Consider the following 288358-nt stretch of genomic DNA (forward strand, 5'->3'; position numbering starts at 1 on the left):
GGGACAGCTCAATAAAATGTGCTCTGTGGATTCTACCTCACCCAATGCACAGTGGCATAATCTCTGGTCATATGGGACTCCTCCATAAGTTGCTGATATCTTCCAAATAAAGCCCACGAGCCCAATACTGAGAATAAAATAACTGTAAGGACAGAATTGCACAACTGTTCTTGTTGTGTATAATAATAGGTAGGTAGATAAGGGAACTTTTGAATTCTCCTAATCTGAATTTGTTCCAGATTTCCTGGTCCTGTGCCCACTCAGCTATCAACAGTAGCTCCTAGATGCTGTCAACATGTGACAGCAGCCTCACCCCCCCCCCCAATGTGCCTGGCAGTAGCCAGTGGAAAGTCCCAAACTGGTAGTTCCAGGGATGGGCTGGCACAGGATCTGCGAGATCCTGTGTTTGCCCTGCTGCCATCACATGGTGGCAATGGGCCTATTATGGGCTTCTTTGCTGTGTGAGCCTGGAAGCTGGTGCAATGAAAAGGCATCCCCCCCCTTTCACCATGGCAATCCTGAAGTAGTGAAAAGAAATTGTTAATATTCAACTAAATAATTGTACTGACACAAGCATTGAGGCTCATGCAGCCAGACGTCCCCCCCTCTTCTTCCCATCCCCCGTGCACACCTTACATAGTGCCCAAATCTGCTCCAGAGGAGTGGGGGAGGGGGAAACTCAGGATAGATTTAAGTGAGGGAAGAGAAGGAAAATATTCCATTGTGCAAGGAGAAGTCATTGTGCCAACAGAACACTAGCCTTAGAACTATGTTGAAGGCTGAAGAATTACAAAATATGTGCTAGAAGACATCTTGCATTTCTTTGTGACAATTCCTTTAGGGTAAAAAAACAAAACCCAGGTGTAATTCAAGAGATGTATGAATATTCCATTATATTGATGACTGTGTTTCATTGAAACTCCTTCAGTGTGATCCATAATTGACTGAGCAGAACTACCCAAATTTCTCATCAAAGTCCCCTGGCACTTCAAGTTGGTAGCAGCTTAGAAGCAGTTCCAGCAGCAGTCACTTACATTCCAAAGTATTTAAACGTCTATTGTCAAAGTGTGACCTGGCTTCCCCTGCCCCATTTTGCATAACACACAAATCTATATAAATACAAATCCTAGAAGCACAAACAAAAACCACGCACAGCCATTCCCATTGTTTCACAAGATTAAGTGAATACTCTTTACTATGCTGCTATTTTAATCACTTCTTTCAACATTGAAATGCTCTATAGTTGGGGCCTACTTTCTTTTTATATGCCTTCTAAAAATAGTTCCAAGTAATGCTAAAATCTGACTGTGGTTTTCAGCCTGTTGTGTAACTGATCCTCTTTTAATTATATGGCAGGCACTTGTGGTGGCAATTTCTGTAAATCCCATCTAATGCATTAGCTCTTCTAATGAGGCAGCATTTTTAAGATATAATGCTCTGGGAAAATATTTGGTCTCTAAGCTCCTCAATTGACACTCCCCCCCAACATATAAACACACAAACACGGCTTCTTTCTTCACCTGTTCTTGTGGACTTAATCTTTGCTAACAAAGTACTGAGTTGTAATGTGTGTATTTTTTATATTAAAAAAGCTGTATTTTGGGTGCATTCTAATCTGCCACCAGGATTTTTTTTCCTTTTTCGTTTAAAGATTTACAATCAGAAATGCTTTCATAAGCATGGACAGCACTGTTGGATTCCGCTGCACTGAGTTTTGGCAAAGTGCACAATGGTTTTATATGGATGTGAGTGATATAATAGAAAATCTCATTAAGTTGTGTGTGTTAAAAATAGTGCCCATGTTGACGAAACGTACCAGCTAACAATTCAGAAAGTTAATAAACTCATTGATAGAAAGAAATGTATAAAAAAATCATAAACGGTGGGCATCCTAAAAAGAAAGCGGGAACACGTAAGGAAAGATGGAAGAAAAGCAACCTGGTGTTTGTTTGATTGCTGAGATATTTATAAAGCACTTTCATATGAAAAGGCAACACTGAAACACAATACTAGAATAACAACATCAGTAAAAAACATGAATTGCATATCAAAACTGGTTGGTACAAAAATAATAATTTCTCGTTCCAAAGGAACTTGAACAGTAAAGCTTTCAAAACATGTCTAAAAGAAAGCAGAGGTGGCTCCCACTGCATTTTATTTTTTTTGGCAAGAGTTTCACAGGGCAGGACCTGCCACACCAAAGGCTCAGTTCCTGGTGAAGGCCCACTGAATATCAGGGGCATGGAGGACCCAAAAGTGCCAAGTCAGAGATCTCAGTGATCAAGATAGTACAGAAGACATCAGGCAGTCCTTAAGTTCCTTTGTTGCGAATTAACACAAGTACTTTGAATCTGCTTCAGCAGCAAATCAGTTTAAGGCAAAGTTTCATGCGTTATTAGAAGTCCAAGTGAGGTGGACATAAAGGTGCATGGGGAAAAGGTATCTGAAGGGGAAAATAGACCGAATGAATGTTTGAAACTCAACTCTTAGAGAATAAGCACCCAAAACAACATAGAACATTCACAGCTTTTATGAAGGAAAACAGAAGGAAGCATGATGTAAATAACATTGAAAAAATAAGAAGAACATGAAAAGAGCTTGCAGGATCAGACCAGTGGTCCATCTAGTGTAGCTCCTTCTTCTCACAGTGGCCAACCAGATGCCTGTGTGAAATGAGCAAGCAGGATTCAAGCACAAGAACACGCTCCCCTTCTGAATAGCAATGGCTATTCAGATACATGGCTGTCTCCGACTGTGAAGGCAGAGTATAGCAATCATGGCTAGTAGCCTTCAACAGCACTCTCTTCAATGAATTTGTCTAACCCTCTTTTAAAGCCAATATAGGTTGATGGCCATCACTTGTGGAAGCATGTTCTATAGTCTAACCATGTTCTTCATGAAGAAGTACTTTCTTTTTTCCTGTCCTTTTTTAAACATTCAGCTTCATTGGATGTCTATGAGTTTTAGTGTTATATGAGTGCCTCCATTGCTGCAGCAACAGCAGTACTTCTCTCTGGGAAGGTGTGTATTTGGGCAATTTCACACTCAATTGCTGATGAATTGCGGGGGGGGGGGGGAGGGCAGAAGTGGCAAGAAACTGAGATGGATTTGCCCATCCCTAGTTAAGGGTATTGTTACATGTTGGGATCCTGCAAAGTCTGTACTAGCTAGACATCAGGGAGGGGGGATCAGCTCCAAAGCTCTCCAGTAACCCAGAGAGAACAGTAGAAAATGCAGATTACGCTTTTGTGGAGATAGGAGCACAGAACGTGATTTTACCCTCTCTCTTATTGTGACTGAAGCCAGGAGTTGAAGTGAGCCAGGAGGGTGGTATTGGGCTAACTACTCTTGATTCGCATTAATTTTTATTTTATTTTTGAGGGGGACAGAAATAAATCCTACCTGGAATGACTAGACTATTCTCTGGTTTGTCAGTGGAAGGCAACAAAGGTTCTTCTAAGATTCTCTCTGAGCTTGGAGCTGGATGTAAGAGAGCAAAGGGAAATGGAGGGCTTTTAAGAGGATTGTTTACTCCAGCCGAGAAGATGAGAGCGCCTAAAATGTTTCTGGCTTTAATGGGTTTCATCTCTGCTCAGCTCTGTTAAATATCAAAGTTAGAGCTTCACTGCAAGAACCAAAGTGGGTGTTATCATGGAGGGTCAGCACGAGGTCAACGGCAACACGGTCTCCAGCGTGTCAACAAAAGTTAGCCAGAGGCTGTGAACAATAATCACATCACAAATTATCCTTTTGCGGTGGTTTTATTAAACTTTGATGTTGAGAGCCAAGAAATATAGAACAGCATTATTAAGAAAGCTGCTTCCTCTTCTCGGACAACACCCCCTGCCCGCTTGCACATGCCAAAGTTTAGTTTAGAGTTATGTACAAGGATCTGGGGGGTGGGTAGGGTGGGGTTGCTGACTTGCAATTTTTATAAGCAGAAAAGAAAACTGGGGTTCTTTGTTTTTACAGCATTCCCCAGTACAGGCAGTTAGTTGTCCTAAAGATGCCCCCCTGCTGTCAAACTGCTAGAAAGTCCTCTGAAAATCTTGATCTGGCCACAAGATGTCACTAATAGACTTTGTAGAAAATATGGGCTGTAGAATTTCCTGGATTTTCTAAGCCCATTGATTCCCCCCCCCCCCCAAAACATTTAAGGTGGACTGGAAACATTGAAATCAGGTAGGCTAAGCTATGCATGTGGGCCCCTTCATCAATAACAAATAGTACAAGGGAAGGCTTCTGAAGTCAGTCTTCAAGGAGAGCATTGATGTCGTTTGTGTGTGTAGATTAGAAGAGGCTTGAATAAAGAACAAGTTTTTATGCTGCTGTGAAAAAGTCAACCAGGGACAACTTTTACCACCTTTGATTGCTAAGACAGCTACAGCCATTCCTGGATGGGGATCACTTAAGCACAGGTGTTCATGCATTTCTAACTTCAAGGTTGGTTTACTACAATGCACCCTATGTGGGGCTATATTTCAGGTTGGTCTAAAGGCTGCAGGTGGTATAGAATATGGTGGCTAGGTCAGTTATGGGGCCAAACAACCACCAGCTAGATTTGCATTGGCTTTCCATCTGCTGCTGGACCAAGTTCAAGACGTTGGTACTAACGTATATGACCATATACCGGTATATATAATTCAGGATGAGGTTACTTGAGAGAACACATTACCCTTTATATACCCAGTAGATCACAGTCATTTGTGGAACAGCTTCTCCTCCAAATTCCAAAGATAACAGAAGCCAATTTAACAGGCAACATTCACATCATACATTTAAAGCACTAGGATATCGCTTCATGGCTCCCTCCCCTAAATAATTCTGGTAGATTAGTTTGTTAAGGGTGCTGGAAATTGTTAGGAGACCCCTATTTCCCTGCCCACCGAGATACAATTCTCAGAGTGTTTAAACAGTCAATCCCTCTTCTCCAGCTACTCTGGAAATTGTAGCTCTGTGAAGGGAACTGGGTCTTCTAACAGCTGACAAAAGGCCCTTTGATAAATGGAGGTTACTGCCAATGGAACAAGGGGTGGGGGTGATTTTTGCTAAATCCCCTCTCCTGCCATACTTTTCTGAAGGGTCCACCAAACCTTGAGGAAGATTTTGAGTGTGGACTCAGTCTAGGAAGGAGATGGACTCTAAATGTGAGGCCTGCTGGTTGCACTGAGCCCTGCTGGCCATAGCCCAATGGTATCAAAACTTTCTGGTGACAGCCTGGTCCAAGGGAGATTATCCTTTCAATAAAGGACATCGGGGAAAGGAATATATTTTTGATCTAAATGGCCTCTGTCCCCATTTTGTTGATGGAAGCCTCTAATGGATCAATGAGCCTTCTGCAAATTTAAAGGGCACCAGAGTATAGCCCTGTGCACGTTTTATCCTGTGGAGAAAAGAAAAGTTGTGGTGACAAATAAAAGGACTTTCATGCTACAATTCCTGCAAGAGATGACTAAATGAGTTGTAATTTGAGCACTACCATATTTCTGGAAGGAGCTGAAGGATATCAAGAACATGAAGAACTTGTAAAAATATTACTGTCCCAAGGAATTGGTCTGTATTGTACACAGCTACTAGCCTGCAGGCACGATCACTGGTGCCTCCGACAACGTCTATGCCAAAACCAAAGTGGATTTATTGCTGTGGTTTGGGTTCTCAGTTGTAACATATGCAATACGCCAGAAACTACAGTGTGAGGCAGAATATGGGAAACAAAATGCCGTTTTACCACAGCAATTCTTTCACCTTGTGAAAACAGATCTGAAAATTTAGTTCCCATTTATTCGCTAAGTATTATTGAAGGGGAAAGCCAATGGAAGATTTTGTTTCAAACGTCTTTGGCTTTTCTATAGCCAGCGCTTAATGTACATGTTGAATGTTTATTCATACCAAATGTATGTTCTGATGATGCCATGGTAACGGTGTATTTTTAATGGTGTTATCTATCTTTAGACATTTCTGAGTTAAATCATTTTAAGGGAGAAACACACCAGAATTAATACAAAATTTGCAAGAAAACAATGGAGTTAGTAAACATCTTTGTGAAGTGTGTGTGTGTGTGTGTGTGTGTGTGTGTGTGTGGAGAGAGGGACATGTGGTACATTCCAGCATTCCAGCTCACTGGTGCCCACATTTTAGACACAACTGCCACAATGAAACACATGTTCACATCATATACTTAGGATTTCATTGGGACAAAGTGTTTATTGCTTTAAAATGTGGAGCATGATTGTTCTCAACTGCTAGTCAATGAAATTCTTTTTCAGGAAGTGAAAGAAAACCTTCTGGGAAGGCGCACAATGGTTGCAGAATCTTTTCATTTTTATCAAAAGTGGCTGGCTGAGGAATAATTTAATGATATGAAGTATGATACAAATAGCCCATAAAAGATTATCCCAATATAATAAATTCACAACTTCACATTTAGCCTCTGTACATCTTTCACTGGTGCACCCTGTGAGTCATGGCATACTACTTAACAGAGGGTGTTCAAAATCTTCAAATCTTTGGGCTATTGAAGTCCAAAAACAGTATATTTGTGTATGTCACAGAGGTTTCATTTTCAATTTTTTAATCTTGAGGGTAGGAACAGGTACGAAAATGGTTACAGTTAGAATTCTTATGCAAACCTACATGATTTGCACTTTCTGAAACAAAATGAAACACAGGTATCCTTTGAAATTTGCACTTTTCTGAGTTTTCTTATACAGTTTTACAAGTGAATAATGTGTGGAAACATATGTATCTTAGAAAGAAATATACATAAAAATGCATACGGCACATTGGTGAAAATAACATAAAATCCATTATAGTAAAAAAAAGCAGCTTGCCAAATTTATATCGGTCAAAAATTCAAAGAGAAATTTCCATGTTAGTTTAAATTTGCATTGAAATGCTGGTGATTTTTTTGAAGTTGCAAACTGGTGCAGGAATGTGGAGAGCTGAACCTATAACTGGTTAAAATGAGAAACTGTGAGGATCAAAAATTGACAGATTTATCCATTTGTACTTGAGGAAACTCTTTCCACATCAATTTGTCTGCTTATGGGTCATTGCATGTTTGCCATAGTAGCCCTGTCTATTGCAAAGGATACTGGTTTACATCACAAGCCACACACTCAGTTCACATTGTCAAAGCCTCACTATCGCCCTGCATCAACTTCCAGAGAGGTAGACATGCTAGTCTGTTGCAGCATAAGAACATAAGAAAAGCCGTGCTGGAAAATCTAAAGGCCTACCTAGTCCAGCAATCTGTTGTCATAGACGTCTATGGGAATCCCACAAGGAAGACGCTTCTGGCAGAAGTGGCTTGCCAAGTGGTGAAGAACCACAATGCTAAATTCTCAGGTGTGTCACTACCACTTACCAGGTGGTAGGGAATATGGCAGGAAGTTTGGTGTGATGTAGGAGCATAGGCAGGAGTGTTGGATTAGTTCTATGAGCGCATGCACTTTTGTCCCCAATGCCACACACCCCTTCCTCCTGATAAATGTCCACTATGCCTGTCAGGAAGCTAGCATTGTGATTCCAGGTAAGCTGCTATTTGTGCTCGACTGACCTCGAAAAGCACACTGCCCCTGATACTGGAAATAATGTAGACCTCGTGACTAGTAGCCATGGATAGCCTTATCCTCCATGAATTTGTTGAAGTCTCTTTAAAAGCTTTCATAGTTGGCGATCATCATCATATCCTATTGTAGAAAGTTCTTCACACAATAAAGAATCTTGTAGGGTCTTGAAGATGAATAAATTTATTGTGGCATACACTTTCAGGTAGGGGACACAGGTGGTGCTGTGGGTTAAACCACAGAGCCTAGGACTTGGCAATCAGTAGGTCGGCGGTTCTAATCCCCGCGATGGGGTGAGCTCCCATTGCTCGGTCCCAGCTCCTGCCAAAAGCATGTGAAATGCAAGTAGATAAATAGGTACCACTTCGGCGGGAAGGTAACGGCATTTCTGTGCGCTGCTGTGGTTCGCCAGAAGCGGCTTAGTCATGCTGGCTACATGACCTGGAAGCTGTACGCCAGCTCCCTCGGCCAGTAAAGCGAGATGAGCGCCGCAACCCCAGAGTCGGCCATGACTGGACCTAATGGTCAGGGGTCCCTTTACCTTTACCTTTACACTTTCAGGTGCATGAAAAGTTCCACTCAGGTTTATATACATATGGGTATACGGGGGGGGGGGGTGACAATGAAATGCAATAAATAAATGAAATTAAAGCACCATGGGGATTCACAACAGCTCTTACTGCAAATTCTGCCATTCTGCCTTGCTTGGCGAAATCAACCAGTTCATGGTAATTCCTGAACAAAATCATCCTGGCATTGCTAAGATAACATTTACAGTGAGAAAAGAAACAAACTTTTATTCATTTATATATTGCATTTATATTCCACCTCTTTCTCCAAGGAGCTCAAAGTGGAACACATATACTTTCCTCTGCATTTAATCATCACAAAAAAGCTTGGGCGGTAAATCAGGCTGAGAACATGGAGGTAACTCAGTGAGCTTCATAGCCAAGTGGAGATTTCAACCCTGGTCTCAACATTCTCTAAGACATTTGAAGAGTACAGATAGGCATCTCTTTCTGAGAAGATTTTTTGTATCCCCAAAGCTCACAGAACTTAGCTAGACAATTAGCAAAGCATGCCACAGCCACATTTTAGTTTGTGCGATGAGACTGTAGGAGCCATAGCTTAGCATATAGTCCAAACAGGACTGTGCAGTCTAGCCAGGGAGGATCATTTTAAAACATGTTGGCTGTATCCTATGCTATAGAAGTCCACAGACAGTAAACAAATGTGTGAATGGGGGGGGGGATGAAATAAACAGCTTCCAAAATGGCAAAGAGATAGGAAAAGTCTGCTGTGTTGTGCTGTGAGGATGTCACAATTATTTTGGGTGGAAAGATCAGTTTTGAGACAGTCTTTCCTGAAAGGAAGAATATATCTATGAAATATTGCTGTCCATTTGAATGGAAAACATTGTAACAAACAGTGTCTTCAGAACTATGGGAACAAATGGAAATATGCAAGGACTGAAAAGAAGAGACAAAAGTTCCAATTAATTATATTCTGTTGAAAAGTGTCTGGTCTTATGGAAGAAGTCATCAAGTTGGAACGCTATGAAACAAGAAAGCAAGATAATAGCCAAGAATAACCAGGTTAGGGGCAGCTTTCAGGACACATTTTAAATATATATTTTTAGTACTTCTCTTTGTAGAGTGACCTCCCCTGGCACAGATGGTAACATTGAAATATGCTGATTTTTATCCGCATTTAAAAGCAAGTAGCAGGATGTTACAGAGCCAGCTACATTACAGTAAAACCAGCTATTTTATAAGGAAATGTTGGGTTAATATGAATGCTCTTTGGCTTTACAGTAGCAACAGCATGGAGCTCATGGCTCTGTCCACTCTGTAATTAAATTTACTGTGTTCATGTTCCATCGTGCCAGATGTGCACACTACTTTTCCTTCAAGTATCAAAGTTGGTAAAATCTAATAGCAAAGGCCTTGCTTCACGTAATGATCTCAAACATTGCAAAATTTGGTACCTAAGCAGAAAGCCATGTTTCCACATATTTGTGACTACTTGCCAAAGATAGGTTGCCAATGGAGCCCATTTGTTGACTCTAGTCAGTCAGTGCTTTAGTGTGTCTACATAATAGCTGCATTCACATAATACACTCATGGTTTAGCAAAGGGCTAGTGTACTTCCTTGTCTTACTCCCATGTCACCAGGAGAACTTTAGCAGAATTCCCTTTAAGTTTTATAGAACCTAGGCTTAATGTTACATTCAAACCAAGGATCCTGGTTCAAAACAAACTCTAGCAAGTTAGCTTTATAAACCATGGTTTGAAGTTGGCTTCTTACCAGAGTTTGTTTTAAATCAGGATGACTGTTTCAAACATTATACTAAGTTGAGATTTAGTAAGAGTAAAACTAAACAGTGCCAAAGTTCTGTTCCCAGCAACATAGCAGATGAAAAGTGGTGCTTATGCATAGACTAGATATCACTTCATCAGATGCATGGAGCGTTATCCTCAGCTGTCAGATATATACAGAGGGGTGCAGAGAGGGGAAAAAGAAGTAAAACAGTGGAATGTAATATTATTAATGCAAAAAAGTAGAGTCTGTGACAATTCACTTGAAACTGAAATGTATAAGCACAGTTCCCATTCAGAACAGCAGAATTTGGTGACAGTGCCTTAGCTCAGCAGCTCTTTGTTGTATTTCCAAACTAATGATTTAGGAGGTGCAGCAGAGGACTTATCATGGCTGTGGGCCAGGATTGAGAAGAAGGAGCACAGTTAGATCAGGAGGCAGCCCTCTAAATGGTTATGCTCTATAACTAGTTGATATTGTCACTCAGCAAATGACGGAAACAGCAAGAGAGTGATTAAAGCATCTTTTCCTCGTGTGGTGTTTTGTTTTGGTAGATGTCATCTTAGTCTAGACCAAGAAACTTTAAATTTAAGGGTTTCTGGCTGTAATAAGAAGTTTTTCTGGAGGGGGGAAAAACCCACCCTAATTGCTGAGTTGCCTTTGCTAAACTATAGTGCCAAAAGAAAAACCCAGAAGCCAGTCTTAAAATTAGAACTCCAATAAAATATTCATGGTTTTCAAGCCTTCTGAATGATGAAAGCCCTACACATACGTCTGCAATGTGTGCCAAAGCTTTCAATGAATCTCTAAGGGACAGAATGGTCAGCAAGCTTAAGTCAAAAGGCTGTCTGTGCACATGATTTTATAACTAGAATTGGGAACATGTTCCCCCCCCCCCAAAGTTGTTGGACTCCCATCATCCCTGACATTTTGCCATGCTGGTTGAAGCTGATGGTGTTCAACAACATCTGGAGTAACACAGGTCCTCCACGCCTGTTTAATAATTTCAGCAAAGCCAATATATATTTGTACTATGTGCTCAGTAACTCTTGAAGTTAGTTGAGTTTATATTTTATTGGTTTCAAATGTATAGTTAATCAGTGCATTGCTTCCCTGCACCCTGTATTTTGCAGATGCAGGATTCAATCCCACATTGGTATATCTAAGAGAAACAATATGAAGAAATAGTAATACAAAATTACTATTTATTATATAATTTTTATCATATTATTATCATATCATACTTTTATACCTCTAACCTCTCTAAATTTAATATTGTAAAATGGTTTTTAGTCAAGTACCAAAGTGGAAGAAATCAATAGGGAAATAAGTTGCTTTCCTTGTTTGGTGTAAATGTACTCAAAATGTGATGCTTCATATTCACTATTTTATAATCACTCATAAAGTTCCAATGCTTGCTTCTTTCTCCACTTTGTTCTGGTCAATTACATGAATGTTCCCAAAAACTGAGACATTAAAAGTGTGCCAGTTGTGTGTCTTTTATTCATAGGGTAAAATTACAGAATAGGGGAAAAATACAACTGTTATAAAATTACTAAGGAAGGTACAGAACTAAAGCAAGCACTAGCAGGTTTTTCCAGTAAAACTTGCCCTGCTACAAGGAAAGGAATATCTTACTTTCAGCCATTATCTTCCTTTTTCCAAGCTTCAATGTGCATCCTTTTTTAAAATAATAAAAAAGAAATGGACTGTGTCCCAGCACAAGTGAAGTTAGAAACAGGCTAGAATTGTTCTGTGTAATGTTATAAAACTTAAGACTACACAGTTTGGGAGGAGGGGAGTCAAAATGCCATATAATTTTGGAGAGAATAGTTCTGTTGTGTTCATACAATGGAGCTCTTCCAAACGGTGGGGTCAGAGTTTTTCTGTATCTGCCATTGGGGTCTCTTGGAGTCAGTGTGCCAGATTGATATTTCTGGTCCTTCTTCTGTACCTCAGCCAAGACTTGCCTCTCTATATGCTTCCTGCTTGCCCAGATTCTACCATTGCAACCATTTTCTCCCATGTGAACATGGCTGTACTTTCAAATTTCCCGTAGAGTCCTGCTCCAGATCTCTCCACATAAGGGTTCTAGTGATGGCTCCTGGACAGAGTCTTCTGGCCAGTGTCACCAACTTTGTGAAGGACCATAGCTGACTGGCAGAGCATCTATCATTCCCAGGTTCAATTCAGAGCATCTTCAGGTAGGGCTAGGGGAAACATTTCCCTGAAATCTTGGAGAGCCACTGCCTGGCAGTGCAGATAATACTAGGCTAGAAGGACCAGTGCAGGGCAGCTTCCTATATTCCCAACTCCCTCCTGCTTGCTCTGTTCCTCTGCTGATATTTCACTCAATTAACCAGACATCACCATGTCTACTCCAGACCGCAAATTTTATCTTATTCCAATGCCTCATCCATTTCCCCATTACTTCTCCATTGCAGCATGCTTTGGCATTGTCTCAGACTTGAAGATGGGGACAGGGACATTTTTCATTCCAGCCCAAGGATCAACTGAAGGCCGAGTAGAGATGCCTATGGGTCACATTCCTTCATGAGCAAACTTCCAGGGCCCACATGCAAGTGGTGGGCAGATTTGGAAGCAAATGTGGATGTGACCAGACACAAAAGTGGATAGAGCAGTAGATGTGACTCTTACCTTTCTACAACAGGCTACATCCCACTCACATCAAAGCCAGAGGTTTCTGTAGATACATCCCTAGAACCATATTTCCATACCCAGGTAAGCAAAAGGCATGATCGCATTTCAAGAACACAATCAAACCAGGGACAACCACGCACTGGGGCCTGATGTTCTCCAACCCCTGCTTTAAGAATTGCCTAGTCATTTCAGTGAAAATGTTTATGAGATATTTCCAAGCACAAGTCAAACCATTTTTAATTGCATGGTTTGGTTATTTTTGTGGATTAGCATGCTGGTGGGGGTGTCATTTCTGTCATCTGGTCCTACCTGTGAGTTGGCCGTGGCAAATTGTTGGCATTGGGGGTGATGCTGCTTGTGTTTCCAATTAATTTGTATTGCATTTTCAATAACATATCTTTTTCTAGCAATTTCAGTTCATGAAATCATGGTTTTGGCCTTGTGCAACTTTAGAATGCTCCAACTTGCATGGATTGACTAGTTCATGACATACCATTTTCCATTCCTCTGGCAGCTACTTTATTAATTCCCTTTTCCAGCTTACCATTCTACATTGTGCAGAAGTGCCACTTATTTTCCTTCCAGATGTGAAAGAGTGACACAAAATGGCTCCATTTGCTCTTAAATCCAGGCCAAAGACTTTCCTTCTAAACGTTCCTTTTAGACTTTGTATGCAGAGTGCACAAAATCTCCCTAGCTCTCCCTGGCTTTTTCTCTGAAGTCCCATTTTTCTATTGAAGCAAATTACCCTGCTGCCCACCGTTTGCTCTTCTAGGCCTCACTGTGTTTGCCAGTAGCAAATCCAAGCTTTATGTTGCTAACTGCCAATTTACAGTAAACGCCCTTGGCAGAAACGTAAGCTTTTCCCACTCCAACTGACATCAGCTATGACATTGTTTAAAAACCAATCAATTTAGAGGAAGCTTAAACAATCTCAGCTTTCAGCAATACATGATCTTCATTTTACTTATTTTCAAATGATCTACAGACCAAAAACGAAGCAGATTTGAGCTTTGTTAAAAAAAAAAGCTAAAAACCTCAAAACTGTACTTCCTTTTTATTCAGTTTTGGACATTTTCTCCAAGCTGTATGGAAGATAATGGAGTGGTGGTGGTGGTGGTTGGCAAAGGCCAGCCCTTATCAGATTGCTGCTGAAGTTTTACGTTATGAATTGCATTTTTAAAATCCCACTTTCCCCCAAAAGCTATTTCAATACAATGCACACTGTAACTTAGTCATACTATATAAGCTCATAAAATCTATAAGCATGCAAATATGAAACTGAGGAGAAATGGAATAATTTACTCAGCGGTCAAAAGCCCCTTCAATCCAAGAAATTCTGGCCTGAAAGTAAAAATCCAGGAAAGGTATGTGGACCTCTTACAGGGGGCTTTCTACAATGTCAAGGATGTGATGCAACAAATGCTTGCAAAATGGTGGTGGAAGACAATGAGGATTCTTCCACTTTGTATGGCAGTCAAGCAGAAACCAGGACAGTGGAATGGACAGGGATGAGAGATGGGAATTAAATGCAGTCCAGTTTGCATTTTACTGTGAATCAGCTTGCGGTGACATTCCCCAAACAATACATAAACTGAAATGTGTCTCTCCTTCAAATGTGCATTTCTCTGACTTTGGCAATGCAGCTTAATAATAATAATAATAATAATAATAATAATAATAATAATAAATGGGGAACGTGCATGTGAAAGCACATCTATTTGTTAATAAGCCAGGTTCAAGGCCATACAGAAGTCTAGATTTGGCTCCACAACTTTTGTGTCCAGCTTAATTTTCACTTTCATTGAGATCATCTGAAAGAGCAGCTGAAGATTTGAAAAATGAGAAGCAAAGGAAACAAAATTGACAGACTCACCAACCCTGCTCATGAGACATGAGCAGCTATCTATTGATGTGTGTATTTCACTTACCGTATGTATAAACTGGAGGTGTGTGCCTGTTTTTATTTCTTACACAAAAAGGTGTGCATGGCTAAGAAGATGTGGTAAATCTTCCTCTTCCCATGCCTTAATACTTCGTAACAATATTAACAGCTGCTGTGAACTTTGCAGTGAATACCCCACACATTCAACTACTGAAACTTGAAATGGTACCTCGGGGTGAGATAATACAAAGTCACTTCCTGTGCCATGTAGGTAAATGCCTAAGGTTGTAATATTTTTGTACATTTAGCTCATGTTACTCGTGCTTCATAGTTTAATACATATTGCTTTAAAAATAATTCCTAATGAAAATCAATCAAACTGGTGGATTTATTTTATTTTCCCTTACATTTCATGTATGGAAAACATCCAACATGTACTTCCAATGCTTGTGTGTGTGTGTGTGTGTGTGTGTGTGCGCGCGTGCATGCATGCACTATCAAAATACAAAGGATTCATTTACACAGATGTTTTCTTACCCAGAGGTTTAAATTGGCAACTTTGTGTATGGTTTGCTGAAGTGAGAGGTGATGAGTATCTCTTTTGCTGGGAAAATTACAGGTAAATGATCCACCATGGTGTCAAAATAGCTAGGGACACCTTTGGAAGATGAGAGCAGGGTCATGCAGAGGGTTCCACCAGTGTTCAAGCAAATGAGAGCAAATGTCCCCTGAAGATCCCTTGCATGGGCACAGTGGATGGGGTGATGCGTACCAGAGTGTTAGGGACTTGGATGTGTGCTACGGCCCTGTCTCCCAGGTTAATGGATACTAATGGATACACCTGGGGGTGGGTGAGAGAAGGCCAAGGGGGAATGGAATGGTGTATCCTGGAAAAAGACATTGTTGGAACCCTGAACTTTGAACAGGAGTATCCCACTGCAATATTTTTCTGAAGGTCCGGTTTGTCACATTCCAACAGTCACATCTTACTTAGCCATTCAAAAGTCCAGCAAGCAACACTTCAGAATACAGTACAGTGGTACCTCAGGTTAAGTACTTAATTCGTTCTGGAGGTCCGTTCTTGACCGGAAACTGTTCTTAACCTGAAGCACCACTTTAGCTAATGGGGCCTCCTGCTGCTGCCGCGCCGCTGGAGCCCAATTTCTGTTCTTATCCTGAAGCAAAGTTCTTAACCTAAAGCACTATTCCTGGGTTAGCAGAGTGTGTAACCTGAAGCGTATGTAACCTGAAGCATATGTAACCCGAGGTACCACTGTATCTGTGTTCTGGTTATTTCGACAGTTTAAGTCATGGTGTGAGAATCATCATATTCTCTGGCTCTCTTTTTAAAATGGAAACCCAGTCCCTTCTCCCATCATGGCACAAGACAAGGCATGGGGCAGGGAGGGGGATCTTAGAGTCTGATTTTGAATCAGAGATACAGTGGTACCTCGGGTTAAGAACTTAATTCATTCTGGAGGTCTGTTCTTAACCTGAAACTGTTATTAACCTGAGGTACCACTTTAGGTAATGGGGCCTCCCGCTGCCGCCACGCCACCACCACACAATTTCTGTTCTCATCCTGAGGTAAAGTTCTTAACCTGAGGTACTACTTCCAGGTTAGCGGAGTCTGTAACCTGAAGAGTCTGTAACCCAAGGTACCATTGTATAGGTAAGACGCAACATTCAGCCTTGTATATTAGCTGGACAATTGCTAAATCTAAACAAAATGATTTGTTATTTGGAATATTTATGTTCATCAAGCGGAAGCTATTTGATTTTGTAAATAAGCAGCCAGTGTTCCCCCAAAGATGTGCTAGTTTGCCGTTATACAGGAATGGAGAACCTGTGACTCTTCAGATATTGCTGGACCACAACTCCCACTATACCTTACCATTGGCCACGCAGGCTGGGGTTGGTGGGAGCTGGAGTTCATCCACCACTGAAGGCCCATAGGTTCCCCATCCCTGCCATGGGAGAAGAATGCCTTTCCTGATTTTAACTGCTACATCTTTTCAGTACATATGTTCTTAAATTAAAAATGCATTAACTATAGTGTCCTGGAAATCCCTTGTAAAATGGCAGTCCCATTTCCAAGTTGCATGCCTTGTTCCTTATAGACATATGACTATTTCATCCTATATAATGTTAAATGCTATTTATAGATGTCTTAACATTCTTTAAAGGTGAATATAGCTACTGAAAAAGCAAACAGTATTGGTACTCATATAGAATTTATGACAATTTTAGAGTGAGAAGGAAAAATGTGATCTCATAGTACAGCCTGGAAATCTTTGCATGCATTACGATACCCTAAAGGAATTTAGTTGAGAAGTTGAGTTAATCCTGTTATGAAGCGTTTTGATTCTCTGCATTCAGGTAGAAGTGAAAGGGTCAGTCATACATCTGAAGGAATTACATCACATTTTGTGTCATGTTTTTGTAGGAATACAAATATTTAAACCAGCGAATACCGTATTTCTTTACAGTGTACCCTACAGATTTATGGTATACTCCATGTGGGTTTTCCTTGCCATTGAATATTTTATTAAATAGCTTGGAAAGCATTGGAAATGTAATGGCAATAAAGCCATAATTTTTTCTCAAATACATGACCAATGTTACAACACTTGTATGCTTAATTTCTAGGTTGACTTCCACATGTAATATTCATTTATTTTATTTATTGTGTTTCATATCCTGTGCTTTTGATCCTGAAGAATCCTCAGGGAAGTTTACAAAGTGTATTAACCTGGTCCTTGAAAAACATTCACATCTTGTCGGTAATGGTATATTTTTTGCTTTACTGAACATTTTAGGTCCTAAAATGAGTGTTTGCTGTGTTTTTCACTTCCTGGGGGTTCCATGAACCCCCAGAACAGAACCGGCTCAGTGAGTTAGCTGGAGCCACCATACCCTCCAATATGCCACAGAGGAAAGGGGGGGAGTCTTTTGGGACCGAGTCACATGACCCACTAAGAGAATCATACACTCATAGAACTGCAAAGTTGGAAGGGCTCCTGAGGGTCATGTAGCAAGGCTGGAATCTCCCACTTGCCCTGACAGGCCAAGTTTCCTGGAAGCTGAGGGAGCACACTCTCTCCTTAAAGCCCACTGCTGACAAGGAACACAGCCAGTTGGGAGGCAGAGAGGAGGAGTGGAGGGAGCTGAAGTCAGAGCTCACCTTCTTCTTCTCCAATGTCAGATGTTGCTCTCTAGGCAGTTCCACTGCCACCATCACTTAGTGAGTGTGGGACCCTGCTTGGCCGTTTGCCTCCCAGCCAGGACAGGGCACACACTGCAGCCAAGTTCCATTTGCGCCACTGTCACATGCGCCTCCCTGCTTACTGCCTTGGTGCACCCTCACCATGCTGAGACAGCTGGTGCACTGTGCTCTCAGGGATGCGAGGGGACACAGGTGCCTGGTGGTGTCCTAAGGCATTTGGCAGTACCTGCTGTCACTGCTTCAGCCAAGGGTGAGGGCTGTGGGGTTCAAATCTAAACTGCCCCTATTAAATTGGGACAACTGATGGATCTGCTATACTAGCTACTATACTAGAAATGCAATTTAAGGGTGCTGAGTTTTGTTAGGAGACCCCTGTTCCCCTCATAGTGCTGTACTTCCCAGAGTGGTTTAACAATCATTCTCTCTTTCCAGAGAATTCTCGGAATTGTAGCTCTGTGAGGGGAATGGGGTTTCCTAATAACTCTCAGCAGCCTTAAATAACAATAAATCATTTTAGTTTATTGTTTTTAACTGGATTATGATGTGGATATGTTGATTGGCTGTTTTTATTGGAAAATCAATAAAAATAATAATAAATAATTGCAATTCACAGGATTCGGGGGGCGGGGCAAGTCATGACTGTTAAAGTGGTATGTATAATAGTACTTTAAATGTATGGTGCAGATGGGCCCAGAGAGACTTAGAGAAACCTACCCATCTCCGTGTCTTTCCCATTTAACTCTCCTTTGAAATCGGTAGTTCTATGTTTTGCCGACCTTTTGACACGACTTATGGAAGTCAAGCTGTGTGTAAATTCCCATGGCTTATGCATTACCTCTTGTTAGGGTTTCCAAGGCTATAGTTGTAAACATCACAGTTTGGTTCACCTTAATAGTTGACCTTTTCATGACCGTTCTGGATTTTTCTGCCAAACCAGGATACTCATGATCAAACTTGCCTGGATATGCCATCAGGTGACTGGGCATAGCTGATTTATTTTGAGTGGCAAAAGTTGTGGCATTTCCAGTGAGATCACCTGGAGAAGAGCTGCCAAAGGGTATATACTGTATAATCAGGGAGAATATTATATTGTAATCTCATTTATAATCATCAGACCTTTGCAGGTCTGAATATTTGTGTAAATAGATTATAATGATGGTGGCCTTTCCCTGTTTTCTCTTCCAATCACTGGTGTTCATATCTCTGCACATGCAGATGCCATGTTGTACATGTAATCACTGCGAAAATAAACACTCTTATCTTCTTCGCACTTAGCTTCCACACTTCTTCTTTTTTTAATGACTCATTTTAATAAAAGTGACACATGTGAACTGTTCCCCAAATGAATAGCTAGTGAGCATTGCAAAACTATGTCTGTGAAAGATAAGGAAAGCACAGTTCAGTTCACTCCACAGGAATGCTGAAAAAGACAGTTCCAATCAATTACATAGAGGACAGTGCAAAAATATGAAGGGCACTTGATAGCCGCTCTTGTTGGCAGCTATCAGGTAACTAAGGAAACAAACTTTACTACAACAGTGTCATCTCCAAGAGCTTAGGAAATGTAGTGGGTGGGGAGTCTATACTGCTTAAAACTGCTCCGTGCTGTCTTTATTAAATGAAACCTGAATAGTATAATTGAAAGGAGGGTCCCTGCATCTACCTAAGCCAAATTTATTTAAAAGAAGTATTTGTTTTTAAGTAGATGCTGTTGGCAAGACCCCGAAGCAGATTTCAAATGGTGGCCTCGCAAGTAGGTGCCAAGGCTTTAAAGTCTTATTGCACCAGTTCCTGCCTTTATCTACCCCACCACCAACACTCTGCTGCCTGAAGCAGGTCATGATCCTGGAATGTACAAACAGTTGAATCAAAAAATCCCTAAGCAAACCTTTTAAAATAACAAACTAAATGCAAGTAAAACCAGTAAAGTATATATTACTTGTTTACATGTCCGGATCAGGTTGCTGAAACACACACACAGAGAGAGAGATTTTAGTGGGTATCTGAAACAGCACTGCCTCGTGTTAATAGGCTGGGAGTTCCAGAGCACAGGCCTTAAATATGTGAAAAATTTGTATAAAAACATCATGTGCTAATTTATAAGTATAACTGGCGCCACACGGTTCAAGCAGTAAAGCATGAGACTCTTAATCTCAGGGTCCTGGATTCAAACCCCACATAGGGCAAACAGATTCCTGCACTGCAGGGTGTTGTACTAGATGACCCTCATGGAACTTTCCAACTCTACAATTCTATGATGGAAGGAAATTAAAATGGTGGTTGGGTGGGATCCCACCAGCATGGTGCTTTGCAAGGTGCCCAGCTTTCCTCTAAGCCAAGTTCTTCAACAGGGGAAACTACAGGACACAAAAGACCTAACTACCGTATTTTTCACTCTATAACACGCACCCAACCATAACACGCACATAGTTTTTAGAGGAGGAAAATCTGTAGGCATGCCACCCGTAGGCATTTCCTCCATAACACGCACAGACATTTCCCCTTACTTTCTAGGAGGAAAAAAGTGAGTGTTATGGTGCAAAAAATACGGTAATTTATGCTATGAGCTGCCTTGGGTCGTGTGCTGGGAAGAAGGTGGGACTGCCCTGACTCTTCCCCCTCCCTCTGGCCTGAAACAAACCAGCTTTATAACGTAGGGATTGACATTGGCTTGTTTCAACAAACCATATTTAAGATTAACCACAGTTTGTCCAGATTTAGACATGAATATAAACTACAGTTCATCTATCATGAAAGCAAAAGCTTTTGAGCTCCTCCTTGCAACTGCATCATCCCGTCTTCTTGTTTGGGTGATAAAAATATTGCAAATAAATATACCTATCCCCAGGCAAAATATGTTTTGCATGAATTGCTCGGATGCAATAATACTTTTTGGCATTGTTGGGCAGCATAGTTAACTCGGGTACAGTTCTCAAATAGGATTTTGACCCTATCATAAATACACCTATGTTTAAACAGACACAATTATCAACTGTTTGAGGATAGCTTTTGTATCAATATCCATGTTTTATACTGTTATATTCTGCTTTCTGTCAGCAGAAATCTCCCTATTCATTAGCTTTTTAAAAGAACACATTTAAACACCATCCATTCTGGTAAATTTCCATCTTCTTCAGCACTAACCATCCATCTCTCTTTCAATTACAGCTGTGTCTTGGCATTGTTAAATCTGAGCTAGAGAGCTGTTTTTGATGCCTGGTTTGAACAGCTGTTCCTTGTTATGAGGGGTGAGGTACAAAGAGAACTTTAAAAAGCTCTTCAATCATTTATCTTTAGCTGGTTTTCAAAGCATATTATTTACATTGCTTTATAGCAGACACTAACAAGGTAAACTCTGAAGTTTCTTAATAAGGCTACCTAAGACCTTTTCCTTTCATTCTATGGAAATCATCTGAAGGACTTGACTAATAGCTCATCTATGTCCTGCCTGACATCCAGATGTAAAGATTGTATCTAGAGCCAAAGGAGTTGCCATCTATGCACTTCATCTGTTTAACCAACAGTTTTTATGTTACTTTCATAGTACATCACCAGCATCACATAGTAAAACAATGGACTAAAAATAATAAAAATAAGAAGTTCTTGTTGTTCTGTACTTTTAGTCCACTCTCATTTAGTTAATTGGACATCTTCCAGTTGATCAAAACACTAGGAACAACAGCTTGTTTTAGTTAGGTAGGCTGCTTAATGTCAAAGGAATTGCAGAATACATTTTGCAACTGTGACTTTAGATTGCACATACTGCATGAGTGTTTTGCTTTATGTGCAAGCCTAAATGCATTAAAAAGGGAAAGAGACAGCACACTTAGGCACGTTCATGCAGCTGTGTTACACATGATGAAACCACCACACATGAACTTTTAAAGTGGATTTTGCAAATAATCTTAACTTAGGCCCAGTTTGTGACCTGCTGCAACTGTAGGACTTCAACCAACATTCTGTATTTTTGAGGATTTGGTGAAAAGCCATTTGGAATTGAATCAGACTTTCCTGGGTGTGTGAGTGCATGCCTGTGTCAATAAAATGCATTAAAAATGGTTGTGCAATTCTGTAAATGTTTATGTTGCATCCATTGGGGGGGGGGTACGTTCAAAGTTAAACTTAAAGCTCCTATTCAGTGAGCCAGAGAATCAGTGCACGAGGGTCATGTCGCCTTTCAGGGAGGTGCTGAAAAGGCGGATAAAGCAGCAGACCATGGACAGGTTCTTCAGCAAGAAGCAAAGAGTGGAAGAGGAACCTTCTTTGAGTTGTCCCCCAGAGTCTTAGAAAATGTACTGTAAACTTTGTTGATTTTTAAATGTTTTTCTGTCATGTTTAGAAACTTAATTTATTGTTCCTTCAATTTTTGAAATGCTCTTTACAGTATGTGTGACTTTAAAGAGCACTTAATAAACTCTTGTTGTACCAAATTTGGCTTTGTTTGGACTTTTTTTGACCATAGGAACGCATTAATTGAATTTCAATGCATTCCTATGGGATTTCGTGCTTCGTAAGACGAAAAATTCGCTAGACGAAAAAACTCGCGGAACGAATTAATTTCGTCTTGCGAGGCACCACTGTATCTGCAGTTTAAAAAACAGCAACACTAGAGAATAAGATAATAGCTCTCAACAAGTATGAGTGAGTGGTACTTGCTATTCACTGTACAGTAAATTATGATGTCCTCATTTGGACCTGAACCATGGTTTACAGAAACATTACAAAAACAAGCTGTGCACTTCCCTCTCCTCCTCTGGCATAGCTGCAAGGAAGAGTTCAGAAGCTTTTCATTTTAGAATTAACAACAACAACAACAACAATAATAATAATTTGTATCCCACCCTCCCAGGTCAAAGCCAGGCTAAGAGCAGCTAACATCATATAAATAAGATGATATGCATAATACAAGTGATCAATCAATTAAGATACATCCCACAATTAATTCAAACCATTAAAATTAAAACTAAAACTGGACAAGTGGCAATCTTCAGGTTAAAATTGGAAGTGGTTAATACTTGCCAAGACCAACTGTTTCCACTGATACTATAAGGACCTATATGACTATAGCTTTTCATGATAGAAAACCCTTGACAAACTATGGTTGATCCTAACTATGTTTTGTTGGAAAAAGCCCAATTAGCTGTAGTTTATTACATCTGCCAAACAAAACTTTGCAATTCCCTCTTTGCAGCTACACTGGAGAAGGTGAAAGACTGAATGCAGCCAATGATGAAATGTGCAATCCTATGTGTTTATTCAGGTCCCACTTTAGTGTACAGTGAGACTTATTTTCAAGTAAGTATGCATATTATTAAAGCTTTCAATTTTGTATTTTTGATTTGTCTTAAGAAATAAGTTTTGTGCTCATTTATGAGTTATTTGCTTCCGTTTGCAAACAATATGGCAATATTGTCTTAAATGTCACTATAGGTCCAGAAGTGTATTTTTGATAATGTGGAAGCTCAAATGTATTGTGGAAATTAAAGTTAAGGAAACAATGAAAATGGAACAAACTGCCAAGATTGTGAATGCAGCCTTAAATCAACACAGATATAACACACTTAAATCAAGCTTTCATTTTGACTTTATCTGAAATTGTTAAACCGTTGAACTCGACTCCACTATTTACTTTAAACTTCATGGAGGCATTGTATCCTTCATGAGCTTTCAATATCATGATTATATCATTAGCCTGATGAAAAACTCATTGCTGTATTGAAAATATATGACCTAGCCTTGATTTTTCAAAATCTTTGTGTGTTGAAATACTATTTGCACTCCACCGGCAGAATGAAATGTTCTGTCAGTAACTCTGGCTCAGGTAATGAAGTAGGAATGAGTATTTTTGTTGGCCTTTCATTAAACATACAGCAGTTTTGACCTCTTAAAGAACAGGTAGAGTTTGTCATGTGTTCTTCATCAAATTTAACTGTGAGGTTCAGGGCCTGGCACATGAAATTGCAAAGGGTGCATTCAGAATTGCAATGCAGGTACGGACAATGAAATTAAAACATCATTCCTTGTTTGAAAGACTTTTTGTGTAGGGATTCACAAACTAAAATGAAATAAAAATTACCGTATTTTTTGCACCATAACACACTTTTTTCCTCTTAGAAAGTAAGGGGAAATGTCTGTGCGTGTTATGGAGGGAATGCCTATGGTGGCATGCCTACGGATTTTCCTCCTCTAAAAACTATGTGCGTGTTATGGTCGGGTGCGTGTTATAGAGCGAAAAATACGGTAATCAGAGGACAGTAGAGGCTGTTGACAAAGCACATCACATTCAAAAGGTGCTTTAAAACCCTTTCCTCCATCATATTTTGCCCCATTTTTACTGATGCCTGTTTCATCCTTCATCATGACCTTGTTACACCTTCTCTCTCGATGCATCAAATGATTTACGGATGGCTATGGCAAACGGATGTCTGCAAGCACACTGTGTTCTTTTGTGACCAGAACCAGGAACAAAGAGACAAGACACTGAAATGGGTTGAACTAGGGCCACATTTTGTTGATAACATCTGCAGGGGAAATGACAGAAGCATGGAAAGCTCATCTCAAATGTCTATGTTGGATGAGCCAAACCCAGCTCATGGAAAAGGACTTGACAAGGAAAACCCCCAAGCCTCAGCCTCACTTTCCAGTGAGTAGAAAGCTCACTCTGTCCACAGCCTATTTTGGGAACCTACAATTCTTGGCAGGTGCAACAGGTTAGTCTCAAGAAAATTCCACATTCAGATTATGGGCCCCACAACCCAGAGTAGCTGGCCTCTGGAAATGTCCCTCATCTTCAAAGGGGCCTAAGGGTGCTCATCTGCTCACTTTTCTCTCCCATTAGGTTTTCTTACACCTTCCTTCCCAAAATGTGACCTATGGACTTACTTAACAACACCCACCCTTAGACCCTTACTGCCCTGCAATATCCACTGCAGAGTGGACATAAAACCCTACCCAACTCGGTGTATCTTTGGACAGAAGAAAAAATCCTATGCAGACTAGAAGTGACCGGAAATCCTGCACTGCAGCTGCAGATGGACTGAGTTTATGTCAAAAGGCCAAAGAAGCACTGCGTGGATTTAAAAACTCTGCAGCCACACCTCTTGATGCTGATGCCAATGTGTATTGCCTCCCTGTAGCCCGCCACCAATAGTGCTTTGGGGCCCAGTGTAGTCAGAGAGAGCAGAATTCTTCTTCACAGTTTGCATGTATGGGTGCCAGTGAAGGGCTACTTAGAGTGAGGGAATTGGAAAAGAATAATCTTGAATGGGAAAAGAATAATCTTTGTTCTTGCCCACAGGACTGATATATTCATAGTCCTTAGTAGTCAGCACACTGTGACCTGTCACTCTGATCAAACTTTTCTTTAGATATCTCTCTGATATATTCTCTTCTTATTTCTTCTTCTGTCCCCCCACCCCATGCTTCACCAACAAGCAGCATCACTGGATCTTGGAAGTGTTTCTAAAAGTTTTAGTACTTGGAAATATATGCTCTGAAAGGTGTTGGCAGAACATTGTGTTCTGTACCATTGATCACAATGTACAGTATTTTTTCCCTTCAGATCCTCCCCTTCCCCCAACTTGTGACATAGTCCAGTTGTGCTACAGTTATTGTATTATTGGGTAGGCCCATAATAGATGCTCTTAGCATTTGGAGATCAGGGGGCTGAAAGAGACTTTCAAAGGCTCTTGTTCAGTCGCAATGCAGCTTAATTGAAATTATTAAGTGAGCCTATGAAGCCTTTCCTTTCTATTTTGCAAGCTATTCTTTATATACAAATGGAATTTTTGGCCAGAAAAACAGTCCCAAGAGCACATGGGAATGTTTAGGACATAAACTGTGTAAATCATGGTGGGATTAAAGTGACAAGAAAGCAGTTGCCTTGCTGCTGTGGTTCAGCAAGTGTGACAACAAGCCATATTATTTTTCAGGAGTTTATGACAATGGCAACAGTTTTTTTCAGCATTTGTTTAGGTACTTTGGACAGGAATATTATTGGCAGCAGCCTGGTCTGCAAGCCAGTTGAGCCATAACATTTGGATTAAAAGAAGTTTATGCTGCAATCTGCTGATCCTGGTGACAAGAGTATCAATGTTTTATACAACCAAATGGAAAAATTTGCTAACATTGCCATCCAAGGCATGTCTTCTAAATATTAAGCCCCACTGAAGTGATTGGACTCCCATTTAAGCATGGATACAATTGAATGCAGTCCAAAGAATGATACTTATTTAGAAAAGAGCCATTGCAAGGGACAACAAACAACCCATAAAGAGAGTCCCATTGATAGGGAAGGGAGAAAAAAATTATTCAGGTCAAAAATTAATTAAAGGTGAAGCTATCTAACTGGAATTAAAAACCAGTCATGCTTCAAAATTCACACTTGCCTGAATTTTTCATTGCAGTTGCCTAGCAGGATAAAATGCATATATTAGGGTACAGAGTGCATAAAAATGCATATATTGGTGGAAATGGCATACAAACATGCATTTTGTTAGGGAGAATTGTTAGGGTATTTATTAGGGAAAATGGCATACAAGCATTGGGGAAAATTTGCACTAACATGCTATTGAATTTTCCTGTAGACTTAAAAAAACAAAAACACAAACTGATGTGGAAATGTGACAAACATAAGAGAGTAAAAATGAGAAACTGAACATTTGCCCAGCCCTACTCATGGGGTTCTTTCTTTCTCTTTCTTTCTTTCTTTCTTTCTTTCTTTCTTTCTTTCTGGTACAACCTGCTAGGTCTTATCAGTAGATGTCTAGTTCTCTGAACTGCATAAACTTTATAATGTGACATCTCACTTGCTAAGGGATTATAAATAAAGCTTATATTTCCACTGTCAAATGCACATTGTTAAAGATATGAGACAATAAGCCCACTTGTTTAGATGATGATGATGATGATAAAGTTGACCCAAATCCTACAGAATGAAGAGTAACAATGTATACCATTATATTGCTGTTATTGGTGCTTCAATCAAGTACTGCAGTGGGTTTAAACTGCAGATATGTAACTGGTGCTATTACACTAGTTATCTAGTGTAACATATATCATTTTCTGTATATAGTTTAGATTTAACCTTTTTTAATTTTTAACTCAAAATGATGCAGCAAACAGACAGTGGTAACATGAAATTGAAAAATAAGCATCAGCCCCAAGGCTAGATAATACTAGCTGAAAAAAGAGGTTTATGCTGCAATAAAGTCTTGACTATGCTACCACTCAGTGGATTTGTAACTGGCTGACTGACCAAACCCAAAGGGTGCTCATCAATGGTTCCTCTTCATCCTGGAGAAGAGTGACTAGTGGGGTGCACACAGGGTTCTGTCTTGGGCCCGGTCTTATTCAACATCTTTATCAACGACTTGGATGATGGACTCAAGGGCATCCTGATCAAATTTGCAGATGACACCAAACTGGGAGGGGTGGCTAACACCCCAGAGGACAGGATCACACTTCAAAACGACCTTGACAGATTAGAGAACTGGGCCAAAAGAAACAAGATGAACTTTAACAGGGAGAAATGTAAAGTATTGCACTTGGGCAAAAAAAAAAAAAAAATGAGAGGCACAAATACAAGATGGGTGACACCTGGCTTGAGAGCAGTACATGTGAAAAGGATCTAGGAGTCTTGGTTGACCACAAACTTGACATGAGCCAACAGTGTGACGCGGCAGCTAAAAAAGCCAATGCAGTTCTGGGCTGCATCAATAGGAGTATAGCATCTAGATCAAGGGAAGTAATAGTGCCACTGTATTCTGCTCTGGTCAGACCTCACCTAGAGTACTGTGTCCAGTTCTGGGCACCACAATTCAAGAAGGACACTGACAAACTGGAACGTGTCCAGAGGAGGGCAACCAAAATGGTCAAAGGCCTGGAAACGATGCCTTATGAGGAACGGCTAAGGGAGCTGGGCATGTTTAGCCTGGAGAAGAGGAGGTTAAGGGGTGATATGATAGCCATGTTCAAATATATAAAAGGATGTCACATAGAGGAGGGAGAAAGGTTGTTTTCTGCTGCTCCAGAGAAGCGGACACGGAGCAATGGATCCAAACTACAAGAAAGAAGATTCCACCTAAACATTAGGAAGAACTTCTGACAGTAAGAGCTGTTTGACAGTGGAATTTGCTGCCAAGGAGTGTGGTGGAGTCTCCTACTTTGGAGGTCTTTAAGCAGAGGCTTGACAACCATATGTCAGGAGTGCTCTGATGGTGTTTCCTGCTTGGCAGGGGGTTGGACTCGATGGCCCTTGTGGTCTCTTCCAGCTCTATGATTCTATGAAAACCTTTGGATAAGGGAAATGAGAATCATGGGGGGAAAGACTCACTAGACTATCCAGCTTAGAAATCTTCAATCTTTCTAGATGCTGAACCAACTTTAACTGCAAGCTAAAAAAAATTAGATCCACTTCTGATTTTTATCTTCTATATCAGGGGAAGGCAATATCTGGTGGCTTCCAAATATTATTGGACTTAAGTCCCATCAGCCCCAGCCATCACATCCATTGGCCAGGGGTGGTGGTAGTTGGAGTCCAGCAGTGGAGAACCTCTGGATCGTATATGCCTAATTAGACCAGGCCTGTATGGGTGCTTTCCCCAAGCCACACCCACATGCCCTACAGCTGATATCATATATCAAATTAAAATTTTGTTTTCCAACCCTGACAGCTCCTGACAATCTGCCAGTGTCATCCTTATGCTTTCAAAAAACTATTATGTGGCTATTATGAGAGCCAGTGTGGTGTAGTGGTTAAGAGCGGTAGTCACGTGATCTGGGGAACCGGGTTCGCGTCTCCGCTCCTCCACATGCAGCTGCTGGGTGACCTTGGGCCAGTCACACTTCTTTGAAGTCTCTCGGCCCTACTCACCTCACAGAGTGTTTGTTGTGGGGGAGGAAGGGAAAGGAGATTGTTAGCTGCTTTGAGACTCCTGAAGGGGAGTGAAAGGCGGGATATCAAATCCAAACTCTTCTTCTTCTACTCTTCTTCTTCTAAGTTATTCCTGCAGATATGAACTCAGTAAATGGTTAATCTTTTAATTTAAAGAATGCCCTTTATAAGACTGTGAGATGAGAGTGGATGCTCTTGAAGGACCAGCTATATCAAGTTCCACCCTCATCTATAGCAGCCATTTCATTAGGCAGAGGGAGAGAGTTGGGCCCAAACTTTTCCCAAATACTGTCTAATAAAGTCTATTCAAAATTAAGATGGGTGTGGTTTTGCCCATACAACTTACTATAAAATTTGATTGATTCTCTTTGAAACAAATATCAGTCATTAAAACAAAAATTCTGGGAAAGTTCACAGAGGATCTGCAAAGAATTTTGACTACATCTAAACATAACGTTGGTCTTGTGAAAAAATGATACTTGAGAAAGCTGTCTGTTAAGAGTCACAGAGAGAGCTGCAAAGCAGGTAGATTAGTTTGTTGTTGTTGTTTAGTCGTTTAGTCGTGTCCGACTATTCGTGACCCCATGGACCAGAGTGCGCCAGGCAATCCTGTCTTCCACTGCCTCCCGCAGTTTGGTCAGACTCATGTTTGTTGCTTCGAGAACACTGTCCAACCATCTCGTCCTCTGTCGTCCCCTTCTCCTTGTGCCCTCCATCTTTCCCAACATCAGGGTCTTTTCCAGGGAGTCTTCTCTTCTCATAAGGTGGCCAAAGTATTGGAGCCTCAGCTTCAGGATCTGTCCTTCCAGTGAGCACTCAGGGCTGATTTCCTTAAGAATGGATACGTTTGATCTTCTTGCAGTCCATGGGACTCTCAAGAGTCTCCTCCAGCACCATACTTCAAAAGCAACAATTCTTCGGCGATCAGCCTTCTTGATGGTCCAGCTCTCACTTCTATACATCACTACTGGGAAAACACTTGCTTTAACTATGCGGACCTTTGTTGGCAAGGTGATGTCTCTGCTTTTTAAGATGCTGTCTAGGTTTGCCATCACCTTTCTCCCAAGGAGCAGGCGTCTTTTAATTTCGTGACTGCTGTCACCATCTGCAGTGATCATGGAGCCCAAGAAAGTAAAATCTCTCACTGCCTCCGTTTCTTCCCCTTCTATTTGCCAGGAGGTGATGGGACCAGTGGCCATGATCTTCGTTTTTTTGATGTTGAGCTTCAGACCATATTTTGCGCTCTCCTCTTTCACCCTCATTAAAAGGTTCTTTAATTTCTTTAATTCCTCCTCACTTTGTAGATTAGTTTACACTTGTCCAATTCACTTGCTCAATAGGGGTGACGTGCTACACAGAACAGTGACCTTTTTAGTTAAAGAACATCTTGGGGCACTTTTGGAAAGGCAGCATCGCTGACCCAGTTAAAGCAATTTCCCTGAAAGCTGGCAGCACAGTTTAAATTTCCATGTCTCTGTTTTCAGAGTTCTGTTAATTCTTATGCCAAAAATGCTTTTATTATTTGTTAAACAAAATGTATACTTATGGTATTGGATAGTCTAACTGAATTGTACTCCAGCTGTGAGGATGAGATGACCGCATTCAGAGGGTATGGACAAACCCTAAATCCTTGGAGATGGTGATTTGTTTGGGAAGGAGATACAGTAAATTGTAATAGATAAGCTGAGTTAAAAACACAAAACGTGAGAGATCAAATTGAGAATGGAAGCCAGTTCACATTGTGTATTCGCTCTAAGAGTACAGAATTGTGGACTGCCAGTTTAAATTTTGCATTGTATTAAGAACTGAGAATCAATCAGAATGGCCCATTAACCTGTTTTGCCTCTCAGTAAACTTATCAAAATCAAGGGAACCTTTCTTGAGGAAATGTATCAAGGTTGCTTTCTCAATGACTCTTTATAATTTAATCTACAAACCAGTGGCATGCGGTGAAAGTTTTCATAGGGAAACATTAAAGTCAGAGGTGCCAGCTTGCAAGGGTGATCAGGGAGGCAATGTTGTGTGTGTGGTGTTGCAACGTTGCATGCATGAGTATCACACCCTCCCTCCCTAAGCCAGGCTTGGGCTTTGGGAAGGAGGCACCAGGCTTTAATTCTTCAATTTACTGGGAACATTTAGGGAACTAACCTAGTCCGCCTAGACTACTGACTGCACACCACTGCTACAAACACTTATCATATATAATTTTAAATTTCTTAGTGTATATATGATATGAGCATAAGCAGGCATTTTGACCCTGCCTAACGTTGTTGCAAGATGAAGATCCTACCAAGTATTGTGTGTATCATATAAATGCTTTATATATTTGAGTTTATCTAATTAAGGTTGGAATTCTAAACATACCTATCTGGAAGACGTCCTGTTGAATCCAATGGAAATTACCAGTACCTCTATGTAAAAATGTACACTTCAGCCTAGACCCCTGTTATTTACTGTTTTCCATACTGCCATATTCCTAGAGATCCTAATTCAGTAGTGGGGACCCTCAGGCCCTCCAACTGATGTTAGACTCTAAATCCCATCATTCCCAGCCAGCACAGCCAGGTCAGGGATGATGAGAGCTGCAGTCCAACCATATCTGGAGGACCACAGGTTCCTTATTCTTGCCTATTTATTTCAGTGGCTGCATCATGCTGCTTAATTTAAATGAAAGATTTCTGTAAAAAAAAAAAAAAAGTTCAATCACAAATCATCATCTCCTGTAGTTGTCCTGAATGCTGAAGTCACCACATCTGGACTATATATTCACTGTTGCACTAGACTGACACTTCAAACAAACCATGTCAAGAAAAATAAAAGATACAATACTTACTGCCACCCCACAAGGACAATCATCCGTGGTCAGACAAACGGCTGAGAGGCTCATTTTCTATTGGAAACATTTGAAGCTTTTTTTTTACAAAAAAGAACACTCGAAAGGAAACACGCTGACTTCAACTTATTGAACCTTTTAGCCAACATAGCCTAAAGGGACTCCATTACAGATGGGGCTCGCTCCTTCTTACTCAATTGAAACCTTTCTCATTCAAAGGCTAATTGCTTCCAGTTGATAAGTCCAAGCTGCAATGTGGATAGGTGAACCATTTCTCGAATGAAAGTAATCTGGAAACTCCAAGCAGCCTAGAAATCACTCTTATCATAGGAAAGAAAATGGATTGCATGTTATGGCTTTCGCATCTGCTCTCGCTTTCATACATCGCCCCCATCTGCCAGTAATTCTAGCTGAAAGCAGTAAATGTATGAAATTTCTATTGCTTTGTTTTGTCTGTGGATGATGCTAAAGAAAATATAGGACTTTGGTGGGAAAGTTGGGGGGGAGAGACACACCCCACCATTTGTCAGGGAACCCTTCTCCTCAAGACAGCAAATGTTAAGGCGCTAAGCTGTCTGCTCTGGCTGAGAAAGGTGTTACATGTGGTGATCATCATAGGTAGCTACAAATGGGAACAAGTGCTGTAACTGGGTGGGACAGGAGATTCTTGTTCCTTATGTTGGTGTACACCTCAGGGGTACATAAGAACGAAGAGCCCTGCTGGATCAGGCCAAAGGCCCATCTATGCCAGCAATCTGTTATCATAGCCGTCACAGTGTTTTTTCAATGCAAGGCCCTTCTTTTCACCTGGGCATTGTAAAAACTTTAGATGTTCTAAGCATCTGTTTTTTCAAAACTGTTTTTAATTTCTTTAAAAAGGAAAGTTCTGAGGTTGTGCAGTGTTTATGTGGCTTTTTTGCTTTCTGATGATTTTATCTTTTACTTTGTATTTCAGGTGTTTATTGTTACTTATTTACAGTAAACTGCTCATTTTATCTATAGTTCTTAGATATTCTTTATCCCCCATTTTGAGACAATGCCATCCAAAGATCTCATACCTTTCTAGACTTCATTGGGCATGAAAGGAACTAATCTTCATGAGTTTGCAAAATATAGAGTTTTGATAGTCCTTTTTAAAAAACAAGTTGGCTCTAGATCTGAGATGTCTGGAAATTAAAAACCCCGATGAATATTTCTAAAGAAAAAAAGAAGTATGATGATTATGATACCTTGGCACTTGCCAGGCATAGAATGACAACCTCTCATCACCCATTTTGCTTTGGGATTGGGGGTAAGGAAAGAAAGAAAATCTCATAAATAAAAGCTAAAATACGCTGGGTAGAATCCAGAGCCATTAAAACCAAAGGGAGAGTTGTCATTGACTTCAATGGGGTGGGTTGGCTCCACAATTTTCACATATCCTCAACCTCCAAGTCCTACATGTCTCTAAAAAAGATAAATGATTTGGCATCACATAAAAATACATTTTTCTTGTTATTCTCTACCTCATGATAATTAGGTTTTCTGCTTAGAAGGTCTGTGAGGTTTACCCCTTCCCTTATGAATAGTGAAAAAGAGAATTCAGTCTGGTGCTTCTTTTAAAAAAGTAGTTCATGCCAAGATAGAAGGGAAGAAAGGGGAGGAGGATACTGTCGGGGGGGGGGATACAAAGCTTGAAGTGTTTTTACAGAGGTTGTATTATACCTGAAACTCAACTGTAGGATGCACTTGAAAGGAAATGGTATGGTTTGGATATTTGACCATACTTCTCTAGACCGAACTTGATAAAAGATTAAGAGAACAGTCAATCCTCAATAAATACATAATTATACACCACTGCTTCCCATACAAAGGCTCCTTTATGGATTGCCTCTTGTTTTCAACTCATAGCTTATCTTCAGCTACAATAGTATAGGTGTGCTTTGGAGTCTTGAAAATTGTCTAAGTTTTTTAATTTATTTTTTTTAAGCACTTCAGCTCTTGTAAAGGAAACAAAGGTTTGCATTGTTGGAGAAAGCCACATCAAAGGCTTCCCATATTAAATGCTCATGGAAGAATTAATGTTGTCTCTCCTTATGACAAATAAAGCTTCCTTTGAAAAGATTTGTTGCAGCGGCTCTACACCTTTGGAACTCCCTCCCTGAGGAGTGGTGGTAGGCTGCTACATGTCAGGGGTTTCAGAAGGCTCATTTATTTTGATAGGCATATGCCTCCTTCTGGCAACTCCTGCTGCCAAGTTGGTGCCAAATGTATTGCTCTTCTATGCTTTGGATCACATCAGTGAAGCCGTTGTCTGGGCAGCCCAAGACCTCCATAAACCCTTTCCAGGCTTGCACCCCATGGTGGTCACTTTGGTGTTGCTAACACAGCGATGGTTTGACTTCACCTCTGGAGGTGCACTCCCTTGTCTCTTGAAATAATAACAATAACAAAAACAAAACAACAACAACAACAACAATTTATTTATACAACACCCATGTGGCTGGGTTTCCCCAGCCACTCTGGGCGGCTCCCAACAGAATATTAAAAACACAAGAAAACATCAAACATTAAAAACTTCCCTAAACAGAGCTGCCTTCAGATGTCTTCTAAGATGATTGTTTATTTCCTTGACATCTGATGGGAGGGCGTTCCCCAGGGCGGGTGCCACTACAGAGAAGGCTCTCTGCCTGGTTCCCTGTAACCTCACTTCTCGCAGTGAGGAAACTGCCAGAAGCTGGACATCAGTGTCTGGGATGAATGATGGAGGTGGAGACAGATGCCAACAACCCTGAGTTGTTTTTCTGCATGCTAGATGGAGTATTCTGATCTTGGAATGTTCTGATATTGTTGGAGTTCAGAATTTTTATCTTTGTGAATTATGTTTTATTCTTTGTTTTAGTAGTATTGTAGGGTTGTCACCAATGTTGTGCAAGTGGCTTTCCACTCACACAATCTCCTTGTGTGCCCCCAAAATTTACTCTAAAAGCCCACCCCCAACCATCCAGAACAGATTCTGAAGGTGTACAGGGGGCTGTAGGGGTTAGATGAGGAGGGGAAAATTACGTTGAGCAAGCAGTAGTCTGTTGCATAGGCAGAACAGCAGTGTTGGGTGCAATCCATAGCTTTTTTTGTTATAAGCCACTTTGGATGTGCTTTTCCTAGAAAAATATTGTATAACTATATTAATATAATTTGTGAAACTGTTTGTTGCCCACTTCAACTAATTTGCTTCATGATGGTACCATTGTCCTGAGATAAGACAACTCAGCTGTAGTCTGCTTCCAAAGTGAGCATCACGGTCCGGTTCATGGGTGATCAAAGTCCCAGCAGGGGTCGTCAGGACCAGGGGCAAGATGGCAGGGTGGGAGCAGGATCGGGGGTCCAGAAGCCAGGAGTCAGGAAGCCAAGAGTCCCAGGGTCAGAAAGCAAGGAGTCACGAAATCAAGGGTCCGAGGATCAAGAAGCAAGGAGTCAAGAACCCAAGGTTCAAGGATCAGGAAGCAAGAAGCCAAATGTAGCAAGGCAGGAAGCGTGTCGCTGTGGCAAAGAGCCAAAGAGCTGACATTATATCCCTTCCCAGCTCTTGCCACCAGGTGCTGTGAGTTACCAATCGGCCTCACTTGTGAGGCCGCACCTTGCCTCTTCAGAACAAACTTAGGAAGACCCCATTCCTGCAAAGTCCTATTGGTCACAGGGCCTGGCTCCTGCATGCACACCTGACAGTGAGTGTCCCTGGAAAGTCACTCACACGATGAAAAACCCAAGACCTTTTCATTTTTTCAGGAGCCTAAGGACTTTTAGCTGTGCAACGGAACTTTCCCACCCTCTCCCCTCGGCCTGCAGCCCTTAAATCCAGTGGTTGGTGAACAGCTTTAGGGGCAAGCAGAAGCACACAGAGAGATGGCAGGTGTGGGGAGAACAGAGGAAGAAGGTAGAGGCTGGGATGTGGCAAAATTATGCCACCCTAGCAAGTTCGAAAGCACCTCAAAGTGCAAGTAGATAAATAGGTACCACTCTGGCGGGAAGGTAAATGGAGTTTCCGTGTGCTGCTCTGGTTCGCCAGAAGCGGCTTAGTCATGCTGGCCACATGACCCGGAAGCTGTACGCCGGCTCCCTTGGCCAGTAAAGCGAGATGAGCGCCGCAACCCCAGAGTCGGTCATGACTGGACCTAATGGTCAGGGGTCCCTTTACCTTTCAGTCCCTATCTGCACTATATATTTAAATCAGTATCCCACTACTTTAAACAATCATGACTTCCCCCAAAAAACTCTGGGAAATATAGTTCATTCAGCGTGCTGAGAGTCGTTGGGAGACTTCTTCTCTTCAAAGAGCTACAGTTTGCAGAGTGCTTTAACGCTGATCCCTCTTCCTAGGGAACTTTGTTCCCTTGTAAGTGCAAATGGGACTTAACGTTACATGTATCTTGGTGTAGTGAGAGCAGGGTGAGTGGAACTAAGGGGTTGTGCTGAGAGGGTTCATGGAAAAAGATTGGTTTTGAAGAGGGATATGAAAGAAGGTTAAGGACCTTTACTTTTGCAAAGGACAGGACTTTCCCTTTCCTTCCCAGATGTTTTCATTCATATATTACAGAAAGCCCATTTGTTAATGTGAAGGCTTTTCTTCTCCAATGCTTTCCTCGTGTGAATTTTTATTACTATATTTAGATAATACACTAAAGTGATTCATAGGAGGAGTGACCCAATTTGGAGGGGTGGGTGGGAAATGAACTTGGACCAGGCTGACAAATTAATGGTGTCTCCTCATGTTGCAGATTAGTTTGCTGCAAAGGGTTTCTCAGACTTCTCCACCTTGTTTGTGCACTTCACCATTTTTTTCTCTGGCATAAGGAGACATTTTCAGTGGTGGAGGAAGCCTCTCCGGCACCCGGGGCGGGACGCCATATGGACTGCACACATGCGGCATCCCATACGGACTGCGCATGTGTGACAGCCCATACAGTCGCCGTGTGAGAGGCAGCCCGTACGAACGGCGTGTGAGAGCGGCAGCCTGTATGGACGCCACACGAGCAGTGCTCATACTAACTGCGTGTGCGCCCTTGGCCGCTCTACAAGATGGCGGGCAGGGGGCCATCTTGCTGTCGGAATCTCCACTTGGCCAAGCTGATAAAGCTCATCTTCTGGCCGAGTCCTTTGGAATTGCCCTCCGACGAATAATTAACGACCTGAGCCTCTGATAAGGCTCCAAGGCACGTTCCCCCATTCAGCAGAGAATCAAAGCAGCAGAAGTGATGTGATTTATGGCTACATCACTATGCTTTATTTCTTACTACGCAGACAGCAAAGAAATATACATCCTCTCTCTATGAAAGCAGAGAGCAACTGAACAAAGGAACAGAGAAACCAGTACGTCACATCCGTCTCCCTTCTCCCATGAGACTTCCAATAGCCTGGACTGTCTCTGGAATGTAAACAGAGTCCTGCGACTCTAAGCAGCTGCTCAGTGGCAAACAGAAACTAACACTTGCCACACACACACCAGAGTGGTGCCCGGGGCAAACCGCCCCCCTCCGCCCCCCACTTTGTACGCCCCTGGACATTCTCAGTCAGTTTCTCAGGGGTAGGGCTCCCCACTGGCAATGGCAGTGGCACCATACTGCAGATGGTAACAACGGCAACTGTCTTGGCAGCCTGGCTACCATTTCACATCCTCCATACAATGCCCACTGTCCATGGGTGGGATTCAGCTAACCAGCCCCATCAACAAAAGCCCTTCAACTTACACAATGGGTTTTCTCCTCTCCTCTCCCCACACCACCTCAAATTGGCTCTGGGGGATAGTTCAGGAGAGCCTCCGGAATAACACATGGGAGAAGAGAGGGGAATCATTCTGTCTGGCGATCTGAAATGTTTGCGCTCTGGAGCATTACAGGGGGACGGGATCGAGGCTGTCACCCAAACTTGCATAGAGGGTTCAAAAAATAATCCTGCCAGTGGCTCAATTTTCTAAGAACTATCTTATAAATTTTCTCTGAAAATGTATTCTTAGCGCTAGGTTACTACAGGCATTTTTCATGTTCCTCTGAAGGAGAGGAGATGCCCACCCCTCTTGTTCCCTTATTGTTCTATAGTTGTTGGTAATATGAGGAGAATTCAGAAGCCAGCTTCAATGGCATAACAGCCATACTTCACTTTTCCGCCAGTAATGCCATCATCAGAGAAAGCTGTAAACCAATCCAAAGAATAAAACTTCAGATACTTTCCTCGATGACTATTAGATTTCACAAGCTGAATAATGTTGATGGTTATGCTAATTTTCCATTCCTTTGCACCCAACCACTGGCTTACTTTAAAGCTTGAAATTTATAATGATTCTCCAGAACCAGAAGTACTGCCATTACAAAGGAAGAACCCTTATTTTCCGCTTGATATCAGTATTAAGAATTACAGCCTAATGTTACAAGAAAAAAACAATAGAAATTGCTTCCATGTCCTAGTAAGAAGATGACTAAAATTAAGTTCTGTATACTTAGTCCTTGAGAAAGGTAATGGCATGTGCAAGTAAAATTTAGAGGAAAAATAGTAACCCTTCATTCCAGATTCAGGCAACATGGCCCTTCTCCCAGTCAATGTGCTCAATGGTCAGGGATGATGGAAACTGTAGTCCAAAAGCATCTGTATGGCTACCCCTGAGCCAACAAGTGGCCTGAGTCAAGCAAGAGGCTGGAGCTCAATAAATGGCTGCTGAGAAAATAGGACACTCAACCAGCCTTTTTCCAAGATAAGGCTAAGGCAAAATAGACTTACATGCCCAACAGAAGTCAGTACCAACATCTGTAAATTATCTTTTGGTTAATAGGCATCATTTTAATGTTTTCCCCTTCTAAAGCCTTTCCAAAGAAGTTCTTCTTCAGGACCCTTCCATGCTAAGATTAGAATCCAATGATCCAAAGAGCAGCTAAGTCCTACTAGACATTTTACTGACATAATATTTCCTGGCAGGAATATAAATAGTTCACCCGTTTTTAGGGAGAGAATGGCTGCATCTGGAATAATATAGTCAAGGCCTAGAAAGAAGAGAGCTGCCAGAAAATGGACTAGGTTGCCTTGTTCCAGAAATACTTCACTAATAGTTTTATACTAAAGAGGACATAGTCTGTGGTGGCCTCCAGATACATTTCTGGAAATCATGCCTTCTGGATCCTGTGGTGTGCAAGGAGAAGTAATACCTGTTATCTTGTGCACATGGAGAATTGTTGATGGTAGCATAAAATGGCAGCTTCTCTTCTACAGCTGATCTCAAACAGAGGATCGATGAAATGACACATGCAAATCAATCGAATGGTTGTGAAGCTATGTTTGAGTGGCTTTGTGTTTGTTTCTCTCTCTGTCCAAATCTTGAACAACTCAGAAGGTACTGGGGTAAAATATCAGTGACAAGGACTTTGAAGCAAGCAGAATGTGGCCATCATGATATTGTTTCACCATGCTTCCAAGCTTAGCCTGTCTCTCACTACACTTCTTGTGAATCAGTAGAGAAGCTCATTTCAGTAGCTGGTTTGTCCTACAAAGCTCTAGCAGCAGCAGCAGCCAATGCATCAAAACTGACCTTAAGTCTTCATGTCTTCCTTCCATCTAAAAAATCAGCATCCAAATTACGTATTTGTTTCATAATGTGTAACTGGGCTTGAAACCTTGATCAAATCTGCAATTTTCAATATCCTTTCTCCTTTTTCCCCCTATAAGATGTCAGCTTGATCATTTCTGTGGATGTGTTATAAATTGTCACCTCATATTCTGGTGAATTAACCTTTTTCATGGGATCTGAGTCCAAGCCTAGATGGAGATTTTGTTTTGCCATTGCCAAGCATTAAAATAGTGAGCTACTCTGTTTGCCTGGCCTGATGCCCTCACTCAGAAATAGTATGAAGGAGGAACAATAAGAAGGCTGTAGAAGTGAACTGAAATTTTGAAAGTTGGATCAAAAGTAAGTCATCTAAACTGAACCCAAGCAAGTACATTCAGATCCAAAAAGAAAGGTTCTTTATTTCTCCTTTCTAGTGAGCTGAATGGCTTTTCTTTTTTACCAATTCTTTTCTGGGAAATACAACAGCATGTTAACATTTTCTATGCTCACATTTCAGCATACACTCAGCTGAATTTGTCATCAGTTATATCAGGGGTGGGAAACCTCTAGCCTACAATCCTAACCAGGCCCACCAAGTCTCAGGGGTTGTACTCTTAAGCTGTTTGAGGTAAATCACACCTACCTTCTCTGTGCCTGACATCATATATTAGCACGCATAACCTCCAAGAGGCAACACGTATGCAAACCAAGAATTCATTCTTGTTCCCTATAAGCATCTTGGGGGCTCCATACAAAGTATAATGGTGATACTGTTTGAGCCACAGACCCTTGCCTTGCCCTGATGTCCTGGCAAATGCTTTGCCCTGCCATCCTTTGCAGCCAGCCAACTGGGGATTCAGGTTTATCCTACATTATACTAATATTAATGAATTTATTCTCTGAAAACCAAACCTTATGTAGCCAAAATGGCACTATTCATGCACGAGAAGAAGGAACCACAAAGCTCATGGAAGCCCCAAGGTTTGCAGAAGTAACAACAACAACACTCTTTCAAATAAACCCTAAGAGGAGAGGGGACCCAAAACAGCTTGACGGGGAGGGAGCTTGTTCAGCGGCACCTTCCCCTTTTTGTTTTCCTAAATGTGTTTTTGCAGACTTCCCAAAGTGCTTCAAGGCCTCCTCTCCCATTCTCGAGATAAACCCCCAAAATGTATCTAAGGAGTGGGAGGACAGGGAATAGGAAGCTCAGCACCCTTCACTCAGTGAAGTTTACTGTATAGCTGCTGGCTTAAAACTGTGTCTTTTGCATGATTTTTGCATGATTTATAGCAGACTGTAATAAGGATGTTTTATTCTTTGGTTTTATGATTGTATTCATTATTTGTGATTGCTGTTATGACCCTGTGGTCTAGACAAATAAACCTTGTGTATGAACATCAGTGTGTTCCAAAACATGTTCTTGCTCTGTGTTTTTAAGGATGCCAGAGAGACCAAAAAGCTACAGGTTCCTAGGAGCTACAGCTGGCTACAATCCAGAAGGGATCTAAGGCCAAAATGACATGTTATGCCAACCCACATTGCCCTTGTCATTACAAAAAAAATAATGTGAGGTGAGGTCATAACATTAACATTTCTTCTCCCCCACTCCCACAAGCAGCAGACAATGAAACAGAGAGGGAAGTAGGCAAAAACTCTCGCAAGAATGTAACACCGCACTTTCTTTCTTTCTTTCCTTCTTTACTCTCTCTTACCATGGGAATGCTGAGGAAGATAATGGTAAATCAGCAGTGACACTCCAGCTCCTGGCTCTCTTGAGAGATCAGGCATACCTCATAGAAACATGGGCTGATAAAATGTTGGTGGTTGCAAGGTTATCCCCCCTTCCCGCACTGTATGCAATGTGGAGCAAATTTTACCCCAGTATGGTTATATCAACATGGTACATTTAAACACATGGCTTCCCTTGGGAACTGTTTGTTAAGGGAGCTGGGAACTATAGCTCTGTGAGGGGTAGACTACATTTCCCAAGATTCTTTTAGGGAAGCCATTCTTTTTTCAATGTATGGTGCAGGCGTGACATGTGACTGAGGCCATGGATTTTTTCAATCCAGCTTTGTTACCTTCCTGGTGGAGAGGCTGAGTAAAGTGATGGTGACTGAAACAAGTGAACCCCACCCGAAATCACTTCCCTCATAGCAGGAAATGTCCTGCAGCAACGTTAGATCTGCTCAAAGGCTGCTTCCTACTGGAACAATGACATAAAGCAATTCCTGTAGGCGGGTCAGTAGTATCAAGGGCCCTTTCTGTGATGACAGAAAAGTGGTTCTTTCCAAACAGTGTCTCTAGGGAGAATTAAGAAAGGCAATTTGAGAGGTGGATAAACCTCACATAAAACAGCAGGGAGAGGATGGGAGGGTGGTGAAGGCATGTACTTGGATGTGGGGTGGCTAAGCTGGCCTAGATCATACTTCCTGAGATACCATCACTAAGAGCACGTAAGCACTGTGTCAACTTCCTCGGGCATTAGGGATGATTTTCTACCTTCTCCCCAGACAGAAACTTATATTAACTCTTTCATGAGAGTAGTACTGTACAACATGAGCTCTCCTTTGCTTAGCATTTGAGGGGCTGTTTTAGTGAAAAGAATTCCAAAGACATTTGCCTCACACCAGCTATCATTTGGTTTGCAAAAGACTTGGGAGATTATTAGAAAATAATAATAATGAAACTGTCAATGACGATTCCTTAGATTATGCCAAAACTAGGGTTCGAGTGTGTACAGATAAAGAATACTGTTTACTGGAAGATGTCCTACCCAAGCCTCTTTGAAGTGGAGGTTCCCCCCCCCAAAAAAAACCTAATAAGGTGCTGAAATGAAATCAAAGCTTTGCTATCATAGCTCTGAAAGCAGACACATATCACCTCTTCATCTCAATATCTGCTTATATATAAATACCTTCCTAGCAACCCTTCAGTTTTACCTGCAGCAAACAATTTAGCCTACCAAAACCATTGAATGAAGTTTTATTTTGGCGATGCTCAGTTCATATGACTGAGGTCTATGAAGGAAGAGCCTTCCCTTGCAGCCAGCCCCCTGAGAGCACTCACTAAGAATACCATTAAGGAAACCAGGCACTGCTCTGGCTTTTATCTTGGGTATATGCCAAGCTCCAGCTGAACAATTAGGCCAGAATTTCAAGTTTTATTCAATGGCAAGCACTTGCGAAATGCGTTTCTCAGTATAAGCATTTGGGGTAATAGACAGTACTAATTTTTCCTTATAAACATCCATTCTTCTCTTATTCCAAAAACAAACAAACAAACAAATAACTAAAATGTACTTAAACACACTGCCACTCAAGATAATCAATCAATCAATCAATCAATCAATCAATCAATCAATTGTTTATTACACCAAACAGCCAGGATATTAAAACCAGAATTTCTGTATAGTTCTCTTACATAGACAGTAAAAACAATCAGTATATGGGTTTAACAATCAACATTCTAATTAAGTGGTCTTGAAATACGTATTCAGAGGAATAAAACCACCATAAGTTTAAAGGAATAAGTGATTTAACTAAGAACTATAATGGTTTATAACCATTTGTGCAGCTGTGTATTTTTTCTTTTTGCTTTCTTATGGCTATTGCACTTGTGGGGTCTGCCATGGGCATCTGGTTGGCTACTGTGGGAAACAGGGAAGTTGACTAGATTTGAAGGCTGATATAATGTTCTTAAGGTGTGTGTGCGTGTGTACTCATAGGTGGAGAGGCATTCTCTGACAAATGCAGTTCCCAGCCTGCGAATGTCTCTACAAGTCAGAACTAACACTTTGAATGCTGTTGGTTCTGTCAGTCTGTGAAGTAGCCATAGTTAACTGCCCTGATGTGTTTCAGCCATGGTGGTTTAGTACAGCTCAGTTGAAATGTATTCAGCTGCAGTTCTACAAACCTCACACTAGGCCAATGTCATATGCCTATAAACCAAGTAAGGTGGTTCAAGAATCTAGTGTCAGCAGTCCTTTTCTGGGATCTGAAGTTGCAGTTGGTAAAAATCCACTCAAGTTCCCTGAAATAATTCAGGTTGCTTCCAAACAGCTCTACATGCCAAGTGCTTCACATATACAACACAAGGACTGTACTTAGTTCTTTCATTCAGCTGGCAATGCAGTTTTGCTATAAATTTATAAAGTGCCAGCCACCATGGGTTCCTCCCCCCCTTCTCTCTTATAAAAGATTTGTGCCATAAGATACAGCAGGTTCAGCAAGACAGAAATATTGTTTTTCATTGGCATAAGGACACTTTATGAGTTAGCGAGAGAGGGAGATCTGCTAAGGAAAACACATGTGGAACAGCAGAAGTAATTTAGGCTCCAATCTTTATCGCTGGGCTTACTTCTGGGTAGATATGATTGCACTGTTAATCTTTTTGTTTGCAGCCTAGGAAAGCAGAGGGGATGGGGGTAGGAGAGCGATAATACAGCCTTGACAAGTCCACCAGTGATGAAATGCTCCTTGTAACGTCCATTCTAGATATCTGGAGTTGCATGCAAACAGGCTCACGTACACACAGAGAACACCCCATTCCTTCCCTGTTTCCATTTGCAATGCATACTCTGAGTTGACACAGATGGTAGTAATTAAGACGGCAAAGTCAGCAATTGCCAACTACGTCAGTCTAAGCACTTTCAACACACCTCATCTGAAGCAATAATCCCTGACCCATTGTGCACATCTTTGTGTGTGCCACACATCTTTTAAAAATATTAAGGGATTTGCTCAGAGAACCTACATCGTTGGAGTACTAATGAGAAATTAAGCCGAGCTGCCTTTAAAAATGGGATTTGGGTGCTTCCCAGCCATTGTCCCCTTTCTCAGCTTCCCCCACATTATTTATACCAATAAAAACAAAAACGTGTCTAGGTTATCTTCCATGTCTGTGGCTTCTGTTTCAGTGACTTGATGAGCTCCAGAGGCAACAGACAAGATGCTGCTCTGTTAGCACAACGACACAATCCACTGTAAAACTGTGACTGGGTGCAGTGACAAAGTAGAACAGTGGCAGGAGTGGGATGGGCCTCATTCTCCTACTTATCTTCCTAAAGATTTCCAGCTATCACAACTGTTGCATGCTTGACATATGGTGGGGAAGAATTCTGTCAACGGGGTTGCAGTGCATAGTTTGTTGCATGAACTTTCTTCACTTGCTTCACACTGGATGTTACCGCAGCACATAGTGCACAGTGTGCACATGCAGCTATATATAGCCACAGCTGTGGAAGTCTTTGGAGGAATGAAGCAATTAACAGTTTATTGGGGAATGCTACATTACCTACATTGGGAACAAACATGATGTCTGTTTTATGCAGAGTGGCCTTTTTAGTTTTAAAACCAAAGCATGAGGTGGCTTCTGGGCATATTTTGCTGTTATTCAAACAAATATGCAACACTGAAAAGTGATTAAATAACTAGTAATTTTCTGCACTAGAAAGACAGGCACTTTTAGGCATTACATTAGCATCTGTATTCCATGCTAGCTGCCTCGAACAACTATGTTAGAGCAACAAGCACTTGTTATTCTTTCCCTTCGAATATATTTCCAGCAGGTGTCCCTTAGAGAAATAGCAAAGGAGACCTGAGATCCAAAATGGAAATAATGAGTTAATAATAATAAACCCAGAGCCCAATTACATACACATTCCCAAGCTAAAAATATCTTTGCAAGTGTGCAATTGTAGTTTCCTTGAAGGAAATGCACCACTGCTCATAAAATTAGTCCACTGTCCAGATTTATTGCCATCTAATCTTCTGACATTATGTAAGACCTACGTTAAGATTTAGTGAAGCTGCACCCAGTGGCGTAGCGTGGGGGTGCAGGGGGGGCCGGCCGCACTGGCCGCAACATTTGGGGGTTAGGGTTAGGGGGCGCAAATCCACGGGTTAGGGGGCGCAAATTACTTGCCTTGCCCCGGGTGCTGACAACCCATGCTACGCCACTGGCTGCACCTCACCAAGAATGTGCCCCCCATTCAATCAATTAATATCATTCTGGCCTGGCCAAAAAAATAGTGTTTGTTTGATTATCTGTCTGTTTGTTTATCAGATGAGACAGTCAGATTAAAGCAGCTTTCAGTCCTGTTGATTCGAATGGGCATGTTACATATTTACGTAGCTCCTTCACACCTTCAGCCAGAAATTGAGCCCCAATCATTTTTACCTGGGGTTCACCAACCTACAATTCATAAAAGTATGCAAGGTCATTTCAAAACATTTCAAAATGACCCATTAAAAAGGTCAAATAGGAAAGCATTGCCACTTTAAATCTAGGGTGGGGAATCTCCAGCCCACAAGCCAAACTGGACCAGCATGGGCCACAATGCTGCCTGAAAGACCATTTCCCCCCAACCATACCCACCTGTCCAACACCGTAAATAATATGTGACATTATGTGTGGGGCAAGTAGAGACAGAACCGGATCAGCTGCTCAACAAAGTCACCTGTGGGGAATCAATAACACATGCAGTCCCTGCACAGAGTAGGCACTGCGAAGCTTAAACAAATGTACAGAGAGGAGGAGCACATAACATGTATACCTGAACAAAGCTGTACTTGCCAGTCCAACTGTGCATGCAGGGGGAAGAGTTGCTCAGACTCATGGGAGTGATTTTCCTTGTTATCAAAGGAAATACTCTGTAACTTGGAATTCTGATTTCAGTCTTCAGCATTAGTTTCTCCTCCTCCTTGCACTGCCCTTTTCCATGCACACAATCCCAATGTTGAGAATATTGCAGTGAAAAACTAATTCACATCTCACTGTACACTTGAAGATAGGCAGCAAGCAACAGCCTTTAGCCAGACTTAAAGTTGTAAGACCTGCTAAGGTGAGTATCATAAACAGTGCAAGGCCGGTGGCAGATACCCTCTGTTGGCTCACTCTTTTCTGTTGTCTTCCTTTCCTTGTGGCAAGGCTGGGGTTAACTGTGGCCTTCCAGATGTTGCTGAACTAACTCCCATCATACTTGACCATTGGCCATTCTGGCTGGGGTTGATAGGAACTGGAGTCCAACAACATCTGTAATTGTAAGGTAATTGTACCGAAGTGGTGCAAATACAAATCTGTACAGGGAAACAATAGAATTGTAGGTGGCCAAGGAAATCAAATCTAGCATGATTAGCTTCCATTAGAAACAGTGAGATGTGCCTACAGTTAAGTAACAGGAACAACTCAGCAATGTATTTGGATAAGCCAATTTATTTATAGACATGGAACAGAATTGGATACATATGTTTCTACAATTACACATTTTTAAATTATGATACACTTTAAATGGTTTTCTGAACTTAAAGGGTGAAATTCAACACAGAGCTAAGTGAGATATGTGCAAGCAGAGTGAGCTTCGTTTGCACAGTGGGACTTCCCCTGTACCCCATTACCTCAAACCTGTTCTCAGTAGTAGTAGTAGTAGTAGTAGTAGTAGTAGTAGTAGTAAATAATTTATTTATACCCCGCCCATCCGTCTGGGTTTCCCCAGCCATGCTGGGTGGCTCCCAACAGATTAAAAACAGAATAAAACATCAAACATTAAAAACTTCCCTAAACAGGGCTGTCTTCAGGTGTCTTCTAAAAGTCAGATAGTTGTTTATTTCCTTGACATCTGATGGGAGGGCGTTCCATAGGGTGGGCAGCACCACCGAAAAGGCCCTCTGCCTGGTTCCATGTAACCTCACTTCTCGCAGTGAGGGAACTGCCAGAAGGCCCTCGGCACTGGACCTTAGTGTCCAGGCAGAACAATGGGGGTGGAGACACTCCTTCAGCTAGACTGGGCCAAGCACTAACACTTTGAATTGTATTTGGAAATGTACTGGGAGCCAATGTAGGTCTTTCAGGACCAGTGTTATATGGTCTCGGCAGCCACGCCCAGTCACCCAATCCTCCAGAGCCCAGTGTAGCTTACACCCCCTTTTCTATATTACTATTAAAGGCACAGGAGTCCTAAATGCATACAGGTGTAATTTGCATTTCCTCTTTTATATTACTCTGAAAGGTGCAGGAGCCCCTTCATCTTCTTCACCCAGCTCACTTTACCAATCTGTGCTGGGCTGAGCTAAGCACTCCAAATGTCTGGTGTAAAAAGAAATGATAGCCTCAAAGGTGTTCTTTGTGGTTCCTTTGAACGAGTTCATGAAGCCCAGCAGGAACAACTGGCCATCAGCTTGAAAGAAACCCTGGGTGGGGCGATATATTCCCAGGAAACAGGGATGAAAATGGGATGACAAAGGACTGCTACATCTGGAGGAGATGATCTTAATTCCAAATCTATTCATTATGGCTCATAAAGGAGGGATCAGAGATGAGATTTTGCTACTGGCAAGAGGACAGCAAAGAAGAAAATGCTAATTGTGAACACATTTATGAGCAGTAACTAACACAGGGACACCGTGAGGAGAAAGGAGGCTTTCATTTTAAACACATGTACAGCATTCGGCCGAGTGACAGTAGGCTTACAAATGGGGATCTGCTGAGATGCAGGGAGCAGATGGTTGTTAGTGAACACACTGAGCTAAAATTATGGCCTCCAGGTGGTGTACAGTTGCTGTTGAAATCAGAGAAAGGCCCACACATGCAACACAGAGTGTCATTAGTCTCCATATATTTTACTTATGCAAGTAATCATTTCATAATTATTATAAAAGTGCTTGAAGTTTGGGACTGAAAGAAGGGAAACACTTTTTAATACCAACTTGCAACACATTTTGAAATTGAATAATATAATATTACTGCCTTGTTTTCTGAAAGGGCTTCTCTTCTAAAAGTTACATTGCATTCTTGCCTTTGTTTTAAGATGGAAGAATTTTGGGGACGTAGAATCATGGAAGAATTATTGAGTTGTAGAGTTGGAAGGGACCTTGAGGGTCATCTAGTCCAACCCCCTGCTATGCAGGAGTCTTATGTGCAATGTGGGGCTCGAACCCGCAACCCTGAGATTAAGAGTCAGGCTTTTACCCACTGAGCTATCCCAGTTATAGTGAAATAATAGGACAATAGGATATTATTTTGGTTTATTTTGGGGAGGGGGAATGTTTCCCCTGTGTTTTATTTGTTTTTAGTGACATGCGTACATGCTTCACATATTGGGGTGGGGGTTCTGAGCATCGCCAAAGAGGTAACTGACAGGGTCCCATACAGGTAGGTCAAACTGGGCCTGGACCGAAGGCCAGGTGGAACAACTCCATTTTGCAGGCCCCGTGGAAAGATGTCAAGTCCCGCAGGGCCCTGGTCTCCTGCGATAGAGTGTTCCACCAGGCTGGGGCCAAAGCCAAAAAGGCCTTGGCCCTGGCTGAGGCCAGTTTTACCTCATTGAGGCCCAGGACCTCCAGAATATTATTATTTGTGGACTGTAAGGTCCTCTGTGGGGCATAACAGGAGAGGCGGTCCCGTAAGTACGAGGGTCCTATGCCATATAGGGCTTTAAAGGTTAAAACCATCACCTTAAACCTGACCCTGTACTCCACTGGGAGCCAGTGCAGCTGCTATAGCACTGGATGAATGTGGTCCTGTGGCAAGGACCCCATAAGGAGCCTCACAGTGGCAATCTACACCCACTGGAGTTTCTGGGTCAGCTTCAAGGGCAGCCCTGCGTAGAGTGAGTTACAATAAATGAGCTTGGAGGTGACTGTCGCATGGATCACTGTGGCTATATCAGAGTATCAGAGTGTGGTGATACCACTACAGTTGTTGTCCTTATGGCATTATTGATATGATTGTATTGATTATAGAATAGTGTATTGCTGCAATTATACATTTAGCCTCAACATTTTAAACAAACAAAAATTTAGCTATACATACAGCTGTCTCACAATCACCAACAAATCAGACTGAAAAAAACCAGCTTGTTTCTTAATTAATCTCCTTCAGCTTTGACTTTGCCAACCACCCAGCTTCACTGAGTTTTTCTTTTATCTGATACAGACGGGATACATAGTCTGAGATTAAGATATACTGTATCCCATTCTTTGTGTCTAATTCTTTCCGGACAAGGTTATTTAAATCTATCCGTGGAATATAGCATGCTATCAAACCACATGCTGCCTGAGATACCCGATTTTCAAGTTGATTACTAAAATTGTGAAATGAATCTGTTTTATACTAAACCAGGCGTTCCCAAACCTTTTCAGCCCAGGAGCGCATTTGGAAGTAGAAGAAACTGTATGTTTTGGGATTTCCCTTTGGCAAAGTCTCTTGCTTCCAAACATATGACTCCTCACAAATTATGAAAACAATTCCTACAGTTAATAGTATCAAAAGCACCCAACCCCCACCCTTGGAGCATGCATTTCCCCTAGTAAGCCATGCTTCTCTTTATTCTGGAACTGAGTAGAATTCCAAGTTTATAGCATTTCCTGCTACTGAGCAAATTATCTCCAGGCACATTTCCATGAAGATCAAATGAAAATTCTGATCACATTGTTTCTTTCTGTGTGGAAAGATGCAGGAATAGGCCCCCTGATTCCCAGTCCAATCCAACTCATCACTTGGTCCAAATAATGTGCCTAAGCCTTGTCACCAGAAATACCTTCTGGGGGTATTTTCTGCAAAACAGGGATAACATCTAGGGTACTCCAGGCTAGGGGTGCTCTGGCCAACTCCATCAAGAGGTCAAGGAATGGCAAAGCCTTGTATTATCTTCCCCACACCCCACTGGCACACAGCTGGACAGACAAAGCCTCCTGCTTAACTATATTTTATCTACTTGATCATAGTTAATTTAATGTAAACTTATTTACAAATTATTGTGCAGATTAGGTATGCAATATATTTTTCATATCTATGAACTCAAAATATATAAAATATATACTCCAAACTTATTTTAAAGGTTTTGTTGCATAGTTGTGTGGATTCCAATTGTTCATCCATGTGTCAAAATACATACTATGCTTTTTTAATGACTAAGAGTTTATAGATATTTTCTTGAGATTAATTTTCCTCCCCCCTATAAAGTTTCTGTTAGAAATAAATTATGTGAATCTAATCCAGATTCATATAATATGCTTAGCCATTTGTAAAGAGATATATTGATAGGGTTAAGTCTCTTTTAGCAGCTCATGTTCGATCCAGAACATAATTATCAAAGGAACTCAGATAAGGTGGAATTAGTGAGATAGAGAAGTCCACATAATCCTAGAGCAATTTTGCTTGATATATTGAGAACAGAACTGGTCCTAAAACATGGGACAAAGAATTGTGACGGACAGAAACATAGACTCAAAGGAAAGAATATTAATATGCATGAGTCATTATTGTAAATGGCCTGAAATTCTGTATGTGCAGACTCTGTTGGTCCTGGATCTCTCATCAGCTTTTGATACTATCAACCATGGTATCCTCTTGGACTGCTTATCCAAGTTGGACTTAGGAGGCACAGTGATGTGGTGGTTCCTGAAAGATCAGTCAGTGAGTGGTATAGGGGACTTTTGCTCCACTCATGGCTTTTGGTCTAATGGGTACATTCTTTTAGCAAATATATAATACTTCTGTGAGCAGTCACTGGGAATCAATGCAGTGCTTTCAGGACCAGTGATACACGGTCCCATTGGGTTGCCCCATTCACCACCCTGGCAGCCACTTCACCCCCAGAGGTGGACTTCATTGTCTCTCAAAACAGACGGATGCCAACAACAGTTGATATATCAATTTTATTTTCACATTTGTTATGTTTTCAATTGCTCTCTAATATTTTGTGGCCTTGCTCCATTATAAGGTAAAGACTGTAGCTGTAAACCATAGCCAGCTACTCATTCACTCTGCAAGAGCCATGCAACTTTTAGTAAACTTAAATGGCTGGTGGACTGTAGCCAAAGAAAGCATAGTCAGAATGTCAATGTCTCTTGAAAAGAGAAAAGAACAACACACAATTTAAAGACATCCTATCATTAAAGAGAATTGTTTTAAGCATTATTTCATTTTTTAAAAAGTATTTGTGTGATGCTGTTTGAGCTCCTCTGTGTCTGCATAGCATTTTGAATGACCTACTTTTAAAACCTCAACATGTTTGTGTTTTGTGCACTATTAATTTCATAGTATAATCATATCCCTTAAAATCTTTATTCTCTTGAGGCAAAGTCAAGTCACAGATGTGTTGATGATGAGGCCTGGAATGAGTAGGGCAGGTAAATAAAGTTGGTCAATGGTACATAAATGAGCCCAAAAGAAAGATATGACATCCAACTTTTAATGACAAAGATACCAGAGCTGTCACAAAATATGGCACATTTTGCAATCCAGTGCAATCTGTCTTTTTTCTTGTTTTCTTTTTAGGTCTTGCTTTCCATCTTTTTGACCTACTTCTTCAAATCTCTTATTACAGGAGCTAATAAAATTGGCCATACTATCAAAAGGGTTCATTCACTTGAACATCATCTAATACCATTGTGACTACAGTTGGGTCAGGAGAATTCTGTTCCCAATTCCAAATTCTTGGAACCAGGGAATTAAGTTCCAGAAGAATATTTGGTTACATGACTAACAATTAATCAGAAACAGTGTATCTTTCCCTGAAAAACTTACATGCAGGACTTTGCATATTTGCCCACACATACTTACTCTGCATTGCGCTGGCACACAGGTTCTGCTGCAAAAGCTAATACTGTGGAATTGGGCAATATTATAATAACGCATCAGGAACATATAAGGATTTTATTTACTCTTTTATTGTACCTTCCTGAGGAAAGCATTCTACAAACAGGGAGCTACTACAGAAAAGGCCCGTTCTTGTGCTGTCACCCTCCAGACCTCTCGTGGAGGAGGCACACAAAGAATGATGATGATGATCACGGGGCCCAGGTTGGTTTATAAAATGAAATAAATACATAAAAAATAAATGGAAACTTCTGGGTGGAAAATATAAAGGCCAAGCTACATGTTGCAATAAGCACACTTTTCAAAAGTGTGCTCAAACTTGCCACTTTTATTTTAAAGAAGAAAACCCTGTTGCCAGAATGTGGTGCCCATCTAAATTGGAGCCCTTCACCAGTTGCCTGTAGAAATCCCCTCCTCTGCTTTTCCCAACCCCGCCCCCATTAATGACATTTATTTTACAGCCGTTATAGAGTATCAGAACAGCCAAATCTACTTACCTTGTAATAAATTTGTAGCAAATTTCAGTAGGGATCTTGACATGTTTTGTGTCCATAGTCTTCACAGGGAACTGAAACTCCCCCCTTCTTGTTTCTGCATAACTATCTCTACTTTTCCAGTCAGACATGATGTAGTCAGTCATTATATAATATAGTTGTGTGTTTGAAATTATTTTCATTGGCGCTCCTTCAAATTTAAAAATCTAAATTCCATATTCAGATCTTAAGATTCTCATCTGCACCTTTGGTAAAAGCAAACATTGGTACAATCTTGCCAGAATTTAAAGAATGTATGAAGTTTCAGAATGATGACATATTTTGCCCTTTATGTCATTCACTCTGTGCTGAACAACGAACTCCAGATTCCACAAGGGGGGGGGGGAGCATTTGAGTGAGAAGGAGTTTCCACAGACTCTTATTAGACCACCCTTGATATACTATAGCTCTGACATTATGGTAGAAACTCAGCTCGACAATCCCAGTTTTCCATTAGTTTTGTGGGCCTTTTGAGTAAAATACGCTAAGCTTTCATGGACTAAACTCCCCTTTCATAGCACGTTACACACCAAATTGAACAGTCCTCTTCTAGACATTTATGCCAGTATAAACACTAACACACTTGGGAGAAATTGTGATGACTACCTTCATAACTGTGTTCTGAAATAGGGCTCCTGTATAACAAGCAGTGCTCTAATCAGATTTATACGTTTCCTCTGGGAATTACAACTAAATTGGCAGCTCACTGATTCCTGAAAAGGTGCAAATACATTCAAATCACCGTTTTTGAACACCAAAAGCCATCACACGCCGTAATTTTGCATGAATGGATAGAACAGATATGCCATTTGGACACACTGTACAGTTCTATGATCTGTTTGCTTTTAGAGTGAGTGTTTCATCATGTCTAACAAATTTGCCATGTCTCTTCTCTATCCCAGGAAGGGAGAACCTCCTGTTCTCCAGATATCATTGGACACCAGATTGTGACCAGGGATACAAAGGCTTCCCACTACATACAGTTGCATTCCGTACATGCAGTACGTTTCCGAGCACAATTCAAAGTGTTGGTGCTGACCTTTAAAGCCCTAAACGGCCTCGGTCCAGTGTATCTGAAGGAGCGTCTCCACTCCCATCATTCAGCCCAGACACTGAGGTCCAGCACCGAGGGCCTTCTGGCGGTTCCCTCACTGTGAGAAGCCAAGTTACAGGGAACCAGGCAGAGGGCCTTCTCGGTAGTGGCTCCCACACTGGAACGCCCTGCCACCAGATGTCAAAGAGAACAACAACTACCAGACTTTTAGACGACATCTGAAGGCAGCCCTGTTTAGGGAAGCTTTTAATGTTTGATGCATTACTGTATTTTAATATTGTGTTGGATGCCGCCCAGAGTGGGTGGGGAAACCCAGTCAGATGGACGGGGTATAAATTATTATTATTATTATTATTATTATTATTATTATTATTATTATTATTACAGCTTGTGAAATGTGATGAGAATGGGCACAGAGAAGGGGAGGTGGAGCTAGAATATTTGTCCCTGCTCTCCCACCCACCCTGCCTCATGTGGTAACTTACAATTTAAATAATACACAAACAGGACTTGGGGTCGCTTTGCTAGTGTGAAAAGGCAAACTTCTCTGCAAAGGCGAACTTCAACAATGTTTTATTTTTACAACCAGAAATGAATAATAATGGAAAATAGTTGATACATCCTCTTAATAATCAGATGCAACCGGAATAGCTCAGCATTTGTAAGTCTTTGATCAGTCCCTTTCCACTGTTGAAACAACTTTTTCAGATCTTGATCTCCAGTTTCCTAACAGTACTGTGGTTCAGATCCTCACCCATGTAGTAGTAACAGTAAAACCTCCTATCCAGGAAAATGATGTAATTAGGATTCAGCAGCCATACTTTGCCGTTTAGTTGAAATAAAATGTCCAGTAGAGCCAGGCCTGTCAAGTAATCATGTACTTTGTTTTAGGGAAAACAGCAAATAGCTGCAAAGCTAGAGAGCAAAGAAGCTTCTGGATCCCTTCACTTGACGGTACACAATATTCTGTTCCAAATTGTTCAGGGCCTCCTAAACCATCAGCCGTCTCTGTATCCCTGTCAGCAGTTACCTCAGGAGAGCCCTCTGGATTTCCTCAACTGGAACTTTCTGGGTATGTGCAAGCATTATGTCCCCCACCCCATCTCTTCGTTAAGCCTTTAAGAACATTGCCCTTGTTTTTGACAGGAGCTATGTGTTTATATACACTCATATGCCGAAGGCAAAGTGTGCTCTTGGAGGGCTGCAGCAGATGTGCAGCAAGTAGCAAGCCCATCTGGGTTAAAGAAACCTGGCCAGAAATAAGCTGAGCTCCTTGTTGGCTCTGTCATTCCCAGAGTGCTTCACCTGGCACCATCTTTGTGGATTTTGTGGTGCCATTTGAAAGCCTTTCTATTCACCCAGGCCTTTTAAGCAACTTTGTGGTACAGCTTGAGTCTCTCTGTTTTAAATTGAATTTTACATTGTATTTTAATGGTATTTTTAAAAATGAATTTGTTATAATTTTTATTGTTTTGGGGTGGAGGATGTTTCATTTTCTTTCTTCTTTTGTTATAATAAATAATAATAATACTACTTTATTATTTATACCCCACCCATCTGGCTGGGTTTCCCCAGCCCTCTAGGCGGCTTCCAAGAAAAGATTAAAAATACATTAAAACAACAGTCATTAAAAACTTCCCTAAACAGGGCTGCCTTCAGATGTCTTCTAAATGTCAGATAGTTGTTTATTTCTTTGACATCTGATTTTGAGATCTTATAGGGTGTGCTATATGAATGCAATAACAAATACAGTGGTACCTCGGGTTAAGAACTTAATTCGTTCTGGAGGTCCGTTCTTAACCTGAAGCTATTCTTAACCTGAAGCACCACTTTAGCTAATGGGGCCTCTCGCTGCAGCCACGCCGCTGCTGTGTGATTTCTGTTCCCATCCTGAAGCAAAGTTCTTAACCCGAGGTACTATTTCTGGGTTAGCAGAGTCTGTAACCTGAAGCATATGTAACCTGAATCGTCTGTAACCCGAGGTACCACTGTAAACAATCTAGTCCTCATTTTAGGAGGGCAGGGTCTTTTTGTGAGCATTCCCCATCAGCTAATCGGATTAAAACTGATTTAGATTTGCTAACTAGATGCTGGCCTATCTATATGTGACATCCAACAATATTCACCTGGGAGCACAAAAGAAATCCGCTTGCAGAATGGGACTTCTTGTTTCTCTTCTCCAGTCCCCTGTATGTTTTCCAAAAATCGGCTCCAGAAGGTCCCCTAACTCTCAAGATTTGGAAGTGCACAGGAAACTGTAGGTGGGGGGAGGAGAATCCCTGTTGCAAGAGGAGATGCATTAGGACAAAGGGGAGTGAATGGAGATAGTGCTGCCCACATCATGACTTCATGCTGTGAGCCAAGGAAAGTGTCCAATAATGTCAGCTTAACTGACCATGTTGCTCTTGGTAAAGTATTGCTTTTCCACATTAAATTTTTTAGAAGACCTAACCAACGTTATTCAAGTGCTGTTTTTAAACTAAACATTGGTAGCGTGGATTCAATGTGGTAAAATATGCCAGATCCCAAATGGGAATTCTTAACCGAAGAGGATATATACAATATTGTTTGATGTATTTTTTGCTGAGCTTCTATAACTTGGTAACTTTTTAAATAACTTGTCTGGGTAAGCAGACTGGTAAGGTCTTTTCTTGTAGGTTTCTGGCACAATTACGCCTCATGCAAAATAAGAAGAACCAGAAGACAGGGATCCCATCCAGCTGTCACTGAAACAGGAAAAAAAAATCTGTTTTAGGTTTGGTTTTGACTTTTAGTGAAGAGTTTAGTTTACTTTATCCTCCAAATTACAGAAGCACAACCCACCAAGGGATACTGCTGACAACGTCCATTCATTTCTTTGGGATGTGCACAGATTCCCACACATACTCCATTAAAGGGAACGGAGGAGACAGAGCAGCCATGATTCATGGATTGGTACAATCCTAGGTAGTGCTATAGGACAATGCTGCACAAGGCATGGGATGAATGTTTCAACTACCGGCCTCACTGGATAGTTTTCTAACTATGGAAGGTGGAAGAAACCCTACCTATTCTCAAAAGCTTACAGAAGTGAGCATGACAATTTTGTCAGCAAGACCCACACTAATAGGAAGTTAAGAAATGGAGGGGAAGGGAGAATGGTATACCTATCTTTTAGGCATGTACTGTTCTGAATTTTTGGCATTACTGAGTAAGTTCAGTCTTACTGGAGCTGAGAGAGCCAAAATATTTTTTTAGGGATCTGGGGTTTGTATAACCTTTAGGTCAAGGTATTGCAATGGAGAGGGAAGGGGAACCTTGAGATGAGCAGCTAGTTTTATTGTGCTTTTGAATTTATCCCAGAATTTCCTGTCTGCTTCTCACCTCATCTTGCAGATTAGTGTTTGAATGAAAATTGTCCTTAGTGGGCTGTGACTGAACTGGCTATCCTTTGTCTGCTCTCTCTCTTACCATTATCTTGGTAATGGCCCTTGATTTACATGTGTTGATTTTTAAAAGGTGTGAGGAACTCAGGATATACCTAATGCCTTTAGGACAGACTTTGAGTTGAGGCTTGAACCAAGGTCAATCAAGGTTCATGATGGAGAATCTCATGTCATATTTCTATTATGTCAACTTTTATACTTATGCTATAATCTACAAAGATAAACTATATAGTAAATTCACACACACTTGTTCACAGCTACCTTACTTCAGCTAATGGTAGGGCTGGCCTTCTAGGCAAATATTGACATCTATTACTCTGGTATCGCTTTTCAGACGCTTCCTAAGAAATTCAATACTAGATTCCTTATGGACTATTTTATGCTGTATAAATATGACAATCTCACAGACATAACTTGGATCAGAAGCCCTTTTCTCTGAAAATAGCTCAAGTAGTTTAGTGTAGGAATTAAGAAGAAATCACAATACAGTAGACCCTCGGGTTACATTACCTTTGGGTAACGTAACTTTCGGGTTGCCAGCACGGCAAACCCGGAAGTGTATACTTCTGGATTTCACCGTGCACGCATGCGCAGAAGCGCTCAATTGTGCCGCGCATGTGTGCAGAAGCGGCGCCTCTAGTTAAGTAATTTTCGGGGTGCGATGGACCCCTGGAATGAATTAAGTTCGTATCCGGAGGGTCCACTGTATCTCAGAAGTAGACGTTGTCTCGCTTAATTTGCATCAAGAAAACAAACATATTTTCCCTCTCGATTACCACCAATCTAGGGGCATCTCCCAGTTTAAGGGGCTCTTGGGCAAAGTCACGTCCAAATCACCTGCATTCAACATTAGCAGTAACTGCACAGCAAGGCCTACCGTTCCCAAGTTGCTAGACCCCAGTTTCTGTAAGAGGGGCTGGATGCCTCCTTCTCCTTTGCTGGACATTATTTTAAAGCTGTACATGTGCAAGAAGGAGCTTCCTTCCTCTTCCCAGAATCTTCAAATGAGCATTATAGGCAAGGTGGGGCAGGATTATAGCTAACAGCACTCTGGTTTCTAAAGCCAGATACACACACAAACATCTAACGTCACTTTTGTAATTAGCGGGCCATATGGTTCAGTACTATCATTACATGGAACAGTTGCTGGCAGGGAGAAAAGGACACTAGCAGGCATGGGAGTATTTCTTGTGACAGCTCCAAACCATGTGGTTCACTGTATAAGACATTCATATGGGCTGTGTGGAGCCCCACCCACATTAGTTGGTTGCATCTTTTTGATGGCTAGCACCACATGGTAACATTATGACTGAATAGGTCCAAAGTTTCCATTCTATCCTTCAGCTTAGCCTCCAGGAAACCTGTGAGGAGAAGCTCTGGGAGGAGAAGTGCTGCTGTGTCTCTTCAGGTCATTGCTTGCCTTTTAAAAGAGTTAAAGTAAACACACAGTTGTTTAGCAGGCTGCGTGATGAAGTTGGCACGATACAAGTTGTAAGTAATTGTGCCTTAGGTGGATCTCATTTCCCTCCTTTCAGCTCCAGAGCACTCCAGAATTAAATTAAATTAAATTAAATTGATGTTTTCAGTAGAAAATTTAACACAGACAGGAAGTAATTTTCTGCTTTGTGTTTCAGAGAGGCCCCTAGTGAGAGACAATTCAGAGATTGCATTTGGCAATAAAGAATTGGACACTAGTCTTGGAGTATAACTAGGCCAAGATCCTATTTATTTGCAGGCATTGGCTGAATCAAACAGAGTATGTGTGGGATGTAGAAGGCCCTAATTCCTACCTAGTTGTTGCCTGAGGAGCTGGCCTGGCAGTCTAAACTGAGCTTTCAATAAGGTGAAACTCTCTGTTGATTTTAGTCTTGGGCTGGATATGGGTCCCATTTTCCAGTGGTTGCCCCAAAATTGTGTCCTCCTCGTGCATATTTATTTGTTTAAATAGTTATAGACCATATTTTCATATGAAATACCACAAGATAGTTTGCAGCCTAAAAATATAAGATGAGAATAGTTAGTCTAGTAACATATTGAGAGCCACAGGTTTCCTAACCCCTTTCTAAGGGATTCCCAACAGTACAAAAAAGGTTGCGCATATCACTCCAATTTTGCCCCACTGCATATATCATGGAGGAAAACCTACCTGTGGCTCCCCAAATGTTGCCAGTCTGCAACTCCCATCAGCCTAAACTGGCAGGGATAAAGTTCAAGGATGATGGGGATCAGAACACAACAACAGCTGGAGTATCAGATGTTCCCCATCCCTGGCCTATATGAACAGAAAGTGGTCATTGTACTATGACAGGGTAAGCATTAAAAGGTGGGTGATTACAACTACAACAGGGAATGAGCTTGTTTTCTCACCTATGCTCATTATCTGCATGTTCAAATGGTTTCCAAACAACAGGATACCTGACCTCCTCCCACAGCTAATAAAATGAAGGCTGCCGTCTGAACCTGACCAATGTATTTACTTTCCACATCAGAACAAATCTGGACTCAGGGTTTTTTTTTTTTAACTCTACTAAAACATTGCTGAATGTGTGAAATTTCACTCTTGCATTCATTTACCCATCAATAACTTTCTGGAATGCCCCTGTCCCAATAAAAAGGGGAGGGGGAGAGGAGAAAAACACTTTGACAGGCCTGTGAAGTAGCAAGGGTTCTGTGAGGTCAGAAAGAGCAGCCGTGCCAGGTGACTCAGCAGTTAAGTAACGAATATGGTGTGCTGCATTGTGAGATTATTTATGCAAGTCTGCCCAGTTAGGAAGTGGTGTATACATTTCAATTATGTATACATCATACGATACGGTGCATTTGTAGCTGGAGCTTTTTTTGACTTGGTTGTTTGTACTTGGTTTCCTGTTTCTGCCCGGGATTTTCCCATCAAAACACACATAAGTGGAGCCTTATCCTTTGCCTGTTGGATGTATTTTGAAGGGGAAGGTAATAGCTGAAACATATTACCAAGGCAATCTTCATAACTGATGCAGTATGTATCTATTTTGCAATAAGCTATTAGAACCTGCATACTAAATTTCTCATAACACGCAGCCCTTAGGTCAGAGGCGGATAACCCATGGCCCATGACCTGAATACAGCCCCCTCAAGAGGTTTTTTGTTGTCTTTAATCTAAAAGGGATCCAAGGAGATTTACAGTATTCCCATTAAAACAGTAAAACCACTCATTAAACCATACATCTAAACCAGGAATGGGGAATTGTTTTGGCTCTGTGGGCCAGAACCTTCTCTGGTTCTACCCTAAGGGCCACCTTTGACAGGTGGGTGGGGCAAGCCACCTGTCATTCACATGACATAGTTATGGAACCAGATGATTGTCAGGTGGGATGTCCTGTCCTCCTGTCAAAATCCTTTGCACAGCTGTTCCCAGGCATCCATATTTTGGGATCTACTGTGCCTAAACAGAGCAGAACTTACTTATCTGCTCATGAGTTGATGTGCAGGGAGATCACTCATGCTTTCTGCATAGTTCTGGAGGAACTCTCCTACACATTCAGACTAGACAAGACTGACATCTTTGCACATCAGCTGATGTGTGGTGAGGTCAAAGCTGACATTACAAAGGTGGGAGTGGTGTGGTCTCAGGGGAAGGTCCTTGTGGGCCAAATTAGAATGTCCCATGGACCAAAGCCCCCCCCATCTAAATGAATCAAAATCATCATAACATTAAAACTGTTAGCCCTGACGCATATCAACAGCAATAGATAAATCAGTTTCAGCCAGTCAGCTTCATTTCCCCCAAACACGTAGATGAAGAAATGGATCTGAAAGTGATGCTGAAATCTCACAAATGACAGTATTGTGTGCATCTCCAAAGGGAAGGAGTTCCATAATTTGAGAGTCTCACATTTTATCTCTGTTCTTTGATTTCTGCCAAAAAAAATGGGACCCAAACTTTACTCTGGTGGAGGCCATGTCAAGTAACAGCACTTCACAGGGATGGTAGCCAGGCAGAAGCTTTCTCAATATGTTGATAAAAAGGAATTAAGAAACAATACAGATATCTGGCTATTGGACTTTTCTCCACTGATGTCAGTGGCAGCATTCCCAAACCTAATGTCTCTTTTCTTCTCTTCCAAAGAAAAGGTGTTAACAAGCTAAAGGCAAATAAAATATTCTGATCTAAGTAGGGGAACAAATAGGGCATATACAGAAGCACTCAACAAACACGATTCAGCCAAACATTGATAAAACACAGCCTAGCTACTACGTAATACAAGTTGTAAATTGCTTAACACATGCTTTCTACATTTCCTGCTTATCTGTGGATACACATTTTAATCCAAGAATTTCTTCTTTGCCAGGTAAGCTTAGCTGGTTTGGATTGTTACCATTTCCCAATTCACATTCGTCTGAAAAAAAAAAACATGAGAGGAGAAACTGGCAAACCAGTAAGTTCCAGTTTCCAATGAACTGTGTTTTCTTCCAACCACAGAGGAAAAAAATGGTTAAGGAAATGGATTGCAAGGAAAGCAACACATGCCCATTGGTGGAGCGAGGCAGCCATCTCAGCTAATTTCATGAGAGGGCAGCAAGCTGCTAGCTATTTACTGTTGTATTTTTTATTGTCAGGAAGGAAAAGAGGAACATGTGGGATTTTCCACTTCAGGTGCCAAAATAATGTGACTAAACTTAAGTCTCATGTACCTTGCCTTGGTGAGACAGCAGAGTCACCATTTGCAGCAAAATGTCTGTGACCAGTCCTGCTAATGGGCTGCTACATCAAGTTCCCTAAGTGTGTCTGTGCAGGTTGTAGACCAGGGTGGCTAATGTGTGGTCCTCCACATGTTGCTGTCATTCCTCACCAACAGGGCCAATGGTCAGGGATAGCGAGACTTATAGTCCAGCAACATCTGGAGGGCAACAGGTTAGCCACCACATGTTTTATTTAAAGCTTGAGAATTCAAAGCTTAGATTTAAATCAAAGCAAATCAAAGTGAACCACACATCTCCTAATTGCAAATATAATTCAGACTTTATGATACTGTCACAGAGACCTGATGAAAGCAAAGTAAAACACCAAAACCATACAATATACTTAAATTTCCAAAGCTTAACTAGGAATTTTGAAGGCTTAATCTGACTTTGAGCATTAAGTGTACTAGGACTTCCTCTAGGAACAATGAGTGTGCTTTTCAATGCCCCCAAATACCCAGTCATAGGTATATGTCTCATGTGTCCTTTATCAAAACATGCATGGCTGTTGTCATGTTTCAAAAACATTGTGTGCTCTGGCATGCAGATGTAAAGTTGGTTAGTCAGGTGTTTTGTGTGTGCGTTTTTGGCAGAAAGTTCAGACAGTTCCTTTTTATAGACAATAGCTGGCTTTTCATTTTTAATACCAGGGGTGGATTACACACAGCAGATTTTCAGAGTTTTGGTTTGGATAGCTCATTGCTTTATCTATCAAGAATTAAACTAACAAAGTGCAAAGGCAGTTCAAAATTAGTAATAGTCACAGGGCCACAATGTAAGTTAGGAAGGATGTTTGTTGGCGACATTATCCTTCCTTCTGTTTTTTTTTTAAATGAAATAGTTTAGCAAATATAACTGGAGGTGGCGGTGTCCATTTTTAGAAGTCTGTTCGCATCAAGATCTGGGTATCAAGTCCCTGCTGAACAGGTTTTTATTGCAGAGTTACATTTCTGGATCTTAATATTCAAAAGGGAGTGAACCAATGTCTGTGTGATTCCCATTTCCTTCATTTCCTATTGAGTTTCCTGCATGAGCTTGATTGGCTTCATATGTGGTAATTGGCAGCAGCTGTCAAACCTAACCTGACTGACAGGAGGTCAGAACTGCACATAGGGTGACCAGATGTAAATTAGGAAAGGGATCCTGTACCTTTAATGGTTGTTAAGAAGTACTAACATTTGTCATCTCTGCATGACAATCTGTATAGGGTAAAAACCCAAAGGGTCATAGCTCAGAGGTAGAGCATCTGCTTTGCATGCAAAAGGTCTCAGGTTCAGTCCTTGGCATCTCCAGGTAGGACTGGGAATGCCACCCACCCCTGGCACCAGGACCTGAAGAGCTACTTGTGGTCAGCATAGACAGTCCTGAGCTAGATGGAACAATGGTCTGACTCAGTTTGACAGCTTCCTATGGTCCCATGAAAAGCACAGGAGCCTTGTTTGTCAGTCTGTACATTTGCAATCTAAGCTTACCAACCTCAAACGGAATGCAAGTACATTCAACATGCTGAGTTTTTGCCCCACGGCCAGGGGTGTGGAACAAGGAACACAGCATGTCCATGGGAACTTCTCTTCAGATTGATAGCAGCTCCAAGGACCACAACTGTCATGGACTGGCTGGGTGCAGAAGAATGGTGGGAGGCGACAGCTGGGGAACACCCAAGGGAGTTCCCTTGGGAAAATGGCTCATAGCCTGGGGATTGGTGGTGGAATGATGATGGGTGATCCGACAGAGAAGGAGGAGGAAGAGCCGACCAGGAGGACCAAGGTTCATAAACAGTAGAGGCAATAGGGTTTAGTGAACAGGAAGAGCAGAGACAGAGGACAGTTCAGACTCTGAGGCAGAAGAGGGGTCTGGAGAGGTGAGGAGACAGGAGACAGAGAGGCATGATGCTGAAGAAGCCTGGGAGTCTCCCCTTCTGGCTGCACTCAGCTCTCAACTCACTTGGTCTCCAACAACATGCAGGGAAATGAACAGAAATCAGTTGTGCGCAAGTTCAGTTTGAGATTGCTTGGGAAAGTCCTATGGGGGGGAGTAGTGGGCACTGGGAAGGCAGGACCTTCAGTCCTCATACCTGCCTCATCAGAGCAAGACCTGCAGAGAAGGGTTGCTGGGACCACTAGGCCAGGGTGCTTCAGTTTCACCTTGACTTATGGAGATCTGCTGTTTTATTCCTGACCTACGCCTGACCTGAGCCTTGACAACAGCAGATGAGAAAGCTGAGCCTCCTCCCAGGCAGGGTTCAAGCAGGGTAGTGCTCCTGGTGGGTGAGGTACACTTTTCCAGGACCTTTAAGCATTTGGGTGCTTAAAGGTAAAGGGACCCCTGACCATTAGGTCCAGTCGTAACCGACTCTGGGGTTGCGGTGCTCATCTCTCTTTATTGGACGAGGGAGCCGGTGTACAGCTTCCGGGTCACGTGGCCAGCATGACTAAGCCGCTTCTGGCGAACCAGAGCAGCGCACGGAAACGCCATTTACCTTCCTGCCAGAGCTGTACCTATTTATCTACTTGCACTTTGACGTGCTTTCGAACTGCTAGATTGGCAGGAGCAGGGACCAAGCAACGGGAGCTCACCCCGTCGCGGGAATTCGAACTGCCGACCTTCTGATCAGCAAGTCCTAGGCTCTGTGGTTTAACCCACAGCGCCAATATGGGTGCTTAGGTGCCTACTGAATACATTTTTGTTTAAGAAGACTTTCCCTTAAGTGCAACCCAGTCATTTATGGAAGATCAACTTTATGTCTGATAAAACTGTGTTGTTGGTTTTAGAGTTTGTATGTGCGGTTTTCTTTTTTGTACAGTTTGTTGAATTGGTTTTATTGGTTTCAGAATGTGTGTCTGTGTGTTTTATTCTATTTTTATTGTGTATACTGCTTTGATGGCTTTATGCTGTGAAGCAATCTAAAATTTTGTGTCATCATAAACCACTCAAATGATCCCAATTCAATGCTTTCAGAAGACAGTCAGGGAATATCACCATGTTTTTCAAAGTACCCGGCTTGTGGCCTAAGTATATAGCAGATAACTTCTTCTTCTTCTTCTTCTTCTTCTTCTTCTTCTTCTTCTTCTTCTTCTTCTTCTTCTTCTTCTTCTTCCTTGTATACAGCAGATAATGTCTCCTCCTCCTCCTCTTCCTCCTCCTGGAAAAAAAATCTATCTTGTGTCCTAACTTTTGGAGGAATGCAGAAGCTAAGGAAGTCAATGGCCAAAGTTGATGAATGTAATGTTTCCCAAAGTTGTCCTCAAATGTAGGACTTCCAAGAAGAGTGTGACTATTCTACAGTCTTGATAGTCTTGATAGAGCAATGCTAGGATTAATTTACTGATAATATTGGAAGTTTTGTCTTTTATTTTCAAATGCCATAGAATTAAACACTTCCCTTCCAATGGATTCACTAGAATTCATCCATTATCTGCTTTAGGGCAACTTCCCTCAATATATCAGTTTTTCTCCAAGACATTCTGTGTTAATACTGTGGGTTTCACTCTTGGTGTACTTTATGTGAAATATACTTTAATTTAATAACATGCCTTGTAAAGCAGGGGTAGATTCAAAAGTGGTCAACTGTCCATGTGCCACATTTGACAGGCAGGTGAAGCTGTAGCCATATTATGTAAAATCTAGGCAGTGCTTCTGAACATATGTAAAGTGTATTTTCTTCCCTACTGAGCAGTCTCTTCCAACCCACCAATCTGGCAATCAAGGGCTTGGCTTTAAGGTTAATGCGTCTGGTGGGTTCCAGCCAAGTATGAGCCCCAAAGACATCAGCTTCCAAATGAATCATTTGTAAACAGGTGTGGGTTGCTAGGTTTCCCTGAAGTGGAAATTAGGGAAATTACAGTGTTACAAAACAGGCTTATACTTTGAGAAAACAATACTAAAAGCAGGACTAATTTTGACATGGGGCCTTGAGAGGGGTGTTGAATTGGCAGGCAGTTTATTGAATCAATCATCCAAGCTATCTATTTCATTAGGAAACCCTTTAGAATTGATGACAAACTGCTAATATTGCAAAGTTTGTGACAAAACCACCGACGGATGTTAGCAGAACTTTTCTGTGTCATCTATGTGGCTTTACTGCAAAGCTGTCTGAGCCTTTGATAATGGCAAAGCACCCTAACCGTGTGAGATTTGACTATTTGGAGACAAGAGAGGCTTGAGGGTGTTAGTGTACAAAAGGCAGCAAGGGGAAGAGAACAGCAAAAGAAAGCATGCCACAAGTTTGCTTTTTAAAATGCAGAACACAGGGGAATTTGTTTTGCAGGACTCCCTCTGATCTCATTGTCACGAAGAGATGGAGAGGCTTTCCCACACACCTTCCCAAGTCAGCAAAAGAGCACAGTTCAGAACTAGTGGATTGTTTGCCAACATTCTTGTGTAGCTGGCATTAAACAAAAGGGCCACAGACAGTGCAAGAATTTAGAATGGGCAAGAGGACAGGCTATAGCAGCATGAGTCTCCTGCAAACAATAGTGATAGCATGATCAAAGCGGCAGACATAGTTTATCCAAAAAAGAAACCCTCAAACAAACCCAGGCATGATTAGGAGTTCTGAATGAGGACCTAACAGAGGTTACACTGTTACACAAAGAAAGCCAAGAACACATGTAGCATATCACCAGCTATTTTCTGTCTTTCAAACACAACATAATGCAGCTTCTAAAGTCCATGTTTCACTTTGTGCACCTTGTGTCAGAAGGTGGACCAAGAAAGCTTGACAGGGAGAAGAACATCTCTTAAACATTGGCTGTCAACATGTGCCAGGGAGCTGAGAGTTGCCAAGTCTCCTGGATACTGTCTTCCTTTGCTACTTGACAACATGCTTGGTGCACCAAGGGTGAAGTGGCTCTTAATCTAGAGATTAAGGTTGTACATAAAGAGTGATTGCTTGGGTACAGAACCTAGAAGTAGAAGTTGGAAATGGTTATCTGCTTCCTATTGAGTTTATCCATATAGCAATCCCAGTCACAGCAAAGGCCCTCATCCCACCACTATAATATACCTGGTGTTCCGTCTTGTGTCATTCAGGCCACTTGGATCTCATTATTGATGCCTCATTGCACTTTCTAAAACAATAAGTGACCTGAAACACAATCATCCTTCAAAATTCGCACGTCTCTGAATTTTGTAGTGCAGTTCTCCAACCAAGTGATGTGTATAAAAATGCATATACTAAGATAAAGCAGAGATAAAAAGGCATATGCTCATAAAAATAGTGCACAAAAATACATTACATAATGGAAATCTGCTTTGCAAAAATGTGTATATCAGGTAGAATTCTATATGTAGATGTGTATGTTGGGAGAACTTTACATTAAAATGCTGCTGAAATTTCATGAGGACTTGTTTTCTAAATATGGAATTCAGATATGGAAATGTGGAGAAGTGAACTTAAGAGTGGAAAATGGAGAAACTGAGTGAAACAGAAACTGGTTGATTCATCCATCTCTAGCTTAAGCAAATCTACATCTCTACCCTGCCTTCATCCTTCCAAAGGAGAAAGAAAGGTGTAGCTATGGTTTAAGTATTTATTCTCAATATTTGCATCCTCCCTTCCAATAACATATCCAAGGTGACTTTTTTTTTAAGTACACAAAAAATCATCTAATGATTTCCATGTACTCCCAAATATGCACTCTGCCCCTTTTTACTTTGCTGATGGTTTTCTTCTTTCTTGTACATTCCATTTCCAGGCAGCTCAAAGCAGCATGAAAGCCCTTTTCCCATTGTTATAGGCTAGCTACCCTCCCTATGGAAGTGCATTTGTTTCCATGGACAAGAAAGTTATTTTAAGACTTTGGAAATTAAAATGCAGCTCCCACCTTTCCTGAATGGGTATCTGAGTCTTCCACAATATTAATGAGAAAAAATAGCAGAGTATAAATGAGATAAATGGATACATCTCTGAAATATAGCCTCCTCCACTCCTCTTTGGAAAAGCCACTCTAACCCTCACAGAGCTTTTATCAATAGAAAATATTCAAAATATGCACAGGGGCCCATCTTATGTTGCTGATTCTCACGTAGTACTTGTCAAAAGTGTATTTCCCACATTTCAGTGTATGGCAACTCTGACAAATTTATTATTCACAATCAGAAAAAATTAAGGCTGCAATCCTAACCCTTCTTAGCTGGGAGTTAACCCCACTGAATTCAATAGCAATTCCTTCTAAGTAGACATATTTAGGGTTGTGCTCTAAGTCTCTCGTACACTATGGCTGCTAATTTACAAGTGATCTGTGATGTTTATGGAACCATTTTATATATACATCTTATATTCATTTACATAGAGCTGTTTATTTGTCAGAGGTCCCCATTGGTTCCACAGCATTGCCAACCATTTGGGAAAAAAATCACGCTGCCTACATATCATGGTGAGGACGATATGACCTGAGGAACTTAATTTCACAACATGGTGAAATGATGATAGGGTTACTTCACTTTGTGGCTAGCTGGTTAATCAGCTCTGGTTCAGACATTTGCCCAGCTAAACATTTAACATGGAGGAGAAACAATACACGCGAAAGTCCTACATGTGATTATTCTGCACCGTTGTTGTTGAGCTTTTTGGGGGGGAGACGATAGGTAAAATGTGAATTGGACTCTCATAATTAAGGGCCTCTTCAACAGGCATGACCCAAGACATTTTATTGCCTTGGGTTAAAGATAAGATGTCCCACCCACCACACACAGAATGGAAATTGAATCTTTATTATTGGTTAAAGCAGAGGTTGGCAACCTAAGGCCCATGGGCTGGTTCTGGTCCATGAGCTTCCTGGAACCGGCCCACAGCCATTCCGTGGATCAGTGTGGGGATTCCGGTTTTTTCCTCCCGCAGCGCCATTTTTTTCCTCATTGCGGGGACCGACTTCTGAGTCGGAAGAGCACTGGAAACAGTGTGCGCGCATGCACATGGTGCTCCTCCGTCCAGGAAGCGCACCAGAAATACATTGAGTGCATGCTCCGGCTCACTGAGAGGTCTGCCGGGGAGTGGACCGGACCGGCCTCAAAAAACGTTGTCAACCCCTGGGTTAAAGGATGGTGTCATCTATCACATAAGAGGGCAGAAGGCTAGCTTAGGGCAGGATCACACAAGGGGTTCAGGGAAACAGCATAGTGCTCTACTACCACTGCCTCCTCTGTTAGCAACGGCCAACTGAGGGGACCACCTCACTCTGCCAGCCTGGCTCTGTATAGAGGGCCTGCCTCACATATTAATTTAAGTGTGTGGTGGGATAAAGAGGTGCATCCCCACTCCAGAATTTGATACTTGACAAGTGACTGAACTGACTTTCCACTAACCACCTGCCCATTAAATGTAAGTGTGGCTCCAAAGGACATTTGAATCCTGGTTGAGCTCTTGTGTTTGGTGTAAGTGTTTAGCAGAAGTACGGACAGAGAGCTCTTCCTCTTGATGATTTGTTTTGAGGCTATCTTAAGAAATGTTACTTTGATTCCCTTTCTCATGCTAGACACAGAATTGAGCAAATGTACAATTTCATGAAATTCAGCTGAAGAGTTTGGAGACGGGAATACATGTGTGTTTGTATTTATGGTTAGTTTTTAGAATAGTTCCTTCCAGTCTTATGCTTTCCAAAGCATGGAGTTGGGCACTTAAAAAACCAAAGAAGCATGTAGTTTACCAAAGGCAATTGAACAAATGTTCATGTTAAATGTCACACTCTGTACAACTCAAGACACTTGCATCATGCTCTGACCTGTGTATGATCTTCAGGCAATAAAGCCATCAAATGCTTGAGTCAGATATTTACTTTGGCAGAGAATTCCAGAGAAGCTTCAAATGATTTCAGAGAGCATGATAAATGAACACAAGAACTTACAATTCCAGTATTTTAAAAATGCTGGCTCTTTGCATGCATTCGTGTGTGCGTGTGCATGTGCACTTTAAGAATACAGTACTAAACTTGATTAATTCAATTAATTAATTGGGCTTTTGTACCATCTTTTAAAATAATAACTCAAAGCAAAGCACCAAGAACCATCTAATCCAGTATCTTTAAAGCTGGACCTTAATAAAATCAACATAAAATTTACTTAGAAAGAAAGAAAGAAAGAAAGAAAGAAAGAAAGAAAGAAAGAAAGAAAGAAATCCACCCTGTTGCTTAACCCTGCCCACTAAAAACACAGAACAAATAATCCCTGAATTACAGACCTTGAGCATGGTTTTGACTTTGGAAAGGTGGCATACAAATTAAACGATTGCTTGATTTCCAAATGTAAGGTTTGTAACACTTACTGATATTTATTTTTTTAAAAAATCAATATTTTGTTTACAATGAAGTACTTTAGCTATTTTAAATCAGAAATTTTCACATTCCAAGTATGTTCTGCTCAATTGTGAGTTAATATTCTAGATACTCAGGGTATCTACAGCAAACCTTTTTAGAACTAAAATACCCAGCAGATGAAGTTAGACAACAGATCAACAGAGCCAGACTGATACCCAGAGATAACTTGCTGCAAGACAGACCCAAAAAAGAAAATAACAGAACACCTCTAGTCATCACATACAGCTCCCAAGTTAAAACAGTACAACGCATCATCAGAGACCTACAACCTCTCCTGGACAATGACAGTTCTCTTTCTCAAGCTCTGGGAGGAAGACCTTTCATTGCCTACAGACAACCACCCAATCTTAAACAACTCCTAACCCACAATAATACTACAACCAGACTTAACACGGACACTGGCACCAGAGCCTGCAATAAACCCAGATGCCAACTTTGCTGCCACATACACCCGGACAACACCATTACTGGCCCCAACAACATCACACATACCATCTCGGGACTATTTAATTGCTCATCGTCTAATATTGTGTATGCCATCAAATGCCAACAGTGTCCTTCAGCTCTCTATATTGGACAAACAGGCCAAACCTTACGCCAAAGAATAAACGGACATAAATCAGACATCAAGAATCACAAAACAGAGAAACCAGTAGGAGAACACTTCAATCTCCCAGGACATTCTATACAAGATCTCAAAGTAGCTGTTTTACTACAAAGGAATTTCAGAAATAGACTGGAAAGAGAAGCTGCTGAATTGCAACTCATTACCAAACTTAAAACCATGGAGAGACCTGGTCTCAACAGAGACATTGGATTCTTATCTCATTATACATGACTAGCCATTTTTCACCTTCTCACCCCTTGCCTTTTCCTGTAAGACCTATTGCAGTCGTTAAGAGTCGTCAACAGGCTCATCTCAGCTATCTGCCAATCACCCATTCCCACCACCCTTCTGAGTAATACCCCTCGCCACCTTCTCACTATATAGAAGGATCTGGCAACTTCTGTTTCAGTGTATCTGAAGAAGTGTGCATGCACACGAAAGCTCATACCAAGAACTAACTTAGTTGGTCTTTAAGGTGCTACTGGAAGGAATTTTTTTATTTTAGCTAAAATTAGTACAAAATGCCTAGATTTTCAATGGTTGATTAGCTCTCCAAGTTCCAACAAGAAACTTACACATTGCTCTTTTCCCTCTCCATTCCTTGCTATTAGTGTGGGTTCTGTAGAAAAATTGTCACACTTTCAGTTATTATTATTTTTTATTTTTTATTGACTTTATATACTGCCCTATACCCAGTGGCCTTTCACTCTTTAGATCAAGGAGTGCATGTACTGTAGAATTTGCTGCCTGCATGAATTGTAATTTTGCTGTCTGAAGCAGTGTTTATATATTCTATCACTTTCATTTCATGTAATAAACCAATCTTTCTGTATTTCTTTTGTGTGAGAAGTTCTTGTGGGCATAAGGTTAAGGGTAAACACATATTCATAACAAACGCACACCATACCTCTAGCAAAAGACCCTCAACCTCTTCATAGTATGTGTATGAATACATGTGAGTGTTGGACGTCCATGTGGGTTCAGAAAATATACATTGGAAGACTGCAAAACACTTCCTGTCTGAAATCCTAGAGTGCCGCTGCTAGTCAGTGTAGACAGTATTGAGCAAAATGGATCAATGGCCTGACTCGGTATGAGGCAACATTCTATGATCCTATAAAATCCCAAGGCCACATTTCTCTTGCTTTGTGGCCAAAAGAATCCGGTGATGTGCAGGCCCAATAGCATCATTAGGCAAGGCTATAGAAAAGTCATTGTAGTGGAACACACACTGGTACAACTTTAAAAATTAAGGGCCTGGCATTGAGAGGAAAAGTACAGTGGTACCTCGGGTTAAGTACTTAATTCGTTCTGGAGGTCTGTTCTTAACCTGAAACTGTTCTTAACCTGAAGCACCACTTTAGCTAATGGTGCCTCCTGCTGTCGCCAGAGCACGATTTCTGTTCTCATCCTGAAGCAAAGTTCTTAACCCGAGGTACTATTTCTGGGTTAGCGGAGTCTGTAACCTGAAGCGTATGCAACCTGAAGCGTATGTAACCCGAGGTACCACTGTATTTGGTTGGACAACTGCAGCACCTGACATCTTCTTTCATCCCAAAGCTCCCTTCCCCCATGTAACATCACTCAATGACCCTCCATTTGGCTCTAGAAGCCTTGTGGTGAAATGGATCGTAGAATTGTAGAGTTGGAAGGAACCCTGAGGGTCTTCTAATACAGGAATCTCAACTAAAGCATCCATGACAAATGGCCACTCGAGCTCTGCTGAAAAAACCTCCAAGGGAGGAGGATAAAATAGTATACATAGGTTAAAAAGGTGTCTTTTAGGATAAAATATATCTTGAGAAACAAACTTTTTTAAAAAAAATTCATACTGATTTTATACACACACACACACTCCACAGCACATTAATGGAGAAACAGGATGGATGAGACTTATGAATGAATTCATTTCTGGGCTAACACAGATAAGAACTAGACTGATTCATTCATCCCAGTGTAGAACCCCTTGAGCCTATTGCTGCTTGAGGGATGTGTCATTTGGAGAGCAATGGAGGCAGGCTGAGTATGGATTAAGAGTCCTTTTCTCTCCACTGGCTTTCCACTATCAGCTGTATCCCCCTAAATCCTAATATGCTGTTGGGCTATAGCTACATGTGTTCGCATGCAATGTAGAGTTGGTTCTTTATGAAGTTTGTGTACCAACTGTTTAGACTTGGAAAGGCTTGGTTTAGCATATTCCACAAACCCATATCAGTTATTATAGGTTTCTGCTGTCATATGGCCACAGAGACTACAATACAATCTCTATATGTGGTCTTGGCCATCTAGCCAATGTTTTCCCACCACCTAAATTACGATAGGAAAATATTGATGGAAAATACTCCTTCTCCATCATAAAAAGAAAATAAGATATCCCTTGCTGCCTGCATATCCATTTACAGTCTAAAGAGGGGGAAACCCCTTTAAAAATATAGCCTACAAATTTGAAATTAGAAACCTGAGATCTCATAAAACATGCTACTCTGACAAAAAGGCTCCAGACTATGAAAAATAACAATACTAGAACTGCCAGGTTTCATCCATGACAAATTTGCCTAGAAAAACATGATAAATACCTTTTTATGCAGGCCCTTAATCCATGTCTGTATATCAAGAACTTGTATTTGCAACTCCAACCATATATTGTAGAATGCCATCACCAGCCCTTTAGACTACCACCAATGAAACTTTAAAATGTTGTTTTCCTCAAGTTGCTTCTGTTCGGTATTCCATGTTTCTTACACTATCATGGAAGGCTCAGACTCAGAGGATACAGCAGTCAGGAAGCTAGATGAGTATAGTACTGGATTTGGGCATGGCCATGATTTAATTCTGTTCAGGTAGCTACTTAATCCTGAAAAAGGGATGCTCGAGTGGGGAAATAGACCTTGGATAAAGTGCTATTGGTTTTCTATAAAGCATGTTTGAAGTTGGCATCTGGGTAATGCAACTGCCAAGTACAAAACCCCTGGTGAATCAACCTGGGAGCTGACTCCTGCGAGCTACTGAAGAACTCCAAGGGTGAAAACAAAAACAGTACTGTGCATAAGACTGGCAACAGACACAGTGACAAGAAAACATTCAAACTACAGGCTTCACTTGTGTCAGTGGCCTCTCAGCTGCATTTATGTTTAGCTTTTCCAAATGCTACATTCATTGCCAATCATAACTGGTGTATTTAATGTATGGAGTTCCACAGTTATACAGATAATACAAAAGGAGTTGTGTACTATGAAAAGCCTGATTTCCACTCCACTTGCGTGACCCCAAAGATGCAAGAAATGGCTGCATTTCTGTGCACTCTGGAAAGTTCTGAAGTTCTCCTTTTAGAAATGGGTGGGGAAAATGTTATGCCTGTTCTACCAAACCCAAACAGGCAGTTTATTCTGAATGTTCCATTCAAAGTATATTGAAGGAAATTGAAAATCCCAGGGTATTCCTATTCTTGTCCTTTTCTCCCTCTAAGACTAGCACACACAGAAACACTATTTTGTCAAAATACAGAGCATATGTTCTCTCAATAACAATTTCAACAAACCTGTAATATAGTATTCTCTCTTTATTGAAGACTGGAACTGAGACTAAGAGACCTTGTAGCTTTCTGGAGCTTACAATGCATAGTAACTTTAGGGCAGAGGTCAAGAAAGTAATTTCTGGTGCACAGGACAGCTCTTTAGCCAATGTACCTCACTTGATCATCTCATATAAACCATATAAACAGTATGCACTGTTACAACACATGGCTGACATATTTCCTTTACTGATTTCACCTCTGGGTTGTGGCATGTAGATATCCTCTTATATAACAAATACACATAACCTGCAGCATGTACATGCAACAAAATAAGCATGGGGGTGACAAATGTGATAGTAGATATAGTCACACCATAAACTGTTTCCTACACAAATGTGACAAGTGTCATGGAAGGTGTTATAGATACACCAGCTAGAAAGCTGGATAAGAACTTTATTGGCTCTCTTAAACAAGAACAGAACAGCAGCAAGAAGTTCGTGACTCCACCCAGATACAATTAACTCCAGGACCACATAGGTGGAATCTACACAAACATAAAAAACGTTCTGAAAATGCTTTTTTAAAAAAGTGGTTTTTTAAAAAATACTTGAATTTTCCATAAGGCTCACCTTCGCTATCTAGTGTCACTTTGTATAGTTCACTTAAAACACAGTTAAAATGTTTTATTTGCAGCTGTATAGCTGAGTCCCTAGTAACTAAACCACTATACATACAATACAGGAAATTCATTACGTGACAGTGATGCACATCTACAGATTGTTATTACATATCACAATCCCAACACCATTGCCTTCTATTTATCGAAAAGAATCTGTTACTGGTCTGTTACTGACATTTCTTTTCTTTTTTTTAAGCAACACAATGGCTTGGTGTTGGCATACTGCTTGGTGGTGCTTTATTCACCAACCTCCTTCCCCTGAAACTCCTCCTCTAACTTCTTTCTCCTTGCTCAAGTCCTCCATCTCCTCTCCTCTTTTTCATAAACCTCTACAACCCATCCATGCTGTCACGGTGCCCCTCTCATTCAACCTGCCCTGCCACCACATGCCCAGCTTACTTGCCTGCTTCACTCCCACCATTTCTCCCCCCTCTCTCAGCCTGTCCACTGGCACAAGCCCACTTGCTCACCCATTGCCTTGGACACTCAGCTCACTTCCTGCCAGTCTCCAATTTCTCCCTCACCCTGGAGCATGTATAGAGAGAAACACCTGAGCCTCCTTGAGCTGTGAGTTAGAGCAAAATCCTTTCCCCCACACCAGAGTGAGTAATTTATAACATCCTTTGGAGAAGGGAGTAGCAGGGAATTGGGTTGTATTCCCTCCCTATGCCAGTCATCCCCATTTGAATGCGTGCAGGGAAAGTGAGGGTTCACAAATCCACCAGGGAGTTTTGAGCATGCCTACTGAGCATGCCCAAAGGGACATGCTTACAATAGGCTTATGTGGTGAGGGAGGTGTTAGGCCATCCCTAACAACAAGAGAGTGTTTTTGAGTTTTTCTTCAATACTACCAATATGGAGCAGTCCATATTTCTGCTGTACTTTCATTCTTGAAGCATGCAAATATTTTCACTTCAAATCCCTTCTCATAATCGTATTCAGTCTTCTGATATCAATTTGTTCCAAGTACATGTGAGAGTGGCTGGGTGTTATGGTTATGGCCACATTATAACCTCCAGTGAGAGGGTCTGTTTGACATCTGGGGCCTAGGCGAAAGCAGATGATTCAGTCAGAAATGAACAACAGAAGCTTGCAAATTTCAGATCACCCAAGAACTTTGCTATCTGAGACCACTGATTAACGTCAGGAAAATAGAACAGATAACCAAATCCCTGTGGTACTCTGCACAACTTTAAAAGTATTGTCCTGTTAACATTTTAGAATATCAAACCAGTGGAGAGCAAGGGCAATTTAGTATAGTAGCATGAAGCTAGTACTTTTACTGAAAGGAGAAAAGTAGACTCCATGACACATAAGTCCTGTTTCTTCTAGTTTGGCCACACAATCAGATCAAGGAGAAACAATATACCTCCTGACCTTTACCACATCACTACTAGTACTGCAAGTTAGGGATCAGCTTCAGCCAACAACATCTGGAAAATCACAGCTTCCCCATCCTTTCTCTAGACATTGTCATTTCTGGAGAAATTAGGAGGGGAGAACTATTAAAAACACCTACCTCATTCCATTATGCAGCTTCCAATCCTGTCTTTTCCCTGGAGAATATTAAAAAGTTTTGAAAACTAAATATGTGTCTACATCTTATGGCTATATTTCCTTTGCACAGCTATAATTTATTTTACTGACTTTCCCCAGTACTTCAACAAGCTGCAGTACAATGCTCGATGACTGCTAATACTGGTATATATAGTAAGGCTAAATTTCTCCATTGTTTATGTAAGCATTTATACATATGCCTTTTATGTATTCTTGCATGCATATGCCAATTAACAATGATAAACAGCCAATAGCCCACTCCTGTCGCTAATATTTTGTGTATTCAATATTTCTGAAACTTTTATATTGATAATTTGATAATTTAACTCACCTAAGAAGGGTTTTGTTCTACGTCACACTAGCTAGTTTATAAGTAACAACCATTTATTTGAGAAAGAATTTTTCCTAATACTTAGAACATTTGCAGTTTGTGTGTATTTCAGTTCATGGCTAGCAGATGTATTCTAGAACTCCAAAACACATATTACTGGCACAGATTAATAAGAATTATTCCAGTAAATGACCATGTCTTGCTTTAATTTATTTCCTTTCTGGCTTTGAAAGAGATGGCAGGAATGGAAGTGAATTTCTTTTAACCACCAGGTGGCAACCTTGTATTATAAAACTATTCACATGTTTATTTGTTTTTACCTTTGTCTCTTAATTTTTAATCAAAGTTTGTAGTTTCTAATTTGTGACACAAATCTGTGCCTCAGACTCTTTTTAACTTTGGCTAGACATAAACAACAGTCTGGGGGCTCCTCCAGACAACCTATTAATTGAGCCCACAACCGGGCTTGCTGGCACAAAGGCTTTGTGGAGGTTAGATTATATCCGGTCTTTATTGAGCGTTTGCTCTGATTTGCTTGCAGGGTAGTTATAATGATGAAGAGCATTTGTCTTGCAGACTGTTACTATGCTTTCCCATTGATTAATGGTTCAATCAGCAGCTCCCCCACCACTTTCCTAAGCACAAAAAATCAGATCCTTTTTGTTCTACAGTTTATTTGTTGTCCTAGGGTGACAGAGCACTTTTGTTGTTGTTTAGTTGTTTAGTTGTGTCCGACTCTTCGTGACCCCATGGACTAGAGCACGCCAGGCACCCCTGTCTTCCACTGCCTCCCGCAGTTTGGTCAAACTCATGTTGGTAGCTTTGAGAACACTGTCCAACCATCTCGTCCTCTGTCGTCCCCTTCTCCTTGTGCCCTCAATCTTTCCCAACATCAAGGTCTTTTCCAGGGAGTCTTCTATTCTCATGAGGTGGCTAAAGTATTGGAGCCTCAGCTTCACGATTTCTCCTTCCAGTGAGCACTCAGGGCTGATTTCCTGAAGAATGGATACGTTTGATCTTCTTGCAATCCATGGGACTATCAAGAGTCTCCTCCAGCACCATAATTGCCCAACCGCTTCATCAGGTCTGAATCTACTTGTCCTTGTCCTCCGCTCTTCCTCAGTAGCATGTTGGATGCCTTCCGACCTGAGGGGGTCATCTTCCAGTGTCATAACTTTTATATGCCTGTTGTCTTTGTCCATGGAGTTTTCTTGGCAGGGATACTGGAGTGGCTTGCTGGTTCCTACTCCAGGGGATCACATCTGGTCAAAACTCTCCACTATGACCTGTCCATCTTGGGTGGCCCTGCACGGCATAGCTCATAGTTTCTCTGAGTTATTCAAGCCCCTTCGCCATGGCAAGGCAGTGATCCGTGAAGGAGACAGAGCACTTTAATCCACTGCAATTGTGCAAACCTAAATTTCCCAGTGTGCCCTTGAATTCCTGCCACAAAACACTGACAGAGTGGAGGCGTCCTTTGCTTCTAGATCATCATTAATGGCGATAGCTCTGTATCATGTTAACATGAATTATCTTTGGCTATAGTAAGCTGCCGATGCCTGATGGTCTCAACTCAAATGGAACAGAGGCCAAAGTGGGCGTTAGTGGTTGTTGATGTTTACTACTTTGGGAAGTTTAGGACTTCTACTTTACAGTTGAAGACTATTAGATCTGACGTTGCTTCTATTGGATTTCATTTTCTGTGCCGGCAAAGGGAAATTAATCATGTCCTTTTGCTGGAGCCTCATAGAACTGTAGAGATTTGCACTTGATTTGGGAATCATCTCTACTTTTCTTGACTTCAGTAGCCCAGGGCTCTGGCAGTTTGGGAATGAGCTGCCCCTTTTGCAATATTTTCCTTGGAAATGGCTGGGATTAGATATGAGTGGCCCAGGGTTTTCTCTCAGCACAGAGGCAGGGAGGATCGTCTATAAAGATGAAGATGGAACCAAGATTCACTCCTCCCTTCTTAGGAAAAGGTTTAGTTTTACCAGCAATTTAGAATCATAGAGTTGGAAGGGACACCAATATTACTTTTTTATCTACAAAAGCAAAGACTACAAAAAGATATCACATGTGTATTTGTTCAAACCATTTTCACCATACTTTGAACCAGCTGTCTGTTTTCAACTCAACTTACTTTTTTCTTTTGTGGATCCTTTCATTAATTAAATGTAAATGTAATTCCTTTTTCTGAAATTTGGAGTTGCAAGAACTGCGTATCCTACTGAGGTAGCCTACAGTAGGAAAAAAGATGATAATTCTAATAAATTTTGAATATTTAATTCATTGAAATGTTTTTAGATTTCTATTTTAAGATATCTGTTTTGTTCAATTCTATATTTCTGTTTTATTTATTTTTTTACTGTCTACTCTAGTAAAAAGGAACACACGAACACATCCACACATGTCAGACATCAAGAAACTTAGCACAATCCTAACCCTCTCTACCCAGAAGTACGTAAGTCCTATTGAATTCAAGTGGGTTAAGCGGAATTAGAATTGGAGCAAAAAAATTTAATTTTAGTCAACATATTATTTTTTTATTTTAAAGTAAAAGTGTGTTACTAAAGGGGGGCTCGTCAAACAGTTCAGTGAAGACTGAGCATGCTCAGTAGATACATACTGTTGTGGGGTGGCTAGGTAACTGGGATGGCATGAAGCATCCTGGAAGACAGCCTGTTTGGCTGGCAGGAATCCTGAACAGGAGCATTCCACACTGCAACAAGAACCCACTTGCTTTGGCTGAAGTGCTTCACATTTTTTTGTTTAATTAACAAGTAAGAGTATTAGTTAAAGGATGTGACCAAATATAGTGTGGGGAAATGAAGTTGGAAAAACAATGCTCCTCCAGTGTTTTCCCAGTTGCCCTAGTAAAGAAAGACTCACTTGTTTCCTACCCAAGTAAGTGAAATGACCAGTGAATCACAAAGTCAGCCTGATTTGAATCACTGTCAGCCTCAGGTATATTGTTAATTAGACTTAAATTCAACCTGTAAAAACTAGCATATATGGCAGCGATATTCCACCTGCATTTGAATCACGTCCTCCTGTCCACCTTTAATTAGCAGAGCTCTTTCCAGCAATGAAATCACCGCTTCCCCCTTGACTCAGAGAACACTCACATTTTTGGAATCTTTACTGATTTATAGAATTCTCTTGCTATTTCTAGACTTCTGAGGGATCAGTCTTTTCAGGAGAACCATTGCAAAACTCTTCTGAGTCTGTGCAAGTGTCCAGTCCACCTGAGATGAGGTGGAACCTGCAACCTGTGGGCTGTATGAGACCAATTTAAATTTTATTTACAAAGCTCCTTAACAACTTGAGGTTATCTTAAGGGCTGCCTGATACCTTATATCAGTGACCAGGGAGCACTGAGACATTGGGCGGGTTTTTGTTGATGGTCTCCCATGACTCAGGTGCATGGGGGCACCTGACAACTAAAAGCCATGCTTTCATTGTTGTAGGCCCAAGTTTATGGAATAGCATTCTCCTTGCTGAGACCACACATTGCACTGGCCATGTGACAAATGTAGCCTACAACCACAGAGAAGTGTGAAATTGCCACCACTAGGCCATTATAACAGTGGGAGAAACGCTGTGAAATTTAAACTGAATTTGGAAACGTCCTTAGAAGAGCTTATTTGAATATTGCTAGAAGAATGGAAAGCAGAACTGTGAATGTCTCACATGTCTGATTTTTCTGCTTCCCTCCATGCCTGAGCCAGTTTCATGGATCAGTCCACTTAGAATGGTCAACACTGTAAAAAAAAAAAAAAAAAGGTCTCTGTGTGAGGGGTCCGAAGCAGGCCTGGCCCACACCTGAGGCAAGGTGAAGCAACTGCCCCGGGTGGCAGGATCCACAGGTGTGTTAGACCTGGCCTCCATTGCTAGTCTTCTCCCACCCACTATTCCTGATCTTAATTTCCCTCTTCTTCATGGGTGGGGAATGCTGGTACCATTTTGTGGTTTGCTTCAGGTGTCAAAATGTCTTGGGCTGGCCCTGGTCCCAAGCATGCCTAAAGTCTTAATCTACATATTTGACATAAATGTGAAACACATCCCATCACACCTGATCCGACCATGAGTGTTGTGGCTTGAAAAAGGGCTTCACTGATGGTAAAAATCACTGCCCAATTTCTGGAGCGGCATTAGTTCAGATCAGGGGTCGGCAAGGTTTACCTCGCCTGGGCCGGTTCACTCCAGCCCTCCATGGGCTGGATAGCGCCCACGCCCACGATTTCTGGCATCTGCATCTGTGCAGATGAGATTTCCAGCATCTGTGTCTGTGCAGACACAATTTCTGGCACCATGGAAGTGAGTCCCTGTGCCGTGCTGTGCAGGTTTAGTGCAGTGCATGGGGACTTGCTGAGTGGGCGGCTCGGTTCAGGGGCGGCTTGCGGGCCAGTTAAACAACCCCCATTGGTTGCTTGTGGCCCATGGGCCTTAGGTTGCCGACCCCTGGTTCAGATCATTGAGCATGTGCTCAACTGAAGACCATTGTCCCATAGCCAGAAGCAATTATACTTGCACAGCAGACCCTGTACATAGCTTACTGCAAAGGCTGAGATAAGGTTAGGTCATAATGGCTAAAAAATATATTCTTAAAAAATATACATATTAATAAGATAGAGATTAAGTCATATCAGAGCAACTGAAGAAGGCAGAACAAAAATGCTATTAAAAATAAAACAAAGGATGCTGTTGTCAAGGTGGCAGCTGCAGAGCACTGAAAATGGAATATTCAGAAATGCTGCATTTGCTGTAGCTAAGTAATGTCAGGTATTTTATCACCCAGGTTGATGCCATAAAGCATCAACCTGGGTGCTATAATACCTGACATTACTTTGTCATTACTTTAGACATTAGTTTCTAAAGCTCCAGAAGTTTTCCCTCATTCCCAGTGTTCTTGAATCTGATGACTTCTTTGCTGAAATAATAGATAAATCAGAGAGTCTGTGCTTCTCTGAAATGCTTCGCAACAGGTTGTTCCTATTTTTTGGTTCCTAAAGTCCATGCAAAAGTCAGTTGCAGTTTTACCCAGCTTGGGCATTTGCACCAAGAACATAGAAATCCCCACTTTTGACTTTCAGGCATCTCTTGAAGACTTTTTTATGCCAATAACTAAAATGTCCCTTAAGTAGTCAGTCACTTTAATGGTTGTTCTGTATTGGACAGCAACTGTTTGGCCTACCAAAACCATACCAGTATTCGGAAGCACTCAGAAACATACAACCTCTGACTGCCTTCTGTATGGGGCCTTCCATTGGATCTGCATCCAATTTTTACATTGCAGCCTTTTTGAAAAGCCCTCAAAAGGTATTTTTTTAGTGGGCCTTCCAAGCATTTATTAGCTGAGTGATGATCTAATTAAATAAATACATAGCAAATAAAAGAGCATGTGCTACCTACCAGATATGCTAGAGCTTATAATTAAATATTAAAAATTCTAAATAATTAAAAAAAACTTGTTGAAACGAGTCACTCTGCTACTATTAATAAAAATGTAATTAGCATATAGAGGAAGTTGGATATCAAGAAAGACATGACACTCCCTTTCCACTGTAACATTTCCCACATGGAAATTCCCATTGGGTTTTATTTTTAGTTTTTTTTAAGGAAGGCTAATTCTGCACTCACACGCTCAGTTCTCTTTATTCTTGTCATGGGAATATAAGGAATACCCCTTCTGATGGTATATGTTCCTGTTGCTATGTTCTAAGGGGTTTTCTTTCTTGAAGAAATGTTGTGCCAATTTTCCTTCTTTCCTTCCTTCCTTCTCATGCCCAGGGTGCTTAAACATTTCTTTAGAATTTTGGTGGGTGTGAAGTTGATAAAGATAAAGGACCCCTGTATGCCTAAGTCCAGTCAAAGGTGACTATGGGGTGCGGTCCTCATCTCGCTTCAGGCCAAGGAAGCTGGCATTTGTCCATAGACAGCTTTCCGGGTCATGTGGCAAGCAGGACTAAACCGCTTCTGGCACTACGGAACACTGTGATGGAAGCCAGAGCACTTTGAAATGTCGTTTATCTTCCCTCCACAGTGGTACCTATTCATCTACTTGCACTGATATGCTTTCGAACTGCTAGGTTGGCAGAAGCTGGGACAGAGCAACGGGAGCCCACCAGCATCGCGCGGATTCGAACTGCCAACCTTCCAATCAACAAGCCCAAGAGGCTCAGTGGTTTCGACCACAGCGCCACCCGTGTCCTTGACTTACATCAGTAGCAGTTGGTGAAGTGGGAATGCTTATCTGACCTCCCATCACTGACATTGTTGTAGCTTACCAGGAGAGCAAGCAGTAGGGGTAAGGCGGTGGCAAGGTTGGTGTGGTGCAAACACATGGGAGTGCCAAATTGGCCCTGCCAGTGAGTTTGCACCATACAGACCTCTTCACCACTTTTCCCTTTTCCCTTCCAGTAAGCTGCAGTGGCTGTGGTGATGGGAGGTCAGTCTGACCACACTACCACTTAATGTTGTGAGATGGCTGAGGACAGTGTGCACATATTTTCTTTTGAGTAAATATTTTACCAGCACTTAGCAGCATCCCTGGCTGCCTACATTTCAGAATATGAAAAAAGGCCCATGTGGAGAAGTTACCTCATGACATCTTGCCCTGGACTTTACAAGAAGCTGGGGACTTTGGCTTCTGAGCACCTGGGATCCATGTACTTCCTGTTTTTTAAGGGAAACACAGTGGGACCTGACATAAGAAGTTCTCTCTCCAAAACTGAAGAAGAAGAAGAGTTTGTATTTGATGTCCCGCTTTATCACTACCCTAAGGAATCTCAAAGTTGCTAACAATCTCCTTTCCCTTCCTCCCCCACAACAAACACTCTGTGAGGTGAATGAGGCTGAGAGACTTCAGAGAAGTGTGACTAGTCCAAGGTCACCCAGCAGCTGCATGTGGAGGAGCGGGGAATTGAACCCGGTTCATCACATTACAAGTCCACTGCTCTAAACCACTACACCACACTGGCTCTCTGGTATGAAGCACCAGAAACCCCTGTCCAATGCCTTTAAGCTGTTTTTTGTGAACGGGCTCAAAATGATTAGTTAACATTTCAAAAACTAGCTGCTTAAATAGACTGCATTCCGCAGATGGGGGACCACCAATGAAAGGGCCTGATCTTGTGTGGCTGCACCTCCCTCGGTGTGGCCCAGGATCCAGGCTGATTCATACTCCTTTTAAGATGGAGTAGCACCCAGCAGCTTGGAGGAGGGAGCAGCACATGCCATGTAGGCAAATACATCTCTGGCCTTCAATAGAGGAGAAGGAACAGCCCGGGGTCTTAGGAAGACCAGCAAAGGGACTTCTACCACTGCCTTCCAGCACCTGCTGCCTGAGGCTTTCACCTCATGTTGCCTAATGGTAGGACAGCCATGTCTGTTCATTAGGGGAAGGGGCAAAGCCAGACAGAAAGAGCACCACAATTGTTAAGACCAACTAAGAATCCCCAGACCATGAATTAGCTTACATGTTTCACAGAGCTCCTCCTCAGAATCAATGTTAAATGGAAAAAGAGGGGAGAAATCCACATTTTGCTGGTAAAGCCTCCCCTATCCCACTTCAGCCCTGGGAAAGAATCCTGTGAAAATTATTCGTGAATTTTGGTCAGGTTATAACATTTCTGTTTCCACTTTACTTCAGTGGCTCTTGGAGTTAAAATCTTTGGGAGGTATGCAACTAAGTATTACTCAGGGTAGGCCTAAGGTGGACCTATTTTAGTCATGTTCATTAATTTCATTGGGTTTACTCTGAGCAGAACTTGGTTGAATACCACCCTTTAAGCTTGAAGTTTAAAGATTTTGGCATTAAAAACAATGTCTCCATCTAGTTACAGGGGGATGTGAAACAAGCAGTAGCAGCAAGTACGCCTCAATGGAGCAGGGTACACTTAATCCACAGAGCAAAAGCCACATTGACACCCGTGGCCAGTTCTGCAATGTTGTTACACAACAAGGAGACAAAACAAAACACAGGGTATGAAACTTGAAGCATCATGACACAGGTTATTGCCAAATATACGTATCAGGAAAAACAAACTTCAAAAGATTTATGGTCCTTTTTCCTACTATGCTATAATTCATCTTATGAAACGGGGAAAGCATGTGCTCCATGTATCTGGAAATATCTATTTTTACTGTCTGCACTGTCACTTTCATAGTCTACACCCAGTGTAATAAAAACAAAGTGGACTTTTAGGAATTCGAGATTGAAACTATTCTGTTTTAATCTGTTTCTGCCCCCCTCTCCCAATTATTTTTTTGGGGAAAGGGGGAAACATTGTAGCTACATCACTGGTGCTACACCACTTGGCAGTTGATTATTCAAGGACAAAAACATATATGGGAGATACAAATGTCTGGATGGGACAGGCCCAGTTCAGTTTTCTTCAGTTGCCTAGGAGACCTAAGGGAAGCACAAGCATCTAGCAATCTCCAACACAAAATAACTGTAATAAAAGACAAAATGACAATGCATAAGAATTCTGTTGGTTATTTGGATCCCTGCTTTTAACTGGGCATGGCCCTTACAGAATTCCTTGCAGCTTTGCTGGATGTTCCCCTCCAGGAATATTATGCAAAACTTCAGACAGAATGGAATTGTGGGTTTTTTTTTGGCTGAGGTGGTGGGAGGGGGGTGGACATTCCTCTACACAGAAATCTAGCTTGTTAGGGAAGAGGTTAAGTTCCCTGTTATCGAGTTCTCCAGATGCAGGGTATTGGCTGTGTACAGGAGAGCCATAGAAAGTTGTGTACGTCTCTACCTGGAAACAGAAATGTCCAGACAGAGGTTTACCACCTAGTTAACCATTTGTGGCTATTTGTGGCTAAGAGCAGCCAGGCAAGTGATTTGGGTTGATAATAATAATAATAATAATAATAATAATAATAATAATAATAATACCTCACCCATCTGGCTGGGTTGCAAGGAAACAGATGCAAGGAGGAAAGACTTGAAACTCTTCTACTCATATACTGAAGTCCTGTTCTAGCTTGGGGTTAGGATTTGTTGGGGAGAAGGAGCAGCTAGAGTTGAGCTTTTTAAATGGTGCATCCCACACTTGCTTACATCAGGGGGCCACTTGCCTCATGTTCTGTACAATTTGCCAAGACTACCTGTTGAAATTATAGTCTTAGATCTGCCCATGTTGAATGCTGTTGGGGGTTGGGATGAACCATGGACCTCTCTCTGTAGGCCTTCACCAGTGGAGAGAAGTCTCATTAACAGGGATGTAAGTGGGCAGTTATTTCCATCCTGTCCTGTGTTTGTCTCAACCAGTTGTGTTTCTGTTTGGCTTTCACTAAAACGTATGTTGCTCGTCTCGCTATGCGCTCTGACTGAAACTACAGTGGTACATTGGCTTAAGAACAGCTTAGTTTATGAACAACTTGGATTAAGAACACTGCAAAACCGGAAGTAGGTGTTTTGGTTTGTGAACTTTGCCTTGGAAGCAGAACATGTTTCACTTCCTGTTGTGTGTGTTCCATTTTGAGTCCCCCGCTGCTATGGGAAAGCGTGCCTTGGTTTAAGAACGCTTTGGTTTAAGAACGGACTTCTGGAACAGATTAAGTTCATAAACCAAGGTACCACTGTAATGTCATCAATTACATAAAATATTTCAGTGGAAGGAAAATGCCAAAACTAATTCAGAAAACAATGTAATTATTTACATTGTGGACTAAACAAACAATAGTAGCTAATAGTGCTGGAAATATGAGGTGAGATATTTATGTAACAGAAGTTGCACCCAGTTCCAGTCACCGCACAGAGGCAACTTAAGGTCCAAAATAGTTTACTGCTGCCAAAGATCAGGCATTTGTGGGAGCAGAGGCAGGCTGCAGGAGGAGCTGAGTCAGCCAAAGATTCACTGGATCCCATGCCAATCCAACCCTCAGAGAGGGGTCTCATCTGGCCCCTCTACTGAGCCATCCCATTCTGTGTTAAGATTCATACGGATAATTTTTGAAGTAGGAATGTGTGCTGTAGTTATTTTTTCCTTATAGACAAGTCACAGTACAATGGCTATATTATTATTATATCATATGTTTCCAAAGAGGGAGAAGGAGACTTATTTATTTTATTACATTTATATCTTTCCTCCAGGGAGCTCAAGGTGGCATACATAGTGCCCCCCCCCCCGTTTTTATCCTCACAACAACCCTGTGAGGTACGTTAGGTTGAGAGTGAGTGTCTGGCCCAGGTCACCCACTGAGCTACATGGCTGAGTAGGGATCTTCCAGGTCCTTGTCTGAAATTCTAACCACTACATAACACTTACTGTCTTGACCTGAGATGAGGAATCAGGATGACTGTTAATTATATATCCCAGGAATTAATAACTAATGACTACCAAGCATAAGCATCCTTAATAGATAATTTACTCATCTTGGAAAAAGGACAATTACAATAGGTGTTCTGTTCTTAATAACAGGCATTGGCATTCAGAAACTAAGCAGAATATGAATCATCATGGAAAGAAGCAAGGTGAGATTTTCCTTTTCATTAACAGAGGTGGGGTGTGGAGTAGGTGTCTGTAAATTTCAATTGTTCACACAGTTTCACATTTCCATTTGCAATGCTCATTGTATGAGGACAATGCTACTGGGAAATCCACCTGAAGCAAAAATAAAGCCATTTTCTTCCCTGAGAAAAATCCTCTTAATTTGTATAAGCTGCTATAAATTTGACTTCATTGGAATTGAGTTTTAGTTAACACATAATGGGACCAACATGCTGGTGTGTAACCCAAGGAAGAGAGATTTCATGACCATTATGACGACCACAGTAGCTACTGCTTTGAGAGGGTGTTTTCCCCCCCTTACTTGGGTTTTAATGCAGACATTTACATTGCTTACTTTCTATATATTGTTTAGATGTGGTTTTGTTTTATTGTTTTTTGCTGTAAACCACTCTGTGATTTCTTTAAATGAAGAGTAGTATATAAATGAGATTATTATTGTTGTTTCCAATATTTCATTTTTTGTTTCAGTATAACAGATATAGTTCAGCTATGCAATATAATTTGTATCTAATTTTGCCAGGCTTTTGGAGGTGAGGAGGTTACTTTGTTTAAGGTCGGTTTTATATACAGTGGTACCTCGGTTTTTGAACGTAATCCCTTCTGGAAGACTGTTCAATTCTAAAACGTTCGAAAACCGAAAACTCAATAGCCAACAGCTAGTCCTCGGGATCTTGCACTCAGCGGAAGCTGCATGGCATGTTCAACTTCCGAGGCATGTTCGAAAACCGAAGCATTTACTTCCGGGATTACTGCGTTCGAAAACTCAAATGTTCGTCAACAGAGACGTTCGAAACCTGAGGTACCACTGTAGTACCCATTGCTATTATATGCTATGTGCTTGCTTTGCAGCAATGATAACAATGCTGTAGTAGTAATGGGTAACAATAAACAATGTTTCTGGTTATTATGGGTTGGCTCTAAGACTCAATTCTTTGGCTTAATCTTGTGGTTACTTTCATTTTCCTATGCATTTGTGTTGATCAATAAACAGCCTATTTTGGGCATACAAAAGTGAGTAACCCTGCCTTATATTAAATAAGAAAACAGTGGCGATGATAATGGTGTCAAGGGTAATGCATCACATCTTATAAGAATGGCCCAAACAGAATCAGGTAGAAGAGTTTCGGCCCTTCTGGTCAAAGAATATGGAACTGAGCATATAGCTGCATTTTATGGAGCATGTGGGTGCTTCTCTCCCCCCCCCCCCGATAACAGAAGATTCTGATGGAATTATAGGAGGTACCACCCTTTAACCATATGTTGAAGGAAGGTACAGAAATGTCTAAATAAATAATGTGATAGCATGTATACTGATGACGTTCTGGGTATCTGGACAGAGGCAGATCAAAGAAGGGACGTTCTTCCAGCTTCCAGCTGGGAGCAGCTTTGAAGTGAAGGTACACTTACTGTAGTGAGGACACATGTATGGGAGCACACCAGCATCACAAAGGGAGAAGCGGAACACAGATAAGACTGCACCTCTCATTCCTCCCTTTTGCTGCCACTGCCACATTCTCCCCCCCCCCCAATTGACTCTACAGTGGAACCTCAGGTTAAGAACTTAATTTGTTCTGGAGGTCCGTTCTTAACCTGAAACTGTTCTTAACCTGAGGTACCACTTTAGCTAATGGGGCCTCCTGCTGCCGCCACACGATTTCTGTTCTCATCCTGAAGCAAAGTTCTTAACCTGAGGTACTATTTCTGGGCTAGCGGAGTCTGTAACCTGAAGCGTCTGTAACCTGAGGTACCACTGTATACTCTTATGCCATGGGATTGGGACAGCTATTGATTTGGCTAGCTTGTTGCTTGAATTTCTGCTCAGATGACAACTAGCAAGTAGTGTGGGCCAGGTAGAGGTAATCCTGATCAGCACACACATACAGGGGATATGGAAAGGTGGCTGCCCTTAGGTCCTGGAGCTTTTAGCCCATCAAATGCTGACAGGCAGGAATGTAATAGAGAAGACAGCCACTCCCCAAAAGATGTGATAGGCACCAGTCAAGATGGTCTAGTTGATCTAGTGCTTCCAGGCCAGGTGGTGTTACCCAAGTTAAGAATGCATAATGGTTCCCAACTGTCTCTTCCAGTTATAGTGTGCCTAAGTGGAAGTTATAGTTCGGAGTTAATGGTCTTGCAGTTTGGGCCCTTATACTTGATTATTGCCTTGTGTCTTCATTGGGGGGGGGCAGGAATCATAGGTGAAAGATTTGTGTAGGCCAGCTGTACACACTGAAGTGTCTCAAAGTTGTGATGCAGGCAAGCAGAACTCTATAAAAATGATAGGAAGACACACTTCTTATTTGGCTGCCATGCTACATATATTAAGAACACGTTGCTCAGTAAGAAATCCACAAAACCTAGAGCAGTTGACACATCTCCCAGTAACCACCTGTATTGCCTGAAGGAGGCCTGCTTAACAGCTCAAAACTGTGGAACATTTTCTTTAGAAGTAAGATAATACTCTTTATTCTGAAGGACATATATATTGTACACAAATCCCGCGTAATAGCAATTCCAGATACATTGATTTTCTACTTTGACTACTCTCTTAGTGTGGCTATTTCAAGGAAAACAAAGAATTCCCAGTACTGTATTCTTTTTTTTTTTAATGGTTGTTTCCAATAAGCAGTTTCCCAGAATATCTAGTTTTGAAGTTATAAGTTACTGTAATACAGCTAAATATTAGCTTTTAATTCAATTTAGGGTTTGGAAAGCAGACACTATAACTCCTGAGAGTCCTTTAGCAAAGTCTCAGTGAGGACTAGAAATCTTAGACTGGTTTCCACATTTCATGTAAAGACCATTGTCTACTTTTTGTCAGGACTAGCAGCCTAGATGGAGAGAAGAGGCAGCTTTGTCATGGATAGCAGTTTGGACGAAAGCAGGCAATTAGTAATTAGTCCAAACCTGAGTGACAAGACTGAATCTGATTTATAGGAGCAGGTGGAATGCTATTGGCTGTGTGTGTGTCACCTGACTCCTAATTAGCTGGCAGTTACAATGCAATGATCTGGCATCTTCAGTATCGGTATTGGAGAACAGCAGAAAAGCAGTGAAATAGTTTATTCCTCTGGTAAAAGTTTGGTAGAGTAGAGTTTAAACTCCTTGGCTTGAGACTCCTGATACCTTATAACATCTGGCAAAAAAGAACAAAGAGGTCAAATGTACAAAGTGATTTTATATATTTGAAGTTGTTTACAGGTAGTGACAAATGAATAGCACATTCACCCTGTGCTGATGCAAATCATATAACACACTGAAAGACATAAATCAAATTTAGGATTGGAACTTAATTTTGTCTGGGTCACATTTTAAAGTGAACTGACCATCTTCAGTCAAGGGTATATGATAGCTGTGCTCTCCTGCTAAAACCTCCACTGTTTGTATTTTGAAAAAGAAATATGCAAAGCCATTCTTTTCCAACTTACTTTTGAGAGGTTAACTAGAACTGTTTTTGGCAGTTTAAGACTTTCTTTTTCACTTATACTTTTGAAAGCTAACGCACTTTTCTCTCTTCTGTTGTATTCTTTGTGTATTGTAGCTTTTGGTTTTAATTTGTGTGTCATAGTATATGATGTACAGTGGTACCTCAGGTTAAGTACTTAATTCGTTCCGGAGGTCCGTTGTTAACCTGAAGCACCACTTTAGCTAATGGGACCTCCTGCTGCTGCTGCACCGCTGGAGCACGATTTCTGTTCTCATCCTGAAGCAAAGTTCTTAACCCGAAGTACTATTTCTGGGTTAGCAGAGTCTGTAACCTGAAGCATATGTAACCCGAGGAACCACTGTATTAATATTTTCTTGTTATTGAGGACTTCCGGGTTAGCGCCTCCGGTAATGGCGGATTTCCTCTGATCAGGAGGAATCCGCTTCGTGGAAATTAGGGTCTGGACTGCCACGGTGAGGCGGAGACCCATCAAAAACCACAGGCGGGAGAAGCCTGTGGATGTGGGATTCGGCAGGCACCTTTTGCGCCTCCCCTACTCGCGGGGAAACCCGGTTTTGGGGATCCGGAGCGACGTGGGGTGAGTGGCGCGGTGCTTCGAATCGACTGCTCTTTTCACGGAGTGAAGCCGTATTGCTGTTGCCGGAGAGCGCTGACTTTTTACTGTGGACAATTGGACTTTAAACAACTACCCGTGAGTAGAATGGAAAATTGGACTATGAAACATCTTAATTTGGCACCGAAGCGGGAAGGTTCTAAACAAGAAGTCCGCCTTCCGCTTTTGTAAATAGTTTGAAGCAAAGACATTGCAAGCTAAAGTCTGGAAAGTCTTTTGTAAAGGACTAAATCTCCATCGGCTAAAACTACTAAACCCCCCTTGGAAGCAGGAGAAGAGGGGGGAAATCTTAGATTGTTCAAGCCTGCAGGAGAGAGAGTAAAGAAAGATAAATTTCCACCGCCTTGAACCTGGGAACGGGTTGCTAGGAAGACAGACGTTTTGGGAAAGTTCATTGACTGTGAATAAAACGTTTGTTGATAGATAGTTAAAAAAGAGAAACATATTGATTCCAATGTTTCCTTTTGCATTTAAAAGGAACAAAATATTTGAAAAACGAAAGTAATTTTGTTGCTGGATCTGCTTTTAAAAGGACGGATACAAATAGAAATTGTTTCCCCGAGAGGGAGCTTTTGAAACTGTTGTTGGAGTTGATCTGGGGAATTCTCCAGCTGTAGAGATTAAAGATCGTGAGAACCAGACATTGACCTTGAACAAGAATGTGCCCAGAAGAAGCCTTAGTGATTGCTTTTTGCAAGACAAGCGCTTTATTGGAACAGCTACATGAGAAGATGGATTTGATGACTGTTGCTGTTAATAATTTTGGACAAACAGTGAATACCTATATAGAAACCACTCAGGAATCGACCCAGGAATCTGCTTTGACAGGGCAAGTTGTGCAGAAGACAAAGGAGGAGATTGCTGTTGAACCTCAAGTAATACAAGTGGAGAAAGCCACGGCCTTGCAGGAACATAAGCTGTTGTTTTTGATGACCGAACCTGGAGAAAGTCAGATTTGGAGAGATGGAGTCTCGTTTGGATTGGAGATGGGAAATTGGATAGATCCTCCTACGCAGGGCTGTTCTGGCTTCTGGGATCTGGTTCTGCGCCAGGGGGAGTCTGGAGTTGTCGGGGCCTTTAACTTTGGAGGGACTTTGAAACATGCCTTGAAATACCTTTTGGATTTTAGTTCTGACTATGGAGAATGGGCTGACCTGTCGAGAAGGGATAAAGACATTGTTAGGTTGGAGTCTCCCCGAGATCTACTCCTCAGCAATAAAGGAAGGAAATTAAGAACAAGATCAGCAGAAGGCAAAGTAAAGTGCAGGTATAAATATGAAGATCTGCAGAAGGGACATGGAAAAGAGTTAAGAGCCTCGGATAGAAGATCACCAGGTTGATGGACTAAATGGAATGGATAGAAAGGACTGACAGAACCCGAGACCAGGAAGAAGAGACGGTGGATGAAGATTGGAAGAAAGTTTAAAAATTCATTTAGAGAAATATTGTAAAATTAATGAGTATTAGAAAAAATGTTGGAATGAAACTATTTGGCTTTAGTAGAAATGCTATAAGGAGTTATGTACAAATAAGTTTTAAGTTTTAGAGCTTTTTATCGTAAGATAAGGCTAAAATAAATTAAGACATTTAATGACAGAACATAGTGAAAGATGGAAAGGATTTGCTGAGATAATTAATAACTAGAATACAAAAAAGGGAGGTGTGAGGAGGTCAATGAAACAAGATAATGAAAGATAAAGATTTGGGAATATTGGATTTGTTTTTAATTTTTTGTTTGCTTTTGTTTTTGTTTTTGATGTATCGTGTGCTTTGTTCTCTTCTTTCTTTTTATTGACTTGTATTGTTTAATTTCCTTTTTTCTTTCTTTTCTTTTTCTTTTTTTCTCTGTAATTTTAAATTTTCAATAAATATCTTTTTTTTAAAAAAAAAAAATAAAATTTCTTGTTACTGTTTTATACTGCATACCTTTATGGAAATTTATAATGACACACTGCTCACTGCCCAAATTACTCTTAGAAGTCCTCTCATCCTTATTGATGGGTATTGTTGCAGCCTGGCCCCGGACCATGCAAGTGATTTGGCAAATAGCAGGCTGGATCACCCACCTGCCAACTATTGGCCAATGCCGGCAGCTCTTGGCTTGCTGTTCCCATGGCAGTGGGCCCAACCAGCCAATGGGGCTGCTTGGGCTCGCTCCCAGGGGTCGTTAAATTGAAGCCTTCCTGCCTTTTTCATCGGATCTTCCACCCACCCTCCCTTAATCTGTTTGCTTTTACTTGTGTTTTGACCTTACTATGGACCAGGTCACCCACCGTACTCAGGGCAGGGCAGGAATTTTTCCATTTGGCAAATTGGCACCAACCATCTGGTCTTTCACCTACCTTGTAGCAATTGTCACAACTTTGTAAGGTGGTTAGGCATTGGGCAAGCCTAGATCTTTGGTGGGGGGGAGGTTGTAGCCTCCGTCTGCCCATCCTTGGGAAAGGATATCCTGTTAAAAGGATCTGGGAGGAGTGGGAGGGCATTCTCACCAATGCCCAGGCAGGGGCTAGGGCCATACCACTCCTCGAACAGGAACTCTGCAGGGGGGGGGTACCACTATTTGATGTAAGTCATAGGGCTTCATCCCCCCCCATTGGTTGTGGTTTACCCTTACAGTTGATGCACTCCCAGCAGATGGGCTGGAATAGAATAGCAATGGATTTACCCAATGCCTATGCCAAACCATTCTCTACTGTAACCAATAAAGTTGTGGCCATATTCAAGCCCCAAACCCAAAATGTTGTTGTCCTGTGTGGTTATTCATACCCCCTAGGGAACTGTGGGGTCATGGCGTCTTGACACGCAAGTCATTATAATATTCATAATTTATTCTTGCATGGGCCATTCATTTTGGCTTATATGTTGTGGTGATTAGAGTTGATTGCTTATGTTTTAAGCATTGTTGCAATTTAAGTTTATTGTTTATGCCTTGTGATCCTCTTTTAAGCCTGGAAATCACTTGAATCTTATGGGATACAAATATGTCTAACAAATAAACTTGGGGACCTCACTTTTCTCAGAATTAACTTCTGAGTTTAAGAAACATATGTGTAGAAGCTTGACTCATACAACTCAGGATTCTTGAGTAAGAAGCAAGAAGTTGTTACTCTTCAGCCATAAACCATCCTATCGCAAGCCTTCTCTGCTCTACTTCTTTCCTTCTTTATTTGGAATCCTTTCATTCAGCAGTAAGTGAAAATCTTGGCATGATTATAGAGCCTCTGTTTGTAGGATAGCAGGCGTGGCTAACCTGCAGCCCCCAGATGTGGTTGAACTCCAACTCCCATCAGCCCCAGCCAGTGTGGCCAATGAGCAGAAATGAAGAGAGCTGTAATTTAGCAACATCTGTAGGGCCACAGAGTTCTCATCCCTTCTGTTCAGGATCTGAATAATGTTCTTGGGAATGAGGAGGTTTTTATTTAATAATTCTCATAAAGCTATCAAGTCTATAATTGGAATGTAATCTATGCCATATGGCAGTACATTATCTTGCACTTTGGAACTGACATATTTTATCTGGTTTGTGAGGACGCTAGGATTTCTTGTAATGGCACAGCGCCGGAGGACGAAGGAAAGACTGTGCAAGCAGACTATGGTATGACTCTTGAATAAAGCCTGTTCATATGTTCAGGCATGTGGCCATATCATTGCAGACATGTCCTGTTTTCTGTCTCCTTCTTAAAGCTGCCTATGTTGCCAGCAATTAATTTTGCACCTGTGCATATGGTTTTTCTGTAACTAGGATAGGTTTCCACAATAAATTGTCAAATCAGGTTTGATTGGCCAGAAATATTTCTTTTCCTGACATATTTAAATAACCAGTTTGTAGACATTTACAACTACATCTGGAGTTGGCCAAATATCAACAGTGAATATTCATTCAATTATGAACCATTGGATTTGTACAGGGCTCTCAGAAATGCTGGACTTGTACCAACATTTTAATACAAAGAAAGAGAATGTCCTAAGCAAAGATTGAACTCTGCTCCCTTAATGGTGGTTTCTAGATAAGACCATTGTAACCATTCCTCTCATTTTCCTCTCTTGGACACAAGTGCTATAAATGGTTGATTGCAGTTGGCAAGCTTGGAAAAATGGCTAGACTCGATAACAGTTTCAAACAGTGTGGCAAGCTAGTCTGCTCTAAGGATAAAGCAGACAGAGGATATGTATGGCCTTCTGGAAATGGTTGAACTACAAATTCCATCATCCCTAACCATAGTCCAACTGTATTGGGTTGGCCACAGTGGACTCAAGATAGCTGGGTTCAAATTCCCCTTCAGCCAGAAAGCTAAATAGATGATTCTGGACAAGTCATAATCTATTAGCCTCTCTCAACTCATGGGGTTGTTGAAGAGTATCTGTGGTACAAATCTGATAATCAAAGTGCCAGCAAATCAGCAGCAGATCAGAAAAAAACATATCTTGATCCTCAGTTGGTAGAACATCTGCTTTGCATGCAGAAGGTTCCAAGTTCAGTTCCTAGCATCTCTAGGTAGGGCTGGGAATGTTGGCTGTCTGAAACCCTAGAAAGCTATTGCCACTCAGTGTAGATAATATTGAGGTAGATCAACCAAGGGTATGGCTGAAGAGGCAAAGAAACCACATATGTAATCACATGGCTTCCTCCAAATAATCCTGGGAACTGTAGTTTGTTAAAGGTGCTGGGAATTGTAGTTCTGTGTGGAGTAAACTGCAGATCCTAGGATTCTTTGGCTAAGTCACATACTTTGAATGTGCTTAAATGTATAGTGTATACGCAACCTCAATACAGTATAAGACAATTTCCTGTATGTTCCATTTAAAAACGCACATATAATACAAGCTTGAAATCATGTGCCTCAGTAAACTATTAGCTTAGCATGAACAATTTACTCTTTGCTGTGCCATTTGAAATCCTGACTCATACACAAGTGGGATAGGGACAGGAGCATCATCCTGGTTGCCTTATGGAGATGTAGGCAAATGGACCAGTGGGAATATAAAGATGTTTATAGCAGCAGTGGCCAGGCAGAAACAGATTGTCACATTGATGAGCAGTTAACTATTTCCACAATTTGTTGTTCTACTATACTACTGAAGGTCGCAATCTTTTGCGTCTCATACAACACAATGGGAGTTATTTTTTAATAAACACATTTAAGGTTGTGCTGCATGCCTCTTTTTCAGATCCAGTTGATTTTGGACAAGTGATATTTAAACTTCACATTTTTAACTTATTAAAATAGGGCTTATAAGCATTGTGCAGCAGTATGGATAGTTTGGCTCATTTCTTACTTCCCCTTGAGGTTTCAACAATGAAGCTACTTTGCACTTGGGGAAATTTTTGGAAACAGACACTTTGTTATTCACAGAAATACAGGAAGCTGCCTTAAACTAAGTCAGACAGTTTGGTCCACGTAGTTCAGTAGTGTCAACTCTGACTGGCAGATACTCTCTAGGGTTTCAGCCAGGGGACATTTCCAGTCGTACATGCAGACACCTTGGATTGAATTTAGGACCTTCTGAACACAAGGCAGATGCTTAACTACTGAACTATAGTCCTTGCTCCAATTCCTTTCCTTCACTGTTATCATCTGCCCAGTCCTTCATATTTAAAGTATATCTTAGCCCAGCATTCATTCCAACAAGAGCTTTACTAAGAATATATTTTTCTAAGGTTGAGTACTTGCAAGAAAATGCATGCTTCACCAAGAAAAAATATTGTAATAGTATTTGCTAAGTGATGAATAGTGCTGATGGTCTCTCTAAACAAAATCTCACACACAGGGCACAATTTAACCAAAGTTAAGCGGTTTTGAGTCATTTTGATTTAACCACTTTCTCTTCCATTGGAAACACACACACACAGTCTGGTAGCTGGATTATATTGGCTGTATTATATTGATAAAGTGGAAGTCTCGCTCTTTCTGTTGACAAAGAAGATTTGTTTATAGAGTAGTTCATTACTCATCTTGGTTTCAGTAACGGTAAAGCCAAACCTCAACTTCCTTTCACTGCTTGTATGAACAATTCCTCAATGATGTAATGCTTTCAGCTGAAGCCTAGCATAATGAAGGATTATTGGCCTGAAGCAAACTAATTGCAGTGATTATCATTCATGGGACACATGGCTTTCACTTTAAAACAGCTACCGTAATAATAGCAACAGTACATTGGCTGTTACGAAATTGTAAAAAGTCTCATTATGTCCATCACTACCCTGAGTACTATCACCACACACTTAATTGCCACATAATTGAATTCAACTTCACAGTTCTAGATGGAACAAGAATTCCATTCAAATCAATGGGATTTCCTTCTGAGAATTAAGATCCAGGAGTTTGGAAAATTAAAATGAGTCATACACCTTTGTGTTCAGTTTAACAAGGTATATAAATACTTCTGCCATGATCCAATGTTCTGAAATTATCTCCACCCATTGTTCCTTTTGGATGGAAGAATTGTATATGCAGTATCACAGGAGTGACATGGGTTTCCCCCATAACTGTATCCATGTCTCATGTTTTAGCAGTTATATTAATTCCAGAAAAATTAGATGACAAGATGCTTCCTGGAACCAAGGAATTAGGTTAAGGATTTTAATCTAATGATGCTATTGTGAAATATACATTCACTTTTTAATATCAGTATGATGCATTTATGGGGAACAGGCAGAGGGCCTTCTCAGTAGTGGCACCCACCCTGTGGAATGCCCTTTCACCAGATGTCAAGGAAAAAAACAATTATCTGACTTTTAGAAGACATCTGAAGGCAGCCCTGTTTAGGGAAGTTTTTAATTTTTAATTTTATTGTGTTTTTAATATCCTGTTGGAAGCCGCCCAGAGTGGCTGGGGAGGCCCAGATGGGTGGGGTATAAATAAATTATTATTATTATTATTATTACAACATATCAATGGTATTGACTGAAAGGTTAGATTACTGCAGTGTGTTGTTTGTGGGGCTGAATTTGAAGACGGTTCAGAAATCGAGCAGACAGATTGCTCACCAGAAAAAGGCAGCCTGAGTACATAACACCAAGCCTGGCCAGACTGCACTGGCTACCAATTAGTTTCCAGAATCAATCAAGTGCTGGTTTTTGACCTATAAAACCGTATGCTGCTCAGGACCCAAATACCTTAATGACCACTTCTCCCTATATCAGGCATGTCCAAAGTCCGTGGCAGTGTATGTCCTGAGGTAAAATTAGCAACTTCAATCCTAAAAAAAGCTCGGCCCTCACACATGTTCCCTTCATCAAATCTAGCCCTCTTTGAGAAAAGTTTGGGTGCCCCTGCCCTATATGAACCAATCTAGACCCCTTAATTGTCATCGGAGGTCCTTCTCTATATGTCTCCACCAGAGAATGTCTGGAAAGTGGCAACAAGAGAACAGGCTTTTTTTTTGCTGATGGCTCCTTCCTTGTGGAATGCTTTCACAAGGGATCTATGCGTGGCACCCTCTTTGTCTAGTTTTTGATGCCAGCCTAAACTCCCCCCCCCTTTTACCTAGGCTTTTGGCCCTTACTTTGAAGAGTTTTTAAGTATTTGTGGTCTCTTTTAATAGGGCAAGCTTTGCTAGACCTGTGTTTGTTTGTTTGTTTGTTTGTTTGTTTGTTTGTTTGTTTCAGGATTCTATTGATCATGTTTCTTGTAATTGGATTACACGTATGCATCTATACCACCCCTCATCTATATGTGCCTATACCACTCCTCATCAGTAATACCAGGGCAGCTCACAATATTGATTTGTGTTCCCAGTTCATATAGTTTATAATCAATGGATTCCTGGGGAAATGGCCAAAAGTAACAGGAAGAGTTAGCAGAGACATCAGCTTTAGGAAAAGTAGCTGGCAAGAGAAACTGGGTGCTAAGAGCAGTTTTGTTTTTCAGCTGCTCTTGTCTAGTACCTCCGCTCCGTTGCTTGGTGGGCAATTTGGATGGGCTGCCGAAACAAATCACACAAACCACTGTTAAGAAGGTTCCACTTTTGCACATACTGCTAAGCCATAGCTATGGTCAATAAGCCAACAACAAATCATGACTTATTTCATGAATAAGGCATAATTAAAGCACTGTTTTGGGTTCAGATAAATCATGGTTTATTAATGATTTGTTTAAACCATGGTTTAATGTGATGTGAGAACTGGGTCATTTGGCCATAGTGAAAAGCAAAACTGTTTGCATTGTACTTTGCAGTGTACTCAAGAGGAACCCTGAGGAGCTCACAATCTAATATTTGACAGGGGAAACAACAGAGGAAGGGGAGGAAAGGCAGAGGTAAACAGGGAGGCAATATGCACTTGTTTCTGTAGAATACCCAGTGCTCTTAACAATTTATCTAGGGGTTATAACTCTTTCTGAGGATGACAGCAGCAGCACGTGAAATGGAGTACCACATTAGGGGTAAAAACCCACTGAATTTTCAACTGCAAAATGAGAATGAACCACATTATCATGTCTGAAACACAATAAATCTGTCTCCAATCTGCAACAAACAAGGGGAGCTTAAACTACTCAATTAGTGCTATCCACTCTCAGGTCACAGTGCGGCCTAGACAATACGTACTCAGCCATAAGCCCCTTAACAAGGCACAACATTTTAAATTCTGTGGCTAGTTGCCACTGTCATTTACTCTGCATCTAGCGTGCTCCCTCAGTTGGTTTGGAAAGTGGTGTAAACACAATGATAGCCACAATTCACATCCTGCCATTTCTTAGGAACAATTGCATTTTCCTCCAAACCAGCTTTGATCCAAACTGAGATCCAAGCTGTGTTTTAAATTGGTACTGGCCAGTGAGTCAGAGATGCTGCAGTAACCAATGTGACTTAGTCATCAGATTGTGAAAACAGACCATCTAAAGTCAGTCACAAGACACTAAGTGGGGAGATGATGGGTTTATGATCAGTGTGATATATCTGAAACTTTGTTGTTGTTGTTGTTGTTACAGAGCAATATATCTCTGAACAGTAAATCAATGAGACCAGTGTTTTTGCCATAATAATAAAAATAGTATGCGACCTTGAACATTCCTCTTGTTGCCTTTGCCTTATTTATGACAGAATATTTGATTTGAAACATACTGTAGCTTCCAATTTGTTCCCCTTGAGCCTATTTGTAGGGAGAATATTCTAAGTTGATTTCATTGTATACAAATTATTATGTAATGACTCAATGAAAAATGGTAGCTTTAAATTTAGCCAGAATGATTTAGCACCCCCCCCACTTGTCTTCTTCCTGGGAAATTGGACATGTTTGTAGAAAGCCTTATGTCACTCTTAAACAATAAGGGATGGTGAGACTGGCATTCAATGCAGTTCCCTAGCTGGACTTTCAGTGTGGGCCAGGCACAGGTTTTTCCTAGCCCAAAGGAAGTTGGGGGGGGGGGTGGAAGACTCAGCAGTACTTGAGGGAACAGTGCCCCATTGATTCACTCTTCCTGAACACAATACACACTGTAAGGCTAACATAGATGAATTTTTTGAAGGAAAAAAATCAGGCAATTATAGGTCATTGTGCCATTTAATTTCCTCTATCTAAGTCCAGAATGATGCCAAAGAGATCCTATGACCAGCCCCTGCACAGCTGTACTGTCTAATTTTATTCTTCCTCCAGAGAGGAAGACATGACATCATCCATCTGTGCCTCTTCCTTCCTGCATCAGTAATTGTTTAGAGCTTACAGCATTTCCTTTCAGGACAAGGTGATGATCAGCTATGTCTTGCCTAAATAACCTCATAGTTACAAGTAACTATGGCTCTGGGTCTGAGTAGCAAGAAGTACTGTTGGGCTGGTGATGGCACTATGGGTCAAGTCATGTTACCATAGTTTCCCAGCAAAGACATTTGTGAAGTCCTCGTAACCATGCTGGGAAACTAGTACACAATCTTAGTCCTGGCAAATTGGTTGTTCAAACCAGGATCTGAGATGAGTGTGAAGTACAGTTTATCTGAACAAGCCATGACCATTAACTCACTGTTTAAAGTTGGCTTGCTTGGACAAACCATAGTTAAAACTAAACAGTGACTGTCCTGGTTTGGAAATAATTGCATACTGCAGTTAGTTGAACATGAAAGCGGATGCTTCTGATCTCCTCCTCTCAGCCTTGCAGGACCAGGAGAAAAAAGGGAGCACATGAAATTAAGGCTTATTTGTGTGACACTAACTGAGGGTTTTTCATTAGGTATGAAGATGAAAGTGATTTTGTAAGACTAGTACCTATTCTTTAAAAGGCCTTTGCTCCATCTGGTGATTTGCCACAGTTGCACAGGCTCCGCTGTAGAAACACATAAAGACCTGCTTATCTCTGAAAGTTTCCCCATTCATTTTAATATATCCCTTTATCTGCATTCTTTTGTACATATTGAACTATCATCTCGTTTACACATCCCCTCCAACATTTCTCCGATGAAAATAGGGACGTCCCACTCCATAATGATAATTTTACTATTTATACCCCACACATCTGACTGGGTTGTTCCAGCATTTGGGGCAGCTTCCAACATATATAAAAACATAATAAAACATTAAACTTTTTTTTTTAAAAAAACTTCCCTATACAGGATTGCCTTCAGACAGATTGGGGGTTGGATAACTCCATACTCTTCAACATTGCTCCAATGAAAATAGGGACATCCTAAGGAAAAGTGGGACATTCCGTGATCAAATCAGAAACCAGGATGGCTTCCCTAAACCAGGGACACCCCTGAAAAATAGGGACACTTGGAGAGTCTGCTTTACAGTGAAGAGGCCGACTGCACACACAGGAGCCCCATGTGTGCACAAGAGCATGCATGTATAGGACTCTGGGTCAGGGTATTCCACTGCAAATAATAATAGCAGATGACACTCATCTCTGTATGTGAAACAGATTAGATAGAATTGCCAAATGTGCTGTTTTTCTTGCTGTGGGAATTCTAAGGAAGAAAGCGGTAGTTTTAAAGTATGGAAAATTAAAGCCAAACTTTTCCAGCTTCCCAAAAGGAAATGAAAATACCACACAGAAAGCAATTTAATGTTAGGAAAACTGCAAGAAAAAGTATACCATAGATAATTATCAATTTAAGACATAATCAAACATGCGTGGTCTCGTTTAATTTTTCTTAAGGCATTGCGGAGCCTTTGAGAAGCTACATTTTCTTCTGCAGTAGATGTATGATGCGTGAGGGTTCTCCCGCCTCCCACGTGCCTGCTTTCTAAAAAATGCGCATGGCTTATTTACATGCAGTAATATAACCAGGTGTTCCCTGGTTCATTGTCTTGGCAAAGAAATTGCTTCTTTAAAAACCTAGATAATTAGGCCGCTCCTCTTTCCAGAGGGGAGGTGTTGCGAGCAGGCTTCACCTTCCCGCACTTGGCAGGGGGTGTATCCAGGCCCCCTGTGTCACAGGGAGTCCCCGGCCTGCGTCACGCCCACAGTCAGCTGATCCAGCTGGCTGGGGGCGTGGTTTTCTGCTGTGCTGGTCCCAGGGGGAGGTTACTGTGGGGCGAGGTCCAGGACCTGAGTCGAGGGTTGGCAGACAGTCCTCCACGGGTGAAGCGGGGTCCACAGTGAGGAGCCGGGCAAGGACAGGAACTCTGGGGGAACAGGACTGGATGCTGGCCGAAACAGATCTTCAACAACGTTGCTCCTGCAACCTGGCCTTTATCTTCTCTGAGGCCAGGGGCGGTCCCGGCCCCCAGGTGACCCGCCTCTCCGGGCCTTAAGGCGAGCACTCCTCCTGGGAGAAACCAGTTCCCTCCGCCTCTCTGCCCTGAGCCTCTGCAGCTTAGGAGAGGCTGGAGGGTTACTGGACCCAGGGGGAGACTCACCTTCCCTTGACAGGGCTGGGAGAGGCGCACCTGCAGGCACTGTGTCCTCAACCACCTCCGGAGCCAGAGTGGATTCACCTGGTGCCTGCTCCTGAGGATCCGGCACAGGTGCAGCCGCTTCAGAAACAAGGCCCTGCCCCAGTTCAGCCGGCCCTGGAGGCAGGGACTCCTGTGCAGGCTGGGATTCCTCCGGTTCAGCCTCTGAATCGGATTCCCAGGCCATCACAGCTGCATTTAAGCGGCTGCGGGACTGGGGCTCCCTCTATTTGCTTCCTGCTTGCACGGATCTCCCTCCCTCCCTCTTTTTTCATGCCTTCAACACCTTGACCTTGCTATGGAGCTTGGTTGGTTGCTGGTTGAAGGGGCCTGGTAGGATTTTTTTCCACTTGGCAAACTGGCACCAACCACTTGGTTTTTCGCCTACCCCATGGCAAATCATCACAACTTTGTAAGGTTTGGTGGTTAGGCATTGGAATATGTGTTGCGTGTTGGAGGGGAGGTTGTGGCCATCACCTACCCTCCTCTTTAGGGGTATTCTGTTAAAGGAATCTGGTGGTTGTGGTTCCTGTCCGATGCCCAGGTGGTGGCTAGGGCCATGGTACAACCCTCCGGTGACTCTAGGGGAGAGCTTCCAGTTGATTTGCATCAACAAGCTCCCACTACAGGTTGTTAACCCTTGTGTGACTCTCTGCAAGGCGGGCAGGAGTCAAGTATAGTCGGTTTGGATCCAGTGCCTAAGCCAATACTACACATATTCTGTAACCAATAAAGTTGTGGCCTTTTTTAGCCCATTAACCTAAAATACTGGTGTCCATGTGTCTAATTTCTTCAATTATGCAGGGAACGGGGCCCTGACTTGCAAAAAGGGCCCTTCAAAACTGATGCACAGAGAGAAGTCCTCATTCTCTCCCCCTTGCAAAAGATGGACTGGGACTCTGTGACCTTTCATGTCCAATATAACTTATCAAATTGATGATGCTCAGAGTGCCAATGATCTCTTTGGCACAAGGAAAGGAGGGAAGGACAGGGGAATGACTATTTGCAGCAACTGGTACATCAGCTCCATGCAGAGATCTCTTTATCATGCCTCGTGCTGAATGCAAGGTTTTTCATCCACATATTTACATGCACATTAGCTTTCTGCCAATATGGGAAGAAATCCACAAGGCTGATCAGTGCACAAGAATGACTGCTATTTTCATTTCCCAGATTTTCCTTTTCAGGCTGGAGCAATTGAATGTATATTGTTAATAATTCATAGCTTGAACCCCCCCCACCTATTAGCTGAATTGCTTCCCTAAAAAGCAGATTAAATCATAATGTTAACATCAGAATTTCCCCAATTTTCTGTTTCATTGCCTGCCATTCCTCTGTCTGACAACCATATGAAATATTGGGGGCAGAAGGCAGAGTGATTTACTCTGTCTGTTTGTGAACACTTTCACAAAAGGATGTGAAAAATTGCTAAAAGTGCAGACACCTCTACAGGGGGCAAACATGTTTGCAAAATGCATCCTCCCATTTCCAAACAGCTTTAATAATAATATAAAAAATGTCTTTGAAGGCAATTGTGTCCCTCAGCATGTTTCTGTATTGCATAGCACAGCTGAATTCCTGCACTTCTCTTCATCCAAAAAAACAAAGCCAATCTCTACGAGGTGTCTAAAATGTCTCTTGTTACACAAATGCTGAAGTAGTATGTGCCAACTTTCTTTTGCTGAAAATACCAGAACAGTTGCCTAGAGGGAGCTCTTGCCTTTATAATTTAAATTGTGTTTTTCATTATATATAAGATCCATTTGCTTGCATCCGACTGTTTCCTGAGTTATTAGAAAATCCAGGTTTTGAGGAAATAATAATTAACAATAATGTGGGAATTCAGTGCATCTGTTGAGTGCTGATAGACAATAGGCTGAAAATGTGCAATGGCTTCAGGAACTATGCTCTGGCTACAACTAATTTTATCATTTCAGGTTTAATTACTATAATGCCAACAATTTTATTGAGTTGTGTATTTGGCATCACACCTTTAAGGCACTCTTTTGTCGAATAGTTGAAGCCAGGAGAGTTCTGGGAAGCTCTGGGCAGGGCAGTATGTTACTCATGAGTATAAAAAAACCTGATGGATCGGGGCAGTAGCCCATCTAATCCAGCATCCTGTTTCCACAGTGGCCAACCAGATATACACTGAAAGCCCACAAGCATACTAGCACTCTCCCCTCCTGCAGTTTAAGCAACTGGTGTTTAGAAGCGTTCTGGGTCCAGCAGTGGAGGTAGAACCAAGCCATCAGAGTTAGCAGCCACTGATAGCCTTAACCTCCATGAATACTTAAAGCACATTATTTCTGCAACCTTCTGAATCTATGGCCCCCTGATAGATGGCTCAATGAGGTATGACAGATCTCAGTTTCAATTTTCCCAGCATACTAAAGGTGCTCGTCATAAATCAGTCTTAGCTCTTGCGTTTTCTACTATAATCTCCAGCATCATGAAACAGTGCCCTCTTAATGATATCACGTACAGTCCTAAGACAATTTCATAAACACATCTGAACAACAAAAGGTTTCTATTCTTTCCTTTGCTTTCAAGAATCCAGTCCTGAACATTTTTTCTAGTTTATTTAAAGGCTGATCTTTTAATGACTAAAGTTATGGAGCTTGGGGATGATTTGAATCAGTATGCAGTATTTTATACTATAATGGGGAGGGGGTATTTGTTTTGTTCTTTGTTTTTGTTTTTATTGTGCATTTTGTGTTTTTTGTACTTTTATGCTGTGAACTGCCCTGAGATTTATGGATGAAGGATGGTATACAAATTTAAAGAAGAAGAAGAAGATTATGAGTTTTCTTAGATTGATGTTTTAATGTAGCTCAAGTTCTTGAGTTAGATTAGGTTAGAAATAGAAGTGAGTTAGGGAGGCAGATTTCAACAGCATCTGACTATAACTTGGCATTATACAATCAGTAAAGATAGCTCGCACTTCCTATGTGAATTATCCCGACTCCTGTCTCACACTGATCAATAGACAAGTCTGGTGATTGGAGTTATGCCATTGGCCTTGTCCTACACATGCATAATGGCACCCCAGGTCCTGGTGGAGATGTTGAAGGAATGGGTTTCCCAAAACCCCAAACTGACTGTGCAGGCAGTTTTAAACTGCACCAAAATCCCTATTTTTCCTTAGCTAAAATGCATAAACTTGAGCCATTGAGCAAATGCATAACAAGAACACAGCTCTCTCCTTTATCAGTTTGTGACGTCAAGGATGACCCTGACTGTACCAGTAGAACAGAGAAAACACATTTGTGACTTATCTTATGTTCTGACCACAAAAGACGCACAGAAGTCCGGGAACAACGCCAGAAGCGTGTTCCCGGAGATGATTACCTCTTCCTCCAAGATAAGAGTAGGAAGAGGAAGGTCCTTTTATGGTCAGAAGTACAGGAAGGAATTCCCTTTTATGGTTAAGAATACCAGAGCAAGAACATATGTGATGTCAACCTGCGTACATAGGCTGACGTGGTTGGATTTATATGGGAAGGAGGGAGAGGGTGCCTGGAGGATATATATACTGCATGAAACTTGTCATTTCTTTGGACTTGCTGTGGACTTGATCAAGCAAGTGCCTTCTGCTATCTGGAGAGCAGAATAAACTCTTTCTTTGAACCAACCTCGGTGCCATTTGACTTCCTTTCTCCTGTCCCGGAGCAACGCAGACCCAATCGGTGAACTCAAATAAGGCTACAATGTCACCACTAGATACATTGCTCACCCTGGCATCACTGAGCAAATAGGGACTAGTTCATTGGCAGCAATGCCTTGACACAGTTCATCCACAGCTGTTCTTTGCTCTACATTCATGGCCTGCTTAGATGCATGCTAAGATTAGGTGCATGTCCCACCCCACCCCCCGACATTGGCCACTGACCATCTCAGGATAGAATCCTTTGCACAATGTCTTGGGAGTAAACCCCACTGAACTCAGGACGACTTGCATCTAAATAAACAAATACAGGATTGATCTCCATGTCTACCTAAAGAAGGTTACAGGGGTTACTTAATGTGAATGCATAATCAATGGCCACATCTGGGTGCTTGAGGGGCGTGTGTGTGAAAATTCAGTTTTACAAAGAAGATGTATGTACCTCACTTCCCTACAGTTTAGGGGATAAAAACATGTCCCATGGAAAAAGCGCTTAGCTGAGCCCTAACCTAGGAACAGTATTATTGTTTCTAAATGAAAAAGAACTTTGGTAGAGGGGCATTTAGAGTAAAGAAGTAGCATTAGAGGGGGATGTTCAATTCATTTCCTACATGACTGTTCTCCTGACGTTTATACCATTAAGATCAGTAGGGCCCGCTCCAAGGAAGTGGGCATCGGACTGCAGTCTTAGATTGGGAAAAGGTAGTGCTCTTTATTTCCTAAAATAAGAAGTAGTGGGTGTCTTAGAAATTGCACCTTTTGTTAAGGCAATCATATGTTATTTCACTGTGCTGGGGGAAAAGCACTCCCCTTCTTGATTAAGTTTCACATCTTGCAGGGCCTGACATGTTTAGTATTCCAGATAAAAACTCTCTAAGAGGCAGATAAAACCACTGCTGACAGCTGTTGCTAAGAGAAGCAAGTCATTGTGAAATTCCTAAGTAACCAAGTGAGACAATACATGCCTCTTCTAATTTGGTGGCAGAGAAGTGCGGATCATGATATATAAGCATTTAATGATGAAAACTAATTTGGAGAGTGGTACAAGAAGCCAGTTCAGAGACTTAAGGAGAAGGGTGACATGATCAGGACGACCACAATAGGTAGTTATCCCACTGGCTTCCAGATGTTGCTGAAGCTGAACTACAACTTCTATCAGCCCAGTATAATAATGATGATGGTAATAATAATAATAATAATAATAATAATAATAATAATAATTTATACCCCGCCCATCTAGCTGGGTTTCCCCAACCACTCTGGGCAGCTCCCAAGAGAATAATAATAATAAAGCAACAAAACATCAAACATTTAAAACTTCCCTAAACAGGGCTGCTTTCAGATGTCTTCTAAAAGTCAGATAGTTGTTTATTTCCTTGACATCTGATGTCATCTGACCAATAGTCAGGGATGATGGGACTTCTAGTTCCTCAACATCTTGAGGCCCATAGCTTAGCCATCCCTTATACAGAAAACAGGGGATTTAGCATTCTGGGTATACTGAAGAGAGCAGATATGACAATAGAGGAGGAAGACCAACAAGGAGGAGGTAGCACAATGTGGACCAAGAATGACCCATCTAGTGATCTATTAAACATCACATATTCTGACATACCTTTTCAAATTATCCACAGCACATCAGTATTAATTCCAAAATGAACTGCTCAGCCTCTTGTTCAGGGATGGGGAACCTCTGGCGCTCCAGGGTGTTGCTGGACTACAAGTCCCATGGCACTGGAGTCCATCATGGACTGAAGGGATCTGGAGTTCATCAACATATAGAGGGCCACATATTTGTCTTGTCCTAATGGCCCTGCAAAGCACAACAACTAGTCTGGCCATGGCAACAATGAGTCTCTGCCTTTAAAACACAATTATGATAGGACAGGAAAAACTGCTCCCTGACTTGCTCCATTTGACCTCTTTCTTCTTTCATGCAGCAGGGCAAATACAGAGTCTGAGGACTACAGCAGGTGGGGGAGAGATGTGGCTATATATATATATATATATATATATATATATATGTTTTCGTAGATTTTCACGGGTACAGGAATGCAGGTTTTGGTGTCCTCGGGTGTCTTCCCGTGTAAAAGTTGGGGTGTCTAGGCGACGTTTCGACGAGGTCTCACTCGTCATCTTCAGGCTGGTGCTTTCGGCTTCTTGTTACTGGAACAGAGCGGGATCTCAGTGTTTGAGTTCCTATAAATACTGTAGAGGGGTGTGGTGTATTGCCTCAAAAGTTCTGGGCAGAGGGGAAGTTCCCAGGCTAGTGTTCTTTTCTTCTTTTGTTCCTTAATTACTTGAGGGATATCTTGAGTGATTTCTTGAGTGATATTCTGAGTACCACTTAGGTGGGTCATTAGGTGTGGATTAGTTGCTAAAGCCTTCGTGTCTTGACCTCTTGAATTTGTGAAGAGTTTTTCTGGGAAGATGGCTGTACTGCACTTAATTGTGCTTTGGCTTGGCTTCGTGTATAGGGGCGAGCTGTGGTTTTGTGCCCTGTGCCAGCCAGATCTGTGTAGGGATTGCAGGGGGGTGCAGCATCCGGAGGTGCCACTATGGTTTGGTTACTGGATGGTGTCTGTAATTTATCTGTGGAGAGGGTCTGGGTTTGGGTCTGGTGTGGTTGATTGGTGGTGGCGTTCTGTGTGCCTCTGGATCTGGTGTCGGTTTTTGTGGGGAGGGCTAATTTCCAGATGTCTGGCAGGCGGGACGTGTCGTCACGCTTGTTCATGTTGTGAGGGTGTTTCTCTATCTCGATGGCTTCCATGATTATTCTCTTGTGGTGATGTTCCATGTTAAAGAGCAATTTGGAATCTGCAAAATTAATTTCGTGTCCTGTTTCTTTCATGTGTTGGAAAAGAGAGGAAGATTTTTCTTCTTTTTTGACGGCATTCTTGTGTTCTGCGATACGTGCATTTATTCGTCTGTTTGTTTGTCCAATGTACGTGGCTGGGCAGACTTTGCAGGGTATTTCATAGACCCCTTGGTTTTCCAACTGGATTTTATCTTTGGGGTTTCTGAGGATATTGGCTATTTTTTGGTTGGTGCAAAAGGCTGTTTTGATATTGTGTTTATGGAGGATTTTGCTAATTTTATCTGTAGTGCCCTTGATATAAGGAAGGAGGGCCATGCCATTGTTTTCTTCCGTGTCTTGGTTTTTGGGGGGTGTTTCTTTTTGAAACATGCCATTCTTGGTTTTTGGGGGGTGTTTCTTTTTGAAACATGCCATCGAGATAGAGAAACACCCTCACAACATGAACAAGCGTGACGACACGTCCCGCCTGCCAGACATCTGGAAATTAGCCCTCCCCACAAAAACCGACACCAGATCCAGAGGCACACAGAACGCCACCACCAATCAACCACACCAGACCCAAACCCAGACCCTCTCCACAGATAAATTACAGACACCATCCAGTAACCAAACCATAGTGGCACCTCCGGATGCTGCACCCCCCTGCAATCCCTACACAGATCTGGCTGGCACAGGGCACAAAACCACAGCTCGCCCCTATACACGAAGCCAAGCCAAAGCACAATTAAGTGCAGTACAGCCATCTTCCCAGAAAAACTCTTCACAAATTCAAGAGGTCAAGACACGAAGGCTTTAGCAACTAATCCACACCTAATGACCCACCTAAGTGGTACTCAGAATATCACTCAAGAAATCACTCAAGATATCCCTCAAGTAATTAAGGAACAAAAGAAGAAAAGAACACTAGCCTGGGAACTTCCCCTCTGCCCAGAACTTTTGAGGCAATACACCACACCCCTCTACAGTATTTATAGGAACTCAAACACTGAGATCCCGCTCTGTTCCAGTAACAAGAAGCCGAAAGCACCAGCCTGAAGATGACGAGTGAGACCTCGTCGAAACGTCGCCTAGACACCCCAACTTTTACACGGGAAGACACCCGAGGACACCAAAACCTGCATATATATATATATATATATCTCCATAGCTTAGTCACATAACACATATCTTGCATGCCAAAAGCTCTGGGTTCAATTCATGGAATCTCCAGTTAAAGGGATCAGGTAGCTGGTGATGAGAAAAACCTTTGCCTCAAATTTTGGAGAGCCATGGTCAGTAAGAATATATAATACTGGGCTAGATTGACAGATGGGCTCACCTAGCATAAGGAAGCTTTGCTTGAGGGAAAGAGGTAACAGCAATATCTCCCATGACAGAAATGTTTATAATTCTGGATGCAACATGGCAACTGGAACAATAACGCCCCTCAGCTTTCTGCCTAGTTTGCTGCCAGAGTCACAGACAATAGCAGTCGGTGCAGCAGGGCAGGCTGGGCCAATTACCAAGAGGCGTGAAGGACAATGTGCTTGGGAGACTAGCATGGTGTGAGTGCAGCAGCAGGGCCAATCCAACACTCCAGCCACTGTACTCACACCACCCTGACCTCCCAGCTGCCTCTCCCCTCCCTCTTTCAGTAACTGGCAGTAGCACTGCCATTAAGAAGCCAGGTAAAGTAGTGCAGTCCCTCCCCACTGTCTGCTGCTGGCTACAGATCCTATGGCACCAAAATACACATGTTCACATATAACAAGAGATGTGAAAGAAACATACTGTGTGCAATGTTCACTGAAGGAAGGGAACACAAAGCCATCACAAAGCACCGGCATATTTGGCACCATTTCCTTCGCTGGAGATGCAAATCCAAAGTGCTTGGGTTTTATTTAATAAACTGACATATAAAAATGCCTTTCATTCTGCTTAATATAATGTTCAATAGCTAACAGCAAAAGCATGTGTGTCCCGTCACCCCCTGTTGGATCTTCCCATGATGATGTGCTAGATCACTTTGTGAGGCACGGAGTAATTGCAGAAGTTCACAGAGTCTCCTTGCTCTTTATCAAACTGCCAATAATTTATAAGGTTTCATCTAATGTGCGGCTTTCATTTGCAAAATGGAATATGCTTGATGCGGTTTTGGATTTTTTCTTCTTCCTTTACTGACATTATTAATAATTACTTATTTTTGCTCCATAATGATCTCTGAACGGTAAGAGGCTATTATGGTTAAATGAAGTGAAAAACATGCTTTCCCTGTACTTTTGTGGATCTGCAAAGCCAAGGGAAGTTAACATTTCCTTACTAATGATATGCTTTGTGTCTAAAATGAGAGGCTCCGAAGCTCAAGTCTGCAGCACTCTCTAACCTGGAAGCTTTTTATCATGGTCATTAGAGCTGCTTCGGACATGAAACAGCTGAGTCTTTGTTGTTTTTGTTTCATTTTGGAATTTACATCGTAAGATGTACTTAATATGAGTCAGGATTCACCTTGACTTTCCCAAGGAACCTTTTTGATCCTCCATTTTTAATTCTGGGATATTTATTTAATACCCTTTGTACAGGCCACGGCACAGTTTATAACAGGCAAATGGATTAAAACAATAACATAACAATATCCTTAAAAATACATAAGAAATACTTGTGTGGTTCTGTTACATTACAATTACTATTCTTTGAGTGCATATGTAGTTAGAATTAACAGCAGCCATGCACAAAAAAGAGGTCTCTGTTGTCTCAGTGAAGTCCCCAGGATTTTGAGAAATGCAACAATTTTAAAGTAATAAACTCTCAGGGCAAAAGACCTCAAAAACAAACCAATGAGGACAGGACTTCCTTGATGGCCACATAATGCTAATTGACTGTTGAAGGAGAAAAAGGGAAAAACCAAAGTGTTTGGTGGTAGGGAGAGTAAATGAAATGCAGTGGCTGGAATCTTGAACAGGAGCAATCCACATGGCAACATTTTGTTACAGTAGTAGTACTTTTGTTTTGTTGCTAGTGAGCATACCCAGCTGTAGGAAGGCTCCATGCAGTCCTTAGGCGTGCAGAATAATTCCATTTATACAGGTGCTTTCTGATTCACATGCAGCATGCCTCGGGGGGGGGGGGGCTGACCTTTTGATGTACCAAAACTACAACTCCACCAAGCCTAACCAGCATATCCAGTAATCAGGGATGCTGGGAGTTGTAGTTCAGAAACATCTACAGCCCACAGCTTAGTTAACCTTACTATGAAATGAAGTACCCTTTATATAACTACCAAAGGAGACAGGGGAAGAATTTCAAGTCAGCCAGACCTAAATTTTGTCCTTTTTTTTAAAAAAAAAAACCCCACCTTTTTGTTTAAATTATGGACTCGCTATGAAATAATTTTGAAGGACCACATGATAAATATTCATGTAATTGAGCATGCACAACTAATGCTTCCTTGATAAATATCTAAAGTTACAAGAACCAAGTACTTCACTCACTAAATCATCCTGCTCTCAAACATAGTATTTGTGTAAGGTAAAGGAAATATGTGCCAAGTTTTTTAAAGCCATATCTCCCAGATGCCTTCATTAGCTAAGATCCTTCCTGCCTGGGCGGGTGTTTCCAGTCAAGGAAATCTGGCTTTGCAATTGCTGTGAACTGATACAGTACAGGGACCCTTAATAACATTCCCTTTTTTACTAATGAAAAATATTCATGTTCTGGAACAGTGGTAAACAACAATAGAGTTATCCCCCCTCCAAGTCTTGATTGGGTAATTTTACGTGCAGGAGTGAATTAGTAATTTGCTCAAAGCTTGGTTTTAATTAAAATGCTTCAGGATTAATTACTAGACAATATAGCTTTGGAGAGCTCTAGGTTAATTGATAATAATAAAAAAGATGAGAAAGCGATGGATGTTTTCATTTTGAAATCATCCTACTCTTTGCAACAGCCTGCCAGAACAATTTCGCCCTGCTGTCTGTTATTATTCATAAACACAACTGCATGGGCAGAACTTTCATGGATTATGCCCTGTAGAATCAGGAGTGAATAGGGTAGGGAAAATAGCAATAGCATAGCCAAGCAGCAAGGTTTTGACAGAATCTGTCTTGAGGATGATGAAGGAAAGTCTGGTAAGAAGGCAGCTTCATAACATCTGTGAGTCTGAGAACAGAAGAGCCTTGTTTACACATCTCTGACGTCATGTGTGTTGAGCAGCATGCAACATAAACATATGCAAAGAAGGAACCTACAAGCAGATTTAGTGGTTTGGTTAGCCTCTAGAAATCAAACCAGGTGGGCAGAGTCAAGATACAGGAGTTTGCAGGTGGGCACTGAAGATGCTTGACAGCAGCTTCAAACCTTGATTTCAGCAGGGAGCTGTGCCTTCACCTGTCCTGCTTATGATGTCATATATGATGCCAGGTGTAGAGCAGGTGGGTACAGCTTGGGAAAACAGCCTCATGAGCCAAATTATGATCCCTGCCAGGTCTTTGAAAACCAGTTGCTGAGAATCACAGATGGGAAGAGTGCTGCTGTGCTCAGGGGCTTCCCATAGGCATCTGCTTGGCTTTGAGAATAGGATGCTGGTCTAGGTGGGCCATTGACCTGATGCAGCAGGGAACTTCTTATGTTCTTAGGCTCTCTGTGGAAGCATATTTTTGTGAGGGTCAACCCATCATGTGCAGTCTGAATTGATGGTACCTGTCGGTGCAGTCATAACTGGTCATCCAACCTACCCAAACTGTATATTGTGGCTCTGCAGGCTGTCTGTGTACATGATCTTGCTGTGGAACTGTTCAATCACAGTATACAGGGCCAGGAAGGAATTTACCTGCAGTTGTATTTGGCCTGTCTCGGGGTTGTGCCTTCCACAGAGCAATTGTCACAACTTTTGGTGAAAATGGCACTGGGTTGGATCCTTAAGCGAGGCTTCTTCAACCTCGGCTCTCCAGATGTTTTGAGACTACAGTTCCCATCATCCCTGACCACTGGTCCTGCTAGCTAGGAATCATGGAGTTGTAGGCCAAAAACATTTGGAGGGCCGAGGTTGAGGAAGCCTGCCTTAAGCTAAACCTGGGGGTGCCATAACTCAAGGTACCCCAGTAAAGGGGCCCAAGGGTAGGGTTCTGTTCAAAAGCCCAGATGGGGGCTGATGAGCCATAGAACATCCCCGAATGGCATCCTGGTGAGATTACCCCATTAGATTTACATCAGCAGGTGGTATCCATTCATCAGGATTGATCCTAATGGAGATATCATCCAGCAATTGGGTTCACTGATTCAGGATACAAACCCACTGCATATCCACGAAAGCCAGTGTGGTGTAGTGGTTAAGATTGGTGGACTCATAATCTGGTGAACCAGGTTCACTTCCCCACTCCTCCACATGCAGCTGCTGGGTGACCTTGGGCTAGTCACACTTATCTGAAGTCTCTCAGCCTCACTCACCTCACAGAGTGTTTGTTGTGGGGGAGGAAGGGGCAGGAGATTGTTAGCCGCTTTGAGACTCCTTAGGGTAGTGATAAAGCGGGATATCAAATCGAAAATCCAAACTCTTCTTATGCCAAAATCTGACTTACATAAAGCTGTGGCCATTTGAATCCCAAGCTGCTGCCATGCCTTTCTTACTGCATACACATTGGCAAGTCCCTCCCTTGGTAACCACCAGCCCTCTGCACTGTACTTTATTCATTTTTTAATGGTGAAGGCAATAAATAAACAATACATTTAATCACCTACTGATGCATTGCATCCTTAGCCGTGTAGATAAACACATTCTATACAACTGCAATCCTGTAAGTTCTTGGTAAATTTTGATTGCGGGTGAATGTTGTCCAATATCTTGATCTCTGAGCACTTCTACATTCAAAGATGTGGTCCTCATCTGCAATTATAACCTTACTTGAAGCATCAGTATCTGGATGTACTGTGACATTTTTCAAACCACAAAGATTGATTATGTACTCAGGTTTGTTATCCTTTTCATCCAGAATCCTTATATACCATGGTCCAATAATTTGTGCCAAGTGCTTCTTTTTATTCTGTTTGTTTCAACCACACAGAGAGTGAGCCAACTATGTGTGGTTTACCAGTTGAATTGTTTACAACCGCTTGTGTTAGGGGCACTTTTTCTCAATTTCTCCAAATGTCGATACATTATGTATATAAAACCCCAAACCATAGAGACCACACCATGAGATTCAAAGCCACAACATTTAGGAATGTAGTCAAACACCCTGACCACTGAAGCACTGCATTCAACATGTATTCTAGGTGTCATTAAATAAATGATAAAATGCAAAGTTCAGGATATCCAGAGGAAGTCAAACAGATGTGTGTAAAAATGATCTATTTGCTACCTGCTAGAAAATATTCTCCTGAATGCCAAGTTTCCAATACCCTCCATGTGCTGTTTTCCTTTCCTCTTTCTTTCTGTTCTTCCATATTCTGACATGTCTGCATGAAAGACTGGATGGGAAAGTATGTTAATCCAGGACATTAATAAAAATAGGAATGATAAAAATAAAAGAAATAAGAAAATAGGGAATATTGGCAATTTTCATTAGCTGTGACTCCATCCAATGTCTGAAATTTTCTTTTCAACTCAGTTATTAGCACTAGTTATTGTTTTTCATAGAATATATATGGGTAATGCTCAACTTAGTTTTACTCAAAGTAAACCCACTGAAATGAATAAATTTAAATGGCTCCACTTTGTGCAGGTGATTATGGAGGTGTGTCCTGTCATCAGATATCACTGCCCCCCCCAACAAAAATCCACTCATGGCTTGCACATGTTGCGATTCACCAAAATGAAAGCAGTACACCAACATTTATGGCAACCCACCTGAGACTGATAAACTTCTTGGTTTAGCTACATGTCCAGCAGGGCTACTCCAATACATTTTTCTGCCCAAGGTGAAGACAAAGAGGACCATCTCTCTAGCTGAATCTCATTTCACACTGATGATGCGATAGCATCCTCCACTTCACAGCAGGTTAGTTTATGAAGCCCAGGACATCCCATGTGGCATAAACAGAGTGAGAGGCTCAGGAGGAAGCCCTGGGGATCTGCTGCAATTCTCTTCCCCCAATATCTGCTACCTGAAGTGGTCACCTTCCTCCTTCTAATGGAAGGGCTAGCCATGATGCCCACAACTGAAAAAGTCTGGGGTTGGCAAACACATGTAAGGTCACAATGCATGGCTGGTTATCTGCTTTTGGCTTGGTGGGTCACAATTTTTCTCCAGGCATAATTTACCTGCTTATTACTTTTGGGATTCAGCTGAAGATTTTGCTTCCTTTATTTCAAAAACTTGCTGATGGGTGGTGTAATTGTCTTATTTATTTCAGAAAAAAATAATAAAGTGGTTTGCCGTGGAATAGAAAACACTGCTGCTGCCAAACACAGAAATCAGCAGTGCTAGTCATTCCTTTTTCCCCACAGGATGTTAACAGGCTTTTGATAAACAATCTGTTGTTCTTGAAATGTCTAGGCTATACTTTCTTTTTCTAGCACATCATAGATTGATTTACTGAGTTTAAAGAGTAGACGCTTCAGAAAATAATAAAAACATGCAAGTACACTCTGAAAGAAAACCGTACGTTCATTGGAAAACATTGATTAAAATTCTGATTCAGTATATATTTTTAGCTTCATCTTCTTTTCCTTGCATGTCTTCAAGTCAGCTTCTGACTTTACAGTGGAAAGATCATGTAACATCAAGATATGTAAAGCACCTGCAGAACAGCTTGGCTACCAAAAAAGATCAAGGTCCCCAATTCAGGGGGGGGGGGAGAATAGTTACCCACACATGACCACATGTCTCCCTTCTTATGGTTCTTTACCTTTAAACCAGACATGGATTGTTCAATTAGAGGCTCGACATTCAAATAAAGAACTCTGTGAGGCAGGACACATGGCTACCTTAAAGCAGAATCACATGTTCAGTTTAGATTTTGATCACTTAACAGCAAAAATCCACCTACCAACTTTGCTTTCATCTGAATCCACCTGTGGTACCATTCCTTCAGTAATACCAGCTACCCTTGTAGGGCCAAAGAGATGCCAGTATGGTTAATGAACAGAGTCAAGTAAGTTGTTGTTAATGAATCACCTTCTAAACAATAATCTCAAGGTTATGTACAATAAAAGCAGCAAAAAGATTAAAAACACAAAACCAGCAGATATTTTAAACAAAAACAAACTAATACAAAATGGACACTCATGACAGAAGACCTAATAGAAGACTTCCTTTAGAAAATGGAAATCTTTTTCAAATGAGATAAAAAAAGGAACCCAAGCAGTAACTAAGAGGGGACATGATATAGATGTATATAATTATGCCTGTTGTAGAAAAAGTGAATAGAAAAAGGGTTTTTTCCTGCTCCCATAGTACTAGAATTTGGGACTGACAATGAAAATGAATGTTCAAAGATTCAGGACAGATGAAAGAAAAAGTACTTCTTCCCACAATGCTTAGTTAAATTATGAAATTTGCTCAACAAGAGGCTATGGAGCCTGATGGTGCCACTTCTTCATTCTTGTCAAATTTTAGATTGTAAGCCACCCAGGACAGAGATCTCTCCTCTTACTCTTTCTGAAGTGCAATACAGAAGGATGACATTCTCATCATAATCTGGGAGATACTGGAGGGTAAGAAGAGAACTCCCCCCTCCCTTTACTGTAAGTTGAGTCCTATAAACACTGATAATTAAATAATAATAGAAGACATATAAGGAATCAGTGAGGAATCAAGAGCTCTACAATCATTTTAAGAAATGAGGGAAAGTGTTTGTCTCATTCAATGTCATGACTTATCAAACAGAACTTATGTTCAGTGCTTGGGATGTCTCTGAAGTACTGAGAAAATTTTTTGTTTGGAGATGATTCAGCTCCCTCCTCGTTCTGAAAAAGGTCTTGGCCTTAACTGTACTTCTGAACCAAGAGCACTGAGAAACAGCTGTTCAAACAAACAAAAGTGATGTCACATATTGGCAAAAGGAGGGTGGTGGTGGGGGTTGCTTTTAGGAATTCTGGGTATGTGGCTCCATTTTGAATGTCAACATTTTAAAAATGTGTGTACAGTATGATCCTAAACAAATGTTTGGCAGAATATTTTTGATAACAAAATGTATTTGTGATCTATCTATCTATCTAGCTAGCTAGCTAGCTAGCTAGCTATCTGTATCGCAATATTTTAGGCACATCTTAAAAAAGGTAAAGGTACCCCTGACCGTTAGGTCCAGTCGCGGACAACTCTGGGGTTGCGCGCTCATCTCACTCTCTAGGCCGAGGGAGCTGGAGTTTGTCCACAGCACAGACAGCTTCAGGGTCATGTGGCCAGCATGACTAAGCCGCTTCTGGTGAACCAGAGCAGTGCATGGAAATGCCGTTAACCTTCCTGCTGGAGTGGTACCTATTTATCTACTTGCACTTGACGTGCTTTTGAACTGCTAGGTTGGCAGGAGCAGGGACCAAGCAACAGGAGCTCGCTCTGTTGCGGGGATTTGAACTGCCAACCTTCCATTCGGCAAGCACAAGGCTCTGTGGTTTAAACCACAGCACCACCCACGTCCCTAGGCACATCTTAGAATAGCCAGAACACACATGTAACTAACTTTAAAATTGTGGAAAGTATGTATATAAATGTTAATGTAAATGTAAATGTACCATGCAGGTGGTTTGTGGCAGTTCATCTATGAGTGCTCTTATTAAATTTCCAGCTTACATTTATAAGAAAGAATAATCCAAAATGACTAATTTACCCTTTCCAGTTTCAGGTGTCTCAACCAATTTAACTCAATCTTAATTGAAAAAGTCAGCTCACCTTTTCTGGTGGTTGGTGTTGTGGCCAGGCATTCAGGCTCCTGCAGTAATCCAGCAAGGGGACAGAGAGTGACACTTCCCTTGTGCCGTCCAATCAGCACTAGTAGGGGGTGTGGCATTGGGAAATTTAAACCATGGTGCAGCTGGGGGCCCCTCCTCTCTCACCCTTCGTCGGCTCTCCCAACCCACCCACTCTCTTTTTAATGCTTTGCTATGACACAACCTTGCTATGGACAAATGTCAGCTGCCATATTGTTGGGGCCAGGTAGGAATTTTTTCCACCTAGCAAATTGGCACCAGCCATTTGGTTTTTGCCTACCTAGTAGCAATCATCACAACTTAGCCCCTCCTCATTAAAGGTATCCTGTTAAAGGGATCTGGGGGTGTCGATTCTGTCCGATGCCTAGACATGAACTAGGGCCATGCCATGACCCCAATGGGAACTCCTTGAGGTGCCCCTATTTGTCAGAGGGCTCCCCCTATGCTATGGACTTGCTATGGACTACCTGCAGGTGGGCGGGAGTCAAGATATAGCTTGGCTTCACCCAATGCCTAAGCCAAACCGCTCACATTTATTGTAACCAATAAAGCTGTGGCCTATTTGAACCCATAAACCTAAATACTCGTGTCCGTGTGTTTATTACCCACTAGGGAACTATGGGTCATGGGGCCTTGGCATGCAAGCAACCTTTTTAAGGCAATTATTTTACAACATGGTTCTGCAATATGTTTTAAGTAGCTTAACCAATTTTTAAATGATGCATTATTTCTTAACTGAGAATCCTGTGTTACAGTTAGTATGCAGATATATTTCAACAGAAACATCACAGTGTCTTACAATGATAAAGGATCATGGATTTTAAACAAGTTAAAGGTTTTTTTTTAAATCACTTTTAACAGCAAGGATTGCATCAAATCTTTGTTTGTGTCTACAACAAACCTTATTGCATGTGGTGAGAGGGCATATCAGAGAAAACTTGATTTGCTAGCTTGGTAAGTGTGGGGACTATTAGATCAGTGAGTGTTGTTGTTGTTTTTTATTAAAAAAATCATCCGCTACGCATTTTGAAGTGGCATGGTCTAGGGAGGCCTGTACCATATATTATGTATGTACATTTGAACTGGATCTTAGCTACCTCATAAAGCAGGACTCTGGGAATTTAATGACACCTGTACCTGTTCTTTCTGTGGCCACATCTGTCATGTGTTAGCATATTCATAGGAATTTTATAGGCAGCATAGCTAATATTTGTCACTGATCTGCAGAGGGAGGTATTTAAAAGAGAGGAGGGAGAGGAAAAATAGCTCTACAATTTCCTTTCAGCACATTTACAGCTACTTTTTCAAACCCAGCATGTGTGTTTTGGAGGCACTCAGCTTAGACTGTTGTCTTAAATGAAATTCCAATCAGTCTAAAAACTAGCTCTCTAGACAGCCATTAACTTGCAGGTGTGCAAATCTACTAAACATGAAACTTGGTTAAACAAATGAAATCAGGCCATGAGTGAGAAGTCATGACATTTCTTTCAATATAAAGAGAGAAATTAAAATGAGGGAGGTGAAGAAAAATCAGTGATGATTCTATCCCAAACGGTGTGGAATTTCCAATGTTTATTTATGTATAGGCATTTCTACCCCCCATACACCATGCAGTCCCAGAGCAGATTATGTACAGTTCCATACAATTAAGGCATGTGCAATCTTCCACCACAAAGGCAGAAAGGTGCGTCTTGGCCTGGCATTGAATATACAGTATATACAGTGATAAAACCAGAGGCATCTCAGAGGAAACAGCATTCCACAATATAGGGGCCACCACAGAAAATGCTGTCTCATGTACTGCCTATCCCTCAACTGTGGGCAAGGTTTACCTGCATATCTTCAACATCCAGGTGGTCTACTTCAGATGCATATCATATTACAAGATACAGGAGACAAGGGAAAAACCCATCAATCAATTAATGCTTGGAAAAGCCATGAACTAATGTGTTGATGAGAACAAATCTCTCTCTTACTAGGGATGGAAGAAAGTGAATCCCTTCTACTTTCCCCAGGGCCTGCAATTTGCTTCAATTAGGCAATCTTCTCTGGAGGGTCTCCTGTGCCTGTAAATTTTAGCAACTTCTACCAAAAAGGGAGAAAAAGTTATATGTTTAGATTCCCTCTGTAGTGAACAGAGAAACACACAGCTTTCTTTTATGTAGAGTGGCTTGGAAATCAAAACACAGAATGAAGGGATCAAGGAGCAACTCAGAAAATAGATCCAGCATTCTGTTTTCTTTTTTTGAAGCACAAACACAAGGTGAATTGTGAAGCCCATGCATAGGAGCCAACTCCTAGGGGCCAATGGATATTTGCCCCTGTGGCATTTGCCTCCTAGGATGGGCCATAAGGAAAGGGTTAAAATAGGTGTGATGTGATTGGCCAGTGAGAATCCAAGGAGAGAATAAAAGTTAGAGTGGGAGGCTTTGAAAGTCAGTTGAGTTGAGAGTTGAGTTGAAGTTGGGAGTTGAGGTTGAGGTTTGGGAGTTGAAGAAGGAAGAGGGAGGTTTAGGTGTGGGTTGGTAGAGTTGTATTGTGGGAGAGTGAGAGGAATTGTTAGGTGGAGTCAGATAGATAGTTGGGAATCATCAGTTTGGAGTTGTTAGGAACTAAGAATAAGAAACTGACAAGAGAAAAATTAACTGAAACCATAAGCTTGTTCCTGCATTTAAAAATAAACTTGATTATTTGTCTATGTTAACAACTGACTGGACTTCGTGTGTCCCCGTGAGAAACGGGGTGGTGGCAGTGGAAAAAGCAATCGCAGTGGCGGCACAGGGTCAATAGACCGTCAAACGTCCGGGGGCCCTGTGTGTGATCGCCACAGGCCCCCCCCAAAAAAAAATGTTTGAGGAGGCTAGGCCTCCCCCTGCCACAAGTTGATGGGCATTGCCTTTAAATTGTGTCTGTGCATTGCATCATGAGATCAATTATGCAGAGTAGGGTTTACTTGCCTCCCCAAATATTTTATTTAACTTGGCACCCTTGGGCCCATGCACACCCACAGAAGACCCCAACAAAGGGCAGGAAATGCCACTTGACAAAGACTGTCATCATAGAGGCATTTCTGTTTCTGATGCCAGACTTGGATATAGTTTTTATTCCAATAATTTTTTGTAAGACTCTTTGAGAGCCTCCCAGGGCTATAAATCAGAATATTTATGTACATACACCTTCCTCGTTGTTGGCATTTGGACATCAGATGAGAACAATGCTATTGTTAGGTGCTTTTTGCATGAATAAATAATGTTTTACTCCTTTTATGTATTTTGTTGCTACTGTTTGATCTGCCACTCCACACTTCTAATTTATTTCAGTGATGGTTAGGTTATGGTTCTTCTTCTAACTGCTTTCCATTAGATACCTTAAAGCTCCCATTTGTGGAGAGAAACACAGAGTACAAACATTTTAATTAATAAATAAGAAGAATGAAAACACATATTCCCCAGAGTTTCAGGTGCTGCCCTCCCAACCCCCCCCCCAATTCCTCTCAATCATGCTTAGAACATCCTAAGGAAGCTTGTTCCCAACACCACATTGCCTGCTAAATTGGAGGCTATGGCAAGCAAGTGCCATGTGCACTCTGGGAAATGCTTTCCGTGGAGTAGTTTCCAAGGCCTAACCTTCTACCCTTCAGGAACCTAATTCAGCTAGTAGTTTCAGTTTTCAAAAGCAGAATTTACATTTGATTCTTGTGACTTTCATGTTCGTGTTAATCCCTGTTCAGTGAGATCCTATGCTTAATGGCTCAGAAATAAGCTATTGTGTTCAATAAGACTTACTTGTATGTAAATGTGCATATAGGATTGCACTCTATACATAGGAGCCAACTTCTCTTTGCAGCCCCCCTAAAATATTTGAGGCAGCTGACCCTCCCCCCCCCCAGTTGATGGGCATTGCCATTCAAATTGTGTGTTCCACATCTTGTGATCGATTATGCAGGGCAGGGCTTACCTCCCCACCCCCCGATATTTTATTCAAGTTGGCACCCCTGACTCTACGTGTTTTAATGGTTCATTATTTTTCAAGGCTTTTAAGAACTGATGAGTGGGTATTGCTGTAAACTTAAATAGGACATAATACATCTAATAGCGTTCATTTTGTCTTTTATTTGCTTACCTGCTTTGTCTCCACAATCATAGGTGCAATTTTCATTTATAGATTACCTTCAGTCCTCGTGACTGCTACTGTGACACATTCATGTGTCAAAAATAACAAGGGAAACTAATTCTTACACAACCCAATCTCCTTAAAAACAAACTCAAAAGCAATTTAGAATTGGGTTATGATATTCAACTATTTTGCCTTTAAGACTGGATATTCTGCTGAAATTCCCACAGATTTTGCCCTTTTCTCCTTAGTCGCAACTGTTGACTAAGCAAACAGACTCTGTAGTGTTGGAACCACCAGGGTCTCCGAAGTGTATGCTGTGGGAATGAATACCAGCAAATTAAACCTCTCTTTGAGCAACTTCAACCATTTCCTCTATATAAATGTTGCCACAGAACGTTATTTTTAAAAGGGGAGAAAAAAGTCGGGAATGTAGACAACATTATGAACAACAGCACCAAAAGTGAATGAAATGTGCAGAGAAAGTACATAGTGAATGTTATGAGTCTGGGGTGTGCATGCTAAACGGTATGCCAGACCCCTTTAATCCATCTTAGATCCAGAAAGTGTTAAAAGCTAATCAAGCCTGTTGGGGGAGGGGATGAGGGATTATGGGGCTCTGTGCAAGACAGCAAATGGGTAAGGCCCCCTCCCCCAACACACAAAGCCAGAGTTGAGAGCAGGGTTTGCAATGGTGTGAGCTAGACAGAAAAGCGGTAAGCTGGAGAGAGACAGAACAATGTTTGATTTCTGTTTCTGAATCCAAGGGTAAGGCTATAAGAGAAACAAGTCCCCTTTAAGAGTGTTAATGCTGTGAACCCCTCCATTTTAGGCTCAGGTTGTATATATGTGCAAATAAACCACGTATCATAAAGACACTACACACAGTGATGGCTAAACTTGGCCCTCCAGCTCTTTTGGGACTACAACTCCCATCATCCCTAGCTAACAGGACCAGTGGTCAGGGATGATGGGAATTGTAGTCCCAAAACAGCTGGAGGGCCAAGTTTGGCCATCACTGCTACAGTCTCCACTGTGCCTCATTTCCAAAGGAAACATAAACCCTGGGTAAGTGCCTGGAACCCCTGGAATCTTACCCCACTCAGAGACTGGGGTGGCATGTATCAGTACATTCATTCATGTATGACATGATAAATGAATATGGAAGAAGAAACATGCATGCAAACCCCCACACCTACTAAGAGCCAAAAGCAGGACCTATATTAGGAAAGCTGACAATCTCTAAAAATTTGCAACTACTTTCAAAAGCATGAATGACAGAGTCACACAAAAAACTATTTAAACATTTGTTTAAAATTGTCTATGGACTAGAGTGAATGACACACATTCTGACTTCCTGCTTTTTGAGGATGCTTTCAATATCTGCTTGCTTACTGAAGAACATCTGAGTGCCCATATGAATCCATTTACCAGAGTCAATGACACACATTTCCTTAGTAAAAAAGAGGTTGTCATTTTAACTTTTGACTTTCTGAGAATGCATTCAACATCTGCTTGCCTTCTGAAGAACATCTGAGCATCTGCCATGGAACCCTCAAATTTTGCAAAGGATTCTCAATATGTTTTATTTGAGTAGGCATTCAGTTTATGCAGTACACTTAGTGACCTCACTGTCGCCTCATGTGAACAGAATGTGCAGTTTAGAGCATATAATCTCCCCCCTGACTGCACACTGTAAATGGGAAATTGGTATGGTGGGTAAGCTGTCTGCCACTATAATCTTCCCACTGAGGGGCCTATGTCAACCTTGCAAAAAACTCAGGGTTCCCCAAGGAGATGCCAGGTAAAAGTATCAAATCTTTTTCACACACTGGCAGTATTACGCAATCTAGATGTGAAATTCTGGCTCATTAACTTTCAGGAAATGAGTATCATTCTATTCTGAAGTAGTAATTATAAACATATTTATCTACATGATTTTTTCTCTGTTAAATCTGGCTTATAGTTTCCAATGAGAGACAAACTTAATGAAGTCTGCAACACCTGTCCCAGTAAAGAAGGTGTACTGTGCACAAATGTTACTGGAGAAAGCATGACTAACAGCCCTGATATACGGCTTATTTATGCCTGTAACTGTGATTTCTGGTACAGCAGCACAATCTAGGCAGCTCATTTCCTGTGTGGTTAGACAACCCCAGTGCATGGGTGGGCTTAAGAATATTGAGGCGGGGTGTGGGCAGAGACAGCAATTAAACTATTATTGACTTTTCTTTTATAGAGCTGAGAGACCAAAGCAATGTGCTTTTAGATGCTGGAAACTACTATAAGAGTATTCCTGGTTGGCCTGACTAAGGTTCATGGGAAGTATGCCTTGTGGTTAGATACTATTAAGGAAATGTGTGTCATTGACTCCTGTCCTTTAGATGTTGGAAACTACTATAAAAATATTCCTGGTTGGCTGGACTGAAGTCCAAGGAAAGTCTTCATTGTGTTTTGCATTACTCAGTGCTGCTTCTAGTTTTCCTTACCTGCAGTTCGTTGCTCATCTGGCTTGGTTGACAAGATGAGTGGGAAAGAAATGACAAAATCACTATCCATCTCCAAAGCATCATGGTGGTACTTGTTCATACAGGTGAACAAGTAGGGTATCCATTCAACAGCTAATTGATAGAGCCATGCCACCAAGCATAAACTCATCACCAACTGAAAGGAAATTCTTCCAAAAGACTTTCAACTTTGCCGGTTTGATTTGTTTTTGGTTTTAAAAAATAATAATATTGGAGATCTTTAGAAACGACATAGGAAACTGCCTTATACTTATTCAGACAATTGTTCCATCTATTACAGTATTGTCTACATTGATTTCCAGCAGCTCTACAGCATTTCAGACAGATTTACGTGTAGCTGCCTTAGCAGTAGTTTTGAACTTAAGTGCAACAAGACATGTGCTCCAGTCTTTGTTCAGGAAGCCTTCCCCAAACCAGATCATTCTCTCTGCCCCCTCCATCTAGTTTAAAAGAACAAAACAAAAGTGACTCATTCATGGTCTTCATTAAAATAATTATACTGATGCTTTTGATGAATGTAGTGAGGCAGTTCTTGCACTAAAGCTTAAAAGGTGTTGAACTCTTCATACAAATAATTTTGTGTCAGCAATGTTAATTTTCAATTATTAGAAATTCCAACTCAAATTAGAAGAAAAAGCTAGCTGAAAACAGAATCCATGTTGTTTTCATGACTGCATTTATGCAAACACCCTAGGACAGGCATGGCCAAACTTGGCCCTCCAGCCAATCCCTGACGTGGATTGTAGTCCCAAAACTGCTGGAGGGCCAAGTTTGGCCATGACTGCCCTAGGGTGTTTTGGACTACAACTCCCACCATCCCTGACCATTGGTTCTGCTGGATGGAAGTGAAGGGAGTTCTAGCATAAACATGCATAGGGCACCATGCTGGAGAAAGCTGGCCTATATCACATGCCAGTGCTTCTCATCCTGTATTTTTGTACTGAGGAACACCCCAGACTACACAATACTATTAGGCAATTCCCTGAGCTTCACTCTTATTAGAAAATGGTTGCATGTAGTCAAATGACTGAGCTTAAAATCGCTGCAGAAGTATTTGTATATTTTGTATACCCCGCTTCTTCCAAGATCACAGGGTGATTAACAACATAAAATACAAAATGAAAACACAAAACACATCATAAAACAAAAACAAACCAGTAACTCCTCCTCCCATAGACACCTTTAAAAGGCCACAGAATTTTAAACTTACTACCCAACTGCCACACTTACTAGTTTCAGCAGAAATCTGTCTCAGCATAGATTTTTAAAATGAGATTTTTTAAAAAAATTGGAATCACAGTTTTAGTCCTTATTTGGGAGGGAATGTGACAAGAAATAGTTATTGACCTTCTCTTCAAGTGTGTGAATAGCTTTTTGTTACTAGAAGTGACTCAGCAGGTGCTACAAACAAATGTATGTAATCTGAGTTTGTCAGAAATTTGTTACTGTGGCTTTGGGGAAGTTTATGTGGGATTGTAAAGAGACAGACTCCCTGCCCCCTGGGTTTACCCTATTCCATAAAATGGGGGGAATCATTTGTCTGTACTGTTAGGGAACAATACTTTAATTCAAAAAAGTTAAGAAACCAACAGAAGTGCCAAGCTCAGCAAAGCAGAACACAAATAAGATTTTCAATAGCAGTCTGGTGAGAAAAGACCGCAGAGGGTTGAGCACAAGAACAGCCAAATAAAAGCATTGCCATGAGGACTAATTGTATGTCTGCTTGGAAGATTGTGAATAAGTACTTTTTAAAAAATACCTGAGGTTAAAAGCATGTATTAAGATCCCACACTCTCCCCATATTTCAGCTTGCAATGCAATTGACAAGATGCAGGGATGTTTTGTCAACAGTTGGTTCTGATGTTGCATAGACTATCCTTGTCAAGCTTGTTTGCTCATGTAATCTCATATTCAAATCAGAGGGGGAGCATGGATTGATAACAGGGTGAGCAGCAGAGAACAGGTATACTTTAGATGCAGATCCAAGACCATGGAATTGTCTTAAATTTGCCTGTCTTCAGATCTTCTTAAAAAGCCCAGTGTGTGTTGAAAATGGTGAACTTCCCACAAACTTCCCACATTATCTAGAACAAGCATAGGCAAACTCGGCCCTCTAGATGTTTTGGGAATACAACTCCCATCATCCCTAGCTAACAGGACCGGTGGTCAGGGATGATGGGAATTGTAGTCTCAAAACATCTGAAAGGCCGAGTTTGCCTATGCCTGATCTAGAACATCACTGCTCAGGAACAACAGCAGAGTGTCTTTATTTGCTTCCTGCAAGGAATAGTGTATACCAGCTACCATAGCAGAAAATAAAATATGTTGCAAGTGCAAAACTACCTTTGAAAATCTTGCCCGAGATTTTAAAAATTAACATTAAAAAGTAGAGCTCAACTTTAAACCCACTACATACAAAGAAGCTTGCAACTGAAGATTCAGAGAGTTAGACTGGCACAACATTGACTTCTGCAATTTTTAAGATTAGTCCTCTGTCCCCCAACTTTGCCATAATGCTTCGACACAAGATACACACTCCTTTAGCTGGATGCGTTAGATACTGTGCTATAGTACTATAGTATAGCACAAACTATTTTCTTCAAAAACAGTGGTATGTCATGTGGCATTGTGAGGGAAAGGAAGATATATCCTGATTAATACATAGCAGAATCAAAAAGATATTAATATTATTAAATCAAGATTCCATTTTTTGCACTCATATATGCACAAACAAATCCAGATGCAATCATACAGTTACAGATCTATTTTGTGCTATGCATATATATATATATATATATATGCCTATAAGAAAGATTCATTAGGGGGGGGAACTGTTCATGTGACAATATAATCAGGCAATAAGACTATAAAATGGAAGAATGGGAATTTGCAAATCCATCAATGTCAAGGTTTTCAGAATTGGGGAAGAAATTTAAATTTAAACACTTGCATAATTCTTTGGCTCATAGTATTTAAGCATACTTGTTGCTTTTTAAAAGATCTCATAGTGGCATTTTGTTCAGTATTTATACCTTGACTTGCAGTATGCCATCCTGGAGGCTATCTAAGTTCTATGCTAGGGCTGTGTTCTCTGTCTTGAGGAAGTCTTCTTGGAATCCTTTTGGGATAAAATGTAGAGTAGTGTATGTCCATTTTTAAGCCTCAGTAAGACGAGCTCTTGCTCTTTTGAACGAGCAGTTTGTCATTCAGACAAAAGTGTGAAGCAATTCATCTCTTTTTTGCATGCCAATAGGAAAGTTTTTGAACTCTGGATATTTTACGGTACTGTGCTGGGAAGGACGGGAACAATAAAGAGCGGAAGCAATGTTGCCCTTTAATTGGGGGATAAGCCATTCTAATTATTAAATCTGAATCAAAGAGGAGATGAATGGCATTATTATCCATGGTTCCTATTGAACAACTTCCAGTGTGAAGATTACATGGAAGTTCAGGAAACAAAAGTACTCTGGGAGATAAAGAACACATTGTTAGACCCACTGACATAATCTGTTCACTCAAATAATAGTCAAGTGGCCACCTCTTTGAAAGGAGAAAAGAGCAGCTTGTGGTTATTAAGCGCAGCATTCTTTTCCTTTTCCGCTCCAAAGACAAAGAATGGGTTTAAACGCTTCAAAACCACACATTGTGCACAGATGAAGATGACTGTCAAAATAAGCAGTTAAATCATCACTACCTACAGAAATCTCTTGGCCGCCATCTTGGGGCCCGGGCAAACAATGACATCTTGGCAACCACATGAATGGTCATGCGGCACTGCTTCATAATGCCCAGCGGAGAGCAAGCTAAAAGGGATCTATTAAAAATATCTTGTTATCTGTTCATTATGTCCACTGTCTATGACACTATGGAGACAATGAGGGCCATTATAACAGTACAGCGCTTGGGCCCCAATTCAATCAGCTCTATTAGAAATGTGTGCAGGCATTGCACACGTGGTACCCCCGGCAAGACTGGGAACTGAGGAGGAACTGTGGGGGAAACACTTTGGGGATGGAGAAACTGGACAAATTTGTCATGTTCAGTTTCTCCCCATTTCTCATTTTTCCAGTCTTAAGTTCAGTTCAACCAATTTCTACACCAGTTTGCATTTTTAAAAAGTCCACCTGAAAAGTCACATATAATTTTGTGGGCATTACGCCAAATATAACGCATTTTTTGCAGACGCCTAATGTTCAGATTTTTGCAAGTAATTTTTCCAGATTAATTTGTGCACATAATTTTCACAAATGGACACATTTTAATGTGACCTTCCCTGTCATGTACTCCTCATTGTATTTGTTTTTGGCTACAGAACGGCAACACAAAATTCAGAGAAGTGCAAATTTTGGATGATTTGCATATTGATTAAGGAAGTGCAGATCAGGTATACATATTTTAAAATGAGAACCAAACCAATTTCTACACCATCCCTAGGAGACTTAGCTCCTAATTCTATAGCCTGGGTATGTCCCAGCAGCCAGTCCAAAAATGCTTGTCTGAGCAATAAGAAAACAAATTGATTGGGGAAGTTGGGAGAGTGAGTAGCCTGTTCACCATCTCAGCAATGGATGGTCATAAGGATGGACAGACTGTAGGACCCTAAACAAAAACAAAGCACTTGCCAAATGATACTTTTAAGAACTGTGGCTTAACTGAATTATGGGTCAGGCCAAGTGTTGGCAACATGTTAAACTTTCTAATAAAATGTACAGTTAAAATGCATGATGTAAAGTGTCCCAAAGAGAAACATATCTCATTTTGTTAAAAATCCTAAGTGCTCTCTATTCACATTTTAGCCAAATAACTCTAAAAAGTGGTAGGAAAACAAGACCTTTGGGAATTATACGAATGGAGGAAATAGCTCAGTTTGTTAAAGGAATTCGGAATTAATGGAGGGGCATCAAAAGTAAAGGAAGCAGAAGTTCATAGCCACTCTCAGCTGACCCTATCTTGAATGTAGTGGTGCAGCCAGTTAATGTTTGTATTTCGACTGTGGTTTCCACTCATACTCAAGTCTGGGAATCTTATGTTGGTGCTGACATCAGCAGGTTCTTTCTCCAAAGTCGAAAGAAACTGTGATGGCCTAATGAAATGAAATGGAGCATTAAATAGAGGAGAGGCTAAGGAGGTTTGCTAGATGAAACAGAACAGCTATAAAGGGGGTGGGTGGGAATTGGATGCTTTATGCACCACAATGAAAGGAAGCAAATGCCTTATTTGGGTTAGCGATGGATAGAACTGCTCAGTTGTATCCTGCAGAGTTTTGGTGGGAAATGAAATGGAATTATTCTGACCTGCCAAAATTCTGAAATGGATCCCAGAGGCTGGTATGAAGTCTGAGCCTTTGCAAATACATGACTAAGGGGTGGTCTGTAAAACTGCCCCCAACTGTGCTTGTGGGCTTTGATTCTGTGAGGGGATGAGGAGTTTTTTCTGTATCTCACCCCCCCCATAAATTTACCACCAGTTTTAGAAAAGAAAAGAAAAAAAAGTGGAGAGGATACAACACATGACAGTTTCCAGTACAACTGCTTTCCAATTTGTTAATTTCTGATTAGACTTAGCATTCTTGTTGTGGTTCGAGGACCCGACCCCCGTGTGGTGAAATAAAGACACAAGGACACGTGATATATGGTTAATGGGCAAGAAAAGGCCACAACTTTATTGGTTACAGCAATGAAAAGGTATTGGCTTAGGCATTGGATCGAAGCAAGTGGGTTATTCACCAGTAGGTGGAGCCTGTCGATGCTAATCCGACTCTAAGCTCACCCCTGTTGTCACCGAGGGTCGTGCCAAGGCCTCCCGCCAAGCAGGCATCGGACGGAATACACGACCCCCAGATTCCTTTAACGGAATACCCCTAAAACATTGAAGGCATAGGCGATGGCCAAACCTAGCACTTCGACACACCACAACACATTATTCCAATGCCTAACCTACCCACCAATACCACAAAAGTTGTGACGATTGCTACGAGGTAGGCGAAAAAACCAAATAGCCTAGTGCCAATTGGGAAAAACTCCTACCAGCCCCCCCAGGCAACCGGGGTGACCAACCTAAGGTCCATAGCAAGGCCAAGAACCTAAGCCCTAACTAAAAGGGGAGTGGAGGGTGGGTGACTTTCCGAAGAGGCGACGATGAAGAAATGAGGCCGGGGAAAGGCTGTCGCTGCAGCAAAAAGCTGCTGAACACGCCCCCTCAGCAGCACCTGGTTGGGTGGCCACCGAGGGGGCGTGAGCGCCAGCCAGGTGAGCTGAAGGCAGGGGGCTACGCCCCCTGCTAGGTGGAGCTCGAGCTCCCGACCACAACCCCTCCCCTCTCTTTCAGGGAGGAGAGTCTTTGTGGTTCGAGGACCCGACCCCCGTGTGGTGAAATAAAGACACAAGGACACGTGATATATGGTTAATGGGCAAGAAAAGGCCACAACTTTATTGGTTACAGCAATGAAAAGGTATTGGCTTAGGCATTGGATCGAAGCAAGTGGGTTATTCACCAGTAGGTGGAGCCTGTCGATGCTAATCCGACTCTAAGCTCACCCCTGTTGTCACCGAGGGTCGTGCCAAGGCCTCCCGCCAAGCAGGCATCGGACGGAATACACGACCCCCAGATTCCTTTAACGGAATACCCCTAAAACATTGAAGGCATAGGCGATGGCCAAACCTAGCACTTCGACACACCACAACACATTATTCCAATGCCTAACCGCCATCCGAGCCAAACGGCTCGCCGCCAATACCCTCACTGCTGCAACCAATCCCAGATGCTTTTGCTGACACTAGCTAGCCAAATGTCGTTCCCCAAATCTGATAAGTGGACACCATCATTCCGGTAAAGAGCTGGGTCGCTAATACGGATACGATCATGCCGGATGACACGGCCAAACATAAAGCGCACCCAACGGGCTACCGCCCGATTTACGAGTTTCCTGGTTCTTTCAATGGCCAAACAACTTTGCGCACCGCGCCACTCGATTCTCTTCAGGAAGGAGGACCAGAACACCATTGTTCTGGGGCACAAGGCTGCTAACGCATTCAAGTCTCTTTTTATGCTCCCCAATAAGTCCGCACTCTTTCTGTTGGTTAGGTCATTCTCTCCCAACTGTATCACAATAGCGTCAGGAGGGCCAAAGTTGGCTAATTTCTCCCGCAGCAAAGGCATCAGCTCCTCCCATCGCATGCCTCTTCTCGCAAACCAGGAAACTCGGACATCATTTGGGAGGCCAAGATTAGGTGCCAGGCCGCATCTTGCTGCACGTACACGGGCCCAATGAACAATACTGTGGCCGCAGATCCACACATTTCTTCTGAGCAAAGCTATTGGCCCGGTCATTCTCTCCCAAGTGAATGATAAGGATGTCAGGAGGGCCAAACATGGCAACTCTGTCAATCAGCAATGGCATAGGCTCTTCCCACCGCATGCCGCGTCGCGACAACCAGGCAACTTGTATCCCAGGAGGCAAACCCAGATGATGGGTAAGGCCGCTGCTGACAGCCCGAACGTGGGCCCAATGAACAATACTGTGGCCGCAAATCCACACGGTGCCCCCGGAAACAGCTGAGAACGACAGAAAGGAGAAAGCGGGTAAGTAGATTCAGTGTAGCGGAGCGCCAACTAACGTATATAACCCTTATAAGCATTGGATTTCCATCGGCCCATTTCTTTAATCTTGTCCGCAGGCAAGCCCAGGCACGCAACAGTTGAGGCAGCACCAATCCTAAAGGAGTGGGCGGCATAAGCCCGGGAAGCTAAACCGCAAGCATCAATAGCTTTGCAGAGTACCCTGGTGAATTGGTGTCTCAGTAAGGGGGACCCGTCTTTGTGTAGCAGAAGTGGACCCTGACCAGGTGGTCTGAGGCAAAGATACTGCCTGGTGTCCTTTACCGGACAAGGGCCCTGCCCCCCAGACGCTGTGAGTTTTAGAAAGACACCCCTACCGGCCCGATCAGTTTTGGATTGTCGTATCCGTACCAACATGCTCGCCTCAGACAGCTGTACATCTTCCATATGGAGGCCCCGCATCACACCATTCGCACTACCTTTGACTACGACCCGCCCACTCTTAGGGCAGCAAAAAGGCGATGGCATATGCCGCAGAGAAGAGGCGGGCCTCAAACCGGGACCAACAAATTGACCAGAGTTTTTTGCGTTTTTGAGAGAGCAACCCGTAAGAAATTGGCTTACGGCCCTGAACCCTAGGGGGTTGTAACCTGCCCCAGCCTTCGATAGCTCTACGGAGCAGGAAGTCACTGCATGGATCGGAGGAGAACGTGGCCTTAGCAAAGAAGCTAATGGCGGCTACATGTATTTTTAATGTTTTAGGTGCGCACCCTAGGTCATCAAGGTGTGAAAGGTATTGCAAAAATGTCATTGGTGGTGGGAGGCACGCTAGCAGAAAGCCCCGAAGATCCGAACCTGAAGCCCAAGAAATCGCACCAGGCCTTCTTGTAAGACCTGAGGGTGGAGGGTGCAGGAGATGCTAATACTCCCTTAATCACTTTGCGTCTCCAACATTCCACAGGTGCTCCGGAAAGGGTTCGGGCAACAGCTGTGCTCCAGGTTCCTGAACCCCATGAAATCACACCAGACCTTCTTATATGATCTAAGCGTAGAGGGTGCGACAGATGCTAATACTCCCTTAATCACTTCACGTCTCCAAGGTTCCACAGGTGCTCCGGAACGGGTTCTGGCAGTGGCTGAGCCCTGGGAGCTAATGCTCAGAAGTGAGGCACTGGAGGACGAATGATTGGAGTAGGCACGGCACCCTCTCGGAACGCGATGACTGTTTTGCCAGTATGTTGACCACTGCCTGGTTTTCAGATCCGAAGCACACCCGGCGATTCTGGAACTCCTCAGTCCAAATGTGAACAGCCACAACTAAGGGGGGAAAAACTCCAGAAAAGTGAGATCCCACGTGATAGCTTCACCTTGCTCCTCTGCTGGCCATTGTTGAGCACCCCAGCATCCCCTAAAGAATAAACTGAAGCCCAAGGACCCAGCGGCATCAGTGAACCTGGCAATTTGAGGACAGGTTGAGGATTTCCTGCCATAAGGAGACTACATTGAAGCGTTGCAGAAACGTGATCCAGATCTCAAGGTCTGTCTTAACTGATTTTGGGAGTCCTACCCTGTGGTGCGGTTTGTTTGTTTGTTTTGTTATTTTATTTTATTTTTAAGGTTAGATATGCACATAGGCCCCAAGCCTCATTTTGTATCATGACTTTTAAACTTCTGATTTGTTACTGAGTCACTTGGCGCTCTCTGTGCTGAATCTGAAGGGGGCTGGCACACAGACTAGTTGAATGTGGATGTCCATTATGCACTGTATCATAGTATAGTACCGTGATTATAAAATATCTGCTTGAGTATACGTTTTCATCATGTGTAAAACTCATAATGGATAAACAAATCGTTCTATATTGTGATCAAGTAACTCCTAGAACAAAATTGTAAGTTTTAGCTTCAGAAAACCAGTTGCTTCTAGCCAACATCCTGTTGCCGATGTAGCTAAAATTTTAGCACTTTTGATTGTTAGCTGATAACACGGTTGTTAGTATGACAAGAGATTGGTGGAATGCTCTCCTACAGATTTCCCAAAACTGTTGTACTACAGACACAGCCAGGACATTCCAGACACAGCCATGACATTCCAGAACACTTCTATCTGGTACTGTAAATGTCAGGTTTGAGTTTCACTCAAGCTAGAAAGAACTGCTACATATGCAACATGTTCTAGAAGATTGCCAAAGGTGAGCTCTTGGCCAAAGCGTTATCCACTTCAGTGAAGTGTTATTTCTCACCAAACTAGCAATTTGTTTACTAACTATACATGTTCCCTAATATAGTTAAAGCATTGAAATTATGCGATTTCGACTGTTGGGCTTAAAGGCTTACTAGATTATAGGACTAAGGACTAAATCATTATTGTACTTCTTTGCAATTCTGCCCACAGCTGCCCTACTAATTGGGAGAACAGGAAATGGATCTGGAACACTTCAAAGCAGTACCATTGCTCCCATGTGTCTTCCTGTTTGGGCTGTCATTTTGTTAAAGCTGTGGTCTTGCTCTTGTAGTTGATCTGGGAGAAAAAGGCAGGTTACCCAGGAAAAATAAATAAATAAATAAATCCTGTATGAGGTGTTATGGAATGATACATTTTGTAGCTACCCGTTGGGTGAGGCGAGCGTCCTTCCCCTTACTGACTTCTGATTAGGAGAGTCCTTCGCGGTTAAGGAGCCACTACTGGGAATCTGCAACCCTCTGAGAAACCCTTCCAAAGATAGGATGCTGCACTTCCGTCCGGATGGATAGACAAGAGGTTGAGGAGAGGAGAAAGCTGAATTGGAGAAAATGCTAGACCCAAAAGGACTTTATCGATGGTTCCCTGCTGTGCGGGCTCGTCTGGAACTAGAGTGGTGGAAGCCCTGACCTCCCCAAAAGGGCCGCTTCCCTTTGTAACACGCTGTGGCTGGGTGAGCCCCCGCACATCTCTCACACTCGTGCGGGTACTTACAAGACTGCCTTTGGCATTGAGACTTCCGGAGGCGGCGCGCTCGGTAATGGCTGCCTGCTCCTTGTAAGGAGAGGGGAGCTCCGCTGAAAACGGGTCGTCCGCTACGGCGAAGCGGAGACCCACTCAGGAAAACCACAGGGGGTAGTAGCCTGTGGTCTCGAGGCCCGGCGGGTGCCAGAAGCAGCTCCTGAAACGTTGAAGGGACCCCGTAACGGGGCTCCGGATCGTGGAGGGGGTAGCGGCACTGAGGGTCGTTTCGCAGTCAGCGGAGTGAAGCCGCGCTGCTGTTGCCGTTCAGCGCTGACCTTTCTTCCTGAAACCTTTAATTTCGGACACTTACAATCCGTGAGTAATTGGGACTTTACAATTTTAAGATTCTTAAGATCTTCAAGATTCTGAATTTGGCTGAAAGCGGAGTGACGAGAAACAGGAAGTCCGTCTTCCGGCAAAGCTTACAGATCAAAGGCAAAGGAACTGACAGGCTGGATGCAGTGAAAAAGGATTTTAAAGTGGAAGCATTATGCGTCTGACAATGCTAAGGTTTTGAAATGAAAGGCAAGTTTTTTTTTTATTAATTTATCCTACAGTGTGGAAGCAATTTGGGAACCTTCTCCTTTGGTGATCTTTAAAGTTTAAGACCCAGCCTTGGGGTGGCAGGGGAAAAGAATGTCTTTTGCTGATACAACTTATAAAATTGAAACAGATACATAGAGGCAACTTTGGACTATATAACTAGTAACTGTATCCTGCACCTTGAGAGGTGATACTTGTGGCAATCTTGGAAGGGCTCTGCCAGTGGAAAAAAGTTTTAAGGACTATTGGAAAGTTATTTAGCTGCAGGAACTCTAATGGCGACCATAACTTTTTTCCTTTCTTCCTGAACTTCAACTTTACTCCCTCCAGCTGTACTCCCTCTAGTGGAGATTGGGATTTACAATTCCTTGGGAACTAACCTTGTTTTGTCTCTCCGCTGTTGTTATCTACACTGAGGTCTGTCCTTCCCATGGAACTTTTGACAGTTTGACCTTGACTCATAGACAGGTGGGGAATGAGTGGCCAACCGAAAACAAGATCTGCAAAAGCGAAAGCAACAAAAGGCCAGCTTGTGCAAACAACTCTGACTTCTCAGTCACGTAGATCATCAGTCCCCGCTATACTGAAGGGAATTGAACTTCCAACAGTAGCTGAATTGAAGGGGACTGAACCTTCAACAACAGCTGAACTTAAGGAAGCTGAACAACCAGCAACAGAGGATATGGCTGCAGGTGGATCGGACACACTTCTGAAGGAGATGCTACAACAATTTGCAATTTTAAATAAGAAGGTTGATGACCAAACAGCAAAAATTGATTTGGCCACATCCTCTATCACAAAGCTATCTGAACAAGTGGCACAGCATTCACAAGAAATTGGGAACCTAAAAGACGCTACTTCTGAGAACCGGAAATTGGCCGAAGCTGCGAACGAAAAAGCTGACCGAGCAATTCAAAAAGTGGATGAATTGAAAGGAGAGGTAAGGCCACTACACAAGCACATCAGTGACCAGCAGGCCTACCTGTCTATGGTGGAGTTGAGAAACAGGGAAAATAATTTAAGATTACGCTCTATCCCAGAGATTGAAAAAGAAGATTTGATTGGCTTTTTGACAGCAGAATTCTCCAAATTTTGGGGAATAAAGGAAGACGAAGACTTTAAAATAACATCGGCATTTAGACTGGGAAGTGTTACCAGAAAGGACAGACCTAGAGACTGCCTGATCATCCTAAAGACTAAACAGGAGAGAGACAAAATACTTGATCTTCATTTCAATAAATCACTTGAGATCCAGGATAGAAGAGCGGAAATTTACAAGGACATACCAAAACAACTACTGGATCTCAGAGCCATCTATACTGACCTAGCAAGACTTTTGAGAGGCAACGGAATACCTTACAGGTGGGAGTTTCCACAAGGCCTATCATTTAAATACAAAGGAAAGAAGGTTAGAATTAAGTCTAAAGAGGACAACCAGAAGTTCCTGCATGACAACGGAGAAGATCTTCAGAAGGGAATAGCAGTTCCTTGGCCTCTGCCACAGCCTGGACTGGAACCAACACCATCTCCCTCGGACTTGGACAAAAAGGAGGACACCCCATAAAGAGCAACAACAGATTGATACAGGATGTCTCTGCAGCTGTATAGTTGGAACATTAATGGCGCAAATTCCCCGGAAAAACGAAAAAGGATCTTCCATATTTTGAAAAAGGAAAATTTGGATATAATTTGTTTGCAAGAAACGCACGTGACTAGGCTCCATAGGAAAGTACTAATCAACAAAAGACTAGGCCAAGAATTTATTTCATCAGACAAAGTTAAAAAGAGGGGCCTGGTGATCTACGCTAAGGAGAACCTAGCACCGAAATTTTTGTTTAAAGATGAGCAAGGGAGAATCTTGGCAATTGAAATACAATCTCAAGGAGAAAAAGTTTTGATATTAGGAATTTATGCACCAAATGAGGGGAAAGCAGAATTTTACAAGAAGCTACATGAGACACTACTGGAGTATCTGGACTATTCAAACATCATCATGATGGGAGACATGAATGGGGTGGTCTCCACTTTGATGGATAAGTCACAAAACCAAATAACTAAGGACGGCAGACTACCGAAAACCTTCTTCGAACTGACAGACAATATGGACTTGATTGACATTTGGCGGGCAAGGAACCCCCTAGGTAGAGAGGGAACTTTCTTTTCTGAGGCCCACTCATCATGGACGAGAATCGACCAAATTTGGACAACTAGAGGGCTGGCATCGAAGACTACAAGAGTGGAAATCTGCCCAAAGACTTGCTCCGACCACAACGCCCTGAAAATGGAATTGAGACTTACTCCAGCCGGTTCCTTTAGATGGAAAATGAATGACACCCTCTTTAGAGATCAAGAGATCGTAAAGAAGGCCCAAAAAACTTTAAAGGACTATTTTGAAATCAACTTGAACACTTCAGTGGAAAAAAGAACAATCTGGGACGCCAGTAAAGCTGTAATGAGGGGGTTTCTGATACAACAAAATACAATCAAGAAGAAACTCTGGAATGGGAAAAAGGATAAAATATTAGAGAAGATAAGTGATGGAGAGAAAAGGTTGAGATCTAAACCAAAATCTAAAGAGATCTTGCGAGAAATTAAATTCCATCAGGCACAATATTTGAAATTGATAAATCAAGAAGTGGAATGGAAAATTAAACAAATGAGACAAAGATCCTTTGAGTCGGCAAACAAATGTGGGAAACTGCTGGCATGGCAGTTGAAGAAAAGACAGAAATTAAATTATGTTACCAATCTAGAGGTGGAAGGGAAAAATATCCAGAAACCAGGTGAAATTAGAAAGTGTTTCCAGAAATACTTCAAAAAGTCGAGACTGAAGCTTTCCTTGCTGGGCCGAATTGCTGCTGTTAAGATGAATGTTCTGCCAAAAATGTTGTTTCTATTTCAAACCTTGCAGGTCGTGGACAGAGTGGAATGTTTTGGAAAGTGGCAGAGGGACATCTCAAAGTTTGTCTGGCAGGGCAAAAAGCCCCGAATAAAGTTTAAAATACTAACTGATGCAAAAGAAAGAGGGGGGTTTGCCCTGCCAGACTTAAGGTTATACTACGAGGCGGCAGCCTTCTGCTGGTTGAAAGATTGGATTTTATTAGAGAATACAGATGTCCTAGACCTGGAAGGTTTTAACAATTCGTTAGGATGGCATGCTTATCTGTGGTACGGCAAGGCAAAAACACATGGAATGTTCAAAAACCATATTGTCAGGAAAGCAATTTTTATGGTCTGGCTGAAATACAAAGACTTACTTGAAAGTAAGACTCCGAGGTGGTTATCACCAGTGGAGGCTAAGGCGTGGAAAAAACCCAATATGGAGACCGGCTGGCCGAAATATTGGGAACTAATAGAAAAAGTTGGTGACAATTGGAGGATGCGGAGCTTTGAAAATTTAAAGGATAAGGTGCAAGATTGGTTCCATTATGCCCAAATTAATGAGGTTGTGAAGTTGGATAAAAAAATAGGATTCCAGGTGGAAAAATCGAAACTTGAGATAGAGTTGTTAGAACCAAAGACCAAGGTTTTATCGAGAATGTATAACTTGCTGCTTAAGTGGAATACACAGGATGAGACAGTTAAATCAGCCATGATAAAGTGGGCTCAAGACATTGGTCACAATATTATGTCTGAAGACTGGGAAAGGTTATGGACCACCGGTATGAAATTTACGGCATGTAATGCCTTGAAAGAAAACATTATGAAAATGGTATACAGGTGGTACATGACCCCAGTCAAGCTCGCTAAGATATACCATTTGTCTGATAATAAATGTTGGAAGTGCAAGGAGGCTGAAGGAACATTCTTTCACCTTTGGTGGACTTGCCCAAGACTGAAGGCCTTCTGGGAAATGATCTACAACGAGTTAAAAAAGGTGTTCAAGTACACCTTCCCGAAAAAACCGGAGGCCTTCCTCTTGGGTATGGTCGGCCAAAAGGTCTCAAAGAAGGATAGAACGTTTTTTATGTATGCTACCACTGCAGCAAGAATTCTGATCGCCAAACATTGGAAGACTCAAGATTTACCCACGCTGGAAGAGTGGCAAACGCAATTGATTGACTACATGGAGTTGGCCGAAATGACTGCCAGAATCCGAGACCTGGGAGAAGAAGCAATGGAGGAGGACTGGAAAAAATTTAAGAACTATTTGCAAAAATTTTATAAGTTATATGAACTATAAAATGACGCATAATTTGAAATGCTAGCCCCAGCAATGAGAGTGCAATATTTATGAAATTGGATAATAATTTTGAAGGGATCAAAGTTTAAATGTTAAAAAGGATAATATATTTTGTCTCTAGAGTAAATGGACAATAAGGGATTTAAACTTAAATTGCAATCGAAAGTACCAAAGAAACACATGAAACAAGGTTACAATTTGCTGATAAATTTATTGTTGGGAATGCTTTGTGCGGGAGATGTGGGGAAGTCCGATGGAAAGTTGGAATAAGCTGTTGAAGGGGTATGATTCTCTTTATTTTTCTTCTATATCTTTCTTTTTTCCTTTTTTCTCTTTTTGTTTTTCTGTCTGTATCTGAAAAAATGCAATAAAAACTTTAAAAAAAAAAAAAAAGACTGCCTTTGGCATTGCCCTTTATTGAATTACCTTACGTTTTAAATCCTTTCTAAGGCCCAGCTTTCCAGTGCGATACACCTCTGATGGCTTCTTCTCGACATACGGGCTAACTGCCAGATGCTAATAGCGGCGGCCTCCCCAGAAAGGGCGTAAGCCATTCTGACTCATCATCACTGGCTGATGAGGTGCCTGATTCTGGAAGCTGGACCCTGGGCTGCTTAATCTGCAAAGAACTAGAAGAACTGGAAGCAACCGGGTTATTGATACGGGCCGGTAGTCTCCATGCAGGCGCCCTGGTGCAGTTCTCAAAGTCGGCGAGCAAGCCTGAGACCTAGTTTGCACAGCCGCCGTTCCTGTCTGAGGGCTTGGGCCTGCACCTGGGTAGTTTAAAGGCTGGCCACTGGTTTGCGAAACAAGGAAATAAGGAACGCAAGGCAAATTGAACTAAAGAATAGCTAAGAGAAAGCGCTGTTCATAGTCAACAATGAATGATCTGAAGGCATTAAGGAACTGTGAAATGGGTTTGGGTTTATTATTATGACGGTTGACAGCTGCAGTGTGTGCTGGTACTGCACCCGTGCCTGCTCTGTGCACTAGAAAAATGCGCCTACTATTTATTTCGTCACTTATTATTATTATTATTATTATTATTATTATTATTATTAATTTTTATTTATTTATTTATATTTTTAATATTGATTATTATTATTTTATTTTTTATTATTTTTAATTATAATTATTGTTATTATTTTTTATTTATATTTCAAAATTATTTTATTTATTACTTTATTTTATTATTGTTATTATTTTTTAATTAGTATTAATATCACCACTCGATTAATAACTTAACTGTAATTAAATGCTAGTATACAATTATTGTGCATCAATAAAGTTCGGAGCACTGTTGAGGGATTAATTATTAATCGATAGTATCTCAATTAATAGCCAATGGATATATAGCTATGAGTAGGAATTACTATTATCATCTGCTCTGCGTAACTGCTGACAAAATGAACAAGCTATACGTCACTTAACTGCACTGCTTGTTTTTATTTATATTTATTAAATCACAACCCAGCAAGAGTTCAAGCAGCAGCGCTCAACTACATATTAGCACCATGGCTCCAAGGAACAATACCATACACAGAGCAACCCCAACTGCAGTCAGACAGAATTAGAAGATAATTGCCTATAATAAGAGTTGCCCCTTTTAAATGATAGGCAAATCTAGGCACAAAGCATTGCCAAGTAATCAAACAGAACTGAAAATAACTACTTACAAGGAGATGCTCAGAAGCTGCAGCCAAATTAGGAGAAAAGGAAATCAATAAGATTCCAGGCCCACACCAGCGGCCCTCAGAAAAGGAGGGGTGGGGTTGCTCTTAATATCCCACTGCTGGGGAAACCTCTTTGAAACAAAGGAAACTTTGCCAAACAAAGAAAACTAAATCTTTGCCCACAAGGTCGGCTCAATACCAGTTGACTGAAATAAGGGTACTTAAACAGACAAAAGACTGCAATTGGTCAAACTGCTGGATAGTTAAACTGACAATGCAACTAGAGCTGCTGAAAGAGCAGAGAGTTGAAAAACCTGTCCGGCAACTGTGATGACTCTGGCAAGAAGCAAAGGGAACTCCAAAGACCCCATGTATCTCCTGAAAGGGTGGGGGGAGGGAGGACGGGTGGGGGGGAGGAGAAGGAAAGCGTGGGGGGGAGTTGGGAGGGAGGAGGGGTGGGGGGAGTAAAATGAACATGCTGGGCAAGGAAGTTTTTGAAGAAAAGGAAAATAGCTGTCCTTTACAGTGAGCCAAAAAGAAATGGAAATATAAACCGTGGGTTAACCTGGACTTTTCAGTAAGGTACTATAAGCCGAAAACTTTTGTTGTTGTTGTGTAAAAGTGGTTTTCTTTAGGGAGCCTGTACTGGCAAGTGAAGCCAATGACAAGAACCAGGCAAAGGCACACCTTCAAAGGTTTTAAACGTATAGACATGGAATGCTGAGGAATGGTTCCCTGATCAGAAACCCTGAGTTGTCCACCCCAAGCCCTGCCTTATTTCTTCCCCTAAACATCAAGCGATGGGGTGGGGGTGGCTTAGAGAAACCAAGAGGGGTGAGGTTTAAGCACACAGTCTATTCCCAGCCCCGGCAGCCTTTAAAATTTTACAGGGGGCTCCCGCTTCAAGTGCTACCAATGGAAGGGATGGCAGGGTAAATTAAACCCACACTAGAAGAGTAATAAATAAATAAACAGCAGGCACAATAAACAGCAGTCACAAACACACGCTGCAAGCACACACACACACACACACACACACACGACTTAAAATTAGAGAGGAACAGGAAAGGGAACCCTGAGGATCATCTAGTCCAACCCAAGCAATGCAGAAATATTCAGCTGTCCCAAACAGGGATCGAACTTGTAACCTAGGCATTATCAGTGCCATGCTCTAACCAACTGAGCTATCCAGGCTCTCAAGGACAATGAAGGGGGGAAACGCACAAGCACCCTGGCCAACAAATTAAAATGTAAGGCAAACCCACTCAGTCACCCAGACCAGCCATGCAATTGGACAGGTAAGGGCAATAGAGGGGAAAACGTACAAGCACCCTGGCCAGAAATTAAATAAAAACGCACTGCCACCAAGGCAGAGGCAGGGTAAGGAAAGCGAGGATACGAGGAAGAAAGAAAGACAGAGCCACACTCACACTCAGACCTCGCTGGGGGCACGTGCTGGGCAGGGGAACAAGCTGCAGCTTAAGAAAGGTTAATTCGCACTCAGGCCGCACAAACAAATCAAGCACCAGGAGTGGGGGGGAAATAGAAGGTTAAATGTAGGATTTTTACCCGGAAAAGAGGACACAGCAAGGCAAACCTGGCTGCCTGGGTTTTTAAAGTTAAAAGGCAAGCCAGGAACCAGGCAGCCTCCACACACACACACCCCTCCCCCGACTCCAAACCTCGTGGCTCTTCCCTGTAATAACTGAGATGACTCCTAGCTGATGACTCTCTGAGGGACGATGACTTTCCGAAGAGGCGACGATGAAGAAATGAGGCCGGGGAAAGGCTGTCGCTGCAGCAAAAAGCTGCTGAACACGCCCCCTCAGCAGCACCTGGTTGGGTGGCCACCGAGGGGGCGTGAGCGCCAGCCAGGTGAGCTGAAGGCAGGGGGCTACGCCCCCTGCTAGGCGGAGCTCGGGCTCCCGACCACAACCCCTCCCCTCTCTTTCAGGGAGGAGAGTCTTTGTTGAACGTATGTGTGTTCAATAAAGATGAAAATGGCATCTCCAGCTAGCACTATTAAAAAGTGGAACTAACTAGCATATAATTCAATTTAAATAAAAATGAACACAGCCTGGGATTATTATAGACTTATCTTTCTCAAGGATCTTTGTAGCTAGGATAATGTCCTTGCAGCATTCTAGGTGCCTCAACAGGAAAAGAGTGAGTTACTGGAGGAAGAAAAAGGCCTTGGTGCCACCTGTTCTGACCTTAACCCACTGCCAATTTCCACCTCCCATCCTGGTGTGAAAGACTTATTTATTGTAGGGCAAAGAATTATGCTCAACATGATGGCAAAAAGGAGAGAGTAAATGCTCTGCTAAAGTATGGGATTCCTAGTTTTGGTTCTTGCATTTAACAAAATTGCTCACTGGAAAATTTACTTTTTCACAAGGGGCAATAACTGGAACTGGAACATGCAAACTGAAACCTATAATTCCCCTCACCCCCAATTTGGAATATCAGTTTCTGTAATAATTTAAGCCTTCGTTTTCTCTTAAATTGAATTATGCTAGTTAGCTCCATGTGTATGCCGAAACAGTATCACAGATCGCTGGGAAAGATAATTCCCTAGGTTTCTGTTCAGTGGTGAGTATTTACTGAAGATGACTGTGTATATTTATAGCCAACTTTAGGTTTTGTGGGCCATGGGGTGAGAGACATACCATGGCTTCACCTCAGAGAAAAGGATAAATATTGCATTCTTTTGGGTGCTAGTCTACTTTGATAATAATAATTTTATTTTTATACCCCACCCAATATTCCCAATATTCCAGGCATTGTCTTGGCATGTCCCTCAGCTAGCAATGGGCGGTATGATGAGGTGGCAGTGCTCATATGACTTCCAGTCAGTTGCATTTCTGCTGCTTATCAGGAGGTAGAGGAAACAGAATACATGCTGGCTTTCTGCTAGAACTCAGAGACTGCCCAAACATGCCACCTTTGGTTTTATCTGAAAGGGATTTTGCCGATGTCCTGAGATTCCCTCTTTACTCCCTTACCTAGCTGTACAAAGTTTTGCTGTACTTATTATTTTTGAGGAAGTGAATAGAAAGCAACAGTTGTTGTAAATGAAGGTCAGGGAAGTGTTCATGAGAGGCAAACAGTCTTCTGAACCACCCAGAATGTAAATCACTGACAGTGGAAATTGGCTGTGCTGGGGCCGTCATTATCCGCCATCATTCCACCAAGGCCAGCGTAAATTATTTTTGCCTCAAGAGAAGTAATTTGCTTCAAGACTCTATTTTCAAACTCCCCTATTGTAAGCACTGAATTGAAGTCATCCTGTTCCCCAGTTACTCTTTCAAAAATATATTAATAAGTTGCAAAGAGCTGGGTTTCTACATAATCCAGGCAGATTGCTTGACAATTCAATGACAAGGTCCTGTAGCTGTGCATATTTTGTAGCTATTTTCTGAATTGTTCAACTATAGCTGGGGGGAAGTGACATATAATCATCACAGTGTTCTTTTCTACTTTCCTTTCACAAGAAAACTGATGGTTAAAGAAAAAATCAGATGTGTTTTCTTTCTTTTTTAAAAAATTATTCAGTGTCAGTGTCTGCAAATTGGGTCCATGTGACATGAAGGAATGCATAATGATAGTGATCATGGGATGTTCACATGTTACATTCAGCAAGTGTACAATCTGTGTACCAAACAGTTGACCCACACACAGTTATTCACAAGTAACAAGTGTACAGTCTGAATCCCTATGTTGAGCTGCACAAATCAACATGTGCACTTTACTTTTTGTTCTCTCTGAAATGAAATTGTAGCTCTGTAAGGGGACTAGGCATCTCCTAACGACTCTCAGTACCATTATGGTGTAAATGTGGCGTGGGATTGCACTGTTAGTTACCTCATGATACGCAGCTGTCTATGACATCCCAAACTCAGAGTCACTTGGGGGAAGGGAGGGAGAGTTAAAAAAAATTGCCTCATGAGTGAACCTAAGATCAGCTTTAGAAAGTATTTTGATTTTGAAACCTCTGTTATTGTTCACAAATGGTGGGTAACAACAAAGGGATGAATCACGCCTCATTTCAGTCATCCACTCTCTAGTTTTTTCTCCCAGCAATAGCAAGCAACTCCACTGAGGTTAAATCATGCCAAGCTATGAGCATATGGGCAGGGCATGTGTCTCATTTTTGTTTGTCTGCCACCTGACACCATCATTCACTGAATTTTAATTGATGGGAGCCACTTTGGGAGACTTTTTTGTATGAAAAATGGGATAAAAAGATTATCTTTTGAGTTACCCTGTAGAATAGTTGGGGGCATTACTAAGATACACAGCTCTTTCAACACTCAAAACATGTTATTTAAACACTAGCATTGCATTCTTATGCATTCAGAGAAGTAAGTCCTATTGCGTTCAGTTGGGCATAGTCCCAGATATGTGTTCCCAGGAGTGCAGCAGAAGTATTGTGATAGTGATAACTGAAATTCTGTTTACACACTCATTCTGAACTTTACTGCCACTTCATGTATCAATTCTTAGGGCTTGTCCACACTGTGAATCAGAGGCTGTTTGAGTCCAAGAATTCTGGCCATGATTCACATCTCATTGTCCTCAACTGAAAACCACCCTTCATTTTTGTAGAGTGAAATCAGATTTCCCCAATCCTTAAAAATATCTGAAAACCAAATCTGCTTCTGCCTGGCTGCCAGGTGGACTGCTGCTGTTTGCATTCTCCTCAGTTAAGGTGTCACAAGGTGCTATCTGAGGGAAATATGTTACTTTCATAAATTCTTTGTTTGCTCAAGGAAAATATACAAGAGACAGAATGTTGTGGCATCGTGTTGGTAGACTCAGCCCAGCCTACACCAAGGGCTCTCTGCAGATGCTCTGATGAAGGTACACTGGGCCAGCTGTCAGCACAAAGTTGCAACCGCTCTCTTCAGAACCTTTGTTCACTGTATCTATGAAGGACCTCTATAAGGACTAAGTATCTGTAAAAAGGCAAACAAGCAGAATCCACTAGCCATTTGTACACTGTAGCAGTAGAAGGAAGCTTAGCTGATTCTGTTCTCCTCTTTGGGGGGAGGAAATGTAAAAAGATTCCATCAACTATACAGATGCAAACAATTACAATGGGATCCCCAAACCCCAAACCCCAGTTTCCCAAGCTCAAATGGAAGACTAACCACCACCATCACAAGTTTTCATTCTGATTGATTTGATCAAAACATTTTCTAAATGTTAAATAAAATGAAGGTTAAAAATAAAATCAAGAAAGAGTAAATATGAGGGGGGGGGGGAGTTGGCTACCAAAAAGCATGCAAAGAAATCACTGGTAACTTTCCAGGTGAGGTCACCCACCCGCCATGCATGTTTTGCCAATGAAACCAAGTTCTGCATAAACATTGCATAATATAAAATACAATTGATATTCTAGAAATAAGTACTTTAGAATTGTTAAATATTTATAGCTAACTAGATATTGGCAAAGTGTGTTCATTCAAACACAACCATTTCCAGATGAGCAAAGAATGTCAATGCTGGGCTTTCAGTTCACTCATAGTACAGTACTAAAGGCACTTTAAAATGTGTGTGTGTGTTTTAAATCTCAGAATAAATACAGCATACAATATAACCATTCTAATGATAAACATACTGGGAATAAGGATGAATGTGAAGGCTATACAACTGAACAACTGTTTAAGTTACAGGATATGCCACTGGCAGGGACGTGGGTGGTGCTGTGGGTAAAACCTCAGTGCCTAGGACTTGCTGATCGTAAGGTCGGCGGTTCGAATCCCCGCGGCGGGGTGAGCTCCCGCTGTTCGGTCCCAGCTCCTGCCCACCTAGCAGTTCAAAAGCACCCCTAAGTGCAAGTAGATAAATAGGGACCGCTTTATAGCAGGAAGGTAAACGGCGTTTCCGTGTGCTGCGCTGGTGCTGGCTTGCCAGATGCAGCTTAGTCACGCTGGCCACGTGACCCGGAAGTGTCTTTGGACGGCGCCGGCTCCTGGCCTCTTAAGCGAGATCAGCGCGCAACCCTAGAGTCGGACACGACTGGCCCATACGGGCAGGGGTACCTATATGCCACTGGCATCACTTGGTGATGCTGTCCCTCCCACGAATTATGCTCTAATGTTCAGGAAGAAAACTTGTTCATATGGGTAAAGCCAGCAAGACATATGGTAAGTTTCAGGGTAGCTAGCAGTCATCTGAATTCACCAGATGAGATACTTCATGGATGTAGTGGGGTGACACCCCCTGTCCTCCATCCTTTTTTCTGGTCACTTGGATGCTCTTTCCAGGATTTGATCTTTCACACCTTACATGTTGTAGAGGACAAATTCTTGAAGTCAGGAGAGCTTATCAATGCCTCCATGTTGAAACCGTCATATTGCTGGAAATCTAAGTTGGTAAGTGACTCTGAAATGGGTACAAACATGTTTCCTAATGATGGTATCCCAAACCCAAAAGTTAAATCTCTCATCATTCTCTGCACATAATACAACTGAATGTATTTAAGGTCTGCTATGTTCTGATGCAATGACTAGGAACATTTCATAATTATTTTTAACAGTTTGAATCCTTACCAGATCTGCTTGCTGGATATTGTCCTTTGGCAAGGAAATTTAAGTAACCTTTAAGTTTCCCAGGACTCTATCCATTAGCAAGCCACATTTAAAAACAATCTTAAGGAAAAGGTTAGAGCCAGGGGAGATTTTCTGCTAATCCTTCTGCATTTAATACATCTGTACAACTTTCTGAGACAAATAAATAAATGAATCTTTCCAGGGAATGATTGCCTCTCTTCATCATGGTTTGAGAAGACTTTGAACAAACCATTGGTACTTTGTTTCAATAGTGAGCATAGCAAATTGTTAATTTGGTGAGTTTTGAGAGAAAGAAGATAGAAGAGTATAGTAACAATGTATTGTAAAATAGTTACATACTGAACTGGTTCAGTCGTAATATTAAACCTTTAGTATTTAACATTATGTTTCTCATAGTACTAAACATAATGTTAAACACTAAAGGTTTAATATTATGACTGAACCAGTTCAATATGTACCTAAGCCAAGGCAGGCCCACATCTTCCCTCATATTCCAGTACAGCCATGAGGAGAAAATCAAAAGCTTTTGCTTGAATTTTAGATTAACTGCTGTTTGCTGTGTTGTTCCAATCTGGAGAGACTGGAAAGAAGACCACTTCAACATTTAGTTTATAAACCTAGCTTGTCTTCAGTAACCATAGTTAAGATTAGCCAGAGTTTAGGCTTTGGACACAATTCTAAGCCATGGTTAATCTAAAATGGAAGCAGAAAGTTCTATTCCTCTTGCAGTTGGACTGGAAGAGTGGGGACAGGAAGCATCCAAGACCAAGGCTTACCTTCAGAATGCTCAAACATAGTTTAGCATTATGTGTGAGTCAAGAAATTGTCTCCCACATTCTGGAGGTGCTTATTCTTATTTCATTGTGCTCAGCATCATAGCAGAGACCACTGACCACCCATCAAGCACATAGTTTGCTACCAATATATAGGGGCAACAAATACATTTTAAATGTGTTACGTTCAGAGAAAAATATAGGATACAGTCTGCTAGAGAATTTTAATTCCACCAAGTCCCATCTATGTGAATAGGACTGTGTTCTTTGCGTGGACAGGCGGAGTCCCCAGATCCCGCGCGGTCCCCCCGTCATGTGAAATAATGACTCATGACAACGTGCTATGGGATTAAATTGGCCACAACTTTATTAAATTTCAAATGTGGGTAGACCTTGGCTCAGGCATTGGGCGTTCTCCCTCCCCAGCCGGGGACCTAGGGAGCATCAGGGTTATCCAGTGGGGGGGGGGATGGGCCGGCTCTGGAGAACATATGTTCAAGCAGAGATAGCCGCCCCCGTTATGCCGCCGCCGCAGGGGAGAGCAATGACGACCTTTCGGCGTACGGCCAAAGCCTCCCTTCAGAAACCCCTTTAATGGGGAACCCTGATATCGCCGCCGCAAAGAGGAAGATGGACTAAAGGATTCCGCCCAAGGCCTGATACCGCCAAAGTTGTGACGTTTTGCTACCGGAAAGGCAAAACCTGCCAATGCAGGGAAATTCTTTTCCAGCCCTTTAACCCCTTAACGTAGCAGCGCCCGCATACCTGTGAAGATAAGTTAACCTGCAAAACCTATGAAGAAAAGTTAACCTGCAAAAGAAGACATTAACTGAGGGTGGGTAGGGTGGGAGAAGCTCTGGAGCCAAGTGAGGATTCCCAGGTAAGATCCTCCCTCTATTGTGTGGGCAGGTAATCTGGCCTGGTCTCCTTGGCAACGCTTCCCCCAGGTGGGATTGGACAACTGACTGAGGTAGGCGGAGACCTCCAGGTATCCCACCTGAGGGAAGGCAAACCAAGCCTATGCTGTTGGAGCTGCTCCAGATCTAGGGGCTGCACGCGTCCATGCAAAGGGCGCTCCCCGTTTTAAGCGTGGAGCGGTCATTTAAGTCCCCTGTTAATTTCAAGGAGGCTTTTGCACAAGAAATTGTGATTGGATTGACCTCTCAGAGAATATAAAGCAAAGCAGAGCCAGACAGTTATTTTAATCCTTTATCTTTGTCACAGGAGGAATAAAAGTGGATGGAATTACAGTCAAATAATTAGTGAGGTGCGTATTTTTGCATTTCATTGATGATATGTATTCGTTATAGCTAAGCTTGGGCTGAAGTGGTATTACAGCTGAATGGTTGTGTGTGCCTAGCTGAGAGTGGGTGGTAGCCCAGTTGTAATATTCACTTGTTTGCCAGAAATCAGAATAATCCTTATCTTTATCCAAGATGAACAGGACAACGCATCTAGACTTTGTGTGGCAAATGAACTGAAGAGTTCTATCTTTTACTAGAACCAACAGGCATAGATTATAGCAGTTATAAACTTTACTTAATGCATGACATTCTAGCAAAAGAAATGTATGAGAACCATGACAATGAGTTATTTTAATTTTAGCCAGTGCAAGGCTGTGTTTCTGAAAATGGAAAGCAGAAGGGTGTGTTTCCTTTAATGGGGCAAATTCTTAATTTGATGCTCCCATACAACTGAATCATTTAATGTAATTGCTAAGAGAACAGAACAAAAGAAGTAAAAAGCAAGTAGAAGTTTGAACCCTTAAGCGTAATCTCTTTTTATCTCTCTGAGCAGTGTGAATGACATTTGTGGATCCTATTTAGACTAGGAGTCATGCTTTGTGGTTAGCATGCTTATGCCAGTGAGTAAGACCATTAACTTGCAACTGTCAATAGCTGGCTTTAAGGGTTTCACATACCTTTTATTATTTCTAATGCACCCAACAATACATCTCATAGATATTAAACACTGCAAATTGAAACACTGCTGCATGCAGATCCAAATGTTTCCATAACTCAGCCACAAAGATCAACTTTATAAAACCTATCACCTAGTTCATGAATGCTAATTCCGGATAGGTTCCATGTTATATGTTGAGAAATACTGGTAAAGCAATTAAAAGAAAGTGAACTGCTACTGTACAGCTGCTATACTTAATGTGTTTCAAACAGATGAACTTGGCATTAATGTCATATAGATGTAGGTGGGCATAGACCGAGTTGGGATGGGCAGAAATTGTAACTGCCTTTTTCTACCTTTTTCTGTTTTTGTTTTTTTGCTATACAGCATGATTTTATTTCCTATATGAATATTGATGCACACAGTTGTTCAGTTTTCCCAGTATACACAAATGTCTGGCTCATTTCAGTTGTTATGGAACCTGTATTCTCAATAATGATGGAACTCAGAGAATACTTTTACTTTTTGCATATCTTTGTTGTTTGTAAAGGAAATATTTGTATGAGTCAATAGTTTCTTATTCCTTCAGAGCTCTGCTGTATCTTTGTACTTGTGTCCAGCCTGTGATCTTTTATGGTTTATAATTTTTATTCTTTGCTTTCCTTTTTTTAAATTAGGTTTGCACTTCTTAACAAACAGTTAATAGGATACTAAAAGAAAAGAAAAGAAATAGGGAATCTGAAGTCTAAATTCCTGCACGGTGTGCATACATGGAATTACATTTCCTGACTGTTTACAAATGAAAATCCTGTACTAAAGCCAGCTGATGGCACTGCTTGGCAAAGGGACTCTTGGGTCTCGGCTTCCCCATTTATTTAAATACGTGGACACCTGAAGGCAATGGGGACCTCTTGTGAGAAGGGAAATGATTTGTGAACACATGCTCTAATGCATGTGCATGTGCTGAGTGGGGACTCTCACCAAACAGGATCTTGGGTATGATTAATCCAGAGAGCATTGAACTGAAATGCATTTATCCTTTGAAATTCACGCTTTTCTGGATTTTACTTTGCAGTTCTCCAGTCATGTAATGTGTACAAGAATGCATTTACTAGGGTAAAGTGTACATATGCATATATATGTGTGTGAAAATAACATAAAGAAATACATTAAGGTAGGGGAAATTGCTTTGGAAATGCTATACAAAAATGTGTATATTAGAGGGGGAATCACAGTAAAAAGCTAATGAATTTTCATGAAGAAACCAAATTCCCTACTTCTGAGTAAATATGCTTAGTTGGAATGTGTACTAACATCCCTCTGATTCCAATGGGACATATATATGACTAACGTCATATATGATTTAGCCGGTCTGTTCTTGTGACTTCCTTTTAGCCTTTCCTCTGAAATTGTTGATTCATTACCTTGGCAACAAAGGTAATGCTCCCTATTGTCATTTGGTTTTCATACTGTTTTCCAATTGCTCTTCTGTAAGTTAGAATTGTTGCACTGTCTCTGTGTGTTTTTAGAAGCTTTTAGACATTTCTTCCACTGAGGATTATTCTTTTTTTAAAAGCAAAGGTGACAGATATCCACACGGCCAGGTTATCTACTATAAAACTAATGAAGCTTAAGCTTCACGGCCCTTAATCCCAGAGGGGACCCAGAAGAAACTTTAGTCCACATTACTTTAAAAAATGGATCTTGTAGACAATTTTTTAACTGCATGACTCACATTGATTTTTTGTTGTATGTATTTCAACAATCCCAGAGTGTGAGACTCAGTAGTACCAATGAAGAAGATAGCAGTGGTTAACCTGGCCTTGTTGCTGGTTGCAAGGGGGGCCCCATAACATAAGGTTACCAGATGTCCCCGTTTCACGGGGACAGTCCCTGGATTTACAGCTTTTTCAGCATTCACATGTACATAGCAAGCAAAAAGTGTCCCCGGATTCATTGAAAAAATCTGGTAACCTTACCATAACAGTTCGAGCTTCAGGGCCCCCCAAATGTAGGTCTGGCAGTGCATATGCCATCCATATATCTGTGGGGATGATCCAATTCTCCTACTACAATTCTGTTCAAGCAGCCAAGCACATTTTGCTTATACTACATAAAAGTCCATTTGACCAAAAATGTCAAAGATACCTCAGGGCCATTCATCTTTGGTGGTGGCATTTGATCTTGTTCAAGTCAGTCTTTGGGTTCCCTTTTAGGGAACTCCAAACAAGTTTAGGACAGACAATATATTCTTACTGCCGCTGGAGGGAGTGGCGCCACAGAAAAAGAAGGGTTGGGTGTTGGTGAAATTCAGTATTAAACAGATAATCTGACCTTTTAAAGATAATTGAGGTTTCAGGGATAAAAAGAAGCCAGCTTTTGTGCATCATTTATTAGTCATTTATAATAGTTGCCTAGGTGCTATTAAGTGTTTCTCATATGTTTTCCTGATAATGAGATTTGATGAAAATGAGCATAATCTTTTCATGTAACGCCAATGTACATTTAATATTTTCCAGTAATCTTGGAAATATTTGGATATCAAAAAATGGTTGTGTTGTCATGAGAGCCCTTAAAATTCCTTCAGTGTGCACACCACTTAAGAAAGGAATTAAATTAAATCCTGTTTTGGAAAGTGTTTTCAAGTGCACTCCCTTCCTGCATGACCTGACCTGACATTATTGGCGTACATGAAACAGTCTGTAACATATAAACCGTTGGGCTGAGCTTTCAAAGTGGGTTGAATCATGTGACCAGAAAGAGATCATTCATGAATCCTGAGTTCAGTGGCCAACAGTAAATCATTCTGAAAAATCAGGGCATGGAGTAAACTACTCCCATTCATTCATTCTAAGCAGCTGACAATTAAAGAATTCATTAAACAAAAAATGAGTTTTTGTTGAAAGGCAAGGTGCGGTATATATCTGAGCCTTGGATAAATGACTGACTTTGAAGCATCTGGCCTCAGTCTGACAGACACCCACCACCACCACCAAACAGACAATTGACCATTGACCATGCTGGCTAGACCAAACAGGAATTAGAGTCCAACAATAACTGGTGGGGCACAGGTCCCTCATCTGTGGATTAGATTGTAACTGCTTTTTCTCCTGAAACTTTCCTGCTGTTTCTGAGGTTGCTGTTCCGATGACCAAGATACTGCTTTCTAATTCCCAAACCATGCCTTTGAGTGTTTGTGAAGTTTTGTCTTACTTGTGATTAATCCCCAGGAAGAAAAGTGGTGGTGGAGGGAGGGACGACTTTTGAGTTTAATATCATTTGCTTAGCTATTCAACAAAATATCCTCTGTATCCAAAACATGTATCTGAACATGAATACTGAAACTTGCAAAGCTCATGCTTGGCTTTGCCTAATTCTGTGCAATGGATGGGGATATAACTTTTCATGGACAATGGGAGATCACGTCATATGGGGTTTTAGGTGGGTTCATCTGAACAGTTTCTGGACCAGAACATACAGATTTATTAGATCTACACGGTTGTTTGTAATAGCAATTTCTGAACTACACACACGTATATATGCTAATAGCAAAGGTTGAATAAATTCAACCATCAGCTGTTGGCCTCCCTCTAAAATATACAAACTCCAATTAAGCATGACCTTATCTTTTTCTGTGACAGTGGGATTGTGGTGGTGCAATAGTTAATATTCTCACTCCGCTGCCCATCGGTGACTATCTATATTGTAGATCTTCCACTGAGAAAGATAAAGCTTTTCAGTCCCCTCCCATAATTACTTGGCACTTCCTTTTCCAGCAGTAGAGGAAGGAAACTTCCCATCTAACAGACGTCAATTGGGCTGAACCACAGCTGAATAAATGTGTATGTGAAATGGGGAAATATCCTCCCTTGTTGCCAACATATGCTTAGGATGGAGCAGATCTTTCTTGTTTGAGTGGACAGATAAGAGGTCTAGTGTATGAAAGGAGATGTATGGTGACTCTAAGACTGATGGCTAGATTGCTGATTTCGATCCTAGTGTATAGGAAATGCCTACAGCTGCCTTTGAACAAATTCTCAGTGCTCATATATGCAGTATTTTGTTTTAAATGGGCTCACTAGGAAAACATGTGCCACACTTTATACTTTATAACTGACTTTTTGTGTTTGTTTTGAGTACAGGATTATGAGTAAAATAGAAAATATGCTTTGTTTCAATTAATTTGCACAAGGGTGTAGGTGCCAGTTGGCAACTGCCTCAAAGAGTACCATTTACCACTATGAAATAGGAGGTGGTTTATAAAGATAAGCCAAAGGGGGAATCCCACTCTCTTGTCAAAATTGCACAGAGTGTGTGGAGGAGCTAGGAATTTGGTCCATCAGTCACTGCTTTGTTGTTCTAGACAAGATAGGGCGCTCTGTTGCACCTGAGGACAGCAGTCTAGCTTAAGGCACACACAGCTGCCGCCCACCACACATCAGGAACTGCCACCTGAGGTGACTGCCTTACTCTGCCTTACAGGCTAGCCCTGCTGACAAAATATTGCCCAGCTAGGAGAAATCTCTCTTAATAAACAAACAAACAAACAAACAAACAAATTTTATTTGCTTTTCTGTTATATCTCACCAACACATATTATGTTACAGTCATGCACAAAATGATAAGAAAAACTATAATATAAATACAAAGCATAAACAAGTAATAATACTATGTCTATATTTCTCCAAATTATTTTGATCTTCTGTATCTTTACTTTTATCTTCACTCTTTGTCTGGTTTCCTATCTATTGCCCTTTTAACTGTGTTTCCTTACTCTTCTACATTTTTCTCATTGCCTTACATGATCTCATGTTGTAACATACACTTTTGAGTATTTTTTTATTTTTCCATATAATCTCTATATAGTATCCAGCCTTCTTTCAATCTTTTCTCATCTTTGTTTCTTAATCTGTTTATCATACTGGCTAGTTCCATATATTCTAATATTTCGAGATGCCATTTTTCTCTTGAAAAAAAATAATGCTGGGATGGGGTTGCATTTTGCAGCAGTGGTCAGTCCCCACCTCCAAAAAAACCCAATGTCCCTGTCTTGACTCAGGTGTTCTGCCCTTATCTTGTACTTCATAAACTACCAGCAAAATACATTCAGTGATACTGTATAACGGCTTTACAGAAGTTACTCTAAATTTCATTGTGATTTCAGGATGCTGCTAGTATGCCTTGTGGGTGGTTTTAGGGTAGAGAGTTTCTTATGCAACTTACTTAATGCTACGTGTGTTGGGGTTTAATGTTTGGTTTGAAAGAGATGTGAGCTGAGGTTGGCGGGGATGTTAATATTGGCTAAGCTGGTGTTTTTGTTGAAGTTTAGTGATTTCACTGACAGGAAATGCTCTTGAGCAACCTAAACTTTAAGAACTTTTAATGTGGGTTTAAGAAGAAGTCTGGGAAAAGAAATCTGTTTTGCAAGGTGTCCTAATTTTCACAAAACATAGAGCTTGGCAGGCAGAAAGAAGGCCCTCAGCTGACCCAGGAGATCATCTGAATAACGTTCAGAGATGGATGTGAGGCTCTGAGCACATTGTCATGCTTACCACTGCTCACTTCAGCCTATAGTTTCTTAGGCTGTTATAAAATAAACCAATATTATAGAGAGTTTAAGCCTGAATACAGTTGCTCAGAGTATAGCATGCTGATTCTCACAATCTTTGGAGTTAATGAAAATTCATAACAATGACCTTGATTTTGGTATCTTATGTCTGAAAGATTTAGTTTTAGATAATGTTATATTTAATTGACTAGAAAAGAAAAACTGATTTGTGTGGACAGGTGGAGTCCCCCCAACCCCAGGCGACCCCCAAGCAGAATAATGACTCAAGATAACGTGCTATGGGATTAAAATTGGCCACAACTTTATTAAATTTCAGGTGTAGGGAGACCTTGGCTCAGGCATTGGGTGTTTATCTTTCCCAGGCCCCAGCCGGGGATCTGGGAGACATCAGGGTTATCCAGAATGTGTGGGGATTGGGCTGGCTCTGGAGAACATACATTCAAGCAGAGAGCCCGCCCCTCCCCTGTTTCACCGCCGTTGAGGGGAGAGCAATGACAACCTCTCGGTGTATGGCCAATGCCTCCCCTCGAGTCCCCTTAAATGGGGAACCCTGGAATCACCACTGCAAGGGGGAGCCATGGGTCACCACTTCACCCCCCCCCCCCATTTAGGAAGAAAGACTAAAGGATTCCACCCAAGGCCTGAAACCGCCAAAGTTGTGACGTTTTGCTACAGGAAAGGCAAAACCTGTCAATGCAGGAAAATTCCTTTCCGGCCCTTCAACAGCGACCCTGACATAGCAGTGCCTGTGTTCCTGTGGAGAAGAGGTTAACCTGCAAACGAAGATTTAACTGAGGGAAGGCAGGGTGGGAGAAACTCTGGAGCCAACTGACGCTTTGCAGGTAAGATTCACCTTCTGTTGTGTGGGCAGGGTGGTCCCTCCCTTACCTCACCGATCCCCTGGCAACGCCTCCCCAGGTGGGATTGGGTGATTGACTGAGGTAGGCGGAGACCTCCAGGTATCCAGCCTGAGGAGGATGAAGCCAGCCCAAACTACCGGGAGCCACACTGGGATCCAGGGGGCTGCACACGACCACACAAAAGGCTCCCCCCATTTGATGTGGGGAGCGGTCATTCTTGAGTTGAGTTATTTTCCTATAAAAACTAAATTTAGAAATGTTATGCACCCTGCCTGCTTAAGCTTTGATTTCTGTTGTGAACTAATTATTATACTGTCTCTGAGAGTTGCGTAGATGTCCCCAAGGTGGAGATTTGCATACATTTTTTAAAACTGAGATTCCATGATTATTTTTAGAAACATTCTTCCCTTTACTATGACACTATTTTGTTCTTAACTGTTGTGTTACTACAGCTGGTGAGCTCATTTCTACCACACAGAGACATTTCTGATTCCCACCTTGTCCATAATCAATTGTTCCACAGCAATGGCTATGTTAGTTTGGGTAATAGCATAGAATGTTGGGCTGGAATGCAAATGAGTTATTTTTTTTACTCAGAACCTTTCTTCCCAGGAAAGAAACTTGGATGCTATTTCCTGCTTTGTTGCCAGAATGTGGGAAGTAAAAATGTTCTTACATCTCAAATAAAGAGAGACTCCCACACATACATACATTTTGGATGTAAGCTTTATCAACCCACTTCCTGTATTTTTAGTAGTAGAAAAAAAGTTTTTAATGAGGCGATATCATTCACAATAGATTTCCCACATGAAATTTAACAGAGCATGTTAAATTTGGCTGATACCAAATTGTTCATGGTTAAAACTAAAAGCACAGGGCTGACACAAGACATTTTGACACCTGATGTCAAGTGCAAAATGGCACCCACTCCCTGCCAGGGAAAATGGAGTGAGTGAAGTTCTACATCGGGAACAAGCGGGGAATAAAGATTGACAGTGGGATCTGCTGTCCCTGGAGATCCTGCTGCCTGAGGTATTTGCCCCACCTTACCTCATGGGTAGACCAGCTCTGAAAAAGGCTTTGAAATGGCCTTCAAAATGATCTCTACAAACTGAGTGACTGGGCAGTAAGTGCAATTCAATGTAAAGAAGTGTCAAGTGACGCATTTTGGGGCTGAGTTCTGGAAGTGGCTCATTGTGCACTGGTGGGTATGGATCAAGAAAAGACATAGAGAATAAAAGAACCATTCATCAAAAATAGTGGAAGCAAGGAAAAGCCAGTGTGGTAACTGAAGATTTCTCTCTCACTTCCTCACTCGCTTACACCACTGAGGCTCCCATTTGTTAATTGACTACAGGACCTGGGAAATGTTGAAGAGGATGACTGTTACATGGTATAGTCGTATTTTCCCAGATACTACAGCACTGGGGCAATAGCTAATTCTTCCCAGCAGTGCTACCTGGACAGCTGGGTCAGGCAGATTTCTCTTATGCATTTGTCAATACCATAGATATTATGTTATATATTATTATGTTATATGGGTGTCAGTGAAGTTTTGGCCAGTTCCCCCCCCCCAAAAAAACCTTTGTGTTTCATATTTTTTTGTTTCTGTCACCCCACACATTTCTTTCCTCTAATGTAGTTCCTCCAATACAGCGCACATTCCAATGGGTATAATTACAGGATTATGCCAACTTAAGAGGAACTGACTAGTTTAGTTCCAAAGAGAGAATTATTTATGGTTTCAAAATGTGTTGAAATGACCAAAAGAAAAAGAAAGAACCCAGAACTTTTACACCCACTTCTTACAAAACTGATGGCAAAGCCAGGCTATAATTAAGAATAATGGAGCTGGTGATAAAAGTGAAGAGGAAATACTTAAGAGTCCTAAGATTTTAGTAGGGAACAGAGTTGTAAAGATTATCACAGTTCTAATTAATCATTCTCTTGCTATAATCAGGAACTTTAAATGTCACTGAAAACATACTATAGTTATAAATTACAGCAGACTGAAGCCTAGAAGAAGTTAAATGATTAGAGCAGGGATTTTTCAAGAAAAAATATTTCATTGCTACTACTCTAATACCTAGCTGCTATTCTCAAATGCCTGCCAGGCTCATGTGTTAGCATGCATCACCTGAGTACCATACCCACCCACCATATTTCTTAATTATCTTTTTATAATTAACACAATACCTGTTAACTGGGGGGGGGGCTGATCCCCTCAAATATTTTATTGGATGGGTGAGGGGACATCAGCCCCATAAGAGTTGCTCTTATGTAAATGATAAAGGGAATGGGTGGGCCTCGTTGATCTGGCTTTCTTGAGCTCGGATTGTGCTATCTAAGGAAGTCCCTTTTATGACCATTATAGAATTTCCAAAGTTTGCCTGTCATCAGACATCTTGCCATGAGGCTCCACCCCTTCCTCAGTCCCATGCACTGCTAATTGTTAATGTTTGTTATGAGCATTTCAAAGTCATTACTTGCTGTAAACCACAAGAATAGAGTGCCAAAAGCCCAGGCATGCTTCTGCCATTTTACAGGAATTATACTCCCTCTTTAGACTGTTTTCAGTCTCTCTTTCTCCCTGGTCTTCAGCCTCTGAGAGGCCACTGCCAACACATTGGCTTGTCAAAGGCTGTTATACGGAACAGCTGGAATGTGATCTCATGGCCCTTGGAAGATAAGCAAGAAAGTAAAACTGTTGTGAGTCCGCTATGTCATCTCAATTAAGCTTTTTATTTACAGATAACAGTCTCACTGGGACATGGGAAAAATTATAGCCAAGACACCATTTTGGCACGCATTGAAGCAACAAGAGTTTGCCAGCTTATGTAGTTAATTATGTTTTATGCGCACTGTTTGTGGTGTGGCAATTTAACCTGAAGGAATAAAAAAAGAGAGCATTTCCAAAGAAATAGAAACTAGTAGGCCTGAAAAGATATAGAGGAGTAAGTAAAGATACCCACGCCCTGGGAGGGAAAAGACAGTAAATGCGGCTGCAGTGCTAACTATGCTCACTACAAGGAAAGCTATTAGAACTCAGTGGGAGTTAGTGGTGAATATACACACTTACAATTTGGCTGTTGGCTTGGTAAACATAACATTACGGACTTTAAGAACATAACAAATATTGTCATGACTGTTTTTTCAGAACAACATCTGCTTAACATACTATTAGATTAATGGAAAGGCTGGCCACATAAAACTGTTGATTTTCTAGCTCTGACAAGGGTCAAAGCAGCAGGAATAAACTAAAGTTATATTTTCAGTCTAGTGGAAAATATTTTTGCAATCGTATGAAGAAAAGGTGTTGACTTGATTTCCACATTTGGATTTTAAACAGTAGGTTGACTATTAATATTTTGAAACCTTCTGGAAATTGAAGGGGAAAAAATATTAAGGAAATACAGATTCATGCCTAGATCACATATTATATACCTAAACAAGCTTCCATCCATCATGAGAAATGACTAGTCAGAAACAAAATTCAGTTAACCAAGACATGGTTGATGAAAAGATACCCAAACATTTCAGTCATTTGTACAAACTAGTTACACATTTCTAAGGCAGTAGATATTTTCATCAACTAACTAAAATTATTTTCAACATGAGTAACATCTTAAATCTACACTAGCTACAAAAGAACTTGGGGTTGTATTCAAAGTAGATCTAAATAGTTTCTTGCATGAACAGAACAACATGTGCTTGGGCAACAGGACTCTCCCCACTTCTCCTCCACTTGTGATCACCCAACCTAAATATGTTCTGGATTCTCAATTACAAGTGAAGGAGAAATTCAAATCAGTTTGCATTCATAGACAAATCTAACCAATTTGCACTTTCCAAAACAATACATGAACCGAAACAAAGCTATCCCTTGAAATTCACACTTCTCTGAATTTTGCAATGTGGTATTCCAGTCAAGTAAAGTGTACACAAATGCATATACTTATGTAAAATTTGCAAAGAAAGGCTATATTGATGAAAATGACATTTAAAAATGCATTATACAAGGTGAAATGCATTGTAAAAATATGGATACGTGCAAATTTATACATATACAAAAATGTGTATTTTGGAAGAAATTCACACTAAATGTTGATGAATTTCCATAAAGACTTTTAAAGAAAGGCAACCAACAAACTAATGTGGAGCTGAATGTGACATTGGGAAAATAAGAAACCGAGAGAAACCAAAATTGATAGATTTATTCATCCGTAATCTGAGTCTACTTTTCCCTATTCACATACACTTCACCATGAACTGGGCAATGCCTTGCTCCTATTTTCTGGGACTGACATCAAATCAGTATATAGAGTTGTTCCCGAATAAGTTCTACTCAGAGTAAAGCCATTAAAATAAATGGAGCTAACTTAGCCATGACCACTAATGTCAATGTTTATAAATGTTCGGATTTAAGATATGCCAGTCAAATAACATTAAGATACTGCCCAAGAAACAATATCCTATATATTTTGCCAAATGGCTGAGTTACCACAATTTTATTCAGCTCTCTGAGTTTTGCAAGATGGCATGTTTGCAGTGGGTTAAGGCTTAAAGCCATTCCTCATAAAATGGAATAGCTAATGGAAAATCTCACTTGTGGCTGTGAAGGAAGCTAAATAATGTCTGAACATATATTTTTATTTATAAGTCATAGCACAGTATGTACCTTTCAATTTATTGCTCGGCATTTCGACTGAAAGAGGCAGCAGGCAATTGAGATGGGTTTTTTTTAATGAATAAAGGGTTTGCTTGCATAACATGTGTGCCATAGTCTTCCTCTTAAAATATCTTCAGATGTATGAATAGTACTGCTCTTTCTCTGGATCTTCTTCATACAGAAAGATTAAATAATGAGCTTTAAAATATATGTTCCTATTTTCATCAGCATTCTCGGTCTTATTGTTTTTAAATATGGAATCTAATGGCAGACACACACAAGTATTTACCGCACCACAATACATTTCCCCCCACCGAGGAGTGGACATCCATATTCAGCTTTTAAGTCAAATTTCAGATATGGCACAAGTCATTTTGTGAGTCAAACCATTCTAGTGACCAAGTGATAATGACCTCTCCTCGCATTAGCTGGGGGCGGCTTTGCATGGTCACAAGCAGCCCCCCCCCGAGACTACTAGACCCCCAGCAAGGTAGCTGGCTTTGCTGCCCACCTGAGCTGGATACCTGGAGGTTCCCACCTAGCCTCGTCAATCAGCCAATCCCGGCTGGGGGAGGGGCAGGGGAGTTTGTCAGGTAGAGTTAGGACTGCCCACACTCACAATAGAGGGTGCAACTTACCTGTTGGTCCTCAGTTGACTGAAAACATCTGATGATGGGGGAATCGGTTGGATCTGGTTATGTAAAATAGCCAAAGGAAAGGTGATAATCTTAAGCATTCAATGACTGACAGCGTTAGTGTGGATGATTCGCACCTCAAATATTCCAGATGGACAAATCGGTCCATTTCCAGCCCATGTCACTTCCGCATGTGATTACCCAGTAATCTGTTCCATTTCAATCTGAATTTTTTTATCATAACATTTGTATGAAAGGTTTTATTTACAGGAGGCAGCGATAGAGGGCAGTATGGTGGAGGAGTGATTCAAGGAAAGAGGTGTGCTTAAGATGAGCTCTACATGCCTCTGTGCTTGTCAGGGAATGGTCTGAAGCAGAGGTGTGGGGAATGCATTCTCAGGCAGATCAGCTTCTCTTAGAAGAGGAGCTGGAGGGGAAAGATTTGTGCCCCCCCCCGTCTACCGCTGTCTCAGAAGCTGCAAGAGACACAGAAACAGAGCAGCTTAGATAGGAGTTACCTAGGTATGAGATAATGGCAAGAGAAACAGAAGGGGAGACAGATAGCAGGGACATCATTAGAGAGTGTGGGGGACCCTCCCTCTTCACAAACTAGGAGGTCCAACCATATTAGAGAACAAAGGATGCAAAGAGGAGGCAGAACTTCCCGTTGGCACCTAGCATGTTGCGGAAGATGGAAGGGGATGATTCAGAGTAGCCAACTGCTCTGTTTGTAGAGGGCTGTGGATTTTTGCTTGCAACCTGATGCCTGAATAAAGAGTATAAAATATAAACTGCTTATTAATTCTTATCTGTGAAGTTACCGAAGGGAGAGATGGACTCTCCACGCATGCCAGTACTGTTCAGTACAATTTAGTACAATTAGAGCAGAACTGCTTGCATAGTCTATCACCGCTGCATCAAATTCCCACCCCAGCCCAAGGTGTTATTCAGATACGCATCTGACTTTTAAAATACTAATTAATGGAAAAGTTTCCACTCATTCCAATTACAGATGTTCTTTTGCAATAAAAACCAGTACTTTGAGACCAGATTTGTTTAAAATGTCATGGACTAGATCAGGAGTGCCAACTTGAATAAAATATTTGGGGGCCCAGGTAAGCCCCCCCCCATAATCACAAGACGCGTGCACACACAAATATTTTACGGGGGGGCCAAAAGGATATTGGTCCCTAGGATTTGGCTCCTATGCACTAGATATTGTATTTAATTCATTTGTGAAATCAGGTGATGTTTAAAATCAATTCCTTTTTTATTTTATAAGATAAGAAACTATCTATTTTCTTTATATAAAAATATGAATAAGTGAACCAATATGTTTGTGGGAAGGGGCAAGGAAAAGAAAATCCAGATACAATTTTGTTTGGATTCAATTTCATCCAAAAAATACTAGCCTGGATAAGTATTTTGTTTGCGTTAAGTAACAACACACCATAGAAAGCGTGATTAAGCATTTGGTAACATGGTCATTCTACTCCCATGCCAAAGAATCCAATCCAGCTGTTTATAGAGAACAAAATAGCTTGAACAGTTTGGAGACATTTTATTGGGCTTTTCCGCACATGTAATTTGCAGTCTGCCTGGCAGAGGATAAATAAGGTCACATTTCAGATGATCTTTGCAACTGAGCACGAGGAAAAGATTTAGTGCATTCCACTTATCTAGCAAACTGCGGTGTCAACATGGGTGCAAATACAGAAGAAAATAGGTAAGTTATTTGGCTGAGCTATCCAGAAGATCCAGAAAATTGGATTTCCACCCTGAATTTGCACCCATTAGGCTTCCCTACGACCTTGGTTTTCTACTGTGCTAATGACAACAAAATAGTCTAGAAAAAATTCTAAATTCTTCAGGGATGCTAAAACAAAAAGAGATGATGAAGTGCTCCAAAGAGACCTCTCAACCGTGAGTGAATGGGAGGTAAAATGGTAAATGGAATTCAACATAAACAAGGGCAAAGTCAAAAATCTTGTTTTCATATATAAGCTCATGGCGTCAGAACTAGTGGTGACTGACCACAAATGAGACCTTGGGGTTGTAGTAGATAGCTCAATGTAGATGTTGACCCATTGTATGAAAATGGCAAACTCCCTGCTAGGGATCATTAAGAAAGAAATTGAAAATAAAACTGTTGATATAAAAATGCCATTATACAAACCTATGGTATACAAACAACCACATTTGGAATATTGTATACACTTCTAGTCACCTCCTCTCAAAAAGGATATTGTAGAGTAGGAAAAGGTTCAGTAAAGGTAGTGAAAAAGATCAAGCGGGTGGAGCGCCTCCCCTTATGAAGAAAGATGGCAGCATTTGGGACTTTTTCTTTTAAAGAAAAAATAATAGGTAATATAATAGAAACTTATATAATTATGCATGGCATGAAGACAGTGGATACAGAAAAGTATTTGTCCCTCTCTCATAATATAAAGAAGAATGTCATATGATTCAGGACAGATAAAACAAAGCACTGCTTCATGCAACGCCTAATTTAACTGTGGAGCTTGCTCCTCCAGGAGGTACTGATGATCACTAACTTGGGTGACTTTAAAAGAGAATTGGACAAGTGCTCTGCCTCCTCCGTCAGAGGCAGCAATGCTTCTGAACAGGTTGCTGCAAACCACTGGGGGACTGTTCTTGCGCTCATCCCCGAGATCTGCTTGGCCACTGTGAGAGAGGATGCTAGACTCAATGAGCCATTGGCCTGACCCAGCAGACATGTATAAAATTCAAGAAAGAGAAGACAAAATATAGCAATTCTTATTTAAACTGAAGAAGGGAGTCAACAGTGAGAAAGAATGAGCCAGCACATGAGCATTGTAAATGTACATTTGCCCTACAAGCTTCAGGAAAATACACTAAATAAAACTTGCTAGTTCACATTCCGCTCTAGCATTCTTTCCCCCCAGTGTCAAGAATGAATAGTTTCACATATGGGTTAGTTATTGTTTTGAGACCTACTTCTCACCTTTCACAAAACTTTCCACTTCCTGCTGTACTGAGACACACCTTCTAAAATAATACGTGGAAGTTGGAGATCTTTTGCATCACTTTTGCTGCTTGTAGAAATGGTTTTCACATGCTCAAAGAAGGTAAATAAGCACTTTATGTGCCAGAAGTCAAAGACCTGAGTGGGCTCCTTTTAATTTAGTGGAATTCAGAAAGCCCAAGCCAATTAAAATGAAAGGGTTAGATTCAAAACTTAGTTGTTCTTAGAGTAAACTCACTAACTTCAGACCCATTAGAATCAATGTGATTTCTCTAAGCAAAACAAATCAGGACCCAACCTATAGAGATCTAGACTAATATTTTTCAGCACATGTTGAAATTACTATAAGACAGTAGTGGTCAGAGAGGTTGGCAAGAATTCCTCCCCGTTCCTATGAGGAAATCAAGGGGTAAAAGGAAAGCATGCCCATACTATTATCCCCCAGAAGGTAACAGTGGAGGCCCCTGCCATTTCTCTCACCCCTGTGTTGTCCATGTTTCAAGACTGCCAAGTCCCATCCACTAGCAATTTGCACCTGTGCAGGATCTCCTAACCTGGCCAAGAATAAATCCTTATGCTGATGGAGCATTCATACAACTCGTTGTTGGATTCCATCACTAGAATATAGCATCCTGGTTCTACTAAACACATGAAAAAGGTATACTTTGCACTGTATGGTACCCCTGTGACCAACATATAGACTATGCTTGGCCACCTCATCCCTTGATTTTTTCCTGTAAGACCAATTGCAGATGTTAACAGTCGTCAACAGGTCTACCACACCTATCAGTCAATCACCCATTCCCACCCTTCTGAGTAATACTCCTCCCCACCCTCTCACTATATATAAGGGTCTGGTGACTTCTGTTTCAGTGTATCTGAAGAAGTGTGCACGCACACAAAAGCTTATACCAAGTACAAACTTGGTATCTAAGGTGCTACTGGACAATTTTTATTTATGTCTATCTGTCTATCTATAATCTATCTATATCATCTATCATCTATCTATCTATCTATCTATCTATCTATCATCTATCATCTATCTATCTATCTATCATCTATCTATCTATCTATCATCTATCTATCTATCTATCTATCTATCATCTATCTATCTATCTATCTATCTATCTATCTATCTATCTATCATCACACATAGACTGTTTCATTTTGTGATTTTTCAACACAGGATAGAGGGGCAATGTTCTATAGCCCTTTTTCATGGGCAAATCATTCGTTTTATGGCTGCAATAACCTGTAAACTCTCAAACACCAATCCTATGCATATGTTCCTGGGAGTAAGTCCAACTGCCTTAATCCTGAGCAGAAATGGCTTGAATTAGGTTAAAAGTCTTATCGATTTTAAAGGTGTTAGAAAAGAACCTATCTTCCAGTAGGTGTTCCTGTATCCTATTTCCATGGTACTACAGAATTCAGCTCAAAGAAGAAAAATATTGAGACTCTACTTGGATAACACATCTGTTTTTTTCAGGATCCGTTTTAAATTTCATTTACGTGCATCCCAGCCTCTTCCCCCAGAAAAGTACAAATGTGACCCAAAGGCTAAATAGCTATGAGTCACAGGGGAAATTAATGTGCATTCTTTGCGCACAAACTCATTTCTGAACCAAACATTTTAAAGTGTAAACAAGGATTGTTTTCTCCCATTACTCTCTACAATTAGATTCAATGACTGTATTCAAAACATACATTGTAATTTTGTTCTATTAAGGTAAGTCAAGATGTATTTCAATATTAATATTATTATTCTGACTCTTTTAGGACCCTGTGTGAACCATATGTTCAGGGACGCTTGGTGCAAGTAGGGGCTTTGGGGGAAATGCAGGCATCCGTACCTCATAGTGTGGGCAGAGGGAAATAAGTTTTAATGTTTTCAGGAAAATTTGGTTTCCCTAAGAAAACTAAAAACAAAGTCCACAGTCTAGAACTGCCATTTTTGCCCAAAATACCTCTTTTCAGGCATATGGGTCATTGCCCAATCGCAAGGAGAGGGAGTGGGCAACTGGGAGAGAGATGAACACTGAGCGTAATGCTTATTTTGCTCATATTCTGGGCAGGCAAATTTCTGGAGATGTCATTGCAGTCATCCAACCCAAGGAACCAGTGTGGCATAATGATTCGGGTGTTGAAATGCGACCTGGGAAACCAGAATTCAAATCCTCACTCAGCCATGAAGCTCACTGGGTGACCTTAGCCAAGTCACCATCTTTTAGCCTAACCTACCTCATGTGGTTGTGGTGAGGATGAAATGTGAACCACGTGACAACAACAACAACAACAATTTATTTATACCCCTCCCATCTGGCTGGGTTTCCCCAGCCAGGGGCGGAGCTACCTGCCCTGGCACCCAGAGCGGCATTGCGGTGGGGCTAACCGGCCCACAGGGGTGGGGCTAGCCGCCCACACGACAAGTGTCCCTAGCCGTTTGCAGCCCACATGGCGAGTGTCAGGAGGGACGCTGCTAGCTGCCCATGTGATGAGCATTGGGGGGGGGGCGCTAGCCGCTTGCAGCAGCAACATTCCTAGCAGCCCGCCGCCCACGCAGCGGGCATCCAGGGGTGCTGCCCGTGCAGTGAGGAGGGGTAGCGCGGCGATGTCACCCGCCTTCATTTTTTTTTTTATAAAATTTTTATTGATTTTACAACATTTTAAGAAAAACAAACAAACACTAAAAATGACAGACATACACGTATAGTTTCAAACATATTTTCATAAACCTCTTTTCTTGGACTTCCCCGTACCCCCCCTCTCTGCATCCCAATGTCCATAATTCAACTAGCAACTCCCAATTGTTACTTTCCAATCTCTATCATCTTAGTCCTCTTTTATAGTCTAGCCTTGTATCCCTGTACCCTTTTGCTTCTGGAAACCACAACATTTTAGCATTCATTAAGTTTATAGTAGTCCTTAAGATAGCTTTTAAATTTTTTCCACTCTTCTTCCACCGTCTCTTTTCGTTGGTCACGGATTCTGCCTGTCATCTCGGCCAGTGTCATATAGTCCATCACTTTCATCTGCCATTCTTCCACAGTGGGTAAATCTTGTGTCTTCCAATACTTTGCGATGAGTATTCTTGCTGCTGTTGTGGCATACATAAAAAAAGTTCTATCTTTCTTTGTCACCAATTGGCCGACGATGCCCAAGAGAAAGGCCTCTGGTTTTTTTGGAAAGGTACATTTAAGTACCTTTTTCATTTCATTGTAGATCATTTCCCAGAAGGCCTTAATCTTCGGGCATGTCCACCAAAGGTGATAAAAGGTACCTTCAGTCTCTTTACACTTCCAACATTTATTATCGGGCAAATGATAGATTTTTGCCAGCTTGACTGGGGTCATGTACCACCTGTATACCATTTTCATGATGTTTTCCTTTAAGGCATTACATGCCGTAAATTTAATACCGGTGTTCCATAACCATTCCCAGTCAGCTGACATAATGTTATGTCCAACATCCTGAGCCCACTTTATCATAGCCGATTTAACTGTTTCATCCTGTGTGTTCCATTTCAACAGCAAGTTGTACATTCTAGATAAATTCTTAGTGTTGGGTTCTAACAGTTCAGTTTCTAATTTTGATTTTTCCACCTGGAAACCGATTTTCCTGTCCTGTTTAAAAAATTCCATTATTTGACGATATTGGAACCAATTTTCTACTTTATGCTTCAATTTCTCCTGACTTTGTAGTTTGAACTTATCTCCATCCTGTTCTAAAATTTCCCAATACTTCGGCCATCCGACCTCCATATTGAGTTTCTTCACTGCTTTAGCCTCCACTGGTGACACCCATCTAGGGGTTTTATTTTCCAATAGATCTTTATATCTTATCCAAACATTAAACAATGCTTTTCTAACAATATGATTTTTAAAGGCACTGTTAACTTTATCATACCAAAGATATGCATGCCAACCAAAAGCATTATTGAAACCTTCCAGATCCAAGATGTCCGTGTTCTCGAGGAGCATCCATTCTTTCAGCCAGCAAAAAGCTGCTGCCTCATAATACAATTTTAGGTCCGGCAGGGCAAAACCCCCTCTTTCTTTAGCATCTGTCAATATCTTAAATTTGATTCGGGGCTTTTTGCCCTGCCAGACAAATTTCGAAATGTCTTTGTGCCACCTCTTAAAACATTCCATCTTGTCAAGAATCTGCAAGGTCTGAAACAAAAATAACATTCTAGGCAATACATTCATTTTAATTACTGCAATTCGGCCTAACATTGACAATTTCAAATTTGACCATATTTCTAGATCTTTTTTAATTTCTGACCAACATTTTTCATAGTTGTCCTTATACAAATTCACATTCTTAGATGTTAAGTAAACCCCTAGGTATTTCACCTTCTTTACCACAGTCAAACCTGTTTCCTCTTGAAATTTCTCCTTTTCCATATCTGTTAAGTTTTTCCCTAAAACTTTAGTTTTTTGCTTGTTCAACTTAAATCCAGCTACCTGACCAAACTGTTGTATTATTTCTAAAACCTTTTTCGTACTAGTGTTTGGCTCTTGCAAAGTCAATACTAGGTCATCTGCAAACGCTCTTAACTTATAATGTTTAGCTCCGACCTGCACACCTTTGACCTGCTGGTCATTTCTTATCATGTTCAGCAACACCTCCAGAACTGAAATAAAAAGTAATGGGGAAATCGGGCACCCCTGTCGTGTTCCTTTTTCTATCTTAAGTTCCTCAGTCACAACATTGTTTACAATCAGTTTAGCTTTTTGTTCAGAATATATTGCAGCCATACCATTCTCAAAACCCTGGCCTACCCCCATCCCATGAAGATTCTTCCTCATAAAACTCCAAGAAATATTGTCAAAGGCTTTCTCCGCGTCCACAAAGATCAATACTGCTTTAGTGTTTATATTCACCTCTAGCTTTTCCAGAATGTCTATTACATTCCTTACATTGTCTGCCAGGTGTCTTTTAGGGAGAAAACCTGCTTGGTCCTTATGAATCTTCTCCATCAAGACTCTTTTAAATCTTTTTGCCAAAATGTCTGCAAAAATTTTGTAATCCACATTAAGGAGTGATATTGGGCGGTAGTTCTTGAGTTGGGTCTTTTCAGTCTCTGACTTTGGTATGAGTGAAATATATGCCTCTTTCCACGATTCAGGTGCCCTTTTTCCCTCAAGGATCTCATTACAAACTTCTCTTAGTGGTTGAGTCAGCCATTCCTTCAGCGATTTGTAGTATCTGGAAGTCAGTCCATCTGGTCCCGGAGATTTGCCCAGTTGCATATTCTGAATGGCAGCCTCTATCTCTTGTTCTGAGATTCTCTGGTTCAAATCCATCTTACTTTGATGAGAGATGTTTTGTAATCCATATTTTCCAAGGAATTTATCTATATCTTCTTCATTTTGCGGGCCTTGAGTGTAGAGTTTTTTGAAATAACTTAAAAAGCAATTTCTAATTTCATTAGGTTTAGATATATTCTTTCCATCCACCTCTAGGCTTGTAACTGTATTTAGTTTCTGCCTTTTCTTCAGTTGCCATGCCAAAAGTTTGCCACATTTATTTGCTGATTCAAAAGTCTTTTGCTTCATTTGCTTTATCTTCCATTCAATCTCTTGGTTCATCAATTCCATATATTGTGTTTGATATAACTTGATCTCTCTTAAAATGTCCTGAGATTTTGGTTTTCTTCTTAATTTTCTCTCTCCTTCCTTTATCATTTCCAAAATCTTCTCTTTTTTCTCATTTTGTTTTTTCCTCTTTATTGAATTTTGTTGAATCAAAAATCCTCTCATAACCGCTTTACTTGCGTCCCAGATCACTCTTTTCTCCACGTCGGTCCTCAAATTTATTTCAAAATAGTCTTTTAGGGTCTTTTGGGCCTTCGTGAGAATCTCCTTATCTCGAAAGAGGGTGTCATTCATTCTCCATCTAAATTGACCAGTTATTGTGAGTTTCATCTCCATCTTCACGGCGTTATGGTCGGAGCAAGTTTTTGGGCAGATTTCCACTTTCTTAATCTTTGGGGCCATTCCACTAGTAACCCAGATTTGATCGATTCTGGTCCAGGTCATCATTGCTTGGGAGAAGAAAGTTCCCTCTCTCTCCAGAGGGTTCCTTGTTCTCCATATGTCTATCAAGTCCATATTTTCTGTCATTTCGAAAAAAGTCTTAGGGAGTCTCCCTTCCTTGCTAACTGTTAGTCTTTGTGCCTTGTCCATGTTGGTGGAGACCACGCCATTCATGTCTCCCATGATTATCATATTGTAATCCAGGTAGTCAGTGAGGGTTTCATGGAGTCTCTTAAAGAAGTCAGATTTGCCTTCATTTGGTGCATAAATTCCAACCACTAGAAGTTTTTCTCCTTGTATTTGTATCTCCACTGCCAGATATCTCCCTTGTTCATCCTTGAATATCATTTTTGGAGCCCATTTCTCCTTCACATATATTACAACTCCTCTCTTCTTAACTTTGTCTGATGAAATAAATTCTTGTCCTAGCCTTTTATTTATAAGTAATCTCCTGTGGGCTCTGGTTATGTGAGTTTCTTGTAGGCATATCAAGTCCAGTTGTTCTTTATTCAATATATGAAATACTTGTCTTCTCTTCAAAGGCCCATTGAGCCCATTACAGTTCCAACTAAGGAATTGCAGAGCCATCTTGCTATTTTCCTGAGGCTCCTCCAACAGCTCCAAGTTGTTGCTCTTCTTCTGATGGTGGTGGTTTTTGTCCAATCGAGAGATTCAGGATATCCAGTGCTCTCCTCTGTTCTGCAAGTACGTCCACAGTCCCCTTCTGTAGGTCCTCCTGGTATCTTGCCAAAAATTTGTCTTTATCTTGAATTGTCTTTATTTTCACCTTCTTTGCCTTGTAGTCAAATGACAGTCCTTGTGGGAATTCCCACCTGAAGCGGATAGAATTTTTCTTTAGCAAAAGAGCTAAATCCTTGTAGAAGTTTCTTAAGTCCAGAATGTATTTTGGGATGTCTTTGAAGATCTGTACAGCTGAATTTCCGATTTGCAAGGCCTTTTCAAAGTGTAGTCCTAGTATTTTGTCTCTTTCCTCCTTGGATCTGAGTGTGATCAAGCAGTCTCTCGGGGTCTTTCTGTCTTGCTTTTTACCCAATCTAAAGGCAGTCGTAATTTTAAATTCGTCTCCCTCAAGGTCCCAGCAATCCGCAAACTCCCGTGTCAAATATTCCACAAGGTTGTCTCTTTCATTCTCCGGAATCAGTCTTAATTTTAAGTTTCTCTCTTTCCTCTGTAACTCCCACAAGGCCAAAGTTGCATCATGCTCATAGACCTTCTTGGCAATCGGCTCTAATTTCTCCTGTGTCTCTCCCGCAGTGGCTTTGGCATCTTCCGCAATTTGGCGCGTGGTGGCGTTTTCCTCCACCAATTTATTTATAGATTCTGTATTCTGGTTTAATCTTACTGAAATTTCTGTTAATTTTAGTGGGTTCTCTGAAGTCTGTTTTGTCAAAGACTCCAGAGTTTGGTTTATCTTGAGCAGGGCGTCTGTCACAGCTTCCATAGAGACGGCTGCTCCTTTGTCTTGTCCTGTTGTTCCTGCTGATCCGGCTGTTGCGCCTGAGATTGAGCCTCTTTTCTTTACCTGTTGCTGCTGCAGCTGTTGTTGTTGTTGTTGCTTGGTCTTGGCTCTTGTAACTATCTCTTCTTGTGAGCCACTCATGTCAAGGTCAATTCCCACGGGATTTATTCTCCCTTGGAAAATTCCACTGTCTTAGGCCGTGCCGGACTTTACTTTATCCTCTAGAGGGAGCAAATCAAAATGGCCATAGAGCAAAATTTCCAAATACAAAAACAAAGGAGACTGTCCAAGATGTAAAAAAGGAGATTAACACAGTCAAAGTCAATGTTACTAAGAACTTGTAACTTCTAATTGCCACAGTTGCCCAGTTTATGCTGTTTCTTCTTGTATTATACAGTAGCCAGGCACTGTGGAAACTTTGTATCAAAGTATCACTTCACAGGGAAAAGTCAGTTCAGTGTGCTAAGAAGGCAGACCGTTTCATGCTTTCAAATGGGTGAGACAGCAGAGGTTTTTTACTTCCAATAAATCATGCAGTTATTGATCAAATTCACCTCCCCTCTGCCCTGCTAGCTAGAGGGGAGATCAAAGGTCTAAATGTCCGGTTTAGCTGATCAAAGAGCGGGTTTAAACGGATGCAAGTTTAGAGCTCCGTTGCTTTCGCTTTCATGCAGTCGGGGGGAGGCAGACTTCCTTTGTTTAAAGCTCCCCCGTTTTTAGCCCAATTTTTAAAATTTAAAGGGTCCCGATTATTTTTCAGCTCTTACTCACGGGAATTCAGTCCAAATTTTCTTTTCAGGAAGGAATCGGCGCTCTCCGCTTATGGCGACGCGGCTTCACTTCGCAGGCTGGGTAACGACTCTCAGCACCGCGCTCTCTCCCGATGTCGATCCGTAGCCTTTAAAAAGGCTCTTTCACGGTACCGGGGGGTGCAAAGGTGCCCACCGAGTCTCCTTGTTCTCAGGCTTCAGCGCCTGGGATTTTAGGGGTCCCCCGCTTGCCGTAGCGGGTAAGACCCGAACTTGCGAAGCAGTCCTTCTCCGGAGCTCGGAGCTAGGACCGCCATTAAGCGCTGGCACCGACCGGAAGTCGATGTCACCCGCCTTCACGGCTGACAACTGGTATGCACCACACACCCTGCACCCACCTTCCTTCGCCAGTGTTTCCAGCCACTCTGGGCGGCTCCCAACAGAATATTAAAAACACGATAAAAGATCAAACATTAAAAACTTCCCTAAACAGGGCTGCCTTCAGATGTCTTCTAAAAGTCAGGTAATTGTTTATTTCCTTGACATCTGATGGGAGGGCATTCCACAGGGCGGGCACCACTACCGAGAAGGCCCTCTGCATGGTTAAGCTCCTTGGAAGATAAAGGTGGATATAAATGAAGCAAAGAAACAAACAAGCAAATGAAATGCAGTCTCTGTGCCTCAGATTATACAGATAATACAAACAGACTGTTTTGCAGGTGTGTGAGGTGTGGACTATATTAAGATGTAGAGTGTGCATGACTGCATTTTTTTGTCTATAGGGAAATAAAGAAAGCTCTGGAAAGAGGAAAAATGTGGACATGCAGAAAAAGAAAATATGGATGAGAAGTTTGGGGTAAAGAATGGAGTGTGGCAGTTGGGTTAACAGGTGTATAAATTTGTTGAAGAAAACCCACAGCTAATTGTGCACAACTGCAACAGACTTCGGCTGCATGTTTTCATGGGGGAACAGAAGCATGCACATGAAAATGGTGGAAAGGACATTTGTTGTTGTGTCATACCACACCCACTGGTGTGAAGAAAATTTAGCACAGCATGCCAGCATACCAGTCTAAAAGCCATAACACAACAGGTACTGAAGTGTGAAAGGAACATTAGAAAAGGGACTAGCATTATGATCAGGAAAACTAATGCAGTATTCCTTATGTCCGAACGCACCCTAAATGAGTCTTTGGTCTTAATCCAGCAGGGCTCTTATTATGTTGTAACAGTGATGGGGCCAGGAGGTAGAGTTCACATTCTTGCCTCTGCCCTTTCCTTCTGCACCTGAACAGGATTATTAATGCAATGGCATTGTGCTTGCTCATTTTGCTGTTCCAGTAGTTCCTAGGATTGTGCCAGTGGTCAGTTTTCATGCACATATCGTAAATAAACAGACTATAAGCAGGTGATGGTGGTGATTATGATTAACCTGAGGAATATTTTGCTACTTGCTGCGCTTTTTGGCTGCATGGAAGTCTGGCGATCTTTCTGTGCTACGTTTGAGCCAAGAGATGTAGCAATCTGTTAAGATAAACAGGGAAGTCATTCTCTGGTCACATTTTGTCCACACTGGTTCTTGTTTCACCATCTCTACAGTAAATTACTTTAATGGAAGGAAAAACAGATTTTTCAGTTGCTCGATCATGGAGAAGATTATTCCTAAGCAGATAAATAATATTTATATATATATATTTGACCATAGTAACTAAAAATTGAAGGGAACAAAAAACAAGCTCTAGCATGTCTTGTCCTCAAAATGTAGAAATTGTGCCGTATCACTTACTGTTGGGTATTTGGTATTTTTAATATTCTAAATAGGAAATTGCTCAAACTCACATGTTGATGGAATTTGTTTTAGTGGAAAAATCACATGAGCCACTGAGTAAACTGCATTTATGACTTGAGTAATAAAACTAATTGGTGTTTTGACAAAAAGTGGGCAATGAACTATTTCTAGAGCAGACTAAACTGAGGAATTTGAATGGGTTCCTCAATATTGTAGAAAATGCTATTCTTCTTTTAACCAACAGGTTTGTGCTGTGTACTGACAATTGAAAAGTAACAAGTTGTCATATTGAAGAAGAAATCAATATTATTATTTGGTATGAAAATCCCTTAAAAACTGGAGACTAACTTGCTGGTCCATGACCAGCTAAACTGACATCCATTTAAGCATATGAGTCTGACTAATGGCAAGAGAAAGTAATGAATTACCAGTAGTAAGTGAGCCTTGTGCCAATTCGCTGCATTTGCAGCATGTGGGCAACCACATTTGTAGCAGTTCTAGCTAGCCAGCATTTTTTAGACCTATGACATTATCCTGTTCAGTTGATAGAAAAAGAAATAGGTGTTGGTATATATGAACTGACCACACTGTACTCTCCATATGGTACAGTAGTGAGGTTAGGGAAGGGCCCCACCCATTTAGCTTCTGGCAAAGAGCAAATTCCTCTCTTATACCAATAACACATACTTAGAGCCATAATGGCCCTTGCTCGGCTAATTCAACAATGGGATTTTCCATTTGATTCCAACCTCCCCCGAACTCACAGCAACACTATAGATGCAAATTTAGAAATCAGTAAGTTAATTTAAGTAGAAATGCAATACAACTCATCATAGTGGGGAAGACACTGTCCATTGTGACTATTCAGTTAGGAATGGAGCAATCTGTCAATCTCAGTTTCTTGTTTTTCCATTCATATATTCAGTTTACCACGTTTCCATATCAACTTGCATTTTTAAGTCCTCGTGAATATTTTCCAGCATTTTAGTTTTGCAAGCAATTTCACCTAATATGAAACTTTTTGTAAGCCATTCTTACCAATCTATGTATTATGTATCTTTAGGCAGACTTTCACAAATATACAGTTTTGTAGACAGTTTTTGTTGAAGAATTGCACCATAACATTCTGAAAATTAATTTTAAAGAATAGTTTGCCTTTCGGTTCCTTGTGAAATATAAAATTTCATGGAAAAATGCAAACTGTAACAAGTCTCCCCCCCCTCCAAAAAAACCCACTCTATCTGACGGCGCTTGATTTTATAACTGGACTTGGAGCAGATAGCCCTTCAAACAGAGGACTATCCTCAGTACAGTAGGACACATTGCCACCTTACACTCATGATGTGTTTACTTTTCCTACTGTTAGGTACCATGATTGGATTGTGGGTCAGAAAATATGATTGACTGTGTAATGGGTATGAGTTACTCGTGCGTAAACTGCCGCCTTTCTAGGCTTAATTGCCTTGGTTAAACCGTTCTGACTACACAGCCCATCTCCGTGTGGCTGTCTCAGTCGCTAGCAGAATCTGTCTGTGGGCGTTTCTTAAACCTTTTCCAGCATAGAAGCTGTCTGACTCCCAATCGCCGCCTCCTCTCACTGCGCGGGAGTCTTCTGCGCAGGGAGTGCGTGGGTAGTGGAGGACCTGTGCTCTCCTCACTGATGTCCAGAGAAGAATCCCGGAGCTCTCCCTCCGCTTCCCCCATTTGCCCCCCTTTATCCCTGGTGTTGCACTGATTTCCTTCCTCCTCTACCGAGCTGCTTCTCCCCCTGGTGCTGGGTCCTTCGCCCGCAGAATCTGGGAGCCTCCCCTTCGCCTCTCGCTCTGATGTCAGTTCCCTGACAGACTGCTTTTGATCCTAGCAACAAAAATAATTTAGTTATTTTAATATACAATTTAGGTAGGGTTTTGGGGTTTTTGAAAGTCATTTCAAAGCCTGAAGATCACACTGAGTTTTTCCAAACACTGATATAATGGCCTTTTCCCAAACATGTAGTGGTTTTTTAAAGCATTCAACCTTACCAATATGGATGATTTCATTTTCCCTTCAGGGCTTACATCATCCATAACAATATAGTCACATTCAATTATTGCTCTAATAGAAATATATGATCTATATAAGTGGCATTTGTAAAAACATGTCTGATTTCAATTTTGCCATGGTTATGGTTATCCCACAAAACACTTGTAGTTTTTGAAACTTCATACAAATATTTTCTTTAATTTTATCTTTTTCCAAAATATAAAGAGAAAACAAGATCAAATCCTGTCATTTTATGTAAAAGTCCTCCTAGTGCAAAATGACTTAATCTCATTGGTAGCCAAGATTGGCTTAAAGTCTTCAATGAGAAATTCTACTGCAAGTGGCAAATCAAGCAATGCCATCTTCTATGAAGTCTGGAGTGATTTAATGATAAATCTATCAATTTGTATAAGGAGGGAAAATGCTGAAAATATTTTAAAATATTACACTGGTCAACAACAAATTAGTTGTCTGCGTTTTTTCAGTTGATTTAGGACAAATCTGATGCGCTGAATCCAAAAATCACATTGGTTTTGCTCAATCAGGTCAAGTTTTTGAGCTATGGCCACATGTCGTTTTTTTACGTTTTTGTTCACATGTACGCTTGTGTGGAGCATTTTAGAAGAAGTTGGTGGGGGTAAAATGCCATGTCGAATAATTGTTTTGATTGGAAATGATTATTTTAATGACAAGAAGTATTCAGGTCCGATAGTTCTGGGTGATTATGTCGAAAAGGGATCAGTTTGAAGTCATAAAACCTCCATTTTTTCTCGGAAGAGAAGGACTTGGTGTACTGTGCAGATATTGCGCAGCTTCTGCTCAAGCTTGGAGTGCCACAGTACGAACCCAAAGATTGGAGACTGTTCATTGACACCAGCAAGTGATCACTGAAATGTGTTCTGCTACACAACGGCAACCAGTTTGCCTCTATCCCCCTTGCTCACTCGACTACACTGAAGGAGAACTATGAAGCGTTGACCTGAAGATGGTGAACTTTTTGTTGGGACAACAGTCTGGCTTCACCAAGTACCCATGTTTTCTGTGCATGTAGGATAGTAGGGACCGTGCTCAGCATTACACAAAGAAGGACTGGCCTGTGCGGGAGGAATTGGTGCCTTGCAAAAAAAGGAACGTCATCAATGACCCTCTGGTGGATAGAGACAGAATACTCTTCCCACCGCTGCACATCAAGCTTGGCTTAATCAAGCAGTTCACCAAGGCTCTGGACAAGGATGGTGACTGCTTTACTTACTTGTGCCAGGCTTTTCCAGGATTGACCATGGAGAAGTTGAAAGCTGGCATCTTTGATGGTCCTCAGATCCATCAGCTCATCAGAGATCCAGAGTTCAGAAACTCAATGAACGAGGTGGAACTGGAAGCGTGGAAGGCATTTGTTCTGGTAGTGAAGAACTTTCTTGGCAACAATAAGGCCAGAAACTACACAGAACTTGTCAACAACATGCTGACTGCTTTCAGAAACCTGGGCTGCAACATGAGCGTCAAGATGCATTACCTATTTTCACATATGGACCGGTTTCCTGAGAACTTGGGTTCAATGAGTGATGAGCAGGGGGAGAGATTCCATCAGGACATGAAAGAGATGGAGACCAGGTATCAGGGTCGCTGGGACGCAGTCATGATGGCTGACTACTGTTGGACTCTGAAGAGAGACCTCCCTGCCGCTGAGCATTCCAGGAGTCCCAAGAAATGGAAGTTCAAGCCCTGAAGTTTGAAAAATGGTGAAGCAACATGCAATTTACGTGTACTTACCTTTATCAATGCCCACCATTCAGTTTACAATAATCAATGTTTCTATCAGGTAATCAATATATGTTGTTGGAAAAACATTTTTTTCTCTTAAAAACATATTTAGGATGATATGTGTTGACAAAAATCAGCTGATAATGCCACAAAAATGTAATTGATTTTGTCACAAGATCTGATTTTTTTCAAATCAACATAGCACAAAAACCTGACCTGATGGAGAGAAACGGATGCCATTTCCTGATTCAGCAGTGCAAAAATACCCTAAATTAGTTGTAGCAATCTAGACAACATTCAAAAAGTAAAAAATTGTTGCCCAGTGTTATCATTGCACCTGTGACATGCTTAACACTTGACAATTTCCCCCAGAACACTCATTTTCTGCAGTGATCAGGCAAAAATTGTTGTTGTTGTTGTTAATTAAATATGTATACCACCTTCATCTATAGATCTCAAGGAAGTTCACAACATAAATTACCCATAATGCTTGTCAATACATAAGAGCAGGAACCATAGGATGGGTGCAAAAGTTTAAAATATGACACACATGGCTGCTTGTTTGTTTTGCTCTGCATTGCCCCTAAGACATAGAGCCCACCCACACCATACATTTAAAATACTCTAGCACCACTTTAACAGCCATGGTTTACTCCAAAGAATCCTGGGAACTGTCATTTGTTAAAGGTGCTGAGAATCTTTTGGAGAGCTTACCCAGAGCTACAACTCTTTCTTGGTACAAGGTCTTGTAGATCTCCAGTATCAACAGCATGTGACCTCCAGGATCAACGGCATGTGACCTCCAGTATCAACAGCATGTGACCTCCAGGATCAACAGCATTACGTCTCTGAATAGCAGTTGCCAGGAATTGCAAATGGGGAGAGTGCTGCTGTGCCCAGATGCTGCTTGCAGGCTCCATGTATGCTGTAAGAACAGGGTGCTGGACAAGATGGGCCTTTAATTTGGCTAAACGAAAGAGGGTCAGCTGATTCAGGAAATTACAATAAAGAAAGTCAATGAATGATATCACAAAGAATCTAGGGAGAGCTTAGGGACTAGCACTGTGACAAAATCTGCCTTTCAGTTTTTCAAAAGTATTCTTCTTCTGTGGAAGAGTCATTCGTTTATTTATTTCCTTCCTCGTTCTCAGGGTCCTTGAGAATTATTTTATAATTATGGTCAGTGCAGAAATTCTGAACTTACCTTATCATTGTAAGGTGCCTGAGGTCTTTTCTCTGTGTTTTATCCCCATTAACTATGTCCAAAGCACTCTGCAATCTCCTTGGCTGCCTTTGCTTTCTGACCTGAAAAAGCCGAATAGGAGAAAATACCTCATGATGACTTCTACTGGGCTATAACTGAAGCATGGAACTGGGAAGGCTTCAGTGTGTGGACCACTGGTGAGATAATTTGTGGAATTAAAGGGGGGCACTCACTGACACCCTTGGCCACCACAAAATGCTGCACCTTGCCCGTGAAATATTCTCCCCTTTGAGAATTTTCAAATGGGATTTACTTTTCATTAATGGAGAAGGCTGGGATTTTCATTAATGGAGAAATGGGATTTACTTTTCATTAATGGAGAAGGCTGGGAAACATGCTAGCAGCCATGTTTATGCATATACCTGTAAACATATACGTTTTTGGAATGGCACTGTGTTGTTGATGGGAAGGACAATGTAGTTAAAGAAGTAAAGAAGGCACAAAGCCAAATTTCACATATGGTGTTGAATTTTACTTATTGATTTGAAATAACTGGTCAGATCTTTGGCAGGATTCATTGTTATTACTTGCAGATTAGTACATAAACTTGACTGCTAAGAGAAACCAGAAATAGAAGGCTTATGCACTACATAAACTCCCAGGGCATGTGGGTTTTGTTTTTGTTTGCTTGCTTAGCTGAAACCACAATGAATAAGGCACTCAAATATTATTGGTGGGACATGCTCACTTAATTTTATATAAGACGGGGTCACAATCCTCACAGCTGGAATTAATGTACATTGTAGAAGCTCAGAATTATGTAAGACTCCTTTGGGGGCTCAGGGCATTTAATGTCTGAGCAGAAAAGTTTATAAGGTGTATTATGAAGCAGCTCTGCACTGCAGAGACTACTTCCTTCAGCCAGAAGGCTGTTGGCTTTAAACAGCAAGCTACCTTGTGAGGAAATGATGGCATTTCGGCACCTGCAACTACTTTAACGCAGCCTCAAAACTGGGTGGTGACAAGTCAAGTGAACATTTAATGGTTGACTATAATCCAAACTTTTCTGGAGTTTTAGTAGGAAAAAGGAAAAGAAAGAGGAAATTGTTTACATGGAGGCATAAAAATATGTATTAACACTTGTGGGACTGGGCACCCTCAGTTCCCTGAAAGTATTTTTTGAAACTTTATAAAACATACAGATGTTCACATAACATAGCCTGTGTTTCTGTTTTGCGCTTGTGTTTTGAAGAGGATAGCTAGCAAGCAGCTTTGACAACACATGGCAAATTATTTGCCTGTCATTAAAAACATGAAAGGTTGGTTTTATTAAGGAAGGGTAAAGAAACCAGACATGTTTACCATATGAAAACACAACAAAGTGGGTAAATGGGTGATATGGGTCCTTGAACTTCTGTCGTACAGAAGATGGGATTTGGAAAACAATGGAAAAAGAAAAGGTAGAGCAAAATATAATTCCATTAAATTGTAATATGTAACAAGCAAGCAAGCAAGCAAACCACTACACAACACCTAGCTTTTCTGGGCTCAGTCAGAAGGAAGAATTGTGGGACATTTCCTGTATTTTCCCTGCTGAAGAGATTCATTCCCTTACAAAGGAGCAGGTTACAAAGAGAAATAGATGTATAACAGGGGTAGGGATCCTCTGGCCTACAAGGCCATTTTTCCTGAACTATGCCTGCCCTCCCACCCACCATCTGACATAATCGGTGTTGGCAACTAATGGGCTAGAGGACAGGGTTTAATCCTACATTGTCTGTGCAATCCTGTTCCCACCAGCTAAGTGAGTATTAAAGTCCTGAGCAAAAGTGCCCTTTGAAGCAGCTCACATGTCCAACCTACTTCAAAGAGGCTTTTGCAAAGGTGTTAAAGCAGCTGCAACACTCTTGTTTGAGCCTCCACAGACACAAACAAAAGTGTGGGGACTATCTTTAAGCCTTTTTCAAGTCTTCCCCTTTCCTTTAGACTGCACAAGGGATGCACAAGGGGACTTGGCTTTGTGAGTCTCTGCCTGTCAGGGCCGGCCCACCCATGAGGCAAGGTGAGGTGACTGCCTCAAGTGGCAGAATTCACAGGGGCAGCAGATTCGGCCCCCAAATAATGCATCTGCCACTTCTGCTGCTGCCGCGATGGCAGTGATGGATGTCACACACTCGTTAGGGACCAGATCTGCCGCCTCCTCCTCCTCTGCAGCCTATGGGCAGAGGTGGGGGGAGATCATAAGCCACACCTCCAATTTGCTGAGATGCTACTGTGGAATGCCACCTCCTCAGCAGTCTCTCAGCAAATATGAGACCCTGCTGGTCTCCTGACATCTCTATGGAGAAAATGACAGGGTTTGCCCTCTGGGGTCTCCTGGGGTCTGTGTCCATCCAGCATGATTCAAAGTGGGCCTGTTCCACGCCTCACCATTGTATCAATGCATGTATCTAATATATTAACAGAAATATATATATATATATAAAAAATATTTCCAGTTTCAGAATTTACTTTGAAAAATATCACCATTGATTTTGCTGTGGGAAGAACAGCTGTAAAACTCTAGGTGTGAAAAACTGCACAGTCTTTACTTTGGCAGGCCACAAAAAAACTTTCAAAACATCTGCTAGAGAAGTAACACTCCCTTGTCTTGGTAAGAAAGCTTCAGAGTGTTTTCTTGGGCTGTTTCATGCCATGCTAGGCTCTGAAAACTTTGGTTGCAAATGGTAGAAAGATACCTCAGTCACTCACAGAATAGAATAAAACATGAAAGCATAAAAAAGAACCTGTGCTCTTATATTTCCTTAGGTCTGGTTTATTATATGGAGGAGGACAATTCTGGTTAGGGTTTTCTCTGTGATAAGGAATTAGCCACTTTCATGCTAAGATGAAGGGATGCAAAATAAGGATAGGGATTCTTCATAATGGTAGTAACTGGTCATAACAATAATCTTAGAAATGCTGGGTAAATTAACACTTGTAGTGGGATTATTGGGTTAACAATCACAGACAATGTGGTGTACAGGTTGGAGTGCTGGACTAGGACTTGGGAGATGAAGGATTCAAATCCTCACTCGGTCATGAAGTTCAGTAAGTGACTTTGGGCCAGTCACAGGGTTGTTGTGAGTAATAAATGAGGAGAGAGGTCAGTTTCATTTGTTGAGACATTAGGAAGAAAAGGGGGAAAGAGGTGGAGGGGGGGAAAGGTGAGTGGGGGTGGGGTAGGGTGGCGATGTTTCTATTTTATTTAATATATGTGGGGTTCTGTGCCAGCGTCGCTTGTGCAGGTTCTCTGCTATTCACTTGTGTTCCTTTGGTGGTGAGAGAGGCTGGGGTTGGCCTAGGGTGTGGTTGTTCATTTGTGATCGGCTGTGGTAATCTTTGTTTTCATGTGTGAGTGGGTGTTTTGCATAAGGGTGTCCATATTGATTTGTATGCTGTTGGTGGATTGTTGTCATTGTCTTGTTGGTCTGTGTATGTGATAAAGGGAGCCATACCGGGGTGAAGGGATCTAAAGAAAAAGAGAGAGATTGCACATATTTTTGTAAACCAAGAAAATCTTTAATAAAAATACATTAAAAAAATAAATGAGGAGAGAGAGAACCACACACTCCGCCTTGAGCTCCTTGGGGAAAAGGTGAGATATTAAATAAATAAATAAATAAATAAATAAATAACACCCCTTACAGTTTCCCCTAATTTTGCATACATTCAAATTTTCACTGAATTGTCACAGGCTGCCTTTTTTACATTCCATTGGCATTTAAATTCAAGTTCTACTTCCCCCCTTTCCTTTTTATACCCATAGCTATAAAAATACTGCCAACTGAGAATTGCACTTCACAGACCTGATAAAATGGATTCTGATCCACAAAGGCCTATGCCATAATAAAGTGGTTAGTCTTTTGGGTAGCACAAGTCTGTTGCTTTTTCTTAAGATGGCTACTTCTCAGAAAGATTTCTCTCTCTATGCTCTTGTACATACTGGGGGTGGGGGCGTGTTGTGGGAGACGGGACCTTCACATTAGCAACCGATTTTACTTTGATCAGTGAGAACATACCCATTTGGTAAATAATAATGATTCCTGCAACTTTGTCAACATATTGAGTGCTACTGAACTTTATGCTATGGTCATATTTTGGCCTTCAGAGGTGTTTTTGGAAAATTTCATAGTGTGTTTCATAGGACCCCTTAAAATGACTTGAATATTTGCTTACCTATGTGAGTTCCAGAGACATCCACAGAACAGTATGTTCTGTGGATGTACTTCATTTCCCTCCACTGTGCCATTTTCTACACCATATGCCATCCCTGCCAAATAAAGGAGGGGCAGGAAGAAAGAGAAAATTGCACAACAAACGGCAAAATGCATTGAATTCTTACTTTTTTATTGCTATTATGCTTTCGGTTGTAAGATTTGCCTTAATTCTAAAAATGTAACCGTTATTGGTATTTAATCTGACTTACAGGGAGGGTTCCTGAACAAAGTTCAAACTCTGGCAAGTAAACCAGTCCCGAAACTGCTGGTCTTTCCCAACCAAAACAAACAAGAGACTGAAATACAGCTCTTAAGTGGCAATACCAAGGTGCAGGAAGACTTCCAAGAGCTATAATAAGGAAGCCAAGGTATTCTCATGTCATCCTAGCAGCAGCATCTTCACATTTTTCTCTCGAATAATTTCTCTGTTTGATTGAGCTCCCTCCTGCTTAACCGGCATCACAGAAGCAAAGGGAGGTGGTCTCAGTGAGCGGTAGCAGATGTTGCTTGACTTTACACACTTGGTCTTGGAGATAGCCACAGCCTATACAGGGCAGGAACCTGTGGCCCTCCAGATGTGGTTGGACTACAGCTCCCATCACCCCTGACCACTGGCTATGCTTGCTCCTGCTGCTGGGAACTAGAGTCCACAACATCCGGAGGGCCACACCAGGTCCTGCTCCAGTGGGACTGACCCCACCGGGCCAATTTTACCATTTTCCTCATATTTTTCTTTTAGCAGTTCAAAACTGTAAACTGCTAGGTATATTGGCAGAAAGCTGGTATGTACAAGCAATAAAGAATAAACCATGCAATACTTCATTAGAACTGCTGCACATCAGCCTCCCGAGAGCCTTTGCATCACACTGGAGAGGAAGCCTTCCCATTATGTGGGCCAAAGTACTAGTCGCTGGAAAGAAAGCTTTCATGCCGGGAAGGGCGGAATCATGTTCCACTTCGTGGAGCTTTGGCAGAGAGTGCAAAGAAATTGTTCTGCTCCATTAAAACTCCAGAGTGGATTGTGGAAGCTGGAATGGCTTCTGCAATTCACTGCAGGCACTAATGATTCTGACGCAGTGATGGGCTGATTAGGGGGTGAAATCACTTTGTTTCTTTTCAAATGCAAGGAAGCTGCATAAGGCCCACATAGCGCATCCTGGTGGCCTCTGAGGCAGGAAAGGGACATTGTGTTTAGGCAGTCTTTGCTGGATCTGAGATTTCAGACACACTAAGGGGAACAGACTTCCTGCGCCCTAAGGCTGGACCACTCTGTAAATATTTCCAGCCCACATTTCACAGGGGACAGAACTTCATCTGATCCTCACTTGCCAGGCATGTGATATGAACTTATTTTATTTTATTTTATTTACAAATCTCGTACTTTGTGAACTAGCGCTTTGTTTGAGGGTTCTTTTTTACAGCAAGCCTGCATTTTACACGCATTTAATTTGTGCTATTTTAGCTCTATGTGGACATATTGGGGGTGCTCATGTGAGATCTTGTGGAAAGTAGGATTGTTCCATGAGATCTCACAAGAGCATCCCTTCCAATCCCAGAGCTGGTGTGCTAAACAGGCCTTGCTTGAGAAGCAAGGCCAAGAATTGAGTCTACTTGTTGGGCCTCATACTTGGGAGTTCTAGACTCAGGTGCTCAGGTGATGAATATCTTTATTCCACTTTAATTGTGCAAACCTAAATTTCTTGTCTGCACTTAAATCCATCCCCAAGGTACTGCCAGTCTGAGGGCAGTGGCACCCCTAGATTCCTTCATGCAGGATTCCTTTCCACTGGGGAGTACAGTGGGGAGAGATCATATTGGACTGAAGTGGGAAAGTAGGATCCTCTCATCTAGAAAAGCCCTAAGAATATCAAATTCTAGAAACCTTCTTTGTCCATTAACATTCATTTTTTCCTTGCCGCTTTGCCTTGTCCTCTGTTCAGTTAAGTGAAAACACACGAAAAGCGGCAACAGAAAGGGCAGTTATGAAACAGTGGCTCTAGTAGTCTTTGATTCATTTCTTCAAATATGTGCTTGCTGTTGCGGTAAGCTGCTGAAAAGATTAAACACAAGAGGGTGAATAGTTCCTCATGATACCCAGTTTGCTAAAGGTGCCTTGCTGTTTTTGAGCAGTGTGAAATTACTGTTTTGATTGCAGGGCAAAGTCTTTAGCAAAACACAGACTATCCAAATACTTGTGGATGCATTTTTGGAAGTCAAAATTAGGTTAGTAGGGCAACACACTCCAGTAAAATGTTGGACATCACCAGCTGTTTTTTGTTTTTTGTTTTTAATGAAAGGACTTGGAGTTTGGACCATTTTCTTGATGGCTCAAACTTCTCCTTTCATCTCACATAAAAAAGCAGAGGAGTGAGAAAGATCATTTGAAGAAACAGGTTTGGGCTCGGTTACGACTCAAACCACTCTTTTGATTCTTAATTAGACATGTTTTGTTCTCTGTCTGCTCTTTGTCTTAGTTCAGTTCATTCAGGCTTCCCATTCATTTTTATGCTCCCAAAGGAAATTGTAAACAGCTCTGCAAGCTTTGTAGATCATCAAATCAACTGGCAGTATGATGAAGTTATCTGATGGTTTGAGAACCTGTGACATTTTTGCAGTGCAATTCTTTGCATGTCCACTGGGAAGTAAGTCTCACTGAATTCATTGGAGCTTACTCCCAGGGAAGTGAATATAGAATTGCAGCCATAGCCATCTAAATGTTCTCTGTAACCTTTAAAAAAAAAAGAGAGAGAGAACCAAACAGCTATGTAAAGCTGCAATTTGAAGTGGGTTATTGCACAGTAGGGAGGAAAAGCTTAAATATTGCCCTGTGGGCTTCAGTGGTATAGTTAGGGCTAGAACTCAGGGCCAAAGTCCAGGATACATGCAATGGCCACCCATAGAGCAGCAGATGATGGAAGCATTGGCCAATAGGCCCAGCGTCAGCACTTGGGCTGGTATATGCCAGGGCCCACCAGGGTTGAAGCTGGTTGCTACAGCATCTTTCATTGCTCCTTCCCTTCTCCTCTTACAAAATATGTATAGTCAGGGCGCAGCTGGTTGGGCATGCACAGTTACAGAGACTCATTTTATTATTATTTTTCCTTTGAAATATATTATCCTTTTCTACAACAAAATGATGCTTATTTCCACGTAAATGCATTTAGCATCAGGGTAGTAGAAGCAAACGGCATTTTATTCCCATAGTTGTGTTGGTGCTATGCTTTTAGTGAGCTTAAAATGTGAAATTGTGCTTTGAAAGTGTTAAAAAATAATCAGGGTTGGCAAATGGATTTTGCCCCTCTAGCTTTCAGGAATGTCAAAGTAGTTATAAAGTGTGATATGATGCAGTTGAGCAAAGAAAAATCTTTTCAAGCACATGCCTCCCTCCAAAGAATCCTGGGGTCTGTAGTTTACCTCTAGCAAAGGTATAATTCCCAGCATCTCTCCCCACCACAAAGGCTTCCATTCCATATTGTAGCTTCCCACAGCTGCTTTGGATAAGAAAAACAATGGGGAAAATATTTATGCAATTGGGTGTGGCAGGTCACTTGATCTTTATGCTGGCTCCCATGTCTGGGTTAATATGCAAATGTATGTGTCATGTACAAATCATAACCTTTTCTTCAAAGTAGTCACAGATAGAAGTCCAGCCCTTTCCTGCTGGTGAGTAATTTGTCGCCACTGTTTATTCACATGATGCAGTAGCTGCATCTTTTGTACAAATAGCCCCCATTGTCTTGCTTCTTTTAATGGTTGCCGTGACTCCTCATCCTGTGGCAGTCTGAGAGGTCTGTTTCTGATAATGCCAACCCTCTGCCACATCACTTGAGGAACTTCCTTCTGTTTCCCTTCACCCTCAAATTGACAAAAATAACTCTATTGTTACTGGGAAAGCTATTAAGCTTGAGAGGAATAATGTGGGAACTGAATGTGTCCAAATCACACTGCATCATTTTTTAAAAAACAATTTTAAAAAAGCAGCAACAACTTTATAATATCCTCCATAAAGTCAATTAAGTCAAGTAGATAATGAATATAAAGTAGCTAGAATGCTGCCCGCTAATTTAAGGCAGCTAACATCCTAATGGCCCAGTTTGCATGTCACAGTTACCCAAACTATGGCTTACCAGAACCGTGCGAATGTGCTCCTCTTTGTTTCTTTTAGCTCATTGTGGTGCAGCAGCTAACCCAAAGTCAGGCATAGCACGTCAGCTGATCATGGAGATGTGGTTAAGATTGCTCTGAAACACATTCTGTAGCCATGATCATATGTTGGCCACAGATTGTGGTTGGGGAGAGAGCTTAACTATGATCCTTCATTTGGTTGACGCTCTCAGTCAAACCATGATATGATGAAAGTGGCTGCACTCTCCTCTCTGGGAGCCAGCACATTCATATGATCATGTTATGCCATGGTCTGGCTTAGCACTATGCTCAAACTTGACCAATGTTACTTTCCTCTCTCTATCTCTCTATCTCTCTATCTCTCTATCTCTCTGTCTATCTATCTATCATCTATCTATCTATCTATCTATCTATCTATCTATCTATCTATCATCTATCTATCTATCATCTATCTATCTAACTATCTATCATCTATCTATCTATCTATCTATCTATCATCTATCTATCTATCATCTATCTATCATCTATCATGTATCTATATCTATCTATCTATCACAGGGGTCAGCAACCTTTTTCAGCCATGGGCCAGTCCACTGTCCCTCAGACCATGTGGTGGGCTGGACTAAATTTTGGGGGGGAAAGAACAAATTCCTATGCCCCATAAATAAACCCAGAGATGCATTTTAAATAAAAGCACACATTCTACTCATGTTAAAACACCAGCCAGGTCCCACAAATAACCCAGAGATGCATTTTAAATAAAAGCCTGCATTCTACTCATGTTAAAACATGCTGATTCCCGGACCATCTGCGGGCCGGATTGAGAAGGCAATTGGGCCGCATCCAGCCCACGGACCTTAGGTTGCCTACCCCTGATCTATCTATCATCTATCATCTATCATCTATCATCTATCATCTATCATCTATCATCTATCATCTATCATCTATCACCTATCACCTATCACCTATCACCTATCATCTATCTATCTATCTATCTATCTATCTATCATCTATCATCTATCATCTATCATCTATCTATCTATCTATCTATCTATCATCTATCTATCTATCTATCTATCTATCTATCTATCTATCTATCTATCATCTATATCATCATCTATCTACCCTGGGACTTTTTTTCTTCTTTCCCCAGCTCCCAGCTTCCTTTACTGAATCCTTTTTCCTCCTTCTAAATGTGCAGCTGCTCTAAGAACCCAACAATCCAATCCAATCCAAGCCTATTAAAGAAAGCCAATGACACTGAAATTCTATAATCTCTGCAGCCAATCAAAACAGTATGCTTGCCTGCCTTCTCCTTTCTCAATAATGAACATATAACTTTCAATGTATTTTATCCTATTCTCCTATATCAATACCATTTTCATTTCTCTACATCTGTGGTTGACAACGTCTGGCCCTGGGCCTAATAAGGCACGGCAAGGTCCCTTGCCATGTTTCCCATGTTTCTCACCTATACAATAACCCAACAACTCCTTGTTCTGCCATATTAGATTCTAGTGGCCATGGCTGGCATGTTGCAACTGAATTCAGATAGCCACTTTAAAAGTGTTAGTTTACTGTGGCAGATCTGGACAATGTAGGAAGATGATTATCTGGAATGTTATTCCAGGTGGTGAGGAGAATTTTGCCACATATCTCCATATAGTTTGAAAACCAGAGGTGCAGAGGAGTCATCAAATTCTCCTCCCGCCTTAGCAGAATGTTACAGATGACTAACTTTCCATGTGGTTATGTGCCACTGAGGTGAAAAGTTCCTTCTTGGTAAATGGTTGTGTTTATTCACATCTGCACTGCAATCCTATGCCCATGTACCTACAATTCTGAGAAAACATGAAAGGATGGCTCTGCTATTGTCCTAAGGATATGGATATTGGTATTTACTGTATGGTGCATTTCCAACGTTACTTCAGAAGTAAACATCAATAATTTTCAAAGTGCCAATTGAAAAGCAGTTCAATCCCCAGTTGAAAAACAAGGATAAATACTCCATAACCATAGCAGTGTATTTGTAGGTAGAAAGGAAAGCGTAGTTTAATGCTGTATTGAATAAGCCTGGCATATAGAAACTTGGATTCATTATCATCCAAACATATTTTGACGACATCTGTATAAACTCTAAGGCAAAGCTTTAAGAAACTGAGGAAAGCAATAAAATGTTATACACACCCAAAAAACAATAACTGTGGGAACATAAAGAAACTTGGATCATTTAAGGATAATCTTAATGGAATGCTGTGGTACCATAAATACAAATGCTATCCATCTGTTTGTTTTGGTTTGGGAACTGTAACATGTAAAGTTAGCAACTAGGAAATTGGCATAAAGGGATTGTAGATGTATTAGCTCAGAACCTTAACATACAAATATACTATCATCAGTTTTCAAAGAACTAATGTGAGGCAGGAAATGTGCAATGTGTAATGCATTTTTCCGAAAGCACTGTAAATATTTGTGATGGAACATTTGCTTACCAAATTGTGATCAAATACCCTGTGACTGGAAATCTAGCAAGGAGACCAAGATTCTCCAAAAGCTTTGAAGCACAAAAGAGTCCCCTGGCAAATAACTATTTTTCAGGGGTAGCTAATCTTCCATTAAATATGTAGGTAACATTTAGTTCCACAATGCTAGGTTGTGGAATCTTGGAACTATAAAGAGCCAGGTCTAAGAACAGAAGACTTAGATTTAACTTAGAAAGTTAAAGATGATATGTTTGAAAGGAAGAGAGGGTGCAGGGAAGCTGGGAACATTGAAAGGGTTCAATCCAGACACTAAGCACATTCCCTTAGCAGCTTCACAGGTATTCATTTTCTCCAAAACAACAATGACCACTTTAAAATATAGATATAAATTACTTTGGATTATGGAAACCTTTAAATACTATTTTCCTACGCATCACTCTTTCAACAGAAGCAAATATATTTTGGCATCTAGAAAACCCATCAGGCCAAGAACAATGCAATATTTTAAATTAATGTATTTTTTCTCTGATAAAGCTAGAGTAGACCTTTCAGGTCTAGTTGCGTGTAACTAGTCTCTCACTTAACAACTGGTGACTCTGGAAATTAGCCCCAGGCACAGAAGAATTTGCTCCCAGATTTGCTCAGTGATACAAAAGCAAATTCTTCTAGAACTCATCCATCATTTCTGTTTCCCTTGGCTGTTGTTGATCTCAATATATCCCTATTATGGGACAAAGTGTTCAAAGTGGCAGCCTTTTAGGGGATTCTGCAGCCATTTTCCCTGGCCCATTTGTTTGTTTTTTCTGTTGATAAGATTTATATTTTTGATGTGCTGCTCCGCAGGAAGGAATTTTACAAATTTATATGAAATCATTTATTTCCTGTCCTGATCTCTGAAGAGAGAGATGCAACACATCTGCTGGTTTGTCATCTGAAGATGGACAGCAAAAGTTGATTCTCTAAGGTCAATTTGTGCTTTGTTTGTTTGAAAGCAAGCTATGAGATATGGGAGTGAAACTCATTTAAAGCCAGAAATCTCCCCATGCTAGAATACACTAGGCTCTAGGCCAGTTTTATTAATCATATTCCAATGTCATAATAATGATATAAATATTTCTGGTTGAAACGGAGTACAACAAATACTCTGCATGACTCTGATTAGGATCATTACAAAAAAAGGGAAAGAAATGTGGCCATTTAAATAAATGAATACCGTACTTAAAGAAATCAAATATTAAATGTTCATGCCCAGGGCAAGTCCCAGTCCTACCTGTGAAATGGGAATAATAGTGATCTGTCTCACACATTGTATGTCCATTTACCATCCTATGCTTTGCTGGTGGGAACATGGAGAGTGGCTTTTTCTGTTGTGGCACCCAGGATGTAGCTTTGGGAAACTTCATTGCCTCTCAATTAAGCAGTGCAGTGCTAGTATTTTAAGAAGTTTCTTTTCCAACAAGCTTTTGGTTTATCTGATTCTTTCTTTCTTTTTTAGTTCTGACTGTTCCCAGACTTTTTTCTTATTGCTTTTCTAATTTTTAGGAATTTGTACTTAGTTTCTTACTAAGATAATTGTGTTTTTTGTTATTGTATAGGTGGTGGTAGATGTAAACAGCTTTGCATACTTCCTTTGTTACAAGTGGAAGGGCAGGGTATAGATACCTAAATAAATAAACTAATTTGTGAACAAAACCACTATGGTAAAACATATTGCTCAATAGCAGTGCAAACCTAAGTAAGTTTATGCTTATGCAGAAACAGGGCCAACACCCAATGATCCACTAGGCTTGCAGCCCTACTCATGGGTGATGAACTTGGTATTTTTCTAAGCTTTCAGTGGATTGGAGTAATTTACAGTGGTTACTAAACTGCAGTAGTCATAGGGTCTTCTCCTTCTCCATCTATGGCAGCAGCAGCACTCTATTTAGCAGCCCAGCCATACATTGTCATTATCTAGGCCTCAAAATGCCACAAACACAGTTCTGCTGTGGGGTGTTGTGAGGAGAAATGGCTGCCACCACCAAAAGATGGCAACTGCCACTGGTGGCTGCTCCCTCTAGTAGGCCCCACTGGTGACTACAGGCAACAGTTGCTACCCAGCCCCATACACATACAACAATGCCATAACTGGTGACTACTACTTCTGACAATGATGATAGCTACTATCAATCATTATTCTTAACAAAGTGTTCATTTGTAGCAGAAGAGAGAAGATGCGTATCTGAGGGCCAGCATTTTACCGGCAGCGTTATCCTTTCTGGGTAACTTCAAAAACTCACGCCCCTGGAACTATTCTGTTGCAAGACCTGTGGGCTTTTCAGCTTCTAAAGAAGCTTCAGGTGTGGTGGAAGATGCTGTCCTGTTACCAATGTTAAAGTAAGATTCAACTGCCAGTCCAGTCACCTTCTGTATGTGGAAGGGGGGTTCAGGATACTGTCTTGCCCTTTGCCTCAGGCAGCAAAATGCCTTGGACCAGCATTTATGGGCTTCATATAGGTGTTGGAAGAAGGACTGGGAATGTGCTACCCTCTGTGTTAGCTAACAGAAGATTAGTGAATTCCATATCACAACGATATGTATTTCCAAATGAGACCAGCAAATCATGGTATTCTTCTTTGGGCCTCTGAAGCTAGGGGAGGTAGCTTTGTAGTGCAGTCAGGGTGAATCCAGCTATGCACTGGATTTCATTACTATGACGTCTTGGGTTCACCATTATCATCAGGCACCTCAAATATTCACAGAGGTTTGGTCCTCCTTTATACCAATCAAAAGGGGCATCCTTCACCATATATACATTATGGGACTGGACTTGAGTCTCATGGGACTTCTCCCCAATGAAGACCATCATGTATCAAATATCACATCATCTCATCATCTATAGCAGTTCACACATTCATCTGCAAGTCATCAACAGATTAGAGTGGTATTGAGTAATGTCTATGAGTTCTACAGTAAGTAGACAGCACACACACACACACACACACACACACTTTTTCATATACGGTACCTTGCTCTAAACCTAGACTCTTCACTCTATCTGGAGTTTAATTCAGAACAACTTAAATCATTCCTGACTTTTAATCTGCTTCCCTGCAGCTGTTATTAATTAAGCATATACACATTTATTCTAAAGAAGTTCACACCACCAATTTAAAGATAAAAAATCCATTTATAATAAATGGTTTCCTTCCTGGGTATCCGATGTCTTGTAATAAATAGTTTCCTAGGCATTCTACATATCCAGTGACAACCTACATAGCAAAGCACCTTGGGCAAAAGAAGCTATGTTGCAAGAAATGGGACAGCTGTTGGGGTAAATGTGTGACATTAGACTTCATTCCTTATCCTTCTTCTAACCACATATTTTTCCTGCTAATACTGTTCATTTCCTGTTGTTGAAATGTGCAGCTTTATATTATCACTTTTGGTCTGGAATTGTAAGCTTTTTGCTCTTTTCAACTCTATTCTTTTACATTGTTGCAATAAAAATCTTTATCACTCGTGGAAGAAACATACGAATTTTGTGACATTCCACATTCCTCAAATAATTACATAGCTACAAAACAACAGAGGTGTTAACATGTTACATTCAATGTGTGTACATATCTGTAACAAGTTAACACCTTGGGATATTGTACACTCATTGAAGGTAACACCTCTATTGCTTTGCAGCTTAATTATTTGAAGAATATGGGCAGTTTGGAATGTCACAATATTCATATGTGTACAAGATATGTGTCTGTGTTCAGCTTAACATGTGAAGATCCCTAATAACTATATTTAATTGGATTCAGTTTGACACCACTAAGACAAATAATCTTCTTGCAATGTTCATGATGTTTGACATCTGTCTATGAAAATCAGACTGAATCATCATCAATTAATCTAAATATATTTACCTCAGGAGCTAAAGTTACCATGCCAGATTCAGTGATGTAGTTAGGCTATTTTAAGGCATTGATAGCATGGGATCTGGAAGTGGTCATGAGAACAACTGAAGGAAACTTTTCACATGGCAGCACTGATTCATTTGCATTTCCTTGCCTGGGAAGCTTTACAATGGGATCTGTAAGGCTCCATAGTGTGACAAAAGATCCCAAGAGGAAAGGGGTTGGATTCTAGGCAACAAAAATGCTAGACCTGGCTTGAATAAAATGTCAACTAGAGATCCATCTACACTATATATTTAAAGCAGTACCATACCACATTAAGCAACCATGGCTTCCTCCCCCAAATCCTGGGAACTGTAGTGTGTTAAAAGCGTTGAGTTTTTAGGTATTCCCTATTCCTCTCAGAGAGCTCCCTGGGAAGACGGATTGACTGTTACACCACTCTGAAAACTGTAGTCTCCTAACAACTCTCAGAACTAAAGTTCCCAAGATGCTTTAGGGAACTGTTTGTTTCAAGTGCTACGGTACTGCTTTAAATGTATAGTTCAGATTATGCCTAGGACAGAGCCAAAATATTTTTACCGCAGATTGAAACCTGATGAATGTTCACGTGAAGCACTCATTTCAAAATCTGAAAATGCAACAATTTAAGAAATCAGATTTTGAAGCTGAAATTTGACCACACATTAAAAAAAAAAGTTGAAGACATGCTGTTAAACAGAATTCACTAACAGATCTGTGGGATTTGACCAAGTAGAAGTTATGGCAGAATTTCTGCGCTACTATTAAGATATGGGAAGTTCTAGAGAAGTATAGGTGGTGGTGTAGATTTATGTAAACTGTAATTCTTAAAGCAGTCTTGAGAGCCAATTTCTATGGTTTCAACCATGCAGGAATGTAAATAGATGCTCATAGTGATATTTCCCAGTCTTAAATTTTGCTCCACTATATTTAAACCTCTGCTTGACTTTTCCAGGCTTGCAACACCTGTTAATTTTCCTACCATATTTCAAAAATAGCTTATCATAATTTCCTTGAAGATATTATTTCAGCATCCTTTATTGTTACACAGTCCATCCTTTTTCTTTTCTTTTAAGTGCTCGCAAAGTTATAAAGATAAAATGATATTACAGCCTGAGATTTCTGCAGTATATCAAGTAGTGCAACCTGAATTATGCTGCTAATTGGCCTAAGTTCTGTTTAGGATGCCAAGATTCGGTCTGGAAAACTGGCATTTTAAACTACCTTTCGGAGCCAGCTCTACTGCACAGTGGCTTCTCACTCTATTATTATTAAGCATTTTAATACTATGTTCCAGCAGTTCTGCTTCCTCACAGGAAATATTTGTGAACACACACTGGTATCACTGTTATTTTTAACAGCTGAACTTCATCTTCTATATGTAGATACATATTCCTTCTATTCTTTTGAGACATCAGGGCACAAGGAGTCCAAGGAAACTGGCAATGTTGCACTGCCATATCTTGACATTGTATTACATTGGGAAAGTTCTTTCTGGCATCAGTATGTAAGGCAGGCATAGGCAAACTCTGGCCCTCCAGATGTTTGGGACTACAATCCCCATCATCCATGACCACTGGTCCTGTTAGCTAGGGATGATGGGAATTGTAGTCCCAAACATCTGGAGGGCCAGAGTTTGCCTATGCCTGATGTAAGAGAGAGAAGGCTGTGACCCTCCATATGTGGTTGGATTCCAGCTCCAAGCAGCATAGCCAATAGTCAAGGATGATGTGAGTTGCAGACCAACAACTTCCAGGGAGTCACTGGCTCCTCATTCCATTGAGAAAGCCACATTTACTATATCCATTGCATTTTATCCACAACTTGTCCCACGTTTTTAAAAAGCAGAGAATCTCTGTCATGAAATTAATGATATCAACTTGAGCCTTCTTTTGTTGCTGTGGATAATAGTGTAAATTTTCAAACAACACACTCTTAATTTGAAATAGACAACTGTACAAACATTATAATATAAAAGGATCTATATATTATGAAGCAGCAAGGCTTCTGCTATTGCTTCAGTATTGCCAACCAGTTCTGGGCCCCTTGCATACCCCTTTGCCGTTTCCCCACAGGTGTTCATGCTTCCCTTCCTTTACAGCTCACCCCACCCTCCCCATCCCCTCTTGCCCCATGTCTCGCCCTTTTAAGGGAGGGGACAGGTGTCTCCCAGAGATTTAACAGCTCACCTGGGCCACCCAACCATTCCTCACACACTAGTTTGTGTGGCTACCTATTGGTGGCCTCACAAATTGCAGCATGCGATGACACCTTGCAGAGAGAGAGAGAGAGAGAGAGAGAGAGAGAGAGAGAGAGAGAGAGATATATTATGGTGTCCTGTTTTATAGATAGCCCTCATTTTGAAGGGCTCTCAAAGTATAGGCTTCTTTTTAGGTAAGTCCTCTATTTAAAGGACTGTCTAGCCCAAGTCTGCTTTAAAGATAAGGAGTCACCAGCAGGGAAAACATGAAGGTGTTCAAGAACAGTTAGCACTTGATGAATGCCCATTTTCCACCAAAGCTTGGTTGGCTGCCTTGAAATACTGGCTTAAGATCTCAGTATTTGGCCTGGGGAAGGGATTACTTGTACATCTAACCAACGAGGATTTTATCAGTCCATGGCTGAAAACTATGGCCAGAAAAGCCACCTCGATTGGACTGTCACCATCCCTTTTGTATAAACTGGGCTACGATACCGCCCCTGTATCCCCGAGGCAAAGGCTTTGGGACATCTCACATAGTGACCTGCGATCCAGATCCAATGTAATTTGTGGCCCGATTGCAGCTGGAATCCAATATGGGCACGACTTTCAGTTAGCCTCATATCTTAGGAATTTGTCTGTACCCACCTATCGGCATTTATTTACCAAAGCTAGATTAAATGTATTTCCATCGGAAGTTCTAAATGGTAGACTGAGAGGCATCCCCTATCAGAATAGGCTTTGTTTATGTTCTCAGGACATCGATTGCATGAACCATATCCTACTGCACTGTGGGCAGTATGAGCAAGCAAGGAATCAACTGATCAAACCCTTACTAGCAAATTTGCTGGGAAAAACTGAAGCCTCCCATATTAAATACCTTCTGGAGGATTGTTGTTGTTTAGTCATTTAGTCGTGTCCGACTCTTCATGACCCCATGGACCAGAGCACGCCAGACACTCCTGTCTTCCACTGCCTCCCACAGTTTGGTCAGACTCATGTTTGTAGCTTTGAGAACACTGTCCAACCATCTCGTCCTCTGTTGTCCCCTTCTCCTTGTGCCCTCCATCTTTCCCAACATCAGGGTCTTTTCCAGGGAGTCTTCTCTTCTCATGAGGTGGCCAAAGTATTGGAGCCTCAGCTTCACGATCCGTCCTTCCAGTGAGCACTCAGGGCTGATTTCCTTAAGAATGGAGAGGTTTGATCTTCTTGCAGTCCATGGGACTCTCAAGAGTCTCCTCCAGCACCATAATTCAAAAGCATCAATTCTTTGGTGATCAGCCTTCTTTATGGTCCAGCTCTCACTTCCATACATCACTACTGGGAAAACCATGGCTTTAACTATACGGACCTTTGTTGGCAAGGTGATGTCTCTGCTTTTTAAGATGCTGTCTAGGTTTGCCAACGCCTTTCTCCCAAGGAGCAGGCGTCTTTTAATTTCGTGACTGCTGTCACCATCTGCAGTGATCATGGAGCCCAAGAAAGTAAAATCTCTCACTGCCTCCATTTCTTCCCCTTCTATTTGCCAGGAGGTGATGGGCCCAGTGGCCATGATCTTCGATTTTTGATGTTGAGCTTCAGACCATATTTTGTGCTCTCCTCTTTCACCCTCATTAAAAGGTTCTTTAATTCCTCCTCACTTTCTGCCATCAAGGTTGTGTCATCTGCATATCTGAGGTTGTTGATATTTCTTCCGGCGATCTTAATTCCGCCTTGGGATTCATCCAGCCCAGCCTTTCGCATGATGAATTCTGCATATAAGTTAAATAAGCAGGGGGACAATATACAGCCTTGCCGTACTCCTTTCCCAATTTTGAACCAATCAGTTGTTCCATATCCAGTTCTAACTGTAGCTTCTTGTCCCACATACAGATTTCTCAGGAGACAGATGAGGTGATCAGGCACTCCCATTTCTTTAAGAACTTGCCATAGTTTGCTGTGGTCGACACAGTCAAAGGCTTTTGCACAGTCAATGAAGCAGAAGTAGATGTCTTTCTGGAACTCTCTAGCTTTCTCCATAATCCAGCGCATGTTTGCAATTTGGTCTGGTTCCTCTGCCTCTTCTAAATCCAGCTTGCACTTCTGGGAGTTCTCGGTCCACATACTGCTTAAGCCTGCCTTGTAGAATTTTAAGCATAACCTTGCTAGCGTGTGAAATGAGTGCAATTGTGCAGTAGTTGGAGCATTCTTTGGCACTGCCCTTCTTTGGGATTGGGATGTAGACTGATCTTCTCCAATCCTCTGGCCACTGCTGAGTTTTCCAAATTTGCTGGCATATTGAGTGTAGCACCTTAACAGCATCATCTTTTAAAATTTTAAATAGTTCAGCTGGAATATCATCACTTCCACTGGCCTTGTTATTAGCAATGCTTTCTAAGGCCCATTTGACTTCACTCTCCAGGATGTCTGGCTCAAGGTCAGCAACCCCACTACCTGGGGTATACAATACATCCATTTCTTTCTGGTATAGTTCCTCTGTGTATTCTTGCCACCTCTTCTTGATGTCTTCTGCTTCTGTTAGGTCCTTTCCACTTTTGTCTTTTATTATGGAAATCTTTGTATGAAATGTTCCTTTCATATCTCCAATTTTCTTGAACAGATCTCTGGTTTTCCCTATTCTATTGTTTTCCTCTGGAGGATAGGTCAAATTATATTACATTGACTGTGGCAAAGTTTCTTTCAGAGGTTGCAAGAAACAAAGATCATCATGCTCTAGACTTAACAAAATGACTACCTCGGTCTCTTTCGCCTGTTGTTTGGTTGTCTTAACTGTATCCTGTTTTGTGGATCTATGGACCACAATAAAGATACGTATGTTAGCACCTGAACATCAGACCAGCAGGCACACAAGTCACCTGATCATAGTCTTCCACACTGTGGTGAGATGTATTGTTTTCTATTGAAATTATAGTCATTCAATATCAATTCACATCTAGACATATAAATTAACAAATGCATTTGTCTTCAAATACATCCTTTTTTCCTCTTTGGGGAACAATGTGTAAGTGGCCAGGTTTTCTGGCTCACATTCAGTACTAAAAATAATAATCACTGTAGTTTGTTGCCGTACTGAGTGCAGCTCTTTTGGTTTCCTTGTTCTCATAAGCTGCTAACAATTTAAACTTTGCCCATAAGGCAGCCATGGCATGCCAGATCATAACGTGTAGGCAGCTGTAAAATATTATTTTGGAAAACAAAACAAGGCAGAGTAAACCCCATGAAAAGGCTTTGTCAGGAGAAACCTTTAGAACAATTCTAAAGGAAATGTAAACTCAAGAGACCGGGACTGCCTGCAACCACATTCTAAATATTGATGGTAAGAAGAAAAGCAGTGGAAGAAGTTCATTTACACTTTTATACAATACCTTATAAGATGATTAAAATTAACATTCAGCTGAGAAGTGGGTGGCTCCTTTGACGGGTATAAAATCATCCACTAACCAGTGCTTGATGCCTCTGTCTTATTGCCTGATCTGCAAGCCATATCCCTCACTGTTGTATATGAGCTTGACTGAGTAAGACAAAAGAGTCAGGTGTTTTAGGCTTATTTTGTTTCTTTTCCTTTGTTGTTGTGCCCGCCTTCTCCTGGTGGAAGGGCCACAAAAGAGTCTGCCCTCTTTCTACGTATGTTTTTACACTTTTGAATAGAAGGATTTTTGTGGCTGTAAACTGGACTTCTGTAATAAAGTCTACATTGGAACCTGCTTGGATCTAAATCTGGCATCTAACACCTTGGCCTAAGCGGGACAATAGTCCACCCAAGGTTTGGCGGTGTGGGTAGAATTGACTCCTATCCTGACACCCTCACAGAGCTATGGTTTCCAGAATGGTTTAACTACCAATCTCTCTCCTCAGTTCTCAAGCAATAAAGTTGTGCTCTCTGTCAGGAAGGGAAGGCACAGTCATCTTAGTTATCTGACTAAGCAGCATTCAAGGGAACTTGGTGCAGGTTGGAATCATTCTCTGCACTTCAGATAGATCCCAAACAACACCAAACGTTGAGTCAATGGGAAGTTCCACTTGTGGGAATGTTAAGGATAGTAGGAAAGGATATATGGAATAAGTATTATCCTTCCTTCACTCATGTTAGTGAGTGACGTAGCAGAGGAAATTCCCCTCAATATAGCTGGAAGCTAGTTTGCAGATTCATAGTTAAGATTATTCCCTGGTGACCCCTTTAATCCCTCTTAAAGGAATAAAGACACAAGTCTTTCTGAGTAAAGTAACAAAAAGTTTACTCACATTTCATTTCATGTTATGATGCCTGAAAGGCAGGCTTTACTTGGTAGTTACATAATAAACTGTGAGTTCGTCTCATAGGGAGACTGAACTCATGTGTTCCTGGCTGAGAGCAAGCAGACAGCAAAATTACATTAAGATAACAAAATGGCTGCAGGAGAGCAGCATGGAAGCAAAAGATAGAACAAGACAACTTCAAGACTACTGAGGAAATGGCTGCATGACTCGGCTCTTTTATGGAGTCAGACAGAGCCACGCCCATCTCCCAGGTCACACGCAGGGGGAGGAAGCTCCAGACCACTGGAACAGGAAGTTACACTGATTAGATGTCCCCCTACCTGTGCCCACTCTGGGGAAATAAGGAATGTTGCATTTGACTGTACCAATGGATTACATTCCACACCAATGTGTTACGCAAATATTTTGATGTGGTGCATCGTGGTGACCTCAAGACAGAAAGTTATTTGTTAGTGAAGTAGTGTTGTTGTCACTGCAGCACTGGTGGCTGGTGTGCATTTGTTCTCAATGGACAATAACAAAATTCCAAAGTTTCATTGTTAGTGGCTGCCCCTGAAATTGTGCTAATACCAAGGGTCATAGAATGTGACCATAACCAAAGCATCTCTCTGACTATGCCACCTGTGGGGGGAAATGTACAAAGAGAAAATACAGATAAATAGATGATAATGCTCCATGATCACCACCACATGGCTGAACCCTTATCACATGTTAGGATGTTAGGGAGCAAGTAATGACCCCCCCTTTTAAGTGAGTTAACTAATGTCAGACCAAGTTCTTATATTTCTTGCAGATAGGAACAAATAGCCCTGTATTTAAAGGAATGCTGCATTTCCAAGTTTGCTTTTACGTTGTATTCACAGATCTAAATAGATTGGAGCACTAAGCTGATCATCAACAGGCCATTTAGACTGTGTAAGTTATTTTTCAGAAAGTATTGATTAGGTTTCTGTAGCAGATTATACATTGAAGATATATCTACACACAGAACCCATAAGCTTCTTTTCCTCAAAGGTTGTGAGAAAGGGTAGATTCTGAGAGCAAAAGGTTTATAGAATCTTTTTTCTGTGTATTAATGACATCCTTGATCTGCTTTTAAGAATTAAATGGTTAAAGGTCAGAGGGAAAATCTCAAACACAGGGTGAGAATGGAGAGGAAGGTCACAGGACTGAAGAGGATACTGGGGCATACTAAAATATCCTGTGTGCCAATTAAAACAAAAATGCAAGGTCATCTTAACAAAATAAGCCTTTGTCATCCTTTCCTTATCAGTAGTTTTTAGAAATTTCAGTTCCATATTTGCTCAATTATAGCTCTCCTATCTCAAATGGCAGCCTTTAAAAACATGGACAATTTACAATGGTCATCTTTGTCCATAATGTGTAAAAAGATCTCCAAGCTAAGTAGACCGCTGTTACCAAGATGCTCAATGTAACAAAGTCCTTTTTATGTTTGCTCAGCAGACTGAAAAGGCTGACTGAGATGATTTTATTATGTATTTTTTATAAAATAGCACATTTTATTAACTGACTATGAAAGGAAATTGAACATCCATGGAGGAAGAGAAGAGGATGTGAAGTACACTACAATTAAAATAGCAAACACACTTTCTAGGAAGTAACTATCTGACTCAGTGGGACTTACTATGCAACCCTTTTAAAAACATGCTAAGTTCCAAAAATAGCTATAAAGATCACTAAATTTAAAATAAAGTGAAATTCTCAATTCTTAGCAGACAAATGACCACTTATTAATTACCCCTAATTAATTACCTCTCTCCACTCTCAAAAACACATATTTTACCCTTACCTCACCTTTACCATCATTCAGGGCTGCTCAGTCTATATGAGGCTCCCTCAACCTTGGCCCTCCAGATGTTTTGAGACTACAATTCGCATCATCCCTGACCACTGGTCCTGCTAGCTAGGGATGATGGGAGTTGTAGTCCCAAAACATCTGGAGGGCCGAGGTTGAGGAAGCCTAGTCTATATTTATCTCTATACTGTAAATGATTTCTAGCCTATTGGCCAGTTGTTATTTGACCAAATTATTAGAAAGTAGAAGAAAGAAGCACTGCAGTCACAGTCTATCTGATAAAATATGGTTGCTGATTCCATTGCCGAAGATTGTTGGCACCTTCTCTGTTTCCCCTTGATTAGCTCTTCTGGGTCCATTATTCCTTTTCCTTCTTCCATTCTAAGTGATCAGGCAGCACTTCTTGTAAGGGCTGGCTCAAGGTACAGTAACTCTAGTCTGACCAAGTTACTTTGGCATCTGGGACAGAAAACTCCACAAGTACCTTTTCTTGGGAGCAAAAAATGCAATAAAAACAAGCAACAATTTGCTGCCCTTTTGCAGTACCCAAAATCATCTGCCTGGGGTAGCTGCCTTGCTGTACCTAATGGAAAGGAATGTTGTCCCAAATCCAGTTCCATTGTTTCCTGGTAATCATTTGATCCAGATATTGTACCCATTTTCTCATGTATGCATTCTCATGTGTATTCTGGTTTTGATCCAAGTTTAATCAAAGGTCACAGAATCTTAGAATTATGCCTTCATCCAAATTAGAGATAAATAGAATTTCCCTTTGTTCTCGTTCTGACTCTTCATATTTTCATATCACACCTCTAATTTGAAAATATTTTTTAAAAGAAAAAATCTGTTGGGTGGAATTCAGTGTAGAGCTGAGGGAAATGTTCCGTTAGCACAATAATTTCTCCTTGCGCAATGGAAGGTTCTTTGCCTCTCCTCTCCTTGTGCACCCCATAAATCTATTCTGTGGGTTCCCCTAACTTGGCCCTCCAGCTATTTAGGGACTACAATTTCCATCATCCCTGACAACTGGTCCTGTTAGCTAGGGATGATGGGAATTGTAGTCCCAAAACAGCTGGAAGGCCAAGTTTGGCCATCACTGCACCTAACCCTATGGAAATGATTTGGGGTTGATACAGGAGTGGTGAGGAAGTCCTGTTGCACAAATTGAAGGTGTTGAATATTATTGTATTGTGCACTTCCAATTGAGTGACTTGGTGCCTGTCTTTTCCTTTTTTAAAATTATCTATACTTTTGCAGTAAAAATATGTGGCTTCGCTGTTCTTGACTTTCTTGGAAATTTTGGTGTATGCAGATAATTTCTTTAAACACTGCCTTCTAGCAATAACCCTGTTTTACTCAAATACTGTATGTGAAATATTTAGGTCATTGAGTACTGCTCATTTATGCCTAGCCCTTAAATTAGATGAGGTTCCAATAAGTAATATGTTAATAAAAGTAATTTCTGTTTCTGAAAAGAGTACTAGATGAAACAGTTTCAGGAAACTTCATAATTGTCAGCTTCTGACGACTTTATCTTTCTACAAGTCTGCCAGCAATTCCTTGACCATGCATACAATTTACAGAACACACACTATGGGTATGGTAAAGATCAGGGGTCAGCAGGGGGCCGGTCCACTGTCTCTCAGACCTTGTGGGGGGGGCAGACTATTTTTTTTTGGGGGGGTGAACAAATTCCTATGCCCCACAAATAACCCAGAGATGCATTTTGAATAAAAGCACACATTCTACTCATGTAAAAACACGCTAATTCCCAGACCGCCCACGTGCTGAATTTAGAAGGTGATTGGGTTGGATCCAGCCCCCGGGCCTTAGTTTGCCTACCCATGGTAAAGATCATCACTCAGAAAAGTTTGTTTACATGTGCTATGAAAGGTAGAGTTTAACACTGATGGCAAAGGGAGGCAATCACAACTTACTTTAGCACAATAGCATCAAAGTCTAATATACAGTGGTACCTCAGGTTACATATGCTTCAGGTTAAATACGCTTCAGGTTACAGACTCCGCTAACCCAGAAATATTACCTCGGGTTAAGAACTTTGCTGCAGGATGAGAACAGAAATCGTGCTCCGGCGGCGCAGCAACAGCGGGAGACCCCATTAGCTAAAGTGGTGCTTCAGGTTAAGAACAGTTTCAAGAACAGACCTCCGGAACGAATTAAGTACTTAACCCGAGGTACAACTGTAAATTAAAATTAAAATTGCTGGTCTACTCAAATCAATGTACCAAAATTCTCTTCAACAATATTTTCAAGGTACTTGCACTAAAGCAGATGTAGCCAACATGGTACCTTCCAGATGTTTTGGATGTCCCATCTGCCCTAACCAGCATTGCCAATGGTACAGAATGATAGGAACTGTAGCCCTGAACATTTGGATGGCACCACATAGGCTACGTGGGTGGTAAAGAAACTCAAACTGAAGTACTGCTTCTGGAATATTAATCCTTCGCTAGTACATGCGGTGTAATCTCTTCTTTTGTTGATGCTGATACAATCCCACCCACTCCACAAGTATGCCCTAGTGGCAGTCAAATCTCATTATTTCTGTCCACAGGTGCACAGAACTCTCCCATAATTTCAGTCTTTGCTGTAACTGTGCACAGCATGCTAAGTATTGTAGTGATGTAGTTTTAAAACTGGAAGGTGATATTTGCTAAGCTGTAAAAAATTGTCTAGTCTTATTAGTGTCCTCACCTCAGTAAGATCACTTTGAAAAGGCATTACCATCAAAAAATAAAAATAAAAACTCTTCCTGCACCTGATAAGAGAGTTTGCTTTTCAGCAAGTTCATGCGCATAAGGGCAACTGGAAGGCTGAAATCAATAGCAACTTCTGATGATACACCTTTTCAGCATGCATAAATAAACTTTAGCCCCGTCGCTCCTAGCAATAGGGCCTCTTGTCCAGCTAGAAGCATTCACTGACGTCAGCAAACCAAAAGTCATCCATGAGCTAAAGTAGCTGTATCTGCAATGTGCTCAGCAGCCTCCATTGCTGAAAGGGAATGTATTCTTATGTTAATTTGACCTCAGTGCATCTCTACAATGTCAGTACTGTAGTATGCAAAAAGAAAAGAGCAATATGCCATTGAAATTGTTCGGATGACCATCAGGAGCTAAGTGGCTCCTTTTTAAAGATGCCATTGTGTATGGCAAGTAGTTTAAAGAATATAAATAAATATCCCATAAATTCTACTTTATAGAATATAAATACTAGATAATAGTAGGGATGGGAGAGAAATTTGGATAGGCTTAATTGCTTGATGCAAACATACCTAATTCACACACTAAAACAATGTGGGAATAGAAATCCTTTGAAATTTGCACACCCCTGAATTTTGTAAAACAGTTCTTCATTAAAAAAACAAACAAACTATGCATCCCCAAAATGCATATATTTGTGGAAGTAGTCAGAAAAATGCTTTTGTCAGTGGAAACAACATGCAGAAATGTAGTATATTAGGCAATACTGCATTCAAAAATGTGTATATTGGGAGAAATATACCCTAGAATGCTGATGAATTTCCATGAGGACATTTTGAAAAAGAAAATTGCAAGCTGATGCCAAAATGTGGCTGAATTTAAGACTGGAAGAATGAGAAAGAGAGAAACCAAAATTGACTGGTGCATCCATCCCTCATGAATAGTAACAGGTTCTGTAAACTGTTAGAATGTTCTCCTTTCCCTTTTGCTTTATTCATTTGGATTCAAGACTGTTTTAATTCCTTTCAGTGTCTTGCAGTTTAACTCAAATGAACTTGAATATAATATGACTTCCCACAAATTCTCCTCTTGCCTTCATGGGTCAGCCAAGAGTGGGAACAACAGCAGTGTTTATTGTAAGAGTAACGGAGATCTTATTATGGAAGGTAGCATGCAATGAAAATATGAGTTTCTTGGGTATCTGGTTTATTTTCCTGCTGTTATTTTTCTGTCTGCATCAAGTTGTGCAGGATATTCCTGGGCTGGTTTCGTGCACACCTAACAGTACGACATATATGAGGAGTTCGCTTTGATATGTGACGCCAGCCCACTGCTTGAAACAACCAGCTGGGGGCACTTGTGATATGCAGATCAACTTGCAATTAGTGGCATCCGTTTGGTGACGGCCACCAATTTGGATGGCTTAAAGAGGATTAGACAAATCCTTGAAGGATAAGGCTGTCTATGGCTACTAGTCATACTGGCTATGCTCTAGCTCCAATAATGTACTACCTGCATTCCATATACAAAGCCAGCTGGGCTGGCGGTTGAAACTCAACACTGCTGATAGGACAACAATCTTCATTGCACCTGAAAGTAGCATTCTAGTTTAACAGGCACAGACCAAGCCACGTGACCCACACATCTCTGTCATCTAACACAAGAGAGAGAGAGAGAGAGAGAGGGGGAGAGAGAGAGAGAGAACGCTCCACCTCATTCTCTGCCTAGCATCTCTGCCTCACTCTACTTAATGCCCATGCCATCCATCCTGGGCCACCCAAGTACTCAAGCACAAGAATGTCCCTATGTGAAATGTATTTGATATCCTTGAATAGCCTTGGTTTTCCTGCCTTAGTATAATTAGATCTATTATGCCTGTTTTGAATTTTGTGGCCACCTCCTGCTCCCATTAGAAATTTATTGCATTGCTATCAATAATTTGTGTGTGGGCAGTGGAGGGCTGAGTTTTTAATGTTTGTTGACTTGCATTCTTAGACAAAAGTCAATTTAACAATGGAATTGCTTTCCCCCCATTTAATATAGAACAAAAATCAAGGGTGTTTTTAATTTGTTCCCAGCCATTTTGGGTGTGGGTTTCCACTACCAATAAAAACTTCAGTTTTGCCAGTTCATGCTATTTTGCTGAGCTTGTTATTTTTGCATTCCTTGATGACTCACATTTAGGACATGCCTGCATGAAAACTTCTGGACTCCTGGCTTAGTTCTTTAACGGAAAATTGAAAGAGGATGAGGCAGACGGGGGGGGGGGCGTTTAAATAGGGATCTGTCCGTCATTTTGCTGTGTGGAATGACAACGTTTAAAATGTGGTATAGGGAAATAAATTCCCCTCAATTTTACAAGAACTGAGTGTAATGAAATTTACAGCTCATTGACTAGCATAATAAATTAAAATCAACCTGTTAAGGATTCTCTTTTCAATAACATTCATATGGTGGGCGGGCCAAAAGTAAAGGTGATTCAACCACCATATCCAATGTACTGCTAGAATTAAGCCAAGTGGCTGGAAATCAAGGTGGAATCTTATGTTCATCTATTTCTGTGTTTGCCCTCCCGTTAGAAGCAATGGTAGGAAAGGAAGAGAGGTGTGTTCATGCCCCTGTGTATTGAAAGTCTATATTCAGGGGAGGGGCTGTCAACAGAGAAGTCTGAGTGTAATTTCCATGCATATCATCAATACAGAAAAAGCTGTACACACACTCCACTGGAATTAATGAAGGTTGTACAGTAGCATTAAATGGTGTTTTGCTCCTCTTATTTTGATCAACAAAAGTGCTTAAAAGGTATCAATAATACTTTTCAGTAGCACCTGAGAGGGGAAGTGTGCAGTGGGTAGAGTTGGATGACAGAGCTGTGTGTGTCATGCGGCCAGCCCTAACGTAGCCTACTGTCCACAGATGCAGCTGAAGATCCCTTCTACACTGTTGGAACAAGAGCCAACTCCTAGTCTAACTCCTAGTCTATTTGGGGACATCAGTTGAGGAGAGAGACCATCTTACTCTCTGCCTTGGGTGGCAAAATGTCTTGTCCAGTATTGGAAGCTTCAGGGCCCACAGAGGCTTCTGACAATGAAGGAAATGTAGAAGATTCTGCTAACACAAGGAAACTGTGTGTGCTTTGGAACCTTCCAGAGTGTTGGAGCATGGCCCACATCTAAATAAAATCTATCCTATGGGCTGTAAGAGAATAATTACTAGATCTCTGACCTACTGACTACAAATTTTATTAAACAGTCTTCTGAGACGTCTATTTTAGATGCTATATTTAGGGCACCAACATGTTTTGTTGGTGCCAGAATAATTTCAGATGTGCCAGGAAGATGAAGAAACATTTTATGAGAACCATATTTAAAAACACGTAAGTGGCTGCATCTAAACTACAGTATATATGTTTTTGCATGGCTATTAATTTTAATATTTGTGTGGGAGGGGAAACACTATGTTCATTTCCAACTTTATTTTAGGGATGAACGGAATTGTCCCAACACAAAGGGACCATTTGTTTCCATTGAAGGTGGGGAGGATATAATGACTTTTATGTGAAAGTCACATCAGTTTTCAGTGACGCTACTCATTAGTCTACAAAGTGGCACAGAATTTTCTCCTCCTACCCTTAACTTACAACAAAGTTAAGCTACTATTCCAAGTGGTGAATTGGCCAAGCTTGGCAGCCTGGTTTCTTGGCACTTTGAAACTTAGGGGCACAATGTGCCAGAGGAATGATGCTAACTATGTTATATACCAATGTAACAACAAACAACAACAGTATTTCTGGGGGTATTTCTGGGTGAGGGGGAAATCTGAAGTTTTCACATCCACTCATAGGCACATGAATGTTTCTCCCCACCAATACTCAGTCAAACATTACTTTATTTGTAAATAAATCTGGTGCAGCTCTTCACCTACAGATCTCAGTCTGGCTAACCCATGTGTTACAAATATGCACACTTTATCAATGCAAAAACTGAGACATAAATTGTCATCCCAAAGAAGTGTATTAAATAATATACTGCCCATCTGAATTGTTTTGTAAATTATATTTGCCTGCAGCTCTTTAAATATGAATTGCCTATCTTAATTGTCTTTGTTAATCAAAAGCACTACATGCCAAACTAGATGTTTGCTATATACATAGCATGCAGCTACATATCTCATTGTTGTTTTTTTACCTAATTACCGAAGGGTGGGGACAGCAATACTCACCGAGAAGATAGCACATAAGAAGGGGGTATTTATATTTTCTCTCTACAGCATGATCAAAATGGCACATCCCATGGGTGAGAAACTTAGGGGGGAACTGTCCCTACTGGAGCCCATGAAATTTCTCCATCTAAGGCTGCTAACCACACATGGGTGGGGCCATCCTCATCACACAGGAGAGAGGAGGAATGAACTTCCCCTCTCCACGCACAGCCTTACTGATAAGGATTTACACCCACTGTACCTGTATCAAAGTTTTCTGTTCAGTTTTTTGAGCAGAAATGGTAGTATTTACCCCTCCCCCCGGCTGTGCTACTTGCTAAAAAGTATGCAGATACAAAAAAATGTCTCTCCCACTAGGGGAATAAAGGTAGATGTGCATTACATCAATTTATGCATGTGTGCATAGGCACACACAAACACCAACAATAACATTATGCAAATCATACATACATTCTTTATTTCAGTCCAAAGACCCCCCCAAAAGCAAAACAAAACAAATGCTGGGAAAGGATTCCAAGGTGGTCACTATGTTTTATCCAGAGCGTGTAGGTTTCTATTTCTTATTACTTCCAAGAGGAACTTAGCCACAGCCAGGGTTGTATCATTTGCCATATATCCAAGGATCTACCTATGAAGAGATAACTTGGATAAATTTTTCAGTTCTCCAGTTGTAATACAGTGGGTGGGAGTGCCTGAAGGCTACATGTCCCATGACTAACATGGAATTTCGTAATATGTTTCAAGGAAATCCCACAAACCCTGTGCTTTTTTGTGGCTTCCTTCATTCGAAAATCTGCTGTCCATCTCTGATGTTCAAAACATCAAACTTGGACTCTAATCAGAGCAGAGTCATAATTCTGCACCATTGCTAAACACCCCTGTCATCCTGCTGAATTTGTTGATTATGTGGCATGGCTTTTTATCCTTGCCGTTCGGAAGCTCTCAAAAGCCAGCATGTAGCCACTCTGGCTGGGATGAAGATGTTTTCCAGTGTCTTTGTTTATTTGAATAAGTTTCCACCTTACATGGAGGCATGGGATAAAATTGTGGTTTTGAAACCGGTGGAAATGAGACAAGGGTTAGAGCTGAAGAGACAGATGAAGAATGTTTGCTTAAATCATTTGGAGCTAATTCCTTGCAGAGAAAGAAAATTAACGCTGTTCAAATGTTAAGCACACACACACACACACACACACACACACACGTGCTCAACACTAGTTTTATTGACTTTCAGAATAATGTGGGTTATATGCAATGAAATAACTGCCCTAGTTCAAGGAACAGAACAATGGGACTTCACTTTCCCTCCTGTCCCTCCCCACCTGTACAAAAGGGTTGGCAGAAAATTCAGAACAGATTTAAGGGGTGCAGAAGGTGGGAAAAGGAAGAACATTCTGTTGTGTAAGCAAACATCCTTGCACAGTGGAACAATTTCCTTAGTAGTACCCTTATTTGCTGTGCCCCTGTATTTCTATTAAAGTTAGTTGTTATGTTATGTTATGTTATGTTTTGTTTTGTTTTAAAACTTGTTTTAAGGTGCATTGTCTTTTTTCTTTTAATGGACTAGCAGGGTGAAATATTCATACAAATCATCAAGCCTACTGCTACCAGAAAGATAAAATCCCCCTCCTTTCCCCCAATGGATAGTTCTATGAAAACATTACTTGGTGAACACTGAGGATATGTAAGGCTTGACCGTTCATGTGGTCAGTGAGTCTGGAGTTAATGACATATTTTGCATAGTTTTCCAAAGCTTTAACTTTTTTATTTTTTTAAAAAAGTTGAACTATCCAGTCTCATTAAGACTATTATAATTAAAAATGGCACAATAAGCGGTTTGTCCACACACATTTCTGCCCATTGAATGGCTAATTGAATCCCGTTGACACATGGCTTCTAACACGTATGCACAGTTGGCAAAGGTTGTTCTTCACTTTGTCGAAGAAAAATACCAGTTTAGCAGTGACCAGGCAGAGAGATGCAGAGAGATGCAGAGAGAGGCAGAGAGAGAGAGAGAGAGAGAGAGAGAGAGAGAGAGAGGCAGAGAGAGATAATTACTATTATTTTAAATTTAATTTATCTGGTACTACTAGCTGCTAGCTATTTATTATTTATTTATTTATTTATTATTTTATTTTATTTTATTTTATTTAAAAGATCATATTTATTTACTGGGCCTAGAGATTCTGCCATCAGGGTAAAAAAAGATATAATGAACATGCAAACTCCCCCTCTCCAAAAGCCTAAGAAACTGCTGGTTTTCCCAGTTGCACGAAAATAGAGCAAAATAGTGTTAAACCGTTTGAATCTGCAAACTGTTCATTTTTTTTTTAATTAAAACCCCTCCTTTCTTGAAAGTGGAAATTTCAATACACAAACACAAACTCAGTTGCTAACCCTTAATTCAGTGGTGAGGAACCTTTTTCAGATCAAGGGATTCATTCCCATGTTGGCAATGCTCTGGGGGACAGTGACATGGTTGGTAGCACCAGAGAGAAAAGCAAGCAAAACAACAAATGCTAGTGTCAGGGGTTCAGGAGCAGAGGCGAGGGCAAGGGAGGAAACAGAGAGCGAGGGGGAGGAGTCCGAAGAAAAGATGAGTGACGACGACGACCCGAGATCTCCGAGCCTGTCCAGTGAATCAGAAGATTCACAGAAAGGAGCGCCAGTGGCCAGAGCAAGGGGGGAGCTTAGGGGGGACACCCCAGGAAGAAGGGTCCAGAGAGGGTTCAGAGGGCAGCAGTTGGAAATCGGGGCCAGCGTCACCAACAGAGCGCAGTGGGGAGGAAAGGCGCCAGGTATCGAGCTCTGACAGCTCGCAGCAGGGGGGAGGGCATGAGTCAGGAGTGGCCACACCTCCATCGGAGAGCGAAGAAACGGTCAAGCGGAAAGTGGAAGGTTGGGCGTGCGCGCCAAGTTCAAATGCACCGGAAGGCGGCGCAGTGAGCAGCCCGGAAAGGGAGCCAGGTCCTAAAGCCCGACGCAAGGAGACAGGAGGGTCCGGGGGGTCAGCGTCAGAAGAGTCCAGGAAGGAAGAGACCACGGGGGGCAGAGGGACCCAGAGGAGAACGGTCAGGCGGAAAAGGTGGAGTAAGGCTAGGGTATTAAGTTGGTGTACAAGGGGCGGAGACTCAGACGGAGCTTCGCCGGTCTAGCTTATAAGACGTAGAGCTGCACGCAGCAGCTTGGAAATGGAAACTGTAACTCAATAAAGACTTTTATAAAGTGAACGCTGGCTAGCGTGATCCTCTGTGAGCTAGGATCTGAGAGCAGCTCTGACAGCTAGGTTTACCTTTATACTGTAGACTATTTTCTACACAAACTTATATGCCTTCCTCTGACCTGCACTCAGACCACTAAGATGCTTTAACTGAGGTCAAGGATACATCCCTGACAAGCAAAATAAAAAGTCAAGGGGGATCTAAAGTAGGTGTGGCTATTCACGGGTGTGGTTGGGGAAAAGGAGGACTTGGCTGTGGAGGACAGCAGCCTAGTGAGAGTGCCAAGGGTCAAATACAGAGGCCTAGTGGGCTGCATTTGACTCCCAGGCCTATGGTTCCCTACGCCGGTCTTAAATCCCTCTGCTATCCCCTGCTTTACAGGGGATTCAGCAGTATCAAATCAAAATGGCAACTAGCTGAAGCAGAATACTAAAAATAAGTTTACAGTTAAGAAGCTGCCTGCCCTAGACTGGTATTTAACCTCATGTAGCCATTTGAACGGAATATAACCCAATTTGGTTCATAATGTTTTGGTAACATTATTCACCAAAGCCCCCCGAGGTTTCAACATCAGGAACTGACAAATTGAGAGCGAAGCACATTTATCAAGTAAAAGAACACAGCTCTGCAAGATGTCCCAAGCTGAGTTAGTTTCTGAGGGGAGGAAAAGATGACCTTTGCCATGACTAATAGACAATTGAGAAGCTTTTCTTGATAGCAAATACCTCATTCGGTTAACAAGGAAAAATGTATGTTGGAACAGGTCAACCTTTTAGGAATGTGCAGATGTCAGATCTTAAGCTTTCTCTTTTGCATCATGACCAAACATTTCGCACATGTGGTCGAATGGAATGAAAAGACTTCAGTGTGGCTTCCCAAAGCCTGACCATCACTAAATAGATGAAAGCACCTATGTTGCATTTGGCACTGGCTACCTGGCAAAGATCACTGTGTCCCTGATAACCCCAACCTCTCTTTTCTAACCTCCTGCCCTAGAAGAATGCTGCACAAATGCATCAGTCGAGGGTGGACAAAGAAGCTGGACACAGATGCACTGCTCCCCAAAAAGAGAAGAAAAGAGGCCATGGATTTGCATTGAAATTGCATGTGCTAAGGGAGATGTATAGAAGCAGATTTAGGAAACTACAATTTAAATAGAAATGCAATAAAATAGTGCAGAAGACTTTGTCCAGTTGCCCTGTTGATGGACAAACTAAAGGTTCCTGTTTTCACTACTTTAAATCAGACTTTATCTTTAAACTGGACTTGGAGTTGGCAGCTATTCATACAAACAACAGTCCTATGACAGCCCTTTAAGCAAAGGATTGTTCTCTGTTAATTATAACACATGGTGACCCTAAGGGGGGGGGGGAGAGACTAGTCTCCAAGTGCTGTCCCTGATCTGAGATGCTTGCCAAACTCCTTCATATTTGCCTTTTAGTTTGTGCAATATGGATTAGCTGGCCACCGGAGATCACTAAACAAAACTGATGAAATGTAATGTGAGTGTGTTTATGTTTGTTTAATTGCAGCTGGGTTGGGGCAGGGATGAGAATTGCGGCTGGTGGTGTTAACCCTTTTGTTCTGCATCCTGACTGATATTATTCTTGGTGCTCATAGCAACTTCGCTTCTACAGCACATCCCAGCTTTAAAGAGGGCAAATTGTGTGGCATGGAGGGAAACGGTAATCCTTTACTACATGCTCTGATCCTGGTTGCCATGATGGTTCCTATTTAACAAAACAAAGCAGTCTCACCAAGACACGTTACATGCAACCATGCATTTAACATACCACAAAGTTTGGGTCTGAATGTGGGGAAAGTGCCCTCATGTGATCTGCAGACTAAGAATCTTTGTTGCTGTATGCTAGCTCCATTGTGCAGCCACAGTAACACAAAGCTCTATAAACTGCATTATATTTTTGTTTCTTTTCCTGACCTATGTGAAGTTCTGGGCCTTGTTTACCAAGTTAGAATGTCCCACAAGCTTTTCTTCTTCTTCTGCGTGACTTCATGACATTCCTCTGCTATGAAAAGAATAGGATTTTTTTGGTAATTATTATTCATGTGTGGATGCTCAGCATGTGAGGTAATGACATTCACATGCCAATAGGATATTCATTGTTCATAAATGTATCCCAATAACTGAATAAATAGTTTTCTTCCACGAAATCATTCACACTTAACTCCCAATAGGGTGTAACAAAAAACTGGGATCTGTAGAAAACAGTTAGAAAACTATCAGGTTACATTGTGTTTGTGTAGAAAGAGTGGAAGACAAAGATTGTTTAAAGTTATGACACTATTGTTAGTTGACGAGGCTATTGTTAGTTGACGAGGTTAGTTGAGGAGGCAGCCTAGGGCTCGGTTGAACATTTGGCCCAACCAAATTTCAGCAGGTTTGTTTGTTTGGTGGAAAGCAATGCTCCTAACATTGGTAGGGGGAGAAAGTGTATAATTGGAGTTGTTTAATACAGTTTACAAAGTGGTCAATGGTTAATTCTATCCTTCCCTTCCTTTAAGAAGCCAGGGTGCTCTAAGCAGTGGCAAAACGGTGATGAAACCTACTATGAAAATGCGTGCTGGACATGCACTTGGGGAGGTTCTGTTGGAGAAAGCATGCTACTGAATATCAGTTGCTGGGGAGCACAAATGAGGAGAGTGCTTCTGAACTCATGTCAGACTTCCCATAGACATCTGGTTGGTCACTGTGAGAACAGGATGCTGGACTAGATGGGGCATTGGCCTGATCCAGCATGCCCCTTCTTCCATTCTTAGGTCATTATGTGATGGTGCACATTCTATACAAATGCATGAAACTGCATTTCAGATAGAGATTAGTGAATCTATAAATTCCAGTTTTCTGTTTCTTATTTTCCCAATCCTAAATTCAGTTCTCCCCATTCCATCTCCACTTCACTTTGCAAATTTTTTGTAAGAAGTAAAGCGTTCAGCAGCATTTTAATGTGCATTTCCCTCCAGTATACATATTTATGTATGCAATGTTGTTTAATATATACATGTTGCCTTATATAGAATGCATTTTTGCATGTTATTTTCACCAATATATGTATTTTAGGCGCACTTTACCGTAGCATATACATTTTTGTATGCACTGCTTGGCTGGAGAACGGCATTGCAAAATTTAGAGAAGTGTGAATTTTGATGACTGGCTATGTTTTGGTTTGCTCATTGCTTCTGAAAGTACAAATTAGATTTAAATATGACCTGAATCAAAATTCTCCTCCATCCCTAATTTAAGGGTAATGAAGGTGATTTTAAGTTCTTTCTCTCCCCATCCCACTTTAACTCTATGGTTTACCTGCAATTCTGTACCAGCAGAGTACACAGATGCAGTCTTGGCACAGGATTCTTCCACAGCACAAGTTCTCCCACACCATCTTCTAGCATTAAAATCTGAAGTGGAAGCTCATGGAGATCCTATGCAGACATATAAAGAACATAACCTATTTTCCTATGCTGTAGTGGTCAGACAATACAGTAACTTCTGTAAGGTTCTCTTAGTGCCACCCAATCCATACTGGTAAGTATTGTATATTTGTCCACTGTCATCTAAATTTACAAACATTAAGAGATATACACAGCTTTGTAAAGTCATAAATGGATCATTTTTGAAAAAATAATCCATCTCTGATTATAATCTCATTATACAATGGAACTCATCCAATAAAAATGTTCTAACATCATGTTTCACTGCAAACCATGTCTATTTACGGTAACTTCTGTTTTGCTAACAAATTTTCATCAGATGTTTCACTGACTACCATTTGCCACCTAAATATACAGACATTTGCCTTTCCAGGACCACCAGGAAGGATGAAACTAATATTTGACTCATCAAGTGTATTTTCTGCTACTTAAATATAATATTTTTCTTTTCTTTAATGCTATCATTCTGGAAATATTTTGAGGGGAAAGAATTAAATAACAGAGTGGCTTTGAGGAGGGGTACAATTTTATCAAAAAAATAAATAAACAATTGAAATTCTCAACATATTCATTTTCTTTGGGAATAAAGTACTGATTGGTTCCTTCTAAATATCCTGTTCAGCTTTTGATACTAATGAAGAACTTACTGGTGATAGCAAGAATGCTAATGGGACAATCCATTTACATACATCATAAAGTACACGGATTTATGAGGTTTGGTTTTGTTGCCCAATTGCTACATTTGTTCTTGACAGCATATGAATGCACACACAAACCCCTTCATCAATCAGCTTAGGAGGGTGGTTCCTTGGGCGGGCACAATTTAATTATGCAAATCATCCTCATCATGCACACGTGCTGGGCTAGGCAGAAAGGTTTAAACCTCTCTACCCACCCTCCCCCAGTATCATACCTACTCCCCCCCTTCTTCTTTTTGCCACAACCATCTCCCAGACTGGTAGTGCCTTGGGAGTCCAACAAAATTTGCTTGGCAGACTTTGCCAGCTGGCTACCTCTGTACTAAGGTATATTTCCAAACACAAGAGGTTGCAGGTAGAAGAAGGGTGTTGGCAAAAACAAACTCTCACATGGAGAAGTGGAGAGGATTTGAAGGACAATCTGATGGCTTATAATGACTTGTGCAGCCTCAGTAACTGATCTGATTCCTGGAGAAGACTGAACCCTTTCAGTTATGGCTTGTTCTGCATTTTAGGATTGTTGCTAGCAGTCTGAACAGGAGGGCTTTCAAAACAGGACTGACTAGATCACAGTCCCACACACTCTGCCTTGCCTTCTGCATGCTCACTGTTCCTCATTCTGCTTCTTCTAGAACTGCTATCTTGTAATGAAAAACTTTCTGTATTTTTGACAAGTGTGAATTCCACAGCCATGATGCAAAAAGTTTTCTCCATAGCTAAGGAGTACTTGCATTTCCCAAGAGTATTCCTGCAGTATCTTGGGAAGTGTAAACTTTTCAAATGAAGTGCCTGTAAATTCATGTGATCTCATTCTTGCTGGTGATGTAGAATGAAGCATGAACAGACATTCCTCTCCATCCACATCAAAAGTTTGGAACAAGGACTAAAAAGCTGTGATTTTTAAATGGGCCAACAAGATACAGAAAAAAACCCCTGAAAAAAGCAGAAGGTATTGAAAAGGTTCATTCACCAATTCACATTTGAAAAATCTGAAAAGAGAATCATTGCCAAGAAAGGGTTAAAATATACATTTTAATTATCGCAAGAATCGTGTATGCCAAGCCTGGAAGAACATATGGAAAACAAGCAAGCTAGATATTACAGTGGACGCTCGGGTTGCGAACGTGATCTGTGCAGGAGGCACATTCACAACCCACAGCATTCGCAACCCGCAGCGTCGCACCTGCACATGCGCAGGTTGCAATTTGGTGCTTCTGCACATGTGCAAAGCTCAATTTAGCGCTTCTGCGCATGCACGACTGCCGAAACCTGGAAGTAACCCGTTCTAGTACTTCTGGGTTTCGGAGCGCCCGTAACCCGAAAAAATGCAACCTGAAGCATCTGTAACCCAAGGTATGACTGTACAGCGGTACCTCAGTTTAAGTACTTAATTCGTTCTGGAGGTCCGTACTTAACCTGAAACTGTTCTTAACCTGAAGCATCACTTTAGCTAATGGGGCCTCCTGCTGCCGCCGCACCACCGGAGCACGATTTCTGTTCTCATCCTGAAGCAAAGTTCTTAACCCGAGGTACTATTTCTGGGTTAGCGGAGTCTGTAACCTGAAGCGTATGTAACCTGAAGCATATGTAACCCGAGGTACCACTGTATAAGGAAATGCTGGGAACAGCTAAATGTGAGCGAACGGTCCTCTATGTTATAAGGAGAAGTAGGCAGAAGTTCTGACTTGTTGTAAGCTGGCAACTTTATATATAAAGAGGCGGTTAGACATGTCTAGCATTAGCACAATGTATCTGTTGTTACAGGGCAAGACTGAAATCAAAGTAATGTAAGTGCTAAATCAAAATCAAACTGTTGTAAGGGAGTATGGCATGTACAGGGGGAATGGGCTAGAGAGAGTCTCAAGGGTCTGAAGAACAATCTAGAGGGTCACATTCAGCTTCTGGATCTGAGGTTCCCTATAACTGACCTAACACAAATTTGGTTAGGTTGGGAAGGGAGGGAGGGAGGGAAGGAGATTCTCCAATATAACTTCTTATGTAGATTGAATATATGTTCATCTGAAAGCAACAGGGACACAAGGAAATGTTAGCTAGCCAGAACCTTGCAGCCTCCTTAGTCACTAAATCCCATAATTAGATGTGGAGCTTTCATACATACATTCACCCATACAGCTTACTTAACCCTGAAACAAAAGCCCAAGATAACTATACCCAACTGTCATTTCTCCCCTTTCCATAATGATGCATAGAACACTTGGAATTATTCCCCGAACAGGGAAAATTATCGCTCTTTCAGTGGTCTCTGACAATGATAAATGCAAGACTGTATAGACGTGCAGAATTCTGGCTGTTTTTCGATCCTCCTTCTCGCCAAATCCAGGTGGCCTCAAGGACTAAATAAAATGAAGTTCCCACAGTCTCCTTTAGACCCTTTCATTTGGTTTTTGTGGTTCCAGCTGCCTGCCAAGGGTCTTTACACCACCCAGTGATCATTTGGAATGCTTGTTCTAAGCAGTCCGCCACCAACTGAAAGGATATAAATATTTCTAACCACAAAAGGGCACAGTCAAATACAAACTGATCCACACGGAAAGTTCTGTAGCTTCACAAGAAATTCCCCATGTACACTTTCATTACCAAGATCAATTTAATTTATTTCTTTGTAGCATGAACATCATCAATGCCCATATACTAGTCTTAAAGGGATAATATAACCACAAATTCCAACTATCAGCCCCAGCCAGCATGACCTATAGTCAGATTTGATGGGAGTTCAGATCCAACAACCTCTGATTGGAGGACTGCAGGTTCTCCATTCCTGGCCTAGATATGTGCATCAGATACTTTATGTCCAGGAGTAGCCAACATGTTGTCCTTCAGATGTTATTGAAGGATAGGTCTTGTCAGCCCCAGTCAGCATGGCCAATGATCAGGGATGATGGGAGTTTTATTTATTTATACAATATATATCCTGATCTTCACCACAGGGTGATTCCAGAGCAAATTCCATACTGCAAGCCAATGCACACAATAAAACTAACCAATAAAATATTATGCACCTTAAAACAATATTTTAAATCTTAGGTAAACTCATTCGGTCTGCTCATTCTCAGTATAAAAGAACAGGTGGGTCTACAACATAACTTGCACCCCTACTAAAAGCTGGAGGAAGAGAGAGGTCTTTACCTGGGGCTGAAAGCTAAACCATATTGACATCAGACACAGGTGGTGCTGTGGTCTAAACCACTGAGACTCTTGGGCTTGCTGATTAGAAGGTCGGCAAAGCCACGTGATGGGATGAGCTCCCATTGCTCTGTCCCAGCTTCTGTCATCCTAGCAGTTTGAAAGCATACCAGTGCGAGTAGATAAATAGGTACTGCTGCAGCGGGAAGGAAAATGGTATATCTGTGCGCTCTGGCACTCATCATGGTCCTCTGTGCACTAGTAGCAATTTAGTCCTGCTGGCCACATGATTCAGAAAGCTGTCTGTGGACAAATGCTGGCTCTCTCGGCCTGAAAAGCAAAATGAGCACTGCACCCCATAGTTACCTTTGACTGGACCTAACCATCCAGGGGTCATTTACCTTTACCTCACCTCAGGGAAAAGGGAATTAATTCCACAGTGGTAGTCTAGCACCATGTTGGAGAGCACCATGTTGACTACCTGTCAGGAGTCCAGGTTCCCAGCTTGTTGCACAATAAGCGTGGGTAATTAAAAAGGAGGATTTATTGCAAAAACAAACAGATAGCTCCGGGCATCTCTAATGAAGGAGCCATCATTATCATTCAAGATGACCCTTTTGAAGACTCCTTCCAGTTCCTACAGAATATATTAAACCATCACCCCATATGTCTCTTGTTTCGCTTCCTGTCTAAGAGCGCTCCCATTCACCAACTCTTTGGACTTATTGGATTAGCTCCAGTCTCTTCCAGCTCTGACAGAATATCTTTTTATCTGTCTGCACCTGTTTGAGCTTCCTGAGAGCTTTGGCTGTGTTCCAGCCCACTTTCAGTCGTTCCCTTGGCAACCAGCATTCCAAGGGGCGGGGGAGTCTCCACTGACTCTTCAACCTGTGTCAGATCTAACCCTCTCTGTTCTGCAGCCAGCTGTAAAGTTCCACTAGGAGCTGCCTTATTCCTGACACTACCCCTGCTTTGTGCCTATGGGCTTGGATCAGTGAAATTATACCTAAGTGAAGTCCTTAGCAGGATCAGGATAGGTGTCTTCAGCTTTGTGCAAACAACACACTTTTCAATGGAACAACACAACAGAGGATAACTAGAGGAACCTCCTAGAGTACCATCTTCATTCTTAATTAGTTTCCAGTATCATGCAGTGGAAAATGCTATTTGTCCATGAGAGAGCAGAGATTCAATATGGTCATCTGGCTGTCCAAAACTCTGGAGAACTGGATTGACACAACGAACACTTCATGTTGGAGAGAGCATTCAATCCTTCTTTAACCTCAGTGTCACTCAGCTTCTTTTGAGCAGTAAATGTTTGAGTAGATGCTCGAGGGCTTTCCCCCAACTTATAAGAAAGTAAAACGTTAAATCTGGAATTAGAATACTTCCTTTGGATATTTCTTAATGGATTAATCTCCAAACACGTTTCTAATTAGAAAGTCATGATGAAAAGAATATAGCTGCTCAGCCAATAATCTCAGGGGCAGGCCATTTGTTGCTAAATGACATGGGTTTTTATATCATAGCAGGCTAATAGCAAAATATTGTTGCTATTAGTCTTCCATGATAAAATTAAAAACATGTGCTCGTTTTTCCCCCAGTTAGCAGAAGCAGCCAAACGAAGGGAAATATTGTTGAATGTCTCTGTTAGGACTTGGACAGAAAATGTAACAGATGGTTTAAGTGTCTTCTATTTTTCTTAAATAAGTTACCTCCAAGCACAGATTTCTTTCTGCATAAACATACCTGTTAGATGTGGAGCAGAAGACCTGATTCATTAATATGCCAAACTTTTGGGCAAGATTTTTGTATCACTTTTTGGGGGGAGGAGGAATAGTAAATCTCTGTAACTCCTCTTCCTTCTCTCATTTTCACATGATGTTCTCCTACCTTGCTGTTAAACCCTCTATCATGTCCACACATGGTGAGATCCGACATTTAAAACAATATCATCACCTGGTCTTCCTAAGATAGTAAATACCAACTTTGGCAAAACAATACATCGAGCCAACATGATACAGGCATAAATCATTACATTTTATTTGTTTGTGGTGGTAAATTGGATTGAGCCTGTTAAATATTGATCCAGCAAGATGGTAGGAATTGGGACCACAACAAAGGGCAAAGGCTTTTTAAAAACCTTAGCTTCCATTTCAGAGTACTGATACATGGCATGGGGGCCTTGTGCCTGCAATTTACTTCTTAAAAGCCATTTGTACAATTACTAATTGTGTAAATGATGTCTCACCTAGCTTGTCCCTCGCAAACTGCATAGTGCTACTATGACAAAGCCAAATAAACCTTTCAATAACTGCAAAAAAAATCAGAAATGAAAGGGAAAGTGAGGGGATTCCTTCCCCCTTGACCTCAGAATATAAGTTCCTTTAGCATTTATTTTTTATTTCAGTCCTTGAACATCTGACCGCAGAAAATAAAATCGCTCACACGAAGCAACAGCAGGAAATTGTGAGTTTTGTACAGAGCATTTTTGGTGGCCAGTGCTGTAATTGGCACATTCATCATCCTTCCATTTCCTTTTGGAAAGTATGCCGTTATATCTCCAAGCCAGCAGGAATGCCTGGAGCCATAACACCTTGGGCAGAAAGTTTAATAAGATCTTACTGCTATGCAGAGTCAGATGAGGTTAGTGCACTGCTTGGCTTGCAGATGTCCAAGAAAATCCAGGTGCTGCAAGGAGTTAGATTGGTGGCAGAAAGAAAACATGTAGACATGACTTCAGAATGCTGGAGAGTAGAGAAAGACTTTATGTGGACATCAGAGAAATGGCCGGACATAGGAGATATTCCCTGATAACTGAAAATATCATGGAAATTTATCTTAGGAATGTGCAAAAGATTTAGATGAATTCCAAAGCAGAACCAGATGGCAATGACACTCACCCCACTTGTGATTCCCAAGAACAGGCATTCTGCCTCTGACAGTGGTGGAAAAACATATCCATCATAAATCTCACTCAGTTTAGATGGATTTAAAGGACTGGACTGCTCCATTGAAACCTTAAAACCTTCATACATTGACCCACCCCTATCTGCTAAAGATAACCATCAAAGCAGCAGTTTCCCACCTATTGTTATTGACCCTGAATCAAATTTCTCCCCGCACTTTTCCCAACTAAAATAAAGAAATTAGGTGGCAATGTTAGGCTCACATTTCTTTTACATATTTACTCGCCGAAGAACTAAGTCAATACGTTGAATATCATTGGCGGGCATCCTGAACCAAAGCAAATGAATGAGGAAGTAAAAGCCATTTGAATGGAGCTTTCTTCCATATAAATATACTTAGGATTGCCGCCTAAAAGGACACTTGGATACTAGTGGGTGGAGGTAAGCACGGCATTTCAGGCCCTGAACATCCCCAAATAGTTCTTTGTTGTTAACACAACCTCTCAAGCATGTTGTGCCAGCGAGGCGGAACTTTCTATTTAAAGCTGGCGTTTGGTGTGTTGTTTTCTTCCAGAAGCTGACTGAAGAGCTTTTCCACACCCGTACAACTTCTTGGAATCCTAGCTTTGCCATTTCCTCTTGCAATTCTTATAATATTTTAACACCACCTATAAAGGCTAGTGTTGTAATGCACAATGAATGCTGCGCATCTTGGGCAAATCTTGGGCAAGTGTCAATCATCAGAACATTGTAACTGTAATAACGCATGAACTGAGGCATGCCTCTGAACTCCAGTCTCCGGGGAACCAAGACATGGACCAGATAATTCAAACATTGGTAAAACAGCAGCTTAGAGGCCAGTATATTTCAAAACATGAAAAATATTTTAAAGGCAGCATGATAATTCAAACCAGCTACACTGAAGTATTTTAAGGGGAAGCAACTCAAAACAAGACAGTTTTTAAAACCTGTATAGAGCTTTGTAATGGGGGATCCATATACAGCTTGGAGAGGAGAAGGTTCCACAACCATAGGAGCCATGACAAGGAAGGCCCCATCTCATATGCATGCCAAATCAATCTCACAGAAGGGTCTCTGAAGCAGGTTTCACACCACAGTGCCTATCCTCAACCTATTTCCTCAGAAGTAAGCATGGTTGATTTTGATGGAGTTAACTTTCAAGCAAGCATGTTTAAGAATGATAGCCTGATTTGAATTGACATTTTAGGATTCACTCATCCTTTGTATGTGAAAAGTGCCTTTCCTTCAAGGAGCCAAAGAGGATGAGCAATGGGGAGATGGTGGGGTATGTTTCAGAAAGGGGGACACATGCCACCTCTTAATGAGAAATAGACTGTTGGCATTGCCATATGCCTTCACTTATTTGTAAAGAGTGCACAGTGTTTAGGATGCTTTATGGAGGACTCTGCTTGAAAGCTCACAGTCTTTGAAGTGGAAGAAGCATGTTAAAAGTGTTACATCCTAGTAACAGCGTTGTTGTTTTTAACACTGAAAAAACATCTCACTATGAAAGCAGTGGTTTCTTGTCCATAAAAACAATTCACTGCCCATTTGTTAAAAGAAATGCTGATTAAATAGATGGACATTTTCTGCCAGTTCTCCGTATGAGCTGAGTAATATAAACAAACGCAGCACCATGTGTTAGCCATGGAATCAGATAGAAACTGACCTTCATAAAGGACATGAATTGCAGATGTAGTGCTGCATGCTGAGAGAGGCGTATACTGTCATCTGTTTTTCCAGAGGGAGTTCATTCTTGCCACCTTTTTAGTCTATTGTTGAAGGAACCTATTAAAACGCAGCTTGTATCAGCTAGGCTTCATAGAATTATCTATAAATTAAATCCTGTGACAAGATATTGCCATAGCCTGGATTACTCCAGCCAGCTAAAGCAACAACTTAGAAATATCTCCTTGTTGATGTAATGCACAGTTCGCTTTCCAACATATTTCTGGCCTTGCTCATTACTGATTTGATAGTCATGACTTAATGTTTGTTTATTTGTTTTCTTGCAACCTGAAACTTTGCAGAAGTATAATCAATGCAGGGATGTAGAATACTTACATTGTGAATGGGGGCCCCCAACAAAATATTGCAGTGATCTCTAGTCCCCTGTTGAAAGCTCTAACAAGCCAGGAATGGGGCCTCCAAGGAGGGAGACTTAAAGAGAGGACCCCTCCTCTGATAGCTTTCCACCCCAGTGCTATACCATGCTAAGAGAATTAGGCAGCCTTCTCCAGCCTGGTGAAACCCTGATGTTCTGTGACTCTCATCATTCCTCACCAACGATCAGGCATGCTGTGGAGTTGGAATCCAGATCATACAGAAGGTATCAGGATAGGGAAGGCTGGGCTCAGATTAGGGATGTCAGAGAATTATAACAGAAACAGGAAGGGAAAAGGCTCATATTTGCTTATTCATTCCATGTCCAGAATAAAAATCAATCCAGTGGATACAGCCAATATTCCTTGTTGCTCTTCTTGATTTAAGCCCACAGACAATATGTAGTTGATGACATTTCCCCTCCCACAGTCTGCATTGCATTTCGTTCGCACCAGGAAGATTTGGCCTTTGCATTGAAAGGAATGTTGTGGAATTGCATAACATAATTAATTGCATGACTAATTGTGCAAATTACAAATAGAAATAAAACCTCATGGCACTGAGACTAATTCCTCCTCTTTAATGTGCTAAGGGCTGAGCGAGGCCAATTCTCTCATCACCACCACCACCCTCTGCTGCTATTCCCCACATTCTATAGATTTCTGTTTCACTTCATCTACAAACCAGCATAAGTCTGTGCACCCAGGTTGTCTCCTAAATATGCAGAAACCACTACCTTGTTTTGGGGTGACATTATTTACATTTGCACATTGTGGTTATTATTATTATTATTATTATTATTATTAGTAGTAGTAGTAGTAGTAGCAGAAGCAGAAGCAGAAGCAGAAGCAGAAGCATCATGCTGTCATTATTTCCACCCTTCCACCCTTTTTTTTACAGTGAGCTGTTGCACTTTTATGCAGCTTCAAAGAGAGATGATGTGTTGTATCATTATGGCATCATGTTGAGTAAACTGATTTCCTCCCTCCTGTTCCTTTTACTGTCCAAAAATTTAAAGGCTGTTTATAGAGTCCTCTTCATATATTATTACCAGCATGAGAGCCATCCCTGTATTTTTGAACCACATCAGCAGGACCAATGACATGGCTCTTTGCCTTCCAATTTATGTCACATTCTCTCCCAGCCAGATCCAGGTAAAAACATCTAACTGATTGCATGTGGTTTTAAAATTGAAAATACTACTGGAGCAGCATCAGAAGAAGTCATGGAGAAATGGCTTATATAGGATATATATATATCCTATATATATATCCTATATATCTCTCACTGTGTATTCCAGGATGAACAAAGCAGGTGAATGGCTAGTGCCAGGATACAGTTGTGACCATTCTTCCTAAGAAAACACAACTTTGGTCTTTGTGGCCTGCATGGGAGGGAGTTGATCAAGTGCTTTGAAGTTATATTAATATAAGAGTCTCTTTTCATTGGATGAACAACAAAAGATGGTTGATGAAAAGCATATGTAGCCCTGTTGGAACATAAGGGGGGTGGGCACACTAAAATCCAGAGCTGGGCAATTAGGATCGACAAAATGTCACCAAATAGTGCCAAGCTTCCAAGTTATCCAGTCCTCTGCAACAGGCAAGACACTATGAACTTCATCTACAACTAATATATTTGGATTTTGTTTAAAACCTAGGCCAATCCCCAACCCATATATATATATATATATATATATATATATATATATATATTCCAAACCAACCAAATAGCTTTCATCAAAAAGTGGTTCCAGATATGTGAAGGTCCAGTTCAATTTTGGTATCATTAGGATGCTCTTATGGAGAATGTTTTGACTGGAGTCAAATCTTGAGCGCAGTATATCAAACCCTGAGGCTGCAATGGGCTGAAGTTCAGAAGTAACTGACTTTTCAGAAATCCCAATGAGGTGAGGGCTTTGAGCCTTCCCATTTCTTCCAGGGTTTCACCATTTTAAGCAAATCAGTCTTTCTTTGTTTCTTAACCAAAGGAAATATTAGCAATTTATGTAAAGTCTCTACATTTTCCCCCCTTTTTACATTCAGACTGACTTTATATGGGCAGTTTGCATGCAAAGACTACCATTAGGCTCTGGTAAGCCAGAAACATTGGATTTGGTGCCAAGCTAAACTTGGCTTCATATTCCAAAACAAAAAGGGAGCCCCTGAAGCTGACTATACATATATGAAAGGAAAATACGAGATAAACATGCAGAAGATTACAGTGACCATCAGGAATAATGCCAGAATGTGCTTTCTGGTCTGGCTGCTCCTGATTTCCACACTTATTGATGTTGCTTCCCAATGTGCCCTTTTCCAGATTTACACTGGAAAGACAAACAGAATGAATCAACTGCTGCATTAAATACAGCATAATGTGTTCTGAGGTTAAAAGTCATCAGTATGTACTAGGATGCCTATGCTACGCATGCAGTCTATGAGAAATAATGTGGAGTTGATGTTCCAAAGTATATATACCCTTCTTCCTTTTCATTCTTCATAAATCAAAGCAGGACTATTACAATTTTATAGTGGTTGTTTCTTTGGTGGTGGTTGAGTTCCTTCTGGGCTTCCAAAAAAGACATGTTATAAAAGAGGAAGAAATAAATGGGGATATTTCTATGGTTATTAGCTAAAATTACACCAAAGGACTCCAAGCCATAAACCAATTATCCAGCGAAATGAATAAAGTTCCCTCCCACAGTTGTCCATTTCAGGAATTCAGGTTATGTCGAGCTGTTCTTGAAAATTGAGAACTGGACTGTGCCAGATGTTCCCATGAGGCAACCAAGAAAAAGAAGGCAGCCTTATCTAGAAAAAAGTCCTTTCTCTAGGTCTTCTGATAATAATTAAACCAGTAGGACTTCTATCATGAGCACACTACATCAGCGGGAGGAGAGCTTTCACTCACAAAGCTGGTTAGGAAATTTCCACAGGATGCTGGAATCCTTCTGGGGGATTCTTGCTTTGGTTTCAAAGAGAATTGATCTTCTTGAACCAACCTGGTTTGAATTTGCACTTGATGACTCACCCACAAACAGATTCACCATATGCCTATGATAAACTGTTCATCTCATTGTTATTGTGCTTGTAGGCTTGTGGCACATGCATTCACATCATGGAGTGGAGATTCAGTCCACATAAGCTTTAGACATCCTGATTTCAGCACTCTCTGAGCCTCACCGATAGAATGGCTCAGGACTGCAATACCTCAAGGACCGACTCTTCCCATATGAACCTACCCTGTCCCTGAGATCATCTTCTGAGGCTCTCCTTCGTATGCCTCTTCGAGAGGTCTGGAGGGTGGCAACATGACAACGGGCCTTCTCTGCAGTGGCTCCCCATCTGTGGAATGCTCTGCCCAGGGAAGTTCACCTGGCACCTTCATTATACACCTTTAGGCGCCAGGCAAAAATGTTATTTGGTTGATCTTATTGACATCCAACACCCTTTCAGCATGTGGCTTTTTTTTGGAGGGGGGTTGTTATTGGGTTACTGCTTTTGGTTTGATTTTATACGATGTGGTCTTGTTGTGAACTGCCCTGAGACCTCCTGGTATAGGGTAGTGTATATGTTGAAATAATAATAATAATAATAATAATAATAATAATAATAATAATAATAATAATGACAACAACCTGAGATCATTCCTCAAAAGGCCCCAGGTGCAAGTCTGGTGCAGATTCCCCCATGATGGCATTTATGGGTGGGGAGAACTCTAATATAAGCCATTGTGGTGTAGTGGTGAAGAGCGGTAGACTCGTAATCTGGGGAACTGGGTTCGTGTCTCTGCTCCTCCACCTGCAGCTGCTGGGTGACCTTGGGCTAGTCACACTTCTTTGAAGTCTCTCAGCCCCACTCACCTCACAGAGTGTTTGTTGTGGGGGAGGAAGGGAAAGGAGAATGTTAGCCGCTTTGAGACTCCTTGGGGTAGTGATGAAGTGGGATATAAAATCCAAACTCTTCTTCTTCTAATGGTCATAACTCAATAGAAGTATGTAAACCAATAATACTTGCAGATGCATTCATATTCCCCAAGAAACTAATGGATTTACTCATTCACCTTTATCTCATTAGCTACTAGATAAATACAGGAAGAGATATAAATATAGACTTTAAATATAGTTGCTATCACCTGCAAGTGTTATATATTTCATTATGTAAAACCACTTACTGCAGGCGTTACCAGTCATTTGAGTCCCATGGGTAAAAATTTGAATTATTGAGCAAATGCCTTGGTTGCCACCCCCTCTGGTCACTTCTCTGCCACAGATCAACAAACACACCATCTGCCGCTGCCAAGAGTCAGAAAGTGAGAAAGTGTATCCACGCATGTACAATTTGCATTCTCAAGGAATCTGGGCATAGGTTGGGTTCTAGAGAGGACATGGATCCAAAGGATTCCTAGTATCCCAGCCCCTGGACACACTCCCAACCCAGATGGAAAATTCTGTCAGCCCTGCAGCTGGAATAATGAATTTCCCTTGATCTGAATAGGAGGTGAATTGTTAAGGGGGATGGTGTGAAAAAGGGCAAGTGTGCAAGAGTGACACTCCACCCTAGACTGGCAGTATGATGGATGAGGCGAATTCTCCCCCCACTCCAGCTTTAAGAGTGCAGCCTAAGACTTTACTCCTAGGTTTCAACCAACAGAAAAGTAGTCATGCCTAAGGGCCATGGGAATCCATGGGAAAAGTCAGTCATGAGTAATTCTTCCCAAAGATTTCAAGATCAATTTGCAGCTGGGGTGTTAACTTTTTTTGAGCCCAGGAGCATCAAATTCATAATAGTAGAGCAATTCTGTGTGCCTTTTCTTTTTGCCAGTATTTTTAGCAAGGGCTGGTGTAAGGAATGGATGAATGTACAATGGGTGATTTTCAGAAAATCTAAAGGCATGTAACATCCACATGGCTCTTGAACTCAGAAAAGATCAGGTCAAAGGGGTAAAGTACAAGCTCAAAGCTCTGTTTAGGCCCACTCCCTTTATGAACAGGCAGTGCATACTACATGCCATATATATGCAAATACAGCATTCCTTCCATGAGAAAATGCTGTTGGTATGCACATTTCTGTATCTCCTTTATTCCCCATCAATTATTCTCTTAGTAGGTGGGATTTTCTATGTTTCATTTCACAATGAATATAGGACCAGGGGCTCTATAAAAAGTGGGGTATCACAAAACTTTTAAGATCCTGAGGGAAAATGTTGACTTGCTTTCCAACATTAAGTGATAACAGCAGAGAAGAGTAGTAAGCTCAGTATACTTCATCAATACATGTCCTCATTTTTACTTTCACTTTCCAATAGTGTTAAACTCTTAATGGTGATGGTTAGACACATGTAACCTTCATGGTTAGAACAGACCAGAATACACCAGAGTTTAAGTACGGTTCATATTTATTTTGCTTTAATTCTAAGGATGCCGCAATTCAGTTCTAAATTCTGACCTGGAGTATTTCAATCTATGTAGATTTTTTTAAAACAAACAAACAAATATATGAACGTGTATATTCAACTCAAAACTATATTTTTGTATCAACAGTGGAACATTATTATTCCAACATGATATGTGTATGTGTGGGAATACTGGCAAATTTATTTGCAGTCAGATTTGCATATTAGCATTAAGGGCCCTTTATCAATGAGTTTGCATCCTACTAAAGTATGAAAGTTGCTTCCATCATTTATAAATTTACATAAATTGGAGCTCTAGATTCTATGGAGATTACAAAGTGACAAAATATGAATGTATTTTGATAACAACATGACTGAGATTTGTTGTTTTTGTTCCACTCTGTATAAAGAGACATCTTGTTTGACCTTGCTTTGAGATACAACATTAGTCCTGAACTATTTGGGTTGCTGGCTGAGCATTTAAAATTGTTTGGACTGAAATGTGCTTTTGCCTCACAATTGACCTTCTAGTGAATTACTGGAAAATGATGAAGTAAAACAACACATATTTAAGAGGGTTATCATGCAAGGCACCCTTTTCCACAGGGAGGGGATTGGACCCAGAGGCAGAGAGATTCTACCTGTGTCTGAGCCCCCCCCCCAAAAAAAGGGTGCCTCGCTAGCTGGCTGTGGAGGGCAGAGATGAACTGCTTTTCTCTTGGAAGCACCACCACAGAGGCTGGCCGCCTCTCTCTGGCTTTGCTCAATGGCTTTGTGGGTGCCCGGGCCCCACAATTATATTATTGTGGGTGCCCAAGCACCCACAGCCCCCTGGAGTTGGCTGCTATTCCATATACAATCTTATACCCCTCTATCATGTCCACCCATTTTAGTCACCCCTTTTTTCTGAATGAAAAAGCCTTAAATGCTTTCTGCACAGGGAAGCTGCTCCATCCCCTCGGTAAATTTGATCAACATTTTAGAGGCACCGGCACCCACTGGTTCTCCTTTTTGACCCATGGCTCAATTTTAAAATCTTGACACCCGTAAACTATGTGTTTGCATGGCACTCAACATCCTCTAGCTGTATAAGTTTTCACCGAAGGGACAAAGCCAAGTCATTACAAAGCTATGGAATGTTTTGTGTTTTACTTGGTAGAGTTTCATCGTGCAACTTGAGCCCACCTAAACTTTTGTCTCTATTTCATCTTTCACATGAATCATTAAAAGGGACTTCAGAAAGACATTTGCTCTTGAAATAGCAGAGTGCCGCTTGTTTCCCACAAAACTTCAAAGATAAGAGCTGATTTCTCAATGTTTTTGATACTTCGGTGTTTAACAACATGCTGCACTGATCATATATTTATTTAGTTTCCATTATGTTTTTCAGCAACTACAGAAAGTAATTTTATGCCGCTATTGTTCAAAATACACATGCCATTGATCTCTTGCACTCCACAAACCATAATCACCAATGAATCCAAACCCCTGTGGTTCTTTGTTATTGGTTTATTCAGCCTTTATAACTGTTGAGACCAGATTCTACTCATAACATATATCAGTATAACCTAGATCGGGTTTTTACGTGATTCTCTGTTGGCGATTCTTTCTTGTAAGGCATGTATGACCAGAGCACTGCATGGTTTCTAGAAACAGAATAATATTCAAAGTCATGAAACTGAAATAAGATATTGAAATGAACTTAAGAAACAAGAATTAGGTTTGCAGGTCAATTGCTTAATCCAGGCACAAGGCATGTCCCACCCTCCTAAAAAATGAGATCGAAAAACTTGCTTAAATTCAGAAGCTTTAATTCTAGTGTCTCTTTTTTTCTTGTTTCTAAAGATATGTGTATATTGAGCACCCCATTACTATGTTATTAAGAAAAGAGAGGCCAGTTCCTGAACCTGTAATTCTATTCCAGTATTGTTTATGTGCATAGATTTGTAGCAATGCCAAACAGCATGGAAGGTAGTATGCAGTTGTCCCCACCTCATTTGTCATTGAGGATACCTGCCCCATACCAGTCCTCGCCAAAGCGTAATAGCTTTGACAAGTATGCTAAAGGTAGTACCCCTTCTTCCATCAAGGCAGTGATCCACGCTTGCATTCATTTCGTGATGCCTGTGTAGCATGAGCAATTATTGTTGATAGTTGCAGCTGTTCTTTAATTTCCCCCCAGTAGATACAAAATTTTATTGCGTCAAGATGAAAAATTGTGAAATTCAAAAACTGGAGCAGACTTCTTACACAAACTTGGTAAATGCTATCTGCAAGATCAGAAGTAGCCCACGTCGACTGGCAGAGCTGCAACAAAACATGTCTCTCTTGTATTGTATACAGCCACAGCAGACTCTGTAACTCTACAACAGTTTGACTTCACCCCCAAAGGCTCAGTCCTCCATGGACTCCCAAGACAGATGGCTGTCAAGTTTCACTTCAATTTGCAGGATGTAACCTTTTAACTTCTCCAGATGCACTGATGCACAGTGCACTGATTCAATGACTTTGTGCATTCTTTCATTCCTAATCATTGCAGGACCCTTTGTGTTTAACTAATAAATACCTCTCAATAGCAATAAAATCTGAAGGCTTCACATTTGGCAACAGCTTTTCTGCTTTCCATAACCTTCATTCCTCAGCTTATCCACTTGATTACAATCAACAAACCAGACTGAGCTTTTCTTTGACACAACCTTATTGTTAGAAAGTTTAAAGAAATACAGCAGTTAAAGGGGGAATCTCAACCATATTATAGTGGGGCCAAAGGCATGTAAATATCTGATTCTGAATAAATTCTTCAGCATAGCGCATGAAAGAAGATGTCTAGAAACCACTACACAATATTTGCTTAGTAATAAGTGATACTCCACCACATGTACAATCTCTGCGGTTTATATGAGAAGCTTAGGAAAGAGAGTGTTTAAAACTGGGTCATCGATTCAACAGTGGGACTAGGGAGCCAACATAAACAAGGATGATAGGAATGTTGTATATACATTTGAGCAGCAGGTTTTGAAAAGTAATAATTTCAAAATGAAGTGTATTATTGAGTGAAAAACCTGCTGCCCATAAGAAAATAATATCGGTTACCTTTTCTTGGGAAGGGGGCACTCTTTGTTAGGGACTGCAACCAAATTCTGCCTCCCCACTTAAGTCCTTACAACAGGGGGTGGGGAATCTGTAGCCCTCCAAAAGTTGCTGGGCTCTCATCAGCCTCAACTAGCATGACCAGTGGTCAGGGAAGATGGGAGTTGTAGTCCAACAACATCTGGGGGACTACAGGTTCCTCATCTCTGCCTTTGAGTGCTATTCACATAACACCCATCTGAGAAATCCAGGAGGATTTTCTTGTTTAATCCAACATCAGTGTTCAGTGAACCAGGTAATGGTACTGTCAAGCGGGATATTGTCAGGGCATACTGCAAATGAGAAAGTGTTGATACAATGAAATTAAATCTGAAGGTGAAAAGAACCTATTTGAAAAGGGAATAACATAAATGTACAAAGTAATAACAACACTTACATTTTTATGTAAAGGATGGAGCTGGACATCAGGCTTGTTTCCAATACCAAAAAAAAAGTTTTCAGCCCAGCACATGCCACCACAGTTGCTATGCAGACACAAGCCAAAGGACATAATACTCTGCAGGACATGTAAGAAGAGAAAGTGGAGCACTGAGACTTGCACCTGGAACCAAATTCACTGGTGATCAGTAGAGGCAGTGGGTTGGGCCATAGGTCATGTGCATGCAAATCATCAGTCCCTGACATCTCCAGGTTTGGCTGGGAATGTGTTGACAATATTAAATGAACCAATGGTCTGACTCATAATAGCTTACTGGGTAATCTAAGTGTTTCCCTCTCAGGAACTACAGAAGATACAATGGGTTAAGGCCTGCACGTGTTGGCCTGAATATAACTCCAGTAGCTTGAAGGCTATAGCTCAAAGGCAGAGCAAATCCTGGAAACTCCAGTTAAGAGAATCTCAAGTTGCAGGTTCAAAAGGCTGAGACCTTGGAGAGCTCCTGCTAGTAAAACAGATAGTACTGAACTGGATGGACCAGTGGTCCTACCCAGTATAAGGCAGTTTCTCATGAGCTGAGATGAGAATGGCACTGAAACCATGATGGAAATCAAAGGATAAGTTTTCTTAAACATTGACTGTTTACAACAAATTGGAAATATGCCTGCAAAACCTGAAACACTCTGTTCTCAGATAAAATCTATGCTATAAGCAGACCTCTGTGGTTTGGCTATCACTTCATCATCCTGAGAACACAGTTTTGAATCATTAAAATGGAAATGATTTGTGATAGGAGAGTTCAACAAGGGCAACAGAATGGTAAGAGTTCAGGAGGAGGACCTTCAATCCACTTGCATCGATGTGCATATGTGGCCAAGTGTGCTCCTGGGAGATGGATAGGTTCAGGAAGGGCCTCTCCCATTCCTGTGTTGCAGTGGATACACGATCAAATGTACACAAATGCAGTATTTCTGTAATCTAATCAAGTGATAGCAAAGTATCAAACTGGGTATTTTTCACAAAGCATTTATTTATTCACAATGCAAGATAGTTTCTGTAGTGATCCATAAACATTTTAATTCTGCACTGTCCCTTAAACATTGGCCTCAAAGCCGGTTAATCTTTGCTTAGAGGTACAAAGGGGAAAATATTTTGCTTGATATCATTTATAACTGTTCAGGAATTTGGAGCCTCATCTAATGTGTCTGGATTATATCATTGCTAGAATGCTGTAACCCCTCCTGGGTAGGAATTGTGGCTTCCTCTCTAAACAGAGAGCTGCCAAGCCAGCTATCCGCACTCAATAAAAAAACAGGAAAGCTTTTATGAGAGGAACCGTGTTTAGTTGCAGTTGTAGCAGACCCTGTTTCTACCAAAATGAGCTTTACAGTACACAATGCATTGTTTTTAGTGCAGCACATGCATTCCATGGCTTAAAGGTGCTGGTTCTGACATATAAAGTCCTATACCGCTTGGGACCTAAAAGAACATACCACCCCTTCTATACCTAACCAATCACTGCATTTTTTTAAGGAGAGGGCTTTCTGAAGATGCTGTCTCATGTGGAGGTCCATTCCATTCAATGTCAGAAGAGGGCCTTTGGAACTCTTTCCCATTATGTATGAAACAGGTGTGTCTCTATTGTCAATTCCCAACACTTCACGAAGAGGCTGTTGAAGTGTGTAATGAAGGATGAATTGAAGCCAGTGCTCAGCACTTCTGTTGAGATCTTGTCCTGTCCTGAGGCTTTACCACATGCCTGAGAGGTGATGATGTTCCTTGGCTCATCAAGGGAACAAGGGACATCCAACTCTTTCAAGACAGGCAGCGCCTAGTGGACACTGTCAATTGCTTTGTCAGAGACCACGTTTTCTTGTGACTGCGGTTCTTAATAGTGCTTCACCTGCTTGTTTCAACCTATGATGATCTCTCCTGACAAGGTTTTCAGCAGTACAGTTTTCCTGACTGTTGGTCCAAAGGCTTTCTTCGCGCCTTTGTACCTTTTGCAAGTATTGCCAGTGTCAGCAATGAGGCAAATGTTCTGACACAGCTTTAGCCAGTAGTTATTGGCACATTGCCTAACCGCTGAGAGGAGCCCAGAGAGAAGAAACACCATGTTGCATCTGCAGCAGCACAACCAGATGCCTTCATCTGCTCCAGTTGCAACAAAACAGGTCTTCTCCCATATTGGTCTCTACAGCCAAGCACATGCTGTAACTTTGACTTCACCTCTAGAGGTGCATTTCTTCCTTGTCTCCCAAGACAGATGGATGCCGACAACAACCCACTGGAGACTTTCCTTTTAAGTGGAGATTTGTACCCCAGTATGTATCTATCTAGGGACGCAGGTGGCGCTGTGGGTTAAACCACAGAGCCTAGGACTTGCTGATCAGAAGGTTGGCAGTTTGAATCCCCATGACGGTCCCTGCTCCTGCCAACCTAGCAGTTCGAAAGCATGTCAAAGTGCAAGTAGATAAATAGGTAACGCTCCGGCAGGAAGGTAAACGGCATTTCCGTGCACTGCTCTGGTTCGCCAGAAGTGGCTTAGAAGCTGGCCACATGACCCAGAAGCTGTACGCCGGCTCCCTCGGCCAATAAAGCGAGATGAGCGCCTCAACCCCAGAGTCAGTCACGACTGGACCTAATGGTCAGGAGTCCCTTTACCTTTACTTTACTTTATGTATCTATCTATTGTGCATTAGAAACTATTTCTTTACATATGCAAGAGTTTAAATTGTTTCCATATATTCTGCCCGGCCTATGCAGTCAGTTAAGAATACATCTTCCCACAAAGGTTAATTGGTGTCTGGTTCTAATCTTTTTTATGTAGTTTTTACTGTATGTTTTAATGTAACTTTTCTGGTAAACTGCTTTTGATATGTTTTATGAACTAGTGGGGTATTTGTTTAGGTATGTATGTTTCTATTTTTGAGTCTTTTCCTATTAAATTGCCTTGAGATGCTTCCAAGGTAGCCATTCATAAATGTAAGAAATAAAAGAATAAGTAATATACACATAAATGTGCTGGAGTTTAGGAACCCTTTATTTGTTTTACATCAACAGAAATAATACAAGCTTCCCACTAACAACTGCCCTGCAAGCTTTCTGTGCTGTTTTAGGAAGGTGGCATCTATTTGCAAGACGTGACTTAGAGATCTTGGACTATTTCACAAAAAGGAATGTCTCACTCAGAAGTGACCCTGTTAGCCCTTTTAAACTTTAAAAAAGGGTCTAGTGCCATAGCCCCATCTGTTCCTGGCCATTCTCAACACCACAAACAGCCTCTTTCCCTTATTGCTTCACATTCCTCTGATGTAGTAGAGAGAAGAGAATGGCTGGGCATAGGGCACACACTTATTTTAAAGATGGAAACTTCCTTGTGGGTGTCACTTGGGCGAGGTCCTCTAGGGGCAGGTCCTCTCTACGCTCTTTCAATTGGTTTTACACTTTGGCTGATTCGTGTGCTGATTTTATGTGGCAGACTCACCTTTCCCTTCACTATTTGCACAAGTAAAATGGTTTCGTGAATGGACTCTCATCTGTTAAAATGACAAATAAGTGTTCCGTGGAAAATGCTGGAAAACAAAGATTTCCCAAGACCATTTTACCACACAAAGTCTGAAGGGGAAAGTCACTTAATGGTGACTCTTTCACCTCTGTTGTTGTGGGAATTGGCTTGCTGGTTTTTATGCATAAGAATTAATAAATGCATCACGCTAAGCGTGTGGATAAAATCCAGCAAGCTTGCTGTATATTTTGCTCATCCAAAGACTTAATTTTTTGAGCCCTCACATTCCAAATGAGTTATTCCTTCCTGAAATGCCAGCATGCATTCATCTACTTTTTGAAATCTCAACATGATCAGAGAGCTCCATGGTAACTCAACATACAGAAACAGAGGTGAAGTCATAAGGAGTGAAAGTTAAAAAGAATAATGCTTAAAGCCAATGCATACAGATGAATTACTCAGGTCAAATATCAAATGAAAAATGTAAAGCTGGCTTTGAAAGTACTTATCAGGAGAATTCATTGCAAGTGAATAAATTATGACTGTTTAATATGGATAGAACCTCTCTCTGTCTCTCTTTTAAAGTCCTTAAAAACTTCCTTCACAAACAATTTTGAGATATTGGAAGCAAAATTCATAAACAATTCCTCTATATCCGTTCCATTCTTGAAGTAGTGGAGCAGAGTCACAAAAGAAAGACAAATAGCTTTTGTATTTGTTCAATCTGCAGTTTTCTTTTTAGGGGAAAGACACCTCTTAAAATAAATCTTAATGCAATGTGTTCACATTTGTGCTTTGTCTAAAAGGACAGTTGTGCTAAGTATAGTTTTCTCAAGGGTAGCCTCGTGATCTGCTATGGACCCTGAGGTCAGAGAATTGAATGCGCCATGTGTCAATCCACTTTTGGAACATTTAGAGTGCTGCACCCATTTTCATCTGGACCCACAGTGGAGTTCTCAGATGAGCTGTTTATATATTAAAAAGCACCAAACCAGCCACCTGCAATAAGGGACACACGCCCCCTTCACCATATGTTCAGTCATATGCTCAGTGGTGATGTAATTCAGCCCTGTGTCAGATTGAAACAAGAGGTTCTTTCTTCTGAGTAGATCTGTTGAGAATTGAGTTCTGGGGTTCAGAAATGGGAAAGTGTTATTTTTATACCTATTAGGAAGTTGCACTTTGGAGCTATTATGTTTTAAATATTTCTATTTTGCAGGAGGAGCAAAGGATCAGTGCAGGGTTCGATTCCTCCAGCATCTTTAATAATAATAATAATAAAGATAATAATAATAATAAAGATAAGTGGGGAATGATATGAAAGACCTCTTGTATGGTGTTTGGAGAGCAGCCTCATGTCCAAGCAGACAATCCTATGTGTTGCATCCAACTTTAGGAAAACTGAGAATAGACATTAATGACAAACTTAGGACTCAGTTGGATGTATCCCTGAGTTTGACAGCATAAGGGAGCTTCCTATGTTACTAGGAATGAGCTTAGCCCTTGGAAAGTCATCTGAGCTAATAGCAGCATTTCAAGCATCGGAGATGGACGGAGAGAAGGCAGAGAGGACTGGATCTCAGACCAAATACCTCCAAACAGAGAGTCTTGCCTTAGGTTTGTGCCTTGTCTGAGGCAAATGTACAGCCCTAGTAACAGTGTGTAAAATATATTTTGTTCTCACTTTGTCATTAAGTGCTAGTAAGGCCACATATGTTAGTAGGTAAGAGAAACAAATTATAAAAACAGCAATAATTTCAAGGTGGCCACTTGATAAAATGCCCACTTTAACACGCTGAAAACGCCTACTATTGCATGTCATTCTTATAACTGCAATAAAAGGACTCTGCGTTTCATTCCTTACATAGTCTCTGTCTTCTTTTGCTTCCTCTGCATGACCCCATCAATCCTAGTAGCTGAAAACTTTGCAAAGCCAAAGAAAACTTGCAACAGGTGGCAGCGCATGTGTAAGTCTAATTTCAGCGTTAGAATATTCCCCCACCCACCAGGACTCCATTCTTGGGAAACAGGAATTCCAAAGTGGATTTGATCAAAAGCAATAGTCAAAGGGTGTGAAGGATTTGCAACCTTCCACACCCCATCTGTTTTATTTTAGCTAGCTCTCTCCATTTTTGTAGCTGCTTTGGCTGGCAGGGAGGGGCACGGAATGGATACCAATATGTACAGAAGTTAGACCAGCTCAAATATCATCTGAGCCTTCTGGGGGTGGTGCAACACATGGCTGGTCCTGTGAATAACGTCTCTCGCAATACCTACAGAAGCAACTGCTATGCTTTCATCTACAAAAATCATAATGGACAAGAACAGTATACCACAGGGATAAGTAAACAGTGTTGGACTACAATCCCCATCATCCTGAGCCATTGGCCAAGCTGGCGAGGCTGATGGGAGTTGGAGTCTAACAACATCTGGGAAGCTCCATACATGGTTATGGAGCAACCTGTCTCCTAGCAGATTGTCTTAGTCCTTATTTCATAAATAACCAATAATTCACTGGAGTTTTGTAATGTTTAAAATTAATGGGTTGTGACTACCATCAAATACAAAAGAGATGATTTGTATTGGGGCGTTGAAGACTGGTGGCTCAGTGCCACACATGACTATTTTCCTATGTGGAATGCCTCCAAGCACTCAGATTGAAAGGGGTCACCAAAAGGCTGTTTATCATTTGAAACTATTGCCTGTCCAAATATGTCCCCAACCAGAGTTCCTTGTTTTGGATACAACACAGTTATCTTTTTGTTTGTAAAATTAACTGTAGCATATGTAATTCTGAAAGAATACATTCCCTTCATGTAGCCATTATCAGTGCCACTTTTTAGAAGATGCAAAATAGTAAATATGACCACCTTATGCATGAATGGGACACGGGTGGCACTGTGGGGGGTAAACCACTGAGCCTCTGAGCTTGCTGATCAGAAGGTCGGTGGTTCGAATCCCTGCAACGGGGTGAGCTCCGGTTGCTCGGTCCCTGCTCCTGCCAACCTAGCAGTTCGAAAGCACGATGTACAAGTAGATAAATAGGTATTGCTCCAGCGGGAAGGTAAATGGAATTTCCATGCACTGCTCTGGTTCACCAGATGCAGCTTAGTCATGCTGGCCACATGATCCAGAAAAACTGTCTGCGGAAACGGACAACTGCCAGCTCCCTTGGCCAGTAAAGCGAGATGAGCGCTGCAACCCCAGAGTCGTCCACGACAGGACCTAACGGTCAGGGGTCCCTTTACCTTTTTACATAATGGTACCATGTTAGCATCTTAAATAACATCCACCTTCCTTTCCACCAAATGAGAAAAGCTTTCATTTTAAAGGGGCTAGATTGCACCCAGTCTTATATCATGACAACACAGAAACAAAGAAATGTCACTGTTACTTGCGCTGAGCGTGACATGCAGGTAAATCTACATAATAAATGCATGACAATGGCATATTCTGCTAGCTGGTAGGAATATAACCCTAGCAGCATCATTCAAGGTAGTGAGAATAAATTTAAACTGCTTTTGCACTGACATTTTAAGATTATCCTGAGGGGTCCATTCCACTGTTTACTGACAAAACTTAGGTTAATATCAATATATTTTCTTGGTGTTTGGCAATTACCTGAAAGGAATTACTATCCAAAAGAGTGTTGAAATTTCCTAGATAAAACAGAAGAATGAAACAAAATTTAGCCCTAAGATTGGGCAGTCAGTAGTGCGACCTCGAGGAAAGATCTGCAGACTGTGTGCTACAAATCAAAACAAAGTGTAAAGCCAGAATAAGATTAAAATAGAGCTCATAATGGAAAAAATTAAAGACATGCATGCCAGCAAACATAATGCTGGCTCAGCTGTCCGTCTTCCTTCCTGGCAGACTGTCTACCTTTTTGTTTTATTTTTTATATATACACACACTGATCCATTCATTTGCCATCTTAAAACTACTGTAGGGCAAAAACACTTGTGTAGAGTGTGTAGCAGAGCTTGTGAGTGGTGTGGCCCAGGGAGGATTCTGAGGGCCACATAGACAGAACTAGAGGGCCACATTTAGTTCCCAGGTCTGAGGTTCCCCACCCTTCCTTTACAGGCTACATAATTCTGAAAAAACAAAATATTTTTGTTGGGAAGGGACAATGTGAGGATACTTTCCTAAACAGTAAACGCTGAAGCTATGCATGGAAAGGCATGCTGGTTATTTCAGATTCTTAAATAAACCTTTTTTATTTACAGTAGCTAAGGATGTTTATAGATTGTATACCATGTTTAAGCAACCAGCAAAGGCTTATTTATGCTAATTGGATAAACAAAAGTATAATTATCTTTTTAAAAGAGGGGCTCTTTCTAAGAGCTTAAACCCAATGTATATCTTTAGTTCCTTGGTAATGTTGAAGCAAAAGCAACATCCTTAATGCACAGTCCTCCACATTTTTATGCAATACAAGCCAAACCCCAGTAAAATAAACTGGGAGGCTTCCTGTTGATTTCAGCATGAACAGCCAAGAGATCAGGGAACCAACAAAGAACACAAATGGTTCTGGAGGTTTGCAGGTTTCCTGAATGGGCAATTCACCTGCAGGTGTGTAGTTTTAGACCAGTGATATATGTTGTGTGTGGCAGTGACTGGTGAAAGACAGATAGATGGACAGTTTGGCAATTTATAAGTTAGGCAAGTTGGAAGTTTGTAGAAAGGCTTGACTCAGTGTTTTGAGTTGAGCCTGGAAGCAAAGAGGAAGCAAAGGGAGCTGACATTAGGTTGGAGTTATATGCTCTGATTGGTGAGTGTCAGACACAAGTGTGGCTGCTGCATTTTGGACCGACTGAAGCTCCGTGTAGATTGAATCAGAATAATCCAATCTAGAGGTAATTGAAGAACGGATGACTGATGCCAAGTATCAAGGGACATTAAAACCTATTAAAAATACCAGAACGGCAATAAACAAAATAAAAGTAATGCTTGAAAGAGTCAAAGTGAAAACCAAGGAAATCCTGCTTGTCAAAGGAATGATTTCAGACAGCAGCCTGATTCATGGCACTGCTTCTGCTATCTTCTAAGTAAGGAACTCCTAACAAGATCCCAAGGTACTCTGGGGATGGAGGAAACCAGTGCTGTAGAGAAAATAGCACACTTCAGTTTCAGAATAAGAAATTAAAGGGAAACTTTTGAAAACTGGTAGCACATGGTAGGGTTTTGTGAGAGATGTCAACAAGTGGCACCAGCTTCATGTGCTGTCTTCCCTAAAAATGCATGTAGATTGATATCATGTGAGACATACTCAGTTCATAATAATTGCTGAAAGAAATAGAACTGCCAACTCTAGCTTCAGTTTCTTTGAACAAATATTCAATACTGTTAGTATATTTGTGGAAACAAGACTTTATCCAAGTTGTCACACCTAGTCAGGTTTCATTTGGTTCACTTTCATTCTGATGGGGTTCCATAGCCTCTCTGTCTTCTTGCTCAGCTGACTGATTGGGTTTTGCGTGTTCAGACCCAGAGACCTCCCCACTAAATAAATTCAAACTTGGCTCAAATTTTGGTTTTTGGTTTTGGCAGAATTTAGGCCACAACTTTATTGATTACAGAAGGTGAATGGTTGCATAGGCTCTGGTTCGACTAGCTCCCTGCACCCTTCCAGGCAACGCTGACTCAGGGCATCAGCATAGGTCAGCCAAGGGTGAACACCTGGGTAGGCAAAAAGCCGGGAACAGACTATGTTCACCACCCAGATGCCCCCCTGGACTCAGGCACAGGCACAACCCCCTCTCGGAGGTTGACCAGTTGATGCATCCCTTCACATAGGGATGGTGAGACCGCTCTCCCATCCCTATCACCTTGAACCAGTGCCTATCCACCACACGAGCACCGTGCTTTCTGCCAACCACTCACACCTGTAACCAATCCCTTAACCCCGCTGACACAGAGGTCAGCCACAAATCATTCCCAATTACAGACAGATGAACCCCATCAAGCCTGTAAAGGGACGCATCACGGAAGGTAATGCCTGGGTGACGGATCACCATCCCACCCAAGGCCAGAGCCTTCTTGGCCACTGCACTCTGGATGCGCCTCCTGGCCCTCTCAGTGGCAGCTGCACCACCATCGCCTCAGGCGTGCCTTCTGCAGCCACCTTCACCTGCACAGTTGGGAGAAGCTCCTCCCAATGCATTCCTCATCTGGACACCCAGGAGACCCACACGTGGTCGGGGAGTCTGAGCCTGCATCCGACTCCCTGCCCTCCTGCCAGCCCAGTTGACAAAGCTGTGCCTGACTATCCAGACGTGCAGGGTAGGTGGACATAGGAATGAACAAAACATTAATAACTGCACCTCAGCGCCATTTCTGTACATAACCCCTGTATACATCAGATTTCCAGTGGCCCAGATCCTTGATTCTGTTGATGGACAGGCCCCAGTGTGCAGCGGTAGTAGCTGCACCAATGCAGAAAGAACTCACTGGCCAGCAGGCCTCACGCTGCCAGCGCCTTGCACATTACTGCAGCAAATTGATGCCTCTTTAACAGGGACCCATCCCTGTGAACCAGGAAGGGACCATCCCCAGGTGGGTGAAGTGACAAATATCTCTTGGCATCTTTCACTGGACAAGGGCTGGGCTTACCAGTGGCAGGCAGCCTCATCAAGACACCTCTGCCCCACTGGTCTGTTTTGGAATTTTGAATAGTGAGCACCAGCTCAGCATCAGAAAGCTGAACGTCCTGCAAAAGCAAGCTCCTGTGCTTCCCTGTGCTGTCTCCAGCACCACTTCACCCACACGCAGTGCACCAAAAAAGGCTATTGAAAAAGCTGCTGCAAAGAGTCTCACCTCATAAATAGACCAGCAGACAAGTCTTAACTTGCTGCACACCGAGAATAAAATGCCGAATGCGACCGGCCTCCTACCTGCTGACTTTGGTGGCTGCAACCTGGCCCAACCCTCAAAAGCCTTGCGCAGTACAAACCTTGCACAAGGGTCTGTAGAATAAAGGGATTTACAGAAAAATGAAATGGGAGAAGACTGAATTCTGATGGACTTTACAGCACAACCCAGATACCGCAGGTGAGCCAAATACTGCAACACCTGATGTGTGGATGGTGACACTGTACTGTTGATTGTCAAGTGCTATGCTTTGAAAGCTAAAAAGTCCATCCAGGCCTTCTTATAAGACCTCAAAGTGAAAGGAGAATCAGAAACTACTACTCCCTGAAGGACTAGCTGCTGCCAAGGTTCCAAAGCTGAACCGGGAAATATCCCAGAAGCTGCTGGGCATCCAGGGCCAGGGATCTGAAGCTCTCCATCTGAAAACAGGATAAGGCATCAGCAATATCATTAGTAGCGCCAGGAATAAAGCTGGCAGAAAACACAATATTAAACTTGAGGCACAGCAGCGCAAACGTGCGCAATAGGGCAGAGACTCTGCTAGAGCGTGACGATTGCCTTGCCAAAACGCAGATGAAGGGACTCTAGGCACCGGAAGTTCCTCCTCCGAAGACTGGACACTGAACACCTCCCTCGAAGGGGCCGACCAAACCTGCACGGAACTAAAAACATGTGAGGAGCTTGGCTGACAGAAAATTTCCCCTCCCACATGCTGTGCAGGCTGAGGCCCTGAGCTCCCAGACCCTAGGGGTACTGACTGCGAACGAGGCAGCTCTGACCGAAAGGCCTGCTGTACCATACAGCCTATACTCCTAGGATGATCCCTAGGACTAGCGGAAGGCTGAAATTGGGAAAGCAAGGCCCCAGAAGGATCATAAACCTCGCTCCCTTCGCTCACATCCAAAGGACCATGAGCCTCATATCCAACCCACCCACAACACAGGAGGCCAGTCTCCAGGTCTCACTGCAACTCTTTTAGGGAGGACACAATTTACAAAAGCTGAACCACAGCACACTTCTCCATGATACCAGTGGAAGCTGATGAAAGAACTAGACTTGTGCAACATGCTCCAAATTCCCTTCAATGCTCCAGATTCTTTGCTTTAATCTGGTAACAGTCTCCAAGTTCCAGCCACTCCTCAGTCATAAATAGGAAATGCCATCAAATGCATTTTAACAGATAAACTGTAAGGCTCTGTTGATCCTTTATTTAGCATAGGGGGTCATTAATCTGCTGGTAAAGCTTTTTTTTCAGTCTGTAAAACTTTTCAGACTAGAAACCTTAGGGAGCTTTTCAAGAATTAACTAAGTGCAAGTAAAAAGATTAAAATCTACAACACATCTACCATAGATAAATTATATGGTTATATATATATTTATGGGATTCTTTTGACCTGCAGTGTATGTCCTGAGCGCTGTATGGGCTCCAGTATGGTGGGACAGAATGTTTTCTAAATAAAATATCTTAAATACAGCCATCAAATATTAAATTAAACTTTTAAGAGTTTTGTTGGATTTTTGCATTGCATGATTATGTGTTTGTAAACTGTCCTGGATCCTTCTGGGGGAAAATGTGTAAGAAATATCTTAAACAGGGGACACACACGATCCAGCTGTAAACAGCAGAGCCATATTGTTTTACATAACATGCATAAAAAGTGTCATCGTCCACTCAGCTTGAACCTTTGTTCTGTCTTAACATGTGAATGAGTCTATAGATGTCCCCAAGTTTCTCTTTTCCTGCCCAACCTGTGATATCAAATTCTACTTGGCTAAGTAAACCCTCTTGTTGCAAGAGAAAGAGGAGTGGACAGATATGAGTACATTCCCAAAGAAGCTTTAATTTTAGACTTTGGACTTTGGTGTCTTAAAAAGAAACTACAAAGAAGAAGAAGAAGAAGAAGAAGAAGAAGAAGAAGAAGAAGAAGAAGAAGAAGAAGAAGAAGAAGAAGCCAATGAGAATCTGTGTCACACTGGACTGACTACTATGGTACATTGACTATTCTATGAAACAGTCAAAAGAAGTTGCCAATCATACACTCTTTCTAACAGAACAAAAAGTAGTTTAATACCAGAAAGGCAGCCTGTGAGCAATGAACTCTGTTTTCATTTCCAAACCATATGTGGTATATCTTGTGTATTCCCAGGAGCCATTTGCTGGCATTTTTTTAAAATAACCCTGAGGGAAATCACATTCAATTCAGGCCACATTTTTACATTTAGGAAATTGCGTCAATCCGGTTTCCTTCTCTTATGCGTGTTCCTTTGGTATTCATTCGTTATGCAAGACTCACGTGTTGACCTTCTCTGTCCACTAAATGCTTATGTGAGGGATATAACCTTTCACCATTCCACATGCATCCTCTGTTAAAGGAGAATCCTGCCACTACTTTCCCATCTCAGCTTTAAATGTAACATACATTGTTAGACTTGGGAAAAAAGACAAGCATCCACTTCCTTGAGATTTGCTTGATAACTGTTCTCCTTTAAGCAGACCTGGGTATTTCAAATTGAAACCTCCATGTAATAAGTGGCTTTTCTGAGCTGCCAGATAAATTACATTAAAAATGACGTTGTTTGTATTTCCTCCCCTAATCTTAAATAGAATACAGTGGTACCTTGGGTTACATACGCTTCAGGTTACATACGCTTCAGGTTACAGACTCTGCTAACCCAGAAATATTACTTCAGGTTAAGAACTTTGCTTCAGGATAAGAACAGAAATTGGGCGGCGGCGGTGCAGCAGCAGAAGGAGGCCCCATTAGCTAAAGTGGTGCTTCAGGTAAGAACAGTTTCAGGTTAAGAACGTACCTCCGGAACGAATTAAGTACTTAACCCGAGGTACCACTGTAATAAAGTACTTGCCATTGAAATTTATAATGAGCACTGAGTCTAGCTTGTTCCTAATTCCTGTATGGCTAATAAGCCCTTACTTTGACGAAGCAGAATTGCAATGAGTTACAGGGCTATCCTATGCACAAGGAGATGGCGTAGAGCAAGTCAATGCAAATGAGGCTGGTGGAAACCTATACCCGATCCTGTAATCCTGGGGAGGGTTACATGCCAGCTGAGCTGGCCCTGGCCTGGCAAAGCATGATTAGCACTGCAGCAAGCCAAAATACAGACAGAGAGCACAGCTGGCATCACCATGCAAACCTTGACCAGCTGTTGACAAAGACAGAGGAGCAGCCCCAAGCCCCCAGTGAGGTGTGCACACACTGCAAGGCCACACAGAGCCAACCCATGGGAGACAGCGAGAAAACACCAGCTCATGAATGTAAACACATGGGAAAGGGGAGGGCTTGCACAGCATTCCCAACATGGTGCATCAGCAACACGTTGGGCATGCCGAACCACATGCTCTGCTGATCACGCAGCGACACGCAGTGGCCAGACATACAACAAATGCATGAGATCATCAGCGTCCCAAAACAAATTCACAGGCAGCCATCACTGATACCGCCACCACCACCCAAGCACATGCAGCACACATAGGGTGATGCCAAAGGATGATTTGTTGAAAACGTGACACGTGATACAGATGGTGAAAGGCACAGCACAGGCCGAGACCTGGCTGGAAACACACACATGCCCTGTTCTGATCACCCAGGAACAAATTGTTTGCCGTGGAAGCATCCCCAGGGCCAGGACCAAGCAGGGTCCCACTTGTGAGGCAAGGTGAGGCAACCAATCCAGCCTCCAAGAAACACATCCCTCACCTCTGCTGCTGCTGCTACAGTGGGAGTGGCGCTTGCAGCACACTTCTTGAAGGCCAGATCTGCCTCCTCCTGCAATGTCACCTCTACACAGGCCTATTGGCAAATCGGAGGCACTGCTGGTCTCCTCCCAACTCTAAGGTGGTGGGGACTGCCCTCTGGGGTCTCCTGAGGTCTGAACCTGCCTGGAATGATTTAAAGGGGGCCCCTTTCCACTGACCCCCAAAACGGCCTTTGCTTCCCACTCCCACCATTGGGTAAGGGTAGTTTGATTCTCTCCTTCATTCCTGATGTAGATCTTCACCACTCCTCCTTCACTGGCAGATGGGGTGCCATTTTGAGTTTGCCTCAAGTGTCAACATGGCTTGGGCTGGCCCTAGCTACCCTCTGCTTCCTCTGTCCCCTTAACATCAGAGGTGGCATGAGCACAAACTGCCAGTACCCCATCTCAGTTGTCCAGCCTAATGCTGTATGTTGAGTTGTAGCTACCCATGAAATTTAGAACCTGAAAGATTAGAGTTCTGAATTGTTTGGGGAGCCTACAGTAGAAGACAAAAACCCTACCAATACTTCAGAAGGTGTTCTTCAACACATTAGGGGCTGGAAGAAGTCACACAACCTCGAGGGTACAGCTAATCAAAGAGCCCTGCACTTTCTTTGTATCTGTACTAGCCTCTATATAAGAAACAAAAAGAGCCAGAATAAATAGTTAAACAGACGTCTACATCCATCCCAAAAGAGTCCTCTTTTTTTGGAAATCATTGGCCAATATTTGTTCCTGTTGACAAATGCTAGTATTTGAATACTAAGTTTTTCACAACTTCACCTTAACCGAGTCACAAACGACAACATCCAGAATTCACACATATGGGAATTATGTATTGCTCCCAGCTCTCACCTTTCCAGATGCAAACCTGAGACCAGATGCAAGTAGAGAATTCAGCAGCGATGTTAATCTGCAAATATTGTAAGCACAGGAAGAGATTTCAATCTGAATTCTCATGTGGTGAATTCCACAGATTTATGTAGTCCACACTTTTATTTGAATGTTTGTTCAGTTTTAAAATAGCATTTGCAGGTTATATGAGATATATTTATCAAGGCCTTGATCCAAAGTTCAATTGGACCAATGGAATCTTTCTTCCCATTTCATGGCTTTGAAACCCTGCTGAACGCACTCATTCCTTTGTAATTTATTTGATGGCAAAAAGAAACAAAAACTGATTGAATGGAAGAACATGAAATTGTCTTAGTATAAAACACCTGGATTAAAAAGCAAATTAATTGAATTCAGCACTGACCAGTACCCACACATTGTCTGTGTGTTTTACAGGCTGAAATGTCCTCTCTGTGTCTCCCCCACCATTATTATTTTTTTACTTAGAGATGGAGAATTTTCATGTCTAGCAGGTGTGGTGCTCTTTTTTGATTTTATTATTTACTTTAGCTGAAGTCTAACTTTTATTGAAAATAGGATGGTGCAGAGTTCAAAAGGCAAAACCATTCATCATGTTACTAAAATACCAAGAAAGTATTTTTCTGAACTTACTGCTCCCTTCTGGAAAGGTAGGATTTAAAGAATTGGGGAGGGGAGGGGAATAAGTTTTTAATGGATGGAAAAAACTGGCATGCATAGTTCAGTTTTGATCATGAACATATGCCGCAGTCATAGGGAGACAGGAGGGTGGGATGAATGCTTTTTTATTTTTATTTTTTGCTTTATGAAGAAAGCAGTTCTTTCCAAATGCATTTTTCCTGGCCAGGAGAAATAGTTTGCAAGCAAGCAATCACAAAACCCAATTGCATACTAGGACTGCTGCAGGGTGCCAGAGCTAGCTTAACCTGGAGGTTATTTCGAGGTTTAGTCAAAGGCATTAAAGGTAAAATTACTGTTATGGAAGACATGTGTTTAAGCCATTTATAGCTGCAGCTTACATCAAGGGGGTTGCGAATATTGTGCAGAGGTTCAAAAATATTGGTTTTCAATTATTCATCAATGTCTTTCTTTTAAGACATGCATTCGATGCATTATTGAAGAATTGCCCAAGGTGTTGTTCAAACTGCAGGGTCACACAGGTGCAAGGTGTTGTGGAACTGATATAAGGGGCACTCCCCATCCCACCCCCCACCCCAAAGCCAAGATGATAATTTCAGTCTTAGAATATCAAAATCGGAGGTTGCCAACTTAGTACCCTCCAGATACTGTTTGACAACAACCCCCATCATCCTTCAAATGTGCTTTAAAACTGTAGTGTACACACAGCCTAATTGAGCCTTTCCCTGCTATCAGACATCAGACCAAGTATAGATTTTTAAGGCTGGGCCAAGGAGTCAAATCACCTTTAGTTTTCAATAATTAGGCTTAAGGCTGCTCTGAGAGAGGGAGAAAAACTTTTCACTATCCACTTTCTCCAGGCCATGCCTAATTTTATGAACATCTATCATGGCATCTCTTGCCCACCTTTTCTCCAAACTATAAAGTCCCAAATTCTGCAACCTTTCTTCATAGGGGAGTTGCTCCGTCCCCTATAATTTGCTTTTTGAGGCGAGGCAACCAGAACTGTACAAAATATTGCAGATGCAGTTGCACTGTAGATTTGTATGATTCATCAAAGTTGGTGAGCAGATTCTGTTTATTTTTGACCTAGGACTGTTACTGTTATCTGCACTGCAATGGGTTATACAAGCATTACTATAAAACAAAGATCTTGGCATAATAGGCAAATCGCCACTGAAAAAAATGGAGAGGGTGAACATCTAAATTTATGTTTACAGATGATGATGGAAAGGAAATAGACTTTTCCGTGTGTGTCACAGAGAACCCCTAAAACAACACAACAGTAATTTAGGAATAGTAAAATAAATGCACAGTTAAATTGCTTTTGCTGCCCATTGCCACCGTGGCCAGCATCTGTGCTTCTTTTTAGGTTAACAGTTATATAACTCTTTCTTCAAGCTTCCAAATATTAAGGTCAGACAGAGGTCAGGCTCAGGTGGCCGGCCCATGTGACACTACCAGGAGTGGCTCAGCAGCATGAATAAAATACTTGTAGTCCCATTTTTATGTTCAGATAAAAGAAAACAAAAAATCATCAGTATGCTAGTGAAGGCAGGGCCAGGACCACTGGAAGTAGATTTGTGCCCCAGTGAAAAAGAAATGTCAGCCCACCAAGAGCAGACAAACATTTTTTTACACCCAGGATATAAAATACATGTGTGGTCTCATTTTATTTTAATAATAAATATAGTACATGTATCTGCTAAGAATATTAAGGCCCTCCCTCCATGACTAATGTCAATAATGTAAGCACTCATATGATCGTTGCTGAATTAACTGTATACTTCAAATGTTCAACTTGTATGTGTAACACTATACAGTACCGCGTGTATCACACATCTTTGTTGTATTCACACTTACAAAAAGCTGCAGATTTAACTGTGCATAACAGGAGCATCAACTTGAATAAAATATTGAGTGGGCCCAGGTAATGCCCGCCCCCCATAATCAATCACAAGATCTGGCATGCAGACACCATTTGAATGTGCTTATTTTATCCCTACATATACCTAGAAGGCTAAAATAATACAAAACAGTTGTTTTGTGCTGCCTCCTACAGAACCCCGTCATGCTGGAAAATGAGAAATGGTCCCAGGGACCCCAGCATCCTCACAGGGGCCTCTAGGGGGAACTCCCATTTTCTGATGGAAGGTGTGCTTGGAAGAGGAAGCAGTATGTGACTCTTTTTCCCCCTGATCTCTTCCGCTGGCGGATATTTTTCCTGCTGGGAAAAAGGAGATCAGCTGGATTTTTCTTATCTGCAGTTGCCCTTCTACTGGCTGTGGATATCAGCAAGCACTCATCCATGCTGGACGCTGATACCAACCCAGATGACAATCAATGTTTATACATTTTACACCTTGCCAAATCAAATATAATCCATTTACTGGGGGGGGGGGGAGAGATCATGCTAGCATTCCTTAAATATCTATAGATAAGAAAAGTTACAATGCTCAGATCCTGAATTAAGCTGAAGCCTGGAATGTACAAGAAAAGCACTCTGGGGTATTGTTATTTTTAAGCTTTCATATATGCTGAAATAAAGTCTGTATTCTTCTTATTAACTTTGCTATCTGGAAAATGCATCTATTAACTTTTAAAATGGCTATTTTTAAATTGGCATGTTATGGGGACTTTTTAAAAGAGCCCTGTAATTTCAGGGCAACGATCTGCTCTTTTCCACTATATTATTATTCCATTTGAAATGCTGACTCTCTGAACAAACATTTGAAACAATTCAAGAGAAATGTTCATCTGCCCTGCTCAGCTTCAGTTCTGCCTACATGTTCCATGAAATATATCACAGCTATACAACCCTCCCCCCCCAAAAAAATCCCCTCTCCTAAATGCTGTGAATTTTTGTAATAGTTTGTGACATCCCATGTGGCATCCCATGGAAGCTATACCCTAGTATGGCATGTTAGAATATTCCATTCCACCTTAAGGGACATGCATGAGACTGTTGTGTGTCACATGCCTGTTTACACTCCAGCACAGCTTGCTGGGAACTTCTGTTTGTGTATAGCTTTTGCTTTTAGCTGTCTTGCTTTGGACATGAAGGGGATCAGACATGTTTTCCTTTTGTCCTGATGCATGCTGAATAAACTGCTTGTAAATATGCTTACACAACCTCTCCTGCCACTTCTGTTTGCACGTTATCTCTGCTGAGTTGCGTGCCCCAGCTTCGGAAGATGTGGGTCGCAAATGCTGCAACAAGGACTGGAGATTGCCCTGCACACTGGCCAGTGGGCTGGAGCCAGCTGGGGTCCTGCCAATTGCCCCTGTTTCCTTGGTTGTATGACAATATGGCAGACTGTTCTGGATCCTAATCATAGCTTGTTGTTTGCCAGTTCTCCCTGGGGAAGGGGGGCACTAAGAGCAACACCTTCCTGCTACGACCATGATCTGTGGCTTCTCATGCACCTCCTCCCCAAGAGGGCAAAGCTATATTGCATATAAAAGATTCCAGGTTCAATCCATCTCCAGGTAGGTTTGAGAACATCTCCTGCCTGGAACCTAGAGAGTCACTTTCAGTCAACGTATACAACACTGAAGTAAATGGACCCATATTATGACTCAATACAAGGCAGCCTCCTATGTTCCTCATGGTCAAGAGCATGCAGGGACCCTGGAGCCTAGTCTACCCATACTTGACACCATGGAGAAACAGAGTAGGTACATGGCAGCAAGACACACATGAACACTGGAGAGAAGCATTCCCTTTCCATATGCAGCTCACCCCCCAAAAACCCCCATACCAACTATATCTGTTTCCCGAAGGGTGTCCTGCTCAAAAGTCCCCAATATTCTGGAGCTGGAGTTTTGACCCGGAATCTTCACAGCAGCCATGACAACCCTCACAGAAGAAGAGAACATCTGTCTCTCTTTTTACGTTATCCCTTGATTAAAGCGAAAATTCATATCCGAATTTTGCAAGTCATTGTGGAAAATGCGTGCCATCTGAGGATGCAATCCTTAGAGAGCCCATGTGAGGGGGAAAGTCCTGTTGAGAAAAGCAGGGCTTATTTCTAAGTGAACATGCACAGGACTGTGGTACAGGAGCCCTACATTGACAGAGTTTCTAGGCTGCAATCTTGCACCCCCAGCCTCATTTCCTCATGCCAGTGTGTTCTGGAGCTCACAAGTGGACACAGCAATGTAGTTCAACTTGAACTAGTTTTGCAACAGAAGGGAAATATGCATAATTAAAGCCAAATAATTTATTTAGAGGCTTGGGAGAGGAATAAGGCACACGTTATATGATTCTCTTAAAATAAAAATAAAAATGCCCAAGGCCCCTCTGCTAAGGCATACTGTACCTGCAGTTTTAATTCAAGGGCTCTGTCAAAGTTCCAACATTCTTGAGCCATTACAAATGGAAGCCGGAGCCCTTGAAACAGATGTGCAGAGTGTGTGATGTAATGAGTCCAAGCCAGGCCTGTGAATACAAGATTTTATTATTTTCACTGCTTCGTGAGACTCAGGGATGCTAAGCCCGCATTCAATCCTCAGCAAAATATTGCAGAAGAGATTGCCACCTAAAAGCACCTTCCTACAGTCTTGCAATAAGATTCGTTTCCTTGTACTATTCCTATTCCTCAGCCCTCATCCCAGTAAATCAAAGCAATCCAGGAACTATTAGCAATGAACCTTCAAGCCCAAAGGGCACTTGTTAAGGATGAGAAAGTTCATTCTATTCCATCCGTATCTTCTTCCTGCATTGTGATCTGCAGCTTATCTGGAGTTGCCTTCACCCTAACATTTATATAAAAAAGGTAAAGGGACCCCTGACCATTAGGTCCAGTTGTGGCCAACTCTGGGGTTGCGGCGCTCATCTCGCTTTATTGGCCGAGAGAGTCGGCATACAGCTTCCAGGTCATGTGGCCAGCAGGACTAAGCCGCTTCTGGTGAACCAGAGCAGTGCACGGAAAGGCCGTTTACCTTCCTGCTGGAGTGGTACCTATTTATCTACTTGCACTTTGACATGCCTTCAAACTGCTAGGTTGGCAGGAGCAGGGACTGAGCAACGGGAGCTCACCCCGTTGCGGGGATTTGAACCACCGACCTTCTGATTGGCAAGTCCTAGGCTCTGTGGTTTAACCCACAGCACCACCCGCGTCCCTCAACATTTATTTAGGCCCCTTCAAAATTGGCTCGTTTTGTGATCAGGCCGTACAATTGTGTACATGTCATTTGCTGGCATCACTGATAATGGGTTTTTCAGAATTTCAACCTCACCTCTCAATCCGGTTTTTTGTTTTGTTTTGTTTTTGTCTGTGTATGTGTCATCTTTTTAGATCGTAAGCCTGAGGGCAGGGGCTGGGTTCTTTGTGCTTTTTTTAGTGAGTCTTCAGTGGCTGAAGATTGGGATTTCAAAACAAAAATGTTTTTTTAAAAAAAAAATAGTCCTGTGACACCCTTGGCCTCACCATCAGGTAAGCGTGGTGTAGGCAAAAAAAATAAAATAAAAACAAACCACCAACCATGTAACAAATCCTGGCCAATGGAATAATAATAAAAAAGATGTGGGTTCATCAATTGTCAGCCATTATCCCCACAATGTGTCCTGAGCAGGTGGAACATGAGCTGAGCCAGAGGTGAAAAAGAGATAATCTTAAGAGGTAAGTCGGACTTTGTATTACCCTGGTACAACCCCTCACCACTTGATGCACTGGGTTCTTATCTAGCCTTTCATCTTCCCTCTCTTCCACTGGCCAGATGCAAAAATACCTCTCCAGCCTACTGACTGGGGCTAATGGGATCTGGAGCCCAAAAACAATTGAGAGGTACCATGATGGATATCATGGGTGAGCCCATTCTGAGAAAGCCCATTAAGGTCAACGGATGCATTCATTTTCTAATGACAATGATGACACTTTCAGAAAAATGCAATGCATGTTGTATGAGAAGAGCAAGGGTTATTTTTCTCCACAATTTGGTTTAGTATTTTCCAAGGGGAGCTTTGTTTCTTTAGTCAACAGAGATTCATTAGAGGGACATTCCCCCAATTGCCCGGTGGTGTTTTCATTCCACTTGGACTTAAGCCAACATAGCACTTTAAGTCTGAGTCAGCCAGTTTATTTCCAAAGAAGAGTTCTGCTAAAAGCTAGTTCAGAAAGCAGCAGCATACTGGCATTACGTCTAATATCTGAATTTATGGCAACTCTGTGTTTATTGATTATGATGAATGAGCAGCACTACTTCTCGCTATCTACCATTTGACTCCATAGTTTATTATAGACGACATGTGTACACAAGAATTTTCATACTGAGACAGACTAATCCATCCACTCTGGCCTCTTGCTTCCAGTGGTGACAAATGCTTTTAGATTAGAGGAATATTTTTAATTTATCTGAATAGTTTGATATTAATAAACCCTGTTGAAATTCAGAGTGGTTAAGGGAGATCTAATGGCTTTAGATTAGTGATCACAGTCACTTTTGTACAGTGCCTTAACATGTGACATCTGCTAAGTTCCCTGCATTTCTGGAGTGCTGAATCATATACACTTCTAGCAAAGAATGAAACCCTTTACAGTGGTACCTTGGGTTAAGTACTTAATTCATTCTGGAGGTCTGTTCTTAACCTGAAACTGTTCTTAACCTGAGGTACCACTTTAGCTGATGGGGCCTCCCGCTGCCGCTGCGCAATTTCTGTTCTCATCCTGAAGCAAAGTTCTTAACCCGAGGTACTATTTCTGGGTTAGCGGAGTCTGTAACCTGAAGCATCTGTAACCTGAGATACCACTGTATAGAGTTATTGGGTTCCTTTCAAGATGGGCCAAAATCACCTAGCGTAATTTAATGATCAGACTAATTCTCAAACATTCTCAGAGTTTTGAGTCAAATCCTCAAAATTTTGGAACTTTATAATACAGCATATCTTGGTCAGTCCTTCTTAAACTATTGTGGGGAGATTCATATGGGAATTCCAGGTTCTTAGAAAACATTTAACCATTGTATCAGTTCAAATATTTTTAAAAGCTAAATAAAATCTATAAATCTATACAAAATTTGTTTCAAGCTGGTTACTATACCTGCATCTTGAATCAGCTTGGGGGAGAGCATTCCAAACTTAGGGTGATACCACCAAGAAAACCTGTTTCCCTGTTGTCACCAAGTGACCATCCACTAGTTGAGAAGAACCACTTGCAAAAGGAACTGCAGAGGACTTGAAACTGCCTGATCTGAGCAATATGTGGAGAAGCCCTGTGGCAGCAATACCGAGTCTCAAGGCAAATCCTGAATAGGAAGCTCAGGAGTGAAACTGACTCATGCAGTCATTGAAGGCTGATGCTGCCATTGAGGCAGGCCAGTTTCGGTACTCTGCCTTTTTTCTCTCCAGACCAAGTTAGCATAGCGTGAGCAGTTGTGTTGCTCATCACCAGTATTGTCATGATTGTATTGCCCAGGCAGGTGCATTATGTGACCCATGAGAGCAGCAAAATAACCAGACTGTACAATAGTGATGGGATAAAATCAGGCCAAATCTTTATTGACAGCAGCAGGTAGGACAAGGGTTGGCATAGCATTGGGTCCCAGGATCAGTCATCAGTCCACAAACCCCATGTTGATGGAATGGATCCACTGGGTTTGGATCACTCCAAACCTGTACGATGGGAGTTAGCCCATGTTGAACCTTGCCGTGGTGCAAGCCAAGCAAGCAGGGTCTCACTGGTGGACCAAGGTGAAGATTCCAACCAGGCAGATACCAAACCCACGTTTGGGTTTGCCATGGTCAATCCTCCCCTCAGGCCCCTTATGGGGCCCACCCTATACAATGTTGATCCTAACCAATGCTATTTCCGCCCTCATACAAACAATGTTCTTCCACCTAACAAAGGAAAGACATGATTTCACTGGTGGAAAGGCAGAAAAACCCAACCAAGTGCCAATCAGGCTGAGATTCCGGCCCTCTCAACAAGCAACCCAAAATTGCTCAGTGAAGGCTCTAACATGAGGGATGGTGGACGGGAAGCTTTAAAAGCAAAATGGCTGTGAGATTCATGGGAAGCAGCCTTATATAGTCTTTTCCCTTCCCTCTTCAGCAAGGGCTCATGGGACAGCTTTTTCCCATAAGCCCATCACACAGAGAAGATACTGAGCAAAACCTTGCCCAATATTTTGCTGCTATCTATGGACCACAGCACCACTGGGCAAAGGCATCCTGTGCTTATTGGGCATGGAACAGGGCCTGCAGCACATGTCTGTAACAGAACCCAGACAAAATCTTAATTACCCCTGCTACCTGGGAAGGAATTTGACTTCCTTAACAGCTTTATATGGCATGAACAAAAACCAAGATATCCCTCAAAAACAGAAGCAGCATCTTCTGTTCCCTGAGAGAACATATCACATCCATCCACTGTGAAATAAGCATATTATTTGGATAGTACCTTAAGGAAATGATCATCAACCAATTCAAACAGAATCCCTACAATAATTCAGTGCAACAAAAATATGAATCTTGTTTAGTCTCCAGGCTGTCTCTAAAATATTTGATTCTATCTAGCTGTGTATCTTATACTAAATAGATTTTTTTTTATTAAACTACAATGAAATCTCAGTCTTCAGTCCCAACACTCTATAGGAAGACCATAGGCTTTCCTATTTTATGAATGAGGGAATGCCCTTGGCCTCTCCATGGCTGAAGAGTGGGAGTTTCTGGCCAAAGTTCTATATTCTTTATTATTCTAATAACTGGCTCTAATTTTATTTCACATCATGGGTTGAGATTTGTGTGTCTATAAGGATATTACTCTCCCCCCCCATGCATTACAGTTTCCAGACTCCATCCAAAATGTCATTTGCATCTTTAAACTTAATTTGCACAAGTATGCTAGACAGAGATCAACTACCAAAGAGACATAATTCATTCTGTCAATAACAAATGCTTTTCCAGTGATGAAAGGCATATTATGTCTTAGTCATGACAGATAGCAGAGATCTTTCTGGAAATGAAGAAGCTAGGCTCAAAATGCAATACTGTGCACCATTAAGGAGAAAGATTCTGTTTTGGTATTAGCCCCACTCCCAAAAAAGCTACATTACTTTTCATCCTAAATTACTTCCTCATTGGCTACAAAGAAACAAATCTGAAGTCTCAGCAAACTGCTGTAATGATGAAGCCCTGTGCTAGAAATCTCCAAGGGCAGCTTAAGGGAAATAATATTTTCCATTATATGTGCTAGCATTGCAGCCATACAGTTAAGAAAAGAAGTAATAGCTCATTTCTATCAATATCCCTGCATAAGAGAGCAACATGGAATTTAGAGCTATTCCACATCTAGGGATGCTTCTGAAATTGTTCTCATCTGAGTTTCCTCTCAGATTTTGGAGGTTTCAAGTGACCAGGTCTTCTTCCTAAAGAAGAATTGCTGCATTAGGAAAGCTCCATCTTCTTCTCTCCACCAAGCTCTGTTTTATGTAATTTTTAACAAAATATATATTTCATGTTCAGTGCACACACCATTCTGAATAAAGAGCTTGCAGACTTGTGCCATGAACTGAGCATTTGCGAGTATTTCTGACTCTATGTGATCATTCACTTCTGTTTTTTGACAGTATGATGTCACATTCTCATTGCATCATGCACAGTTGCATTTGTAGCATACAAAGTTGTTGTATGATACACACAGCATTGTGTTACACATACAAGCTTAACATTTGAAGTGTAAGGTTAGTTCAGCAACAAGTATATGGGTGCTTAAACTTTTGGTATTAGTCATAGGGCTCTTAATATTCTCAACAGATACTCATATTACATTTATTATTAACATAAAATGAGGCCGCATATCTATTTTATATCCCATGTTATAAAAAACCCCATCTACCCTTGCTGGGGGGTGGGGGCTGACATTTATTTTTCACTGGGTCATGGTATGGTTGCCACAGGGCTTCTTCACATATTGCTCTGTGTATGTGCAGTTTACTGCAGCTTTCCATTTCCGCCTCTGTTTTAGAGGTGCACTGATCAAACCCTGGTGGGAGAAAATATCTTGAGGTGATCACCCATATGTCTCATCCCATCAATATTGTTTTTGTGTGTGGTGTTTTAGTGATTCATATGTACACTTGTACATAAAGAAGGCCATAAAGAAGGCTGGTCGCCAAAGAATTGACGCTTTTGAATTATGGTGCTGGAGGAAACTCTTGAGAGTCCCATTCTGAAAGAAATCAGCCGTGAGTGCTCACTGGAAGAACAGATCCTGAAGCTGAGGCTCCAATACTTTGGCCACTTCATGAGAAGCGAAGACTCCCTGGAAAAGACCCTGATGTTGGGAAAGATGGAGGGCACAAGGAGAAGGGGACGACAGAGGATGAGATGGTTGGACAGTGTTCTCGAAGCTACCAACATGAGTCTGACCAAACTGCAGGAGGCAGTTGAAGACAGGAGTGCCTAGCGTGCTCTGGTCCATGGGGTCACGAAGAGTCGGACACAACTAAATGACTAAACAACAACAACAATGTACATTTGTATCCCTTGATAAAGCATTGCAGAAACAGCAAACTTGATGCAATTTCATATGCAATCCCATTGAGATTGCTTTTTATTGGTATTTTTCACATACCTTTAACCCCCCCCCCCAAATATCACAAACAGAATCATATATAAATTTCAAAGCAATACCAAACAAAGAGATCACTTTCTGAAGTGTTTCATCAATGTGCATGTGCAACAAAGAGGCAGGCAAGGATGCAAGTGTGTTGAAGGGACTAAAAGTCTGGCAAACCATAAGGGGAGTCTGCAGAACACGGTAGGGGATGTACAGCTCATTGGATTTCTTGGCACATGGTTTAGGATTGAGAACAGGTGAGATATTTCATGAGATAACCCAAATTACTAAGGGAAGAAAAGGTGCTTTATTCTAGATTAGCAGTGTTGATTATATTCTCTGATGAGCACAAACATCCTCCTCATAAAGTCCTGATGATCATCTTTATGGTGCAAATTCATTTGGTAGTTGCACAACAATGGAAAGGCTTTGATATTGGCTCTTTAGAGATATGGCACACCTGTGTATGGGATGGGTGGAATTTACAGGAAAAATAAATCAAAGTTGTCAAGATGTATGGCTGAACCTGATGACTCCTATAAAACATGGTATATAAACCTTTATCTTATCTCTCATATGAATGGTGACTGTGTGTTCCTGTACCACTACAACATCAGATGTGCTAGACAGACAGACTAGGAATAAAGCCCCAGCACACTGGGACTGTAATACTGAAATCAGAAACTGTCTTCCAGCATTGAGTTATAGATAATATATTAGGAAATATTATTACTGGGGGCAAGCTATTCTTAAAGTTCACTGATATTTTTTGTACCGCTCTGAAATCAGTAGTTTCACTTTTGGAATGTGTGAGGTGCCTTGGTTGAATATTCCAGTGGTGTTTTGTAAAATGTATTTGTTATCATTATATCACTAAAGCCAATTTATTAAACATGTCAAACGAACATCTTGTGCCTCTGAAGACCATTTGCTTTATGATCAGCAAAATATGGTATCTGACTCCAGTTCATAGCACTATTCACAAATGTTCTAAAGACAAAGGTTCCAGCTTTAAATTATCTGGTTCTTTTAAAAACAGAAAAGGCAAGTGGTATTTTCTGCCTTATGTTTCTTATCGATGTGAGGAAATGCAGACAATTTAAGAAGTTACTGGAAGTTTCAGAGGAAGGAAGGAAGGAAGCTTCTTAAAAGAAACTTCATATAAATTCAGCAGCAAACCTATAAAAGGTATCCTTCTGGATTCAAATCTGGAATCTTTTTTTACTGATTTTCATTAGAAACTAGCATGCTGCTGCACTTTTGCACTTTTCCCATGTGGATATTACATTCTAGTGGCTTGTGCTATGAATTTAAGTAGTGTTAATGTTCTGAATAAAAACCAATTCAAATTACTCTGTAGCCAGAAACTTTATACATTTTTAATGTAAGTGGCTCATCTCATTCCACACAAATATTGGAGTATGAACAAAGCCACAGTAATACTTCAATTATAGATGTTCCGTATCTTGTTCCATACCCAGACTGAATTAGATTCAGTAGGGAAGGTAGGTGGATTTGGCTCTCAATATGGAGGGGAAGTCATATGTGTGCATCATAGTGGAGTGTAGAAAAAAGGATGTTGGGCCTCCATTTTTTTTTAAAGTTGTACACACAGAAAACTAGATGTTTGTGAACTTTCCATGTGCAGGAAAAAAAGCATGCATATTTATCTGAGCCCGCAGGTTTAGCACTTCAGTGAGAACTAGACCAGAGAGGTTGAATTCCTTAGCATGTTGTCTGTTTGTTTGTTTGTTTGTTGGATGCATGGAACCTCAGGCCAGGGGACCAAATGCAGGCCTCTCTATCTTGCCCTCATAACTCTTCCCCGGCCACATTCTTCCTCAGGCCACACCTCCTCTCTCAGGTCATGCCCCTCACCATCCCTACTGTGGTTTCTCCTCAAGTGCTTTTCCCTGGCCAGAAAGTGTCCTTGAACTGCATTCCTGGAAAGCAGATGGAGAGATGCCAATGTAGAAACATCTTACTTTTGTGTGGCTGAAATGTAGTCTACATGTAAGAGTCACTGGAGAGCCAGTGTGGTGTAGTGGTTAAGAGCGGTAGTCTCGTAATCTGGGGAACCAGGTTTGCGTCTCCGCTCCTCCACATGCAGCTGCTGGGTGACCTTGGGCCAGTCACACTTCTTTGAAGTCTCTCAGCCCCACTCACCTCACAGAGTGGTTGTTGTGGGGGAGGAAGGGAAAGGAGAATGTTAGCTGCTTTGAGACTCCTTAAAGGGAGTGAAGGCAGGATATCAAATCCAAACTCTTCTCTTCTTCTTCTTCATCCATTGATCCACCCATTTTTGCTTAATCATACAATTTTATAGTTATTTATAATTATTATTTTTCTAAAATACTTACCCAACTGGAAGACAACTAAATGAAGTTGCATTCCTAACTCTACTTACCTGGGAGTGAGCCCCATTGAATTCAATAGGACTTACTTCTGAGAAGACATGACTAGCATTGCACTGTAAGACTCCTTGCCATCAACAAGTTTCAAGTGCCTAACTCTGTGCAGGATGAGAGGCCAAGTCTCGCTGCTACAAAATATATTTTAAAATGCAGCTGGTTTGGATAGAATTACATATACCTCACTTGAATTTGAGGGAGATTTTATATCATCCAGAGTCCAATTTCATGATGTATTTTAGATTATATTGTAATTATGGTTCATTTTATGTCTACTTCACAAGCCTGTTAGACACACATACACACATACAAATTTAATGTGTGTGAAAGGCCAATCTAATAAACCTACTTACAAAAGATTAAATCTGACACCCCGACAAAGCATGTTAGCAATCTTTTGAATACAGAATAAATGTATTTGATCACTTGGGTTACTGTAAAGGGGGAAAAGTAACTAGACTTTCAGATGTGCAGTTTCCAGACACCTCATGTCACTGTTGTTTACATCTAAGGTAATAATCTGGAGTCTGTTCCAGCACGTTCAATTAAATAGAAATTTTGCTTAAGTAAGAACTGGAAAATTGGGGAAATCCTGCAGACTACTGTAGTTAGCCTAAGTGTTTTCAAGGTACCCAGAGGATTTCAGAGGCTCCACTTTGTTTTCTTCAGAAGCATATGTCTGTGGTTCCTAAATGCAGGAACAATGTGTCTCATTCTCTGCTTTTGTTGTGCATTAGCATTGAACTATAAAGATTAGGCCCCAGAACCATTCGAAGGATGAAAGAAAGTGGAGACAGAACAAACAGAATGAAGACAACAGAGCCAGACATGTGGCTGAGCACCGCTTCTCAGGAGCTATTTTGGAGTCAGGTACAAATACCAGAATACACTATATGCATAATACATACTGGATGTCAGATGCCTACAACATCAATTATAGAAGAGCACAGATATTTCCAACTTTCCTTTTACAATATATAGAAATGGGGGTCTAAACATTTATTGCTCACCATGTTAAAGTTGTATTTTAAGGCCAAGTTAAAAAATAAGAATGAACTCACAGCTGCCCTATATTAAGAGTTTATATAACCACCCAGCTCCCAGCAATAAATTATAAACTGAGCTGCCCATTCACATTGTTCCATCCATCTGTCATAGGCCACTTCCTACATGTCAAGACCAACCTAGAGCTAGATGAGACGTAGACACTATTGTCAGCCCTAGTAGACACTAATAACCCCAAGTCCATCATCCAGAACAAGTCTGTAGTTTCAGGAGAATAGATACAACCTGACTAGTCCCATACCTGGCTAACCAGCTCTAGATCTTTCAAGATAAATTTCAGGAGCTGGCATGTCCAATAACAGGCCAGATACAAATATGTTAATGTCCATGTACTAGGGCCCATCTCCTGTCCCTGAGCCCTACTCATGAGAAGGAAGTCAGGTCCCCCCTATGTTCCTGAGCAGGGCCATGATGTCATGCAGTGTGAGGCTGCAAAATCTACATATTTAGAATGCTGTTTCTCTGTTCACTGTACATTTAGACACCTCTTAATGTTTCATAACCAATTTTTTATTTAGTTCCAGAGTTCAAGGAACAAGTTTTTGTCTATGCTTGGATACAACTGGATGCCATTTTGAACCCAGATGGTAGACTGAACTTTTCAAACCTGGTTTTAACCACTGACTTTGAAAGTGCACTGGTATGTTGAGTTCTTAGGGCAATATCCAAAGCCTTCATTCCATTAGAACAAGAAATTACACTTGCACAATGAAAATTTCCCCCTTTCCTTCACCTTCACTCCTCACCAATTCTGGTCTGGAGTGTTGGACAAAATCCCAAGATAGACTTGGGGGACACACAAGGGGTGAGGTGGGGAAAAGTTCTGTTGCACATGTAGAAATATTTGCACAAACAGAACCAGTGAGGCCATGCTACTTTGGGTGCAAATCTTAACATTCCCAAACAACAACAAATACAAGGCTGCTAATCTGCTATAAACCAATACAGTTTGAGGCTACTACTGAAGCGACAACTTACCCTGTTGTATTTTTTGCTGGACAGCAACTGGACAGCTCCTTCTCTGGTAACACAATTTTTTAGCCAAACAGTGGCCAGGGGGAGGGGGTGTCATTGGGCACAATAAGAATAGTCATCCAACCCATGACTACTTATTTTATTTCTTCACCTCTGGGAGTGAAGAACCACTGTGTTAGCAGCACCAAAGTGAGCTCCCCAGGATGCAAACCTGGGCAGTGTGTATGAAGATGTGTATGGAGGTCCTAGGCTGCCCAGATGACATACACCCCACGGCCTATCTTAACCTGCAGGGAAAGTCTCTAACTCACTGAGGGTTTGAGACCTATTGGCTACCCTCACCTGGTTTAGCCAGCTAGTCAAAACTGTTTCCGAGGGTGTGGCCTCTGTTGCATGCTAACAGCTTTTAGGAGCCAGAGGTGAGAGCTGAGCACAGGGTGGGGACCAGAGGTGGACAAAATATCCCAGAAGGAGCTTTACATGGCCCCCACCAGAGGTACTACCCTCCCCTAATACCCCATACACTCCCTTGTACACAACTCATATATTTTTGAATGGTGGGTAGTTGATAAATTCCACAACTAAACAAATAAATAAAGCATTGGTGGGTGACCTTTGGCCTTCTAAATGTTGCTGAACTACAGCTCCCATCATTCCTGACCATGCTGGCTAAGGCTGATGGGAGATGGAGTCTGGAGTTGGAGTCTAGAGCAGCATCTGGAGGGCCACAGCAACCCCTGCATTGAAGGCTCTGGGTCTCTTTATCAAGCAATGTACTGAAACAGCTTGTTAAGCGTGCCCAAGAAGCTAACCCAGCCAGAATTCCTACTCACACTTTTCAGTATTGTGTGTGTGTGTGTGTGTGCACGCGTGCACGCGCATCACCAGATGTCGTATGTGTCTAGAGAGATGAGACAGTACATACCATACTTTGGATACTGCCTCATGTTGCGTCACATCACTTCTCATTGCACAGCAAATGCTAAAAATATGTTCTGGGTGGTACGCTCCATCTGTGCTTCCTTGAGCCAAAACAATAATAAGCAACGGCATGCGCAAAGATTAGCTAAAGCCGGCAGATGCAAGTTATTAAGTGCTCCCTGTCACAAGCTTGAACTCTGCATGTGTACGGAGCAAGCCATGACAAAACGCCAAGGACACAATGAACTGACCTGTGAATGTTAAACCCTAGATTTTTCAGCTTGATATCCTGTTATTAACCCTATTTGGTGGACGTGCATGTACCCACAATAGTTGCTTGGAGACATTAACTTAAAAGCACAAGTACACGTAGGTTGCCAACAAGAGCAACTTCATAAATGCCCATGTCAGGAGTTCTTGCCACTTTTGCAGATTTTTACTTACTAGCTATATACTCTTTTGCACTCAAAATGCTTCACATATTTTATCTCAGGAATTATTCCAACAACTCTCCCTAGCTTTATGAGCAGGAATTGTTTGGGTCTAGGCAGGATTAGAACCAAGGTTTCCCTAACTTGAACACCCTAGCCACTGCCACATGCTGACACTGATGTGGTTCTACACATAATAGAATCCTAGTGTTGCAATCCCCATTGAACAGAGTGCTGAAAAAGAGTGACTTGCCTAAGGCCACCTGGTTTTATAGTTAAACTTAGATTTGAACACAGAAGCCCAGTTCATCATTCAGGTGCTGTAATCAACAGAATAGATGCCCTACTTAAGCCCTCCACTCATTAGCAACTGTGTAGAGAGGAAGAGGAGGACTGCACCATTCACACTGACTTTGCATCCCTACTGTCCTATGCTCAATCAAACACATGCCAGCTTCCATGTGATTTGGACCCCTAGTCAATCAGCTCTTCCAATCACAGGGGAGCCCACACATGTACAGTGGGCCCCCTTTTATGAATTTCCCACCCCTATTTGCACACTTTCCAACTCTGCCACTCTGCATAAGTGCAATTGTGTGGAAAGAGAAAAACAAATTCAATTCTAGAAATTTCATAATCTACAAGTTTCGACATCCAAGTATTATATCTTTTGTTTGTATCTTACCCTCTACCCAAGCAGCTCATGGGTCTGTACTGAATTTTACCTGTGAGGTAGGTTAGGCTAAGTAATGATGACTGGCTGCAGGTCACCATTAGCATCCTGGCTGACTGGGAATTAGAACCCAGGGGTCTTTGTCTGAGCCTAATATTGTTGCCACTAAAGCATGCTGATTTCCATAAGTCAGATGGCTGTGAAGAAGCACAGAATGTAAGATAAGGCTGGATCAAGAAATGTTAGTCATGAGAGAGACTCAGTAATATGGTCTTAGGGCACATGAGGTCACCACCTTCCTGAAGGCAAGGAGGTCTGGGTCAGGTCAGTGCTGGATGGGAAACTGCCTGAGAACCACATTTATGCAGCCTTGGGTTCCATGATGGAAGAGAGGTGAGATATAAATATAATCACACACACACACACACACACAGAGAGAGAGAGAGAGAGACAGACAGACAGACAGACAGACAGACAGACAGACACTATACTAACAGTGCCAAAACTGGATGTTTGGTTGAACTTCATTCTATCAGTTGACTGCCAGAGTTCTTCCTTTTCCAGAAGAACTTTCCTTTTTTCCTCCTTTCTCGCATTTTGTGCTTTCACATTTATCCATAAAACAAATCCATACAATTTGTCTGACCCACCCACCCTTTTTCTTTACTATAAATATTTCAGTTTAAAAGGGAATTTTTGTTGGCACACAATGAACGTGCAATATAAGGGGTGTTAACATGTTATATCAAACCTGCTTTGAAAAGTATCTGATGTTCCAGGCATTCATTCCAAGTAACTCCCCTGCGTCTAAAGATCTGTGGGGTATATTATTGCACAGAATTAGAAATATATAATAAAAGTACTTTAATTAATATGGCCCCCTTTTTATATAGAAATGAATACTTTTCATGGATCCACAGGAATTTTTCACAGTTTGAAATGTAAAATTACAGTTCTGGTTTCACAACCACAGAATTTTAATGTAGTCCATCAAAAAGCTTATATTGAAATCTACACTTCAAGGTTTGATTGACTGTTCTCTATGTGCTGAAAGTTGTTGTCATCAGCAGTTGCATTGGTTCCTCAAGGATCTCCAGAGGAAATACCAATATTGTCTGTTTCTAATGAAATTTACACCTCTGCTACATTATTTTTCCTTTGCACGACCCTTATATTTCTGACAGTATATTCCCACCTAGATTTCTAGAATTATGCAGGCCCAGTGTATATGTACAGGGCTGCCCCCCATAATGAGAGGATACCTCTTCCCATTGCATGTAGAAAATCCAACTGTACTGACAACGGACTCTTACATTAACACTGTAAATGAGGAGCATCTTCTGTGGCACCAAAAACTACCAGATAAGCTTATGGCAGGCTGAGCTGCACACATGGCTCTGTCCATTCACAAGTACATATTTCCTACTAGGAGCTGTGCCCCACTCACTTCACTCTCCAAACCCACCTATCGCCTGCCAACCTCACATCCTACATCACCCTCCTCCCAATACACCTTGCTAATCCTCTTCCCATCCCCTTACCTCTACAACTAACAAAAAGACCCACAGAGTTTGCTGTCCCTTCATGACTCAAATGGACCTCCCACCTGTTTACCTGCATGCCTCTGTCCTCAAGTTACTTCCTCTTCCCCTATTTTTCCTTTAAATACCCTGGCATCTCTCTCTCTCTCTCTCTCTCTCTCTGGGTGTGTGTGTGTGTTTCAATGTGATCTGCTAAGATATCTTGTAACATTCAAGGATCTGAATATGTTTCCTTTTACTCTGGAGGCAAACAGTGAAGGGAGGGGGGGGGGGATAATCTGATAGCAAGCTGCTTCTAGTGAAAGCCTTATAACTGGATGGAGGAAATATCAATGTGACCCTGCTATGTCAGAGGTGACCTTTAGAAGACATTTGAAAGCAGCCCTGTCTAGGGAAGTTTTTAATGTTTGATGTTTTACTGTGGTTTTATAATTTGTTGGAAGCAGCCCAGAGTGGCTGGGGCAACCTGGTCAGATAAGTGGCATTATTATTATTATTATTATTATTATTATTATTATTATTATTATTATTTCAGTAAAGTGAAAGGGAGGGTGCAGGAATAAGTTATGAGGCCACAAGGTGAGTATTGGCTATTGTCTCATACAGCCTTCACCAACCGGGGTCCCTCAAGATCTTTTGATATCAGCTGATATCGTGCAAAACATCTGGAGGGCACCAGGTTGGACTAGCGATTCTTCTTTCCTTAACTTAGCAATATAAGCTATTGTCACGGGTCTATTTTTCCAAGCGACTTATTTTTCTTTAACATACCACTGTAGGAGAGAACTGGAGCCAGGCCCACCCACCAGCTAGGAAGCAAAACAACAGGCCGAGTTTCTGGCACAGACCATTTCTTTATGTGGAGAGGAGGCTTAACTGTGCATACCCTCCCCGATTATGCATGCACATACTTAGAGAATGTCCATACTGCTTGAAAAACAACAGTAAAGATATTTCTTTACAAAGTTTATTCTTCTTTGGCTATGCCAGCAAGCTGCTATTTATGAACCTCATGGACTCAGGCATTCTACTTGTGCTTTCTGTTTCACTGAAGGCAAAGCTCTTTGTGCTTACGCATCTCATCGGTTGAGAGCTTTTATAATTTTTGCAGTAGGACCATGGGATATCTGATCATAAGAAAAACAGGGGGGGGGGGTTGCTTTTTTGAAAGTCTTTCACTTAGTCAGCACTTTAATCACATAATAACCTAAGGCCACCTCAGCGCAGGGATAAATGTCAGGACTTCCAAGAATGTTGACATAGGTGCCAGACACATGAACAGAAGAAATAAAACCACTCTTTCCAGGAAGTGGCAGGAGAAGGAACAGGTACCAGAACCAGGAGAGAGGCTCCCCTTCCCCAGCACACACACCTGAACTTAAATGCTAACACGTCCCCCTCCTGAACAGAAATGATAAACTCCCTTGTCCTCACATCTCCGCCTACATCATACCACCTCTGCTCTTCCCCAGTCTGCATAGGTCTCAGATACACATTGTTTTAGTTATTTATTTAATACATTCCTATGCTGCTTTACAGTTCAGAATTTCCAGTAGCTTAGAATAACCCATTAAAAGACTACAAGCAGCAATGATCAAGAAAACAATTTGCAATAGGGAAAGTCAGCACTTAGAACACTCAAGGCAGAATTTTTTAAAATGCTGGAAGTTAAAAGGCTAGGGAAAATAAGAAAAGGTTTTGTCTAGCACCTAAAAGACATTTACGTGGGGGGCCAGGTGAACCCCTCTGGGCTAGGGTACTGTTTAGGAGTGGTTCTTGTGTGTGGAGGGGTGCTGGTGCTGTTATTGATATTATTTTTTCATATCTTTATTTTAGGTCTTACAGTTTACAGTGGTACCGCTGGTTACGGGCACGATCTGTTCTGGGGTGCCATTCGCACCCCAAAAAGTCCATAACCAGAGCGGCGCGTCTGCGCACGTGCAAAGTGCGATAGAGTGCTTCTGTGTATGTGTGCGCAGTGAAACCCAGAAGTAAACACTTCCGGGTTTGCCATGTTCTTAACCTGAAAAAACGCAACATGAAGCGTTCGCAAGAAGAGGTATGACTGTATGTGGAAATTGTTCAATGTGTATTTCTGATGTTTTAGTTACAGTATTGTTATTTGCTTTTATTATGTTTGCAATTACGTAATTTTTTACATGTTGGAAGCCACCTTGAGCATGGTTTTAACTTTGGAAAGCCAGCATAAAAATAAAAGAATTGACTAACTGATTGATTGATTGCGAGTTCCACAACCAGACATGTTCACTCCCTCATTGCCACCTTCCCCATTTCAGAAGGCAGTACCACCTAGAAGGACGACTCTGAAGAAGATCTTAGTGCAGTGGTTTTCAACCAGTGTGCCATGGCACCCTGGGGTGCCTTGAATGATGATCAGGGGTGGTGTGGGCAACACTGGCCTCTGTCCCTCTTTCCTTCCCTGCCTACTCTGATGTCCTCTCGCATCTCTGCCTCCCAAAGGCTTGCACAGCTGTTTGTTGCAGCAGCACTGGCTACAAGCTCCGCAGGCAAATGGTACCTCGGAGAAGCGCCTCTCTTTGGGGCAAGGGTCAGCTCAGAGACCAGAGGTGGCGGCAGCAGCTGGCCAGAGGACTCCCAATGAGAGGGGAGGGGAGAGGAGGCTGATGGAATACTCATAGGGGAGTGTGTTAGAAAAGGGGTGAGGGGCTGCCAGCTTTGCAGGCAAGGCACGACCTAACTGGGCTCCTGAGCCCCACAGGGGTGCCACAGAAAGAATGTAGTCAGTCAAGGGAGCCATGGACTCAAAAAGGTTGAAAACCTCTGTCTTAGTATATCAGTTTGGCTAATGCGGAAGATGTTCCTTAAGCTACGCTGGTCCCTAACCATATACAGGCTGTGCATAATCTCCACTAATAAAACTAGGCATCAGTATACATGCTGTGTTTTGTCTAGTCCTGCCTTAACTATTTGTACAGATGCCCTCTATTAACCAAGGTGAGTAATGTATCCTTCCCACTTTGTAAAAATGTATCAAGATAATACAATGTCGCAATTTACATGATCATTCAACAGTGAACTTTCAGTCTTCCCAATGAAATTTAATCTTTAGACTTCCTGTCTGTCAGTTTTATCTTTTGTTTATCCCCATCTATGTGCCATGCCTCTGAACTTTTCTCGTTGCAAAAGGTATTTTGCTGTTGCTGAAGGACTCACACTCTCAACATAGGTAGTTGAGATTATCCTACATGCTGTGGAATCAAGGCATGACATGCTTTTAAAGGCATTTTTGAAAATCACCAGCTTTATCTCTATGGTGCATTTTTAAGACATACTTTAACAACACTTTTCAGTGTGCTTACATTGCCATTTACAGTGGCTGTAGCTCTCTCCCATCACCTGCTTTTTTCAACCAGGTTCACAAGTATTCTGTAGCTTTAGATCAAAGCTAGGAAACTTAAAATTGGATCACGAGTTGGTGAAATGCCATATTAAAAAATGACCACCCCTGGTGCAATTTACAGATGAGCTCACAAAATATGGACCTGCATTTCCCAGACTTGGCCTTTCCTTTGAGGCCACCAAATGAAATTTGCATTGACCATTCCATGCAGTACTGCCGCAGTCATAGAATCATAGAAATGTGGAGTTTAAAAGCTGCTTTTCTCACCTAACATTAGTTTTAGGTCCACAGTGATTCTCAATGCTGCATGAATGTAAAACTGATCTTGTTCTTTTAAGTCATTATACTAGAACACTGGATTTTGATGAATTTGTACTACATTTTGCAGCATCAAAGACAAAAAATAAATAGTTATAACCTATAAGGATAGCTTATGCCTGAAATATCATTCTTGATTTTCTTCTAGTGGGTTATTCTCTGTTTTTTATATTTTCTGTTAATTGGTGGCAAGAAAAATTAACAATTGTTGAATTTGCTTAGTAAACATTTTTGAATATACATAAGTCGCAGTACAGCTGCAAAAATAAGGGTTAAATAAAAAGAGCTTACACTCTTGTCTTAGAAAGGCATGCAGACCAGATGAAACGGCCCACAACTTTTTCGTGCCCCCTTCCCAGAACCTTTAGGCTAGATACAGGCTTATAACTTAAAGCATCATTGACCCAAATCTTTCAGTGCTGCCCTTCAATTCAGGTTCAATGGTCAATAAGTCAGAAAACCATTGAGGTCATTAACTTTACATGTATAGCCAAGCCTTGAATGCGAGAGACATCTTGGGTGGTGCTTGCCCAGACAATCTTATCCAAGTACTAAATTCTAATCATTCAGACACTTGGAACCGGGCATTATGGCAAGGGAAAGATTCACAACTCTCATCTGAACTGTGTGGGTCTTGGTTCCATATATGACCACCTTGGCATGAGAACCGGCAATGTCAATAAGCAGCAATCACACTACAGAGATACACGTGACATGAGAAAAATACTTGCGATATTAGAGATTGAGAATACTCAAAGATTCTGCTGGTGCACCACCAGCAAGTGTATTTTGTGACTGACCATCAGCTATAGAGATGGGGTAAAAATGATGATTTGATTAAACCTCTCTACTGTCAAAGGGATGAGAAGAATACTTCCTTATGCTCAATTTCAGTGATGGGGAAGCAGAGCTATAAACAGATCACTCTATCTCCCAGGAGTTATTTGAGTAAGAACAAGAACCAGATTGATTCCTCTACCTTCACAGTCTGGCCACTAAATGTGTGCCCTTTCAAAAAAAAAAAAACCCCAAACCCCCTGAAACATGAGCTAAACTAATGAAGCTGTTTTTCAGATCAGATTAAGTGCACAGTGATAGCAGAAGCTGAGTACTTTCTACATTCTCTTTTTAAATAATGTGGTCTGTGTACTGCCTAAAGCAGGATTTAAAATTTGTCTCAATGCACTATCAGACAACTAAGCCACCAACAAAAGAGGCGGAGTAGGAATGAATGAAAACATTTGTTTTACATGTATTCTATTATGATCATCAGGCAGCCGTATTTTTTTAATTTCCATACATTTTGGTTTCATGGGCAAGATTTTAACTTGTCTACCTTCAGACTAGAGGGCTCACATTTCACCTAGAATTTTAATGTGCCAAATGCAAGACTGAGCTGAGAGAAACTGATATAAGAAGATATGAACTAAGCTCAAGGTAAAAATGCAGCTGTACTCTTCGAGGACCTTGTTTGTTTGCTGGACAGATTAACTTCAAGAATATGTTATGATTCACTCACTCATGTTACTTAATTCTCTTTTATATCTGATAGTTGCATAAAATGGAAACAGAAGAGCAATATTTTGAAACCTCATACAAGATAATCTAACAAGCAGAAACCAATGAACAGTGTTCTGCACTGATCCTGATTTGATTTATTTTTCTTTTCTGTCTCTCTACCCCCAAACAAACCTTCCACATGACATCCTGGGTTCATGATTTACTTTTAGATATATAATTGTCCAAAAGCTCATTAAAATAACAGAGAGGACATTTGTATACAGAGTAACTGCAAGGAATTCTGGGTCAATCAACAGGGCAAGCGAAGGCTGCCCAGATTCAATTCTACCAGATTCAGTTCAAGCCATCAGCTTATAAAACTAGATGCTATCTTGCACCAGCCAAGAAAATAATTTAGGTCACTCCCCTCAAACAAGTCCTTTATTGTGCTCAAAAAACAATATATTCACAAACCGCAAGCAATAACAATTAAATCATAAAAAATGAGATTTAAAAAGACTTTAAGGGGGAAAGTAACACTTAAAATAGCTGTTTTGAAGGGAGGGAAATTAACATGAAAGTTTGCTTACTCAGCTAGATTCTCTGATTAATAATTCTCTTTCCTTATGTTGTTTCCCATGCCTGCTAAACCCTGCAGAAACATAGATTCAGATTGTTTTTACCCCCCCCCCCCAATAGTGTACTTTTATCCTTGGTGCTGTTATCTGTAGGTTTGGTTAATGTAAAAATGGCAATGAGGCAAGGTGAGTCAAGTGCCTTGGAGGGCAGGATCTACAGAGGCAGCAGATCTGGCCTCCAATGACTACATCATCTGCTGCTGCTGTCATAGCCATGGTGGCTGCAATGGCTGCAGCACACTTCTTGGAGACTGGCTCTGCTCGCTCCTCAGCAATCCTTCCCCTAGTGCCACCACTACAGTGGCCTCTTGGTGAATAGGAGGCACTGCTGGCCCCTTCCCACCTCAAGCCTCTCCCCTCCATCCCTAAACTCCACCCATCTTCAAAATTATTTATAGTGGCACCATTACTACCTGGTGTGCAGCTGCTGTCACAGTATCATTGGTCCAGCTAGCCCATCAGTTTGGTACTCTCTGTCTTGGTAAAGGACTTCTTACCCAAGGAAACTTCATGCTTTACCAAGCAAGATATATCTTGTTCACAGAGTTTGCTTCACAACAAGGAGACTTTTATTGCAGTATCAGATGTTACCCAACACAGTCAAGCAATTTCTGAAGCAGGGCTGGCCTTGGACATTTTCCTGCCTGAGGCAGAGTAGCAAATCGCAACTTCCCCACCTACCCCACACCTCATAAGTCATAGTACATAGAATTGGTCAATTTGTTTTGGCATCCGTGGCAGAAAATCCTACAACAGCTTCTCTCTTTCGGCACCCCGGCAGTAAAAATGCAATAATGATAAATTAAATCAATAGCCGTGTTCTGCCTTTTAATGATACCCAACATTGGCTGCCAGGGGCATATGTGTCTTCCTAATACTAGGGCTGGCCCTGATCCAAAGGAGTAGTCTGTTATAACAAATGCCAAAAAGACTGTGGCACCAAAAAGATTTAGGGTATTTATTGTGGTGGGAGGTTTTGTGGACTTGAGCCCACTGCCATCAGATGTATAACATATGGTGGAGAGAAAAAGTTGTAAACTATGAGGCCAAAAGATTAAGTAACAAATCACTTCAGTCAATTGTGAGTGTTGTAATGATGTAGCCTTTTAAATGCCATCTCTGAAAAGTCTGCTTTATTAAGAGAGGGATCTAAGAAACCACCCATCACAAGACTTTGAAATGGTGGCTTTCCAAAATATGTGTCTTATTGAGTCACAGAAATAAGCCTCTCCCATGTATGTTCTAAATTAGGCCAAAAATATACATTTTATTTGCCCATAATTTAATTTATAATAAAATATTGCATAGTTAGCTCATTCCAAATGTTCTATTATTTGTTACATTTAGTCACCCTGAGTTAAAATAACATTTTGATGCTCCACAAAAAGGGATGAGAAAATCTGTGAATTTCTGTTTCTTTTGGTTTCTCTTTTACCCAATTGTTCACACACATTTTCAGATCAGTTTGTGAATTTTATGAACTCATGAAAGTTCATCTGAATTTTAGTGCAAATACACATTTGTATGCAGTTCTACCCTGTAAACACTTTTGCAAAGCAATTTCCCCTAACATTCCCCTAACATTTCTCTCTGACCCCTATCTACAAAGTAACCATTTTTTTAAAAAAAAACACAGATGTTTTTCTGCCTGGACTTGCTTTTATTGCAGTGCAAGAACAGAACAGATGAAGAATAGAACAAGATATCAGGTCATAGTTATGAAGGGAGCAAAGGCCAAAACAGATGTTTGGTGTTGCATTTTCTGTTAAGCCAAAGAGCAGGATGGATGGATAGATGAATCAAGACCGTGACATAGAGGAAAGAGGACTTTAACTCTTCCTGTCCTCATTCTTCCTGTCCTTACCTCTCCTCCCAGTAATACTCCTGGACCATAGCAGCATCTGGAGCACTAATGCCTCATAACAGAATTGTGTAGTGGAATTGTGTCTGGGGAAGAACAGCGTTTCATCTACTTCCATTCCAGGAGCATAATTCTGTTGGAAGTATAAGCATTTGAATGAACAGAGCCAGAACAGAGACAGTTCCTTCTCTGGCAAGTCTAATTGCAGGTGTAGGGAACCTGATTAGGATCAGAGCTACAATAAGGAGACGAAGGGTTAAAGCCCCACCACCATCCACCAACTAAAGTCTCAATCCACATCAGGCCCGAGCACCTCATTTTGCTGATCCCCTCTCTCCTGCAGTAAATATAGAACTTGGAAGGGCAAACAATAAGGCCCTAGGGACCAAAAGAGAACCTCCATGAGTCACATCGAACCTGGAACCAAGAGATACCACCATCTGTGGGCTAGATGAAGGATTATATTGCTTATTGGAGTTGGAGATGTTTGAAGAATGTTTGATTGTTTGTTTGTTTGTTTGTTTGTTTGACAGATAGAGCATTGGATTTAAAATGCTTAGCAGTTCATAATCTGCTATTTACAAAGAATAGGGCAATAAGAAATCAGAACAGCTTTTATGCTCATTCTCAGGGATATTTCAATATTTTCACAACTAAAGCTGCTTGTTACAGCAAAATAGCTTCCCTGGTGGAGCAAGATGTTGTTTTTTGCCTTTACCAAACATCTGTGATAAAAAATAAACATTTCACTCCACAGCATACCCAGATATATGATCTTTTTAACTGCCTATTTAGACAAAATCGGAAAATATATAAGCAGCTCCAGAAAATCTGAGTCAGTCCAGTTGTTTTAATTATATTTCCCTCACCTATTCACTTTCATGAAACCTTCAACATATTTTCCAAAAGTGTTTCTTCTTCAATATATAAAAAATTGCTCAATTTTTAAATATTTCACTACAGGGTTTATTTACTGGACATGCTAATAGATAGCCAAACAAATAGGGTTGTAGCCAAATATGGAATTGGATTCTGCATGGACCTTTGCAATACTAAAGAGTTGGCCAAGCATAGGTGATTTGTTGCCATAGAAGCTAATGATCAAAGATGTCATTTGGGAGCAACATCATCGGCATAGCACACACTGCATCTTTATGTTAATATAATTAGTATAAACAGAGATACAGAGAGATGTATGTATTTGCAGAGCCAGAAACCACTCATTAATTCACCAGATTTTAGCACTGGAACACCCCAAATTCCTGCATACATGAAAATTTGGAGAATTTCTCCAACTTCCCAAAAGTGACCACAAAGGAGAACCTTTCCTCATCTGGTAAATTATGGTACCATACTCTAAAGTTTAATGATGCTTCCTGGCTTCCTGTGACTTATTTATTTTCATATTAAGTTATGTTTGCATATAATTTGTTATGTCAGCATCCCTCAGGAAATCATGCCGCTAGTTCTTAACACTAATTTCTTTCCCCTTGCCTGCACAAGCTGTTATGACTGTCTTCTCTTGCTAAAAGAAGCAATTCTTTACATCTGGAATCTGTAAGGACTGCAGAGGGGAATGACAATCCATGTTTGCCATCAGAGGTTGGCTACTTTCACCTCTCTTGTCATCTCTCCTGTTCTCAGAGCCTTCATAAAGGAGCTAATTCCAGAAGAACTCTGAGCAGGCTCTTTGGCATTTTGTATTTAGGTATAAGGGGCAGGTCCTTGACAGTGTTGCCATCAGGTCTGGAGCTACTTAGAGATGTGGAAGTATTGGATATCTTTATTTGACCAATTAGTAAGCTTGCTTTAAAATTGCATATATTTTTAATGAACTGCTAACTATTGAATTATTGGTGTTATACTGTAGCAATATAATTTTACTATGTATGATAACTTTTGTATTTAAGATTTTTTTTATATGAACTGCTTTGAGCACAAATATATTTGTTGATTGTGGGAAGTGTGGTAGCTAAGCTAGCTGATTAGGACTATGAAAACTAATATGTATTTCCATGTGATGCAATATTATTTTTATAATCTGCCTATGATGGAGCTAAATCATGACTAGACATCACATTTTCACCACTCAAAGAATCCCAATAATTTGAAAGACATATACGTAGACATGTTTGTGCCTATATATTAACCTGCATTGATCTTCCAGGGACATCAGGGGATTAGACCAGAGACTATCTGCAAAAAAACACCAGATGCTCTACTACTGAGCTACTACTATGTCAATAAGCAATAGAAATAATAATTATATAATATTACTATTATTATACATAACAGGTGAAGCAAATAAGTTGATCTTTGTGAAGGTCTTACTCAAAATCTACTATCCAACAGTACCAGCCATTCACAAAGGCAGAATCAGCTTACATTCCATATCTCTCCATGTGAAATATGTGAAATATGTTGGGCTTCTTGTGTCTTAGCCACATGTTCAGATAATCCTGTGGTCACAGGTCATTTGAATTTGAAAGAAAAGGTTAAACCAGGCTAATCTGAATGTGTATGCTTTAAAATGATAAAATACTAGATACATCACACACACACCATTAGTTCTACTTAATAGAAGAGGTGGTGAATTTAAAATCCAGCCTTCAAATTCTGTTTTTGCATTAATCTGAAAGTATCCTTGGTTCTATAGGCATCTTCAAAATATATACTCACAAATGAAACTATTGGAATATTAGAATTCTGACTCTGGTCATATATATCTCTTCACCTGAACTGGAAAGTATTGGCTGCGGTAGAAAAAAAAATTAGCCTACCCATTAGTGGACCTATTTTATTCACATGGTTGATCCATTATGAATTCTATTATTTGCCAGACTTTGGAAGAATACAGAGATAAATGTGCACACAAAAGAGCGAAAGAAGACTGAGTGTCATCAGTATAATTATGGCCCCATAAGCCATATTAGTCTAGCATCTCCCTCAGAGAAATGGCACAGATGGTAAACAAAAGGAATAACAAACCAAGCTCATTCAGGATTCAGAAGCTGAGGGCATCTGGGGAGGAGGAGCAATTCAATAACAGCCTCTGGGATTTGTTTGAAAAACATGCAGAACCACTCTCTGGAGACGTTATCTATTCTTGCTGGAATTTTCCATTAAATCAACCATATCGGATCACTGGTGAAAACCGAAGGTCAAAGGAAGGTCACTCAAAACCATCAAGAATGTTTGGCTTCTCTCTCCTGCCTTGAGGAGATCATAGACAGATGAGATTAATGTTGTTTCCAATGCCAAGGCCATGTCTGATGCTTGTCTGAATGGGCTCCCAGCACTTCCATGATATCAGATGTCAAGACATGGTCATATAGGCAGCTGGGTGATGACATTGGGTGATAGAGCTCTTTAAAGGAAGAGTCGGAGTATATACAGCTTATTTGAAAGATTGGCACCAGTTTGAACTTCACTGAAGAAGCACTAACAAGGATACAAAAGGTATGCATAATTAAAGATAAGCAAAAAAAATTGAATACAAAATGAATAGAAAGGCTATGACAACAGAACCATGGCCTGTGCTTTTGACTCAATGAGGAGTTCACAGCTGGCTGATCAATGTTTCTCAATTGCACTTTCAGTTCAAGCCTCTAGCAGTTCATGGTTTAGGTTTGTCTGTTGCAAAATGGTTTGTAGATAAATTCACTCATATTCATGCTGACTTGGATGCCATAATTAGTACTGGTCCAGTACTAACCTTATGTAACTTTAGCTCCTTATGTCTAGTTATGCCATTGGCACAGCTGAAGGATGCATGTAGGAGCCTTAAAGAGAGGTCATTTAATGTTTTGGGATTCAATGTCACCAGTATGCTGATGGCTCTCTCTTTTTTAATCTAAATCCATTCTATTCAAGTTCTGAATGTTGTTGGGAATGGACTGGGTGAGGGCTCATCCAAGCAAAATAGAGGTGCTTCTGGTCAACCAAGAGGCAGAACAGGGAATAAGGTTCAACCAGTCTTGGATTGAATCCCCCTTGAAGACCATGAGAGTCTATGTGCTGGCCTAGGAGTCCTGATTTAGCTGTTGTAATGCAAAATATCCATATAGGGAAGCATAGCTCATTCTAGAAATCTCCAGGTGTTTCAGACTACAAATCAAGCCGAAATGGCATGAAAATGTTAAGGAATGCTGGGAGTTGTTGTCCAAAATATCTGGGGGAGGTTGGAAAAGGGTTTTATATAGCATCTTCTATAGCTCAGCCATTGTCTTAAGTGTCTGGTTGAAGACTATAGATTGTAATCTTTGTATCTAAGCAAGTCCTGCATTAAGGGAACACTTGCCTAAGTCCCATTCATCTAGAACCCTTATTCTCCTTTTTTTAGAAGACTCAAATTTTGGTAGTTCTACATAACACCTTATCCCTTTCTCTCTTTTGAATGATTAAACATGTGATACGGAGTGTAAAAAGAATTTTTCCCCTTGTTCAAGAAAAAGTCATGTAGATGAATGGGTTTTTAATACAATTGGTATAGTGTTAAAATCATGTCACATTAGTGGTGACAGGTTTACTAATACCTGTTAAAATCATACATTATATGCAAGCATATTCATGGGCCAGTTTCCCCAGGCTTCCCTCCCCCCATACCCCAAGTCTGAATCAAAGTTCCAGTTCCTGTGTATATACTTGCAGAATAAGTGGTTCTTCAGCATTCCAGCACATAGCATTTCCAGAAATAGTTCCACCCTAAAATTAGTGGGTTACTAACTGGGCATTCCTCATGCAAGAATGTTATGCCAGTTCCACTTGGCTGAAAGCACAAGCTTTTGACTAGCTCAGTGCGAAAAACAAGTAGGGTAAATCATTCTCCACAAATGATACCTGCATGTGTTTAGCTCCCTCCCTCCCTCCCTCCCTCCCTCCCTCCCTCTCTCTCTCTCTCTCTCTCTCACACACACACACACACACACACACAAACACACAAATCAAAGATGGAAAATGTGGAATTAATGAATAATAACTGAATAATAACAAAGTCAGATGTCAAATTAATAACATCAAAGGCAGCTGAATAACAAACAACTGATAGCATATGCAGAGAAATGAAAGAAATATGAGTCAGTGCATCCCAATTCAGCTCATGTTTGTTTATTAAACATTACAAAACCAGTAAGCAGAAAGGAGTGTGAAAGGTGTTATAGATTTATGTTGAGCAAAGCTGCCTGATTCATGAATCACTAGAAAAGTTATATGAGTGCGCATTTATTTCATAATGAATGGAAAATTGAACCGTATGGGGTCCATTCCACTCCATTTTCATTCATTTTGAAATGAATGGCATGAGCAACAAATGGATATTCATTTATCACTTGTCCATGGGTGAGGAGACCTATCTTTATCCAGCCACCATTTTTATGTGCCTAGAATGCCCTTGGCATTACATCATTCTGGAGAACAAAAATGCTTTGTGTCTCTCCTCCACTGGTAGCTGCCATTTTCACATCTCTCCCATAATGATCCTGAATTACTTCTCCATTCAGATATTAAGTTCTCAGAGCTTACTTATCTCTTTTCCTAACTAAGAACCAAACATATTTTACTTTGTGAGCATTGCAATTGGACTATTTTTAAAAAACAGGATAAATGCAATCAAATACTTGCAGTGACTCTGAGAAACCTACTAGTTCACAATCATATGACACCAGATTCCCCATATAATCTGGATTGTAATGTGTAATAGGCTATCAACCTATAAGATTTTGTGCAAGAACCCTCATGATTTTTCCCCTAGAGAAGCAACATACATCACTAGAAGAATCATGAGCTTTCCCTAATCAATGTGTACAATGTGTACAAAAACATATATATGATAAAATGTGTATTTAAATGCACATATTATGGAAAATGGTATACAAAATGCATTACATTGGGAAAACCACTTGCAAAATGTGTATATTAGTCAAGCTGCATACAAATATATGTTTGTAAGGAGAAATACGTACTAAAATGCTGACGGCTTTTTAGTAAGGTATTTGTTTTAATACAAAATGTTGCAGAAATGCAGAGAAGTGAATATAAGATTGGAAAGACAAGAAACTTGGAGAACTGAAATTGACAACCTTAAGTGTGCAGTGCCAATCTTGCAAATCAATCTTAAGCCACAATGAGCATAGGGTTGTGGCCAACTGTAACTGTAATAGACAAATATAACCTTTTATAAAATACCTTTAGTGGAAGGTTCTTGGAGAAACCAAATCTACCAGGTGGCCATAGCTGTACCATTAACTCTCCAGCAAACATAAAATGAACCAAATATTAACATGATGTCGCATTTATAATAACTTGCAATTTTCTGTTAACACCTATAGAGATTAATTAAAATATTTTGGTTCTTTTCCAGAGTCAGCACAGCTGCTACAGAAGAGAACAAGGTGTTGGGTTTTAAACAGGGTTGCCAACTTTTTTTATTCTTGGCAAGGCTTCTGTGCCTTTAACAGCTTCCTGACAGTGGCCTCCCATTGGAAGTCCAAATCATCTCCTTTCTGATAGGAGTGGCTAGTTAAAGTATGGGATTGTCAGAACACTTGTCATATAAATGAAGAGTCCTTAATGGTTTGTTCAAATAGACCATTTTTTTTTTTTACATGGTTAAGTTTTTCTCCTAGGTTAACTCAATTGACCAGCCCATTAGACCCTCTGCATTCAGTATGTGCACAACCATGCATACGCACATCAACCTGATCCCGGAAGTGATCTGAAAATGTCACAAAAAGGGGCAGGGGTAGAATGGGGTATCTGCAGGCTTTTTAAATGGTGTTTTGAATGTACAATGGTACCTCAGTTTTTGAATGTCTCGGAAGTCGAACATTTCAGTTTTTGAACGCAGAAAACCTGGAAGTAACTGTTTCAGTTTTCGAACGCTTTTCGGAAGTCGAACGTGCCATGTGACTTCCGTATTGAGTTTTCTGTAAGTAAATACTTCGGTTTTTGAGCGTTTCGAAAGTTGAACGGTCTTCTGGAATGGATTTCATTAGAAAACTGAGGGACCACTGTACATGATTTCATGAATGCGTGTAGTCCTTGCGTAAAAGGGAGTTGCCTGTACCCAAAGTGCTTCTAGTTGATACTAATCATACTAATCTATAAACATCTATAAAGAACACAGAGCATCCCTCTAGGAATGTTCTATGCTGGTAGTACACCATGTTGGACATTAGACAATATTAGCTTGACAGACAGTATCCAGAATTTGTAAGATCCTTCAGAAAGGATTTGTGGGACTCTTGAATTGCAACTGTGTTGACTAGCTTTGTGCTAGCAATATTTCTCAAAGTAAAGGTAAAGGGTAAAGGGACCCCTGACCATTAGATCTAGTCACGGACAACTCTGGGGTTGTGGCTCTCATCTCACTTTACTGGCTGAGGGAGCTTCCAGGTCATGTGGCCAGCATGACTAAGCCACTTCTGGTGAGCCAGAGCAGCGCACGGAAATGCCGTTTATCTTCCCACCAGAGTGGTACCTATTTATCTACTTGCACTTTGACATGCTTTCGAACTGCTAAGTTGGCAGGAGCAGGGACCAAGCAACGGGAGCTCACCCCATCGCTGGGATTCGAACCGCCAACCTTCTGATCGGCAAGCCCTAGGCTTTGTGGTTTAGACCAGAGCGCCACCCATGTCCCTTCATTTCTAAAAGTAACCTTATGCAAATTCAGCTCTGGGATCCAAAACAGTTCACTTCAGACTGAGCCAATCCTGTGCTACTAGAAATTTCACATCAGATTTTCATTTTTCTTTTTCCTCTGCTTGTGGTTTAATGCATTCTTCTCAGTGGTTTTGTTGTGAGCTGCGCTTACATTGCATTGTAGCTATGGCTTCACCTTAGCTCTCAGGTGCAATGTCATTTTAAATTGAGAGATAAAAAATGACATGGAGCCCTTGTAGTCCATGCTTTTCTTTGAAAGCCCATCTGGCCCTAATTTGAGCAATATAAATAGATTTGTACCTTTTGCCTTTCCTGTCACCGCAGAGAGCCTGTGTGACACTTGGCAATATATCCTGGGCCTAAACATAAGCATCTATATACTAAACACCATTCACACTTGACAAGAAATTTGTGCTTTGGAACAGAGAGAAACCATCTTTATATAAATAGGATGTTTGCAGTGGGGTTTTTCAATCAAAACAAAGTGGCAAATAATTTTTGGAATGTAGCTTACCTTTCACAGTAAGCAATGTGCTGTCCTGGATAAATTAAAAAAAACTGTGATGCTTACATGCAAGGCCTACAGCACAAAAATTTTGGAAGAGTTGAAGACGATTATAGAAGAGCTGGCTGTGTTTTGATAGGGTGTGAGTCTCAGAGCCTCTTTCTGTAGCAGGCTGCAATGTCTTTTCTTTCTTCATGCAGACATGGCTATGGTTATTGATGCGTTTGTGGTGTCTAGGCTGGGTCATATGATGATATTTCTGTTGAGATCCTTACAAAACACAACAGCTAATTTCCTGGGAAGAAAATTAACCCTCACCCTGGGCCACCAGGAACACAATTCACTAGAACTTCAGAACTGCATGTCCTTATTGTAGCTCAGTTCAAGGTCATGGCTTAGAAACCCCTAAATATCTTTATTAGGTCACATCTCAACAGGGATGTTGCAAGGAGCCAGATTCATGGTGTTAGCATTAGCAGCATGGGACTCAAGTACCTTATGGATTGACTCTCCCAAGATCAACTATCCTAGGCCCCATCACCAACATGGCCTTCTTGATGATGTTTTTCCATTTGTGGGATGCCCTCTCTGCTGAGGTCCCTCTGCCTCCCTCACTATTGACTTTCTGGAGAATTCTAAAGACAGTCCAGTTTACCCAGGCTTTTGATGGCCAATTGAAATCAGTAACTATGGAGGTATGTAATCTTTTGTAAATGTTTTCACATGGTTTTAGTTGCTTTAAATACATTTCATTTTAAGTTGGATTGTTTTAACATTGTTATATTTGCTGCCTGAGTTGAATGACAAGATGGCACATACACCCATTCCAGGTTCAGTTCCAAATACAGTTGAATCTGACTTCAGTACAGTGGTACCTCATTTAAGAACTGAATGATTCAGTTTACAAACTCCACAAAACCAGAAATAGTGTCCTGGTTTGCGAACTTTACCCCTGTTAAAGAACAGAATCCAAACGGTGGAAGGGCACCGGTGGTGGGAGGTCTCATTGGGGAAAGCGTGCCTCGTTTCGGTTTAAGAACGGACTTCCGGAACGGATTAAATTCGTAAACTGAGGTACCACTGTACCGATGATGGGGTAGCATCCACCATCATACCTGAGTCCAGTAAGCTATCCTACCAAAAGCAGAGCAGACCACATGGCACATACACTTCTGTCTCCAACACACTGGCACCACTCCCTCCCTCTAGCACCTGCCACTTAAGGCAACTGCCTCCTGATAGGGAGATCCCAAGCCCTAACTTTGAGCTTAAAAACCCCTTTAACAATGTCTATTGGTGCACTACATTCTGGCATGAAAATCTCGAGATTAGGCATTCTCAATAGTTGCTCTGCATTACAAAAGCTATTTAGCTTGGAAATTTGTGACTGCCGTAGCCTGAGCATATTTCAGAAGCAATATAAGGTCAGATCTAACCACCACATTTTCCATATGGCGGCGTCTTGGGGTGGGTGGATGAAACACCCCCACAGTGGGATGCTCCATACGGCTAACGCTACCACATTTAGAGCTGTGCGATTCTTCTGTTGCCAGGAATATGCAGCCCTGATGTGGAAACTCTCCATGCAATCTGAGCCACACTTTTCATCAAGGTACTTCAGCCACAGCACTAGCAGGGGATCGACCAGGTGCAGGGAGAGATCACACAATCCCTGGGAGGCCTGAGCACAAAGCGGGAGGGAAAGGGGAGTGGATTTAAAGTAGTGGGAGGCCCCCACTAAGAACTTGGCTTTGGAAATAATTCTATGGGTAGCCCTGAGATTGACTACAATCTTAACCTTGTCTGTTACGCTCCATTCTCATGACCTTCTGCAATTTTCCTGGAACAGCAGTGTCTTAAATTGTTACAGCGTGCATGCCTTTAAAATCAGCATTGTTAATAGTTGCCAAGGTGTTAGCGGAAAATCCCACCAACACCCACCATCATGGTTTGCATTAACAGGTACATTTCCCTGCCTTTGCTCCCTTTGCCTCTGTGTTTCTCCTTCATATACAAGGAGTAGGGAATGTAACAATCCTCTTATTCTGAGTCTGGAATCCTTTCTGAAGTGGAAGGGAAAGCAGCTGGAATGGTAACAGGAACCGAAACATCCATAGAGATATTATTTCTATGGAATTTCCACTGGGAAAACCC

This window comes from Podarcis liolepis, assembly GCF_965112155.1.
Source record: "Podarcis liolepis genome assembly, chromosome: 4".
Lineage (NCBI taxonomy): Eukaryota > Metazoa > Chordata > Lepidosauria > Squamata > Lacertidae > Podarcis > Podarcis liolepis.